The sequence below is a fragment of the Asterias amurensis genome, chromosome 3, assembly GCF_032118995.1.
Source record: "Asterias amurensis chromosome 3, ASM3211899v1".
Lineage (NCBI taxonomy): Eukaryota > Metazoa > Echinodermata > Asteroidea > Forcipulatida > Asteriidae > Asterias > Asterias amurensis.
Genome location: NC_092650.1, coordinates 19,510,345 through 19,755,002, shown reverse-complemented (window position 1 = coordinate 19,755,002; position 244,658 = coordinate 19,510,345). Strand labels below are relative to the sequence as shown.

Genomic DNA, 244,658 nt, shown 5'->3' with positions numbered 1-244,658 from the left:
AGTATTCTTGTCTTATTCCATAACCTTAAAAAAAAACACTCGAAAAAGAGTTGTCCTTCGTATGGTTCTTCAAAAAGTGCTTTTTCACTCTTTTACATTAAGAGAGTAGGGGTGTCGGAATACAGGGGTGTTGAAACAAAGAGCAAGATGAGCTTGTTGTGGACTCTGGTAAAGTTTTGGTTACAGTTCTGTTAACTGAAACATAAATAGGAATTTGTAAGTCAAATGATTTCAATGGTGCAAATCACTCTCTAACAAAATCTTTCCTCTTCACCTGAACTTTGAACCCAATGGTTAGAGAAACAGATACTGATTTGATTTATTACCTGATTTATATTAAAGAGCAGGTTGGAGACCTGTTTCTTGAAACCTACTCAAAATTGAGTGACTTTCCTATTCACTATTACAACCAGTGTTATACTGCACCTTTAAGCTCAAAATTATTTCAATCAAAAACCTTGAGGCACAGTTTTCATATTTTGCACATTATGAATATTTCCTAATTGCATCAAGCATGCATTCTCCTCTGAAGCCCTGTAGGAGATCGAGTCGATTAAGGAATGTCAAGCTTTCTTAATGGTTTTTTAAAAGCTCGTTTTGTAATTTTTTATTTTTTTAATTTAAATTGAACAGAACATTCCTGATGACATTTGAGTGGAATTTGAAATGTCTATTACGCTTTCTTTCTTTCAAAAATGTTCGAGGTTTGGTTTTTTTTTCATACCGTTTTCGTTTCTTAAGTGACTGTGAAATGCTTTTATATTTTTTAATGCAAAACATAATGTTATGGTTTCGTTTTTAGGTTAACATTTTATTTCACAGTACATTCTGTGAAATGAAAAAAATGCTCTCAGAAATGTACATTTATGCAAAGCATTTTATGATATTGTTGTTCGTTCAGATTTGTTGTTTCAAAATGTTTTTGACTATACAATATGTGACGGTAGCTCCTGTAGCGATCAAATATGATAATTGTGAGATTGTTGTTGTTTTTTAAGTTACGGATGCAAGTCACTTGTTAAGATAAGGTTTAGAGTGCCGAGTGAAGTACTGGAAATCATGTTGTATCATCCCCACCGCTTTTGATTTCTGAAAAACATAATTATTGTGTATATGAGAGAAGCAAATTATATTAATAGAAATTGGGAAAAAGACTGCAAGCACTTAATTTGAAAAAGTGTATTGCAAGAAAACTGAGTGTGAAAATTTGATCAGTTTTCTACCATTTGTTACTATTTAAGGTATAGGTTAAATTCTGCATGGGAATGTGAAAACATCTCTTTGGGAATGGGAAAACATCTCTTTCGGTTGGTTCTAGCAGCAAATGTAAACAGCCATACCTTTTTTGGAACCCAGTCCAGCAAGCTATTTCCAGGATTTTAACATGTTGAAAAATCTTACAACTGATTTTATCAGTGAGATGAATATTCATTTGATAGTATTGCAGGACAAGCAACGTACCCTTTTTTGCACCAGAGGCTGCCTGTACTTTTGCCAATGTCAAACTTAGTGACCTCTGCTATACAGCATGCTGTGGCACTAGAAAGGTCTTTAGTTCATCAAATGCAAATTCTGTGTTTCACTCTGATGGTCAAACTTCTCCCTCCAGTCATATCTACTTCAGTTTTGGATGACAGCCTCCCATGTTGCCATGACAACGGTGGCATCATTACGCAGCCTTTTCATGCTGCGCTAAAGTTCTTTTTTTATGATGAGGTTTCCCATGGTTGGTCTTATCAACTTCTAGTTCAGCCCTTTCGAAAAAATCACAACTTGAGAAAAGCATGTACAGAGTTAAGTTGTTTTGCCATGAAATGGAAATGGGATGAAAGTGTAAAGAGAGGCTGAGAAAGGACATATTATTATGATACTGATACTTTATGATTGCCTCCATGCCCCCTGGTCATTGCCTTGGTGCCCCTGAAATGCTACAGTAGATATTTACAAATTCCTCATAGGGACTCCTTTACCAAGGAGTAAATGCCTTGGTGCCCTTGGCCCTTTCAAAAACGAACTTACACGCAGGCCTGTACTCACATCCACACAATGCATTTGAAACTTTGAAATGGGAAAAGGACCCTCAACTTGCCCCAGAATGTTTTATCGTGGAAGGGCTGTGCTATCGAAAGTATCTGATCAGAATTCTTGATGCAAGTGTGTGTGTCATGACACACAGTGAATAGAAACATTTAATTTAAATGCGGTACTTCAACAGTCTGTATTCAACAGCTGTTTTGGATACATCCGTAAAGGCGATGCATACCATTGGTTTTTGGAATTAATGTTTTAATCCTATATAAATGTAGGTGTAAACAAAACAAAAGAACATGTGTGAATTCAATTTCGAAAAGTAGTCACGTTTTTTGAGATACCACCGAAAAGTTTTGAGCAAAAATGTAATCCCTAAAAGTATTACACTATCTGAGAAGTGTTACTGACAGCTTTGCTTCTCAGATTAAAATTTTTGGGGTTAAAAACTTACATCTGTCTACATAACCACATTACTTCAAAGTGAAATGCTCTGTGCTATAGGAAGCTGCTGTATAGGCTTCTAACCAAAAGTTTTTATTTCCTTTAATTTTTAAGAGTGATTACTGAATGCATCATACTGACCCTTTAGCGCAGAGATTGTTCACCTTCATAAACCTATTTCATCATATGGTTCATCGGATAAATTGTTATCTTCTTTCTCGGGGTGGGAGGGGGAGGGGGGTTCGCACAGCGCTTTGTACCATATTGTGATGTGACGTGTTAGTGCTCGGCATCACACACGTCTACCCCTTGGGTTCTGGCCGCGGTACGAGGTTGATCATGTATGAGGACAGAGCGCTGTCTGCAGGCGTCGTACACACTCTTCATTCTGTAATTCATCTGGAAGATAGTACGGTCTGACGTATGCTTTATACCTCAGTGTCTCGGGCCCTGTACTTATTATCGACAAGATGAGAAATATATACAGACTTCTTGTGTGTTCTTCCTCAACGTCCCATTGACGTTGCTGCTCTTTTTATTAAAGGGTACACGTTTGGTAATATCTCAAAACAAATATTAACTTAAAAACTGTCTTAGTGACGAGCATTGGAGAGCTGTTGATAATGAATTCCATTGTGAGAAACGGCTCCATCTGAAATAGCATAGAAGGTCATTTCTCACTAAGATAATAAAAGACTTCTAACTTTCCTCATATTCTCACAACTTCGACGACCAATTGAGCACAGGTTGTCATTTTAAGCTTATGTTGGGATACACCAAGTGAGACGACTGGTGTTTGACAATATTACCAAACGTGTTCATTGTGCCTTTAAGGGAAGATGTTTGTTATCAGTCATTCCAATCCTCTAGTCTACTAGAAAAACATATTTATGACCTGCGTTAACAAATATTTAAGGAAAAATGTCGCAAATAACAGATAATGTTAAAGCAGTTTCATAGTTGTTCAAGTGTGAATGCAAAATTCTGAAAAGTCTTGGATAATGGACATTTTTTTTTCTCTAAGTGGAAGATTTATATCTTTTTTTTTAATATATCAGTCATTCCGATCCAATCCTGTAGTCTACTATAAGTAAAACAGTGGCTCAAACAAACGTAACCAGGAATAGGCATTTCTGAGAAATTTCTCACAGAAAATGTGGGGGTATTTTTTCAGGGAAGATTTATGCGTTATTTATCAGTAATTCCAATCGTCTATAGTCTACTAGAAAACTTGCCATTAACAGCATGAAAAAATATATCCAGGAAATCTTTCACAGATAAGAGATGATATGTATAAAAGCAGTTTCATAGCATGAACACAAATTTCTGAGAATTTTTGTCAGATAATAGGGGGCCTATAATGGACGAAAGTCCTATGTTTTAGACTTTTTTTAAGGGAAGATTTTTGATTTTTGTTATTACCAATCATTCCAATCTTCTAAGGACAAATCATTCCAATTTTCTAGTCTACTAGAAAAACTTATTATCAAATGCATGAACACAGTAATATTATATGCAGGAATTTGTCCCACGGTTAAGAGACAATTATGTATTAAGCATACAGTGTTATAGTTGTTCAAGCATGAATACAATTTCAAAAAGAAAATTACGGAATAAGGATGTATGTTTGGAAGAACCATAGTTTTTTAAGTAGGATTTAAAACTCTGCATGAAAATCATACAGTCCAAAGGACATTTTCAACATTGATTCGATGGAGTTTTTTTTTTATAAATGAGCATGTCTTTATAAATGAGCATGTCTTTATAAATGAGCGTGAACAGAAGGATGTGCGTGTGGAGCCATGTCCAATGGACATGATAAATGCACCTTAAAATGATAGTATGAGTTCACTGAACTGTAAACCCATGATTGATTATCTAATCCTAGACTAAGAGTTTGAGTATGTCTTGTACGAAACAAACTACGAGCTTCCACCGATTTACAATAAACTAGCACGATTTAAAGGCAGTGGACACTATTGGTAATTACTCAAAATAATTAGTAGACTTGAACCTTACTTTGTAACGAGTTATGGGGAGAGGTGATAGTATAAAACAGTGTGAGAAACGGCTCCCTCTGAAGCGACGTAGTTTTCGAGAAAGAAGTAATTTTCTGAGAATTTGATTTCGAGACCTCAGATTTAGAATTATTTTGAGGTCTCGAAATCAAGCATCTGAAAGCACACAATTTCATGAGACAAGGTGTTTTTTCTTCCAATATTATATCGCAACTTCGACGACCAATTGAGCTCAAATTTTCACTGGTTTGTTATTTTGTGCATAATGTTGAGATACACCAAGTGAGAAGACTGGTCTTTGACAATCACAAATAGTGTCCAGTGTCTTTAAAGATAATGATTGTATAAAGCTTCATTTCAAATATAACTTGCTGAGGTGCTGTAGTTTTTGTGAAATTAATGAGTAACACAATTTCAGGAAAATTATTTCCCATGTAGGCCTACTACTGATTTGCGCGACTCTCCTGAAAACATTGCTCCGTGGTTTTCACTTTTTTTTCTCCTCAAAAACTCGACAACTCGATGCTGAAACTTCTACATGTAAATTAAATTTATATTAGATACATCTTCAATCACAGTGAGTAGGGATCTTGTACTTCAGTACTTAAGTACACTCATGGCGCATTAACAAAAACAGTTTTAAAAATAGGGACAGCCCTCCCCCCCCCCCCCCACTTCAAAATATTTGCATTTCGGATTTCAACAGTTACGGGATCAAGTGCAGTACATTTTAATTAGCTTTTATATCGAGACTCAAATGATGTACCAAAAAAACCCGCATATTTCCATGCAGAATTCTGGGTTAATTTGTTTTTATTTACCTCAGTAGTTTATTTTTTTTTACCATTATATTTATAAATAAAATTTGTATTAACAAAAACAATTAAATGGTTCCAAAAATATTTACGTTCCCTTTATTCAGGTTTTATTGAGAACTCGGTATTCGGTGAAAAAAAATATATCCCTTGAAACCATGTTGCCATATTGATGAGGTGCTATTACAGAAGACAAAATGAGTAATCAAATCTATAATATTTTCTGGTTTAATGAATTGTTATATGAGAGTATTTTGTGCATATTTCAATATCTTTTTGGTAAAAGGGCTGTAATTTTAACAGAGGCATTGACTTTTGGCTTGTTCAATGCCTTTGGTCTATTGACCCTGTTCCCTGACCCAGTTTCATAAAGCTGTTGAGCAGATTATTCTGCTTAGCAAAATATATTTGCTAAGCAACAATTATGAGTAGGGTATCAGTCAAAGCAATGTTAACTGTTTGGTATTTTGGCTGGTAACCTATTTCTGCTAAGCAATTTATTTCTGTGCTTAGCAAATTTTTGTGTGCTTACATGCTTTGTGATCTTGGGTCCCTGACATCAGTAGAATCATATACTGAGTGATCTGAGTGCAAGGCCATTGACTATTTACACATACTCAGTCCGCTTGAAGTTCTTTATGTAAATAACCTTCGGAGTTCAGCCAATGGCTGCTCTTTGATAATTTAACTAAAGCCAGGTAATGTAATTTATCGTGCAGCTATCTCTCTTCTCTTATATCAAGAGAGTGACCAACTTGGGCTGGAATGAAAAAAAAGGTCAGGATCCAACTTCATTGCTCTGTTTACCGCGTAACTTGCGCTTACCAAGCCTTGTAAGGCACATACAGTTCCAATGGACATAAGCACAGAATTCTGCGGTAAGCAGAGCCATGAAATGAAAAGTCTGTTGTATAATACACGAGTATTGTTTTTTGGGGTTGAACAAAGAATTGACTGTAGAGTGGGATTCGAACCAACGACTTCCGGATGAATGGCCGGCGCTCTACCAACTCAGCTATCTAGCCCTATATTGGCGGTGTCCCTATTTTGGCGGTGTCCCTATTTTGTCAATATCCCTATTTTGTCAATATCTTTGTTCGGGGTGCCAGTCAGAAGCCAGTAAATTCTTTGTTCAATTGGCTCTCTAAGCCAATTCAGAGCATTTTGTTTATCAACAAAGTAAAGGTTTAAACACAAGTTAAGGCCCGGTCACACAGGCCCCGATAACGAGAACGAAAACGAGAACGATAAAAATGCACGCACGCGATTGGTTGAATTGATCCACGCAGAATACGCCCATAGTCATTCAACCAATCGAGGGCGTGCATTTGTATCGTTATCGTTTTCGTTCTCGTTATAAATCGGGGCCTGTGTGACCGGGCCTTTAGCCGGAACCATCAGTAAACACAGTGTTTAGTCTCGGTATTTAAATTGCATAGCAGTCACTTGTGACGTGTGACCTAGAAAGTCAGTACAGCCTACCACGAACGGTTCACATCAAAATCACAAATTAATGGCTGATTGAGTCAAGGTTTTAACAATTTACTCTTAAAGGCTTAAATTTATAAATAGTATAAAGAGTTTAAAAATTTGAACCAAAGAGATAAGTTAATAATATAAGCTAATTGTACAGTGTATTTCATATCTTGTAGGTTTGTAAATTTATTCAGGTGAATGCATGGTATACAAGAAAAATTCTTTAAACTCAATAAGATATTACAAATTGATCTTTTTATGAACATTTGAAGTGGTTGTTAAGTGAATCTGTGGGTTGTGTTCGGTTTGTTTCTATTGAGTATGACTTTTGTATTTTATTATTGAACCACATTTGCAGCTTTTGAAACCGACTTCATTTTGTCTGTCTTTCCTCTGTTACAAGTCACATAACTTTTGGGTATATTTGGGTATATTACCTGCAAGCAAATAGTTTAGTTTTGACAGAGTTGTATGCCATCATTTGCTATTACTATTATCCAGTAACAGTTTTTGGGAAATAGTTTGCGGTTCACCCATCACCCCCTTTCCCCTACCCTCTTTTATCTCCTTCATTCTCCTTCATTTCTCTTTCCGTGGGCTTCCTGCCTTGATATCTCTTTTCGTCTATTTTCACTAGAATGCTTCTGCGTCACCAGTGTACCCTGTTTCAGGCATGTGAGACTTCCTCTTTTCGGCCGTTTTCATGGATAGTAACTCACATGCCTGCTGCTTGTTTTAATTTTGGTAGGGGGGGCGTCTTGGCATTCTAGCAGCTTACTAATTCCCGCTAACCCGATTGTTTTGTACTGGTACTTATTTCTGAACTTATTTCTGTACTTCTATGCTGATCAACAGGTCATAATGATCTCGGCAAAATTTCTAGCCGTCAAAAATGTACAAAACTCAATTCAATGTGCCACTTTTCCCAAGCGTGTGTATGTATAAAAAAAATTAAACAAAAAATTATGTCTTTCAATTTGCAACCGCTGGTTTTGTTTTTCCTGAAGGTTGATCTGAATGCCAAGTTCACTTATAAATACTTTCCTTGCATAAAAAGATCATACAAGAAAAAGTAGCTCAATGCAACTTATATGGGCTTCTGGTAATAATCAATGGAGGCATGTGAAGTGGGTGCGGTGAACACTGGAATTACGTCACACTTCGGCCCAATTTAATGGCTTTGCTTACTGCAGAACTCTATTCGTACTGCATGTATACAAGCGCCGAATTTCAGCAAAAGCTGTGTTAGCACACAAGCAAAAAAAACCAGCCAACCCGTAAAATATGCTTGACGTAAGTGCATAATTCCCTGCTTCTCCGTAAGCGTCGAATTTGCCATGAAGTTGAGCTCTTGATATAGTCGCAAGAATTTGCAAAAAGGTAAACAGCTTTATTTTAAGTTAGGCCCAATGGACCAACACGTTTTACTCAAACACCAAGAAGTTATTCATTGCATTCCACTATGTATACTGATCAAAGACAATGGGATTTATTTGTGTACATATTTTCAATCCTGTATCGTCATCATCAGTACTGATTTGATTTGATTGTATTTCATTGCAATGAGTGTGTGCAATACATGTATATTATTATACTTTACTTGTACTGATTTGATGCGTTGGGTTCCGTGCTATTTATTGATTGTACAATATTTATTGTTGATTGTTAGAAAATATTAAATTTTCTGAAGTATCTATGACTCTATTTGGTTACAGTCTATTCTTCAGGGGTGTAAATATGCAAAACATGTGTTGATGGGGACAATCCTGACAGAAGATCTTTCTAAGCATGTCTTGCTTATAATTGATCTTGCTTGGCATGTCTTGCTTAGCAGATCTTGCTTGGTTTTCGCTAGATATCTCGCTTGGCAGGTCTTGCTTATTAGTAGATCTTGCTTATTAGATTTTGGTAGCAGATCTTGCTTAAAAGATCTTACTTTGCAGACCTTGCTTAGAGGATCTTGCTTTCATATCTTGCTGGAAAATATTGCTTAGCAGATCTTGTTTCACAGATCTTAGTAGAAGATCTTGAGTACCAGGTCTTGTTAGAAGATCTTGCTTAGCAGATCTTGCTCGGCAGATTTTACTGCTAAGCAAGTCTCACCAGAAGATCATGCTAAGCAATGTTTAGCAGATTTTGCCTAAGAAGATCTTGCTTGGCAGATCTTGTTAGAAGATCTTGCTTACCGGGACTTGTAAAAAGATCTTGCTTGACAGATCTTGATGAAATTTTGATGAGCAGATATTGCCTAGCAGAAAGAGTACATGGCTATACATACAAAATGGACCAAACATTTTCGCCCTATTAAAACAGCTGTGTCCTCTCATCATTTTTGCTCAGTAAAAGGCACCGCCTACCGTCCAATTCTGCGCTTACAGCTCAAATAATTACCAATTTTAAAGCTAAAAAGTGACTCATTTTCTAAAACCAGAAGACCCAAGTCTAGAAGATCTGTAGCAAGTTTAAAAGTCTGTGAGCAAACACACAGTGCCGCTCACCAAAAGAAAACTAATTTTGCTCAGCATCAGTTTCCAGAAGAAGCAGCGATACAAACTGAGAGCCCGTGGGTTGCCAGTAGATACCATAGAGCAAGGGCCAAGTCACTTTAGCCCTTTTCACACTACAGGTATTTCCCGGGAAATTCCCGGGAAATGTTAGTCGATCTGTTCACACTACAAAACATTTCCCGGGAAATAACATTTTCCCGGGAAATAATTTACCCAGTATTTTCCCGAGAAAAGCACCTAGTGAGAACGAAAGCGGGTTTAACTTACCCCACCTTTTGCTTCCACTGTGTTGAGACGTCATTAATCTCGTAGGTCACAGACGTCAAAAATAGCGCGCCAAATAATTCGCGTGGTAACAAAAGCCTTTTTTTGTTTTCTCCTTCTGAAAGTGTTTACGTTTAGGTACGAAAATAAAAGTGAATTACATCTGTAACTTACAAATAAATATAAGAATTAAAAAATAGACCACGTGAATGGAATAGGAATAGAATAAAAATAGTTAGCGTGAACAAGCTTCCTACTCGTACACACGCCATGTGTGTATGGTATTTCTTATTTACAAGTACTTGGCCGTTGGTGGACTTTTGTTGTCCAGAGTCAGATTGGAGTTCTTCGATCGACATTGCTGTCTACCACCTGACAGTAAATATTTTAGTTCAATTTGTTGCTTAATTTCTTACGATGGGTAGAAGTGACCGATGGAGTGATGATGACATTTTGAAACTAGTTGCATTTTTGGCCGACGATGCAGTCCAAAAACAGCTAGATGGGCATATAGGCCTACAAGAAACGGGAAAGTTTTCTCAAAATTGACTGACTGCCTACGTGAAGCTGGATATAAACGGACCCCTGCCCATTGCAGAAAAAAACTGAAAACCTTGGGAAAAAAAGACTATAGGTCGGTAGGATAATAGTTTTGTTTTTCAAGGCCTAAATATTTTCTATTGCATAAGTGTTCTCCTGCAAAAACATTTTTTTTAGAAGAAACATACATTTAAAAGTCTTTATGAAGCCATGAAAAAATGCTAGCCAATATGGGGTTAAAGCCTATTCCGTGTTCTTTCTTTGCACAATACGGAAAACAGCACCGTTGATGTTGCAAGGGAAGATTGCTTCTTTTTCTTTCTACTGCAATATTGTCAGATCGTGCAAAATCGACCATGCGGTATTTTTTATATAAAACCTTTAATTATCTTGGCCCTAACATCATGGACATTATTATGCAATCCTTCGAAAATGCCATTCAGAAAATTTCTAGGCCTTACCCCAGGGTTGATTCCCTTAACCCTGCCCCTGAGCAGGGTTAATTATTTACTGGGAAAACGTCATTTCCCGGGAAATTCCCGGGAGTATTTTTGTAGTGTGAACAGATCAACTAAAAGTTCCCGGGAATTTCCCGGGAAATAACTATAGTGTGAACAGGCAAAAATTGAGATGAACGCCAACACAAAACCTCTGGGTAAAACACGGACACAAAAGTCCATTCAATTACAGTTCTCAAAAGAAAGAAAAAAGCTGTCGCAGAGTAGAAAGCTCCCTTTCGCTTTTTCTAATAGCAACTTGCTCTCTGTCCTTACTCTATGCTCCCACCAGTGGCCGCTCTTCATGGTAGACCAGATTGACCTTTGACCAATACTTCCAGCAAGTGCCATGAAACCCGTCAATCGCACGACAAATTCCATCCGATTGTTCTACCGCATGTCTTTAAAACACTGTCACAGCAACCGTCTTCTCCTGACAAGACGTCAGCGACGTCTTCCCCGAACTGCAAGACTTCTTCTCCGCCGTAATCACACAATATATTGGTATAACAACACGCAAATACACAATTAATGTGCAGCCATTTTGGGTCGCATGTGGCAAGGATTTTGCAGCCGGCCGCGTGGCATTGTGGGAACGGACTTCCGTCCACAAACATTGTAACTTCCGCATGGGCTGACCTGTTACCACATTTCCTGGGGTTTGATCTTAAGTGTGAAACGACCGTGCATATTCCTGGGAAATAGTACTCCCGGGAGTTACCAAATTGGGATAGTGAGAACGGTTGCTAGGGTGGCGGTGGGGTAAAAAACTCCCGGGATTTTCCCAGTAGTCGATTTCCCGGGAAATGGCTCTGTAGTGTGAAAAGGGCTTTTGTGTATTATATCTCTCAACATGCGCTCATGTTGGCTCAGTGGTTTCCTTCCCTGCCTTTCCACCTCTCGAGTCTGCGGACCCCAGTTCAAATCCTACCTGACCATAGCCTTGGATTGGGCTTACCATCCCTGCCCGATTGCACGGGTTTTGCCCTGTGGTATTTTCCTCCCACATTTAAGACTGTACTATCGCTCGTTTCATATTCGTCCTGGTATTGGCGCCAATTGTACAAATAAATAAGTAAAATAGGTTTGCTGCCACCAAGAGTCCTGAAAGCCTCCCAAATAAAAAGAAATGGAAATATAAACACAAGAGAACACATATACAATATACTCCCTTTATTTGACAAAAACAAAATGCTGTATATTAACTATTGGTGTGATTAAAAATATACTTCACATTTATTTATGATTCATATAACATATGCTTATAACCTTGTTTGTAAAACAACAGCAGATCGATGCATATACTACTTGAAATTATCACAAAGAAGTCGAGTTACATAATAATTTGCATAATTATAGGTTAAATGTGTTTATCTGAACGTTTATTGAAATATAAATTTTGGGAATGATTCTGGCAATTTTTGACAAAACGAAGTCAGTTTGGGGGAACTGAAACCAACACGAAAGTTATGTAGCACCCAGCTGATTTCCTATCTTCCACCAAGTTAGTAGCTAAAAAGCAGAACTATTCTATTCTATTCAGAACTGAGAAGTCTGATAATCTACTCTATGGTATCGTATTTTATAAATATGGTAAAAAAACTAAGAATTTGTCAACACATTTAAAATTAAATTAATATTAATTTGTTCAAACTGCACAGGACTAAGCACATATTTCAAAACAGGTCATCAAAAATTAATAATATACTGTAGTTCTTTAATGGTACTTTTTCACGTCACGACACGCCCATCTGGTCGTGTCAAAGTACTCATAGTTATTTCACTAAGGCAGCTTTTAGACCATTTTTTTTTTCACGACGGCAGCTTTTAGACCGTTTTTATTTTATTTAGACCGTTTAACCTTTGCTTTACAAAAAAAGCGTGACTGGAGAATATACACATAGGTGAAAGGGTAAAATCCAATACCATTCTTTATCCCCGATGCAAGTTAAGCATCAATAAAAAAGTGTGACCTTGTGCATTCCTTGGTCTTTCTGGCAGGCAAGATACTGCACTGGTTATTTTCCGCCTCAGTGCGAGTGTTATAAACATCACCAATAAACAGTTTTTCAAATGTTCCCTGCATGTTTCTTCATATCTAATGATACCGAGCAATCAACTTAATCAAATTGATTGAACTAAAATATAAAATTGTGTGTACAGTGCGATTGCTAAAAAGAGTCGTGCATTAGCATGTGCGATGCTGATTAACAGGCAAGAACAAGTTGTGATTGGCAGTTGAATTTTCTGGAGGCATATATACTTGCATAAGTTCTTGCAAATATGTTGGTGCGTTGCCATTGATTACATGTATAAGTCAGAAAAAAGAGCTTTGTACACAATCCCTTGTCCAACCAAAAGCCGGTGCAGGTAGCTAAAAAAATGGTCACAAATGGTCACAGGTTTTGAATCGAGTGACCAATCTTTTTTTCATTTTTTTTACCAGGCAGTAATGTGAAGTCGGAATTCGAAAAAAAAGTCTAAAATGTCTTCTTCCTGCTTTTATATAGCATTCAGTCCATGGAGAGCAGACCAAAAAAATAAATCCTGCCTGACTGGGTTTCAAAGGTGGCTTGTAAAATAGAGATAGAACTTTACTAGAAAAAAAGAACAACCAAGTGGTCAAATTTGCTCATCACAATTGTGTTCCTTTTGGAATACAAATAGAGGTTTAGATAGTACCTCCAAACTACAACCATCCCCTAGATTTCCCCTCTGGCTGACACTATGCTTATTTTCTTTCTGAGTCTTGTATCAAGTTGAGAATAGCATGGCTTAAATTATACTCTGGACCACTGGCCAGTGATTTCAGTGTCGGCTAGTAAGCTCAAGACGGGGCAAGTCTGGGCGTCTTGTTTCTTTACAGTATATGATCTTTGTGTCAAAAGAATTATGTCCAAAAGTTGAGTTTGAGTCTCACAAATATCTTTCAATCCTGCATGGTATCACTCATAAAACAGAAGAGATCAGTCTTCTCTGAGATTTCAAAATGACACAGTTAAGACGATAAAAACCATTCGATTCTAGGCTCCTCTACTTTTCAATCTGGTCTTGTAAATAAAATCCTGGTCCAGTAAAGATCCTTACCTACAAGTCCAGCGGTCTTAAGGAGTTTTCCCACAAATACCGAGCCCTGGGGCCTTTTTATATACCCTGGTTTGGGCTACGTCTCCGGCTAAAGTTCTGCATGCTGCGTAGGCAGTGAAAACGCAGCGAGTATAAACCAGCCTTCGGGCATGTACATTTTTGAGCAGCGTGTATTTTGGTTGTTCGAACACCAGACGGAGCCTGGAGCCGTGGTTTGAGAAAGGCTTTTGGATAGTACAGTTTGCTTGTCAACCGGCTGACAACATGATAAGTGTTACAACTCTGTAGGCGTTGTTGACTATGAACTTTGAAAGCAGTTTTTAAACGAGGGCCACACTGTCCATTGCAGCACCGCCGGTGGATATACCGCCTTCTTGAACATTGACGTTGCGTGATTTCATGTAGTAGCCCGTCGTTTTGTTCAGCAGCACCTCATCGCCATGACTATTAGAGAGAAAACACAAAGATTTGTTCAGCAATGTTAGAGACAATAAGTTTGTACAGTAACAGGTGGTTCAACCAGGTTCCAATTTCATACAGCTGTTAAGCAGAAAATGGTGTTGAGCCAATTTGTCTGCCAAGTAAAATTCAGCAGGCAACCAGTCACAATCAAGGGACCCTTTGCATTACACGAAATGATACAGGGATGATGAGAGATCGCCTAAAATCACTAGGCAATGGACGGCCACTTAAAAGTGAGGGCTAAATTTTACTAATTTGGGCTCTGGAACCAAATCAACTGTCACCGTGGACCTATGTCAACAGGGTTGAATTGTGGTTAAGTGCCTTACTTGCTCAATGGCACAAGTGTTATGACTGGGATTCGAATCCACACTCTGCTGCTGACAACGTCAGAGCTCGGGTCTGGTGAACTAGACCCCTCTGCCGCAACATGCCACTCTTTCACATGCTCACCTAACACCACTCCAAATGGTCAAAACTCTGTGACCACATCACAAAAACTTTCAAGATTATTTGGTGACATTTAAAACAAGAAGCGCTAAATGCTGTTTCAATACATGCTCACCATAAAATCACTCCAAAGGGTCCAAACTATGTGACAACATCACAAAAAACTTGCAAGTTTATTTTTTGTCATTTAGAAAGAGAGCTAGACAATGTTTCATTACATGCTCACCTCAGTATAACTCCAAATGGTCCAAACTCGGTGACCATATCGTTAATCATGGGTTCCGTGGTGTGTCGTATATCATAGTTTTGAAAGACCTGGCCCTGTATCTTCTCCATCAGGATGTATGCGCCCCGCTCCACCTGGCCACTCAGCCTCTCCAGTTCTGATTTCAAATCCTCGTCGTAAAGGTTGTTTCCTGCAAAAAGACAAGCATAATAATATTCCAGATCATTCTCTTCATTCTGCTGGCCAATTCCTACCTACCGACTCAAACTACTTTTTCCACTAAACTTTAATGTAAAAGAGCCTCCACTTCATTGCACCTTTATTATGGAACGACTTACAGCCAAGCTGATTTTCTTCAGATTTTCAAAGGACTTCATGTTTTGTGTATTTTCCTGCGGATAAGACGCGTCTTATCTGACTTTGTAGACCCCCAAAACATCTATGCGTCTTATCTTTTGGTGCGCCTTTTCTGCTGACGATTGATTTCTTTTAATGATCACTGCGTGAAATAAAAAATACCTTCTTGTCCAGTTCAAATCAACAGTCTTTTCTGTGAAGAATCCTTACTCAATAATGCGGTCAAACGAGGCTATTCAGACACTGAGACCGTATTTTCGTTCAAACAATGCCGCAATCCCCCAGACCGTCCTTTTATTCCAACAATGAACTGTTGGATTGTGCGCTATAACATGTCCAACAAAGTTACCCTGTAGAGCAACAAGACTTGACAGCAAGAAAAATTGTAAAACGTGACGTACAATGTAAAATTGAATATTCAGTTTGCGATAGCACAGACTTTGCTGTGTAGATCTGATCTTGAGAACTTGTCTTACTGCCGCAGAGTAGATTCGGGAGACTACTTAATTCAGACAAGAACTGTATCACTTATAATAGGAAATCGGCCAGGACTACTGCTTTTGCTTATGGATCAAGAGATTTCTTGTATATTTGGTTTGCGGTAACACCATGTGTGTACTAGGTAGAGTTTGTTCTTTAGAGAACTGTCTTGCTTTATTCTACTACCGCGTAGCAGATGTTCGGGGGTTGGGGAGACTTCTCAGTTCTAAAAAGAACTGTCCTGCTTTTTCAATATTACCCGAGCGGATGGTATAGAAAATAGGCTGGGACTACTACTTTAGCTTATAGGATCTTGTTATGAACTTTCACTTCTGCGGAGTGTAGGCTGGGACTACTACTTTAGCTTATAGGATCTTGTTATGAACTTTTCACTTCTGCGGAGTGAGTTCTTGACTGGTCTCAAGGTTTCGACTAGCTTCCTAGCTAGCTTTGTACAGAGCCTTAACAAAAAATAGAAACCAGGATGGAATAATGTTTAATTTTTCTTGTTCCTTGAACTACTGTCTGCTTACCTCCACCCTCTCTCTGAGGTTTCAAGACGTATCTCTCTGGATTCTTGATGCCTAATGCAGCAGCAGCGTCTCCTTCTTCCGTCTACAAGGAGGGGGAAAAAACATGTTATTCCAACCTTTGGTCATAAAAATGTAGCATTTTAGCCAATAAATTGTTCTTGCTTCATGTTTTTGTCCACTCAAGTTCAATGCAGTAGATCGGTGAGCTGTCACCGTTTGCATCTTACGACCAGAGTAGTTGGGACAACAATCAGGGAGATATTTAGAATTCCACTCAACATATCAGGGGAAAGTTTCAATAATCCGAAAGACTTTCAAATTTGTTGTGCCAAAACCTTGCTATTCAACTTTTGCAGAGAGATCATCCTCCCTTTATGACCAAAAATGTGGAATAAGCTTTCTGTACAAATTAAAAATGCCAGCTCCCTCCTTAATATGGTGTTCCAAAGACGACAGGTCGGGTCGATTATATTGCTGGATATAAGGTACCCTTACATCTCAAAATATTTATTAGCATAAAAATCTTTCTGGGTGATGAGTAATGGGGAGAGGTTGATGGTATAAAACATTGTGAGAAACGGCTCCCTCCGATGTACCATAGTTTTCGAGAAAGAAGTAATTTTCCACGAATTTGATTCTGAGACCTCAGGTTTAGAACTTGAGGTCTCGAAATCAACCATCTAATCGCACACAACTTTGTGTGACAAGGGTGTTTTTTTCTTTCATTATCTCGCAAGTTCGATGACCGATTGAGGTCAAATTTTCACAGGTTTCTTATTTTATGCATATGTTGAGATACACGAACTGTGAAGGCTAGTCTTTGACAATTACCAATAGTGTCCACTGCCTTTAAAGCAATCGCACAACATCAGTAAACAGTATTGTCCAACGGCCCACACTTCGTGTATTTGTAAATCTGTGAACTTTTAATTTCGTTTCTGTTCAGAAAGTGTCCAATGGCTTTAAAGCTGGCCTGTTTCAACAGGCTTACTAAACTTTCATCTGTTGCTCATTGACTTAGAGAAAACTTTTGATTATGGTGTTCTACAAATGACTTTTGATAGACTGATTGATTGACTTCATTGTGGTACTCACAAGTCCGAGGTCATACTGGTGGACGAACGTGCTTCTAATCTTTGCAATAGCGCCCTCGTCTGTCAGATATTTCTCTAGAACTCCAGGTTTCGATAGTTCCTGCTGGATCTTCTTCGTACCGGCTAGATGGAAGTTAACAGAGGGGCAAGTGATGGCCTGTGAACGCTCGATGAGTATTCTTGCGTCCCACTCCTGTTTTTCAAAAATTGATAGAAAGTAAATATAAAAGGCAAGGACAATCATCAGTTAAAGTTTAAACACCTTCATTTCAACGGGGTTTTTCCTTCTTTCTCTCTTTTGACATTTCTAGAATGTTTTTTGTCATTGTCTAGCCATCATTTATGTAATATTTTTCAAACCAAAAACCAAAAAATACACTCAATTACTGTTAATCAGTTACAGTTTTAAAATACCATGTATTGAATATTGGTAGGATGCAATCCTGACTATTATTTGGAACAGTAAAAGCCTGGTTCATACTTCCACAGACCACAGTCCCAAAGGTGTTCCATGTGGGTGCAGACTTACTGTTTCTGTCGGATACTGCCTTGGAGCGTAACCAATTCTGAAGTACACCAAAGCTATTTCACTGCCATCCCTAAAAAGAAAGAAAGAGTAAAACAGTGATAAACCAAATCTACCAGTAACTATGTTTTTACATGGCGACAAAAACATTTTTTTACATTGTGTTCCTCATTTCTTAAAAACTATTTCTGTGACATTGTGTTACTCATTGTGTTACGCACCTCAGCAAGTAATATTTTAAGGGAAGCTTTCTTCCATCATTATCTTCAAACTGTGTAAGTTTAATGTAAATCTGCGGACATTGTGTTTTGTGTTACAAGAAATACCTGAACCCTTTAACACTTGCTCTGTGTAATTTTACTCACATGAGTAACCTTCTGTCCTCAGTCAGAGTCCCTCGTTGTCCGACTTCAGCCAATGTCTTTCTCATCACTTTGATTGCAGGATTGATCTTTCGTATTGTATGCTCCAACCAGCACTGGTCGAACACGTTGTACTCATGGGTTGAAACCAAAAATAAAACCCATGCACTGGTGGAGAACAAGTAGATTGTTTAAAGGCCGTGGACACTATTGGTAATTACTCAACACAGTTATCAGCATAAAACCTCACTTGGTAACGAGTAATGGGGAGAGGTTGATAGTATAATACATTGTGAGAAATGGCACCTTCTGATGTGATGTAGTTTTCGAGAAAGAAGTAATTTTCCACAATTTTGATTTCGAGACCTCAGATTTAGAATTTAAGGTCTCAAAATCAGCATCTGAAAGCACACACCTTGGTGTGACAAGGGTGTATTTTCTTCCATAGTTATATCTCCAACTCCAACGACCAATCGAGTTCAAATTTTCACAGGTTTGTTATTTTATGCATAAGTTGAGATACACCAAGTAAGAAGACAATTCTCACGCGTTAATTTCGACAATTTGACAATCACTTTGACAATTACCAATAGTGTCCAGTATCTTTAATATGAAAAATACTACAAAGTTTTTCTACCTAGCACACGTATCTACCAAAAGGTACTCAAGATGCTTGAACAAACAGAAACATTTTAGGACTGTTTTTTTCTTTTTCTTGTTGTATTTTTGTTGTTGTTCAAATTATGAGACCAATACATATACATGTATATGTATCCTTTTATAAAGGTTTACAAAGTGCTGCAGTGCAATCAGCAGCCACTGCCAGAACATCAGGGCAAAGACCTTTTCTTAGCGATAAGTTTAACTGGGCTCTTTCACTGGTACTACACAACACACAGGACCTGTGTCTTTACCAATGATGAAGCAAAAATAGTTCAGTGTCTTGCTTAAAAGGAAACAAGCGTTCAAAATGAGACTTGCACCCAAACTCTGCTTTATCAGAAACATAAAAGGTTGATGCGTCGATTTCACCAAACTCTTCCTAACTTAGGATCAATCTTAGGACTCAGGACGGGTTCAGTTCCGTATCCAAAGACGCTAGGACATATTGAACCCATCCTAAGTTAGGACGGGGTTCCTCGTCCTAACTCGAGGTAAGATTAATCCTAGCGTTTTTTGAAATTGGCTGCAGCCAACTAGTGGTGTTTTCACAGTATCAGGCAGAAACAAAAAGGTTCTTAACCCAAACTGCGGAGTGCTTCTATACTACAAAAACTGATCCACAAATATCCCACATTCTTTATTGACGAAGGTTCGGTTCGGATCGAAAGCAAAGACCATCTACCCAACTAATTTTAATATGTTGTACATATGTATATATTTTCATTTGGTCTCCGTTGAGACCAACATTATCGCAAACCGTCGCAGTTCCAGTCGTTACTACAAAGAGTCCCCCAGTTTACCTGTCTAAAGCCCGGTTCATACTTCCTGCATTCGCATTCGCAGGAAGTATGAACCGGGCTTTATTCCTCACCAAAGAGCAAGGTCCTTACCCTTTGCCCTTACCTTGGCTGTCCATAGAGCCTCCACGCCTCAGCTGCTCCTTCAGCTATAGCGTTCACAGCTTGGTTACCCGCTAGTTCAACTTTCATATCCCCACACAGGCCGACGTTATACCTGCAAGTCATGAATCAGATATAACTGTGGGAATACCTAGTACGCCCTCAGTTGTCTTTGACCAGATGCAACCTTGTTATTTGTACTGTAATACATGAAGTTTTTGTCTGCAATCTTTGGAACCCACTCTTTCTGTTTGACTCTGAGATAGGGAGAGGCTCTTGCCACGCTCCTACTATTTGTCATCTCTCTTGGAAGGTAGTGATTTCTGCTCTACAAGTCATGCTCCTTGTGGATACCCATGCCTACATCCTTCTGGACTGTGAAGGGGTAACCCTGTTTCAGCCCAGGGGTAGGTGGCCATGTGCATCTGGTGGCAGTTAATTTGGGTGGACAGTCTAACTCAATCAAGCATTGAAGTGGTCGTCCAGCCCTGTGATGTTAGGGTGACATCTTTTACAAAGCAATAAAGGGTCGAGTGCCTTGCTCAAGGGTCATGACCATGTACCGAACCCACACTCTGCTGCTGACAACACCAGAGCTTGGGCTTGGTGAACTAGACCACTCGGCCACGTTAATGGTAAGCAGAGACATGAGACTGGGCTCTGTTCTGCCGCTTACCTGTGTAAGTCAGCAACCTGTGTGCCAATTCCTCCCATACCAGCCGCTATCGTGTTTATTTCCACCTGTTTCAAAGCTAACTCGGGACCAGAAGTGTCTACCATGTAATCTGGCCGTACCACACACAGTGTTATAGGCTGCACACACACACAAAAAAAGAAGAAAAAAATTCAACAAAAGTTTGAGGTGTATTAAAAAAATCCTTCATTTTGAAACAAATGTTACGGTTTTCTTAAAGTTACTTTTTTCAGAATGAGAAGTTTATCTCAGGAATAACCAGATACAGTAAAATCTACATGAACACAATATATCCCAATCTTAAAGAGTTCAGGCCTTAGTGCCTTTGATATGCTCCAGTAGAATTTTACAATATATCCTAATCTTAAAGAGTTCAGACCTTACTTCACCTAGCCAACGAAGGTGATTGCCTCCATGCCCCCTGGTCATTGCCTTGCTGCCCTTGATATGCTCCAGTAGAATTTTATAATTTCCTCATAAGGTGCCCTTTACCAGGGAAGGGTCCCTCGGCGATCCCTAGAGCGTTCTATTTTCCAACGGCTCCACCTCATCTCATGAGTCACAGATTTAACCGAAGTACTCAAAGCAAGTCAGTATTTGAAAATTATTCTACCTTTTTCAGTCCCTCTTTCTCCACTTGTTGAAAAATGCTGAACAGTTTTGCTGTGAAATCATCCACAGCTATAGTACTGTAGAGATGAAAAAATTAACAATTTTTTAATTTAACGAGACAAAGAACTTCAGATGGCAAAATTTATCGTTAGAGATTTTCAAGACAGACATTGCTGTAGAAAATAAATAATAAATAATAAAATAATAATAAAAGTGACTTCTTACAACAGGCACACATCGGTCACTCAGTGACGGTCAAGGCGCTTCAACATGCAGTATTTTCCTGCAAGGTATGTGGGACAGCATGTCACGACTGGGACTCGAACTCACACTCTGCTGATCAGAAACACCAGAGTTTGAATCCAGTGCTCTTAACCGCTAGGCCATGCCACGCCATAATGACTGAATGAAAGTTTTTGTTCGTTGCACATTCCCCCCATTTGACGTACTTAGTGTGAAGTCCAAGATTCAAACTCACCATGAGTACCTCTTGGTAGATCTGTGTATTAGACTAAACTGTAATATGATTTATTTTTGTTAAAGGCAGTGGACACTATTGGTAATTACTCAAAATAACTATTGGCATAAAACCTTTCTTGGTGACGAGTAATGGGGAGAGGTTGATGGTATAAAACATTGTGAAAAACGGCTCCCTCTGAAGTGCCATAATTTTCCACGAATTTGATTTTGAGACCTCAGATTTAGAATTTGAGGTCTCGAAATCAACCATCTGAACGCACACGACTTCGTGTGACAAGGGTGTTTTTTCTTTCATTATTATCTTGCAACTTCGACGACAGATTGTGCTCAAATTTTCACAAGTTTGTTATTTTATGCATATGTTGAGATACACCAAGTGTGAAGACTAGTCTTTGACAATTACCAATAGTGTCCAGTGTCTTTAAGCATGGGTTGTTTGGCTATCTGCCGTACTTCAAAATCAAAGAAAACAAAGGAGATGAATTTGGATGATTCGTGAAAAGTTGGAGGTGTCAAAACGAACCTTTTTAAAGTAGTCGTTAGAAACTCTCTATCATTGGCTACCCGGAGTACCAACTCGTTGATGCTATCTTGCATCTCATTGGCTAAATTGTACAATTTACGCGGCAAGGGAGACGGGAACAAGGTGTGCGGTATGTAGGTCGCGACCTCTGAAGAGTCAAGGCTGCCTTCTACCCTTTTGATGACTCCGTTCATGAGTGCGTAGTTTTTGGAACATTCTGCCAGATAGTGCAAGGTGGAGGCGTCCAGGGATGGGAGAGTATATAATGGAAGAGAGGTCATGTTGTCACCGATACTGCATCTGAAGAAACAAATTATTTCTATGATAATGATACAAGCAATATTTAAAATAGCGCATAATGCAGGAGCATCTATGGTATGCACAGTACAAACCATACAACGCTGAAATTAAACATAGAAAGCGATTTGCACAAACAGAAGTAGCTGTTTCAATCTACATGTATCAGGGGGTGACTTTGTCATGGGGAGACTTAGTTGCAACTAGGGGCGACTTTGCTAGGTAAAAGGGGGCAACATTCTCAGGGGGCGACATTGTCAGGGGGCGACTATTAAATAAAGTCCCGGGGCGAGCCGGTCAGGGGGCGACTTTGCAGGGGACGACTTTTTAGGTGCGAGCTTGCTAGGAATGCCAGTCATCTCGCCCCCTGGCAAAGTCGCCCCCTGGCAAAGTCGCCCCTGCAAAGTCGCCCCCTAGCAAGCTCGCCCCCTCCGTGTACAAACTTGCCCCCTCACAATGTCGCCCCCTACAAAGTCGCCCACCCACAAAGTGCCCCCGACACAGCCGTCCCTATGCATTTTTGGCTATCGTTTCAATGATTTTCTAAGGGGAATTTTTTATTGTGTTTATGTTTGGAGTTGGTGTGAAACCACAGTGAAGCACAACACCCCTTAGTGTCGTCAATCAATTTCTGCGGGATAAACAAAATCAACATGTTAAAATTGGTTATTCTAATGCCCTTAACAATAATTAATGGATAAATAATAATTAAAATATTTTGTATTTATTTTTGTTTTCTATGAATCTCCCTACAAACTTTTTTTTTTTAATTGCTTTGTGGGGGGGGGTTGCAATTAATTAATTAAAACAAATGTAGCCCTTCTTGTTATCCCATCATATGAAATAGGCCCTTGAAAAAGTAACTTCGTATCTAAGGGTTGTTTACATCGTGCGCAATGACGCAAAAGACCGCCCAACGATAACACTGGTCAGAACGGATACAGGAACACAAATACAGTTAGCATTACTTCAAATAAATATTCAGGACTTAATTAATGCCGTGTCCGAAACAGCGACATCGCACGCATCTGACAGACGCACATCTACATGTAGCTTGTAGCTAGCCGTTGCCGAAGCGCATTTCTAGCTTGTAGCTAACTGTGCCGAAGTCGCCGTTTTGGACATAGCATAATCTTCTAATAGTTGCGATAACATAACCCTCCTCCCGACGGCCGCCCAGGCGGCCGTCGGGAGGAGGGTTACGTTATCACAACTAAATCTTCTAACTGCTGCTAACTCTTGTTCATAAGCGACTTTGTTAGGGGGCGACTGTGTCGGGGGGTGACTGTGTGGGGGGGGGCGACTTTGTCGGGGGGGCGCCCGTGTCGGGGGGGCGACATTGTGAGGAGGCGAGTTTGTACACGGAGGGGGCGAGCTTGCTAGGGGGCAACTTTGTAGGGGGCGACTTTGCAGGGGGCGACTTTGCCGGGAGCGTTTTCCTTGCTAGGTAGGGGGCGAGATGACCAGTATCCCTAAAAATAGGATAGGCCCATTTTAAAAACAATTAATCTGCTATCTATAGGCCTACTTCTAGAAACTATCCCTTATAAGTTATAGTTTCTAGAAGTACTACTACTAGTACTACTACTACTAGTAGTAGTATAGGCCTGTCTCCTGTAGCCAATATATTCATAACTCAATTTTCATCTCACCCAGTCTCTAGAAGCAGAACATGGATAGAGGTAGAAATTTATTCCACACACGACTCAGGGCTCAGACACCTTTCGAAATATGATCCAGTTCTCGTCCAACGTCAACAGTCAATCAATGCGTAGTTTGTGAAGTAATTTTTTTTTTAATTAACACGACTCAACAGCTGTCCCCACATAATTGCCACAACACAACCATAACAACTCAGGGTGGAACACTTTTCATTCACGTCAATGAATCAATCAAGTAGAACAGAATGTGCCTGGTCACGGTCACAGTCTAGTCATTCTCAACGTCGTGGATGGTCAGTCAAGTGTGACACCCTTTGACCTACCAGCAGTACACACCACCTCCGCACCACATGCGACGCGTAATGTAGTCTTGGCCCAAGACGATGGTGCTTGATTCTGGATAGTGTACTACGCGCGGTTGAATCGCCAAAGCGCGCCCGCCACGGTATGATTTAGTTACGTGGACGGCTCGAAATCTAGACTACACTCTGCAAGCTACCATCGTCTTGGCAATCCTGCAGCACTGCGTGCACTGTGGGCGTTGCCGTATTATGTTAATAAGGCCGTTGTCGAGGTTGTGTAATGCATATTCAACATGTGAACAACATGGCAGCGCCCAGCAGCATGACATGAAGTCGGGCCACGGTCGGACATACGGGACGAACGAGTGATACTATAGTATGGTTTGCCTAGCCATACTAAACGAACGCAATGCAGGGATTTAAATTCTACATCCCCTTTTCCCAGAAAACCAATTAATAATTATTGTCGTTATTCTGAAGAATAGCTGACTACAGAATGTCTGAGAGAAAACTGACTAAGGAGGAATTAAGTAACAAAATGCTTCGTTACGTGTCGTGTTTGTTTTATGGTTTTATACTTCCCGAATGATTTGTCGTGGGCAGATCACATGAACCACAGACAGACGAACTACCCTCAGTGCATATATTAACCATGGAGGTACCTCCATGATTATACTCACATGGAGGTAGAAACCTCCATGATACTACCGTATATAGTAGTTTCTACAGCAAACACTATTCACTGTACATGTACAATTTATTGTCGTTCTGAGGCATCGACTCATATGACTTTGCATATGTATTAAACTTTAGGGCTACTAATTGTGTCACAATCACATGAATACCTAATAGTCAGTATGTTATAATTAACAATGATGTATTGTGTCTAAAAACAATTGATACAGTTTAATTCAAATTATTTCTAAATAAAGGCCAACACAAATTACTTGTTCATAAAATTGATTTCTTTATTTTATTGCCAAACACAAATTCTTCACAGAGCAGTGGCTATTAAAATGATCAGGTTTGTAAACAGGCTATAACAACGATACCCCACAATTAAAGCCTGAGCGACTAGTGAAATTTGCTTCTCAACTATTCGTGCCTCAAATAGTCGCAACTTCAACACCCTAGTCATTTTTCATGCCCCAAAATGCATTGCGACGTATTATTTGCTGCAGGTGCAATAGAGTAAAACTCACGCTGAAAGGATTTAAGGATTGTGTCACTTTATGTCTAGGGCTGGGCGACTAGTGCGACACAGTGTTAAACTTGTTGCACAGTCGAGACTATTAAAATCACTAGTCGTGTTGCGACTACTTTTTTTAATTCCTAATTGAATAATCGTGTACTCCAAAAATAGTAACAACTTCCTGTTTGGTGAACTGTCTATTGTATCGCTCACGACTATTCATGGCAACATAATTTACTTACGAAACACAGTCAGTGACACCAGTGACAATCCTTCAATCCTCTAAGCACGAAATTTACCATATTGTCCCTGCGGCAAACAAGTCGTGACTAGTGTCGTAGTCATGACTTTTTGAGGTGTGACTAGTCGAGTAGTAACTTACACAAGTGGCCCAGGCTTACTGATGTCTGGTTGTGTTTCATAGGAAAATTATGTTGTCATGAAAAGTCTTGACTGTGAGCGACACAATTTTTTCAGCAAGCAGGAATAGTCGCAACTATTTTAGTTGTTGTGGTGGCTCGATTTACGGAGTAGGTGAATAATGGCAGTCGCAACTCGACTAAGCAATAACTAGTTGCGATTTCGACATCAATCGTAGTGCGTACCACTAATCGCCAATCACAGGCTTTCCCACAGCAGCATTTAAAGTGCACAGGTATCACAGCAGTTATTTATACACAATACTGTTTGTACTATGTACTTGTGTGAGCGGCTGAGCCTACGACCACTCTTCTACATTGTGGGGTGCAATGCAGTTTTCATCTGATTCTCTGTGTCTTAGATAGTTTATGGCAGTTGAAAGACCATGTTGCTCATCTCGCCCAACTCTTCCACTTAGTTGTACATTTTCATCTTGGTGTTCAAAATAATGACAAACATCAACCCCAGTCCAAAAGCATCGGTTGCTAAGAGTATGCACACAGTTCCCACAGTGTTGAAAAAGCTATGTAAACTCATCTTGAAAGTCAATCTCTGTATTGGTATGGTATGATACATGTCGACAATAAATTGTGATACAGTGGTGGAACTATGCAGCAAAATGTAGAGTACAGTTCTTCACATACGTCTTTCTTGATTGACAGTTAATATGATGTTCCATCTTTTCCTTTTCTCTTGAGACTTCCTCTGCAAAACAGCAAAATATCTCTTCCACAATTATATACGCTTGAATCTTGATTCTGTCACAGATTTGTCTCTCTTGAATCAAGAACTCCATTCCTTAATTGCAGAGCAGTCGACTACCCATTAATCCGACAAGACGAGGCCTAAAAAGTATCAGTACTCCAAGGTGGGCATGCAGCAGTTCTCTAAAAGCCTTTCCTGGAAATGTGCCCTATCAGAAGAATGAAACAAATACAAATCATAGAATAAGTTCAGTGATTATATTGGGTCTTATTGTGCTAAACTTTTTCTGCATCAAGCTTAATGTAAAATGTATATCTGTTTTGATTATTAATATTACGATCATCAATCAACCCAACTATAGTAATTGCAAACAAGTGTTAATTGCTTGTGCACAGAAGAAAAATGTAAGTTAAAAAATAAATGTCAGCCAATGAGCCATTTTCAAATCGAGGGATATGAATCTGTGTGCATTGAAGTGTTGGTGACTCAAGTCAGACAAATCCAATCTCACATAAAGCTGGGCTATGTTCGTTCCAAACCGAAACAAAACCAAGGAGTAGGCTCATACTTCCTTCGAATGTGAATGCAAAGTGGATTTTGGTGAGGCAATACTTTTACGAGCTGCCCTTCCATAAGTGAGACACAAGAAAATTGTGCTTCGCATCATGAAATAGCACTGCTATTTAGCAGGAAGGAGGTCTACCTACATAAATAACAACAAGTTTTGAAGTATTCAAACATGACAAACAATGACTACTTACAATGTATGACTTTACGTTTTCTAATTCTATACAGATTCGATCAATATAAACAAGATTCTCTCCACTCACCACTTTGTGACACTGGCAGTTACATAATGACTTGGGATCCATCCATGACTTGCTCAGTTGCAAACGTTGGTCGTATGTGGTATCATGCTCTAGTTCCCTATAGTTTATTCACACCCGGACATCCTACCTCCATAGTCCAACTGCTGCCTGCATGCAGCAGACGAAGCACACGAGAACTGACGGAGTTTATCGCAAAACCAGACCGTCCGCAGAGAGGGCACTAGCTGGTGTATTTTGACATAGTCGTTCATTAATTGCCATCTAGATAGCAGATCAATATAACTTCGGCTCACTTGTTCATCTTTAACATTCATAGTCGTGAATATTTCCTATTTTCTTACGATTTTTCCTCCACGACAAACACGGAGCTGCCAATGCCGTGTAATCATAACATGAATGACCCCGGGGTCAACTAAACATTATGTTAATTTATTACAACGATCGCACGCTGATTGGTTCTACAGAAAGCTGTAGAAGAAAACAATGAAAAAGTTAACACAGCGCTGCAGGATTGCCAAGACGATGGTAGCTTGCAGAGTGTAGTCTAGATTTCGAGCCGTCCACGTAACTAAATCATACCGTGGCGGGCGCGCTTTGGCGATTCAACCGCGCGTAGTACACTATCCTATGGTGGCCCTGAAGGGACATCGCATATCGCAAACGTGTACGCATACGTATGCAATGTCGTGAAACAATTCACAAATATGTGCGCACACGAATGCAATGTCGTGAAACAATTCGCGAAAATGTGCGCACACGTATGCAATGTCGTGAAACAATTCGCAAATATGTGCGCACACGTATGCAATGTCGTGAAACAATTCGCGAATATGTGCGCACACGTATGCAATGTCGCGAAACAATTCGCGAATATGTGCGCACACGTCTGCGAATATTATTTGCGATGTCGTGAATTTTATTGCATACCATGTTGCATACCTTTGAATAAAATGCCTAATGATCTGGGGGGTTTCTTTCCAACAGTGAGATAAGCGGTAGTCATTGCAGCAGTAGTCTTTGTTGTGAGGCAAGCGAGGCGTGTGGTCGTCCTTGGCCTGGTGCCAAGTTCCTGGGTATACACATGCTTTACAGAGGGAGCCTGCTGTAGCGCCACAGTACTCCCTAGATCGGTAACAAATTATCCACAACTATGACATCACCCTAATGGTATGCAACATGGTATGCAATAAAATTCACGACATTGCAAAACAAATCGCACTCGTGTGCGCACATATTCACGATTTGGTTCACGAAATTGCATACGTGTGCGCACATATTCACGATTTGGTTCACGAGATTGCATACGTGTGCGCACATATTCGCGATTTGTTTCACGACATTGCATACGTGTGCGCACATATTCGCGAATTGTTTCACAACATTGCATACGTGTGCGCACATATTCGTGAATTGTTTCACGATATTGTATACGTGTGCGCATATATTCGCGATTTGTTTCACGACATTGCATACGTGTGCGCACACGTTTGCGTTATGCGATGTCCCTTTGGGGCCACCATACTATCCAGAATCAAGCACCATCGTCTTGGGCCAAGACTACGCGTAATGTGGCCTCCTTTTCTAAAATAAAAATAAAAATGGAAAGGTTTGCGGTAATAACGTTTGTAAATAATGAACAGCGCCCTCTTGTGACCTGGGCCCAGCATCGTCGTGCGTGAATGCAGCGCGATGGACGAGCAGCAGGCTGCAGGTATACTTCCATGGTCCATAAAGTAATGCATGGTCGGACCATGGAGGTTCACTTTGACCCGACAATTTAGATTTTAAATTGCATTGCTATTTCTAATACAAGATTCGAGAGAGTTACAAGATTTAATTTCAGGTATTGCACCCCCAAAAAAATATCTGCAAATAATTCCATACTTATATAGCCCCCTGTACTCCTCTCTGTGGTCACAGCCAACCATGAAAACAAACCGAACTTGCATTTCACATTAATATTGTGTGCTGCATTGTCGATGTCGACTGTTTCTCAGTGCGAGGAAGACGTCGGGAGGATAGCAACTATAATGGTCATGGTAGACTAGCCAAAGTGTGAAATTACATTTTGGACGACATAGTTTGTTAATGGCTGGCATGGCATCCATGCTAGATGTATAGATCGTGGGCTCGAAGACGATTATTAGGGTGGATGCCCAGCTTGATTTTGGATTTTAAGGTCATTTTGGAGTCAACGGTCAAAAAATGTCAAAAATCAATAATTATTTTCAAAATTTGTATAAAATATAATCACCTTTTATAGATCTATTCATTAAATGTATTTTTAACTTCATGTTGATACTACAAACCACTATGTGTGCACGTGTGAATTGTGCATATTTTTACGAGCCTATCTAGTTTTGCCAGAATGCCGCACACACGTGCCCCAAAACACGGGCCTATTTTTAGCCGTACTGTAAACAACCCAAATGGCGGGAAAATTTACTACGTCCCACGGCTTTTGAATACAATCGATGCTGTTGAACTCGATGCCCCACCCATTTTATGTACAGAGAAGCTTTATTGGAGAACTGGCAAAGGTTCAGTGGTTTTAGCCACGCCTCCTTGATGACGTAATCCAACGTCATCTGAGCCCCTGTTATATCAATCCGCGCTCTTTAACAGCTGATTTTTAGGCTATATTTAAACAAAAACATACAAATTGACCAAATACAAGTATAAACATGATATTTCAAACAGTTTAACTTTAAATTAGTGAATTTTACTGCGGAATCGTTTGAATTTCAACACGAATATAGGACTTATTTTTGTACGAATGGACACTTCCTGAAGGAGTGATGCGGATTTCCCGCCATTTTCAGCTTGGGTTAGAGTGCATACACAACCCGATGGTGGTAGCGTAACGTACTGCAAATCGATCTTAGAAAAACATACGTAGAGAGACTGCATGCAAGATAATATTTGCGTGTAATTTAGGTGGGATTTAAACGAAGATGGCCGCCACTACTACAGAAGAATTGGACATAAAACAACGATTTGAGGAGCTGTGTCTGGGTCTAAATCTTGACGATTCGTCCGGACGCGAGGCATGGGATACATTCGAACGAATAAGCGTAAATTATACGCTGGAGGTGGGTTGTGAAGGCGATGCTGTGACAAATTGCGTAACGTTTTCTATTTTTAAAAGTCTCTCTTGTTTACACGGTGTAGCCTACTGTTTGACCTGCCCTGGTTTTCCACGTTCCATTCACGCCCAGATTCCGGACATTACAAATTTGCTTTTCTGTAATATTATGTTGTTAATTTCATTGGCGTTGCCACCCTCTTGTCTTGAAAAGACTAATGGTAAAGAGGAGTTTGATTTATACATTCTCTTTTTGATTGCTGCAACATTTTTGTTCAATTCCACATAATTAGCCCTTCTTCTTCTTAACTAGGCCTAGCTCGTTCATCTTCAGTTCATGTCGTTCAACATGCTCAACATGTTCAAAACTTCAATTCACTTCAAAGTTTTTGACTTGCTTTGAGACTTTTATTTGTAGGCTTAATAAAAAAAAATAATAAGTTGTATTATAAACCGATGCAAAAACTGTAACTGTTTTAAACAATCATGGTCAGAAAGATTGTTGTATCCTGCCACCAGTCCACTGTTTTTTAGTTGGATAACGTAACCCTCCTGCCGACGGCTAGCCGGAGGGTTACGAGTCACTCCCATTCGATGCAGGGCGAAATATTTTTGTCAACTGATTTGCTCATTTTTTACCACTTTAGTTTAAAAAATAATGACACAAATTCTATGAACACGAACTTAATCCTCAATGTCTAATGAATTTAACATTCAAAAACACAATTGAGAATATTTTTTGAAAAAAAGGACGAAAACTTACCAGATTCCGGGAGCGAAACAGTCACAAATTTCCCAGGTTCTATTTTTGAACCATGCGCTGATTGGTACCAGCCAATTGAATTGACTACGCAGCCGAGTTTGTCTAAACCATTCTGTAAAAGGGGTGTTACAAGGGGTGCTGCAGTGCGGCAGTGCTTTAAGTGAGTGAACAGCGGGCATAGTAAACGGACAGCGCACACACACTGTCGCGCTGCCTTATAACACCCCTTTTACAGAATGGTTTAGTCCAACAGCAATGAACATCGGGAAGTCACAAAATGGCGAAGCGACAGGTTCAAAATAGAACCTGGGAAATTTGTGACTGTTTCATTCAAAATACTTTCTCAATGGTGTTTTGAATGTTATTCATTAGATATTGAGGATTAAGGTCGTGTTCATAGAGTTTATGTCATGATTTTCGAAAGGGGTAAAAATTGAGCAAATTTTATCTGTTGACTAGCTGTCGAAATTGTACGTGTTTGACCATTTCGCCCTGCATTCGAATGGGAGTGACTCGTAACCCTCCGGCTCCGCCGTCGGCAGGAGGGTTACGTTATCGCAACTAACTGTTTTTCACCACACAAAAAAGAGAAACGTCTCATTTATATCATTTAATTAAGAGAAATGAAAAAGTGGTGGGAGGATACAGACAATTTAACTATTCGCTGAAGAAGCGGCAGTTAGTTTTACCTCTCATTCAACATCTTCAATGAGTTAAAAAGTATTTTTTTTAAATAGATAAAGTTGCCTATTTCAATATATTTAGTAACTAAAACTGAGCCAAGTGAAAAAGTGGTGTCACTGTCGGGGTTTCGAAATCTTTCCTGCTGGTTTTACTTCGCGCTTCTTGCCAGTGCTTGCTATTGGTTTGTGTACTGCTGCTGGTGGTCTTGCGTGGTATGGGTGATGAATACCTAGTCCTTCTTGACTAAAAACTTCTTGACTTCTTGACTATTCACATAGAAGCTACCTAGAGAACAGTGAAGTCGGTCAGTTTGTCAATGTCATCGCACATGCACATCAGTTAACAATATTCATGAAGACATCAATGTTTACAATCTTTCATGAAATTTAGCAAAATTTTCACATTTTCATTTTAGTTAATCTCCACAATAGAGCAACTGTAAATGACAACTAGTGGGAAAATCTCTGCAAAAGAAACTTTGTTTTTTATTGAAGTAACATCTTGCCTCCTGCTGATACTATATGCAGGGCTGTATGCTTCGTTTTTTAAAGGGCAAGGGCACCAAGGCATTTTCTTCTTGGTAAAGGGCACCCTATGATGAAATTGTAAATTTGTACTGGAGCATTTCAAGGGCACCAAGGCAATGACCAGGGGACACGGAGGCAATCACCTTCGTTGCCTCCGTGAAGTAACAGGTCTGTATATGGACTGAGAGGGCAAGGTCGTTTTAATTTTGCAATAGGCATTTCTATTGGAAAAATCAAAGGGAAACTTTGAAGGAGCACCAAGGCCAAGACAGGGGGCCATAGAGCCCATGGCATCTGTGGATGTTGGACAACTCGACGGTTCAGAGACCTCGACGAGTTGTCCATTCAAATGTCAGACAAGTCGAATGTTGATCAGACAACTTGACGTACGGCCGGGTGGAGTTTATTCAGACTAGCCATCCCCCTATGTGAATTTGAATTACTTCTTAGCATTGCCATTATACGACAAGAAGTTCAAACTTATAAACATGTGTAAATCACAACAAGAAAGTTCAGTTTCCAAAAGTCACTTAATTGGAGAAAACCAATGGGGCGTATGTACTGTATACATGTATCGTGCAAGTACTCTTGATTTCCATCGGCTTCTTCCTGGGCCCTGTAGCATACAGGCCTTTGCGTTTTGTCTTTGAAAGGGCAAGGGCACCAAGGCAATTTCTCCACACATGTATGAGAAAATTGTTAATTTCTGTGAAGTATCATGCCTGAGCATATACCTTCATCTGCTCAGTATGTGTCATGATCTTTAGATTCAAAATTTTGTAATTTTTTTGCCCTCAATGTTCTTGTAACGAAGGTGCTCTCTGTCATGAAGGTGCTCTTTTTTGGTGAAATTTTAGGGAGAATCTCCGAGTCATAAAAGGCCGTCATTCAAATTGAATCAGGGGCCAAAAATCTATGATGTTTACTTAAGCACATGTGCAGTGAAACAGCAATGGGAGACTCGAGAACGTTGGCTGGCAGCAGACTTACCAGGTGAATTTTCATTGTTTACAAATTTCTGAGCAGGGGAACAAAAACCAAGAACAATGGTTATACCTGGTAAGTCTGCTGCCACCTAGCGTCCCAAAAGTCCCCCATAGCCTGTGTACAAATCATGGGTTATAATTGTTGTTGTGCGTTCTTTCTAACTAGGGAGATGATCTTCACTGGCTTGTCTGCGCGTTGTACGTAGCATGTCGCAGATCGACAATACCCACCGTTGGCAATGGAACTGTGGAAGGGAACTGCGTTTCTCTGACTCGTCTCTTGCGATCTGCAAGGCTAAGGTATGTCAATGGTGTAATTTCTTAGGATTTTAACTGATTTTCTTAAAACCTTCTCAGGCCTTCAAATTTTCTTGGGAGAGGGTCATGACACTTGTTTCCTTTAGAGCAAGATTCATTAACTAATTGCTTGGTACTTTATATGGGACATTAAGCCGTAGGTCCTGTGGAGGATTGGTAGCTTTTGCAAAAAAAAAAGAACCAAAAACACTTTATTATTGTAAAAGGGTAGGTATAAGCCCTGGTGTTTCTTATTCACATGGCAAGGACCCTAGTTTACAGGTTTCCTGAGGCTTGCGAGCTACAGTGATTCAGTTAAATTATTAGACATCAAGTGTTGGTTTCATTACCAAAACTGTACATGTATTAATAATAACCCTCCTACTCCTTGACCATTCAATATCATCCACTGATGTACGGAATAATGTTATACCATGCTAACCTAAATGTGATACTGCTGGAGAGGTGTTTTAAAGGGTTTATGAAACCTTTTGTAGATCAAGTTTGTCATGACATGAATCCCCAGTCACTGAGAATAAAGATGCCACATGTATTATTTACATGTATAGAAGTTTCAGCTTCATTAGTCGTCAAGTTTTTTAGAAAAAAAGTGAATAGAACAGAGCAACAGTTTCAGGAGAGTCAAGTAAATCTGTTGTACATGCTAAAATAAATGTTGTCTCACTGAGACAAAAATTATTTTTATGAAATTGTTTTACTCGTTTCTCAAAAACTACTGCACCTCAGGACATAGTATATACCATCATTATCCTTAAACCATGCAAATTTAATGTAAATATGTGGATGCGTGTGTTATGTGTCAAACAAAAAGTAACCAAACCCTTTAATTACAAACGATTTCACATTTGATTTTCTCCTTCAGTGTCATTCAGTTCTTCAGCAAGATGAAGAAGTGGGAGGACATGGCAAATCTACCCCAGCAGTTCCGTGACAAAGTTGAGCGCCTCGAGCGCAACTTCAACGTCTCGACAGTGATCTTCAAGAAATACCAGCCCATCTACCTGGACATCTTCAAGAGCGTAACCAATGAACAGCCGCGTGTACCAAGGGGGCGCAAACAGAGGTGAGCATTTCATACAGGCCTTGCTGTTCACACAGATTTCAGCGTCGGGCTTGTAAAGATGTGATTGTACAATTCTGACAGTTTTGTGTTTTTGCTTTGTATACTGCATTGCCGGTATCTTTTTTAAAAGCACTGGACATGATTGGTAATGTCAAAGACCAGTACTCCCAATTGGTGTATCCCAACATACATGTATGCATAAAATAACAAACTTGTGAATTTTTGCACTTGGCTTGTCATCAAAAGTTGCAAGAGAATATAATGAAGAAAAAAGAAAACACCCTTGATGCGCAACTATTTGTGCATTCAGATGCCTACTAAAATAGACTTTTTCCTCAAACCTCAGTTTTGCCAGAGATAATTACGAAGGGTCAAGTGTCTAGAAATTGTCAACGAGGCCTCCAAATTTTTATTAGACCAGAAATATTAGTGTAATATGAATACAAATGTATCTATTTTGGTTAATCATTATACTTAATGTTTATCATTATACTATGCCATAATGGTATCTGAAAATCCTCTGGCATTTGTCCATTGAGAAAAACATCTCGACCCCCCCCCCCCCCCCCCCCCTAAACCCTGACACGTCCTCCCTCCAACATTCCTGCCTCGCAGACTCCTGTTTTGCAGCTCGGTCATTTCTGCGAGTCTCAAATTTCTAAATAAACAAACCAACATGCACTTGAAGCTGAGAACTAATGACCGGACCCCCCAGCTGGGATTTGGTTTCACTTCTGGATGTCCATAAATATCTTTGTTTCTATTTTGTCGGTATGAAAATTAACGAGGCATATTAATTTGGGTTTTGTTTTGTAGGAGGCAACCATGCTCCAACTCTGAACTCTTCTCATTCTGCTGGACGCTGTTCACTCTCATCAAAGGTAAGCTTACTTTTAAAATAACAACATTAGGGATTGTTGAATTTGCACAGTATTCTGCGCCATGTAATGCTATGGCAAACGTGCTTTTTGGGGTCTTGGCTCCAACACTTTGGAACAAGCTACCGTAACCCATCCACATTCAATCGACGCCTTAATATCATCAACAAGTTTTGGTTAGACGCCGACAGCAGCTTTTGAGCATTAGTAAAGCATTTTAAGAATCAATTGAGTTTCACTTTGGAAAAATTTGGTTGTGTAAAAAAAGGTTTTGAAAAAAAAAACTGGAACAGGAGAAGCATTATTCTTCCTGCATTGACTTAGTCGCTCTGTATTTACTGCGATATCTTAAAGCGCGACCACCTTTTGAAATGAAATTGCCATGTGTTAGTTCTGGCGTATACATCTTCATTTATGTAGGGCTAAACCAAGACGAATAAGTCCAAAGGTTAATTTTAATAACTTTATGTGTTTTTTTAAACGATGTGCAACTTTGTGTCTGATGTATCCTTCAATTCTTTCAATATTTATGAGCATCAAAGTTTAATCACTGATAAAAACAAATAACATTTTCGTTTGAAAAGAAAAAACAGACAACATATTATTTTGATTCTGGCCTTGTGGAAAAGAAATTATTGCGCTAGGTATTTCTTTTACTCAAATCATGTAATGAATAATTCATGACTCACCAAGTCTTCCCTGTTGTGTCTAATGTGAATTAAGCATTAAACATTTCCCTCCCACGACTCTATCTGGGTCAAATTTCATAAAGCCTGTAAGCACAAAAACTACCTAAACACAGAACCCATTGCTACTTAGCAGAAACAAATTACCAGTTGACCTTACTTCATGCTTGCATTGTTGTGGCTGGTGTCCCACTCAACTTTTGCAAAGCAAAGAAATTTGTCAAGCGGTATTTACTGCCAAACAACTTTTTAAAATCTGGCCCTGGTTGTGTAATCCTTATCAACTTATGAATTATTCATGAGTAACCCTGATTCACTGTACACCCTCTCATTGAAAGTACAAAACTTCAAGCCCCCTGTTGAATTATTCATAGGTTTGCCCAGTCATGTGAGCTTCATTACCATGCAGCAGTCGGGTGTTCCTTGCTTAGTTGACCTCTGCATGGGGGGCACAGTCCTGTGTTATGTTAATAATACAGTCCTTTGTTATGTTAATGATGTTTGTCATCACCTGGATTGGGAAACTTGCTTCTACCTGTGACATGTTGTAACTTGCCTGGGACTTTTTTTTTGGCAACCCAGTAATTTAATAAGTTGGGCATTATATGATCCACTTTGGGTTTGATATTTTTCTACTGGGTATGTACTTGAACGATGGTACATTATTTGTACAAAATTTGAGGTGTGCTCATAAATTCTCCAGATTTGGATGGGTATAAAACGTGGCATAGTTTGCAAGTGACTTTTGAATGCAACACATCATTGGTTGTTTGGTAAGGCACTTCAAACTTGTGTGTTGTTTTGTTTGTCTTTATTTTTTTATCAGAATCATACATTTATCAGTAATTTTATAATCTTGAAATATGAATGTTGATCATTTCAACCATGTCTCCTTGTAAAACTGAGCGTGAAAGTTTGATTGGTTTTTGCCACTATCGGATGTCATTAAGTCGTTAAGTAAAAATCGAAAGGTTAAATTCTGCATGGGATTGGGAAAACATGTCTGGGGTAATTCTAGCAACTTAAAATGGGATGGTTTACACTTATTAGCAATGCCAATGTTTTTTTGTCATTTTACTGCCTACGATCGATTGTAACCGGGACAAAAACTAACTGGTGTGCCTGAAAGGAAGGCGTAGAGCCCGACACCCTACTTCTGTGCAAAGCACAAGTTCGTTGACCTTAAAGGAACACGTTGCCTTGGATCGGTCGAGTTGGTCTTTGAAAAGCGTTTGTAACCGTTTTTTATAAAATGCATATGGGTAGAAAGATGTTGTAAAAGTAGAATACAATGATCCACACAAACATGCCTCGAAATTGCGTGGTTTTTCTTTTACCTTGTTGACTAACAAGTCGGCCATTTATGGGAGTCAAAATTTTGACTCCCATAAATGGCCGACCATGTTAGTTCGCACAGTAGAAGGAAAACCACGCAATTTCGAGGCAAACTTGTGTGGATCATTGTATTCTACTTTTAAAACATCTTTCCAACCATATGCATTTTATAAAAAAACGGTTACAAACGCTTTTGTTATGACCAACTCGTCCGATCCAAGGCAACGTGTTCCTTTAAGAGAAGTTTAAACTTGTTCAGATGTCAGATGTTTAAGTTGCAGGCTGAGTGCGATCTAAATGAATTACAATGACTAAGTCACCTTGCACTAAGATTCATTCACAAAGCACTAAGATTCATCTGAAGATGAGCTGTCAATATTGCCACAGTGATTTTTGTATTGTGGCATCATGCTTGGCTTAGCATTAGGATTAGTTAACAGTTTAAGATCAATCTTAGCTCCGTGGGAAATCCAGCCTCGGTCTTGAATTTAGGAGAAGGCTGGGGAATCCACAAGGCTGTAACGGGGTTGTCAAAATACTTGATTCTACACACTGCTATTGTAGAGACTGGTTCCACGGTTTTCTTCAAAGGCAAAGTATACCTGTAGTTTTTGGAATCGTTTTGTTGTTTTCATCCTGTATAAATGTAAATGTAGACAATAAAACTAACATTTGAAAAGTAGTTTCCAAATTTTTTTTATTTTTTAAATATTCCAAGAGTACTGAGCGAATATGTCATGTAGGAAGAATATTCCCTGATGGGGATACACTATCTAAGTCTCAGATTCAAATTTGTTGTCATAAAAACTGTTTTTACATCACCACATAACTTCAAAGTGAAATGTTGTTGCTCAAAATGCTTTTTACTTCCTTAGGTTGCTGTAGGCTTGCTTTTATTCAAAAGTGTCCTTCCCCGCGATTTGGTGATGACCATTTTTCTGCTAGTAATGCAAGCACCCAGTCTAGGTCAAAATTTGAGCCTGAGTTTGTTTTTATATACAGAGTGAGTTATTATTCAGTTCAAAAGTACTTGACCTCTTAACTTGTCTTGGCAGGAGTTCATGGCTTAAATTGACACTAGACCGGCTGGTCCAAGGTCAATGATTGTAGCGTGGGACCATTAAACTCATGACTGGACAAATCTTGTGGTCTTGTGCTTTTCAGTTAAAAAGTGATACCACCTCACTGGGTAATATCTTATACTGATGAATACCTGTCTGATGACCATACTTGTCTTTTGACCATTAAATTTTTAAACAGGTTTAAAACAATTCTGACAGTTGAATATGCATTAAAAAAAATGCAGGTTCAACTGACAGAATTTTTTTTACTTATTGATTCTGTTCTTGTGAGAAGATTTGAAGACCAAATATTCCCCAAAAATGGTTTAATGTGCCAAAATTGAAGCACGTGCTTCAAATGTTTTTGTCTACTTGACAGAATGATTAACAATGTTCATTTTTGTCCTTATCCCCAGGTAATTTCCCAGCCATCAGCGATGATCTTGTGAACTCATATCACTTACTGCTGTGCTGTCTGGACCTGGTATTTGCCAACATTGTCCTGGCCAATCGTAGAGACCTCCTCAATCCAGACTTCTCAGGTGAGCTAAGAAAGAGTGATTCTGGTCTCAGCCCAATTTTATAAATTGGTTAAGCAGAAGATTCTGCGCTTGAGATTGGCATTCTTCGATTACGAGCTAGCTGAGTAAACAAAGAATGCCTAGTAATAATTCCCTGCTAACCTGTGGAATAGGCTTGTCAGCGCTCATTTCTTGCACCCGTAAGCGCCTATAAGCCATGTAATTGGACCTCGGTCTGTGACTTAGACAAGGGCTTAATATCTAGATGCTTAAAGCACAACAATAAGCTAAGCGCCTCAAAAACAGCTTCCCAGAATAAGTTTACCAGCCAAATACCATGTCACTTCTTGTGACTAGTAACCTGCTCATTTCTGCTGAGTAGTAAACTGTTAGGCAATATTTTCCTGTGAAGCAGCTCTATCATATAGTTGCTTTTGAAAGCAGAAAATGTTGCTAAACCCTTTTCCAGCTAAGCAAAAATAAGCATTTACAGATGGACATGGTAATTTGGCTCAGAAACTTATTTCAGTAAGTGAGATTTGTTTGTGTTTAGCTATAGTTATTTTCTTGACTGCACTCACAACATTTTCATTTTGAATAATTTCTTCAGGTCTTCCAGAGAACTACTTAAGTCGAACCTACGCAGTGCCACAAGATTGCCCGTGCATCATAGAGAAGTTATGTGAACTACACGATGGTTTAGTACTGGAGGCAAAGGGCATCAAGGAACACTGGTGGAAACCTCACATCAGAAAACTCATTGAAGAAAAGGTAAACAATTTAGAATGATTTAATGCTTTGGATTTTCTTTTTTACTTGTTACCAAATAGTTTACTATAAGGGAAACCGACTGGGTAAATTGTAAATGATTTTGGTTGAACAAAGAAAAATTGACTAGAGCTGGATATGAAACAATAACCTCTGGTTTAAAGGCAGTGGACACTATTAGTAGTTGTCAAAGACTAGCCTTCACAGTTGGTGTATCTCAACATATGCATACAATAACACCCTGTAAAAATTTGAGCTCAATCGGTCATCGTACTTGCGAGATAATAATGAAAGAAACATAACCCTTGTCACACGAATTTGTGTGCGTTTAGATGATTTCAAGACCTCAAGTTCTAAATCTAAAGTCTCAAAATCAAATTCGTGGAAAATTACTTCTTTCTTGAAAACTATGGCACTATGGCACTGCAGAGGGAGCCGTTTTCACAATGTTTTATACCGTCAACCTCTCCCCATTACCCGTCACCAAGAAAGGTTTTATGCCAATAATTGTTTTGTGTAATTACCAATAGTGTCCACTGCCTTTAAAACAAATTTCTTGAAATTTTCCTTCAAATAATGTCTCCCTTCAATTATTCCTCCATAAGGTGCTGAAAGGGAACTTGGAGAAATTGTCAGGACTCGTGGATACTAGTTCATTCGAACCAAACAGGTAAGCATAAGTTATAAAAAAATGATGTAGAAATAGAACACGAAGAAAGCTGAGCTAAATTGTCGTCTTTGATTGCTGTGCCGCCCTCTATGTCAGCTGTGGATTCCTTCTGAAGTGCATTTTCTTATAAACCCCGACTACCCAAAACTCTTTAAAATCCAACTGCATAATTTGTTTTATTTTGTTGGACTGAGGACTGCACTCGCAAATTGAGATTGTTTCCATGGGATCAGGCATATCACCATAATGGAAATCGGGTTGGCGTAGTGGTGGCTTTGTGGTATCGGTTTGAGTCATAGTGGGGGCACTATGTGGATGAGGTTTTCAGTTCTTACCTGACTACATGGGTTTTTCCCCTGGAATATTTCCTCTGGAATATTTCTATGGGGTTTTCCCATCCACATGTAAAACTGAAACTTCCTTCCTTGTCTTCTCTCCATTGGGTTCTTGGCTAGTAGTACATTGATTAAGTTTGCTTTTCTGTGAGTCGTTGGCTTTACAACCAAAATAAAACGAAATGAAATGAAGTAGTCAGAATCTTAACAGTTTTGGGTGTTGAGTTTAACTGTATGGTGTTGGACTGAGGCTTGCTAGTTAACTGATTATGGTTTACATTGGATCAGGCAAACCACCATATTAAAATCCAATAGTTTGGGTGTTGGGTTGTGTTAGACCTAGGACTGCTAGTAGATTTACTGTTTTTATAAGATGTTGCGGTACCCGCATTAATCCTTGCGGTACCCGCTGCTTAAATATAAACTGCCTCTAGCTACCAGGCAATCTTGGTGGTCTATTTGGTGAGACATCTGCTCTAGATTGGCAAAGGTAGTGGGTTTGAGTCTCACCCGAGTACAATGTCTGTGATTTGTTTTTTCCACAGAACTCAGGAAAGTCCTGATTATACAGTGCTTACACACTCGTCAGTGTAAGGGTAAAACCAAATATTATTTCACTTTTGTTGTGTAAACGTTTACATTTGCAGTAAAAGCATCAACAAACAGTACGAGGAGTATGTTCTGACCAAGGGAGATTTCGACGAGCGAATCTTCCTGAGCGACGATGCAAACGAGGAGATAGGCACTCCAGCGAAGTCGCCTGCCATGAAAGAAGCTACTAGTCTGAGAGAGAGTATGCAAGCTAAGCGTAACGTGCCACAGTATATTGAGAAGGTAGGGTACTAGTCCTTGAAAGAACAATGTGGAACTTTGAGCAGAGCTTGAAAACAAACAAAGATTGTCATACCTACAAACAAATTTGTATAATGGAGAAAACATTTGGTGTAAATTTTCACTGAAGTTCACCTCCAGATCATGTGATTAACAAGGTCATCAAACGTCAACTTGCTCCTACATAAAATGTAATGTCAGATTTGGTTTGCAAGTGCAATTCCCTTCCAAAATCACACATTATAACCAATTTGACCCAGTGGTTATATATTAATGGTTGTTTGAATACTGGTGGTAACACTCACTTGACTGGAATCATTGAGAAGGCTGCATGCTGTAGTGAGAAAATTGTTTATCAAATAGAGCTAAACTTGAGCAAACTTGAGCAAATTGAAGAAGGTAAGGCTTAACCCATTGGGTGATTTGACAGGGAAAGGACCCTCTTGCTGTTATTTTCTTGCAAGATTTTGTGTGTGTAATGTTTCACATAAGTTTGAAGGCAGCATTCTCTTCAGATGCACACTCTAGCGTTTAAGGTAAACCACATTTGATGGGTGGCAAATAATTAAAGATCATTTAGATGAATGTCTCTTTTATTCTTGATCCTTTGGCAGGTGAAGACCCTTTGTCCGTCCACACCCCTCACCAACCGCCGCTATCTGAAAGATAAAGACCCAACAGTAACACCGGTCTCCACCGCCACTCAGACAGTCAGTCGTCTGCAGGCGCTGCTGGCAGGACGCAAGGTGGGTCCCAGCGATGAGCTGCAGGCCATGCTGACTGAATGCTGCAGCCAGGACATCTCAGAGTCCATCATCAACCGGGTCAAGGAGATGGGGGAATTGTTCTGTCAGAGATATACCCAGGTGAGCTTTCTTGTCACTGGGTTTGTTATTAATAGGGTGGCATAGTGTGTGAAGCTCTCGCCTTTCACCAATGTGGCCCTGGTTCGATTCCAATTTCATAGCGCTGCTTAGCGGCCGATTTTGTGCTTACTGTGCAATTTCTATTTCATAGCGCTGCTAATCGTAAGCACATGAAAAGACATGCTAACCTTCCGGTGCTTACCACTCAAAAACAAATGACGTCACAATGCAAATCCACGGTAACCGCGCAACAATTTATGGCTGCCCGATTTTTCTGCTAACCTGTGAAATATGCTAAGGATCAAGCAAATTATTCTGCTACAGTAAGCACGCAAATTTGGTTACCGTTAAGCAGCACTATGAAAATGGGCCCTGGTCAAGGCCATGTATTAGCAGAGTTGCAGGCCTTGAATTTAGTTCTTGAAGGGGCGTAGCAATTGTCCTCTTGTAAAGGGGCACCTCTATTTTAGGAATTTACAGGGCGCAACAGCACAGGGCACCACAGCATCACATGGTGCTTCAGCAAACCTGTCTCATAGAGACTGCCACCATGCAAAGTTTCAAATCCTACTAAGTTGATGAAGGTCGTATCAAAACTGTTTGTTGTTGCCTCTCAACATTGAGTTAAATTGTTTCTGTTTGACAGGATGACGGTAATGGACCTCCGATTGATTTTGCTAAGAGGAGGTTGACGTTAGCAAAGAGTCTTTACTATAAAGCCCTGGAGAGTATCCTAGCTAGTGAGAAGAGACGAGTGGAACATAAAGGCAAGACGGACTTATCGGTAAGGAATGGACTACGGTCAATTCATAAGTGGAATGGTTAAGAGCCAACTTCACTTGTCATTAAACTGGTAGTGAATGATACCATTTATATAAAAAAAAGATACATTGCTGACAGTACAATTTTTTTCTTGACCTATTAAAGTTTCTTTTGAAAAATTAAAATGCACAATTTACCAGCTTGGTGAGGCGACTCTACACAAATCTTAAGTGCACAACTACAGTCATGGGTATACCTTTGTTAATTGATATAAAAATAACTGCTACATCAGTGGTTTTCAAACCGTTGTTCATAAAATGGACCCCCCTAAGTGTGTACCCATGATTGTGATTGTGCACATCCTCTGCTTATGGGTTTCTTTGTGTATCGTGTTCATGGTAAAAAAAGGACTGTAAGTTATCGGTTAACGTGTGAACAAGCAATACTTAAAGGCTGTGGACACTATTGGTAATTGCTCAAAATAATAATTAGCATAAAACCTTACTTGGTAACGGTAATGGGGAGAGGTTGGTAGTATAAAACATTGTGTAGTTTTCGGGAAAGAAGTAACTTGCTGTTGTGTAACTTTTATTTTTTCTCTTTGCAGACGTTACTGGATCATGACATCTTCCATCGGTCTCTCCTAGCTTGCTGTTTAGAAGTCATTATATTTGCATATAACTCACAAAAGTAAGTCAAGAAGATATATATCTTGAAGACAACTTTGTATATCTTAAAGTCAACTTTGTATATCTTGAAGATCAAATGCTTGATACTCGGCAAAAGTCTGCATTTGTTGGTTGGCTCAAATTCACCTGCAATCTCAAAATACCTGGGACCAATTACATAGAGCTTTCTTTAGTACCAAAAGTAGCTCTCAGAACCACCCCAACTCATTAGAGATAGTCATTACATGTTGTTACCGCAAACCTTTCTATTTGTATTTCCACCATGCAAAGTTTCAAATCCTTCTTAAAAAGTAGCTTAGCACAACAAAATTACACTTACCAGAATAAGGTAACCAGCCAAACTACATTACTGGTATCCTGCTCATTTCTAAACTGAGCTTCGCCAAAAGTCCTCAAGATTCAAAACACCCGAGGACCAGTCAGCTCATTTTAAGGCCGAGTCACACTGCAGCGATAACGATAACGATCAAAACTCAAAGAGAACGCATTCTATTGGTTGAATTGCTCCATGCAGAATACGCACACTGTAGTGTGACCGGGCCTTAAGAAGAAAAAAAATTAAAAAATTATACTTGTTAAAAAATATTTACCAATACCAACCATAATTCCATGTAAAAAGAATTGCATGTCGCTGGTTTCCTGCTCAATTTTGCTTATAGATAACATGCTTTCCAGCTAATACTATTATTTACACTTTACTTGTGCAGCTACGTGAAATTGGGGCAAAAGATATTACAGCACATATTTTATTCAAGCCTTTCGTTTTTGTACTTCAAGGTCATTTCCGTGGATTCTGGAGATCTTTGAGTTGCCGGCATTCCACTTTTACAAAGTGATTGAGTTATTGCTGAGGGCTGAAGAAGGTCTTTCGAGGGACATTGTCAAACACCTCAACCATGTAAGTAGTACCTGTCGCAATGTTTGTTGGAACAGCAGCCGTCGATTTCACAAAACGCTAAGATAATCTTATCTCGAGTAAGGGCGAGTAATTCGTCTTAACTTAGGATTAATCTTAAGGTCTGCATACTACAGTGCAGGGTTGGGACTCGTCTAAGTCGTAGGATTAATCTTAAGTTAGGAAGAGCTTTGTGAAATCGACGGCAGGTCTTGCAATACTCCTGCGGACCCTTGGCCTATGTCTGGTAATTTAAGCACTTGGGTCAGTAACTCCTCAACAAAACCAGCCCAGCGGTGTGAAATGAATTTAATTCTCTTTTTTTTCTCCTTTTTTTATACAAGATCATGTCAGCTTAGATAACTTTTTGCCTTTTTTGCATTTTTGTTCAAGCTGGTCTTCAACCCTTTCATGCACCATTTGTTTTTATTTAAAAAATTGATCATATGGACTTTTTTTTTTTTTTTGCTTGCGAATGGTGACCCCCCCCCCAAAAAAAAAAAATATATAAAAAAAATAGTCACAATGTCACAATGGCACCCTTAAGAGTCCTCTTTCCCATTTTGAAAACTATGTGGTAGTGCCATCTCTATTTTTCGTTTGACAACTATTTGTTCTTAAGGGATTTAAACCTATCGCTAGTAAGCTACTGGTCAGCGCATCAGAGCGTTAACAAAATACTTTAATTTTTTCGTTAAGGTGGAAGAGGAGATACTCCAGGACCGAGCGTGGCGAGGTGACTCACCGGTCTGGGGGGCATTGAGGGAGTCTAAGGACGGTGCACCGTCCTGCGAAGATGTCTCTATCACAACCCATCAGGATAACGGTACTAAAGCTAACGGTAGTGGACCACAGCCCTACCGGTCTCCTGTAGTTCATCAACGTGTACGGATGCTCATGGAGTCTGACCCGGCAAAAAAAGGTTGGTGTGTTTTTTTTTTTTTATATGAAATTCTCTTTATAGTGTGCTATGTAGCTCTGTTGACCTAAATCACCGGGGCTTACTTTACTTGCTTAAAGGGTTTGGGTGCTTTTTGTATGACACAAAACATAAATCGTTACACTTTTACACTAAAATAAACACAGTTTAAAGATAATGATTGTAAAAAGCTTCCCTTAAATTATATTGCTCAATGGGATGCTTGATTTGTTTAGAAGCGAATAAAACAACTTTAAAAAAAAAAAATTCTGTCTCATGAGACGAAAAATTATTTTAGTATGTACAGCAGATTTACACGACTCTGCTGAAATAATTTTTCTCAAAAATTTAATGAAGCTTAAACTTCTTCATTTAAGTTACATTACCTACGTTTTCATTCGCAGCGAGTAGGGATTAATGTCATGGCAAACTTGATCTACAAAAGGTACTAAAACCCATTTTATAATGCTGCTTACCCGGATCTCTGTTCAACATTTACAGATTTTTTCTTCAAAGTCTACCCTCATAAAAAAAAAACACTTTGTTTTCAGTTTTATTTCCAAAATTGGAAACATCCAAGTTGAGTATAACCAAAGGAAATCGTCTCACGACCTCAAGACTAAGAAGATATCGCTACTAATTTTCCAGAATGATTATAATAACCACAATCACATCCTTGTAAATGTTCACTTTAATTTTGATTTTAAGACGCCCTCCTCCAGTCACCAACCTCCGCCCGCGATCGGTTCAGCTCGCCGTCACCGGGTAGCGCAAAGCGTAGACTGTTTGTCGTCACGAGTCCTGTAGACGAGTCCTCCAAGTCAACCAATGGCACCTCGGACGAGAGTTCTCTCGGTGAGACGACGCTGGAGAGCGGCGTGACCGTCTCTGTGAAGCCCAAGGCCATCACCCTGACACAACCCAAGACGAGAACGGTGACACAACCCCAGACGGTCACGGTGACGATACAAGGTATGAGAAAGACAGGTATGAGTGTGTATTTTGTTTTTTTTCTTACACAGTGACACCAACAGTACTTGGTTGTACTCTCTCGAGGTCAGTGAGGAAATAAAAACCTCAGCCAAATCACTTCGGTTGGACTTAAACCCACGACCTTTGCATTGCTATAGAGCAGATTTCCTACCACTAGGCATTTCGAACTCTTGTGTTAACATCAGGTACTGCAATGATTTGAAAGATATTTTTTTGCATCGGTGATAGGGTGTATAATTTTTTATTTTTTTATAGCTACACCAATGTGTATGACGCACTTTATACTCGGTACTTTCCCTAGTTCTGTGGTGGAAAAAAATATGACAAAAAGATCCACAGGCAAATCACTCCGGTGGGTTTTTGTGTATTGTGTCAGTTTTGCTTTATTCTTGTACCATGTTTGTCTGTCCTTTTGTTTTACTGTTTTCTATCACTACATGTATTTGTTGTTATTTATTTCAACTATGGAAATCTGAAAATTGTATTCTACAATGATACTGGCAATACTATTGTATTGATACTGTGGAGAATGTTTTGACACCGTCCAATATTTTTTGCAATTTTGTTTATCAAGGCATTAAAGATAAAGATGGCAACATCAAGTTCGTCTCCAGCCCTCTGAAGGTCACAACCTCTCCAAGGGTCATGACCCGAGGTCAAACACAGCAACTGTCCAGCGCAACGATGAGTAAGTCGCCGCTCAAGGATGAGATGGAGATCAGTGTGACGGGTACTGGGCAAGGGGAGGTTGATCAAGCTGCCGTGGCGATGAGCAAACCGAGGAGAACCGGCTCGGTGGGACTGTTTTTCAGAAAGGTAAAATTTAGACGGTGGAACAAGATGGTTTTGTGGAGATAAACTTGCAATAAAAAATTTGTTGGTTTAAAGACACTGGACACGTTTGGTAATTGTCAAAGACCAGTATTCTCACTTGTTGTATCCCAGCATGCATAAAATTACAACTTTTAAACATTTGGGCTTAATTGGTCTTCTAAGTTGCAAGAAAACAAACCTTGCGCTTCAAAAATTGCTTTTGGCCTGAAGTCTATCTCGGATTTAAATATTGAGTGGGTTTGTGAGCTTCCCCGTGTCGACCCCGGTCTGCCCCCTGTACGTTCGAATAGCTTTGACGTCATTCCAGGGGCTCAACTGGGTCAGCCCCCAGTCTTGTTGAATGGGTCACTTGGGGCTGGCCCGCCGTGCATGATATCACCATGAGGTGTTCCCTTGAATGAGCACCCCGTAGTCGACATGGGGAAGCTTATCGAACGCACCCATTATAGTAAGAGATGACATCTTTGTGATTTCAGATGAATCCGTTTCTCACAATTTTTTCTATTAACAGCTTTCCATTGCTTGTTACCACGTTATTTTGTATGTTATTATATATTTTGAGTAGTTATCAAATGTGTCCAGTGCTTTTAAGCAACCCAAGTCTACTAACTATACACAGTCTGTATTCCACGACGAAGCCGATCAATAAACTCGAAACTCTTTCTCCTTCTTCAGGTGTTCCACCTGGTCAATGTGCGTCTGCTGGACCTGGCACACAAGCTGAACCTCTCAGAGGACCTACGCCGCAAGACGTGGACCTGCATCGAGTACTCACTGACCAAACATGTTGACCTGATGAAGGACCGACATCTAGACCAAGTCATCATGAGTGCAATATATCTCATGTGCAAGGTAGGGACAAGAGAGCTGGTTCAAGTGTGATGTTTATTTTGTTTGTTTTCCAGTTGCCTCATTGTTTTTCTGTTGTTCATTTAGTGTCTAAATTATTCAAAAAGTGTACCCATTATATTGGCTGTGCAAATAATATATGCAGTTTGTCAAACATTTTCAAGTCATACTGTGCAGTAACAGTCCTATAAAAGAAGGCAGTCTTACAGAACTTTGAAAGTTATAAACTTTGAATTGAACGGATGTAAAACAAAATCGACTTGGTGTTTAACTGTTTTTTTTTCTTTCTGACTGTACAATATAAGACATTCTGAATGGTTTCATATATTTTGAATTTGATCTGAAGCCCAAAATATTAAAAAAAAACTAATGTAAGCATACTAATCGGCCACAAGTTTTGAATATCAGCATGCAATTTACATAAATCAATGCCAAGATTCACTAGCTTGTGCTTGGGGAAATTTTTTATATATTTTTCTTATGCCTTTTGTGTATATTTTTGCACTGTAATTTCATAAAGTCTGTAATCACCCCCCAAAAATTGCTGAGAACAGAAAAAGCTTGCTCGACAGAAAGCAGGTGGCTGTTGTGACTGGAGCCCCATTCATTTTGTGCTGAACATTTTTATGAAGTTGTGCTCAGTTAATTCTTTGAACCAAACTTTAATCAGATTTCTTTTTAAATTCCAATTTCTGCTAGGTCACCAAGCAGGACCAGAAGTTCCAAGACATAATGAAAGCGTACCGTCGTCAGCCCCAGGCCCAGAGCCACGTCTATCGTAGCGTACTCCTCCAAGACAGAAGGCAACACTCGGCCAATGGGACCAACGGGGCAAATGGCAATGGGTCACGACAGAGCTCACCAGATGCCGACAAACAGAAAGGTTAGTCAAGTGTCAACTTGTGGAATAATTAGCGCCCGATATTTAGCAGTTGATACACTCTTGTTCGGTGGTATAGATCCCCCTTAAAATCCTCGAAAGAAGTCCAATTAACATAATTAAGAGCGGTCTAGTTCAACCAAACTTCCCCCCAAAAAGAGATTAAAAGGGGTCTGTAGACGTTTGTACAGAATGTTTTGGTTCATTACTGACAGCAGTAGAGTGTGTCTTGCGGGTCCTGGTCATGACATGGAGCAAGGCGCTTAAACAAATTAACTTTGTAAAAAGTTGGCAAAGTAGTGCATGCTCTCAACCAGGGCCCAATTTCATAGCGCTGCTTAGCGGCCGATTTTGTGCTTACTGTGCGATTTCTATTTCATAGCACTGCTAACTGTAAGCACACGAAAAGGCATGCTAACCTCTCGTTGCTTACCGCACTAAAATAACTGACGTCACAATGCAAATCCACAGTAAACACGCAACACGGCCGCCCAATTTTTTTCTAACCTGTGAAACACGCTAAGGCTTAAGTGAATTTTTCTGCTACAGTAAGCACGCAAATTTGCTTACCGTTATGCAGCGCTATGAAATTGGGCCCTCATGATATCCATGCTTACAATAGTGTTGTACATTGCCATTGCATTCAAAACCATTCCAGTGCGAAAGTTATCCAAATCTAAAATGTCTTAGTGACATCATTGGTTTAAGGCAGTGGACACTATTGGTAACTACTCAATATAGTTATTAGCATAAAACCTTTCTTGGTGACGAGTAATGGGGAGAGGTTCTCTGAAGTGACATAGTTTTCCGAGAAAGGAGTAATTTTCCACGAATTTGATTTCAAGACCTGAGATTTTGAATTTGAGGTCTAGAAATCAACCATCTAAACGCACACAACTTCGTGTGACAAGGGTGGTTTTTTAGCTGTTCCGACCTACCGTCGGAACAGGTATTGTTTTCGTCGAGATTTTTATTATTTTTATTATTATTATTATTATTATTCTTTGTTTCTCGCCAAAACCCCATTGCATTTGTACACGTTTTTTCTTTAAGCCTAATCTCCCAAACCATTATACGAAAGAGTGAGTTTATTATACCATATTGTAGCTTAGAACATAAGCTTTACTCTAAATGTAAAAAAAATTGAAAATCTTAATTAATTAACCACGTAATCTTCATTTGAATATAACTGGATGCAGTCGCTTCAATGTTATTGTTAAATATTCTCTTTGGTAAATGCCATACAGTATGTACCTATCATGAGTTGTGACTTCTTGAGATGAGTATACGCATTTGAATATAACTGGATGCAGTCGCTTCCATGTTATTGTTAAACATTCTCTATGGTAAATGCAATTCAGTATGTACCTATCATGAGTTGTGACTTCTTGAGAGAAGTCTACTCAAGTCTCCTTTTGTTGTTTTTCTACTTACGTTCTGGACCACAGCGAATTCTCTTTTTATTCGTTTCCTAACCGAGTTCTGGACGTACACGAAGGCATAGGGTTTTCGTTTAACGAACGTGCGCAATTGAATAGGGGTTTTTGACGACGACGACACACCATCGTGTCCACACATTCTACCTCCATGTTTACACTAAACTTAAACAGTTTGAAGATAATGATAGTTGAAAGCTTCCCTTAACATATTACTTGCTGTGGTGTTGTAGTTTTTGAGAAATTAGTGAAAAAAATGTCAGCGTATGACTGGGACCGAGTTGGTTTGGGACCGAGTTGACCGGCTTCGTTTCAGGCGACGAGCGTGGACGACGAAAATAGAACGCCAGGGATTTTGAATCATTTACGGGTGAAGTCACCTTGTTTGCGCCGGGGACCATTTGTCTAAACTAATTCAAGTATTTCGCTTTCTTTTCGGAAATTATACCATGACATACAAAAACTCTTTGGCAGGAATACAAAAGCAGCGATTTTATTATGCTGACGTTTCTCTTGTGGTTGAGTGGGTCATTTGTATAAAGCTGCTTATAATAAATAGGCAAAACATTTTGCTTTATAAAAATGCATAAATTGAGCAGAATAGTGGCTTAATGTTATAGAGCTGCTTATATAATCAATAGGCAAAACATTTTGCTTTAAAATAAATTGCAGATCAGCAGAATACCTTGATTCACAACTTGTACTTGTATTTGCTGTGTTTAGCTGCTTTTTGTGTTTAAAAATCTTTAGTGTAGTTTGGTCCAGGGCCAATGGCTTTTAAAGGAAAGAATCGCAGCGCTTGCGTAATCATGGAATTGTGCTTACGCTAAGCGTATTTAACAGCTTAGCAGGGAATGTGTTCTTGAGCGTCACAATTCGCAATAAAAAAAGCTACAGTTGCCTATGTGCGCAAGTCCTGTAAAACTGAAAACAACAGTGACTTAAAAATTTGATTTGCAATCTCAGGATAATACCAGTGGTTTACTTACGTGCAAAAGTAGGCCGGGGCGACTAGTGTGCTTTAGTGTTAAAGTCGCGACTACAAATTATTATTTGAGTTACGACTACAAATTATTATTTGAGTCGCGACTACTATTTTTCTCTACTCTGTTATAATCGTGCTCAAACGTTGACTACAAAAATTGTCCCGACTACCTGTCCAGTGAAATACTGGTTGTGTTGCTTCTTACTATTCGCAACATATAATATAACGTGCGCTTGCAACACTTTGCGGCACAAGTCTTGAGAATCCGTAATTTATCGCGGCAAGCGTCCAAGTTGGGTTTGAGGGGCGATTAGTCGAGTTTGTAAATTTCACTAGTCACCCAGGCCTATCATGATGGGAACTTGCCTATTAAGGTTTTATCGCGAATTGCAAAATTTCAAGAGAGGGCGTTGCGAGCGCGAGTCGTACAAACTGCATAGTAACCGCCCCATATTCCTTCCCAAAATGCATTGCGGTTCTGAATCGCAATAAACCTTATGAAAAATCTTGTGCAAATGGGCCCAATGTCGTGCTCTGCTCTGGAAGCAAAGATTCAGTGCTTAGCAGAAGCAGTGAATTCTGCGCTTACGTCAAGCAAAATACACTGCTTAGCAGGGATTTCTTTTGTTTGTGTGCTTCCAAGCTCGCACATTTTATTCCGCGCATGCACATTAAGCCGAAAATGGTGATCGTAGGTGCAGAGTTTGGTGGTTACGAGTTCAGTAAAATCCACTCGAACAAGATCAAACATCAAACCACCAACCAAATACAAGGATTTTATCCTTAAGTAGTTTGTCACATGGCAATGGACTCTTAAGATACTAGCATGAACTCAAGAAACCAATCAAATTAAACAATCCTGAGTCAAATGCAAGTTTTTACATTATTCAACTAGGGACCACTTATCTTATATACCGCCCTCTATTGACAAGTGACTGAAAATCCTTGCAACACCATATCTCAAGGAGTGCAGGACCAATTTTTACACTGTAGTGAAGACTCCGTGGGGCATGGACATTAATTTTGAAAAACTGTGACATCAAGTTGACCTCTACTTCCAGGTCAACCGGAAGTGGGACCATATCTCAAGAGTTACACAACCGATTAAAAAAAATTCTTCAGTTATAGACTCCTTAGGACTTAAAATTTGTTGGGAAAAACCGTGACCTCATTTTGACCTCTTCTTCCGTGTCAACTGGAAGTGGGACCATATCTCAAGTACTATTCAACCGATTTTAAAACTTTTTTTCAGTTTTAGACCCCTTGGGCATTGGAGATACCGTGACCCCATGTCGACCTCTACTTTGGGTCAACCGGAAGTGGCACCATAACTCAAGACACTATTCAACAATTTCAAACTTTTTTTCAGTTATAGGCTCCTTGGTCATTTTAGCACATAATCCAAGCAAAAGAACACGGAACAGCTTTGTGTTTGTTCACAAACACCTAATGTCTAGTTTTTCATTAATATCTCTCAACTTCGACGACCGATTGAGCTCAAATTTTCACAGGTTTGTTATTTTATGCATATGTTGAGATACACCAAGTGAGAAGACTGGTCTTTGACAACTAGCAATAGTGTCCAGTGTCTTTAATACAAATGCCACACTTTTTTCATGCATCCTGAAAGTTCCATGTGTATGCCGTTTGAAACCCCCCCCCCGAGTCCATGTGTACCACTTGACGCGATGGTTCAACATTAAAAAAAAAATAACAAACTTAAAAGGTCTATAATCTCAAACAATGACTGGTTTGTTCACTTCCACAACTTGATTCTATTTATACTTTTTAGTTGATTCAAGCCCGAACCCACACGGGCTGAGAGTTCGCTCAGCAAGCACACTCCCCATTCATTCCGGCAGTGCCCCTCCCACCCCTACAAGGATGGCAGGAACGAGCTCATCGTTTGAAGATGAAGAAAGAGGGGACCTCATTACCTTCTACAACGCGGTAAGAAATGCTCAAAGAGTTTTTATACATAAATATTTGGTTTGCAGTAACACCATGTGTGTACTTGCCAGGTAGAGTTTGTTCTTAAGAGAACTCTCTTGCTATATACGGCAGAGTAGATTTATTAAATTTTGCCAGGGGCTTCGCGGTACTGAAAGGAACTGTCCGTTTTTGTTTATTACTACCTGGGGCCAATTTCATAGAACTGCTTAAAGGCAGTGGACACTTGAGTTAGTGTATCTCAACATATGCACAAAATAACTAACCTGTGAAAACTTAAGCTCAATCGGTCATCAAAGTTGCGAGATAATAATGAAAGAAGAAAACACCCTTGTCACACGAAGTTGTGTCCGTTTAGATGCTTGATTTTGAGACCTCAAGTTCTAAACCGGAGGTCTCGAAATCAAATTCGAGGAAAATTACTTCTTTCTCGAAAACTAAGGCACTTCAGAGGGAGCTGTTTCTCACAATGTTTAATATCACCAACCTCTCCCCATTACTCGTACCAAGTAAGGTTTTGTGCCAATAAATATTTTGAGTAATTACCAATAGTGTCCAGTGCCTTTAAGCAAACAATTGCTTAAACATGAAAATCGCTCGCATGTTTTACACATGTTACTGGCCAAAATTTCATGCCATATACATTGCTTGTGACTGGTACTTAGCTGTTGTTCACTTAGCATAACAATTGAGTGGAGTCTTGGCCGGTAATCTGATTTTACTAAGCAAAGATTTTGTGCCTAAGCAGCTCTATGAAATTGGGCCCTGGGCGGAAGGTACAGCCTTGCTCAAGGCAGTCGCATTATTCGCTCCGAAAAGACGCCGCTGTAAACCCACCCGTATACCCTGTTCGTGGTGCGTGCGATCACACCGCATGACCCACCCGTATACACACTGTCAGATCGTACGAATACTGTTCACACAAGTCATCGCACTCGTACCACTAACCGCATGCGGAGGCCGTCAAGCCGACAGCCTTGTCGGGTCTGTATCTTCCGGGTTTAATGTGTTGTATTGAGAAAAATTCAACTAGTGGAAAAAATTGGGGGGGGGGGGGGGCTCTTGGATATGCTAGTATGCAGCTCATTAATATGTATATCGTTCGTCAGACCTATCAGACAACACTGGATGTGAGGCAAATGAATTATTCATTTTGACGTCCAATCACGCACGCCTATCATGCTCGCTGAGCGTCCGTGGTGGTGGTGTGTGATGATGTGGACATGTCTCGTCTTTCGCGGGCATTATGGTAACGATCTGACCGTGGGAACTCTTCGCTTATTATAGTAATGAGGTCAGTTGCTTCAACACAGACCCTACAAGGCTGTCGGCCTGACGGCCTCTGCATGCGGATAGTGTACGGGGGCATCGTGTCGTGCGATGTTACGCAGAGTGAATACGGGTGGGTTTTATACAACGGCGGTCTTTTTTCGGAGTGAATAATTCAACTGCCTTGAGCAAGGCTACGGAAGGTATAGAAAAATGGCTGGGACTACTTCTCGTTATGAACTGCTCTCCCGCGGAGTGAGTTCTTAAATTTGTCTCAACATTTCGACTAGCTTGCTCTAGTCATCGTCAGGAGATTGATTTTTATACCTTTTCTAGATTTAGTTTTTGGCCACAACATAGATCCCTACTCACTGTGAATATACATGCTGAAATAATTTTCATCTCATTGAGAAAAAAATTATTTGCGTTAAATTGTTTTACTCATTGAGCAAAAACTACAGCACCTCTGCAGGAAATATTTATGGTCAGCTTTCTTTCATTATCTTTAAAGGTGTGAGTTTGATGTAAATGAGGTTTGTGTTTTGTGTCGTACAAAAAGAACAAACACACATCGATGGAAGGCCAAAACCAAAATGATATTGTTAATGAACGATGCAAACTAAAAACCCATCATAGCAATTTATGTATCTCTGTTTCAAAACAAATTTGCAACAGTTTTCAAAATGGTCATTCTGGTTTGCAGATATTTGTAAAGAGAATCCAGCACTTTGCGCTACGTTTCTCGCCACCGAGTGAGGGCAGCCAGGAGAACCTCGAAGCGCCCTCGTTGTCACCGATGCCAGTCATCAGGCCGCATCCAGCGTCGCCTCGTAAGGTGTCCAGTCGACACGAGGTGTACGTCACCCCTCACGCTAACTCCATTCCAGTTCCGACCAGTCCCAACCAGGGCATGCTCTACTTTATTAATAAGAGCCCTGCAAAGGTAAGAATCTCTGGATGTGGGTTTTGTTTCTTTGTTTGTTAAGATGATATTCCATCACAGAAACTCCGAACTCTACAAATATAAACAGCCGATCTCTTTCATATAAACATTGTTTCCTTGTCTGTGATTTTGTGATTTTAACCAGAAGACAAAACTTATTCAAGTCATTGTGAAATCAGAACTTAGCTTGGTAGGATTCTAAAGCAAAACCCTGTGGTTGCAAGTCCTCAGTCTGCTATACGGCAGTTACAGGTTGAATGCCTACTGATTCCCAAAGAAGGTTAGACCTGCTCTAGTAAATTTATCTTTGTTCAAAAACTTACTTTGTGAGAGAGAAACACTGCAGCTGTTGAAAGTATGAACAATTTGAGAAAGTATTCCCTTTTTTTCCCTACACCCCACAACATTTGAATCAGAGAAGAATGGTTTATGCGGGAATCTTTTTATTAGATTTCTGATGGTTGGTGTCTGTTCAGGAATGTTGACTGAAACACGATTGGTACTCACTGTCACTTTGCTAAATGTGGATGGAATCAATATTCTTGTGAAAATTTGTGACAATTTTTTGACAGTTTTTTGCTGTTTTCTCAGCAAGTAGACACTGTATTTAGCTGAAAATTTCACAGGTGACTTATTATGCCTTTTATTTTGAGAAAAATTAATTTATGTCCGGACCTTTAACCGTTATCAATATAACATCTTTCAGAATCTTCGAGACATCAACAACATGATCAAACTTAACGGTGAGCGTCAGACGCCCAAGCGGGTCCTGCCCCTAGACGCTAACGACAGCTCACCAAAACGAATTTGTATGGAGCCCAACCGCCTCGCACAGCGCATCATCAGCCTCAAATCAGACCGATGAGGGATGTGAACCATGGTTCACTGGAGGTAGTGTAACTAATTTGGTGGGTTAGCTTTTTATGCTTAGTGAGGGTTTTATGCTTACCAACTACTAAACTGGGGTCAATTTCATAGAGCTGCTTAAGCAGTAAAAATAGCCAAGCGCAACAAAACTTTGCTTACCAGGATAAGGTATTAGCCAAACTACCATGTATTGTGTACAATTTTGTGACTGGTATCCTGCTCATTTCTGCTTAGCAGAAAATTGATGAGCAACATTTTCTGCTTAAGCAGCTCACTTAAATTCGGGGTCTGGAGCCAGGAACTAACTCTTAGAATTTGAGGGCACTCTGAAGTTGTGTGAGGGTTTGCTATGAAATTGGGCCCTGATTGCATACCGTTTAGTTTGTAAAGTTAGAAAAAGAACACTCAACGGTTCAAGAAAGAAAGTGATCGGAGAAAATGACCCAATTGCTTGTCAAAAAACATTATGTGGTAAAAATGGGCATTTGTTGTGTACGAAAGAAATAGTGACAACAAAATGAAAGGCATGTAAAATTTTGTATAGAACTTCTGTACATTTTTCTTTTTTCTTCTTCTGCAGAACCGGAATGATTTAAAATAAATTTAACGGTTAACATGCAAAAGTAAAAATTTAATCATGTTTAATATTTCTCTAGGCCAATTTTTTTTAATGAAAATCATTCTCTAAAGATTTCAAAGACAGTATTTTTGTGGGTCTCGCTGACAAGTTGTTATTTTTGTGAATAATTTATTTGTTAAAACAAATCACAGTTCGTTTTTTTGGTGATGTTTATTTATTTTATTTTTATATGGACAAAAAATCGTATTTTTTGTTAACTTGATTTTTAAGAAGGATTTTTTTTATGGTCAGATCTTTAAAGATATGGATACTATTAGTAATTGTCAAAGACCAGTCTTCTCACTATATTTCAACATATGCATAAAATAACAAACCTGTGAAAATTTGAGCTCAATTGGTCGTCGAAGTTGCGATATAATAATGAAAGAAAAAGCCTTCTTGTTACATGAAGTTGTGTGCTTACAGTTGCTTGATTCGAGACCTCAAATTCTAAATCTGCATCTTGAAATCAAATTCGTGGAAAATTACTTCTTTCTTGAAAACTACAATACATCAGAGGGAGTCGTTTCTCACAATGTTTTATACTACCAACCTCTCCCCGTTACTCGCTACCAAGTAAGGTTTTGTGCTAATAATTATTTTGAATAATTACCGATTTGTTGTTCACTACCTTTAATTTTGATGTTTGGTTCTGCGTGCTGTGGGGTTTCATGGATGAGCGGTTTAGGCAATGGATTTGACTTCTGTAATTAACAGAATGTGGCTTTCAAACCACGGCCTGGTCAGTCCTTACATTTGGGTCCTTGAGCAATGCACTCAATCATAATTGCTTCTCTCCACACAGGAGTACAATAGGGTAGTGGGGAGTAACATGCAATGGACTGGCGTCCTATCTCGGGGGGATAAAAATATTTTTAGTTGTTGTAATGTGGAAGAAACCGGATTGGCTCGATAAAGAAATTTCATTTTTATTCTCGTTGTTGAATGGTTCAGGTTGTCCAAATCCTGTTGGAAGCTTCAGGTTGTCCAAATCCTGTTGGAAAATTTGTAGCGATCGTTTTTCCCTCAGTTGACAATATTATGACAATTGTTGTTTTTGTCTTTTTTAACATTACTCATTTAGATGGGTTAACAAATTCTTACTTTGCATTATTTTTTAACAAAGTTTTAGAAATTGAAGCTTAAGTTGTTTTTGTTTCAATCAGAGCCAGTTTTGATCAAGTCAGGCCAGTTTGTAAATACAGGTTTTTTTAATTTTTGAACATTTTAATGAATTTTGTTTGATGTATGTCCCCTAATTTAGGGATATGATATGATAGGCTTTGTGAATCTGCACTCCACGATATTTGGATGAAAAGTTTCAGACCCTTATCTTAATTTGTGCCTCTGTTTGCCCTGGTCTTGGTCTTGGTGCCCCATCAAAGGTTTCCTGTACACTTCATTTGGCAATAGAAGTGTCCTTGAGAGAAAAAAAATCAAATGGCACTGCCTTCTTAAAAATGAAATAATACAGGCAGGCCTGGGAGTTCAGAAATTTTTGTTCCCCAGAAAATTAGCTCTTATTTTTCTTCAGATGTGTAAAATCTGATCCTTTATTTACTTATGTATTGATGAAGATAAATGTTCAAAGAAGCTTGAAATCTAAGGGGCACAATTGGTGGAAAAAGCCAAGAAAAAAAAATCAACCTTCCTGAACTTAAAACAGATCGATTTTATTTTCAGACCTTTTTGTCAGTAGTGATTGGTATTGTTACTTTTCACATGTCTTTTTATACTTTTAATCAAACCAATTTTCAAATCATGGTTTCTTTTACTTTTTTTTTCTAGAATAAATTGTGTCCTTTTGGTAAGAACATTCTCAGGAAGTTTGGTAAAACTATCTTCCAATGGGTCTCAAATATCAAGATATTCCATCTTTGTCTTATTCCCAGTGTAAAATAGCAATAACGACTGCAGGTTCTCAAAGGGCCAGACCATTTTTGACTCATTTTGGCTGTACTGCATTAGTGGCGTAAAATCCAAGATGGCTTCACTATAACGATGTATTACTCTGATTATTTTTTTGTTTTGCTTTCTGGCCACATCACCCTTTATATTTGGTGCTCTACTTTTATTCATTTATTAGGCTTTGCAGTGCTTGGCTGAACAAATCATGCTACATTCTAATACTAGAAAAGAAATCTGTATAAAGTTTCTAGCGCCAGTTCTTTTTTAAATTGAAGCGGTGTTTTCTCAAAATGTTGTTTCAAACACTCTGGATGTTGAAATTATCCCTTTGCAGCTTATTCATTTTCTCTTTATTAGTTTTTTGTTTCTTTTCTGAGTCCAATAGCTTCTTGAGACATGTTATGTACTTCATTAGAGAAGAGCGCCCTCTCCTAGAGGTCGAAGCAATTCATTGGCCGATCCTGTGTGTATAATATGCATTTCCATTGTCTCATCATCGGTTTACATTTAAGATGGTGTCTGGATATCGTTGATTCTTAAAATTGATTCATAATTCATAAATTTGTTTCAAAAATTCTAGAGAGTTTCTGTATTGTACTAGGTAAATTCTTTTGTACAAAAAGTAAGGGTATTTTTGTAATTGGTAGGTAGGACAGACTTTCGGTGGGTCCCAACTATTTTTCTGAAGAAAAACAAAAAAATCTTAAGATCATGAATTTTGAATTCTCTTAAAAATGCAAGTGTATGCATTGCTAATTTTTATTACACAAATTTCAAGCTAGACAGTGTTGTATGATACTTTTGTTTCCTTTAAACGAATTTGCCATTCATGTAAAGCTTGTAATGTTAATAAAGGTCAGAGGTAAAATAAAGGTCGGAGGTTATGATGAACACTGATTCATCTGGTTTCTCAAATTGTCTATTGTGTTACCTTTATTTGGTCAAGATTATTACCGTTAACACCACTGTGATTTTAATCTTAGATTACAACAAACATTCAACGAGAAGGCAAGGCTCAGCCTCCTTGTGTTTTTTATCAATTTTTAATAAATTGCTTTACACAAATGTTAGGCTAATCCCTTGTGATTTTATCACTTTTGTTACAAAAATGCCATGCTTACCCCTTGTGATTTTATCACTTTTTTAGGTAACTTTATTGACATAAATGCTAGGCTTTTTACCCCTTGTGGTTTTTAATAATTTTGTCTTGACATAAATGCAAGGCTTTCCCCTTGTGATTTACTGCTTTTTTTTTTTTTTTTTTTTTTACATTAATGCACTTTTCAGCCAAAACTTGAAAAGTTCACAGGGCTATTGTATAGCCTTGTACATTTTTTCAGCCAAAATGTGACAAGTTCACAATGCTATAATGTTCACAAGGCTACAGTACACTTTTTTCAGCCAAAATTTGACAAGTTCACATGTCTAAAGCCTTGTAAACTCTCGGCCAAAATTTGACAAGTTCACATGGCTATAGCTTGCACACTTTTTCAGCCAAAATTTGACATGTTCACAAGGCTATGGTCTTGTACACTTTTTCAGCCAAAATTTGACAAGTTCACATGTCTAAAGCCTTGTAAACTCTCAGCCAAAATTTGACAAGTTCACATGGCTATAGCTTGCACACTTTTTCAGCCAAAATTTGACATGTTCACAAGGCTATGGTCTTGTACACTTTTTCAGCCAAAATTTGACAAGTTCACAAGAAGCCCTGTACACTTTTTCAGCAAAAATTTGACAAGTTCACAAGGTTATAGTCTTGTAGTCTTGGCTATAGCTTGCACACTTTTTCAGCCAAAATTTGACATGTTCACAATGCTACAGCCTTGTACACTTTTTCAGCCAAAATTTGACAAGTTCACAAGGTTATAGCCTTGTACACCTTTCAGCCACAATTTGACATGTAAACTCTCAGCCAAAATTTGACAAGTTCACATGGCTATAGCTTGCACACTTTTTCAGCAAAAGTTTGACAAGTTCACAAGAAGCCCTGTACACTTTTTCAGCCAAAATTTGACAAGTTCACAAGGTCTTAGTCTTGGCTATAGCTTGCACACTTTTTCAGCCAAAATTTGACATACTCACATGGCTAAAGCCTTGTACACTTTTCAGCCAAAATTTGACAAGTTCACTTTTTTTGACATGTTCACAAGCCTTGTAAACTTTTTTAGCCAAAATTTGACATGTTTACAAGTACACCTGTACACTTTTCAGCCAAAATTTGAAATGTTCACAAGTACACCTGTACACTTAAGCCAAAATGTGAAATGTTATTGAAAAGGCCTTGTACATTTTTTCGGCAAAAATTTGACAAGTTCACAAGGTTATAGTCTTGTACACTTTTCAGCCAAAATTTGACACGTTGACATGTCTTAAGCCTTGTAACTTTTTAAGCCAAAATTTGACATGTTCACATAGCTCTAGCCTTGTACACTTTTTCAGCCAAAATTTGACAAGTTCACAAGGTTAAAATGTTCACAAGGCTATAGTACACTTTTTCAGCCAAAATTTGAGGAGTTCACAAGGTTTTAGTCTTGTACACTTTCAGCCAAAATTTGGCATGTTCACAAGTACAATTGTTCACTTTTCAGCCAAATTTGTCAAGTACACTTTTCAGCAAAAATTTGACAAGTTCACTAATTTTCAGCCAAAATTTGTCAAGTTCAATTATTTTGACATAAATGCAAGGATTACCCCTTGTGATTTTATCACTTTTTTTTTTACATAAATGCAAGGCTTACCCCTTATGATTTGTACCAATTTGACATAAATGCAAGGCTTACCCCTTGTGATTTTATCACTTATTTGACAATCCTCAATCAATCCTCTTCATGTTTATCTGAATGTGATCTTTATTCTTAACATTAAAAAAAATAAAAAAATATGAGTTAAAGGCAGTGGACACTATTAGTTATTACTCAAAATAAGTATTAGCATAAAACCTTACTTGGTAATGAGTAAAAGGGAGCTGTTGTGAGAAACAGCTCCCTACATAGTTTACGAGAAAGAAGTAATTTTCTGTGAATTTGGTTTCGAGACCTCGGAATTAGATTTTAACATCTTGAAATCAAGCAGCAGTAACATCATTGACAGAGGGCACCAATTGAAATAGAAGAAGTTATAGCTCACTTTTAACATCGGTCATGTATAGTCACCATTATAACAAAATAAGACCATTCGCTCTTAGAATTCCATCCTCACTCAAGAACCAAGTCCTTTCATAAATCATACTTGCCCAATAGGGCCTACTGCAAAATACTAGAATTAACTCTCCTCCTCAACAGCCAGTATGTTTCAGCGTAGAAAGCATATACTTGAGTCATAATAGGTGCACATAAACTAGGAACAACTCACTCCTGACTTTGTTGTTCCTTGAAATGAGCTGTTCAATTACTCCATCAATATCAAGATTTTAAAACTAAAGAGAGACATAAGTACAGCCCAACAACCAGGTGAACTGGCCCTGGGAGTCAAAACACTCAGTTCAGTTTTCACTCATTGATTTGCTCCAATATCTTTTTCCATAACCGCAGTTCTTTGAAGTTAAATGTCTTTGACTCTTCTAAGCTAGTACTAAGTTTGTATTGCCATTATTTTTTCAGAGTCATATACATGTATTACACTTCTAGAAACTATAATGAGGGGAGCCTGATAGTTTCTAGAAGTACATGTACTATACAATGGCGTACAAGTTTTATTATACAGCTCTATGGGCTAACCACATCCCTTTTTGAATGCTGAACAAACGTTATACCACTAAGAACACCCGACTAATTTGCCTTTATATCAACCTAAAACGTACCTTTATAATATTTAGTGATTCTCCTGTCTTGACGAACCATACAGCCAGAAAATCCGCACAGAGTCATAGTTTGCGGGGGGAAAAAGTGACACTTCTAGGTCAAAAGTTGGGAAACAAATTTGTATCAAGATTCCCTCAATAAATAGGCCTAACCCTTTAAATTCATGAACTAGAGAGGGCGCACTTCATTCTAAGCAATTAATAGTTTGAAAGAGAAACTCGTTCTACAAGCGCAAGTAGGTCAATTATTGAAAGCTCAAAGCAACAATCGATTTAAATGCCACATAATATACTCATGGTGTCGTAAATCAGACAATGAGAAGAAATAATATGATGACTTAATACAATGTCGGTGGTTTAGGTTGCACTCGATACACGTGTGTCAAGGCTTGTACCACGTGTTAAAGACACTAGGCACACTATTGGTAATTGTCAAAGACTAGTCTTCTTAGTTGGTGTATCTCAACATATATGCATAAAATAACAAACCTGTGAAAATTTGAACTCAATTGGTCGTCTAAGTTGCGAGATAATAATGGAAGAAAAAACACCCTTGTTGTTGTGTGCTTCCAGATGCTTGATTTCGAGACCTCAAATTCTGAGGTCTCGAAATTAAACTCGAGGAAAATTCCTTCTTTCTCGAAAACTACGTTACTTCAGAGGGAGCCGTTTCTCACAATGTCTTATACTACCAACAGCTCCGCATTGCTAACTACCAAGTAATTTTTTATGCTTACAATCATTTGAGTAATTACCAATAGTGTCCACTCATATATAACGTTTGTGGAAACATTTGCAACTCCAGACTATTAATTGTGATACTTTAATATCTTTAATACTGTTCATCGGCTTTCGAGAGTGATTTTTGTTTTCATTTTCAAAAACGTACAAAAAATTCGCATACAGACATTACAGCTAGTTGTAGTAGGCCTATACATTTAAAACGCCCGGAGAAAACATCATATAATGTAACGGTATATTTAGAGAAAACTTCTTCCAAAATAACAAATAGTTAGAAGCAGTTTTATAAAACGAGTCTTCAAAAATAAAAATTAAAAAGAATACCTTGTGCATGTTCGTCTTTAAGACACAATCTTCGGCTTTTGGATTCGGACCCGCAATAAAAAGGGGCCTTAGCGGTAAAACTATGATGAAACAATGGAAAACGTAATGCCACTTTGAACAAAACCACAGGGGACGTCGCTTTTAAAAAAATGTTCGACAATTTGGAGACAAAGATTTATCCTAGAACCTATCATTGATAGACCTACCTTTCTACCTGTCTTTCAAAGACCTACCAGGATAAATCAAAGCTACAAAGTACCTGTTCATTAAATATTACTGCGGAGTTCGAGCAGTACATTATACGCACCCTGGAGCTACCTAGAAGCGGGGTCACGCCTTGCTGGTCTGCCGCGCTTATAACGACTAACAGGGGAGTTTCGAAATCACATGATTGAGTTTAATGGTCCTAATTAAATATTGACTGCATGTGATTGTGTTTTTTTGTGCTGTTTATCATAATGGCCTGACTGGTGTTGATAAAGATTCAATTTTTCTATAGGAGAGTCTTTGTTGGCATCGCTCAGAAGGCACTGAAGTTCCGGCAATATTTACCCAAGACGATCGTTCTCATTAAATGATTGGAAAGGGCAAATATTAATACCAAATAATATGCACCAGATATAAAGGGTACACTTTGGGTTTTTTTTTTTTAGCTGTTGGACTATTTTAATTCTTTAAAGGTGTAGATAGGCAAATATACAATAATGACAACCAGTGCAAATTATATTTTCACAGGGTGATAGAGTTTCAAAAGTCCCAGGATGAAAAATCCGTAAATAGAATAATTACACAATCTGGAAAACGCCTCATGCAGAAACGTCTCTCAGATTGAAATGTTTTTCAACATTCCTTCTGAAACAAATGTTTCCCTCTGACACCATACATTGTTTCGAAACGCATTCAGTGCAAAAACTGGGGTGTTAACATTGACACCATTGTGTCACATAAATAACAATATTATAACACTTTGCAATTGTCAAAAAATAACTCTCATATTATCTGCCAACACAATTACAATGGTATATTTAAACACAAGTGGAATCTAGATGCAATAATGATGATGTCAAATTTAATGTACGAAGTCTGATTACAAAATAACTTAACATGAATTCATGGAAGTGACGGTAACCTATTAATGGTCGTTACATGAGTGCACAAACCCGAGGGTTTCAATGTCACATGCAAATATTCAAACGGCAACCCTCAACAAACAATGTCAGTAAAAGGCCCCTGGATGTCTCCCACTAAACACCGTACCCAAATTCTATACTTTTCGGTTTCTCCAATGCCCTCAGTGAAAACATGATCAGTAAACTGCATTATGTAAGCTTCATAGTCATCCCTATGTAACTGCTGTATCCAAACCTCATATTTGACCTCATATTTGACCTCATGTTTGACCTCATCCATATTCATATATTCAATATTCCAAGGTTGGTCCCATGAGATGTGCAAACCGTTCTCTCTAGCACACATAAAGTTTTGAATTTCACTGGGAAATAAGTTTAAGGTTTTTGTAACCTTTCTTGTCTGTTCACTTTCCCCAAGGCAACTTGCGAGTGCTTCTAGCAGGGAAGGTATATCAATAATTGTGTCTTGGTATATGCGGAAGAGCCACTCTGGGTTTGAGCAACACAGGTGCTGTGGTACTTCTGTCGATTCAATAATTTGTTTCTGCTCTTCGAGACTCAAATGGTGTATGCCACCATAGGCAGGTAGAGCATCTGGATGTGCAACAGCATGGTTGGGGTTCAGATTCCGCCAGGACCTGTAGACGATTCCCATGCCTTGGAGTTCAACCAGCGTCCTGTAAGGGGTGTAGTGGGCGGGGTCGATGGCGTAAGGGAACAACTCCAGAAGAACGGACCCCGGGGGTAGAAACATGGCGAGGATCAAGAGAGAACCATGCATTCCGATCAAGGCTTTAGCGCATGATATTATCTTTATGAGACGTGCTACTGGGAAGTCTTCAAGACCAGCAGTGATGACTCGCATTCCTGTTCTCTTGGCGATTTCAGACACCAGCTCAATCTCATTCAGAATCAATCTTGTTGATCTCCTTGTGATTAGGACAGCGTAACTGTCGACAGCTTCACAGCCTGTGAATCCTATCCGATCATGCACGAAATGCGTGAACAGTTTCACTTTGGTTGCTGAGAGGAGGGATTCCGGGATTGACCCCTGGGGGACCTGAAAGCCATACTGGTACCACACTGTTACGTTTGATAAACCAACGTGTGCTTCCTCGAAGCACACCAAACTTTGGTCTAAACCCTCTACAAGATCGCCTTTCAGTAACGGTTGCTGACGGAACAGAACCTTTACGAGATCCATGAGTTCTCCTTCAGGGAATCCATCCAGGAAAACTAGTTGAGCACCTGGAGCGAAGTCCGTCTTGTTCATCAATCCAGCCTGCAACATGGTGTGAAATAGCGGCAGGAGGTCATCATGAAACACATGCATGATGTTGTTTGGCTTGAAGCGATTCATGAGGACGTGCTTCCCGGAAAACAGTTTGACCTCCTGGAAGCTCTCCAGGGCTGACACAGAAAGACTACTGTAGTGGAAGTACTGGATGTTGTGGTTCGGGACAGAAGACAGATCGACCAAAGCTGGGTCGAAGATGTTCCGAGGAAGTCCAGATGAGATGGATCGAGGGCCTTCAAGAAAGACAAACTCCTGTTGCTTCGGAGAGAAGCAAAGGTTGTGGAACCTACACATTCTGTTTGTGTTGCTGGATCCAACGCACCAAACAGAGGATCCACCTTCCAAGACTGTCTGCTGAACTGTCTCTGGATCCGTTTTCTCCCTGAAACTTGGAGTCTCTGAAGCTGTTTTAGCTGAGCAGTTCGAGAGCTTCTCCTCTAAAATGAAGCATCTGTAAACACCCCATGCTGCTACAAACACAGCCAAGAGCGTCAAAGTGTCAGAGAAAGTCATTGTTGCCTTGTCATTTTACCTTCTGACGTTTTGATGACCATCTGGTGGGGACACATTGCTGGAAGATATTGTGCAGCAGTATCACTTCCTGGCACGTCCGTCTTTAGGAAATGTACATTCGATATTCCTGTTATTAATAAAGAAAAGAAATAAACCCAAGTTTACAATATAATCTAAGAGCGGCAGCCAAGGAATCACCTTAAGGGATGCGAATTAAGGAAAATGCCTTTTTATTCCTCAATCCTTTCACTCATACACTTGACAAAATATCGGCATGGAATTCAGGAGAGCATTGGCATACTTAGGAGGGAAATGTTAAAACACAACATCAAAACATAGAAATAAATTTTCCTTCAGCAGTCGAGGACAGGAAGTAAAACAAACAACTTGTTAGGCTTTCTAACATCCTACTGAAGACGATCGGAGCATAAGACAGTGATCGAACACAAACCTCTACTGATTATACTCCTTAAATATGCAAAGTTTTAAATCTTACTTACTATCATGTCATGTAAAAGAAAACTTACGTCACGAAAAACAAGATGAGTATGCTCGATAAATTTGTTTGTATTTAAAAATAATATGCTGAAACTTTACAACAAGATTAATGTATCATACGTTAAACAAATAAAACAAGAATGTGCATGCACTTTAGAGACACTGGAAACCTTCGCGCAAAATAACACACCTGTGGAAATTCAAACTCAATCGGTCGTTGAAGTTACCAGATAATGAAAGAAAAACCCTTGTTACACGAAGTTATGTTCTTTTGATTGCTTGAATTCGAGACCTCAAAATCAAATTCTGAGGTCTTGAAATAAAATTCAAATACAATTATTTAAGTGAGAAATAATTTCTTTCTCGAAAACGATGTTACTTCAGAGGGAGCCGTTTCTCACAATGTTTTATACTATCAACATCTCTCCATTGATCGCTAATAACTTAGTTTTAATGCTAAAATTATTTGTTAGCAATACTAATGATATCCAGTGCCTTTAACCTTATACTTTTATCAACACACAAACCCCGATTTAAGAGCGATTTAATCGTGTATGGTTAACAGCTAACTAATTCTAAACATCTCCCCATCTGGTTCCACAGAACGAGATAAAGCACTCCTTTCCTTGCACGTATACCGTACCATACGGTCACCAACTTCCCGCCCACGCGCGCCAAACAGCAAGGCATAATTCCCGCCTATTCTACCAAGCCACTTATAAACATCATTATAGATTCACAAGATTCACGATCGTCTACTGCCGTTTATAATAAGTAGCTCAGATCGGCACAGACAGTGGATGATTTTAGTCGATGAATATATATTAATTTGCGTTGAATAATATTAAAAGGATTATCTAAAAAATAATATAAACAAATACTCATTTCAAAATGTGCAAAATGAATTTCACGGATGGTTTAAACCATTAATTCTACTTTGCACTATAGGCCCAACATTATTTATGTCTAATTATAGTATAGCCCCTACTGTTTTATGATAAAAACTGGCGGGGAAAAATATTTCTGAGTGGAAGTTCAATTCAGCAGTTGTGTGTGGATATTTTAGTCCTTGCTTCATTTATTACAGAGGGCGTAGGCCAAGGATGCCACAGTATGCCTCCCACGACCCCCAAATCAATGATTACAAACTGACACTGTATCTTGGAGGACGACAGCAAGTCTAAAGCACTCCCCGCGAAGATGAATTTAATTAACCGTCTCTCGCCTCTCTCCCCGTCTGCGCGCTGGCGAACAGAGAGTATTCCTCCGCGATCGTAAAAAAAAATAAAAAATAAAAAATTATACTAGACTTGAGGGTAACCTGCACATAGGCACAGCGCTGAAGCGAACCACCAGTGCAGTTTGTGCGTTTGTGGATGGCTAATCAACGTAATCTTTACTCAATAAAATATAACGCGATTTGATTGGAACTACCTTGCTGTCAGCAGCAGATAATCGTGGTATCTCATCACAACAAAACACTTCCGTGCGGAAAGGAAGAAAGAAGAAATAAAAATGGCGGAAAAAGGAGCTGACCAGACGGCAACTGGGGGTGGTCAAGATGAGCCGGAAAAGGCGGCCCCAGCAGCCGAATCCACCAAGGGGACAGAGCCCGAGATGCGAGCCGTTGTCCTGCAGTCCTTCGGGGGTGTCAACCGGCTCAAGGTGATGAAGAAGACCGTACCAATTCCAAAAGATGGCGAGGTACTCGTTCGAGTCAAGGCCTGGTAAGTGTTTGCTTTATACGCGCGAGGTTAATTTGAAATAAATTATGCATGCAACAGGCCGTGGGTGAACGACAATTCACCAGTAGGATTGAAATCATGCATGTAAACAATGTCGAATCTTCAAAGGCACTGAACACTATAATTATTGGTGATTACTCACAAATATTGATAGCATAAAAAAATAATTGGTATCGAGCCACCAATGGAGAGCTTTTGATAATATAAAACATTGTGAAAACCGGCTTCCTCTGGAGTAACGTAGTTTTTGAGAGGTGGTTTCTCACTCTTGCTTTTGCCTTTTATTATGCATCTGAAAGAACACAAGTTTTTGCAACAAGGGTATTTTTTCTTTCATTTTTCTCTTGCAACTTCGTTGACCAATTGAGTCAAAATATTCACAGATTTTTTTTTATGCATAAATGTTAGGACACACCAAGTGATAATACTGGTCTTCGACCCTTACCAAAGTTGTCTTTAATCTAGAGTGCGTTTTCGCGACCCCGACCAAAAACTGTTTCTGACGTCATAACCAAAACGGTAACCGAGCTCACAACTCGGTTATCGTTCAGTCTGAACAGCAGAACCAACGACCAACAACCGAAACAGTTTTTGGTTGGGGTCGCCAAAACGCACTCCTAGGTTCCTCTCTGATCTCTGCAATAATGGATCCCTCTGGGCACAATTTAACAAAAGAGAGGCGCCATTGCAAACAATAATCAGCCGATTAAACTTGATTTGGGCCAATTTACGCTAATTGTATCGTGTGGGAAGCATTATTAGTACTGTAAGACCTACATTGTTGTATGGTGTTTTATTTCAATAACACGTTCTAATTGTGTGTGCTTTGCTCCGTCATCAGTGGATAAAACAGATCTATGGTTGATATTTGAAAAGCAAAAGAGCCATGATTTTTTACTTGCAAAACAAATAGTTCAACGTACTATTTCATTGCGCTGAATATTTGTCTTATTTGTAATGGTTTCCAATTTAACGGGTTTAAATTTGCTGCAACATTCGGAAAGAATGGAGGTGCATCATTGAATAAGAAAAAGATTTTCTAAGTGTCTCGTTGGAAAAGACATTAATAACGTAACCAATTCATGCAATTATTTGTCGAGCTTTCTTTATTTTTATTATTTTCATTTTCATTATTAATATTTTTTTTTTTTTCTTTCTAAGTGCTCGTTTTCAGTTTTTGTCGTCTTCCCAATGTCACCAAACCAGGGCTGGAAGACAGAAATAATCTGGTTTCTTATTCATTGCAAGAAAATAGCATTCATTACCGTTATTGGATACAGGGAACATGACAGATATGTGACAGCATGTGTCTATAACCTTTTTGTATGGTTCCAAATCACCCAAATCCCTCTGTGCCCAAAACATTCATCAACCTTTAAAATCTCACCGGGACAATTCAAAACATTCGGAACAAATCAGCATGGATAGGGATAAGGCTACATAATTATTTATTAAAATCTGTGATCTCCTTATTTTTTTGCGATAGGCTACATTACGAAAATACCTAAATATTCAAACTAAATAATATAATTTACAGGCTGCTGTTTAGGTTATCTCACCTCATATTATTCATAATTTATCCAAGTCCATCACACTGTGTACAATATTAACAGAATAAGAGGCCATTATATATCCACAGTCTTCTATAATCAAATGTTGAAGTAGCTACATTCAGCAGTCTCCAGTTCAGCCATACGAAGGCCTTTTGTGCACCTCAGATAAAAGCTGTCTCAGAGAGGATGCTTGTGAATAAACCGTACGTGGCCTAGTAGCTACCGTAATCAATCCCAAACCACCGGGCCACTCAATGTTTCCCACCCGTGATATACGCCCCCGCTTCCCCACGTCAACCGCCGCTCGCCTCGCCAAAGCGGACCTTACCCCCGTGTTGTTGTGCGGATATAGGCAGGCAAGGCTCCCTATGGCCAGCACCGTAAATAACCGCACACCATTATAATATACACTCCAGTTGGTAATAAAACAGAATTTGCAAGCTGCCTCAATCAAATTAAATGCCCAGGGTCTCAATAAATGATTAGGTTTTTGCGTTTGGCTAATTTCAAATGGCTGTGTATATAACATACAATTTGAAATCAGCGAGTTCTATAATTCATGACAAATCTCTGTACTATCTTTCCGCGCCATTGCAACACAATCGACGCGTCATAAATAATGAGGTTGTTTTCTTATTACTAATTTGAAACATTGCAATCTTAAGACACTGGACACTATTGGTTATTGTCAAAGACCAGTCTATTTACTTGGTGTATCTCAACATATGTATAAAATAACAAACCTGTGAAAACTTGAGCTCAATTGGTCGTCGAAGCTGCGAGAGAGTTAAAATTCTGAGGTCTTGAAATCGAATTCAAAAATGTTAGTGAGAAATTACTACTTTCTCAAAAACTACGTTACTTCAGAGTGAGCCGTTTCTCACAATGTTTTATACTATCAACAGCTCTCCAACTATTTTGAGCGATTTTCGATAATGTCCAGTGCCTTTAATCAATCAGACATGATCAGGAAACTGACGACCAATGCCCGATGATTTTTAGCAAACGTGTTAGGCCTATAGGCTTTTACCCGAAGCCAATTTCATTATAAGTAGAAAATAACATTGCTAAGTTTACGCCTAGTGTTAGCCAGAGTGTTGTCTGGGTGTCTTTTTAACACCCTGTTCACCCTGTTTTAAATCACCTGCTTTATCTGTATGTTAATGGATTGAACGTGAACATTTAGACACAAACTTTTAAAATTTCAATCAAATTTAGATAATCTACTAATCTTGCTAAGCAGGTATGATCATCCAGTCACAAATCGTACATGTGACATGTGTTTTGATGGTAACCTTATTTTGGTAAGCATAATTTTGCTGTGCTGGGCCTATTTTTTGTGCTGAAGCAGCTCTTCAAATAAGAGCCCTGTAATTGTCTACATGTTGTGGCCGACTTTAAAATGACGGCCGAAAAACATATGTAAATTATTTTCTATGGTACATAGTTCGTTTTGGGATGAGATTGCTTATTCTGAGCTCCTCGGTATATTCAATAAGCACATAATTCAATTAATCAATGGATTTTCATAAAATCAGTTAGGAGGTCACAGCTGCAAGCAAACCAATTAAACTAGAACACCGAGTGCGATGGAAAATTTTCTTATACCACTGTATCGAAATAAACATTTTATCTGGTATCCTTTTTACAATCAAGAAACCAATTAACAACCTCTATTATACGAGTTTTCTACCATGACCGGACATAATATATGTTAAATTTGCATCGGGGTAAAGAATTTTAATTTCTGTTTTTACCCATACACCGATGTGTGTTAGCACTGTATACTCAGTACTTTCCTGAGTCCTGTGAAAAAAACATCAGTGTCTTACTAGACTACCGAGGTTGCCCGGTATCAAGAGGCAGTTCGAATCCTATTTTTGGGCAACGGATACCGCAACGTTATAATAGATACCGATCATGTTCCATAAATATTGACAAAACCACAGAAACTGTCTTGTACCAGAGGACTGAAAATAATACAATGCAAATGTTGCCTTCAAAGTGAAATATTCAAAGCGTCATTTAAAAGACCAATTATTATACCGTTGGTGTTTAGAACAGCGCTACCATGGACAATGTACTGTATCAAAATGCGTGATGGGAATAAAGACAAACGCTTTGTTCACATTCTGAATGTTCACATGATATCATTCGTGTGGATAGGAATAAACTGTTAGAACAATGACTCATTTGAGTCATACCAAAGTGGTTCCGTATGCACTGGAGTTGGTTGCCTCCAAAAAGCTCGTAAAAGTTGCTGTTTGACCATAGAGCATGGTCCAAAGATGGCGGCGTGATGACGTCAATTCATTATGTAGATCCATTGGACAAGTCAGGTTATACCTTTATGAGTACGCTACTGTAAATGGTATATTGGCATTGAATCTATGGGTACCCGAAAGTGCACACATAGCACTGTAGTTTTTACCCGAATATTGACACTTTATGAGAAAGAAAAACACATAAGCAGTTGCGCTAAAAATTAAAATCGAATTTAATTGCTCGAAATTGCCCTTCCGTATAAGTCTCAAGCATGTTGATCCACTTTCTGCAGAACAACAATAATGCCGTTCACGCATTCACCAACGGTTGAATTGGTCTTTCTTCTACAAAATAGTTTTAAAGGGAAGGTACACGTTTGGTAATTACTCAAAACAAATAGTAACTTAATAACTGAGTTGGTAATGGGTATTGGAGAGCTGCTGATAGTATGAAACATGGTGGGAAACGACTCCCTCTGAAGTAACGTAGTTTTTGAGAAAGAGGTAATTTCTCACTAAAATAATAAAATACTTCTAGCTAGAAGTCTTTTATTCCTATCTGAAAGCACACAAATTCTACCAACAAGGGTGTTTTTTCTTTCATAATTATTCTCGCAACTTCGATGACCGATTGAGCCCAAACTTTCACAGATTTGTTATTTTATGCACACGATGGGATACACCAAGTGAGAAGACTAGTCTTTGACAATTACCAAACGTGTACCTTCCCTTTAAATTGCTTCATCATTGATGGTATTGACGTTACAAAGAAACTGAAACAGTGATTGGTAGCTGAAAAATGTCATATAACGATAATGTTACATGTACATGGCAACAAAACACTAAATGAATTGTACTTTTGGGTTCTTGTGAGTTATTTTATTTTCTTTCTTTTCATTCTTCTATTAAAGGGAAGGATAACGTTTGATTAATTATTCCAGATATTAATGACCTTAATAACGTACACGAGAAATCTTAGAAACATTTCTGCATGAAACGTTTCTCAGAATGTGTATGCCAATGTTACGAATTATTTTTCCTGCGTGAACATAACCGCTCTATATGCTCAGTAATTTATCAAAAACGCTAACACTTTTTCAAATGAACTTTTCACTGGTTAGTTTATGGTATATCTTTATTTATACAAGATTAAAACAACCACAAGGTGTTAAAATCCAAAGGTACACTTTCTTTGCCTTTACAAATAGATAAAAACTGTAAGGAAATGATAACAAAATTCTCTCAAACTCCCTTATTACAACAGTGTAAAAACATTCTGATGTACATGTATAATAAATTCACACGCAATTCAGATAAATAAACTCAGCTATATTTAAAATGCCTTTATGCTATTAAAAAAAACGAAAAAGAAACGGGCACTAGACATGTCAATAAAACAAATATTCAGCATTTTATTTTTAGGGCCCTGGAGAAGCAAATATCATACCCATGTAACTATTGATACAATTATACACAGACATCGAACAGTCAAAACGAATAAAATGGCCGACAAATATTGTACCAGCAACATTGTACTTTCTCATTGCTTTAAGTATGTGAATTTATGGAACCGTTCGATAAGTTTAATCCTATATAAATGTAGATGTTTATACAATAAAACTAACTGTGACAATTTCATTTCAAAAGGTGGTCGAATATTTAAGATATCGCCCAAAAACCGGGGCAGAATATGGCCATGCAAAAAGAATAATTCCTATGGGAGCTTCCCTTTTTAGATTCAAATTTAAGGCACAACAACTGATATATTTGTTACATAGCCACATTACTTCAGAGTGAATGTTGATAAGAATTATAGACAGTGCAATCTCCGTAAAATATAAGATTTTATGTTTTCTTCCGTTAAGCTGCGTACAAATCTTGCCTGCAGGAAGTCCAGGCTGTGTGGCTCTTTTGTAAACATGTGATGTCACAGGTTACATCATCTATACATTCCCTTAAAGTGCAAAGCGGACACAGTGTCCCATGCAGTACTGGCCCATGAATTATAATGTGGGTTGGTCCTGAGTGGAATTAGAACCTTAGAATTAGGGGGTGTGAGGGAGGGATTGTACAGTCATAAAAAATGGGTAGCTATGGTTGTATCCTTTTGATATTGAGATAAAGTCAGTGAGGTCAAAGGGGCGTGTCCACTCCAAAGGGCATATTGAGACATTTTTCACTAACCATGATGGGGGCAATGTGTAGAAAAAACATTTGGGGGGGGGGGGGGGGGTAGTGTACCGAACCACATATTTGTGCATTTTCTGTAATCTTATTTGGGGACCGGTTCCACCCTCTACTCTTTTGGAGTGAAATTTGCTCTGTGTAATAGGCGTACAGTACAGTGCGCATTTTGGGGCGCGGTATGGATGGTTAGATGTAAACCATACTGTGCAATGTGACAACCAAGATGAGGCAGCACATAGGCAGGCACCCAGCAGGCAGTAACTGCACTTGCAGTAAGCAGTGTAAGGGGATTTATTTATACCAAAATGGCAGTCTCTGCCCACCAACTTCAGCCCCACTTAATGTACACTCTGCCTTGACTTGATACACAAGGTCCTTCAGTTTCTACCACAGATCTATCCAAACCAAAACCTGAGAAGGTTCCTTCATTTTCACTTCAGATCTATCCAAAATCAAAACCCACCACCTTTAGCTCTATTTGAATACACTGCTTTGACTTAAAGAAAAACACAAAGGTCCTTCTTGTTTCGCCATAGATCTATCAAAATCAAATCTTTAAGTAGGTTAAAATCAACACCCCCCCCATCCCACTTGACCTTTAGCACGTTTTGCAGAGTCTCTCACATCATTGAGGTAGAAATAGATTCTACCTCCATGCATCATGGAGGTAGAAATAGATTCTAGATTCTACCTCCACGCTCACATCACTGCAAGATAAATGAATTCCAACCTCATTTTCCTTTGAGTGGAGACCTTCTACAGCAGCTGCTGTGACAGGAACTGCCTATCCCACATAAAGGCATTGCCAGCCACCAAATAACCTGTACCAAGAAGAGAGCAGGCTACATGGTTTTACACTTGATTGAAGGCCCTAGGCCAGTGATACTAGCTTCGACCCAGTAATTTCATGGCCAAGCAAGTCCAGCGGTCTTGTGGTTTTTTGTTTTTTTTTCAATTCAATAACAATGCTGCACTTTATAATATGTTGAACAGAATCAAACTGTGTCAAATATTGACCTTTTCAATTGTATTGAGTAATGAAGGATACTTATTAAAATAAGCCTACCCATGAAGACAAATGAGATAAATCATCTCAATTACAAGCCACTATAGCTTGTTCAAATATAAAGACCATCAATTTTTTCTTCTCATATTGATTCTGGTCTTGTAACATTATCTCTGGTCCAGTAAACATGTTTAGATACAAGTCCTGTAGTTTAAGAGATGAAAATTTGCATCGGGATAAAGAATATTAATTTGGGTTTTACTCATATACACCAACGTGTGTCAGCACTTTCCCAAGCTCTGTACACAAAATCACAGGCATATAATACTTTTAGTTGGGATTCAAACTCGCGACCTTTGCAATTCTAGAGCAGTGTCTTACCAACTAGACCACCGAGATCGCCCGGTAGCTAGAGGCAGTTCGAATCCTATGGTCTGCTGCATTTTCCTTCCAAATTCTAGCCCTGCTAAAAGTAATGTCTCCATAAAACCGCTGTTCCTGAAGCCAAGCTAAACTAAGAGAGAAAGAGAGGAAGTGAAAAGGTTAAAATGATGCAAGTGCTTTGAATATTTAACTAGGAAGACACTATTTTTAGTTCCTTCACTGTTAAGTTTGATGGTTTGGTGGGTGGAAGGGCGTCTAGCCTACACTCTGATGAACAAACAACTCACGCAGGTGAGAGATTTGTCTAAAATGCCAAACTATTCACATATGGTGATGCGGGGGAACTTGTTGTCATGGTAACTCTTGTTGCAGCGATGACACGTTTGTTAAGGAGGCAAACCTACCCAGGGGGTTAAAGGCCGATTGTTACGGTGTTCATGGCCATATGGCCAGAGTGCATGGTCCGTAAATGTAGTGATATTGTAGGTGGAGCAAAATTAATTATAAATTCAGCCAGACTGTGTAACCGTAGTGCAGATAACATCTCGTTCTTGTTTGTAATTATGCGATTATGTGATTAGCGTTCTTTGGTTGTGTTGACCATTGGTCAGGACTTATAATAATACAACAAAATTCTGTCAAGTCTTACATGTGTTTTGTAGCTATCATGACCAGCAAGAGCAAATTGATATGTTTTCTAAACATGTTTTCTATGTTTTTCTTACAAGTATTACAGCAAAATTGCACTTTTTTTCATAAGGCCTCTTCACACAAAATTATTTGACTCTAATTGATACTAAATAATGACAATAAATCTTTGCATTTAAACAACTCCAAAGAAATACAAGACCCTGTTTTCCCCATTTTTAGTGCCTTTAGTTATTCTCTTATTGTTTAGTTTTCCTGTAAAGCGATGCGGTACCAAGTGTAGTAGTGCTCTATGAATGCCTGTTATTAAAAAAAAAAATTCACCTTCATTACACGCCTAACAGAGCAAATGCCAATAACAAAAGGATCATGGTGAATATGAAACAAGAAGAAATACTCGTTAGTAAGATGAGGGAGGAAACCCGAACTGGGGAGAAAACCCACGCAAGGGACTGAAAACCCACTCTGCTGGAGAGCCTTGGTCTGAATTGGGATCAAACCAGGGTCCACAAACCAGTTGAAAGAGAGGAACAAAAACCACTGAGCCAATCTGATGTCCAGTAATAGGACAACCTGAACAAAAACGATGTTGGTTCATAAACCAAAAAGTGGGGAGGGAGGGGGAAGCTGGTACGTGGAAGATACCTCTCATTGACCAGTCTGTTGTTGACTTGCAGACAAAAAAGGAATTCTCTGACAACTAGTGAAGGAAAGTACATGAAAGGACAATTCCACAACCTGCTAACCACACAAAGTGTGCTATCACACAAAGTGTACTATCACACAAAGTGTGTTAAGCAAAAAGACTCTTCCTCAGCGGACAGCTCTCCAGGCAAAGTAAAAAAAACATCTAATTCATTACTTTATATCTAACATTTCAGTGAGTAAACTTTACTAAGCCACAAGTTCTGGCGAGAGCTTTACAAGAAATCGAGCCATTAAAGTCGGAATTAGGACTGAGGGTAGACATTCAGATGCAACTTAGAAAAACAATGCGCCACAGGTACGCACCAACTTAACCCACAAAATCCGTAGGACGCTATTGAAACCATCTGTTGACGTCATTTACAAAAACACTGCCACCGACTAGAGCCACTACAAACAAGCAGCGGGACTAAAACTCCCCTGTCCGGCGTAACGAGCTGTTTAGAGAAGAAAATCACTCCCGAGGATTACTTGCATGAGATTTGCATCGGATGGCCTACATCTACTTTGGTTTGTTTAGTAACGTGAGCTGGACAAGGATCTTTGAGCTTACATAGTGGGACATGCGCTGAATATATTTCGTCAATGCATTTTTTTTTTCTTATTTGGAATTTCCTCTTTAAAGGGCAAGGCTGTTTTGCATAGGGTACTTCTATTGCAAAATCTGAAAGTCTATGAGAAACCAATACAGGGCCACCAAGGCCAAGACCATGGGGCAAATAGTAATAATAATAACAATAAAGGATATTTATAGGGCGCCAAAATCCACCCAAATGAGGTGCTCAAGGCGCACAGGAGGGGGAACCACACACAGCGAGGAAAAGAAGACAAATAGACCAGTTACACATAGGCGAGATTAAACAATGTGGTTTTCAACTTAATCTTGAAAGTATTGAGATTAGAAATGTTGGGAATTTCAAGAGGTAAATCATTCTAGAGTGTTTATGGCCTACAAGGCCTCTTTGTAGTTCTAGGTCAAATGTTTTGAAGTTTGTACTGTGAGAATAATAGTTTCCTAGAGCAATTTGTTTTCTCATTAGTGCAATTTCTGTGGGTTTCTTAAAATTGCTTTATTGCATATGGGAGCTCCTGGTGAATGGGTTTATTGATCAAGGGTGGTCTACTTTAAAGCATTTGTGTGGCGAAAGGAAACATTCACTTTCTAAGTAAAATATAAATTGTTGATTAAGAATTATTTGTTCAATATTTTATAAGCATTTTCCATTTAATGGCCCTTTGAATATGATTGCAGTTAATGACCTTAAGCAACTTAGCCAAGAAATTGTCATTTAGAATTTACAATGCAATTTTATTTGTGCTATAAATGACAGAAATCTACAATGCAATGACACCAGTCACCACAGTGTAAATATCAAAACAAGTTGGAACTATGCTGTATAAAAGCACGATAAATAAATATGAAAAAAAATAGCTTAACCAAAACATCATGTGTGACTTTATCGATCCTGTGTAATAATTTTTAATGAGTATTTTCTGCTTTAAAGTACCTCTATAAGGGTTGACACTTGGGCCGATTTCACAGAGATTATTAACGGTAAGCAAATGTTTCTACTGAAAAATTTGCTTAAACGCAAGAGTATCTCGGAGGTCAGCAAAAAGAAAATTAGGGCCCAATTTCATAAAGCTGTTGGAAATACTGGTCAGCAATTTTGCTGCAAAAATTGAGTGGGCACCAGTTACAACATCGTAAAAAATAGTGGAATTTTGGCGGGGGTACCAAGTTATTGCTTAGTCAGCAAAGCTATATGGAAAATACACAGTAAACACAAAATCAGCAGTTGAAGCAGCTCTCTGAAATTGAGGCCACATTTCTGATCAGAAGAGTATGCGTGGTTGTTGTTTGGTTGTATTGGTGAATATCGAAGGAAAACCCTTTTATTAGATTGGAAGGACCAGGGGGTATATGTAGGTGTACTTGCACTCCTGGAATTTTAACTTTAAAGACACTGGATACTATTGGTAATTGTCAAAGACCAGTCTTCTCACTTGGTGTATCTCAACATATATTGCATAAAATAACAAACCTGTTAAAAATTTGAGCTCAATCGGTCGTCAAAGTGGTAAAAATAACGAAAGAAAAAAACTTGCTGGTTACGCGTAGTTGTGTGCTTTCAGATGCTTGATTTTGAGACTTCAAATTCTAAACTTGAGGTCTTGAAATCAAATTCGTGAAAAATTACTTCTTTCTGCAAAACTACATCACTTCAGAGGGAGCTGTTTCTCACAATGTTTAATACTATCAACCATTACTCATTACCAAGTAAGGTTTTATGCTAATTATTATTTTGAGTAATTACCAACAGTGTCCACTGCCTTTAAGAGGGCAACAAGTCTATTTTCATTTTGCAAAGGGCACTTCCATTGTAGAATCTGAAATTCTATGGGACACATTTGAAGGGGCACCAAGGCCATGACCAGGGCCAACAGAGGCCAGGCCTCCATGTAATACCAAGCCTACAAGTACTTTACTGTGTGCTATACACACTCCTAGTTCTGTGTTGGAGTCATTCTTTGGGCATTATATTCAACACTATAAACAACACTGTGTGCTTGTGTGTAGTTCCATGTTTGAAGTCTCTACATTATGTTCAAACTTCCATTGTGTTAGTGTTCTATTATTCCCCTTTTCTGAATCGGTTATGACACTAAAACAAAGAAAACCTTATGGGATGTGGTACCATGGTTCCATTGTTAAAAGTACCCGATAAGTTGGTATATATTATAAATTTAAGCGCACAGTTCTGTGTTCCGCATTAAATGCGGTTATTGTACAGTACGCTATGAACTTTGTATTATAGGTGGTCCATCTGCCCTTTAACAGGTAAAACAAAATGATGGCAATTGCATGCTTGTTTTAATTGCAGCGGATTGAACTTCCTTGATCTAATGATGCGCCAAGGATCTGTGGACGACTGTCAGAGGACGCCATTCATCTTAGGCACTGAGTGCTCCGGCTACATTGAAGCGCTGGGAAAAGATGTTGAAGATTTCAAGGTAAGAAAGCGAGGATGTTTTGGGTTGGGGTGGTTATTTTTTTCTTTTGGGGGGGGGGGGGGGGACCACATTGTATTTTGCTTGAAATTTGGTCTGGTTTCCTCAAGGTTTATAATTATACCATGTCCCATATGGGGCCAAGGATACCCCCCCCCCAAAAAAAAAAAAAAAAAAAAAAAAAAAACACTGTTTTCCTAAATTAAAGAGAATTTTAATCTAAAATCCCTTCAAGAATTCCTGGAATTCTAGGTGAGGTAACACCATGGCCCATATTTGGCACCAAATACTCCATTTGACAATTCATAATTGGTTTCGTCTGGTTTCCTCATTATTCAACCATTACTGTAACATCTTTTAGAAATTACAAATGTATACTTTTTACTAAAAGAAACCTGTTATAATACACATCTCAATATGCAGATTTTGTGAACAAATGGTAAAAGAAACTGGTTAATTTGGTTTCTGTCAACAAAACCCTGTTTCATGAGCAACATTAAAAAAGCCAGACAAAATAAAAATCAGATGTGAAAGTTTGAGCCGAAAATACAGTGTCTCTACTAGCTGAGAAAACAGAACAAAACTGTTGAGACGTATTTTCACAAGAATTGATTCAACTGTTTTAGGGTGACAAGTTATCCAAACTTTTCTGAAAATAGTTCATGGTACCAACAGCTGCAGTGTTTCTCACCAAGTAAGTTTTTTATGGTCATAAAATTGTTGAGTATTTACCAATCCATGTGTCTGACACTACCTTCAAAAACACTTAATGACTAACATTTTACATTTAAATTGGAAGATACCATTTGCTGTTTGTAATAGACTACTTGTATCGAGGTACTATTTTTTGTTTGCTCACTATTAAAGCCCGTTTATACTTCCTGCTAATGCGATATGAATGAAGACGTCATAACCCTTTTGCTGCGCAGTGATTTGAGCACATTTCTGCTGATGCGAATTATTTGCTGCAAATTTGTGACGTCATAATTTGAATCGCATTGCGACATTCGAAGGAAGTATGAACCGGGGTTAATGTACTGTATTTTGTTTTTCTTCATTATGTACTTATTGTACTGTTTTTTTTTTCTCTTTTTTATTGACTTAATGTACTGGGGTTTTTTTCTCAAAAAAAAAAAAAAGTTGTAACAAAATTATTGTGAAAAAAGATAGAAGTGCAGTACATGTAGCTGAACTGTGTACACAGTGTAGGCGCCTCTACTGAACTATGGTACCCCAAGGGCTTATGAAATTCATGATGCGATGCAGCTACTAGCCAAAGGGAACACCAAGGCTCGTCTGCTGCATCTACGTACTAGTCTTCTATATATATACAAGTGTTGATAATATTGAGAAATGGCAACTCAAAAACCACCTTGTCGCACTCTGTATAATACAGCACACTAGTAGTGTACTGAACCCCACACTTCATGTGTCATGTTGACTACGAAGTCTTATTTATTTGTTTATTTCTTATCTACCCTGGGGAGACCTCTCAGCAAAACACTTTTTTTTCAGAGGTGCGGAGCAGCAAACAAACATTAGCATGTAAAAAATCATGTATCTTCTTGGTTTTATTCATAGCCTGAGTGATCAGAGTTTACCCCTAACTTTTGTTGGTGACTGGCAAGCAGGACCAGTTAGTGGTCTAGTGGTGAGGACAACTGCTCTAGCATGACAATGGTCATAGGTTTGAATCCCACTCAAATGATATGCCTTTGGATTTGAAGTTTGTTTTCACAGAACTCAGGAAAGTACTGAGTAACAAAAACAGGTAAAAGGGCAACATTTTTATTTTTTATTTTTTATGCAATTCGCCAGACACACAAGGCCTGAAGGCCACCTCAAGGTGTGGGATACAATTTTTGTTCTTCCAGGGGCTGTTGCCACCTACTCCAAGGGATGAAACAGGGTTACCCCTTTTACAGTCCATATGGATGTAGGCTTGGGTATCATCAATCAGAAGCCTGGCTGGTAGAAATCACTACCTCCCCAACTTTATGTATCAAGTGTCACGACGGGGATTCAAACCCACACTCTGCTGATCGAACACCAGAGCTTGAATCCGTTGCTCTTAACCGCTGGGCCACGACACGCCACAAATATGATTGGGTTAAATTTACAAAGTAAACACATGACTTGAATAGAAGTCATTACTTTTGTCTCAGGATTGTATACAGTTACTAATCAATATCCATGCTGAAATAATTAGTGTATTTTATATTTTCCTTGATTTAGTGGGAGCTGCTGAGGGAGTGCAATGGTTCTAAGCATGAGGGGTACCACAGACCTTTTTAAAAAGTTAGTTAGCACAAAACTGCTTTGCACATGGAGCCTTTAACTTGATGAGATTTGTGAAAGTTGGATTAAGCTTGATCCCACATTCACAAATCTCATCAAGTCATTATTGAGCATCGGGGCATCAGAAGTTTAACCCAGTTTAAAGCTGGTTTAGCATCCATGGTAATACAAAAATTCTCTCAAGGTTGAATTGTATTTGATTGTTTTGTCAATATGAATATGTATTGTTTTAACTAAATATTCATTATTTGTTGTTTCTACTGGTATTTATTTTGTCTCTAGTTAAGGTTCCCTATAAATTGTATAAAGCTCCTGGGTGCATTTTTATTGGATTTGGCGCTATACAAATATTTTATACAAGACTTTTTCCATGAATTATGTAAATTACACGCCGGACGTGCCCACTAGGCAAACAAGAACCATCATGCCTTTTTGCATGGGGCTGATGGTAGTGATGCATACAAAATTGTGCACAACTCTAGCGTTTACTCACCAATAGTGCATTAATGTAATTAGCATATTTCACGAGAAAGTATTATACGCAAAGATAGGACCACATTTATTGTCTTTATTTTAATGTACATGTACAATCAATTGATACAAATCATTTGATTTTGCCATTTTGTAGACTGTATGTTGTTTTGTGTGTGAAATTTGTGTGAGTTCTGATCACAAAGTCATTATTTCACCTATTTCATTTTTTAGTAGCTGCAAGTCTTGAGTTACTTTTAGCTTTGTAAAAAGAAAAACTAGTTCTACAAATCGCCAAGGGCTTTTTTTTCTTGTACAGGTTCATCTTCTACAGGCCATGTATCACATGTTGCCCTGCCCCCGATTTCACGAAGCGCTGCGACGTGTCGCAAGTGCAGGTTGCGACCGGTTACATGTCGTAAGTTGCGAACTCGTCGCAGCCGTGACGTGTCTTACTAGGTCTGCGACGCATCGCAAACCCTACGATGCGTCGCTACTTGCGATGAGTTTCGTGAAATCGGGGGCTGGTCTTGTTATTTGTGCTTTTAACATTTAATTACTCCCTATGCACAAACACTGTAGTAGTGTTCCAAGCCTGATACTACACAGGGGCAACAAAGGACCTTGGTGCCCCTTCAAGTATTCTAGCAGAGATCCACATTTCTCTCGAAGGGCGCCCTCTACCGATGAAGAACTGCCGTACCCTTATAGGAACACTATATAAAACTAGTGTTAACCTGACAATCACCAGTGGTATAAAAAAAAGAATGTAATTAACGAACCTGTTTTCTTCTCTCTGCAGGTTGGGGATCGAGTTGTTGCCTTCCAGCGTAGTGGCTCCTTTGCGGAGGCGGTCGCCGTACCGACCAAGTTCGTCTACGAGATGCCCAATAAGATGACATACGAGGAGGGTGCTGCCATGGGTCTGTGCTACGCAGTGGCATACATGATGCTGTACGAAATCGCTAACTTGACCAAAGGGAAATCGGTGCTAGTGCATTCAGCTGGCGGCGGAGTGGTGAGTGTCTGTGAGAATCGGGAAAAAAAAAATAATAGATTCAGATTAGATTTATCAATAAGCTCTACTCACCACTTCAAAGATATGGCTAATACCTCGCCCACCTAATACCTCACTCTGCCACAAAAATGCACTTTAAAGGGAAGGTACACGTTTAGTAATTGTCAAAGACCAGTCTTCTCACTTGGTGTACCTCAACATAATGCATAAAATAACAAACCACCATACTATGCCATTCAAGTTTGTCTCTTTGCACATTGCAGGGACTTGCTGTAGCTCAGCTGAGCAAGATGGTTGATGACATCAAGCTATACGGGACTGCATCCGCAGCGAAACATGAAGCCATTAAAGAGAAGTTTGATCATCTATTTGATCGCACAACCTGTGACTACATAGAGGCTGTCAAAAAGTAAGCTTTTTGAAAAAAAAAACACTGGAACCTGTTCCTCATGGCATTTAACTCTTTGGAGACCACAGCGAGTTAGTGGCCACAAACGGCTTGTACAAAAATGCCCAAAGCGGTCACAAACGGCAACAAGATTTTGCCTACTTCCATTCACAAAAAAAGGCAAAAGAAAAGATCATGTCCAGATATGAAATTTTCCAATCCTTCTTACATGTTGTTAACTTAGCACTGGTCAACATGTTTTTCTGTTTCATGTAATTTTTGTTGACATTTTTTCACGAAAGAAAAAGTGATTAAATAATTAACACTACAACATTGATGTCTGGGCATTTTGGGACATTTTGGGTCGTTTGGGCATTTTGGGCATTTTGAGCATTTTGGGACCTGTAGGGTTATACAGGAATTAATGGTCTCTATACGCCTCTCTTAAAGGAACACGTTGCCTTGGATCGGTCGAGTTGGTCTTTGAAAGCCTTTGTAACCGTTTTTTATAAAATGCATATGGGTAGAAAGCTGTTGTAAAAGTAGAATACAATAATCCACACAAACATGCCTCGAAATTGCGTGGTTTTCCTTTTACCTCGTCGACTAAACACGTCGGCCATTTATGGGGGTCAAAATTTTGACTCCCATAAATGGCCGACCATGTTAGTTCGCACAGTAGAAGGAAAACCACGCAATTTCGAGGCAAACTTGTGTGGATCATTGTATTCTACTTTTAAAACATCTTTCCAACCATATGCATTTTATAAAAAACGGTTACAAACGCTTTTGTTTTGACCAACTCGTCCGATCCAAGGCAACGTGTTCCTTTAATATTTATGCATGAGGTACGTCACAATGATAACTCAAAACGAGGCGATGGGCGCAGCCACTGCAAGTGATGGGGGAAGTGCGCCCATAGCCTCATTTTGGGTAAGAGTTATGACGTCATGCATAAGTATTACGAGAGGCGTATAGGAGTTGAATACGACTTGTTAGTTCATGCAGTTTTCATTTCCAAGGTGGGTTTTCAAACAATATTTTAATGAAATTTTGCTGGTTCACCAAGTAAAATAACCAATGTCTATTTTTGTATTTTTTTTTTCTTCTTCTTTGTATCCCAATACTTCAGTGTTGCTGTTTTATTTATCCCATCTGCAATCGTAACTCTCTTCTTATGTATATTATGCCACACATCAGCTAGATGCTCCCAGCTGGCTTTATAATGCAAAGGAATTAATGATGTGAAGTGCCTATTGCAAAATGCCATTGCACTTAAGGCTACCACCTCTCTACGTGTAGGTGTATGGAGCAATCCAGTTTGAATGTTCACACCTTCCAACATATTTTCTTTACAAACAGAATTGATCCAAAGGGAGTTGATATTGTACTGGATGGACTCTGCGGTGAAGACACTAACCGGGGTTATGATCTCCTAAAACCCATGGGAAAATATGTCCTATACGGTAAGTCAATAATAAAACCAGAAGCCTAAGGAATGAATACACAGGCTCAAAAAAAAAACAGTCAGGGGTTCGCCCCGGTGTTCCTGGCTGTGGCTGCTGTATGCCCCGTGGCACCTTGTAAACCCTTAGAAGGTGCTACATAATTGGGTCTCAGAATTCATCATTGCAATACCCTACCTTTCTGAAAGTTTGTATGTATAGGGCCTACTCAGCGCCTTGAGTACCTTGTTTGGTAGATACGTGCCCTATATAAAACTTTGATATTATTATTATTTTTTAAACTAAAGCTACAGCAGTCACAGATTTTCTTGAATGAATCAACAGACCAACTGTGGCCAATTTCGTGGCTGTTCTTACCATGGAGTTCTGTTCTGCTTACAGCGCCTTGTAAAAGCCTTGTAAAAATCTGCCATAAGGGAAGAAAAAAGAAGGTGGCAGCTTAGCAGAGATTCCAAAGCAGATCATTTTGTTGATAAGCAGGAGGCATTCTGTTGAGCTAATAGTGGAAGAAAATTCCTGAAACTTTATATGGTCATTATTTTTTAAAAGCAAGACACTTAATTATTGCTGCATCCTTTTGATGGGACGTAAAGCTGTGGGTCCTGTGTGTTGTGTAATGCAAGTTAAAGAACTCAGTGCACTTATCGAAAAGAGAAGGGGTTCCATTGCCTTTAAGGTCGGCTAAATCTTAAATATGCGTCAAAGAGGGAGTTATAGTTGGGGGTACTATGAGATTTGCTGGTTTAATTGCGTTTATATACATGGGTATCCATCTTACTTAAAACAAATAAATTTAGAAGTACATCAAATAAGATGTCTTTCCTAGATCTTACAGTACATTTCTCTTTAAACAATTTTTTATTCTTAATGTAATTTTGTTACCACAGGGACAATTATTTTGTATTTTTAAATTAAAAAAAAATACTATCTGATTATTTGCAATATTTCTCAAGTTTGACAACACATCATTTATTTTTAAATAAGCTTGTTTCCTAGGAGAATATACTTTGTTGGATGGAATGGTTCAGGGCCCAATTTTATAAAGCCTACAAGCACAAAAATTTGCTTATCATGAAATTTCTTCCTTGGCTTGGAAAAAACAGGATTACTAACCAAATCTCCAGTTGTTGCATATTGCTTGATACTTTTGTTTGCTCATCCTGAGGCAAATTTGGTTGGTAATCCTGTTTTGATGAAGGAAGAAATGTCGGATAACTTTCCGTATGGCGCCACCACCTTTTCACTCATTTTTACAAAAAGGGATATATCAATCAGGTAAATTAGATACTATATTATTTTATTTCGAATGAAAAAGTGGTGGCGCCATACGGAAACTTTTCCGAAATGTCATGCTCAGCAATTGTTTGCGTTTACAGGCTTTATGAAATTGAGCCCTGATGGAAAAGTTGGTGGCACCACTTTTTCATTCGATATGAAGTAATATTAGTATAATAAGTATCTAATTTACCGCAATGAGATATCCCTATTTCATTTGTAAAAATGAGGGATAAAGTGGTGGCGCCATACGGAAAGTTATCCTTTTCACCTTGCTGAATGTGTACACTTCTATATTTTACCATATTTTACTATTTGTAATAACAGTAGGCATTATTGAGCTAACCCGCTCCTGTTTACAAAACAGTGTTAAAAAGTAAACAACACATTCAAGATGGCCGCCCCCATGGGCCGAAAGTTCATCGCCTCAAAATTCAGTTTTGTCTACATCAATATAAAGCTCGATTGCAACAAAATATACCCAACTTATAACCAATTTACACTTACCGGTTTGCCAAAGTTTGAACTATATCAGCACTTCGGAAAATGACATAATGCACACATCAATGTTGTCGTTTCAAGCAAGGCATGACACGTTCTCTCGGAAATTTAGTAGATTGTGTAGCGCCCTCAATCGACACACATGAATCAGTCAATGGGATTATCGTGAGAAGAGACGACGCGCGCCGAGCTGAGCGACTATTGGTGCAAGACACCTGTCTTCATTGGCGAGGCTTAGCTGCACCTTCCGCGTGAACGTGAACGTGAACGTCAGAAAGTTGTGTCGTTAAATTCTCACGTTTTTAGCATACGTGAAGTGACAATTTTTCATGTCACTCGTACGTGCGCACAGACGTCACTATAGCATGCAAAAAGCCCAAAGTTGCGACGTCAATAAACAACACAACTTTTTCACGTTCACGTTCACGTACGTATTGCTCGCTTAACGTGCAGCTAAACCTCGTTATTGATAGGCCCATGTAGGCCTCCTCCCCTCATTTGTTTAAAATAAAACACCCATTTTTTTGCATACTTCATGAAAATTTTAATTTTACACATTACTCCCAAAATTTAATTTAGAAAATAACCATTATGCAAAACTGAAAAGCCGGGTTGTGTGTGTTACGGTGCCCCCGGTGGACAGAAAAACAGGACATTAACAAACAAAATGGCCCCGTCCAAAAATAATTCGGATTTCTTTTAAGTATTATTTAAAATTGAAAAATATAATAAGGGCAGACAATGGTAGTTACGCTCTTAAAATCGTTCCAACTGACGAGTCGATTTTTTGGTAGTTGAACTAAAGTAGGCCTTATTGCCAGGTAGGCGACTGCTTGAACTACAATGAGGTTCGTTCCCGCTATCGTGTTCACGAACGGACGGTATAGTAGCGGAACGAACCTCATTTGCCGTAGTTAGTATTCCTCAGACAATCGCAGTGCATTCATACAAAGACTTAAAAATCAAAATCAAATCAAAAACTAAAACAATCTGTAATCACGACTTATTAGTGGGAGCAATGGTATAACTTTTAATGGGCTAACATTTTCTAAATTGTATCAAAGTTTAATTGATTTAGCAAACGAAAATAAAAGTTCATTGTCGTGGAATTTTATATTATCGACTTCTTGCCCTTCTCCAGGAATTTCTAATGTGGTGACGGGTGAAACAAGAAGTTTCTTCAGCTACGCCAGAACAGTAAGTCTGATTTTTGATTTTAAGAAAATAAAACTGTCTATATTATTAGACGGCATTGATTCATACGAAGTCTGTTCTGGATTATTCCACATCACCTGAAACCTTTTTATCCGAGCGAAACATTTTCGGATTTTTTACTTCAGCTTGAATTGTTTCTTTTTTTGTGTGGACTATTCCATTTTTTTCTTCATCCATTTAAAGGCAGTGGACACTATTGGTAATTACTCAAAATAATTATTAGCATAAAACCTTACTTGGTAACAAGTGACGTAGTTTTCGAGAATGAAGTAATTTGAGGTCTCGAAATCAAGCATCTGAAAGCACACAATTCGTGTGACAAGGGTGTTTTTTCTTTCATTAAAGTTATCTCGCAACTCCGACGACCAATATTAAGCCCATTTCACAGGGTTGTTATTTTATGCATAATAAGTTGAGATTTATACACCAAGTGAGAAGACTGGTCTTTGACAATTACCAATAGTGTCCAGTGTCTTCTTTGGGCGGATATCTTGTGGTTTTTTAGATTCTTATAGTCACGTCCAAAACTTGTATTTCCCTTTTAAGGTCCTTCCAGTTTTATGTTCCGTTCATGGTTGTGATTCTGCCCATTTTCTTTTCACTCGGAGCAAAATGGAATATTTTAGTATTTATCCTGTTGTGCTTTCCTAGCCTCTCGGCAAACACTTGGTTTTTTTTTGCCGAGAAGTTAAGTGGTCCCGCCGCTGTCGGTTTTTGAGCGGCACTAATTAGTAGATAAATCAAATTAGCAAAAAATATCAATTTGCAATGAATTTCATTTTATTGTTCTGTCTGTCTAGTGGTGGAATGTGGACAGCGTCAAGCCGGGCAAGTTGTGGGATGAAAATAAGACGATGTCAGGCTTCCAGTTCTACCATTACCTATTCGATCAATGCGGAGAGGAGAAAGTTAAGATCATCATGAAAGAAGTCTTCAAGCTACACACCGTTAATATTATTAACCCTGTCATTGATTCCACGTTTGCCTTCGAAGAGGTAGGTCACTAAAAAACTCACTATGCTTTGAGGCCGCTATCAGAGCCGATATTCGGAGAGTTACGACATCTTGCGATAGAAGCCAATTTGTTCCCAAGAAACACTTGGTCGAACACGGGGTGCCAAACTAGTCTGCCCATTGGGTTCTGCTGCATTTGGAGACAACATGGCGTCAAGCAACCACGTGACCAAAGAAAATGTTCCCTCCATGTCGCAACTCCGACTCTCAATATTATACGGCTCTGGTCCCAATGATATTCTATCCCCATCACAAAACGGCAAACTGTGTGCACAATCGTCTTCTGAAAGCGCGCTATTTTGAATAATCCTTCAGCCCATGTTAATTTTGCCATAATGGGGACAGAATCTCATGTGGACATAATTATTTTCCTAGGACTCCGTATCCAAGCTGGCGGTTCACGGCTACGACGATTTTGTAGTGACTTTTATGTCCGAATAGACATCACAGGTACCGGTTATAATGACTATTGTACACTTAAAATTAACATAACTATTAAAGAGTTCAAGTAAAAAAATTCAACCCCCCCAAAAAAGCAAATAATATTTCATATATCATCTTAGACCTGCTTGTTAAAAGGAAACTTCCCAAGAGACAGACCAACCTTAACAAGATAAATCAAACAAATTTGTTATGTAACACCACTGCGTTTTGCTAAAACTAAAAACGCTCACGTCACATACGCTAGCGATATTAAACAGGTTGTAACTCGACTTTGGAAACTCAATTTCTTTGCAGGTTGGAGAGGCGATGATGAAGATGCACGACCATAAGAACGTCGGGAAAATTCTCATCATTCCTGAGCAAGAAGCCAAGCCAAAGGTGAGTTCTTAACCCTTCTCGCGTGAAACTATGCTAAAATCATTCACGCATGCAAAGGCCGACAGTGTTGGCGACAATCGGAAGTTTCTTGGTTCTTCTTTAAACGTAAAAGCAATTTAGGGCCTAATTCTAAGTTTGACTCCATTGTATAAAAATGAAAAGACACCCACGTGCAAAATTGTCAGTGTGTGTGAGTTTTGTCTTCACCGTTTTTGCACCATCCCTACAGAAGTCAATATCCGTTGCCCCCCCCCCCCCCGTGTGGCAAGACTTGTTTGACAATAAGGAAGCAGGCGTGGTAAATCTTCAATTTCAGCGCTGATTTTCAATTACCAGAGTTTTTTACACTTTCTTTTTTACAAATTCACTTAAAGTCACTTTAACTTTTGTTTTATTACAGACTGCCAAATAATTCCCTGTAAGATTTATATTTTATTTAATATTATTTTTTGCATATTGAATAAACTCATCTCACCATTGACTCATTGTTCATAATCATCCAACACAACAATCATCTTCATCATATCACAATTTCATAGAGCTGTTTACGTATTGCAAAATAATTTTACTTGCTTGTAAACAAAAAACAAAGAACAAATCACAACATTTTGCATTAGTCAATAACAGCATCACGTGTGTTTTCCGAAAAACAATACATTCCCAAGCCGCTCCAAGACAAGTAAGCTACCAGAGAGGACATTACCGAAATGAAATTTGTTAATCGTTACCATTTTATTGTCAACATTGGCACTTTCTTCTTGATAATATTTCCTAAGTGGGAACAGACCCTTTAAAACAGCTCTATTAAATTGGCCTTTTATCATTATTTCTTCCTTTCCCTATACCGCACCATCCATCAATCATTGCAGTAAAACTTTATAAAATAATTTACCTGATGATAAAATGTATAAAGTGATAGAAAAATAAAAGAATATTATGGATTGTTACAACCTGGGAAAGCTGGATACTGAAGCTGCATCACAAGCCTTTCAGACTATAGTCGAGGGTGTAAATCTACTCGATGTAGTGTTGTAAAAGGCGGGAAACTATGATAGGGTGCGTTTTTGCTGTTGAACTTGCCATTGATTGATCACTGGACATTGACCGAAACAGTTATTAGTTACAGCCGCGAAAACCCAAGAACAAGAATCTATGGTTTGCGGTAATAACACATGGTGATGATAGCTATCATGGTGATGATACTTGTATTTTTATATCCACCACAAAGTTTTAAACCTATCTAAGAACATCAGTGTTAACTTTCCCAAAAACTCCTACCATTCCTACATTTATACAAGGCAGCCTTGCAGTTTGGGTCAAGGACTAGGATTTTTCACGTTAGTGTTCAAAGATCATGTGTTGGGCATGCACTCATAATTTGTTCGTACATTTTTCACATGACGAATGCATGCGCATTGTGTTCAAATTATAGCATGCCGTTCCTCGTCTATTATTCAAATTTAATGCGACGTGTATTTATGCAATTTTGAGCTGCTTTGGGGAACTACTTTTAAAAGTTTGGGTGTTTTCAATTTGGTGTGAGCCAGCATGAATCAGATATCATTTTGAAGAACATCAGTTGAGTATCATTTCCCCGCCTTTTCTCATTCCGTCACCAGCCTATTGTACCAGAGACCATTGCTTCCGAGGCCAGCAGCACAGATGACGTCAAGGAACCAGATACACCAAAGTAAAGCATTCCAAGCTGTGAGAATTCACTCGTTATCCGACGATGAAAGTATACGAGTTTCGAGGAAATATCGCCCAGTTCTATTCATTATGAAGTAGGCCTACATATCGAAGTACACCATTTGAATTCTGCTACCCGAAATCCAACTCGGAAGTCGAAGGCAGTTTGCCATTTTACTCTAGGTAGTTTCCCGATGCCCGGATCTATACCAGACTGCAAGGCAGCTTTCTTTGACTTTTACTCAAAACATGGCAGACAGCGTTATAATATTTTCTCGAAGAGATATTTTTTAACACATGAACAGTTGATTATGATTTGCACATGGATTAAAATCTTGATAAAAACCAACAGGCATGCTAACTATCATCGCATTGAGATTTTAATATAATTATTTCTGAGTCGAACAAAAGACGCAATTCATAAATTTTCTGTGAACTATCTCGTCAATGACCGATTATATTCTTAAACTTACTGCAGAGCTACCCTCCCCTTCCTATTTAGACCCCTAACAAAAGTGCATGCGACGTCTTCATAGTTTAAACAGCACATAAATATTATTAAACATTAATGTATACATTCCTTGATTGCCATTATTCATGGCATTAATTAAGAGCTAGCAGTGAATTACAGTGCCATATCAAAGTGATGTGTTAAAATTGTTATTGGTTGTTATCTCGCAAGATATTCGGGGAACATTTTACGGGGCCGACAAAAAAAAAGTTGTCTGAAAGAGCTAGATATAACATAATATGTGTAGCGCGCCGTACCGCCCGCTTAGCTTTGGGTTAGACTTTTAGTATTCTTGATGAATTGAAACCAAGAAAAGCGGAATATCACACTACGTTACCTTACGTTACCTTACGTTACGTTACGTTACGTTACGTTACGTTACGAGTATGAGATAGTGACGTCTTTGACCAAGACTAGGGATCTCTAGTGTACCGTTCTAGCCCCACATTGGAAGCCTCGTTTTATTCTTCGGTCCCTGCTTCGGAGGCGATGTGTTTTGTCATTCCGTTGACATTTTATTTCAGAAGAGAACCTTGGTTGTTCAATGATATCTGAAATGTTTGTTTGTTTGTTTGTTTGTTTGTTTGTTTGTTTGTTTGTTTGTTTGTTTGTTTGTTTTGGTTTGTTTTTTGGGTTTTTTTGTGTGTGGGTTTTTTTGCGTTTAGTTTATGGTTTTTCTAAAGTACTGGATTTTATATTGGTGCCGCTTTTGTTTGTAGTAATACAGTTGATACGATAAAATAAAATAAAAAATAAAAAAAAATATTTAGGTCTACTTGTAATTATAAGATGACAGCGATTACTGAATAAAATACAACAGTTAATATTTTGATTCTCTTTAGGAAAGAACTTCGTGAAAAAGTGCTAACAAGGATTGCAACATTCCATAAAAGCATTGTCCACGTTGCCTTTTAATATGTATTTTTTGCACAAGATTATTATGCCCGAACTGTCCATTCTTGCCTTTGAGTTCCAAAATAGCGTTGTACAGGAATTCTGCAAAAGCTGTCCGGTGACACTTTTGGTAGCAGTAGTGGGATACCCCTTTTTACATAGCTCTGTCTGAATTGGTTGCTGCAACGGTAAATGCAGCTTTGCATTCCTATGCCTTTGTACATTTTGGGGTCATAAACTGGTGGCACAAGTGGGATACTATTCAATGGACAAGGACTTTTCCTTAACAAGTCTAAAACATCTAAAACATGTATAAGTCATACAGAGAGGTGCTATCTTGATTGCATAAATGGTGACAGCAGCGGGATTCATGTAGAACAGGATTAAGAAATGAGTCAATCGACAAAACCTTCACTTGCTAAATTTAAAGGTCGACAGAACATTTGTTTTGAAAAATTGTCATTCATATAACTGTTATGCATAATGCAGTTTCAAAAATAAAGTACATTTGCCTATTTAATGCTGTAGCCAAAGAAAGTATAGTAATGCCTTCCACTTTATTTATCCTTCCATTAAAATATGTTATTCCATGATGACCTTAATAAACCATACAGTGATCATCTGAGAATACCAGTCACTATAGAAATCAAAGTAAGATAAACATCAAAAGAATGTCAAAGCTTAGCCAAATACTGCTACTTTGCAAACTTTGCAAGTGTTACCGGCTTTTTCAAGGAAATCCCTACCAACTGCCCTAGTGGAATTTATGGTGGCAGCAGTGGGATACCATATTTAAAGATTACCGATGTGTGCCATAGTAAGGCAACATCTGTTTGTTCAAGGAAATCCACATCAGCTGCCCAGTGGAATTTATGGAGGCAGATGTGGGATAACCTTTTCAAAGCTGACCGCTGTGTGCCATAAGTCAAGCACCACTGGCTATTATACTGCCCGGTAAAGCAAAACCAATCGTAGTGATCTAGAATTTTTTTGATTAGCTGATCAGGTAATGCCTTCTACAAGAACATTGTGATTATACTTGGTGCTTGCATGAATCTAACAAAACAGAGTATTAATATGCACATGTATGTATTATGTAATGATCTGTATACAGGGTCTCAGTTCTAGGTTGGACCTAAAAATCTTAGAGCTGCTTACTTAAGCAGAAAATGTTGCTTAACGAATTTCTGCATACCAACAATGAGCTGGATACCAGTTGAAGCTTGTACATGGTTCTTTACCTGGTAACCTTATTCTTGTAAGCATAGTTTTGTGATTCGACAGATGTATGAATTGGCCCTTACAGTAGCAGAACAAATAATGTGCTTAAAGTACCTTACAGGTATATAAAGAAATATTCCTTGTGCGTGTCATGTATAAGTCATAATACAAATAATTTTTCGCTCGCACAGCAAGAGCAGAAATGTGGCACTAACCCTGTGGGAAAGTGGGAAATGGTGACATCGAGTTCCTACGTTAAGCTGAGATGAGAAATTAAGCCAAAGTCCTTCAAATACAATTTAACATAAAAGTGGATGTTTTTATGGAAAACTAAGTTTTGTAGCAGATATCATCAGGTGAACTGAGTGAATATATTTTGAGAGGCAAAAATTGATTTAATATGAATGAAAAGTGAATTTCAATAACACCTGAGAAGCTCAGCATGTCCAAATGATCAAACTTCACCATCATTGGTTGCATAAAATATGACATGTCACATTGAACCAATCAGAGCATCTTTGTCATCACATTTCAAACTTAAAAAAACAATAGCCATTCAGACGGGTGAATGGCATTGTTATCGTGAATTAAATCAAAATTCATCAATTGAATCAAAATAAGATATTTTTCTAGTTGCCCTGTCTAAACTGCCAGTTGAGTCCAACACACGAAACGGAATAGTTGTATAATATGAAATACCAAGTAGAGAGAGTTATATATTATATAGTTTTATAGTAGATATCAAAAGTATACATAAGAGTGGTACTATATATTTGTTCAATCACACAATGCAATATGATCGTTGAAATAATAGGATTTAATAGTAGAATGATATCTGTACCCATGTTGTGTATTGTTAGTGATAGCCATTGTGTTATACAAATAATAATCTAATTTATAATTTAACATCTGATAACTGATATAACACATCATCAAGAATCAGGAATGTTGATATTAGGGTCACTCTGTTAGCCAATAATCCCTTAAGGGCGTAAACTGGTACCTGCGAGGGTAGAGGTTGATACTGCGTTTGAAAAAGCCTTTGGATTGCCACAGTGGCCGTTTACTACCCAGGAAGCTTGGAAAGATTAAAGGAATGTTATTGGCCCAATTACCAGGGCACTAATGTAAAGAACATTGATATATTATTGTAAAATGTGCTATATAAGAACTAGTTATTATAATTATTACTATAAACAAAAACGCACCTACAGTGATCTGCGATATGGGAAAAATAACAAAATGAATATTGCCTATAGCCCATATATTAAATTGATAACTACATAATAGCCAAGATATGTTATAAGCTCGCTGATGATATATCAATGTTGCTTTGCTGTAAAAGTCTCTGTAAATAATATCATGGCGAGTAAAGGGGGGGGGGGGTTTACTAAAAACAGTATCTGCGAATACGACATGTACTTCCAAGTTCCAACAGTGTTTGTGCTCAACTATTATTCAAATAATCAAAAACGCTAATTAAGACTACATGCATTTAATATCAGAATACACTGCTGTATTATGATAGCTACCAAGAATTTAAGCAAATTTGCTTATAACAGATAAATATTGCAGAGCAGAAACTAATTTGCATCACTATATCATATAGCTACTAAGAATAAGCAAATTTGCGAACCACAGAGGATAAATATTACTTAGCAGAAATACAATTGCATGATACATGTAATCTAATATTGCTGCCAAGAATAAGCAATTTAGCTAACAATGGATAAATATTGCTCAGCAGAAATGAAATTGCATGACAATCTTGGATTGCTACCAAGAATAAGCAAATGTTATAACCACATATAAATCTTGCTAAGCAGAGACAGGTTTAAGGCCTGACAATGTTGTCTTGGCTGAGCAAGAAATGGCCAGGGTACCAGTCACAGCAATAGTAACTGAATGGTGATCTGGCTGTTACCGGTAGCCCTTTTCAAAGCAAATGCTTCTTGTGCTTAGCAAGTTTTATGTGCTTACAGGCTTTATGGAATTGAGCCCTGTTTGGTTACAATGCGTTAGTGGTGTAAAACCAAGATGGCCGCTCCATGATATCTATTAATTGACAAGGTCCTCAATATATCACTTGTTATTTGTTGGTGTCACAATGCCCATTACGTTGCCACCATTTGAAAGTAGTTTGACAGTCATTGGCTGGCGTACAGTAGAGATAAATGTCATTGGCAGCAAGGTTTTGAGTTATGCCTAAATTATGAAAATCAGCAACTGCATTGATCAGCCAATCGGGTACACGTACCACTGCCAAGGCAGCTATGATTGGATTGTTTAAATGTAAAAGTAGTTTAGTGACGATGCTATAGCGTAGAAAGGTAAAACAAGTCAGAGATAATGTATACATATATATATATATATAAAGAGGAGATATGTAATTGATATCGAAATGTGTAATTCCAAAGCATGGTGAGAAAGAAATTAAACTAAGAAAACGGGGATAAAAATAAATAAAAAGTACCTGAATAAATAACAAAAATTGCAGCACGAAAATGGTGGATAATTGTTTGTGTTGATTGAAAGTACTTTTGCAAAAGAGTTGTTTATAGAAGTCTCACCATAAGAGTCTTCCTCGAAGGCTTAAAGAAGGACAAGCACTCCAAACACATACACAAGTATCATGGTGTAAGAGAAGTTTAATTGGAGACGCTGATTTTGGTATTAGTCGCCGGGAGATTGTGCAAAATCGTCTGGCTCAGAGGCCAAACAAGTTTGAGGGAGGGGAACGTTTTGGATGTTTCAAACCACTGTATTTTTTATTTGATTTTATCCCACTAAATCTTATTTGAGGCAGGGCAAGACAACCAAGGTTTCAGATTGCCAATTTACTCAGGACCACATGGAAGAAGACAGGTGGATAAGTTCCGCAAAATGTGAAATTTCCTAAAAATGGGTTTGGGTTCCCTTTTACTAGACACGGGACCTCTATTAAGCAGACACAGTGTGGACTATTTCTTTCTAAATTTGGTGATTGACTTAGTTCTTTCAAATATTCTGAAGACTCGAGGAGGTTTTGAAAAAATCCTGAAAAAAGAAAGATTCTGAGAAAATGGCACGACTGAAAAAGAAAAATGACATCAAGGCGATACAAAAAGGATCAGTCCAAAATTTGATGGTACAGACATTTTTTATACTGTATGCTTTATTACATTGTAACTGCCACATCTTATTACATAAACATATAGTACACATATTTTAGAACTGGCAAAATGCAACAATGCAAACTTTTACAAAAAACAACATCATACAATTTGATAAATAATACCAAGTAATTACCCACAAGGGACAACTGAATGGGTAAATTAATTAGTATTAATTTATTGCAAAGGAAAGTAAATTATTTGATGCTATGCAATTTCACTTCTTCTACTTCAACCTGGAGCTGATCCAGCAATGTGCCTTTAACTTGTAGAAAAAACCACACATTAATTTTGAACATCACAAGGCCGAATGGCCACTTTAAGGTGTGTGAGGGCTACGTCGTCGATTTCACCAAACTCTTCCTAACTTAGGACTAATCTTAGGACTTACAACGAGTTCAGTTCCGTATAGACGTCACACGAAAACTATAACATGATTCGCGCGCATACCGCCGGGCAAAACCTTTGTGTTTTGGCAGCCAGCTAGAAAGTGTACGCAATCTTACTATGACTACGCAACTCAGTGCCCGGCGAAACATGACGTATATAGTGTTTTGTCAACAGAGGGCGGTTTGAATGTAAACATAGGTCACATCGTCTATACGAATACGTTAAGATGCATTGAACCCATCCTAAGTTAGGATGAGTTACTCGTCCTATTTTGAGATAGGATTAATCCTAGCGTTTGGTGGAATCGGCTGTTGGACACCTTTGGAAATTGTCAAAGACCAGTATTCTTACTTGGTGTTTCCCAACATATGCATAAAATAAAAAAACTGTGAAAATTTGGTCATCGAGAATAATGACAGAAAAACTCGGAAGCATTAAGTTACAGGCTTCAGCTGAAGTCTTTAATTATTTGAGTGAGAAATAACCGCTTTCTCAACAACTATGTTGTCAGCAGATCACATATTTTCGGCCCCCGACTTTGATTCCCATTTACCGCATGAATGTGCAAGCTCCAAGGATGACAGAAGTTCTGCTTTTACTCACGGTCTGTATTTTCGTCAAGCTTAGAACAAAGTTTCCTGTCATGGGTTATGCTCAAACATTTATAACTTTTTTAGTATTTGTTTGGTTGATCACTAGTGCATTATCATACCATCAATCAACTGAGCAAAAGAAATAACACCCAACTTCGACAGTTCAAAACAAAACTATCCTGCTAGATTAAGTTTCATTTTCTTTTAGTCACTAGATATATCGAGTGATTTGGTTGCTATTTGGGATTTTATGCCATGCAAATATGAAATTTTACAATATTAATTGAATGAGATTTCTTATTATGCATGCCATACTAGCTTCTGAATATTAAATAAATACCAACAAATGGAAACATATGACACCGCTCCAAAGTAAAGCATGCATTACTACGGTCAATGGCGAAAGATCTCTCGCAATGTATAACCCAAACTTTTTTTTAAAGATTTGAAACTTTCTTGAAACACCATAAGCCTTATATGATATCTTTTTGAAGAAGCCAAAATTTCACTTGTGCTGCTGGGATTTTCTTCTCCTTCTTTAGCTGCGTTCCCATTGGACCATTGGATGGGTCTGGTAACTTCTAAGTTAACAGCTTGGATCAACCAGATTTGCACATGATTTTCAGGATAAGCAACAACAGCTGAATACCAGAAACAAGAAATATGCAACAAATGGAAATTTTGTTGGTAGTACTGTTTTTATCAAGGAAGAAATTTCATGCTAAGCAAATTTTTGTGCTTAGCAGCTCTATGAAATTGGGCTCTGGGGCCTTTCTCAAACCTTGGATTAGGCTCCGGCTCTGTGCGCAGCGTACCCAGTGGAAATGCAGCTATGCTTTCAGCCTAAATTTTTGGAGCAGCGCGTATTGCACGCAGTGGTTCCAGCATCAGCAGACGTTTTAGATAGAAGTCACATGACAGTGTTTTTAAGTAACCGGCATGGTGCATTCGTTTTGGACATCTTGTCCCTGTTAAGTTAACATTGTTAAGTCAAGTCAGCCGTCTAAAGTTAAAAGCACTGTGGCTGTTCGTACTTGGACTTTATACTGGTAAGTTTGCGGTGGTAGGTTAACCATTTTAAGTCCAATGCAAACGCGGCTCTTGTTAAAAAGGAGAAAAGACAAACACCAATTCAACCAAATCTAGACCACTAACAGGTTATATTTCAATGAAAAACTTTGGCAGAAACAAAAACAAAACTGAAGTCATCAAATCTTTTTGGTGACAAACTTGAAGCTACAGAAAAATTTGGTTTCTTTAGAAGTTTACATACAACAAGGAAATTCTGATTGCTTTAATCACATGATTAATACACCAATAATAGTTGCAATAATGGGTTATTCATTACATAGATTCAAAAGCAAAGATGTATTGGCAGGGCTCAAATTTTACTCTGAACTGCATGCCTTGGGCCAGTAATTTCAGAGTCAGGCCAGTAAACCATTGATCTTCTATTTTCATTTCAATAACTTTGTTAACAAAAAATATGATGCTACCCAAACCCAAGCCTACATTCGTATGGACTGTAAAACTAAAAGGGGTAACCCTGTTGTAACCCTAAGAGTAGGTGGCAACAGCCTGTGGTAAAAAAGTAATTGTAGCCCACACCTTAAAGGCCTTGTGTGTCTGGCGACTTGTATAAAAAAAATTACAATAAAAAAAATAATAAGATACTTAGCTACAAGTCCTGCGAATCTTGTGGATTATTCCCCAAAATTTGAGCCCTGATCACAAAAAAAACTTTTATCACGATTCCTTCTGTGATGCATACCATGATGAGATGATTCACAGTGATCATTGAGTACAATTTTGCTTGACTATAATACTTTGTTTACATTTCGGACAGCAGGGAGTTTCCCGAGTCAATCAACATTTTGGGTTGCTTGCAAGTCTTTTTCACTAGCCCACATGTATTACTGCACACAAGTTTTGGAGCATAACAAAAAATGGCAACAAAGTTGCAACTCCTGGTTGCCAGAGGTTATTGCGCATTCAAATCCATCAAATTCAGGGCCAAACTTCTATTTGGATGTAATTTGGGGTGATTAGGGTTAAACAAGCCTGCACATCTGATGTCAAACTTCAAAGCTTTTGAATTCTGCCAGAGAGTGGCCTCGAGCCAATGTCAATATATTGACGGTCACATTGTATGGATGTACCGTTGATCTCGCATTCATCTTGGGGTCAAATTCTACATACACCATTACATATAAAGCCGACCTCAGGTCGTCCTACATGTACGATTTTCCTGCGTCTGCAACAAACCGTTGGCAACAGGCAGACAAAATATGCTCAGGTCACAATAGCTGAGAAATTGAGCGCCTCAGGGATCCGTCATACAAGTTGAATTTTTTTTACTCTTGCGATTGTTAACTCTTTTCGAGTGCCAACTGTTTCAGATACTCTTAAAATCATCAGGTCGTAAATAATCGCTGACTAAAAAAATCCTGATGGACCAAGCTCAGGTGCAGTGTGATCCTGAAAAGTCAGTTGAGGAGCTGTTTTTTTTTTATGCAAGGTCGACCTGACTGAGGCCGGCTTAGAACATCATATGGATGAACATATACTGTATTAGACATTTACGTTGTATCCAATGTTATAACACCCCTTACCAATATTCTGCCTTTCCATTGGTTTAGAGCGTGTCACATGATATATCTTAGTTTTGCTGGACGACGGCCGTGTGATAGTGCATCGGTTTCCGTGCGCTAGTCCAAAAGACTAGCACACGGCGTGCAGTACCCAGACGTCCGTTGCGTGTACGAGGATGATAAATTAATAGACTGTAACCATTTTGGATTACATGACACTACATGCAGAGCACAGTAAAAGTTTTCGCAATCTGTATTCGCGTCGTCTGTGGATTGTAGCATTCAGGTCTGTAACTTAATAGTACAGTATTTAGAAATGTTTGGGGTGTTATAAAACGAATATTGATTGCTTTTACTCGTGCAATGGTTTAAACTATGACTCAGAGCGTTCTATTTTCTCTCGGCTTCGCCTCCGGAAAATAGAAAATAGAACGCTGCGGGGATCACCTCGGGAGTCATAGTTTTAAACATAGCACTCGAAGCAGTCAATATTTGTATAATATCACTGGTTCTGTACAACCAATACCTGTCTTGCGGATACAGACAGGGGACCAGTCTAGGGCTAAATAGAACAACAGTTATGGCCCTTTTTGAAACATCGGCTTTGGCTTTGGATTGGGCTTGAGGTTCCGTACTCTCGACTGAAACCCTGGGTGCATACTTGCAGAGCACGCACATTTGTCAAAACAGGTAGCGTGAGCCGAATCCAAAGTCAAATCCAGTCGTTTCGAAAAGGGCCTATGACATCGAGCATCAAAACTGAGATGACTGACTGACCGTTAGGTTTCCTATCTGGTGGGTTAACGTTACATTCCGATAGTGTAGGATCTGCCGTTGATGTTGTGTATCGGCGTGGTCAGGGGTGCGGATATGCACCACTCGTACCACACATTGCGAGTTGTAGAGTTGCGCCAGAAGTGAACGACCAGCTGATCTTTGGCAGACACATGTACTGGTTCCTTGAAAAATTATAACAATGATAGGCATTTGTTAGTTACTTTTTAATTGAATACTGAATCTTAAACTATAGATCCTGATGTTGGCTAGAACATGCTAGTCAAAACATTTTGACAGTTATTAAAATCAAAGACACTCAAGTACTGATTGAAATAAACTAAACAAAATATGAAGCGTTCTGGGCTGTTGGCCTGAACACCTAACAATGAAATGGATTAGGAGCAAAACCAATATGGGGGCATTTTTAGAAGCTTAAAGGAGGCTTGTATTAAAATGGCCACTGACAAATACAATCCAACATTATTATTATTTTTTATTAATAAGTATTATTTATACAGGGTAGCCCCATCAGTGTAAAAACATTGTCTCCCTGGGGGCCCTGTAGAAAAAGCAAAACACAGAACAAGAGATAAACAACTACACATAGAACAAACCCCACATAAGCAACAACAGCACTCTATACCACCAGGAACAAAATCAGAGAAAACAAGGCAAAACAAATGCCAATTATGCAAAAAACATAAAAACAACAAACATAGTTGTGCTGTGAACTGTACAAATTTGTTTGTTCGAGTTAACAGTACAGAGCTTCGAATTCAGGTTTTTAACTTACCTTCAGTGGGAAGAAGATGGAAAACCAACTAAACATGCCTTCAGAAAATGTCTTTGGATTGGTACCTGTAAATATTTGAGAGAAAAAAATAAAAAAAGTATGTCTTAAGGAAAAAAACAATATATTATGGGGTTTCTAGCATAGAGCTATATATATTGACTAGAGCCCTCGGCGCAGACATGTTTGATGTGTTGCGTGACTACGGAACAATTTTAATTTTAAGAGAACACACATTGCCGCAATTGTTTACTTTCGGCAGGTGCGCTTACGTAAGCGACTGCCCATTCGCGTACGAAAACCGTAAGTTCGACTTGATTGACATACTAAAAAAAGTATACGCGCCTTTTAAACATGACGCGCATGAGACTCGCAGTTTGTACACTCAGCAACAGATTGAGCGCTCACATTTTCTGCATTTTATGGTCCGTTAACACATGCAAATAGGCGTACAATTGCCGTACAAATTTCAAGCTTTTGTATTGGTTTGTACATAAACATGGATGCGCTCACACGGCTTCAAAACCTTAGTGTGTGTATAACAGGGTGTTAGGGCTCTAGTCAATATATATAGCTCTATGGTTTCTAGGCATTGCATGATGAGTATCAACAATATTCGGTTTGCAGTAAATCTATTTTTCTGTGTAGATTTTTTGTTCTTTTGGAACTAGGTCGTGCATTTATAGTCTAGTTTGGGATATTCTTCTTGAGTACTCTTCCAAAATATAAAAAACTTCAAAATATTTTGAATCAAACAATAAAAGTAATCGAGTGGTCACATTGCAGCAGAGGGATCAAACTATTTAAAATATCCAGTAATAACCCACAAGGGGAAACTGACTGGGTATCTTTTCCCTTTTCCCTGGTTTATTGCTTGATAACTATTTTTTTTACCAGTAAATTGCCTCCATGGCCCAGTTTTATAAAGCCTGTTTGCATATAAACTTGCTTAGCACAGAAATAAATTGCGTAATACAAACGGATTACCAGCCGAAATTACATTTAGTATACATTGTTGTGACTTGTGCCACACTCAAGTTTTGCTCAGCAAAAAAGAATTATCAAGCATTATTTTTGTCTGCTTAACAGCTGTTTGAAATTGGGCCTTGGTCAAATGGCCCTTTGGCTCTGTACAAAAAGAGAACAGGGCCCAGTTTCATAGAGCTGCTTAAGTACAAAAATTTGCTTAAGCGTAAAAATCCTTGCTTAGTAAAATCAGATTGCCGGCCAAGACTCCACTAAGCTGTTATGCTAAAGTAAACAACAGCTAAATACCAGTCACAAGCAATGTATATGGCATGAAATTTTGGCCAGTAACATGTGTAAATTAAGCGAGCTATTTTCATGCTTAAGCAATAAAAATTGCTTAAGCAGCTCTACAAAATTGGCCCCAGATATGTACTCACTAAGTAGGACATCTTTGTATAGTACTGTGTCAAAGTATCCAGCGAAGCCGTGGACCTCGGCATCCTCCTCCATGTCAAAGTTCACTGCCCTGTACCGTGTGTTGTCAAGGTTGTTCTGGTTGGGATGGGTGAAGGTGAAGAGTGGGATGGGATCGGCAAGACGAGTCACGTTGTGGAGGTGGACGACGTACGGCGTCTCAAAATGAGCCTTCGGAAGAGAAGAGATGGGGGAGTTATTATGCACATAACTGACAATACAAAAAGTAATACATTACAAAACATCGGACAATCAGGTTTACTGTGCAGGACAAAAACACACAGTGACAGTACAGCCCAACATGAGAGAAGAAATGGTGGTGTTATAACAAAGCACATAGCTGACAGACAAATATTGGTTTAACGTCAATGATTATGAATTACACAAATCAAGAAACTGTGATTCATTAACTAGACAACAATATTTATTCCAGTCATTGTGAAATCAGCAATTAGCTGGGGGATTCGAAACCACAACCTTGTGATTGCAAGTCCTGCAGTCTAACCACTTGACCACGGTGACTGGAGTTAGACAAGACACTACGACAAATGGGACAAATTTTCTAATGTACAGGACAAAAACACACAGCTACAAGTACAACTGAACTGGTATACATACATGTACACAAAAGAGAGAAAAGATGGTGGTGTTATAATGTACATAGCTGACAAACAAAGAGTGAGACAAGACATTATGACGCGTCGTGGGACAAGCAGGTTACTGAACAGGACAAAAACACACAGTTACAAGTACAGCCACAGAATCCTCACAGCACCCTGTTAATTGCATCATTCTGAAAAGATAGTCACTCCTGACATAAAGTTCTGAAACTGGGGTCCAGGGGTCGATTTCAAAAAGAGTTAGGACTAGTCCTAACTTAGGACTAGTCCTAAGTGATATCACAAACGTACAGCTAGTCCTAAGTTGGGACTAGTAACTCAACCTAACTCGAGATAAGACTAGTCCTAACTCTTTGTGAAATCCACCCCAGGTCTTAGGAGGTACCATTCAGTGATGGCATTTCCATCTTTTGATAAACCCCTGGAGTGATTGATTTCAATGAAATTTTAGAACAGTATCATGTGCTACAAAAGAGCATGACTAAATTTGTTTGGAAAAAATACATATTTCTTGTTAACCAGGCAGAATTCAATTTAAAATCTGAAGTTGCTGACGTGCTGCTGGTAGCGTTGGAAGGGGAAGACCGAAAGCCAGATAGACTGACATCTTTAAAAAACACAAAAATGCATGAGCTAACGACAACAGCTCTGGACGGGAAGGCTTGCACAGTGTTTGTTTCTCAAACCACGGATCGGCTAAAGCCCTAATGGACTTAAAGGATTTAGGTACTTTTTCAAAATGTCCACAGATTTACATTTAACTTACATGGTTTGAAGATAATGGTAGTGGAAAGCTTCCCTTCAAATATTACTAAGGTTTTGTAGTTTTTGAGAAATTAGTAAAACAAGTTACAAAATAATTTTGGTCTCATGAGACCAAAATGATTTAGCATTTAAAATCCCCTTAACCAGTTATGATATTTATACCAAAACCATAGCATAACTGGTTAATACGTTTTTACATGCTAAAACTAAGGTGAAATTATTACTTTTACTCATTTCTCAAAAACTACAGCATCTCAGTAAGTAAAATTTCAAGGGAAGCTTTCTACCATTATTGTCTTCAAACTGTGTAATTTTAATGTAAATCTGTGGACATTGTGTTTTTTGTTAGGAAAAAGTACATACACCCTATAAGAGAGAAGCACAGAATTCAGTGTAAGGCAATTCTGATCTTTGAGCATATCGACAGAAACAAAAAAACAGCAGACATCAACATACAACAACAAACAAATAAACAAACAAACAAACTGACAGCCCCACAAACAGACAAACATAGTTTGTGAATATATACATACGTCTTGGTTCTTGTCTTTATCCTTGCACAGGCGGACCTCGTTGTACAGCTTGTGTGACATGATTGGGCTAAGATAAGACGTATATGCACTGGGAATACTTATACAATCATCTGTGACAACAGGAAACAAAAACATGACAACTGTTAGTCAATGGACACTAAACTTTGGTTTTAACATGAAGGACTGATGGATTTGACCGATAAAATAGACTGGTGTCTTTAGGAACAACAAACAAATTGTTAAATAAATAGTGACACATGGTTAAGCTAATAACGTACACATGTTTAAAGGCAGTGGACGCTATTGGTAATTACTCAAAATAATTATTAGCATAAAACCTTACTTGGTTACAAGTAATAGGGAGAGGTTGATAGTATAAAACAATGTGAGAAACGGCTCCCTCTGAAGCGCCATAATTTTCGAGAAAGAATTAATTTTCCACGAATTTGATTTCAAGACCTCAGATTTAGAACTTGAGGTCTCAAAATCAAACATCTAAAAGCACACAACTTCGTGTGACATGGGTGTTTTTTTTTTCATTATTATCTCGCAAGTTCGAAGACCGATTGAGCTCAAATTTTCACAGATTTGTTATTATATGCATATGTCGAGATACACCAACTGTGAAAGCTAGTCTTTCACAATTACCAATAGTGTCCACTGCCTCTAAATGCATCTCCAAACCCAAGACCCACCTTTGAGGAATGGCTGAGCCCCGTCCAGACACTCGGGTGACAGCTCGTTGTCACCGAACGCCCCAAGGAGTTCACTGACGATGATGTCAGCCTTCTCTGGTGCCTCCCAGTCTCTCATATCGCTCTGTATGACCATCACATTGTCACCCCACTTGTCTTCTTTCAAAGCGAATAGACTGTTGTGAAAAAGTACAATCAAAACCATTAATACATTTTTACTTCAATTATTACCACATTTAACACTTAGTAGAAAAAAAACTTGGAATAGTTCACATTAAAAATTAAAATCTTCACCCTTAACAAAAAAAAGAAAATATGGAATACACAAATTTCATACTCATTGTAGACTTAATTACAAACAATTCAATATTTAACCTTCTAAAAATGTTCACTTGATCAAATTTTAAGAAACTTTTTATATTAAGAAAAACATTTATAGAATACACCAATTTTTAAAAGCATGGTTAAAAAGGTTAAATTTTATAAAGCCTGTGTGTAAAGCAGAAACACTTGCTTAAAACAAAATAGCATTGCTTAGCAGAATCACGTTACCAGCCCAAATTAAGTTAAGTTTGCATTGTTGTGGATGGTGCTTGACTCAAATTTTGCTTAGCAAATTGTCAAGCAGGTTTATTTCTGCTAAACAGCTTTGTGAAATTTGGCCATGGTGTACATCAGAGGGATATCTGGAAGTCTTTCAGTCGTAATTTGCTAACTTGGACAAACTGCTTCCTCTCGTCACATACACACAGGGTTTGCCCTTAACTCTCAAATAGCCAGCTAGCTAGCCAGTTTTCAAAAAGTCAACATTTGAACACAAACACAAGACCATCAGACTTTTACTGGCCCAATGCCAAAATCACTGACCACAAGCCCTGTAAAACCACCCTAAATGTGGATTGGGTTTTCAGTCCCTACCTGAATGCATGGGTTTTCACCCATTTTGGGTTTTCCTCCCACATCTAGACTGAACATATTTTCTCCTGAAGGCGAACTGATCAAAACGTTGAGTTGTCAACCACCGGTTCTCTTAAGAACCAACACTCCTAAAAAGAGATTTACAAATATAGTGCTACCGCAAACCTCACTTAAAAAATCCAAACACACTTTTTGTTTTCCTAAGAGAGATGTTGTACTTACGTAACGGCTGCGTTTGGATTCTTCTCCACAGCATACACAATGACTTTCCTGTCTGCCTGCTCAGCTGCCTTGAGAGAGGCTGTTACTAGGGGACCCCTACCTGCACCGAGCACCATCACAATACTGCAAGAGATAGCCACAAGTCAGCCGAGTTTGGTCTCTCTAAGGTAGTTATTATTTATATCCATTTTTTATTTACTTTGTTATTTTTGTATGTTTACTTTATATTTTTGTTGTTTACTGCTTAATCTTATTGTACACCAAAAACCATAACTCAGTATTAAAGGCAGTGGACACTATTGGTAATTACTCAAAATATTTATCAGCATAAAACCTCACTTGGTCACGAGTAATGGGGAGAAGTTGATAGTATAAAACATTGTGAGAAGCAGCTCCCTCTGAAGTGACGTATTTTTCGAGAAAGAAGTAATTTTCCACGAGTTTGATTTCGAGACCTCAAGTTTAGAATTTGAGGTCTCGAAATCAAGCATCTAAAAGCACACAACTGCGTGTGACAACAATGTTTTTTTCTTTTATAGTTATCTCGCAACTCCGACGACCAATCGAGCTCAAATTTTCACAGGTTTGTTATTTTATGCATATGTTGATATACACCAAGTGAGAAGACTGGTCTTTGACAATTACCAATAGTGTCCACTGTCTTTAAATACCGTAAGTGTTTTTTGATCATTATTGGTGGAATGAAATTAACTATTAATAAATAATATTTTCATTTCCAAGGCAGATAAAGAGTACAATAATGCACATTGGTAATACATTTAAAGTACAGTACCTAGCAATTAAAATACAGAGGAAGGAGAGAGAACCAACTGAAGCCAGAAGGATTGCCTAAAAGAAAAAAGGTTCCTGTCAAGAGGCTCTCCTCTCCAGCTAAAGGTAACTTTTACGTCTGGATTTGGGAAGAAAAACACCAGAGATTAATATCAGGGAAAACCTGCGGGTCCTAGAGACGGAATGTGAGGACAGCCTGGACAGAAGAATGGGCCCAGCTCGCAATAAATGTAAAGAATTATGTACTCACGATGTCTTGGTGTCTTTCTCACTGTCTGGTACCCTGTCTTTGAGTGCCTGGAACACAGCCTTCTGGTAGCTTGTGTACTTAACAGGATCCTTCTCAAAGATTTCATAAGTCTGGGACTCCAAGTTATCTGCTAGTGGCTGAACAGAGAGAAAGAGAGAATAAATTTAAAAATCAATTGAGGCAGGTCAAATGTGGACATGAATCATTGCTTAGCGTGTGTTTGTGCGGCCATTTTGTAAGTTCGAAAAAACAGCAACACGTAGCGTTCAATAAACACACACTCCAACGTGTGTTTCTTATTAAACGTGCGCACAAAATGGCGCGCGCGTGTCTCCTTGTGGACCCGTCGAGTTTGTGCAAGAAGCATCACCAGTGCGCCCTCTAGTTATATATAACTCTATGGCCCAGACCAAGTTTCAAATCCTACTAATTTCTTACCTGTAGAGGACACTGTAGGTAGTCCTCGTAGCCCTTAGCGAAGGCTTCAACACCAGTCAGTGGTTGTTGGTTCTGGAACAGATGGTCCATGTACTGTTGGTAAGCTCGTATACCCTTGTCTGGGTGGTGGTTGATGCCGGTAATCATCATTTGAACATCAAGCTACACAAGGGAAACCATCACAAACAATTAGGTAATTATGTTCTGTTTATTTTCCTTTTTGTTATCAACTCTCAATATGTATTTAAGGCTGCATAGCAAACGAATTGTTAAAAACAGTTTAATTACAAACAAACATTGTTTTATGCTATTTTTGATGTATGCATTATGCCTTTCACTGTACTTTTATTTCATCAATCAACATTGTTCTTGTAATAAAGTAAAACCAATTAATTTATATTATAAAGGGTTCAGGCTCTGTACAAGCCTAAGCTTTTTCCTGGTGCCCTCCTCTAATCACCCTTTGTTCTTTTGTCTAGTATGTTTTAGGATTATTTATTGTGATATTTGGAGGAAAAAAAAGAAACAAACAAACAAACATAAATTGAGTTCTCAAGTAATAAACCACAAAGAAAACTGACTGGATAAACAACTTTGGTTTGGACAAGGTCAAATTGACTAAAAAGGGACTTGAAGGTGTGACCTCTGGATTAACGTGCTGACGGCTCTACCAACTGAGCCATCTAGCCCTTTGTTGGTGGTCTCCCTTTTTTGTCAATTACAAACAAAGATAATAAGGAGACCGCCCACATAGGGATCGATGTCTAAGGTGGTAGAGTACCTGCATATTAATCCGAAGGATGTAGGTTCACGTCCCACTCAAGCTAACTTTGGTGTCTCTGCCAATCACGTTGATGTAGTTAAGAGGTTTTCCTGCTAATGAAGATTGGAATTGTTGGTCGAAAATTACAGGTAAGGAAATATTTCCAGAGTTGTGATAAAAAAGTTTAACATTACATTGTATCAAATTACCAACACAGATGAACTCTAATGGTAAAGCTAATGTGTCCTTACCCTAAATAACTTATTGACTATTGTCTGGTGGGCTTTGGAGAGCACAGGGTAGCCTTTCTTATTGGTGAGGAATAGTGTCGTTGAAAACACAGCACACTTGAGTGGCTCTCCGAGCCAGCGATTTATGACCGTCTGGGCGGGCAGATCTGTCGATATCTCCAAGGCTGAAAGGAAATTTGGTTTGGGTAAAAGAAAAGATTAAAATGTTTAACAGAATTAACAATGTTTGTTTTAAAACAACAACAACAAAAACAGTGGAATTTCTGAATTCAATAATGGGTTCAAGAGGTCATGAAACATAATACTTTGCTGCGCACAGACAAATTTAGCTCAGCAGAAAGAAGTTGAGATGCATATAAGCCTTTTGCGAGTTAGATTTGAATAAAGTCTTGTACAATGACCAGCCTAGTCACAAGTTACAGCTTACATTTGAATATACAAATGATTAAGAGGCATACAGAGCCTTCCACAGTTGTGTTTCATTTCAATTGAAAAAAGTCCGAGCAGACTGAGATTTCAGCCTTGGTTTTTGACCTAAGGCCTAATTGGTGGCCCTGTCTCATAGTCGTGTCTCACAGCTGAGATATTGTGATTCACGGTGCATGAATATGGGGCTTCAAACAGAATCTTCATTCTCTTGTCGGGCTCCTGTTCCCGACTTCGTGCACCACCAAGCCAAGCCCAATGTCCAACAAAGCAACAAAGTCAAACATTTAACATGGTTCTTTTCCGAACCAACACTACTAAAAAGAGATTTTCACATGTATGCTGTTACCACAAACCCCACCAAGTTATACTCCCACCATTCAAAGTTTCCAAACTCTTGGCTTTATTCAAGTCATGGTTTCTTTGTGCCAACGATTCTCATGAAGCAAAATTCCAAGAAAAATAATCCCTTCAGGGTGGAAGTAAAACGGATGAAAGATCCTGGAACTACCTGGTTACAAAAATCACTAAATGCATTCTGAGATGTTCCTCACCTACACCCAGTCTCTTGTGGTGATGGCAAACCCTACGCAGTGTGTTCCACCACTGCCATGGATCCTGGCCGGGCGGTATGACGCCCTCGTTATCCCCTCCTCCAGTCTCTGGTTTAGGATCGTTCTCAATCAGGTCATCGGTCAGACTGGACGGGGCACACATGGGCACTTGAATCCACACCTGGGTTTGTTAATAACAATAATAAACAATAATAATCACAAGTTCTTATCAACGCATTTTGCAATGTATCAATGAGCTTTACATTAGTGCCCAGGCGTTGATTTCACCAAACTCTTCCTAAATTAGGATTAATCTTTGGACTTAGGACGAGTTAATGTCCGCATCCAAAAGCATAGGACGCATTGAACCCATCCTAAGTTAAGACGGGTTACTCTTCCTTACTCGAGATAGGATTAATCTTAGCGTGTCGTAAAATCGGTTGCTGGTCATTGGGCCAATAACATTCCTTAACCTCTCTCAACTCCCTGGGAGTAGGGAGTGTATATAGCTCCGAGCTGCCGTGGCGCTCCAAAGGCATTTACATACACAATATCAACCTACACCCTACCCATTTATACCTGTGGGTGAACAGAAGCAATTAAAGTATCTTGCTCAAGGACACAAGTGTCAAGGATTCGAACCCACACTCCAATGACTTAACCACCAAAACTCAAATCCGATGAGATAAACCACTCAGCCGTGACACCCTTAAAGGGTCAGACTTTTAAAGATCAACTTGAACAAAATCTTTTTTTTGAAATGACATTTTTGTCTAGAACATGTTTTTGATTGGACATTATAAAGTATGAATGTGGCAACACAAGATCACACAGAGGACAAACAATTTTTAGAGCGACAATAAAAACCCACAAAGATCCAAACTTTACCTGGTGGTTGCTGTGACCCTGCATGTGGCTGAGTAAACATCGTCCAAGGTTTGCGCATTTGTTGCTGGTTAGTGGTACGAGCACGGCGGGCACGCTCAGATGAGCTGCATATGCCAGTTCCTGCTTCAGGGCAGCTTGGGAGTTTTTGCGGGTCGTCTCATCATCAGAGTCCAGCTGTAACCATGGTGACAGCTTGCCAACAACAAGAGAGCTCCAATCTGTAGATGTGCAAGAAACTGATGTAATTGGGGGCTTTTGGACTCTAGGTGGCAGCAGACATACCAGAACAATGGATTTACCTAATAAGTTTGCTTCCAGCTACAAACATGCAACTTAATTAAGTTTTTAAAAAAGAGGCCGCAAACATATGGCTAGATAGAGCAGTTGTTGGACTCCCAGCATGTTAATCAAGAGGTCGTAGTTTCATGTCCTGCTCTAGTCAATTTGTCTTTGTTCAGTAATAATAATATTGAATTCACCCAGTCAGTTTCCCCTGTGGGTTATTATTTGATATTTGAAACATAAAGTTGCATCCCCTTAAAGACAGTGGACACTATTGGTAATGGTAAAAGAATAGTCTTCACAGTTAGTGTATCTCAACATATGCATAAAACAACAAACAGGTGAAAATTTGAGCTCAATCGGTCGTCAAGTTACGAGATAATAATGAAAGAAAAAACACCCTTGTCACATGAAGTTCTGTGCTTGCTGATGCTTGATTTTGAGACCTCAAATTCTAAACTTGAGGTCTCGAAATCAAATTCTTGGAAACTACTTCTTTCTCGAACTATGTCACTTCAGAGGGAGCTGTTTCTCACAATGTTTTATCCTATCAACCAAATAATAATAATAATAATAATAAGACTTGTAATGCGCACATATCCACCCTGCTGGGTGTTCAAGGCGCAGTAAAACCAAAAACAAAACAAAAACAAAACACAACACAAAGAAAAACAGACACAACAAAATTAGTCATTGAAAACCTGTGACATAAGATAAGTTTTGAGAAGAGACTTGAATTTTGCAGTACAAACACAAGATCGAAGATTAAGTGGTAGAGAGTTCCAGATGCGTGGCGCGGCTACAGAAAAAGACCCGTCACCCCATGAGTGTCGAGACTTGGGTTCAATGAGGAGAAGCATAGAACTTGATCGAAGATTCCTTGATGGAGTGTAAACGTGAAGCAGTTCAGAAATATAGTGGGGAGCCTTGCCATTAAGAGCTTTGTGGACAATGAGCATCAGCTTGAAGATGATTCGTTGAGAGATAGGCAGCCAGTGTAGTTGTTTCAGAATGGGGGTGATAGAACAGGATTTTCTAGACAGTGTCACAATGCGGGCAGCAGTATTTTGGAGCCGTTGAAGTCGGGAAATCTGGTTGTTAGGAAGACTGTAGAGAAGAGCATTGCCGTTGTCAAGACGAGAAGTAACCTCTCCCCATAACTTGTAATCAAGAGGTTTTATGATGACAATTTTTTTGAGTAATTACCAATAGTGTCCAATGCCTGATCCCTCTGCTGCCCCATCCCAGGTTGTACGGTGTGACCCCTGGCTATACGACAGTTAAAAGGTTGTATGGCTTCTGACTGGCACCCCCCGAACAAAGACATTGACAATAAGGAGATGCTCAGTTGGTAGAGCATCGGCACATTAATCCGGAGGTGCTAGGTTCAAGTCCCACTCTAGTTAATTGTTCTTTGTTCAAAGTAAACTCACCTTGGCTGGATAGGAACAGATCCGATCTTGCAAATGCTCCTTTTCTGTCTTTGGCTTTTCCCTCTAGGAACTCGCGCTTGAATCTTGGGTGGACTATTGGCATGGCAGCAAAGTCAAACCTGATTACAAAGATTATAAAACTAAGTTCAAACCACAGAAACTTGACAAAAGTAACTAGGGCCGAGTTAAAAATAAACATGTTCAGCGTCCTGCCCGTTTACTTTTTCAGAGGCTGCCTCCTCCTTTTTTTTAAATCTTTTATTTTAATTTTATTTTTTATGATTTTTTTTTAAAGGGAAAAAGGGATGTATTTTAAGTCTCACAAAAAATACTTTACTTGAAAAATGTTTCGAGCAGTCATTGAATTAAAAGGGTCTTCTTTCTTCCTTTTTGTTTAAATCTTGAAAATAAAAAATAAAAAATAAAAAGCCCCTCCTCCTCCCTTTTTTTTTAGAAACCCGGACGCTAAACACGTTTATATTTGTACACAGCCTAAATGGCTAAGGCTATGGTGGAAAGCCAGTACTCTCTACCCAGATGATCTTGTATGATGACGCTAGATGGTTAACCCACCCACTCACCCATCATTACTGCGTATCCAATACAGCATGAGCATACAAACTTTAATATAATTACAACAATACAGGGCTGTATGCTTCGTTTTTGAAAGGGCAAGGGCACCAAGGCATTTTCTTTTTGGTAAAGGGCACCCTATGAGGAAATTGTAAATTTGTACTGGAGCATTTCAAGGGCACCAAGGCAGAGACCAGGGGACACGGAGGCAATCGCCTTCGTTGCCTCCGTGAAGTATCAGGCCTGACAATATAAGTATTGTTGTAATTATATAAATTTGTAAGCTGTAAATTTACATATCCTGCCACCAACTTTTCAATCAATCATTCCCAAAAGGAATATCGCATTTGAATAAATAATAAGATACTTATTTTAAAATAGGAAAAATTTCTGTATCCTGCCACCTTTTTTTCATTTATCATGAACAAATAATAAAGTATCTAATTTACTAAAAATGCAATATTCCTTTGTAAAAAATGAATGAAATTTTGGTGGCAAGAAAGAATTATAAGGAAAATATTCCCTGTTTTATTTCATAATTTTTATTTCAATAAGGAATGAAAACATAGTGGCACTGGCCACTGGCAGGATACAAAAAAAATACCAAATTTAATAATTACATAAAATATTAATCTAAATCTCTGCAATGTTTTAATTAATTAATAAAGAAATTATTATTCACATTTATTCATGATATTATTAATTTATTATTAATTATAACTTATTCCTCATACTATGATTTTGTTAATGACAAATGATTGCTGTTATTAATGGAGGTAATACTTTTTAGTATGGATGTAGCCAATGTTTTGCTTTGACTCTTGAATGTAATTTAATCGACAATCCAGTGCGCACTAGACGGGCCTCCCACTCCCCGGGGACCAATGTCGGAATTACACGTCTAATCGTTGCCATCAGTAGAATTCTGACTAACCCGTTGAGTTACCTATCGGAAAAGATATTCAATCAAATCTCAGCAGTATAAAATATAAATCAAAGGAAATTGAAGCACAAGGGTCTATGGTTATCATTTAATGTATTCCTTACCCAGCAACTGAAGCAAGTTGTGTAGAAGATGAAATATCGGGCACACAATGCAGGTCGCGACCACACGACACATGTTGTTGGCCCGCCATGTTGAAATATTGGGATGTTCCAAATTCCTTCAAGGGGTGTATATCGACACAACCGAAAAACAAAAGACTATTCAATTTAAAAATGGATATAATATTTTATTTTGAGATATATTTCAGAATAGGCAGAACTTCAAAATACATAGTTGGGCTTTTCAGCGACTGTATATATATTAAATGAAATATTTAATTGATTGTTTTGACAAACAATAATTGTGCTTAAAAAACACCCCTAAATTTTCACTTTTCTGACAGCACGTGTGATAAATGAAAGTCACCGGCGCCGGGCGCGACTCAGAGTACTGTCTTGATCGAAGATAAAAGAGGCAAAGGTGGTGACAGATGAGCAACTACTTAAGATGTCTGGAAAGCCGAGAAGTTTTTCTGATCTACCTGTGTGGGTCGTAGAGGACCACAATGATGTAAGATCATTATAAATAGATAACCGCTCTGTCAGCGTTTACTGTGAAGGGCCTACTTTGTTTTTGTTTTGTTTTTCATTTCTCATAACTTGTTCAACGATTTAGTATAGTTGTAAGTATACACGAACCTCCATGCATGGTATAAGTTATGCAGATAGGGACTGCAAAGGGGCGGGGCTAGGGATCATAGAACTAGCATGCATTTCTAGAAACTTTAGTTTTAGAATGTAACTGTTTTACTTTTTCGGTGCAAGAGGGGCATTTTGGCATCTGCATACTCATACAAAATGCAGAAGTCAATTTTTTCTTCTGTATAAAATATGCAGTGATGACAATTTCTTCAAAAAAAAAAAAAAAAAGGAGTAAAACGGCATCCAGTTAAACAGAGTCCAACTTCCCAAGGAAGCCAACTGTGGTCACTGCATAGCCCAGGTAGGACGTCAGTCAGTGTGCAACGGAGGAGTCCAACCTGGGCTAGTAACTGCACTGCTCACACATGGCATGCCCTGCTCTGTTGTGACCTAGACGCAGTAACTAATAATACTTGTTCTCTGTTGCCCATATGGTCTTGGCGCCAAAGCTGGTGTGAGTGCTGTATGGAATATCACTTATAAAGCAAATTGTAACAGCACAGAACTCTGTCAGCATTTTGCATCCCCCACTCCAACCACCACCACTACCCCCCCCCCCCCCCCCCCCTAGTTGCGATGATCTTAACCCTCCATCCTCCCGAACAGGGAGGATGGGTCACACCCCCTCCAACTACCACCACTGCATAACCCCCCTCCCCCCCCCCCACACCACGACACATTTATGGACAATGAAACCGTTGATCACCAAAAATAAGAAGCATTAATTGACATAAAGTTGATGATTTCTTTGCAGGTGCTTCCACACATCTATCGAGCCATCTCTTCCAGGCACCTCCCTTACCAGGGTGTCACCATGCTTCATTTTGACTCCCATCCCGACATGCAGATAGCCACCGAGCTCGATGCAGACATAGTATTTGATAAATATGAGCTGTTCAGGTACTTACAAATAACCTATTTGCGTTGAGGTCCTGCAGTATGGAAAGTGTTACATCTATTTATTATTAATATCAAAGTTACAATAACCCCAACACTCCAGCCATCTTGACGGTTCATAAAGGAGGGTTACAATTATCGCAAATCATATAAGGAGTGTGTTTTTTTAGATGATCTTCCTGACAAGGTTCTCAGCAATATAACCCACAAAAGGGGATATGAACACCAAACAGGCAACATTGGTTTTAAATGTTTCACTTTGAATCTCACAAATCAAGAAATTGTAAGAAAGATGACGACAATCATTGTGAAATCAGTGTTTTTTATGTGCAAATATTTACATAGACATTTACAAATATAATTTTACATGAAACCTTTGTTGTCTGTAACAGCGCCCTCAGCATTGAGAACTGGATTCTACCAGCAGTGTATGCCGGCCACATTCATCACCTCGTCTGGATTAAACCACCCTGGGCAGACCAGCTGCCAGAGGGCAGCAGACAGGTGGTTGTTGGAAAGCACAAGGAGTCAAAGAAACTCAGGTAACAACAGGAACCTGTTTACATTTAGGACATCAGGCATGCAAGTTTTAAGCTGATGATCAGGGCCGGCCCAATTTTATAAAGCCTGTAAGCACAAAAAAATTGCTAAGCCCAGGAAAATCTTTCTTAGCCAAAACAGGTTACCAGCCAACATTTCATAAACTTAACATTGTTGCGACTGGTGGCCCACTCATCTTTTGCCTAGCAAAAAAATTTATGTTCTGCCAAACAGCTTTATGAAATTGGGCCCAGCTGATTTCCTCGCTAATATAGGTTTTCAACTGTGCCATTAAAAATTTAAAAACACAAGACAATCTTGCTGTGCTCGCAACTTTCCTCTTTGTTGACAAACTGCAGTTGCATGCCTGAGAATTTTGACTTTATCTTTCTCGGTCAGTACAACTGTGTTGTCTGTAGCTACTCAGGGATGTTGTAATCTGCTATCGCCCTGCCCTTCCTCTCTCTCTCTCTCTGCCCTTCCCTGCTCTGCCCTGCCCTTACCTGCACTGCCCTGCCCTGTCCTGACCTTGTTCTGGCCTACAGTAATTCAGAAACTTTGACATTTCATTTAACCTCGTTTTTTGTTTGCAGAATAACTTGGCCCGACGGTTACTTCATGAGCGATTGTCTGTATGCCCCAAAAGAGGACTTGGAATGTACCAAAGATCTTTCAGTTGACGTGGTTACCATGGATACAGATATAGTACCAAGACAATCAAACACAGCTCCAGCAGATTTTAAAACGACAACAGACAACCCACCGCAGTCTTGTAATTCACCAAATCAGGAAAGCTGCTCCAGTTGTGGTTGTATGCCTGACCGTTCCATTTCCCAGTCAACTTGCGCCTCTGACAGGAATACGCAGAGCTTAGAAAGCGAGGGTGCTGTTCTCGCAAAGTCAGGTTGCTGTCTTTGCAAAGACAACGAAGAAAGTGCTTTGCTTAGACTTAGGAACAGTTCCAAGACAAATGACAATCCAGCATCGAGTGAAACAAAGAGAACACAGGCTTGTAAAGACCAAGATAAACTTACTTCAGATGATGTTTGCGTAACTGCTAGTGCTGCTATGGAAAGAGGGAGTGCAACCATTTTAGACATCGATTTGGATTTCTTTTCAACGAGAAATCCCTTCAAGGAAATTTACCCAGAGGTGTGTCATTCTGTCCAATTAATCACCGTGTACTGGAAAAGTAAATGAAAAATTTGACAAACTGGGACAGGAGCAAGGGAAGCTGTGTAAAAATCATGTTAATTTTTTTGTTAGAGACCAGCTTGAACGGAAATGGCAACAAGTGATCTTTGCTGAAACTCATTTGAAATGTTTTCAGTCAATAAAGAAATTTAGTTCACGAGATTAAAAAGATTTCAATTTTGAATTGTTTGTTTATCTCAAGCCACCTAGCATTTCAAAGTCTCCCTTAATATTTTGGTAATCATTCTTAAAGGAACATTACAGAATTAGTTTTTGTTAACAAAACAGTTGCTGGCAGTGTAAGCACTTAATGTAATCCACCAAATTATCATCATCATTTAGACCGTGTAAGTTTTATGTAAATCTGTGTTCTTCCAGATTTTTGTTTCTTGCCAACTCTGTAACGTTCCTTTAACATGAATTGCAATACAAACTTTTGGTTAGAAGCCTACAGCAGCTTTTCATCAGCATTTTGAGAAACATTTCACTTCAAAAGTTAATGAAGTGTTGTAAAGATACTACTTTTTATGCCCGAAAACTGGAATCTGAGAAGCATTGTTGTCAGAAACTGTTCTCAGATTGCATTATTCTACCTGCATGGTCATGTTCGCTCTGGATTTAAGGCGATAACTCAAAATTGCTAAACACTGTTTGAAATGAAATTTTCACGGGTTAATATAATTGTATAAAGAATTAAGAAAATCGAATAGTACAAAAAAAACAAAGGTATGCTTTGCCTTTTAATCATAATTCCAACTAAAACTTGTTGAAAATGTTTTCTTTTTAAAGACCCAATTTCGTCAGTTGGAGGATCTGTATCGCTTTGAAGGCCCAGTAGATGACAGTGAATCAGCATTAAGAGACTGCACAGACAGGAGGGCTACACAGCTGAAGGAGCTTGAGTTGGCTTTGAGATTGGTCATAAACGGGGAGGAGAAAACCAAAGAAGTGTCCGACGAAAGGTGACGTTTTCCCTGGGCTTTTAATTTGACAATGTGGGAGGAAAAACATCCAATGGGGTAAACACATGTGCGATTAGGTAGGGACTGAAACCCAGTCTACATGTCCAGCCAGAGATTTTAACTGGGATCCACAGAGGTAAAAGGCATGTAAAGAAGCCACTGAGCAAACCTGGGCCCAATTTTATGTCTTAGGTTACTGCCGAATTTTGCTTGCAATCGCCATACTTTGCAAAATTTCTGCGCTAGCTGTGTAAGCGAAGAATCCCTGGTTACACGGACTATGCATGCACATAAGCAAGAAATTCCCTGCTCACCTGTGCAACCTGTTTACATTACAAGCCCAAATTCCCTGCTTCCACAAGCGCCGACTCTTTTCAGAGCCAGATGATAAGCTTTCATCCCTAATATTCCTGCTTGTTCTTGCGCTCCGCAGATTCAATAAAGTGAAATCCTTCATCGACACTCTCCGTCCATCGTTGACCAGTGAGCCCCTTGATGCTGAGATGATCCACATGGCTGGTCTGACCTGCGATGACAACGGGGAACTCCCCCATCACGTCAGCACCGAGGCAGAGATTGACAGCCTCATGGTTGCTACGGAGACACTGTTGTCAAGGTTACCCAAACCAGTCATGGTGACTGTTGCCAGGTAACATTGTGCCAAGTATTCGTTTAATCCTCCTGTGGCTTACTCTAGCTAGTAACATGGTACTCATTGTGGCACTGCTTGCAAGTCTGACCGAATATCCTTTTCTTTCTGCTTAACTAGTCTTGGTGCCGGCCGGTTTTGCAGGCGCTACATGCACATGTTGACTGCGTGCAAGGCAAAAATGCAAAACCTCTGTCCATCAAGCCAAAATAAAAAATATATAATAATATTCATAATATGAGACATTTGTAAAGCGCATCAGGCCTTGCATTCCGTTCTTGAGGGGGCACAGCAATTTTCAAAATATTTAATATTTGAACTTTGCAAAGGGCACCACAACAAAAGCACAGGGCATCATAGCAATTTCTGTTGGTGCAATGGGTCATGTCGAGGCCTGGTGCAGGAGCAACATTAAACAATGAACATAGGAAGCAATTTGTTGCCAAAATGTAGATTCAAACAAGTCAGTCTTTAAAGGCAGTGGACACTTTTGGTAATTGTCAAAGACTAGCCTTCACAGTTGGTGTATCTCAACATAAGCATAAAATAACAAACCTGTGAAAATCTGAGCTCAATCGGTCATCGAAGTTGCGAGATAATAATGAAAGAAAAATAACCATTGTCGCACGAAGTTGTGTGCGTTAAGCTGGTTGATTTCAAGACCTCAAGTTCTAAATCGGAGGTCTCGAAATCAAATTCGTGGAAAATTACTTCTTTCTCAAAAACTATGGCACTTCAGAGGGAGCTGTTTCTCACAAGGTTTTATACCATCAACCTCTCCCTATTACTCATCACCAAGAGAGGTTTTATGCTAATAATTATTTTGAGTAATTACCAATAGTGTCCACTGCCTTTAAGGATGCCAAACAATTGCCTTTTTTTAAAACATGTCCTCACTGTACAACTCTTTCCTTGTGATGTTTTTTTAGGTCTTCACATGATGATTACTGCCCAGCAGAGCAAGTTGACCAAATCCAACAGAAGCTTCTGAAGATTCTTCAGAATACCTACGGAAAACTTGATGTCCACTTGGACTACAGCAACCAAGTAGACAGCTAAAAAATTCATGCAGACTATCTGCAGCAGATAGCACCTGAGAGATGACATCTTTACGGGCAACATTAGCTAGTGCCCCAAACCAATTTTTCAGTGTCCCCCAGGTGTCCCCAGGCATCATGAAAAAAAATTGCAAAAATGCCCACTAAAATAAAAGCGAAAAGAAGAGAGAAAAAAAAGAGGAAAATGCATTTTTGTTGAGAACAAAATGTAGTGAACGATCGCAATCGGGATCGCTACCGCTGCCACAAAATACCATAAGAGGATGTTGGCCCCATGTGGTTTACTGAATATTCATGTGGTATATTTACGCTTAAAGACAGTGGACACTATTGGTAATTGTCAAAATCCAGTCTTCTCACTCGGTGTATCTCAACATATGCATAAAATAATAAACCTGTGAACATTTGAGCTGGATTGGTCGTCGGAGTTGCGAGATAACTATGAAAGAAAAAAACAGCCTTGTCACATGAAGTTGTGTGCTTTCAGATGCTTGATTTCGAGACTTCAAATTCTAAACTTGAGGTCTCAAAATCAAATTCGTGGAAAATTACTTCTTTTTCGAAAAACTTCGTCACTTCAGAGGGAGCCGTTTCTCACAATGTTTTAAACTATCATCCTCTCCCCATTACTCGTTACCAAGTCAGGTTTTAAGTTAATAATTATTTTGAGTAATTACCAATAGTGTCCACTGCCTTTAATGTAAGAGTTGCGACAATCATTGCGGTAAAGATGGTGGACTTTATAGTCTGTGGCGTCAAGTGAGAACTATCTATAGTCACAAAAGGAAAAAGCAAAAAACACTGTTACAATTTTTTCTGTTGAGTTTTTATTTATTTATTGATAAGCACCAAGATCCAGACTGATTTGATAGTATACTTCATTAGAACTCAAATTATTTACAAAACAATTTATACAACGGTAAAACAGGTCACTGCATTACGTCTTCAAATTTATGCATAAAAAGTAGAAAAATTTAATTTGTAAAACAAAAGTACATTAATATAATGTGACAGTACGTGTGACTAAAAACTTGGAATAAAACACAGGATAGATTCTCTTTGAGCATTCTGAGGAAATAAACTTAAAAACTGAGATGAAAAGTAAAGTCTTGCGCAAGTCTCCTTTAATTGATCTTTTTGTTCAGAGTTCCAGGTCTGGAATTAAATAGACCACGAAGGCGGTGGCCTTTTGTTGCCCTGGGGTGGATTTCACAAAGAGTTAGGACTAGTCTTATCTCGATTTAGGACCAGTTACTCATCCTAACTTAGGACTATCTATACAATTTGTATATCTCCTAGCCTAACTCTGTGTGAAATCGACCCCTGGTTTTCAACTTGGTGAACCTTTTAACAGGTTTCCATTAGACTTTAAAAAAAATTCCAATGGAAATACCCTTTGCAAAATGAAAATGGGCTTGACCCAAAAGATGAAATTCCAGTCCTGACCAACTCTTGCCTCTCAACTCTACCCCCATGCACAAGCTGGTATATCAAGCCCCCCACCCCCATGCACAAGCTGGTATATCGAGCCTCTACAGTTCAAAAGAAACAAGATAAAATTTACAAGAATCTTGAAATAAAACCATAAACGCTCCAGATTGCACAGCAGACCTTTTAAAACCAAAATTAATTAAACGAACAGTAAAATACCATGAACCTCATTTCAATTTAGCGTTGTTCGCCCAAACTTGCAAAACTGGGGTCCGGGATGCCCTTCTCCCCCTGTTTGGGAAGAAAAACCAGTCAGCAACCCTTTTTTTGATAAATAGACGTGAATGCCAGTGACTTTATACATAAAGATTTTTCATTATACTATTTTGTCGTGTGTGAGATTTAGGACCCACATGTTGGGATTTATGATCCACATGGGGAATAAAGGACCCACATGTGGGAATATAGGACCACATGAGGGAATTTAGGACCTATGTAGGAGAACATGGGACCCACAGGGGGGAATTAAGGGCCACAATTGAGTGTTAAGAACCCACATGAGGAGATTTAGGACCCAAAGGTAGGGTTTTATTATGACCAACATATGGGGATTTAGGTCCCACATTAGGGGATTTAGGACTAACATATGGGGATTTAGGTCCCACATTAGGGGATTTAGGACTAACATATGGGGATTTAGGTCCCACATTAGGGGAATTAGGTCCCACATTAGGGGAATTAGGTCCCACATTAGGGGATTTAGGACTAACATATGGGGATTTAGGTCCCACATTAGGGGAATTAGGTCCCACATTAGGGGATTTAGGACTAACATATGGGGATTTAGGTCCCACATTAGGGGAATTAGGACTAACATATGGGGATTTAGGTCCCACATTAGGGGATTTAGGACTAACATATGGGGATTTAGGTCCCACATTAGGGGAATTAGGTCCCACATTAGGGGAATTAGGACTAACATATGGGGATTTAGGTCCCACATTAGGGGATTTAGGACTAACATATATATGGGGATTTAGGTCCCACATTAGGGGAATTGGGTCCCACATTAGGGGAATTAGGACTAACATATGGGGATTTAGGTCCCACCTTAGGGGATTTAGGTCCCACATTAGGGGATTTAGGACTAACATATATATGGGGATTTAGGTCCCACATTAGGGGAATTGGGTCCCACATTAGGGGAATTAGGACTAACATATGGGGATTTAGGTCCCACATTAGGGGATTTAGGTCCCACATTAGGGGATTTAGGACTAACATGGGGATTTAGGACCAACATGATCACCAACAAACTGACAACAAGATGAGGAGAGGAAGATGTCATTGACATTGTCGTCTGCGACAGACGTCTACCAACTACTATCGGGATTCTGGACCAACATATGGGGATATAGGACCCACGGGTGGGGATTGGACTCATAAAGGTGGCAATCACCCTGTCATCATTTAGGTAGTTTTAGGCTGGAGGGGGCCGGCTGGGGCCAACAACTGCTAGAGTGAATCTGACATAAATTTTCATAAGTTAAAAAAAGAACAAGTCTTAAGAATAAATTATAATAAAAAAAAAATCCATACTCATCTTAACTTATAATACTGTGAACTGAAACCTGAATACTTACTTTTTTTGCACATCAAAAGTAACTACCCTTGAAGACGAAATATCTACTGATAAAATTTGGAATCTGGAAGCATTTTTCATCAAATAATTTGCATTAAGAAATATTCAGAATAAAAAAGTTCATCTTTAAAAAAATTCTTTAAAGACATAATCACAGGGCAAGGTTGGGTTAAATCTTACTTAAGTTAGCCTTGCTCAAGGCAGTCGCATTATTCGCTCCGAAAAGACGCAGCTGTAAACCCACCCGCCGTATACCCTGTGCATGGTGTGTGCGATCACACCGAATGACCAACCCGTATACACACTGTCACATCGCACGAATACTGTTCACACAAGTCATCGCACTCGTACACCACTAACCGCATGCGGAGGCCGTCAGGCCGACAGCCTTGTCGGATCTGTATCTTCCCGTTTTAATGTGTTGTATTGAAAAAATTCCAATAGTGGACGAAATTGGGGGGGCTCGAGGATATGCTAGTATGCAGCTCATGAATATGTATATCGTTCGTCAGACCTATCAGACAACACAGGATGTGAGGCAAATGAATTATTCATTTTGACGTCCAATCACGCACTTCCCTTATCACCTTTGGACCCTATCATGCGTCCGTGGTGGTGGTGTGTGAGGTAAACATGTCTCGTCTTTCGCAGGCATTATGGTAATGAGCTGACTGTGGGAACTCTTCGCTTATTATAGTAATGAGGTCAGTGGCTTCAACACAGATCCTACAAGGCTGTCGGCCTGACGGCCTCCGCATGCGGATAGTGTACGGGGGCATCGTGTCGTGCGATGTTACGCACAGTGAATACGGGTGGGTTTTTATACAGCGGCGGTCTTTTTTCGGAGTGAATAATTCGACTGCCTTGAGCAAGGCTATACTTAAGTTTACAAGCTTAATATTAGTTTTGAGTAAATATATAAATTAATAGTAAAAGTTACCTTTTGTACCAAAAGTCACCGACATTTACAAAGCTATTACATGTAATTAAAATTGTTTCAGTATTACATGTAGCTGATTAATTTGTAGCATACACGATTAAATAGACCCATGTTAAAAATTGTTGCTAGTTTTTACTGTCATAAATTTAGCTTTTATGAAAAATTTAAAAATGGGATGAAATTCCCCTGAGCTTGACTGAAATGTCTTTAGGCGCGTATAATTTAATGAGAGTAAATTTTTTGATGCTGTGTTCACTGACAGAGGGGGTTGAAAAGACCTTAGACATGGTGCGGCCATCTTGTTTTTCTTCTATTCGATCCAATGCAGCCTAACTACCATGGGTAGATCGGACTTGCTCCTGGTCCCTTCAATGAAGTGAGAAGTAGACCTCTAACTGTCACTGTTGCATAAAGGGTGCCAGACACGGATGCACACACCATGAAAAAGGTCAATTGTGCCGAGCTCATTTTTTTTACAAGTCACAGTTTACTTTGCGTTTCTGATATATTTGAAATATACAAAACCAGCATTTGACACTGGTTAAGCTTTGCTGCTACTTATCTGTTACTTGCTGAGCTTGTTCTTCTATTCATTCGTTCACATTTCGGACATTCTTGATCTCTCTTGTAGAAACAATCCCTGTGAGAGATGACAAATAATAATTGTAGTTCAATTCAATTCAATGAAGGTTTATTAAAGGGAAGGTACACGTTTGGTAATTGTCAAGACCAGTGTTATCACTTGGTGTATCCCATCATAAGCATTAAATAACAAGCATGAGAAAATTTGGGCTCAATCGGTCATCGAAGTTGCAAGAAAATTATGAAAGAAAAAATACCCCTTGTTGGACGAATTTGTGTGCTCTCAGAAAGGAATAAAAGACTTCTAAGTCTTTTATTATTTTAGTGAAAAATTACCTCTTGCTAAAAAACTATGTTACTTCAGCGGAAGTCGTTTCCCACAATGTTTTATACTACCAACAGCTCTCCAATGCTCGTTACCAAGTCAGTTTTTATGTTAATATTTGTTTTGAGTAATTACCAAACAGGTACCTTCCATTTAAATACATATCTGGCAGTAAGAAACTGAATTGCACATGTTCAGCGAATATTAGTTCTTAAAAATACAAACATTAACATGAAAATAAAACTCAAGGCGAAAATAAAACAAAAGGACAGCCTACAAGAGTATTAAAAACGGGTTTAAAATGTAGGCCTCTAAAAGACAATCATTGTAAAAAATGGAATAAAAGTATTAGTTATGAAGTATTCAAATAGTTAACATTTTGTGGGCACTGTTAGCAATTCACTTGTTGCGACACTTGAACTGTTCATAATACACAGTTCTTATACAACCAGATCGAACCCTCTAAAAGACAATCATTGTAAAAAATGGAATAAATATTAATTATGAGGTATTCAAATAGTTCACATTTTGTGGGCACTGTTAGCAATTCACTTGTTGCGACACTTGAACCGTTCATAATACACAGTTCTTATACAACCAGATCGAACCCTCTAAAAGACAATCATTGTAAAAATGGCATCAAAGTATTAATTATGAGGTATTCAAATAGTTAACATTTTGTGGGTGGGCACTGTTAGCAATTCACTTGTTGCGACACTTAAACTGTTCATAATACACAGTTCTTATACAACCAGATCGAACCCTCTAAAAGACAATCATTGTAAAAAATGGAATAAATATTAATTATGAGGTATTCAAATAGTTCACATTTTGTGGGCACTGTTAGCAATTCACTTGTTGCGACACTTGAACCGTTCATAATACACAGTTCTTATACAACCAGATCGAACCCTCTAAAAGACAATCATTGTAAAAATGGCATCAAAGTATTAATTATGAGGTATTCAAATAGTTAACATTTTGTGGGTGGGCACTGTTAGCAATTCACTTGTTGCGACACTTAAACTGTTCATAATACACAGTTCTTATACAGCCAGATCAAACCCGATCAAAGCGATCCTAAAGCACTTATTAATTAAGAGCTGCATTTAAGGTAAAAGGTTAAAGTTACATTTAAGTTATTTTATAAAAAAGTAGATTGTAAGTACAATGGAAATAGATTATAATAGAATAATATGAACAATAATAATATTAGGTTTTTATATAGCGCTTTATACACCATGTCTCAAAGTGCTTCCAACATTATTACCCTGATCTGCCTTCACAGGTACCCATTTACCCCTGGGTGGAGAAAAGCAATTATAGTAAGGTGTCTTACTCAGGGACACAAGTGTCACGACCAGGATTCAAACCCACACTCTGCTGAACACAAACATCAGAGCTTGAGTTCGGTGCTCTTATCCCCTCAGCCAAGACACCCCACAACACAATATTAAAAAACAACAGTTAAGTCAGAGGCTACTGAAAGCACAGTCGGGGAAAAGCAATAGTTTGTGGTTAAAGAAAACATACCAATTAAAGGCAGAGCACACTATTGGTAATTACTCAAAATAATTATCAGCATAAAACCTTAATTGGTAAAGAGTAATGGGGAGAGGTTGGTAGTATAAAACATTGTGAGAAACGGCTCCCTCTGAAGTGGAGTAGTTTTCGAGAAAGAAGTAATTGTCCACGAATTTGATTTCGAGACCTCAAGTTTAGAATTTGAGGTCCCGAAATCAAGCATCTGAAAGCAAACACATTCGTGTGACAAGGGTGTTTTGTTCTTTCACTATTATCTCGCAACTTCGTTGCCCGATTGAGCTCAAATTTTCACAGGTTTGTTGTTTTATGCATATGTTGAGATACACCAACTGTGAAGACTAGTCTTTGACAATTACCAATAGTGTCCACGGCCTTTAAAAGCAATCGGTGGACATATTTTGGGGGAAAGTTTTGAAGGGGTGCCGAGGTCGAGAGGAAATTGTGTGATTCAAGGCCTGCAACCCAATAGACCCTTCCCATGAAATATGTAAATTGCACATTGCACTAACGTTTTGGTTGGCAAAATGAGGGAACATCGCGCTGTTTTGTACACGGCTAATGGTTGCGTGACGCAGACGCGATTGCGCGTCTGCTTAGTGCACAACTCTATGGCGTTTGCCAACCAACAGGGTCTGTACGCATGTGTGAATGTGATTAGCATATTTCATGGGAAGGGTCCATCCAAGGGGCTTATATTTACCTATGGAAAACAGATGAGCAAAGCGGACAGACAGCAGCAATCATGTCAAATGGGTACAGAATCTCGTCTGTATTACACAGCTCACAGATGAACCCCCTCGCTTGACATAGCTGAAAGAAATGAACAAATCACTCATCTTAAATATGGGTCAGGCCAAAAGTCATGAAAGTATGTGAGAAAAATATCAGTCCCAGTAAATAGACTAAGCTACTGGACAAAAAATGCTGGTACTTAAAGTTTTTTATAAAAGCATTATAGATAGTTCCAACCAAGTTGGTTCCAACTTGATGTGTCAAGTCGCCCGTCTTTAAAGGCAATGGACACTATTAGTAATTACTAAAAATAATTGTTAACATAAAAAACTTACTTGGTAACGAGCAATGGAGGGCTGTTGATAGTATAAAACATTGTGAGCAACGGCTTGCTCTGAAGTAACGTTATTTTTGTGAAAAAAGTAATTTCTCACTAAAATATTTGAATTGAAGTCGAGACCTCAGCTGAGGTCTCGAATTCAAGCATCTGAGAGCACACAACTTGTGACACAAGAGTCTTTTTTCTTCGTTTATTCTCTCCCACCGACCAATTGAGTTCAAATTTTCACAGGTTCGTTATTTTGTGCATATATGTTGAGATTCACCAAATGAGAAGACTGGTCTTTGACAGTTACCAAACATGTTCGGTACCTTTAAGGGTATTGACACATCTTTTCTTAAAGGCACAACAATGCACTCTGTGAAAATCCAACATGCAGCACACAAAGTTCGTTGCAAGACTAAACATCTCAATGGCTCGACTCAGCGAGGGCCAAAAAAAGTCCAGCAATTTACTTTTGGTCACAATTTCATCCCTGTTCATAAAACTTTTGTGTGTAATTACACGCGCCTATCTTTTAGGGGGTGAAAGTTTACACAAGGAAACTCCTGTGGAAATGGTAAGAAAAAAGTAAGAAAATCCTGTGGAAATGGTAGACACGCACGGTGTGAATGTTTATTACGCCTTGAGCAAACTCAATATTGAGTGGAGAAAGTTTGAAGCTTTGCAAGGTGTGGAGAAATAAGAAGAAACTAGGAATAAATCATAAACTTGCAGGTACAACCACTATGTGTTAATCTCTTTTGAGTGAGTGTTGGCTCTGAAAAGATGGTCTCGATGTTTTGAACAGTATACGTCTATAGATGGCTGTGGGAGTGTCGTGACCGAGCGGTTACGAGCACCGAATTCAAACTCTGGTGTTTCTGATCAGCAGAGTGTGGGTTCGAATCCCCAGCCGTGATACTTGTGTCCTTAAGCAAGACACATTGCTTCGTCCCTCGGATGGGACGTAAAGCCGTTGGTCCCATGTGTTGTGTAAACGCATGTAAAAGAACCCAGTGCACTTATCGAAAAGAGAAGGGGTTCGCCCAGTGTTCCTGGCTGGATTGGCAGCGTATTGCGCCACAGCACCTTGTTAACCATTACATTGTGCTTAAAGGATTAGGTCTTATATGTATCTCAAAATTCGTCCCACTCCTTGCAGTAATAATACCTGGCGCTGTGTATCCTTTGGCAAAAGGCACGTTATAAATACGGTTAATATTATAGTTTCTTCTTATAGTTTCTTCTTGTTGAGTGGAGAGTTTTGTTTAAATGGACGCGCCACCCATTGATTTACATTCATGCTAATTCCTTCCCCGTTCTAGATGATTAATTCGTACCGGGCACTCGATTCTGATGTGTACTGCATAATTGCTGTGGATACCAGACAGTGTCGTTAGCAGAGTATTGTCTTTTGTGTCGATCAGATCCTGTAATGAGTACGTGTCCGATTGCTCCACAAAGTGTGGTCTGTTCTGCAACTAGAAGAGAAAAAGTAGAAGATTATCAATTTGAATCAAGAGCTGGGGGGAAAAAATCTTTGGGGAAAAAATCTTCAAGAGAAACCAACTGCAAGAGGTGCTTAACATAGGCCTACTGGGCCAAAGTTCATGATGACCATTCGCCGCTTAGCTGCAAGCGCTGAATTCCTGCGCTAGCTGTGTAAGCACAGAATGCCTAGTAATGTGGAGCACGCACATGCGCACAAGCCAAAATTCCCAGTTACCCATGAAATACGCTTGACATAAGCACATAATTCCCTGCTTCCGTAAGCGCCGATTCTTTGCTTACGGTAGGCAGAGTCATGAAATTAGGCCCTGATGAGTACTTAATGTGTTAGTACTGTACCATACATATGCCATTTCCTTAGTTTTGCTAGACGACGGCCGTGTGAAACTAGTCCGAAGACTAACACACGGCGTGCAGTACCCAGACGTCCATTGCGTGTACAAGGATGATAAATTAATAGTCCGTTACCATTTTGGATTGCACGACACTACATGCAGCACAGTAAAAGTGTTTGCAATCTGTATTCGCGTCGTCTGTGGATTGTAGCATTCGGGTCTGTAACTTAATAATAATAGTACAGTATTTAGAGAAACGTTTGGGGTGTAATAAAACAAGCATTCTACTTTCCCTCAGCTTCGCCTCGGGAAAATAGAACGCTCCGGGGATCACTGCGGGAATCATAGTTTTAACCATAGCACTCGAAGCAGTAAATATTTGTAAACTAGTACACAGAAAGAATACAAATTACGGTGTTCCTGGCTGTGGCTGCTGAATGCGCCGTATCACCTAAGGTGCTACATAATTGGGTCTCAGAATTCATCACTTCAATAACATATCTTTCTACCTTGTTTGTAGATACGTGCACTACATAAGACTTCAATATTACTATTATATTATTCAATTTTAAATTGATAACTGTTCAGAGATCAACATCACAAGAAATAATGGAAATCATGAAATACATGGAGAAAATCAAGTCAATACAGAAACATTAATAATTAGTAGTAACCACAAGGGAAACTGACCACAACAATTTTTTTTTTTTTATACTTAAAATTTAAAACTGTATATAGTGAAACCCAATGGTGTTCACTGAACAATACCCCATAAAAATCACCAAGAATAGTTAACAAAACGCTCTGTAACTCATAAACACTGAACCTGTAGGGTGTCATGGCCGAGTGGTTTAAAGCGTAAAATTTAAGTTCCCGTAGTTAAAGGCAGTGAACACTATTGGTAATTACTGAAAATAATTATTAGCATAAAATCTTACTAGGTTACGAGTAATGGAGAGAGGTTGATAGTATAAAACATTGTGATAAACGGCTCCCTCTGTGGGTAACATAGTTTTCAAGAAAGAAGTAATTTTCCACGAATTTGATTATTCGCGACCTCAGAGTTAGATTTTAAGGTCTCGAAATCAAGCATCTGAAAGCACACAACGTCGTGTGACAAGGTTATTTTTTCTTTTACTATTATCTCGCAACTTTGACGACCAATTGAGCTCAAATTTTCACCGGTTTGTTATTTTATGCATATGTTGAGATACACCAATCTCGGTCGTGACACTTATGTCCATGTGGAATATGCTTCACTATAATTGCTTCTCTTCACCCAGGGGTATAAATGGGTACCTGTGAGGGTTGAGGTTCATATTGTGTATGAAAAAGCCTTCAGAGCACCCATACCAGCTCTGTTTGTGCTACATACTCCCCCAAAGAGCCTATAAAGGTTACAGGATTGTGAATTTTTACCTGAAGTAATAATTTGTCTTCCATAGCTTTCCGGCAGGAGAGGAAATACATCTTCATGATAAGAATCTCTTCTCGCAGTTTCTGGAGAATAGCAACAACAAAAGAGAAAAAAGTAGGATTTGAAACTTTGCATGGTGAAAATACGATATAAACTGCTCACAAAAAGTAAGGAAACTTTTTTCAATCCAGTATATTTGTTATTATTTAATACTCTCTTTGTATGTGGTATATATCATTGCAAAGCTGAACTGTTCCTCTTTAAAATGATACAACAGTAATTTTGGCACATTTGATTTGTGACTTTGCCTCATTGTTATTCGTGTAGCCAAGTTCAGCAACATGTAATCATTGCAAATGTGGTATCATTTTAAAGAGGAACAGTTCAGCTTTGCATTGATATATATCATATACAAAGAGTGTATTAAACAATAACAAATATACTGGATTGAAAAAAGTTTCCTTACTTTTTGTGAGCAGTTTAGAAAGGTTTGCGGTAAAACCATGTAATGACTATCTCTAATGAGTTGGGGTGGTTCCAAAAAGAACCGTTGGTTTCAACTCGACGTTTCGATCAGTATGCTCTGATCGTCTTCTGGTTCTTTTCAGAACCACCCCAACTCATTAGAGATAGTCATTACATGGTGTTACCGCAAACCTTTCTATAAAAAGAAAAAAAACATTGGCATAAATTTCATGTATTAATTCTGGTTGTGAAACCAAGAACTCACGGAAAAGGAAATTTCATCACTATACTAGCAAAGAACCAAATAGAGAGAAGACAAGGAAGGAAGTTTCAGTTTTGTATGTTGAGTTATTCCAGGATAGACCCCAGCAATCAGGTAGAAACTGAAAAACCAATCCACATAGTGCCCCCAGTTGAATTTGAAACACGGTTAATTCTGGTTGTGAAACCAAGAACTCACGGAAAAGGAAATTTCATCACTATACTAGCAAAGAACCAAATAGAGAGAAGACAAGGAAGGAAGTTTCAGTTTTGTATGTTGAGTTATTCCAGGATAGACCCCAGCAATCAGGTAGAAACTGAAAAACCAATCCACATAGTGCCCCCAGTTGAATTTGAAACACGGTCCTAGAGGTGGAAGGTCAGGAAAGATACCACTACGCCAATAGATAGACTGCAATACTCATCATTGACCGCCATCTTTAATGTATTAACAAGGGAAAAGTGCATGGCAGCGCTTAAATGCGTGCACTTTTCCCTTGTTAAATACATCAAAGATGGCGGTCGATGACGCGTATTGCAATCCATCTATCCAACTGCTCAATCCACTATGCAAAATAGGTAGAAGTCCAACAGCCTGCCATAGTGCAACAGATAAGTTCATGTGAGAAGTTTTATGCTTATAGCACCATCAGCAAAATTGTTCGTCTTATCTGCTATAACACTATCTCTCAGCCAGAGTAGATAAATAACAGCTCTATGAAATTGGAGCGTGGTTTTTAATTGTGATCCCAAATTACCTTTATTTGGCTGAGTTCCTCCACATAGTTAAACAGCATCGGGTTCAGATCCTGTATACACAGCAGAGATCTCCTGAGCATCAGCTTTAGAAACTGCTTCGACTGTCTGCAAACCTGTACAAGAAGAAATATGAATCATTTTGGGTTGAATAAGGAACAGAATTAACGCTGGACTTGAAACCTGCTGGCAGTCTACCAATAGACCCTTCCCATGAAATATGTAAATTGCACATAGCGCGTGCGCACTAACATTTTGGTTGGCAAAATGAGGGAATATCGCGCTGTTTTGTACATGGCTAATGGCTGCGTGACGCAGACGCGATTGCGCGTCTGCTTAGAGCACAACTCTATGGCGTTTGCCAACCAACAGAGTCTGTATGCATGCGTGAAGGTAATTAGCATATTTCATGGGAAGGGTCCATTGAGCTATCTAGTCCTAATAATCGTGGTCTCTTTATTTGGTCAAGATTTGGAGGTACCTTGAACAGCAGCTTCAAGGTGAGGGCTACACTTAACTGATTTGGACTATCGACCCAAATTAACTGTTACCCAGGGCAGTTGCCACCTACTCCTTGGGCTGAAACAGGGTTAACCTCTTCACGGTCTGTAAAGATGTAGGCATGGGTATCATCCACTATAGAGGATCCCGGCTGATAGAGCAGAATGCGAACGAAGCAATTATGGTTAAATGCCTTGCTCAAGGGCACAAGTGTCATGACCGGGATTCAAACAGACATTCTGGCATGCAAACCGTTCTTAATGGCACTGGACACTATTGGTAAATTGTCAAAGACCAGTCTTCTCACTTGCTGTATCTTAAGAAATGCAGAAAATAACAACCCTGTGAAAATTTGAAATCAATTGGTCATCAAAGTTGCGAGAGAATACTGGAAGAATGCTCAACATCTAATTACTTCTTTCTCAAAAATTAGTTACTACAGAGGGAGCCGTTTCTCACAATGTTTTATACTATCAACAGCTCTCCATTGATTGTTAACAAATAAGTTTTTATGCTAACAATTCTTTTGAGTGATTACCAATAGTGTCCACTGCCTTCAAAGAGCTACGACTCATGAATATTCATACCTTCCTTGTCTCAAAGTCCCAGTTGTGGATGACCCTGGCCGGTATGACCTCAGTGTCATTCCAATGACATAAACTACAATAGTAATGACCGTCATAGTCACACTGCCTCGGCTCCACAGCATCTCCCTCTGTGAAAAGAGTAAACAAACAAACAAACAACTAAGTAAACAAACAAACAACCAACAAAGTAAACAAATTTTATAAAAACAGAAAAATATAATAACAACCAGTTTTTATATAGCACTTTTCACACCCAAAGGCCATCTCAAAGTGCTTGCAACATTATTACCCCTGGTCATGTGCATTTAATTCATTCAATAAACCATCACAGCTCCCTAGGGAATATACAGCCTTTGCAACAAATATGCCCTACTCGGCTAAATCACTGGGTGGAGAGAAGCAACTAAAGTTAAGTGTATTGCAGTATCATCACTGCGACTGGAACCCACACTCTGCTGAACAAGAAACACCAGAGCTTCAGTTTGGTTCTCTTATCAGCTCGGCCATCACATCCTACAAGAGGCACAAGAAGGAGGCTGGCCCTCAAAATACTACAGCAAAATCCACACCATGACGACTAAAATATAAAATTATCTCCTGTACTTGAATAGATTTTCAGTTTGTTTTGTTTTTTTTAACTGAAAAACTTGCTCTGCATTTTTAAGTCATTCTTGCGCACCCCTGTTTTGTGCACAAACCTATTTAAAAGCTTTATAATAATATTTTGTACTGCTATTTGCATGTACGTCCAATTATTCTTTTCTGTACGTCATTGAATAAAAAATGTAGCAAATGTGATTACACAACCAATGAGCGTTCGAGACTGTAGGTATAGCCCACCCGTGTGCGTCAGGGTCCCATCCTTAACATTTGTTTGCCTGTTCATTCATCGCTGCCATGAGGTGGAGATTTTCATGCAATTCATGACCTTTGACTTACTGAAAGACAATTGAGCCCTGCACTCCGCACAGCGGTAATTCTGGGCAGCTAACCCCGACTCTGGACAAATCTCCATGATGTATCCCCGCTTTGTTATCTACAGAGAAGAAATTGTAAAAAAATAAAACAGGGTTTTTACACAATCTCGATAACACCTGTTGTAGTGGTTGAATCACACTTTTTCTAATACTACATCGAAACCCTTTCTTATAATATCAGACAATCTATAGCCCTGTTCACACTGCAGTGCCATTTCACAAGGATATAAAACCTCAGGAGATTCCCGGGGACTTTTAACCCCACCACCAACTCATGTTTGGTTTACACTTGAAGCAATTTCTCTGCACTTAGTAGGTAAGCTATTGAATACCGGTAACCCCAAGGGTCATCTCGCTTAACCCTACTCCCGAGCAATAACTATTCTTCAGCCGTCTAGTTGGTATGACACTGCACTAGAATTACAAATGTCATGAGTTCGAATCCCACCCGAGTAATATGCCTGTGGTTTTTTTTTTTCACAGAACTCGGGTAAGTACCGAGTTTACAGGGCTAACACACATCGGTGTATATAGGTTAATTAAAAATAACAAAATGAATATTCTTCAGAGTTTAGCATTTCCAATTTGAATGGCCAACCCCAGATTCCAGGAATTTCCTTGGAAAACTGGTCTAGTGTGAAAAAGAGCTGAACTTGTTACCGCCTTTCAAAACTTTTCTTTTCTGAATAAATTGCTGTACAAGGACAAGAGGAATGAGCGGTTAAGATCACCGAATTCAAACTCTGGTGTTTCTGATCAGCAGAGTGTGGGTTCAAATCCCCAGCCGTGACACTTGTGTCCTTAAGCAAGACACTTAACCATTGCTTCGTCCTTCGGATGGGACGTAAAGCCATTGGTCCCATGTGTTGTGTGACGTTAAAAAAAACAGTGCACTTTTCAAAAAGAGAAGGGGTTTGCCCCGGTGTTCCTGGCTGTGGCTGCTGTATGTGCCGTAGCACCTTGTAAACCCTTATAAGGTGCTAAATAATTGGGTCTCAAAATTTTATCACTGCAATTACCTATCATTCTGAAAGTTTGTACATTGTTTTAGTAGATACATGCGCTATATTAGACTTCGATATTATTATTCTTATTATTCTTATTATTAATCTGTTTTTATTTCAGGGTTCAATCACACAACACCATCAACATTTAACCTGATGTAATGGAGGAAAAGTAACTGAGCACTTTTGGGTGGTGTTTGAAATGTCTACAGAAAATACATTGACACTACTGCAATTTTGAAGCATAATGAAGTGTTTAATTTACAACTGCTGTCATAAATGCATGCAAACAAACTTTTACGAGGATATTTGCAAAACGTTGAATTTCAATGGTATTTGATTGACAAATCTTAAAACTGTTTTTAATTTTTCTTCTTTTCAAGAGAATGTTTTACACATTACATTGAAATATTCCTATTAAAATGTTATCATTGTTTATAACTGCATACAAGTTGTGGAATGTGGACATTTATAATGAGTAGTTATAACCTGTAAACCATGTAGGTACAACCATGTGTTAATTTATTTTCGGTGGTGTATTGGCTCTGAAATTAACTGGTGTGGTCTCGACATTTCAAACAGTGCAGTATACTCTGCTCAACTTTTAAAAAAATTACGTTTATGGACATTTATGTTTCTGAGTTGAGTTGAACATTTTGTTTCTGGGACATGGTGTAAAAATAGACACCAAACAAAAACCCAGATAATTATACAAGGTGATTGTTACTGATGATCAGGAAATGGACTTTACAATATTACTTTGTTCCAGATAAAAAAATAGTGCAAGTTGCTAAACCTGTTTCTAGGTCAACTTTCAATTTCATAATTTTCTTTCTGCTGGATGTGTATATTGACAGTGCATTGAACAATGAATGACAATTCAACAGAAACCAGTAATTCCCCTTTTCAGTCCCAGCAACATGAATAAATGTACACTTTCGAAATAGCTTAGTTAGATTGTTTCAACTCTCAAGCAAACTCAGCTGACAGAAAACGTTCATCTTTAGTTTGCATTTTAAAACCCATCCGAGTTTTATGCCTGTGGCTTTGATTTCCGCAGGACTCGAGGAAGCACCGAGTTAACAGTGCTCATCACAAACCGATGTAGGGGAACAAATTAAAAAACTTGAAATCTTGGCAAAATTACTCATTTGCTTTTTAGGGCAATCCTTAAGTTCAGGCTTACCCTAAAAAGCCAGTGGACAAACTATGGTAAAATATAATCTTTTTCATCAAAAATCAGTGCACTCCTATCGTGCAGTAAATGACAATGCTGAATATTCAAGTCCCCAGAGAGCAGATGTTTGTTATGAATCTGGTTAAATGGTAATATTCAAGGTAACAAAATAGGTCATAGAACAAATTAAGTATTGTAAAATGATATTAATGTATTGTACATGTACATGTAACCGACTGACTGATGAGTACATGCAAGTCCTAACACATTAATATCATATATAGGATTTCAGGCATTGCATGGTGAGGTATCAATGTATATTTGGTTTGCGGTAACACCATGTGTGTATCTACTTCATAACAAACATCTGCTCTCTGGGGACTTGAATATTCAAGTCCTAACACATTAATATCATATATAGGATTTGAGGCATTGCATGGTGGGGTATCAATGTATATTTGGTTTGCGGTAACACCATGTGTGTATCTACTTGCCAGGTAGAGTTGTTCTTAGGGAACTGTCTTGCTTTATTCTACTGCCGTGGAGTAGATAATCAGAGGTTCGGGAGACTTCTCAGTTCTGAAAAGAACTGTCCTCCTTTTATAACTATTACCAGGACAGATGGTATAGAAAATAGACTGGACTACTACTTTAGCTTATAGGATCGTAATTAACTGTACTGCCAAGGAGTCAGTTCTGAATTGGTCTCAACGTTTCGACTAGCTTGCTCTAGTCATCGTCAGGAGACTGTAATATCACATTAATATCATCAATCTTCATTTGTCAAAAGCACAACTTTAACTTTTCGGTTTTTATAAAACGAAAATGATGATGTCTTCTCTGTAATAAATGTCTTGCAATGTCTCGTTACTTTCTGCTAGTTTCTTTGCACGGACCAGTATTGATCTAGTGTTCCTATTTACATGCCTCAATGTAACCCACAGCACCCACAGCGATTGCCGTGGTGCCCTGTGCAGTGCTGTGGTGCCCTATGCAAGGTTCCAATACAAATCTACATTTTTCTCACAGACACATGACAGAGGTTGCCCCAATTACCATTACCAGAGGAAAATTTGTGTGCCCCTTCGTGCCCCTTCGAGAGGGCAGTTAAAGGCCTGTGTTTATAAACAGGAACAATCTCAGTATTAGTCAGTGCAAAAGTAAAGTGTAGTTAGTAAATTAATGTGTAAGTGGAGTCTGTGGGTGGCAGGAAATGGATTTGGGGTTATTTTGTTTTCTGGAAGGTAGGAGGGATGGTGAATCAGTGGCATGTATAGTATCAAAAATCAGCAAATACCTGGTCACTTTTAACTGTGTTATGAGGGTCCGGGGTAACAGTGTGTAACATCTTAACCTTGTGATATAAAAATAGATTATTAATGTTAATAGTTTAGTTTTTAAGAAAGACACAGCACCATAAAAGCATACAAACTTTTGAGTGGGATGTTTACAGTTTTCTTTGAGAGAACTGATGATATATAATGTTTTGCATGACATGATATGAACAACATTTTCGTTTCTAGACAGATGATGTCATGAGCACATTATCCAATCAGAGAAGCTTAGGCGGTCATCTTGATTCTTCACGATGCAAAAGTCAAGGGAATTCAGTGTGAGGCGCTTGTATGGGATAGTCTGGTAACCATGATGTAATGATTGCATTTCACATGGATGTTAACTGCACTCTCTGGGAATATTACGTAATTGCATGTACATGATGTATGATTTCAATCCAGTAATAAGCTGGTAATTGCTAGTTGATTCTTGAAAAAAGTAAATTTCAGTTTTGTGAGCCACTCATTTTGCAATCGATAGAGTCCTTATGGAAATGGGAAATGAATAACATGTCCTTAACCGCCGCTCAAATGGTGTAAAATGCTGTGTTTGAAAACACTTTAGATCAAGTGCAATTTTTGTCAAAATCCAAAAACATTAATTGACGCCACATTTCAAATGCAAGGAAACTTTGCTTGTGCGCGTGCGGGACTCCAAGTTCAGAGCATTCTTCACTCCCAGATTTGTTGGTGGCCTAGGTCTGAGAATAAAGCTGCAGCTAATCAGGCCAAGGATATGACTACAGCTTTTGTGTAAATTAGTTTATTTTGAAGACACATGCTTTGTATAAGGTACATGGCTTACAAAATGGCTGACATGAGTTAGCCCCCCCCCCCCCAAGCAACGGCTATTTTTAAAGGCACATTGCTTACTTTACAAAACGGCAGAAATGAAGACCCAAGCCACGGCCGTAGCCAAAAGCTCATAGGTTTTAGGCACATGGCTTACAAAATGGTCGACATGACCAAGCAACACCCAATGTCAAAAGTTCATAAGTGTTAAGGCACATATGGCTTACAAAATGGCTGACATGACCTAGCCCCTAGCTACAGCCAATGTCAAAAGCTCACAGGTATGTTATAAGGCACATGGCTTACAAAATGGCTGACATAAACTAGACCCAAGCAACAGTTTTGAATAAAGCCTCAGGGATGCAGGAATATTGATTGGTTATTTTGCATGCAGTGAATGTGAGGAGTTAAGAAAAAACAAAGCCTTAAAAAAACCTGTTAATAACCAACCGCATGTTCAGGAAAAACAGGATGGCTGACCTGTGATTAAAAACAGTACAGTAATCATAGAAGTGTAGAATCCAAAGTGGAAATGCAGAAACTAATAATAGAAAATTAATGTAGAAGGTACATGTAGGTCATAGATTTTTTTTGTCAACAGAATGCTGGTTTATAGGTACACCTTTTAAAAAGATAGATACAACAAATGTTAAAGTTCAGCTGAATACAGTGTCTACTAGCTGAGAGAACATCAAAAACCTGTCACTTGGTATTTTCATAAGAATGTCAAATCTATCCACATTTAGTGAGGTGACAGCCGGTACCATCCGGTACCAACCGCATCTCTGGCCGCAGGATTTCAAAGTGGTGTTTAGCTGTTGTTTTGATAACTCTAGAATGGACCCTTCACGTGAAACATGCTATTTAAAATCACGCATGCATACATACCCTATTGGTTGGCAAACGCCTCAGAGTTGTGCATTAAGCAGACGCGCAATCACGTTTGCATCACGCACCCATTAGCCGTGTACAAACCATTTTGCCAACCAAAACTAAAGTGCGCACACGCTACGTGCAATTTAGGTTTTATTGAAGGTGGAAATTACAACAGAAAATATCAAATTTCCTGTATGCCCAAAAGCAATGCATTTTGAGGAAGTTAAATTGCAAAACATAAAACGTGTACACCCACCTTTGTACTTGCACACTGTCGTTTGACAAAGTTCAGACACTTGCTATGGCAACTAAAACCACACTCTGTAAAATGACAACAAGAAATGGCATATAAGTTACAAGACTATTACAACTTTCCTTTGTTTACAGGAAGTGCACAAATTGCTTTATCAGTGATGTGGGTAAACTGATAGCAGCATTGTCCTTTGGTAGTTATACAAAATACAAATAACTAAAGGCCCGGTCCCACTGCAGCGATAACGAGACTGCAAACGATAACGACGCCAAGAGAATGCATTCTATTGGTTGAATGAGCGTGTGCGTAATCTGCGCGGAGCAATTCAACCAATAGAACGCGTTCTCTTTGCGTCGTGATCGTTATCGTTTTCGTTATCGCTGCAATGTGACTCGGCCTTAACAGCGTACTTGATAAAGGCAGTGGACACTATTGGTAATTACTGGTACTCAAAATAATTGTTATCATAAAACCTTTCTTGATTATGAGTAATGGGGAGAGGTTGATAGTATAAAACACAGCTTCGCGTGACTAGGGTGTTTTTTCCTTTCAATATTATCTTGCAACTTCGACAACCGATTGAGCTGAAATTTTCACAGGTTTGCTATTATATGCATATGTTGAGATGCACCAAGTGAGAAGACTAGTCTTTGACAATTACCAATAGTGTCCACTGTCTTTAAACAATTTAAAAATAACATTTCACTTCAAAGGAATGTGGTTTGAGAAAGAGGTATTCAACATCAATTCAATCTAAGAAATGCTTCTGCATGAAACATTTCTGAAAATGTGTATTCCATTTTTTAATTATTCTTCCTGCCTGGAATAACCGCTCCAGATTCTAAGCAATATGTCAAAAGCACTACTACCTTTTGAAATAAAATTTTGACGGTTTGATCTTTTCGTAAATCCACAGACTTAATGCCCACAATGAAAGTAGTTCCGGCCGCTGTCCCAAGATGCATAGATGGGTTGCAATATGCGACATTGACCGCCATCTTTGATGTATTTTACACTTGAAAAGTGCACAAGAGTCATGCGCAGCGCGTACACGCGTGCACTTTTCATGTGTAAAATACATCAAATATGGCGGTTGATGACGCGTAGTGCAATCCATCTATTGGTGCGGCATTGGTGTTAAGGCAAGTTGGCACTCATGAGGGGCTCACCCGGATGAGCACACCGGGGTCTAATCGGGGAAGCTAATCGAACGTACCCGAACAGGGAGTGGGGAAATGGTACTCTCAGACTCACCTAAGCACCTATGCCAGCTCTGTAGCATACCCCAGATGACCGAGTTACACATTTCACATTGATGGTTGGAACTCTTGCCTTTCCTCTTGCAGAATTTGTGTCCGAGAACCTGCTTGATGTCTGGGTCTTCCTCAGTACCCTCCTGGAATGTCAAACCAATACAAATCAGATATTCAATTTCATATAAAACACATCAACAAAAGTAAGTCCCCCCCTAAACAATTCGTCATAACATCGTAAGGTAAAACATTTTACCAATACAACAAATTAAGAAATAATTCTGTGACATGTTTGACATGTTTGACACAACACTTTAGGAAACATGTCATAGAATTATTTCTTAATTAGTTGTATTGGTAAAATGTTTTATCTTACGATGTTATGGCGAATTGTTTAGGGGGGGGACTTACTTTTGTTAACTACAACAGTACATAGCAACAGTGCTTAACTTGTGTTAAGTTCAACAGTGCATAAAATAATTAGGGAATAACAGTGTTCGTACCCGGTCTTCACTGTGTGGTAATGACCGGGTTGGTGGCTGGCGCTGTTAACAGACCGAGCCGGAGGATCTTTGAGACCAGTGACTCTTTGGAAATAATGATCTGTACAGCGCCTTCACTGGGGTCAAAGGAGGCAAATGATTGGACGATAGCTATTCCTTGTGCATTAAAACGCGCGCACGAGCTCGGCGGCGTCAGTTTATACGCGCGCACATGTTACACGGGCGCACTCGAAATTGATACATTTTCAGCGCGCGTACGCGAAGTGCGCGAAGTTGCAATGAAACCAACAGGGATATAAATAAGGGTGCGATACAGTGCAACGCGCAAGGTTTACACAATGTATGCTGATTTAGTGGCCACTTATTCGCTATTTTCCAAAGCCGGTCTTTATACCACCGTTAACACTCCCACACATGTCCGGGTTTTGACCAATCAGAGACTTAAACCATCCAAGGTATTTATTAATAAACAATAATAACAATTAACCATAATGGAAAGGTTTCTGGTAACACCATGTTATGACTATCTCTAATGAGTTGGGGATAGTTCTGAAAAGAACCATTGGTTTCAACGCAACATAGAGTTGAAACCAACAGCTCTTTTTAGAACCACCCAAACTCATTAGAGATTAAATGATTAGTCATTAAATGATGTTACCGCAGACCTTTCCATTATCGTATTTCCACCATGCAAAGTTTCAAGTCCTACTTAACAATTAACCATTTTTAATCACAGTGATGTCCCTGATGCGCTCTCAGTATTTTCATAACAGATGTATATGTGGAGCTACATGTTGAAGTATGAGATCCGATTCTTTAACACACCATGGTATGGTTTACAATGTGAGCTGTGGCGCAACAGGCCGCCAATCAAACCAGGAACGAACCCCTTCTCTTTTCGATAAGTGCACTAGGTTCTTGCACGTGCATTTACAATACACTGGACCTTGGAAGTGGAAAGAAGAAGCTTTTTAGTAATAACAACTGAGGGTCCTTGTAAAATGTATAACATACAAGTCCTACTTACTATGCTAGACCAAGGCGCATCTTTATTATTCTCATAAACACTGTAACCAACCAACAAACTTTCTCAACTCCCTTCAAGCAACTCAAACTGAAACTGTCTACACTAAAAGGTATAAGTACTTTTTCCTAACAAAAAACACAATGTCCACAGATTTACATTAAACTTACACAGTTTGAAGATTATGATAGTAAAAAGCTTCCCTTGAAGTTTTACTTAATGAGGTGCTGTAGTTTTTGAGAAATTAGTAAAATTAATAACTTTCGTCTCAGTTTTAGCATGTAAAAACGTATTAACCAGTTATGCTATGGTTTTTGTATAATATCATAACTGGTTAAGGGGATTTTAAATGCTAAAAATAATTTTGGTCACATGAGACTAAAATTATTTTGTGACTTGTTTTACTCATTTATCAAAAACTACACAACCTTAGTTAGTAATATTTGAAGGGAAGCTTTCCACTATCATTATCTTCAAACCCTGTTTGTTTAATGTAAATCTGTGGACACTTTGAAAAAGTACCCAAATCCTTTAAACAGCTACTTGAGTGAAAATATTAATATGGCATGTCGTGGCGGAGCGGTTAAGAGCACCAGACTCAAGCTCTGGTATTTCTGATCAGCAGAGTGTCAACCTGGTTCGAGTCCCAGTCATGACACCTTTGTCCTTTAAGCAAGACACTTAACCATGATGCCTCGTCCCGTATGTATGTAAAAGAACCCAGTGCACTTTAGTATCATAAAGAGAAGACATTTAAGCAAAAAGCTGATGTTAATTTGAATGCTGTCTGAGTTCATTTGAAAGAACAAATTGCTTACACAGTAAATCAAAATTGCAAACTGAGTGACTGTTTGTGGAACCTTGCAAACTTGAGGGGAAATAGACAAAACACAATGTTTTAATTGGCCACTAATATACTAACAAATGACCTGGAAAACCTATATAGTTATTATTAGTATAAAAATTTGTATTTATATGGCCAACAACAAGAAATCAACATAGGCCTACAAGCAATTGTTCAACTAGAGGGCGCACTGGTGATGCTTCTTGCACAAATGCGACGGGACCTGAAGGAGACACGCACGCGCCATTACGTACACGCCTTGAAAATGAAACTAATGTTGGAGTTTGTGTTTATTGAACCCTAGGCGATGCTGTTTTGTCAACTTACAAAATGGCCGCACAAACACACGCTGTGCGATGCCTGTTTTGTCAACTTGAAAATTGCCGCCTGCACGCATGCTGGGTCGCGTATACAGGCCAGTGTGCCCTCTAGTTCTTATATTATAACTCTATGGGCCCAACACTAAAACCACAGGCCTCGAGACCGCGTGGTCCAGTGTAAACTTCCGAGTCCTGAAGAGGTAGACTCACCTTAATCTCTAGTAGCTTCATACGTAGCTGTACCAGTCTGTTTATAAGCTCTCGTCTCTGCTCTGTGTGTTCGTTCGTCTCTCTTACAGACTCCTTGCACAGCTCTATCGCCATCTCTAATTCCTCCACCTTGGAGAAGCCGAAACATCCCTTGATAACAAAGCAACATCAGGAGACAATCAGCAAATCAATCAAACAAAATCAATCAGGAAAAGAACAGGCAGCTACATGTACTTTTGTTTTTAAGGGGAAATACCAGAAATATTTGACCAAAGGAAAACACTTGTTGAGACAACTTTTCAACTTGATACAATAAGTTGTATACAAATAATGTTCCCATCGAACCACTCCTGACGATGACTAGAGCAGACTAGTCAGGACATTGAGATGTAGTCAATAAATAGGACAGTTATTATTTCAGAACTAAGAAGTCTCCTGTCCTTAGTACTGAAAATCTACTCCACAGTAGTAAAGAAGTCTCCCGAATTCCGAAAAATCTAACTCCACAGAAGTTTAGAAGTCTCCTGAATTTCGAAAAATCTACTCCAAGGCAGTAGAATATAAAGCAAGACAAGTTATCAAAAGAACATAATCTACCAGGCAAGAAGATAGTATACACATGGTGTCACCACAAACAAATTATACATTAAACCACCATTTCTATGTAAAATATTTAATAAACAACACACACAGGTCCTCGTCATTTGATCGGTGGAACACGCATTGACATTTTTATTTTGCCACATTACATTGGGGACAGCCTAATGGTCTGTTGATTAGGGCTAATATTCAGTAGACCCCGCCCCCTCCCCCTCCCTACAGAAACCTACCTCAGGTTGTGAGAAGTGGTCCTCAGTAATACCAAGATCTTCATTTGTAATCAGCGCCAGGTCCAGATCCTTGGATGGCAAACTCACCTCGGTGTCAGTATCGCTGGATGTCGAATGCCGCGGGGTACCTGTGACATGAAAAATTATTAACTTGTTTTTTTTGTTCAAGATATCACAAAGTGGGGTATTATTTTCAAACTGTAAAACACACATTAGTTTACAGGCCCGATACTAAAACAACTATCCAGTGTAAAATTTTAGACCCGGCTGCCTGCATACATCTCACGATACTCAGATTGTATAATAACATGTACCTTTGCATTGAACACGGTCATTTTTTCATTACGTACACGATTACTTGAAAAGAGGAAAATATAATGTAGCAGTTAATGACTTAGTATTCCCTAATCTCGTTCCTCGACCGTGAATTAAACATTTTCTCATGCGCGATCTACATGCACCGTCGAATACACCTGTAAAGGGAAAACATAATAACAATACAATACTGTATTTGGGGAGCACCTATCAACGTACTATTTATTAAAATTGATGGCGGTAAATATGGCTTTTTGGCATGTCCGTTTACTTTACAGTGCATCAAATCAGTAAGTGATCTTCAACACACCTTCTACTGTGGCCCATGCATGCCTAAGTGCATCACAATCGAAGGTACCAGCCTATTGTATTCGTGGACACTGTTGGTAATTGTCAAAGACCAGTCTTCTCTTACTTGGTGTATCTCAACATATATGCACAAAATAACAAACCTGTGAAAATTTGAGCTCAATCAGTTGTCAAAGTTGCGAGATAACAATGAAAGACAAAAAACACCCCTGTCACACGAAGTTGTGTGCTTCAGATGCTTGATTTCGAGACCTCAAATTCTAAATCTGAGGTCTCAGAATCAAATTTGTTGAAAATTACTTCTTTCTCAAAAACTATGTTACTTCAGAGGGAGTCGTTTCTCATGATGTATCATACTTTCAACCTCTCCCCATACTCGTTTCAAAGTAAGTTTTTATGCTAATAATTATTTTGGGTAATTACCAATAGTGTCCACTGCCTTTAACTCAGGCAGACTCCCTATGAGAACATACATTTATTAATTACTAATTAGTCATTAGAGTGCTACATGTTATTCTTCTCTTTGCAATTACACACGTACCTGACAAACATATACCTGACTAACACGGCTGTCCACCCAGCTACATATATCCAACACTCATAACGTGAAACAATGGGAGATTTTTAACAGTCAAAATAAAGCCGTATATAGGTTGTGCAACCAGCATTTTTATAAAATGCAATTAAAACCCATCATGCATGTCGGTCTACTACAACTTGACATAACAACTTCCTTTTGAACTTTCACAGATTGCACAGAACTTCAAATAAGGAAAACAACCCACAAAATTAGGCAACTCTGCTCATACCCACATGTATCATGAAGGCGAAGACTACACACTGTATGGCCTATTATAACAAAATTGGTGCACAACCTTCTCAGAGGCACTGGATGCTATTGGCAATCACTCATATTAAATGATAACATAAAAAAATTACTTGGTTGCCCGATGACAACAGGGGGGATGCCTATACCAGGGCCCAATTTCATAGAGCAGCTTGAAAGCACAAAAAAAGTAGCTAAGCGTAACCAAAAAAAAGCTTTTCAGCCAAACAACCATGTCACAAGTACAATTTGGGACTAGTTCCCTGCTCATTTCTGCTTTGGAGAAAATTGTAGTTCTAAGCAAACATGTTTGCTTAAAAGTAGCTCTGTGAAATGTAATGGGGTCCTGATTTTTACAGTGACTGGTAGGAAGCTCCTGTCACAATCTAACAGGGTATTGGCTCTTCCAATGCCAGGGACCAATTTCATAGAGCTGCTTTTAAAGGGTCTATAATGTACTTTTTGTATGACAAAAAAACACAATGTCCACAGATTTACATTAAACTTACACAGTTTGAAGATAATGATAGTATAGAAAGCTTACCTGAAAATATTACTTGCCGAGGTGCTGTAGTTTTTGAGAAACGAGTAAAACAATGTCATGAAAATAATTTTCGTCTCAGTGATCATGAGACAAAAATTATTTTAGCACGTAAAAATGTGTTTTCATGATATTGTTTTACTCATTTCTCAAAAACTACAACACCTCAGCAACTAATATTTTCAGGGAAGATTTCTACTATCATTATCTCCAAGGGTTGTAAGTGTTATGTAAATCTGTGGACATTGTTTTTGTGCTACAAAAAGTACCCAAATCCTTTAAAAGCAGAAAATATTGCTCAACAAGTTTATGCTAAGCAGAAATGAGCAGGATACCAGTTGCAGATTGTACATGTGACATAGTATTTTGACTGGTACGCATATAAATGCCAGGTGCTTAGCTACTTTTTGTGCTTAAAGCCATTATACACTTTCGGTACAGAAAAAAAAGAAAAAGTTCACAGATTTACAAATAATTTACAGGGTTTACAGAAGGTAATGGTGAAAGACTTCTACTGAAATATTGTTCCGTGAAATGATTTACTTTTTGAGAAAACATTAAAACATATAAATTCTCGTTAGCGAGAACTACGGACTTATTTTAAACACATGTCATGACACGGCGAAACGTGTGGAAACAAGAATGGGTTTTCCCGTTATTTTCTCCCAACTCCGATGACCGATTGAACCTAAATTTTCACAGGTTTGTTATTTTATATATAAGTTGTGATACACGAAGTGTGGGACTTGGACAATACTGTTTACCGAAAGTGTATAATGGCTTTAAAAGCTCTATGAAATTAAGCCCAGGAGGGAGCGATACTGTAGGGAGTAGGAATGCACTGCAGCAGGGAAACAATTCTTGTTGTAGGGTTGTAGGCCATCGGTAATGTCCCTGTGAAAAAGAATATTGGGGATTAAGGGCAAATGGCGCACATTGATTCGCCCAACTTACCAAAATCATCTTTATACCCTGCAAAGTTGGTGCCCGATACAGACGGAAAGCTACTCATAGTATCAAAGTGGTCGTCCTCAATAAATGGTACCCTGTTAAACGGATTGAATCGTTGCGACCTCTCACTGCCGTTACTCCTCGGTGACGAGCCCTCCAAAGATATAGTTTCTTTCGAGATGCTTCCAGACGAGGCTGTGAATGAATTGTGCTTTTCCTCTGGTATAGTTGTAGACAACGCACTAGAGGTTATAGATATAGTTTCTTTTGAGATGCTTTCAGACGAGGTTGTGAATGAATTGTTCTTTTCCTCTGGTATAGTCGCTGACAAAGCGCTTGAGGGGATACTGTTGTTGTCTGTGCATGTAGTTTCAAGTCTTGTTCCACTCTTAGTTGGCGAATAATGGTTCGACGCTGGTGTGTTTTTATCAATGTTGTGATTGCACTCTCTCTTGGAATACCCCTGCTGAGACATCGGAGTGTCGCTGTTGAAGCCAGAATCGCTCTTCCAGCTCTCCTCCTTCCAGTTGGCCGGCTTGATGGAGTGGGCTGAGCGTTGTTCCTCTTTGCCGGAGAGGGAGTCCCTGTGTATGTCATTGTGGGTGTCGTCGTCGTCGTTATCTGATGATGAGAGACTATCGGAGTCTGATCCGAGGGCAGTTCCACTGAATGTAATCACAGCGGTTGATGATTCAAAGGTCTGCGTGATCTTCCCTATCGTTAGATCATCTTCTCTGCCTCCTGAGGATTTGTGAAAAACAAAACAGAAAATAATAATGAGAGTAATAATATGTAGTTTTTATATATACCATACAGGTCTACCTCCATTTTATAGGCCTATGAATTGTATACCATGGAGGTCTACCTTCATACAGTGTTTGATCACACCCAAGATCTTATTTTTTCTAAAAGGTATGCAGCTACATGTATGTTTAAAACATTAGACCCATTTATTTACACCATCAAACATTTACGTTTATAAGGTGCTGTGGCGCAACCACACAGGTCAGTGACATTAAAGACACTGGACACTATTGGTCATTGTCAAAGACCAGCCTTTTCACTTTGTGTATCTCAATACATGTATAAAATTACAAACCTGTGAAAATTTGAGCTCAATTGGTCATCGAAGTTGCGAGATAATAATGGAAGAAAAAACACCAACAAGTGTTTTTTCTGTTTGTCACACAAAGTTATGGCTTTTCAACTACTTGATTTCAAGACTTCAATATCTAATTCTGTAATCTGAGGTCTCGAAATCAAATTTGTGGAAAATTATTTCTGACTCAAAAACTAGGTTACTTCAGAGGGAGCTGTTTCGGATAACTTTCCATATATGGCGCTACCACTTTTTCACTCATTTTTACAAAAAGGGATGTCTCACTCACTGAGGTAAATTATTAGTAGAGCATAACGAATGAAAAAGTGGTGGTGCCATACAGAAACTTTTCGGCCGTTTCTCACAACAATGTCTTTTCATACTATCAACCTCTCCCGAAAATTGCCATTACTCGTTACCGAGAGCAAGACCAAGTAAGGTTTTATGCTAATAGTTAATTGTTTTGACTTTTGACTTAATTACCAATAATATATTATAATTAATTGTCATTTAAAATAAATTAATAGCCCTACCAATAAACAGAGGTGTAGCCATGCCTTTAATAAGATTATCCACAATCTATCTGCAATAAAATTACATTACAGTGCAAGTCTTGGAAAAGTTTCCGTATGGCGCCACCACTTTTTCATTCGAAATAAAATAATATAGTATCTAATTCCCGATTGATATATCTCTTTTTGTAAAAATGAGTGAAAAAGTGGTGGCGCCATACGGAAAGTTATTCCAAGTCTTTGTTGTCTTAATTTTTCAGTTCAACTACAAGACATGAACAGTTGGGGCAGTTCTCCCCCCCCCCTCCCCCATGCCCCCCCCCCCTCTTTTTATTATAGTTGCGAGTGGGGCAGAAAGGAGCAGAAAGTGCAGTGACATCTGACATAACACGAAACAAAACAAATCCTTACCCTCCTCAGGCTTTTTAGTTTCTGGTTCCATAGTAAAAAGCTGAGACAAAGTTTATCTCCAAGATGAAAACATTATATTAACAGACGTCCAGTAACTTTCAGTTACTTCATGGTGGAGGAATGACGTCTGAATAAAAGGGTAAAGGGAGTTGATACTGCAGTAAAGTCGCACGGTCTGTTTATTTTGCTCTCGACAGTCAGTCGGCTTTCCGTCCGGTCCGTTAACTTAACTGTGCATGTCGCCCTCTCGTGACTTCATTTTCAGAGTAACGGTAAATCAACTCTAGAGGGCGCACACCGTTCCTCACACTTTTTTGCTAGAACTTGGATTTCTGGACGAAAACTTTGCTTTAAATCTGCAACATTTTACCGTAGTTTGTCGCATATACTTTTCTACAATGGTTGCTGCCTGGCGTCAAGCAGGGATGACGTAATATATTTTTGATTATTTTTCAGTTAATACCGGTAAATTTTGGCACCGGATAAGCACAACTTTTTCAGTTTGTTAAAAAAAACAAAAATGTCTGCATGACCAAATTGCAAATGCATGGACAATGGAGGAAGAAATGCATGTGTGAACTTCGATCATTCATTTTGATGATCCTTTTCTTGTGCAAATGTGCATCATGCTTAAAATATGAACATTGATTTATGGAAAGAGAGCCGGGAAATCTTCAAAAATTGCATAATCTGCCACCACTTTATATGAAATAAATTATGTATATAATATATTCAATAATATTATATAACATTGTATGTATAATATAATTGAAATTAAATTATACAATTACAATATAATATTACTATATTACTAATTAAAAAGATACAATTAATTATTAATTGTATCTTTTTAATTAGTAATATAGTATTTACACTTGATTGATTTGATTTTGAATAAGATAAGGCAATTAATTAAGTAACAATACATGAATGATGTACATGATGGATAAATAAATTGTTATAATTGTTAATGAGATTATTCTTTTTACTTACTTTATTATGTTATGAATGATGTTGGCCCTTCTGAAGTTACGTTACGGTACGCCTCACTTTTAAACTGGACCTTACTTGGGGGGGGGGGAATCAGTTTTCAAATTGAAAGCTACATTATAATGCTGCGATTTTCTCCCTTTACCAGCTTACATCGTAGCTCATTTGCCATGTTTGCAGAGGGCACTTAACTCAAAAATGTGCGCACTTGTTTGGGTGAAATTCTTTGACAAATTTAAAAGCTGTGAGCTCAATTAACATTCTTGGCGCCATGATGTTTGCAATCAATTTTTCAGGCTTGGCAAATTTGTTTAAAATCTTTTTTTTTTCGCCTCTTTTTAGTTACATCCAGTACTCAGCGTTGTGTGCTAGACTAGTCAGACGAGCCCTAAAGCCGGAGTTCAAGGAGGCTGCCATGAAGATTGAGGAAACAGGAGTGCGCATTACGGCGTGGGAGGGTGGAAAAGCTGTACCAAGTAAGTTCAAACTGAAACAAAGGAAGATCAAACTGCCCATGGGTGGCTCAATCGGCTTCTCCCCTGCTACCCTACAAAACACATGTATCTTGTAGCCATTGGTCAATTGAAGAGGAAAATGTAAATGACATTAAACGACTAAGACTATTTGTAGTCCCCCTGGACATGATGCCAGTCCATCACAGGCTACTCCCCAGCTCCCACTGTTACCAATTTGAACTCTTTGTTGGATGGGGAGAAGGAAGTATGAGAAAATCCCGTGCTCAAAGATTAAGTGTCACAACGGGGAAGGCTACGATGTAAACCCACATTCTGTAAGTTACAGAACTTGGGTCCACTGCATTTGACAGCTCGACCTCAAAACCCCCAAATCCCAACTAATCTTATTTTCTCTTTTCTCTGCCTTTGTAGAAGATCAGAAGACAACCCAGTAATAAGAAGTTGACTTCAATCTACCTGCCACCTCAGAAGCAATCATTACCACAACGAGCTCACTGGAACAAGATGGACATTTGATGTTAACAACACATACCTATCTATGTTCATGCGTCTGACTCTACTGTTGGCACAGAGGTGGAAATCTGTATAGTGAATGCATGATTTTTGTCAATGATATTCAATTGACGGTTTTTAATATGATAGTATATTTACAGATTTCAAAAAGGTTTATTGATGGGTGAGTTTACTCAAACACAATTTGGAAGACTTTATGGTAGTGTATGGAATGTGGACCCAATTTCAAAACACTTTTCTGCTGAGCAAAATGAGCAGAATATCAGTCACATCATCAGACACAAATGGTACATGTGACATGGGCCAAATTTCATGAAGCTTGTAAGCACAAAAAACTGCTTAGCACCAACAACTTTTGCTCAGCAAGATTAGGTTACCACTTTCCAGCCAGAACACTATACAGTAACCAACTAGTAAACTAGTTGTTTTTGGATTTTCTGTCAAAGTTGTGTCTTTGAAATTAACAACCCAGAACTGGAAGATAACATTGTAATAAAATAATAATACAAAAAGCCTCACCAAACAGTTATGTTTCAAATATTCAATTTCAATTTGGATGCAACCATCAGAAAAAGACTAATGGAATGTCTAAGAAAACTTTACTTTTCTGTAGTTTATAAGTTTTCTATGACATATACCCCTTGCTTTGGCTGCCATCATCGAGGTCAAAACAATGGAGACAGTAGCTATGTGCATTGCACAACTATCCCCCAATGACAGGTCTTTAATGTCCTCAGCGAGGGCACTGTTTGGGTCTTGGGATGTCACGTGCAAGGGGTCTTTTGTTGTGTGCACACATTTTATTAGGGAGAAATTGTTCTCACCCTTGACCGATTTCTTAGAGTTTGAATAAATTGTTTTGACAAAATTGAACTTTTCTGCAGTCTTTGTGCTACTCTTATTTGTTATCTAACTGTGTTTAAAACATTTGGTGGGGAGGAAGGTGGGGGTATGTTGCACCCGCAAGTTAATTTTCATATCTACTGGGCTAGTTTCAAGCAAATTTGTGTATTAACTTCATTAGAAAAAAATTACTTTTTCACAGGTTAGCAAAATATTTGGCAGCCAGCTTGCATATTCACCATGATCCACATTGTTACATCATTCATTTTATTAAGTGAGCAGCGGAAGTTTGGCATGCCTCTTTAAGTGTTTATGGTTTTGCAGTGCTAGAAACTCACACAGTAAGCACAAAATCAGCGCGCAGCTCTATAAAATTGGGCCCATGTTTTAAGAGTAATCGTATTTCTTTGACATGACAAAATGGTCACAGAATTCTACTCTAGTACAAAGTGTAGAGCTTCGTTGAGTTTTTACAAACCTGAAAAATTTGTTAACAGTACGAAGCTCCCTGAAGAAATAAGATTTCACCACCAAATGAAATCTACAGGTTTGATCTTAATTAAACCGGAATTCACCTCTTCAAAGAATTATCTGAAGACCAAGGAAGTTCAGTAAAAATTCCTGCTATCCTATGCTAGGTTAGAGGCATGGACAATCTAAAACATGAAATCAATTTTAATGGTCCATGTGACATGGTCCTAAAGGTTGATGTTTGATTCTTTGTTGATGATACACATGATAATGTTGGCCAATGGTCATAATCATCAAAATACTTTGGGCCAAAAGAGCTCCCCGGCCGTCCCCTTTATAATGTTTAAAGCAGGAGTCTTTAATTAGCTTTTGTCAAAGTAATGCTGACTTAAAGGCAAAATAAAAGAAAAAAAAAATGTGCAAACAAAAATGGCAGTTTAGGGATTTGGGTACTTTTTCAAAATGTCTACAGATTTACATTAAACTTACAGGGTTTGAAGATAATGATAGTGAAAAGCTTCCCTTCGATATTACTAACTAAGGTTGTGTAGTTTTTGAGAAATGAGTAAAACAAGTCACAAAATCATTTTGGTCCACGAGACCAAAATGATTTGAGCATGTAAAATTCCCTTAACCAGTTATGATATTATACCAAAACCATAGCATAACTGGTTAATATGTTTTTACATGCTAAAACTGAGACGAAAATTATTACTTTTACTCATTTCTCAAAAACTACAGCACTTCAGTAAGTAAAATTTCAAGGGAAGCTTTCTACTATCATAATCTTCAAACTGTGTAGGTTTAATGTATCTGTGGACATAGTGTTTTTTGTTAGGAAAAATTACATACATGTATATACCCTTTTTAACACAACAAATCTGGTGCAGTATTTTCACATCTAATCCATCCGTATTCAACAAGGGGGACAGCAGGTACAAACTGCTTCTCTGCTGACCCAACATTCCCGAACATACACCAACCCTCTGAAATCTGATTAGGTATGACCGAGGTATTACTCAGATTAAAATGTTTTGGGGTGAAAATTGATTCAAACCATACTTTAAAGGCACTGTACACGTTTGGCAATTGTCAAAGACCAGTATTCTCACTTGGTGTATCCCAACATATAAATGCATAAAATAACAAACCTGTGAAAATTTAAGCTAAATTGGTTATCGAGGTTGTGCGAGAAAATGATGAGAGAAAAACACCGTTCTTGGACGAATTTGTGCTTTCAGATAGGAATAAAAGACTTCTGGCTAGAAGTCTTTTATTATTTTAGTGAGAAAGTACCTTTTTATCAAAATCTATGCTACTTCAGAGGGAGCCGTTTCTCACAATGTTTCATACTATCAACAGCTCTCCAATGCTCATTACCAAGTCAGTTTTTACAGTAATAACCAAACGTGTACCTTCCCTTGAAAGGGTATCCTTTCTCTAAATGGAGTAGTCACAAACCTATGACCCCTACATTTGAAGAGGAATAATTTATTATGGCATGTATTATTCACAATTTTCCTTGAAATGCCACAACTTTGCAGAAAGATTTTGAGACTTTTCCTCTTCAAAACCCATGGAGTCGCCAACCTGCAATAATGAGTCAAAAACAAATAAATAAATTGCATGGAGAGAGAAATTATCTGTTGGTTTCTTTTATTTTTCCTGTTTTAAAAATAGATAATCATATAAAAACCTGTAAATGTGCATGAACATGTTCCCACTTTTTTTATAGAAAACACTTCCACAAAATTAGTTGCAACGTGATCAAAATAATTATGGTTCAAGGGTTCTTTTGCAAAGTGTTGTTGTAGAAAAAAAAGTCATCTTTGAATGTTACTGTCTTCCCCCTGCCATTTAAATGTTATTATTGAGGTAGGTTTATGCCTCAGCATCTCCTTCTTCCTCCTCCTCGTCAAATTCGCCTTCCTCCTCGGCTGTTGCATCCTGGTACTGCTGGTACTCAGACACCAAGTCGTTCATGTTGCTCTCAGCCTCAGTGAACTCCATCTCATCCATACCCTCACCAGTGTACCAATGCAAGAAAGCCTTACGCCTGAACATAGCGGTAAACTGCTCAGAGATGCGCTTGAACAGCTCCTGGATGGCAGTGCTGTTGCCGATAAAGGTGACGGACATCTTAAGACCACGTGGTGGGATGTCACAGACGGCGGTCTTCACATTGTTTGGGATCCATTCTACAAAATAGCTGCTGTTCTTGTTCTGGACATTCAGCATCTGCTCATCAACCTCCTTCATGGACATGCGACCACGGAAGATGGCAGCTACTGTGAGGTAGCGACCGTGACGAGGATCGCATGCAGCCATCATATTTTTGGCATCAAACATCTGTTGGGTTAACTCTGGAACAGTTAGGGCACGGTATTGTTGGCTGCCTCTGCTGGTCAAAGGAGCAAAGCCAGGCATGAAGAAGTGGAGACGGGGGAAGGGGACCATGTTGACAGCCAACTTGCGAAGATCAGCATTAAGCTGGCCAGGGAACCTGAGGCAAGTGGTAACACCACTCATGGTAGCAGACACAAGATGGTTGAGATCACCGTATGTTGGGGTGGTCAGCTTCAGAGTACGGAAGCAAATGTCATAAAGTGCCTCGTTGTCGATGCAATATGTCTCATCTGTGTTTTCTACAAGCTGATGGACAGAGAGTGTGGCATTGTACGGCTCTACAACAGTGTCAGATACTTTGGGTGATGGTACAACACTGAATGTGTTCATGATGCGGTCTGGGTACTCTTCACGGATCTTGCTGATGAGGAGTGTTCCCATGCCTGAACCAGTGCCTCCACCAAGGGAATGTGTAAGTTGGAAACCCTGAGGAAAGAAAATAAAAACAATCCTTTGTACAATAAAAACAATGTTTGCTTTAACAATACATCAATGCTTTATTTAAATTATTTAATTATAAAAATTATTCTAGTGATGATTTTAACAAACCCACTTGTAAGCAATCACAGCTCTCTGCCTCCTTGCGTACTACATCAAGAACAGAGTCAACAAGCTCAGCTCCCTCTGTGTAGTGACCCTTTGCCCAGTTGTTTCCAGCTCCGCTCTGTCCAAACACAAAGTTGTCTGGTCTGAAAATTTGTCCGAATGGCCCAGATCGGACAGAGTCCATCGTGCCTGGCTCCAAGTCAACGAGTACGGCTCTTGGTACATATTTGCCACCTGTGGCCTCATTGTAGTACACGTTGATTCTCTCCAACTGCAAGTCGGAGTCTCCATGGTATGTGCCGGTGGGATCAATGCCGTGTTCATCTGAGATCACTTCCCAGAACTGGCATGACAAAGAAAAAGAAAAACATAAGTGCATGTTTTTATTAATAAAATAAACCTGCATATTATTTTAAGAAAAAAACCACAAAATAAATATTGTTTGAAAACTTAAGTTTTGACCCATTTCGCTCAAGTATAAGTACACAATAACAAACAAATGTGTTCTAATATTTTTTGTGTCATTCTCTTTAAATTTGGTCACTTTAAAACCTTTTTTAATAAATTTAATATATTTAATATGTAGTTGTAGATGCGAAATTCTAGATCTCCACTCTGATCCCGACCTAGCTAGGGTTCTGATTAATATCGCAAATAAAGACAGCAGCCCTATCTACATACTTACTTAATTGTAATGACACCAACAGTGTTCAGAGCAGCTGTTTTAGTTGTTTTTTAAACCACTTTTTAGTTTTAAATATTTGGTTTTATTATTAACTATATTAAATTATTAAAGAATGTTAATAATTACTAGCTATGCTATGTCTGGGCCTTTTGTTTCTGGCATGCCTGTGTAAAGATGGGGTGCATTTCATAAAGTTAATCTTAACCTTAACAAAGATTGATTTGCAGTTGACCTGCAGTACTGTATAAAACTAAACAATTAAAGATCAAAAAGTTTAGGGGGTTCCGGTTAGCGAAGAGTAGGAGTAGGACATACTTAGATAGTTCTTTTCAAAATACTGGCGCCTGATTGTGATTCATTTGAAATTGAATAATAAACAAATATATAAAATCAAATATTTTATTTTTTTTATCAAGAAAACACAATCACAAACAAAAACAGAAAAGAAACTTCCTTATAATTCACAACAGAAATTATTAGCTAAACATAATAATTATTAGGCCTAATTGAAGCGTTACAATGTTTTAATTGCTCTTACATAATAGAATACATTGTTTCATGTACATCATCACTAGTCGTCAAAAACTCAAACCCAAAGAAAACAAATTGTGAACAAAACTATGAAAATAATTAAAACGAGCAAGATGTTTCATTGTAAAGTGTTATATATTTACCTTGGCACCGATCTGGTTGCCACACTGACCAGCTTGCATATGTACGATTTCACGCATTTTGATTGATGATAGTTGAAATTATAAAACTTTTAAAACAAGTTTCTTCACTGCCGTGCCTTTGGCTTTGCTCACCGTCCAGCAGAACGAGTTGTTCGATTGTAATTTCTTTGTTAACGCGTCGATATTTTGAGCTTTTTGAAGTTAGAGTAGTGTTCCTCCGCGCGCGCGTAAGAAGTGCAGGGACGCGGTAACTACTAAAAAAGGTGCTACAGTGACACAAAATACATAAAATTTATACAAATTTACCGTGTGTGACAATAACAGAGTTAATTATTTCCGTAAATAATGTGTAATAAAATCCATTTTTATTGATTGGAAACAATTTAGTTAGTTTTCAATATTATTCTTACGCACAGTAAGAAAGCGTTTACAGGTGGTCCCTACCACAAGTAGCTTCAGTAACACGAACTTTCGCCGTGAACCAACGCAAAAAGGGTCGCAGCAGCATTTGGCGTAAATAGGCCAAACGCTGTGATTACTTCACGCGCGTTATTGTGCGCGCGTGTGATTGGCCAAGAGTTCATTATTTGCATGGCAGGTGGTGTGGTGACAGTGGTGATTCGGTAGTAGTAGGTTGTTTCTGTACTCAAATTCTTGTATTGGCTCTGGGCGTGTGGGATGGGGGCACATTGATTAAATTGATTAAAACGTGTAAAATTGATTAAAATCTACCGTGTGTCTCAAAAAACTATACACCTTTTTAAATGACTGCCGAATAAAAAGTAAATGATTCTGTAGGGAAAGGTTTGTACGGATAGCTTCAGGGCTGAACTTTGATATGGCACCAATTAACTGTGAAAATATTATTTGATTGGGTGAGCACTGCTCACTTTTGTGAAGGGTATGAAAATTAGCGTGTGCAGGAATTAGCCTTCCCTTTGTGAGAGGTAGTCCTTTGTAGCTTACAAGACGTCGTCTACTTCAGGTCAATGGGTAACCTGAAGAATAAATAGCCAACATCTTTGACATTCCTTCTTTCAACAACCCGTATTTGAATAATCAATTTACTTAATTCCCGTCTGGTTATTAAGAAAAACAAATGAAATGTTCAACTCCTCTCATAATAACTGAAATGTGGGGTGAATGTTTTTATTCAAAGTGACAGATGTGAACAAAAAAAGTTTGTAACATGGAAATTGCAACATGTGGGGGGGGGGCTACCATCACCATTCTGACTTCTACGAACACACCACTGAGAAAGTTAAAATACTACAAGAAAAGAATGCAATTCCTGTTTACTCATGCATACAACAAATGATTTAATAAATCATAAAATAATTCATTCAGCAAACACAAACCGAGTGCAATTGATCATCATATCACTATCAATTTTGTAAGCTGACAAAAGGCCAATTCCTGCGCAGCCTAATTTTCATAACCTCACATAAGTGACCAGTGCTCACCCAGGCATACATTATTTTCGCAGTTTTTGGTGTCATATAAAAGTTGAGACCATAAGCTATCCATACATCCAAACCGTTTCCCCGAGAATCGTATATTTGTCATTCTGCAGGCATTTCAAAAGTGTATAGTCTTTTTTGAGACACATTACCTGCTTAGCGACACTGGACACTATTGGTAATTGCCAAAGACCATGCAGTCTTCTCACTTGGTGTATTAAACATGCATAAAACAAAAATCCTGTGAAAATTGGAACTTAATTGGTTGTTGAAACTGTGAGAGAATAATACAGAACACCCTTGTCGCACAAGTTGCGTGCTTTCAGATGCTTGAATTTGAGACCTCAGCTGAGTTCTCCGAGTTCTTCAATTCAAATATTTCAGTGAGAAATTACCTCTTTCTCTGAGCCGTTTGTCACAATGTTTTATATTATCAACACCTTTCCATTGCTCGTTAAAGCAAGTTATGCTAACAAATATCTTGAGTAATAGTGTCTAAGGGCCTTTAAACTTGTTTACTCCCTTTCTAGCATGATCATAGCCCCCCACCCCCAAACAATCAAGTGAACTATGGACATAATACACACAATAACTTTCTAAAATGGGACAAATTAAATCCACAGCTATCTCCAACCCCCTGGAGTTAGGGTTTGAGGTCACTGGTGGGAGCCAATTGAAAGTCTTTGCAATAAATCCAGTCTTAACCATTATGGGAACCATGCATTTCAGTTCCTTGCAAATTCACCTCCATAAGTTTTAGTGATTGCATGCGGCTGAACCTGAAAATTAATTAAGAACTCATCCCAACTTGTTTTTTGCTCTTCGGAGGAAGCAGGCTCACATAGTAATTACCATATATACATGTAAATAATATAATGGTAATCATTATGTCAGTACAGTTTTGTTTTACACTATTGGTAATTGTCAAAACCTAGCCTTCACAGTTGGTGTATCTCAACATATGCATAAAATAACAAACCTATGCAAATTTGAGCTCAATCGGTCATTGAAGTTGCGAGATAATAATGAAAGAAAAAACACCCTTGTCACAAGTTCTAAATCTGAGGTCTCGAAATCAAATTCGTGGAAAATTACTTCTTTTTCGAAAACTATGGCACTTCAGAGGGAGCCGTTTCTCACAATGTTTTGTACCATCAACCTCTCCCCATTACTCGTCATCAAGAAAGGTTTTATGCCAATAATTATTTTGAGTAAATACCAAGTGTCCACTGCCTTTAACAGTATAGTGACTGAACAACTTTATTTTGCCTTTGCCAAGCAGACTTGATACAAATGTCATATCCTCTAATTATTTGCGACAAACCCTCTTCCCATCCTTTTACCGTTTGACAATGCAACCTCGGAATGTACAGTTATAGGAAGTCATGTCTACCACCAAGCAATGATTAGAGGCGACAAAATGGAAAATAATGTCAGGTTGCACTCAACTTCCCACACCACAACTGAACTGTGATATACAAAAAAATATGATGTGTTTTGTCGTGGCGGGCTATCTAGGTCACCAGTCCCAAGCTTTGGTGTAAACAAACGAGCAACTCAAACACAAACAAAAAAACAGAGAATTTTTTTTTTTACACGACGTTTATTAACTGAACATTTATAATAAATGTTATAACTCAAAATGAATCTTTTAACAAATTCATAAGTCAAAGCTGAATCTTTTCCCTGTGAAAACAATTTTTAAAATAAAACAAGAGTTGTTTTTATTACGAGTGGTGTTATTTAATATACAAATATAACATGGTTTGAGGGTGACTAGTCGATATTAGCTCCCCGAGATATTGGAAGTTGACAAACGAAACTAATTTGCCAACTTCAAATACCGAGGGGAGCTCATATCGCAGAGTCACCCGAAATAAACCATGTTATATTTGTTTCACTATACTTCATACATCAGTTACCGGAATACGAGTACGGAGCAAGGGAAAATGACAACTGTGAAATAAAATGCACATGACAAGTTTTTCCATGCGTTGCGAGGTCGCTAGAGAGAGCACTGTTCGTGTGCATGTGTACAAAACTGTTCCACGACCGTACAGCACATGAAAGGTAGAATAGCTCCGGGCGACCCAGGCGCTATTCTACTTGTCATGCGTATTTACCACTTGGATGAATACCCACGTGCACACTTAGTAATTAGCAAAATAAACACGTGGTATGTGATGATGAATGAACCAATGAGAACTCTACTCTCATTATGTATGAGGTATAGTGATACAGTATATGATTCTGGGAATGACCCAACCCACTACGCTACCCTCAATCAAGTGATTTCTGATCCTGTAACTGGGAGTAGAAATAATATACAAAATAAATTTCTAAAATGTGTCAAATGAAACAGCCATCTCTAACCACCTGGTAAAAACCCCTCAAAAACATATGGGCATATGTGAATATGCAATAAACCCAGTTTTAAGCATGTGAGAACCATGAAGGGCCTTAAAAATTCACATCCTCTCTTTGAATTTAGTGATTGTTGGAGACTGTTGCCGTAAATAAACTACAAATTAATCCCACCCCATCTTGTATTTGGAGCAAGCAAACTACTTCTTAAAACCAACTAAATGTAAAAATTATAAACTGCAATGAATTCTTCACCACCACCAGAGGGCGCTAATTGGGCAGCATAAAGACCTTATCGCAAACACTCGGTATGCATGCATCCTGGAATGACGTGCATGCTGATCTAGCTAGCGATTAAGTTTGATCACTAGATACACGACCAGCATGCACCTGATTCAATGGTTGGCACTTGCGCAATGGTTATTTGCGAAAAGGTCTATTGTTATGCATTTATGTGGTAATTATTATTTCAGTATATTGATAGCGCTGCTTAGCGGCCATTTTTGTGCTTACTGAGCGATTTCCATTTCAATGCAAATGACGTAACAATGCCAATACATGGTAACCGTGCAAAATGGTCGCCCAATTTTTCTGCTAACCTGTGAAATACGCTTGCACCTTAGCAAACGTTTCTGCAACAGTAAGCTCAAAAATGTGCTTACCGTTAAGCAGCGCTATGAAATCGAGCCAAGGTTACACTTGACTTCCCACAGGGCCACACCACAATCGATCTGTGATATTCAAGAAGGCACGTAAGACACACCCACACTAGACTTGTGGACAAGTCATCAATGTTTGTCTCAGTCAGAGTGTTAACAGCTCGAGAATACTCTCACAAGACTCACAAGAGCAGTTAACTCGAGCATAGAGCATGCATGGTGAAAATTATTTAACGACTTGTCCACAAGCCTCCAACATTACTACACCAAAAAGGTCTGAAATGCATGAAATTGAAAGTCAACATTTGAATAAGTTTGTTCGATTTCTTTCTACTGGTGTTTCTTTGTCTTTTAATTATAAACTAGCCTAACGACTTATTATCAAATATCATAAATTGAGAGAATAGATTCCTTGGCTCAAATTCACAAAACACAAAGATTAACTTTTAAGACGCGTTGTCAGTATTACCATAGTGATTGTATTGCGACATCACAGTTTGCTTTCATCTTTAAAATGAGTTGTCAGTATTACCATAATGATTTGTATGGTGACATCACAGCTTGCAAAAGCGACTACAAGTGATTTGCAGTTTAAGATAAATCTTGTCTTAGCTACCGGGGTCCTTCTTTTATAATTGATTATTTATTGATCTCAAATTCTTCTCTTGTGATTATAGTCAGTGATTTTAGTCAGGAATGTTGGTTAATCTCAATGGGTGCATATTTTGGAACGCAGTTTCTACTTTTAGGCATCTCTAAGCCTCCTCTTGATCTTCCTCCTCCTCGTCAAACTCTCCCTCCTCCTCAGCGGTGGCATCCTGGTACTGCTGGTACTCAGACACCAAGTCGTTCATGTTGCTCTCAGCCTCAGTGAACTCCATCTCATCCATACCCTCACCAGTGTACCAATGCAAGAAAGCCTTACGCCTGAACATAGCGGTGAACTGCTCAGAGATGCGCTTGAACAGCTCCTGGATGGCAGTGCTGTTACCGATGAAAGTACCAGACATCTTAAGACCACGTGGTGGGATGTCACAGACGGCAGTCTTCACGTTGTTAGGGATCCATTCAACGAAGTAGCTGCTGTTCTTGTTCTGGACATTCAGCATCTGCTCATCAACCTCCTTCATGGACATGCGACCACGGAAGATGGCAGCCACTGTGAGGTAGCGACCATGACGAGGATCGCATGCAGCCATCATGTTCTTGGCATCAAACATCTGTTGTGTCAGCTCAGGAACGGTCAATGCCCGGTACTGCTGGCTGCCTCTGCTGGTCAGGGGAGCAAAGCCAGGTATAAAGAAGTGGAGACGGGGGAAGGGGACCATGTTGACAGCCAACTTACGGAGATCAGCATTGAGCTGGCCAGGGAACCTTAGACAAGTGGTAACACCACTCATGGTGGCAGACACGAGATGGTTGAGATCACCGTATGTTGGGGTGGTCAACTTCAGTGTACGAAAGCAAATGTCATAAAGGGCCTCGTTGTCAATGCAGAATGTCTCATCTGTGTTTTCTACAAGCTGATGGACAGAGAGAGTGGCATTGTACGGCTCTACAACAGTATCAGATACTTTGGGTGATGGTACAACACTGAAAGTGATCATGATGCGGTCTGGATACTCTTCACGGATCTTGCTAATGAGGAGTGTTCCCATGCCTGAACCAGTGCCTCCACCGAGGGAGTGGGTAAGTTGGAAACCCTGCAGATAAGAAATGAACGAAAGTTAATCTCCATTTTTTCCTTAAATACACTGGACACTATTGGTAACTGTCAAAGACCAGTCTTCTCACTTGGTTTATCTCAAAATGTGCATTAAATAACAAACCTGAGAAAATTTGAGCTCATTTGGTCATCAAAGTTACAAGATGATGGGTCATTCCGTGTCAAGTCAACCCAAAACCCTTCCCTCTTCAAATTTCTTCCAAATTTTGTAAATCGGGTAATTGTGGCCCCAACAAGCTCAAAAACTTAAATTTTAGCTCCATACGATAAAGGTTTTTTGTGGTACAGCATGCTCTTTCTCGTTGATTTTGGTCAAAATGCGCCTGACCTCCGATATTCAAACAACCATAAATCGGGTCAAATTGGTTAATATTGATGTCTTTGGGAAGGAACTCGCATTTAAGCTTTCCAAATCTGACATTATTTTGTAGTAGGAACATGTTTAGATTTTTGATAAACTTTTGACCTGTACTTTGACCTTGAATTTGACTTTGTGGATCACGTGACCTGGCGATGAAATTCAGTGAAAATTAACCCCCATGTTTTCTCCACAAAATAAAGAATTTAGAGATATAATATTTTTTAGTTTCTTTCAAGCTCCAATCACAGTTGTCCTACTTGCTTATTTCTGGGCAAAGTACATGTACATTACATATATGGACAAATCACAAGTACATGTGTGTTGAAGATGGTAGGGTTTAACCCATGGGGTGATATGACACGAAATGACCCAATAATGAAAGAAAAATAACCCTTGTCACACGAAGTTGTGTGCTTTCAGATGCTCGATTTTGAGACCTAAAAATCTAATTCTGAGGTCTCAAAACCATAATTAGTGGAAAATTACTTCTTTCTCGAAAACTACATTACTTCAGAGGGAGCCGTTTCTCACAAAGTTTTGTACTATCAACAGCTCCCCATTACTCGTTACCAAGAAACGTTTTATGCTAATAATTATTTTGAGTAATTACCAATAGTGTCCACTGCCTTCAATGTATTGATTTATTTACATGTTTATGATCAATGATTAACAAAATTACTTGAAGCAAACTTCAAGCTGGTTTTTTATTGGCCCCACTTTCATGTCCTTTAATTTTGTTAAGCGAAACACAAAGCGCATTCTCTACGGGTAGGGCCCAATTTCATAAAACAAGCAGCCGTTTTGTGCTTACGGAGCGTCCCTTAGCAGAATTTCTACTTTATAGAAAGCTTTCTTTATTTTACAAAGCTGTTTACCAATCAATGGCTAATGCTGACTTACCCGCGGTTAGCACATGAGTGACGTTACAATGGTGAACGTGCATGCGCGCCCAGAAATGTTCTGCTAACTTGAGAAATCATGGTGAAATACCAGTCTGCTACAGTACCACTAAACAGCTTTATGAAATTTGCCCTGGTGGGGGAAATTAAACCAAATTAATATGTCACTTACTGTGGTAACCATCTAATTGTATTTTACATGTCAGATTAAATAGCCATATAATTTTGATAACACCATTGCTCCAACTGGCACCGCCGACGTCATGATTTTATTCTTGTCATTCCGAAATGCCCACGCTCATTAGGTAAATCATGGGAAGGAATTCAAAAAGGACATTGACAAATTCTTATCTGAAAATCTTTTTTCAAGTTTTCTTTATTTAATCATCCAAAACACTAGCGGTACCTCTAAGCTAAGAGTTAAGTACACATTTATCTGGTTTTAACAGCATACCTGCCCATAGGGTATGTGCTTTCGATCGTTATAATTTTAACAAGAAAATAATAAAAAATTAAAATTACCTGCAGACAGTCACAACCCTCAGCCTCCTTGCGTACTACATCAAGAACGGAGTCGACAAGCTCAGCGCCCTCTGTGTAGTGACCCTTTGCCCAGTTGTTTCCAGCTCCACTCTGTCCAAAAACGAAGTTGTCTGGTCTGAAGATCTGTCCGAATGGTCCAGATCGGACAGAGTCCATCGTGCCTGGCTCCAAGTCAACGAGTACGGCTCTTGGTACATATTTGCCACCTGTGGCCTCATTGTAGTACACGTTGATTCTCTCCAACTGCAAGTCGGAGTCTCCATGGTAAGTGCCGGTGGGGTCTATGCCATGTTCATCAGAGATCACTTCCCAGAACTGTAAAAAAAAAAAAAAAAAAAAAAGGGAAAGTTGTATAGCTGCATGAATTAATTGTTAAGAACATTAACATGCAAATTACAATAATAGTAATTTTCCATGTTTCAGTACTATGATTGGCCTATGCTTGGTGTACTCTATGATTGGCCTACGCCCTGTACATGCTGCAGTGAACGATTTCGCCTGTATCGCATTGCAATTTGCGATGCAATTTTGATGATTTGCTATGCAATTTTAAAAAGTGCATCGCAAATTTTGCGATCCAACTTGCGATGCATATTTTGCAACATTTATGCTTGATACAAAAATATTGATTTTTTATTTAAAACCATTCATATTTAATTTTCACGATGCTAAATTAAAGGAACACGTTGCCTTGGATCGGACGAGTTGGTCTATACAATGATCTACACAAACATGCCTCGAATTTGCGTGGTTTTCCTTTTACTTTACGAACAAACACGGTCAGTTATTATGGGAGTCAAAAATTTGACCCCCATAAATGGCCACTCGTGTTAGTCGACGAGGTAAAAGGAAAACCGTGCAACTTCGAGGCATGTTTGTGTGGATCATTGTATTCTACTTTTACAACATCTTTCTAACCATATGCATTTTATAACAAACGGTTACAAACGCTTTTCAAAGACCAACTCGATCAATCCAAGGCTACGTGTTCCCTAAATAAGAAATCACCGCTGACAACTAACGTTTTTTTCCGTGATGTTGAATACTTTTTACACAGTGCTCTGGTAGTAGAGCAAAATTGACCAATGAAAATATTCGTTATGCGCTACATGGAAATTCAACAGCCAATAGAAACACATGTCTCTGAGACTGTGGCTTTTCACCCCCTCAGGCATTGGACGAACCAGACTATGCGTACATGCATGACATGTACTTTGTACATGTACATGTGTACATGGTTGTTTTGAGATACAGTCACACACGTGGTGTGTGGATTTGTTTATTCTGAGCGACGGTGACTTGGGATTTTATAACTAAACTGATGTTTTCTACTTGGAAAGTAAGAACAAACTGTTGTTTATTTTAGATTAAGAAATCTGCAAGGTATATTAAATCGTTTAAACTGGGGTTTTTTTTTTTCTGACAATGGAGGTGAAGAAATGCAAGAACTTTGATCTATTTTTGTTTAGTCGTGTGAAGATACATCGCTTCACTATTGAGTCCTGCTAGTGCTGTGCAAAATAATACTTTTGCGATGATCGCAGTACGTAACCCTCCCTCTCCAACTGAATATCATCGGTTTAAAAACAATATACATGTAGTTCATGTTGTTCCCTTTATTATAGAGTTGGTTTTAAAGTTGTCTCCTAATTTTGCACACATTTATTATCCTTTCATTTTCAAAGTTTCAAACTTGTGTCTGCAAACTTGTGTCCACGTTGATTTTCATCTAATATTGTGAATTTCTTTTGCGTTAAATTGTCCAAATATAAAGTACATGTGTTGATGAATGGAGGTAGAAAAAGTATTTTACCATTTCAATTCAATTTTAAGACCTCCCCCACCCCCCCCCCCCCCACCCTATCTCATTTATAAATTAACCCGATGCAAATTTATTACAAATTTAAGGCTGATTTTGGTGTGTTTATTTTATATTTAACCAAGTCTAGACAATGAAACTTGTTGGATAAATAAACAACAATTTGATGGTTATTGCGCCGTCCTTAACCAGTTGACACTGGGTGTCCTGTTAGCACACAGATTCGTACTGGGAGATGTCACTTCTTTTTTTTTTCCTTTTTTTCACAACAAAACCAATTAAAGTAACAGGCTAGGCCCTTTGTTTGACAGCATTTAACTTAAATTTCCCTTTAAGACCAGGGGTCGAAATTGCCACTAGCCCGCTAGCCCGGGACTACCAGATTTACAGCCGGGCTACTCATTTTTCCAGTTTGATAGCCCGACGGGCTAGTGGAAAAATAATGCAAAAATCATCATCACAAACAATAAAGAACTATGTTATTGGTGTATTGTAAAGTTTGAGCCGTGACGCGAGACATAATGTGTCTTTCGGGCTACCAAAATCTAATCAGGGCTACTAAAAATTATTGGTCACTAGCCCTGCTGACTACCATGGAAATACACTTAATTTCGACCCCTGAAGACCTTAAACCCGTTGCGCAAATTTACGTATCTGCAATTTAAAGCCATTGGACACTTTTGGTACAGAAACAACAAAAAAAGTTCACAGATTTATAAATAATTTACAGGGTTTACAGAAGGTAATGGTGAAAGATTTCTCTTGAAATATTATTCCATGAAATGCTTTACTTTTTGAGAAAACATTAAAACAATATCAATTCTCGATAGCGAGAATTACGATTTATTTTGAACACATGTCATGACACGGCGAAACGTGCAGAAACCAAGGGTGGGTTTTCCCGTTATTTTCTCCCGACTCCGATGACCGATTGAGCCTAAATTTTCACAGGTTTGTTATTTTATATAAGTTGTGATACACGAAGTGTGGGACTTAGACAACACTGTTTACCGAAAGTGTCCAATGGCTTTAAGAATTTTTTGAATTTGCTATGCAAAATTTATGGACTGCTATGCAAAATTTTGAGTTTGTTATACACAAAAAAATTTGCAGTTTTGCTATGCAAAAATTTTGGACGAAATCGTTCCCTTGTGCTGTACAGTATCATGTCACCACTTTCTAATTTTTTTATTTTTTTTTAATTGATGTTGGACTACACTTCCCTTTTTCAATATTCCTTGAGCAATAGCTTTAACGCGTATTTCACGCGCGAGCAGATGGTATCTCTTGCGCAAATGTGCCTAACTATGACCTTATTTAAACTTTCAAAAGGAACTAAAAAATGGAGTGTAATCACGGTAATAATATAGCAAGCAGCGTTGTCAAGACGACATAGACCCTGATAATTGCATTTTTATTCACATGATTTTGACACTTTTGTGGCCAACTCTGAATCCTTTCGGCCGTCGGGAGGCGTTATCACAACCACACTTACATGGATGTCGGACACTTCGTACCTTTGCCACTTCATACCCTGGACACTTTGTTCCTTTGTACCGTGGACGGGGTACGAAGTGACCATCAGCTGAGTCACCAATTCGTACTCTCAGCCGAGTCACTTCACACGTTGATTAAATTAATAATACATAAGTAATTATAATCTTTGTTTGAATATGTGAATCATTTTTAATGTGAAATTAATATTTTGTATAAGTTAATTACCGCAAAGGACAACGTCTTCTGCCAAGGTTTTTTGCAAATATTTTATTAAAGTCAAACAATCACGCAATCGTCAAAATTGGTTCCAACAAAATAGTAACAGATGGTTTGATCTGCTTTTATTTCATAATCATCCGATCACAAAGCACAAAATAATCATAAACGATGCAGAAATCCCGAATTAGTACAAAGGTAGGAAGTGTCTCGTGAGAAGGTATGAAGTGTCTTGTAAGAAGGTACGAAGTGTCCAAGGTACGAAGTGTCCAAAGTCATTTCGTACCTTGAAAAGGTACGAAGCGTCCAGGGTATGAAGTGGCAAAGGCACGAAGTGTCCTGACACCCACTACCATAAGTGGGGCTTCTCCCTTTGGTTGGTCTTGGGGTCATGTCTGTATGCATTTTGTGAGCCCTTCTGGACAGGAAATGATATAATTTGACCTAAATTAGGTTGGTGAGATCTTACTCTATGGTGAGATAAAGTGTTGGCATGCTGCAGAAAATTAACGCCTAAATTTTAGGGGTTAATTTTCTGCAGCATGCCAACACTTTATTAGGCTAAAAGTAAAAAGCACGCCCTCCCTGTGCCCCCCCCTGTCCACACACACAAAAATACTGGCTGCCTGTGTTTTCAAACTCCTGTCAAAAAGCTCGATATTCAAAACCAATCTTGGCATCTGCAACAATTGACTACATTCTATTATTCAACTTAACACGTTTATGAAGAATATTGATCATAAACTTAGCTGTCCCAAATAACTTTTTTTATAGGCTGTAGGGAGACTGTGTAGGGAGACTTGTGTACTGGCACTATTTGTTTATCATGGCGGGCGGTTAACAGTTACTTTTTTTTAAGTGCAAAAAATAGTTAATGGCCTGACGTTTCGACCCTGTAGCAGAGTCTTTCTCGAAGTCTAAAATAAAAGTAAAATTCGTATTCAAAATTTTGTTAAAAGGCACAAAAAAATAGTTTAAAAGCCAGCAGAGTCTTTGTCGAGTCTTCCAGAAAGACTCTGCTATTGCTGCTGAACTGTGCTAGTGCTGCTACTGTCGAAACGTCAGGCTCATAACCTTTTATAGCATTTCCCTCCATTTAGGTTTGTAAAAATAAGTTTGCGATCAGCTAATTCTATTTTTCTCATTTTTGCAACATTACAATCAATTCCATCTAACAAAATCCACAAATAATTTCTTGATATTTACCTTCGCACCGATCTGGTTGCCGCACTGACCAGCTTGGAGATGGACAATTTCACGCATGTCAATGAAGAAAGATAGGTAACTTGGCAATTTAGTTAGAGTCAAACGTACGGTTTCTGTCGTAGGATGGAGAGTATAGCAGAAAGGCTGGCTGGGCGGGTATATGTTTTACGTGGTGTGTGACGACGTTATATAGAATTGTGTGGATGCGCGCGCGGTGTTGTGGTAGTAGCCAAGGGTGGTGTGATGACAACTCCAAACCCAACCTCGTTCTCAGTAGTGTACGATCTCACCGCGCCTTTTTTGTTTTCTCTCGATCCCACGGCATTGATCCATTTCGGGCTAGACTTCACACACACGCAGGAGCGCGCTGGTCAAAATTCAACATCATTATTTTTATTTCTAAATTCCTCAATCAACAATGTAAATACAATGCATCAAAATGATACAAGAAATTTAGGAATGTGGGGGCACCGCCAAGAACCATATAAGCCTCCATGAGCCAAGTGAAGTACAGCTCGGAGTACCCATCAATCACAATAGAACAACGTCGGATTCAAAAAACTCTTCCTAACTTAAGACTAATCTTACGACTTAGGACGAGTCCCAACCCTGCACTGTAGCATGCAGACCCTAAGATTAATCCTAAATTAGGTTCGAGATAAGACGAGTCATAACTCAGCCATTTTCAATTCGATTCAATTCAATAAAACGTTTGTTCCATACTCTTTTAGAAAAAAAAGCAATTGTGAGAATTAAACAGTACACAGAAATTTAACGAATCTAAAGTGCATTGAATTATACAAAACAATATAATCTAAAATCAAATAATAAATTAATAACTAGGAATAACTACGTACAAGACAGGAGCGAGAGCATGAGGCTGTTAGATAAGACGTGGCCGGCTTGTATAGGCAACAGCCTTTACAGAGTAAACAAACAAACAAATAAACAAACAAACAAACAAACAAACATCGAAGGAGAAATAAGGACAATACAATTACACAATGACAATAGAAAATGCTATGACAAAATACAAAGAATATTAAACCAGTGCAGGCTAACTGAAGACGACTGGACAAAATAGCATAATAAGTGAAGAGAAAAGCTATGTTACATAGTGGGAGAGGAGGACTCTCGTTTAAATGCGATTTAGGGTGACCATTATACATAAAAAATAATATGATTCATTTGAAATAAAAGTATTGCGTCTAAATACGTCCGTTGCGCGCATCCCAAACGCCCGTTCAACACGCCTCCTACCGCCATGCCAGTAACCAATCATCATCAACAGTTGATTTCAAATGCTTCGCTTCCAGGGGTCAGTGACGACATATAACTACGGCGCGCTGCATGCCAAAGATAGCGAGGCTGCTCACAAGTGGAGCTAGTACACGCATGCGCTTCAATGATGACCCCTGTGCAAAACAAAATAGACCCGCTGTATCTCAAATTTCATGCTTTAAAGAGATGCATACTAACTTAACCATTATTAAACAAATAAAATAGGTTTTTCGTTAACGTGTGTCATACAAGAATGCCGAAATTAATAAACTTAATATGAACAGATGAACTTCGACAAACATCACACCCGTTGCCATGCCCTCAACAACTGATTAGTTGGTTGCCGGTCACAACTAACGATAAACCTATGTTGGGTCGCGAACCTGTGAAAATCAGTCCACACAAGTTGGCGTTTAACAATACAGTCATCAGTTTATCCGTCCGCCATACGTAGACAATGCGTGTTATTTTCAAGGTGGCGGTCGGTATGTAAACAAAAACAGTTGCTATGATCTAAATGGAATGCTACCATGGAGGTTCGTCGAAAGCGGTGTTTTCTTCGATAGACTAAAATCCGGATTTGGCGTTCAAACATGGGACATGGTCTCAAATAAAACTGATGAGAGTCACTTCGGCCGGTACAGAGGCTAATAAATATAATAAAATGTAACATGTACATGTACTTGGTTTTAACAAAATAATTCCCGGACCCTCACCTGCCCTGCCTTCTTTATGCGATGTGCGTCTGGAAAAAAACATTTTTTTCACGTTTTTTTCTTTTTTTTTTGTTCTGCTGCTATATTTTGGTTGTATACCCCTTCCGCACCGATAAAATGTCTTCAGTCGTCTGTTCATTTTTGGCCAAAAAGCCAAACTCACAAAATTTCACAGAAAATCTCAAAATTTTTGTTGTATACCCCTTCCGCACTGATGAATGTCTTCAGTAGTCCGTTCTATATAAATTAGGACCATAAAATCACCAGAAATATTTTGACCCCCAAATCTGAAATTTTGACCATGCCGGCATGGTAGATGTTTTTCATTTTGGCCCAAAAGTCCAAACTCGCAAAATTCTCTATAAATCAAAAATTTTGGTTGTACAAATGTATACCCCTTCCGCACCGATAAAATGTCTTCAGTAGTCTGTTCTATATCATTTGGGACCATAAAAATCAACAGAAAATGTTTGACCCAAAATCTGAAATTTTTACCATGCCGGCATGGCAGATTTTTTTTCATTTTGGGCCAAAATGCCAAACTCACAAAATTCACAGAAAATCTCAAAGTTTTGGTTGTATCACTCGTGCGCCCTCTAGTTCTTATATATACCTCTATGTATAGCGCCGTATATGTACATATACATGTACCATGACATCCTGGCCGATATATTGCACAGGGTACCCCCCCCCCCCCCAAAAAAAAGGGGGAAATATTCCCATAGTTCAATAGTACATGTACAATTGAAGGAAATACATGTAGTTCGTTCCCACACTAACTCTTATCATCTTGAACAGAAGTCCCACCCCCCCCCCACAAAAATAATAATCACAATCCCCACAATTGATATTCCCAGAATAGACATTGAGGGGGGGGGGGGGGGGGTGCACAGAGCCAGACAATTGGCAGGTCTGCTCCATTGTCGCAAGCTTGATTATCCCAATGTTTATAATGTATATACAAGTATGTTTAAACTAAACGAGTATTACAAAAAGCATCAACAAGACTTTCTGAAGTTATCCGTCAGTTTCATGCATTCTTTTCCAAATGACATGCTGAAACCTTGTATAAATTTACATACATAAGGAAACAAACAAAATGACAAAATAAAATTCAAAATATGCGTATTTCAATTTGTTGGATTGTTATTTATTTTTCCAATTTGTAATACAAAATAGACATCTTTAATAGACTTGTCTTTCTTTAAGATTAATTACAATGAAGTTTTATGTTCACTTTCAGGATCATCATGCAAATCGTTTATTTCATAACTAAAGAAGCTTCAACATGAGAAAATGTTTTCAAAAATGTACCAGTAAACTGGTAAAAAAATCACCAACTGCTGTTGGAACAAATATTTAAACTTGAATAATTTTGATGTTGTAACAAACAGCTTGTTGCAAAAGTTAAATTAACAGATTGGCGGGTTTCCTTTTTGGAACCATGCCAAATAACTTTGTTAAAACTTTAACGTTTAACTTCCAAAGTATTAAGAAATACATGATGATGAAAATGAGTGCTGCATTTATTTAGTTGTGGAATGCAATTGCTGCACATAGATCTGTTGAAAATTCCTCTGAAAGATTTGCTAGTTTGGCAAAACCCTAGTTTGGTTTTAAAATATTTCTATGAGACAATAATTTGATGAATGTTCAGTGAGAAGAGTGTTTGTTTAAGCCTCCTCTTGCTCTTCCTCCTCCTCATCGAACTCTCCCTCCTCCTCAGCGGTGGCATCCTGGTACTGCTGGTACTCAGACACCAAGTCGTTCATGTTGCTCTCAGCCTCAGTGAACTCCATCTCGTCCATACCCTCACCAGTGTACCAATGCAAGAAAGCCTTACGCCTGAACATAGCGGTGAACTGCTCAGAGATACGCTTGAACAGCTCCTGGATGGCAGTGCTGTTACCGATGAAGGTACCAGACATCTTAAGACCACGTGGTGGGATGTCACAGACGGCGGTCTTCACGTTGTTAGGGATCCATTCAACGAAGTAGCTGCTGTTCTTGTTCTGGACATTCAGCATCTGCTCATCAACCTCCTTCATGGACATGCGGCCACGGAAGATGGCAGCCACTGTGAGGTAGCGACCATGACGGGGATCGCAAGCAGCCATCATGTTCTTAGCATCGAACATCTGCTGGGTCAGCTCTGGGACGGTCAAGGCACGGTACTGCTGGCTGCCTCTGCTGGTCAAGGGAGCAAAGCCAGGCATAAAGAAGTGGAGACGGGGGAAGGGGACCATGTTGACAGCCAACTTGCGGAGATCAGCATTGAGCTGGCCAGGGAACCTGAGGCAAGTGGTTACACCACTCATGGTAGCAGACACGAGATGGTTGAGATCACCGTATGTTGGGGTGGTCAGCTTCAGGGTACGGAAGCAAATGTCATAAAGGGCCTCGTTGTCGATGCAGTATGTCTCATCTGTGTTTTCTACGAGCTGATGGACAGAGAGTGTGGCATTGTACGGCTCTACAACAGTGTCAGATACTTTGGGTGATGGTACAACACTGAATGTGTTCATGATGCGGTCTGGGTATTCTTCACGGATCTTGCTGATGAGGAGTGTTCCCATGCCGGAGCCGGTGCCGCCACCAAGGGAATGTGTAAGTTGGAAACCCTGAAAATATAAAAAAAATGCATTCATTAATACTAGTACTCTTATTTGATGCAAAATATAAGTCTTGAGGCTTTAGTGAACACTTTGAATTGCACTCTTTTTTGTATAAATAATTGATAGATGTACATGGTACGCAATTATTGTACCATGGAAAATAATAAAAAATATTATTTACCTGCAGACAATCACAGCCCTCAGCCTCCTTGCGTACTACATCAAGAACGGAGTCGACAAGCTCAGCTCCCTCTGTGTAGTGACCTTTTGCCCAGTTGTTTCCAGCTCCACTCTGTCCGAAAACGAAGTTGTCTGGTCTGAAGATCTGTCCGAATGGTCCAGATCGGACAGAGTCCATTGTGCCTGGCTCCAAGTCAACGAGTACTGCTCTTGGTACATATTTGCCACCTGTGGCCTCATTGTAGTACACGTTGATTCTCTCCAACTGCAAGTCGGAGTCTCCATGGTATGTGCCGGTGGGGTCAATGCCGTGTTCATCAGAGATAACCTCCCAGAACTGGTGGTGAAAAAATTAAATAGAATGTAAGACAACTTGATTTTATTTGAAAAAAAGCATTAAAAAATATATACACAATATGATGTCATAACTTTCAAAACTTAATTGATTAAATTTGCTCAAATGCGAAATCACTAAAAATACTAATCGGTAAAAATATCCAACTGTAGGTCATAATCTATTTAACCTCGAGTCCACAGTTAATGTAAATGCCACAACAATAGGGTCATCCTACATTATACATAACTGTACTGAACAGCTGCAAGCTAAGTAGGGGTTTGCCTTGAAAAGAACCATTGTCTACTCATGACAGTTATTCAAATTACCCGCACTGACTGCTTGACATAGCCATAAAGAGCTTATCAAATTACCAGAGTGACCTTTGGTTGGTTGGGCAGCTTGTGTAGTCATTGTGTATTGTCCATGCACTTGGTATTTAAGGTACATCATGGAGTACATACACCACTACCTCCATGAGCATACACTACACACAAAGGGGAGTGGTGTCAGTCTAGCAAAATGGCTTTTCAACTTAATTTCTATTCTAGGATTTTTCTTATTCTACTACTATCTAGCTAGCTCATTCAACTTGCTTTTAAATTTAAGTTGACATGGTTGAACATAACTGAACCAACAATCAAGTAAGCTGCTAAGGCTTTACAGAACAGATTCGAGAACGACCAAACATAAATTCTTAAACTCATAAAGCATTCCTTAATAAATAGCAAATTTTCAATTTTGAATCGGCAACAAATGACAAATGAGAATACAAATTTGAAGGCCATTAACAGTAAAGAGTGGATCGAAACCGTGGTGTACATCATAAATAGAAACAAGCAATGACGCGAAAATGACTAAGATTATTGTGAGAACAATTTACACCACAATATAAATGCAATAAATAAGGTATTTTGGAGTTAAAATCAATCTAGCAATCCACTTTTGACATGACACGTATGTTGCTTTCCGCGCCTTTTTTCGAAGCGCCTGATGATCACAATTTCTTTCTTTTTAAAATTTTAGCTTTATGCAGTAGCCAGAAAATTATGCTCGCTGATTTACTCAAATAATAAAAGCTTACCTTGGCACCGATCTGGTTGCCGCACTGACCAGCTTGGAGATGGACGATTTCACGCATATTGTTTTGGGAAGATTTTTGGTTTAATTAAAATAAATAAAGTTGATCAACCACGGTTTCGTCGTCTTGTGGAGTCAGGATTCGATTGGCAAAATCCGGCCGTTGGAGCTTCTTTTAAAGAATTTTTAGGTCAGTCGTCCGCGTGGAATAAAGTAGGACGGAATGGAATTTTACGTTTATGTCATTCTAAAACTTGTTTTCAGATAGTATAAAACCTGAAAATTATTAAACAATTATTAATAACAAACTATTTGCATTCAACTTTGAATTTTTTTTACGAAAAACACTGAAATCTCATAAAAAATTGCTTAAAAAACAAGAATATTCTTCCGCATTGTCATAACGACTGAATCAGTGGTTCCCGAACTGTCATATCAATGCGTGGAGTTTAGTCGCGTACCAATGATGCCGCGCCACTGGCAACGTGGCGGTAAACAGGCACCAGGCCGGCTAGTTACCGCATTGCATACATTTAAAAACACCTTATCACCAGAGAGACGGTTGTTCGGGATTAACTTTGTACAAACAAAATGAGCGGGTTATTGACACGTCTTGAGCTTAGCAACATGACGTATGCAACCTGAAATAGCTTACATTATAAGTGTATACTTATCTTTCCTTCACAACGATAAACTTATAAATTATAGAGAATGATCATAATGAATTATTTTTCAAAATTCGAGCCTGATATAAATGATTTTTTTGCTGATTGTTGGCAGGCAATTTTCTCCAGTGTTGCTGTTAACAAATTTAAAAAGAAACTTTTAAAAAGAAACCTTGAGATATGAAATGATTTTTAAAAAACCTTATAAAAATAATTGTCATCCCTTGAATTAATCTGTTTGTCCCTGCTATATAGTTCCTTGGAAAAATAGTAGTAGTTTTTTACACCACGGTTCGCCTGTGTGCGTTGGACCAAGAGCAAGGAGAGGGTGGTCGGACTATTTTTGCGTGCATTGCTAATCATTGCGATTAGTATTTATTTGATTTCATTTGGTTTTCTTTTTGGTTATGTTCGGCTTGTCTGCGATGTGGTAGTTGTTGCTGTTGTTGACCTCGTCAGCAATTATTTTATTGTTGGTGTGATGAGGAGGGTGCTAGCTATATAGGCCCGATATCTCGAGCTTTTTGCTTCACAAGTTGCACAGTGAACAGTAAATCTTTACATTCTGCGAAATTCAACTCGCTTAATGCAAGCGCAAACCGGTGTAAAAATCATTGCCACTTTTTATTGGATTATTTGGGGTTTTTTAAGCCTTTAAATTGTTTGTTTGCATCATTACCCATATAGGGCCTTTTGGTTGGTAAGAGGTTTGCAACCTAGGGCTAATTATATTAATTTTTTGCTCATCAATTTTGAGAAGCAGAATTAGTACTGTGTCGGTTGCTGCAGATCAGAAGTGACATTGGTTTTAAATAAAGTTTAAATATTACAAACCTAAATTTCTCAATAAATAACAACGTAATGTGACCATGTTTACAAAACAATATATATAGGCATATGCTTCAATATTTTTATTTTCTGGGGTGGAATATTTTCAACACGCAACCTATATATCTTTACAGAAAATTCCTCGAAGCTATTAAATGACTAAGCAGCATTGTTGATGTGGTTTTTTAAATGCCATACACCTGTGTGCATTGACAACGTTCCAGGCAAGTGGACCTCTTTGGCAGCAATCAATATTATTGATCTCTCGTCGACCCAGCTGATCACGTGGTTTGTTGCTAGGCTAGCCATAAACAAATGGGGGCTGCCATTACGCGAGCAAGAGCTCATGGACACTGCGTACTAGACCTAATTACACCTGTACAGGTAAATAGTAACCGGAGAGAACCATAACAAAAAATACTGTACATGTAGTAACAAAGCGAACCGTGATCTGATGAACTTAACTGTATGTGAAGATATGCAGATAGAAGTTGAATTAAAGGGTACATGTACTTTTTCCTAACAAAAAACACAATGTCCACAGATTTACATTAAACTTACACAGTTTGAAGATTATGATAGTAGAAAGCTTCCCTTGAAATTTTACTTACTGAGGTGCTGTAGTTTTTGAGAAATGAGAAAGTAATAATTTTCATCTCAGTTTTAGCATGTAAAAACGTGTTAACCAGTTATGCTATGGTTTTGGTATAATGTCATAACTGGTTATGGGGATTTTACATGCTAAAGTAGTTTTGGTCTCATGAGACCAAAACTATTTTGTGACTTGTTTTACTCATTTATCAAAAACTACACAACCTTAGTTAGTAATATTTGAAGGGAAGCTTTCCACTATCATTATCTTCAAACCCTGTAAGTTTAATGTAAATCTGTGGACATTTTGAAGAAGTACCCGAATCCTTTAAATGAAAATAATTTTTTATCTTTAAATTTAAGTTGTTGCCATCGTAGGTTTTCCTGTGAGGCTCATAAGACCAATTTGTGACAATACTGAAGTGCTCGAGTCGTCCGTTTCCACGTCAGTCCATATGACTGGTATTACTAGTGGGATTTGTTTAAAGCTGAGACTGTGTATGGAAATGCTTTTAGGAGGGGGTCAGAGAAGGAGTAGGCCCTAAAAAAAATAAAATTAGGCGCGCGGATGTTATGTTTGAGTGTGCTGTGTAATATTTTTGTCATTTTAATCTGTTGTAAACTAATAATTGTTTTATTCTATGTGCCAATGGAAACTAAATTTCCTCTATATGATGCAGACAATAAAATTCTTAATTCTTATTCTATGTCTAATTCTACTAAAGCTGCATGGATGAACTTCTTCCGCTGCTGAAATCATAAACGTTGTGATTTGCCATACCCGCAAACTCAGTCAACTCATCTCCATAAAAAAAACCATATGTGCATGATATAGTGACACTGACTGCTTTTCGGAACACATGGGAATATTTCTCAAGTGCCAAATTCACATCATTATGGCAGTATAGAAATTGAAGGCCTACATGCAATAATGATGGAAATTTTTAAGAAAGTTCGGGCCTCTATATTTAAACATAGGGGTCATGAGAGGGGTGAAGTGGAACCTCTGTTTTACTCGATATTATTGATCTCGATGTTGACACTTCTGATCACGTGGTTTGTTGCCAGGTTAGTAATAACAAATAGGCCATCACGAGTGCCATCTCATGGACATCGCATAATAATTGCCGCCTGTCCATGTAAATAGAAACAGAGTTAAAACATCTTTAATATCACATCAGAGATTGGCGCATACTTTTGAAAGCTTGGACAAAATGATGATGATGTAGTGTGAAATTTCGGGCAGCTAAATGGAGTGAGCCACGCCAACGAATGAACTCACAGTTGTGACACGACTGTGACAAGCGGTGCCGCAAAAAGGGCAACATTTCGGGGTGCACCTCTGGCCAAGCTTCTGTTTGCCCTTTCCTTAAAAGGTCCATTTTCAGCGCCAGAAAACAAATTAAGTCCACTATGTTTTTGTATAGGCCATATAAGATAAAATCTGCATTGTGTGAGTGCACACAAAATACATTGTCTGCGTGTAGTTAATGGGAAAATAGTTTTTAAAACATCGAAAATATCACCGAAAATATCAATCTGGAAACTTCCAACCCCAAAGTCCAGAGGTCCCCCTTACTTACGACACTGGTGACCAACCCTTTACATTTCTTGGGAATAGACATAAAGTGGGGCCGGGGGTGTCGACCCGTTCATATTATGCGTTTTTTCTGATTTCATTTGGGGAATATGGGACCTGAGAACTTTGTAATGGCCTAGGGGCCTATATACATCAAACCATGGAGGTTGAAATAGCCATGATCAAACATAATCTTTTTTTTCCAAAATATGATGTCGAGGCATGTCACTTCGATGGTTGGCCTATTATTTTGTCACAAATGTTGTCTATATTTTATTTTAATCTAAAAAAAAATTGTAGTATATAGCCTATACATATTGGTTGATTTCTTCCGATCTGGAGACGGTGTGGAAGGGGGTGGGGGAGGGGGGGGGGGTGTGTAACTGTTGAGTGGTTACACTAATAACAAGCATCAAAGCTTGTTGCCATTGCATGCCACCCGTAACACGATGGTCGATGTTTACATGCACCGGTGTTGCTATGCAGCTAATTAGAGGCATAGTATGCCGCTAGGTTCCCTGGTACCTGTGTCGTTCAAGCGTTTGTAGGACTAGGACTACTCAGAGGACCAGTGTCAACTACACACTGTGGGTTTTTTATGGTGGCCCTGAAGGGACATCGCATAACGCAAACGTGTGCGCACACGTATGCAATGTCGTGAAACAAATCGCGAATATATGCGCACACGTATACAATATCGTGAAACAGTTCGCAAATATGTGCGCACACGTTTGCAATGTCGTGAAACAATTCGCGAATATGTGCGCACACGTATGCAATGTCGTGAAACAATTCGCGAATATGTGCGCACACGTATGCAATGTCGTGAAACAATTCGCGAATATGTGCGCACACGTATGCAATCTCGTGAATCAAATCGTGAATATGTGCGCACACGAATGCGATTTGTTTTGCAATGTCGTGAATTTTATTGCATACCATGTTGCATACCATTAGGATGATGTCATAGTTGTGGATAATTTGTTACCGATCTAGGGAGTACTGTGGCGCTACAGCAGGCTCCCTCTGTAAAGCATGTGTATACCCAGGAACTTGGCACCAGGCCAAGGAAGACCACCCGCCTTGCTTGCCTCACAACAAAGACTACTGCTGCAATGACTACCACTTATCTCACTGTTGGAAAGAAACCCCCCAGATCACTAGACATTTTATTCAAAGGTATGCAACATGGTATGCAATAAAATTCACGACATCGCAAATAATATTCGCAGACGTGTGCGCACATATTCGCGAATTGTTTCACGACATTGCATACGTGTGCGCACATATTTGCGAATTGTTTCACGACATTGCATACGTGTGCGCACATATTCGCGAATTGGTTCACGACATTGCATTCGTGTGCGCACATATTTGCGAATTGTTTCACGACATTGCATACGTATGCGCACACGTTTGCGATATGCGATGTCCCTTCAGGGCCACCATAGTTTTTCTAGTGGATGATTTTCCCATTCGGCAAACCCCCTCAACGGTACATACACATCAAGTTGGCATATCAGCCAGTCCTCTTATTACAAACGTTGTGTTCTTCAGCTAAACTGTCTGACATGGATTTTAGTCATACTCTCTAAATGTAAAAGAGTGAAAATTTCACTCTTGTCCGAGTGGTGGCATTTTCGCTCTTTTTGAAATGTTAAAGTCAATCTGTATCACTCTTTCTGAGTGAAATTGGCACAAACTCTAAATCAAGTTGAAAATACCCGTCTTTCGCTCTTAAAAGAGTTGTCCGCCATGGCTCTTTGAAAGAGCGGTATAGCGGACAAAGAGTGTAGTTTCACTATTTTACATTAAGAGAGCACGCCCACCAATAATGTGTATTTAAAAAGAAATTAACACTCTTTGACTTGTCAGCAGAATATTCAGGAGAGACGAATTTATTGTTTAGGTTAGGGTTCATTAGTTATGTTTTTCACACAATTTGACAAGAAAGAAACTGACAAGTAAGTGAAATGAAGAACTTTTATTGACCAAGAAAATAATGAGCGCAGTTTAAGAAGAAGTTTGAATTTATGCTTTCATCAAAACGTCATTCGTTTGCACAACAAAAACGTTGTTATTCCCTCGATGCTTTCCATTGTTTTCTGGCTCGTATATACAGAACAAAAAATACAGAAAATTCATGTAGAGTCATAAAAGAGGTAAAAGGGCACTACGTCTTCGGATTTGGCGCTTTGGGCAATAACGGCGATGAAATGTGGCAGCGGAAAGGTTGCTTGAAAAGTATATATGATTCACACAAAATAACGTTGAATGTGTATGGTTTGTATGATATGAATATGGTTGGAAAGGTGTTTGAAAAGCAGAATTATATAATGTTTCACACAAAATACTCGAATGCGTTTTGTTTTCCATTTACTTCGTGACCTAACAAGTTCCGTAATTTTGCGGAAGTCAAACAATTTTTTGGCAGACCGTGTATAGTTCACTTAGTGCAAGGAAAACCAAAACAATTCGAGGAATATTTTTTATGAATCATGTTAGGCTTTATTCAATTTTTAAAAAATCTTCTCAATAATCTTCATTTCATGGCAATAGCCCAAAGCACCCATCCCAAAGGCAACGTGTCCATTTAAACTGCAGCACTATCGGCATATATTGCGAGTTTATACACAAAGAAGAGCTTTTCTTCGATAGTTAATTAAGCACAACACAAGTTAACATGTTACACACTTTAAAAATTAGATTAGATTGCTATTCACAATGCCATCCGGTTTTCTTTATCAACACTTATAAATTTCGCCACAACTTAGAAGATCAGAATATTCTCTTTAATTATACTCCGTTTGAGAAGGGGTCAGTGTTTAGGCCTATACGTTTGGTACTCGGAACACACTGTTCGTTGCAATCATTATTTCTGTATATAAAAAATAATACCATAACACTAACCTGTGAAAAATTCATTTTAGAAATGTGGTATCATTTTTGAGATCATTGCCGAAATTCTAAAGTGGCTATGTTGGAATACACACTCTGTGAAACGTTATTGTCAGTAACGCTACTCAGATTCTCAAGTAATATATTTGTCCATAACTGCTATTACTTCGAAGTGAACAGTTTATCAGAACACTTTCCAAAGCTGCTGTACTTCTTACCAAGTATGTTTTTATTGCCATTCATTTTCAGAGTCATAACCAGACGTTTAAATACAGGCCATATACATGGGAAGGTACAATTGAGTTTTATGGTGGTTTTGTGTTGACAATACTAGCTTTTTGCAATTCACCGTTGTACCTCCCTCGTTAATATTAGTATTTTGAGAAAAACGACTGCACAAACATTGTATACACGTTAAGTACTGACGAACATCAATCGACCGAGCACAAATAAATAATATACATTTGTAAAAAATAAAAATAAAAACATGGTTGGGGTAGTGGTCGAGTTGTCTTTCTGGCATGCAGATGCCACGGTGGTCATTGCCTCCGTTTGGTCTGGCCTTGGTGCCCCTTCGAACAATTCCCATTCGGACTTAAATATTTTCGAAACCGAAAATGGCCTTGGCCCCTCAAAGATGAAATTCTAAAGGCCTACTGTCAATTTCACCAAACTTTTCATAACTTGGTTTAATTTTAGGACTAGGACGTAAGACGAGTTAAGTTTCGTATCCATAGACGTTTATCCAAGTAAGGACGACTTACTCGTCCTAACTCGAGAAAGGATTAATCCTTTTATAACGTTTCGTGAAATCGGCCGTTGGCCTCCTCTCCCGCCGAAATGCTCCACACACCTTGTCGTTATACACAGATGATTTTTATTCAGTGCGATCTTGAAAAGCTCCTATCAGGCGAGTTTGATATTTGGTGTGGATCTATATATGAATGATGACATTTTCGTAGTGATTCGATTTCTCCACCTTTTATCCGAAGTCTTTGTGCGGTAGGAATTAACACTTAAATACAACGAACAGCAATAGCAACATGTTAGGACACTTTGTGAAACAGTCCTTGATCTTAATATGCAAATTAATAACCCTCTGAATTTGCAAACTAAAAACCAGTCTTGTGCCATGAAAGAGTTCACTCTATACTTTATTTAGTCCATTCGGGCCTAACAATCCAACTTGAGTGCAGACTTTAAAACCCTACGAATGCGAGGGGAGCAGCCACGCCCAATAAGAGGAATATCATACAAGACGAGCAATTACGCAAGTGTTTGAAGGTAAACATCTGGCAACATTTGCTTAACATGTTCGTTATAGTCACAAGGGGCAATTTACAGGCAACCAATTCCAGGCAATCTCCAAGAAGAGAATCCATTCTCTTTTTTTGTTTTAATGTTCACTAAAAATTCTTTGGAAACGCAAGATTTTGTAAAGAAGTGACTCATGTGCGACCAAAGTGGTCCTGTGTATGCATGCACTGCAGTTGGTTGCCTCCAAGTTGCCTCGTGTGACCAAAGCCATAATATTTCCATCATTTGAGAATTAAGACTTTCTAAGCATCAGCGTCTCCTTCTTCCTCCTCCTCGTCGAACTCTCCCTCCTCCTCAGCGGTGGCGTCCTGGTACTGCTGGTACTCAGACACCAAGTCGTTCATGTTGCTCTCAGCCTCAGTGAACTCCATCTCGTCCATACCCTCACCAGTGTACCAATGCAAGAAAGCCTTACGCCTGAACATAGCAGTGAACTGCTCAGAGATGCGCTTGAACAGCTCCTGGATGGCAGTGCTGTTGCCGATAAAGGTGACGGACATCTTAAGACCACGTGGTGGGATGTCACAGACAGCAGTCTTCACATTGTTTGGGATCCATTCAACGAAGTAGCTGCTGTTCTTGTTCTGGACATTCAGCATCTGCTCATCAACCTCCTTCATGGACATGCGACCACGGAAAATGGCAGCTACTGTGAGGTAGCGACCATGACGAGGATCGCAGGCGGCCATCATGTTCTTGGAATCGAACATCTGTTGGGTCAGCTCTGGAACGGTCAAGGCACGGTATTGTTGGCTGCCTCTGCTGGTCAGAGGAGCAAAGCCAGGCATGAAGAAATGAAGACGAGGAAATGGGACCATGTTAACAGCCAACTTGCGGAGATCGGCATTGAGTTGGCCAGGGAACCTGAGACAAGTGGTAACACCACTCATTGTGGCAGACACAAGATGGTTGAGATCACCGTATGTTGGGGTGGTCAGCTTCAGGGTACGGAAGCAAATGTCATACAGTGCCTCATTGTCGATGCAGTAGGTCTCATCTGTGTTTTCTACGAGCTGATGGACAGAGAGAGTGGCATTGTACGGCTCTACAACAGTATCAGATACTTTGGGTGATGGTACAACACTGAAGGTGTTCATGATGCGGTCTGGATACTCTTCACGGATCTTGCTGATGAGGAGTGTTCCCATGCCTGAACCAGTGCCGCCACCAAGGGAATGTGTAAGTTGGAAACCCTGTTGAGCAAGAACAAAGGAGAGAGGGAAAACATTACGATACAACTTAAACTTATAGAGAAGGTATTCAAAGTGAAACATATCGGGCCCTTGTGAGAAGGTACGGAGTGAGAAGGTACGAAGGGTCCAAGGTACGAAGGGTCCAAGGTACGAGGTGTCTTAGTTACGAAGTGTCCAGGGTACGAAGGGTCCAGGGTACGAAGTGTCCAGGGTACGAAGTGTCCGAGGTACGAAGGGTCAAAGGTACGAGGTGTCCTAGTTACGAAGTGTCCAGGGTACGAAGTGTCAAGGGTACGAAGTGTTGTGAGAAGGAACGAAGTGTCCAAAGTCACTTCGTACCCTGCAAAAGTTACAAAGTCTCAAGGGTGACACCTGGTATTCTAAGAATATTGTTCAAAACAAGAAAAAGCCCACGAAGGGCGAAACAAAAGACTTGTATACGGTGAAGTGGAATAGACAAGTCTGAAAGAATATTATTATGTTTTACCTGTAGGCAATCGCAGCTCTCTGCCTCCTTGCGTACTACATCAAGGACAGCGTCGACAAGCTCAGCCCCTTCCGTGTAGTGACCCTTGGCCCAGTTGTTTCCAGCTCCACTCTGTCCGAAAACGAAGTTGTCTGGTCTGAAAATCTGTCCGAATGGTCCAGATCGGACAGAGTCCATCGTGCCTGGCTCCAAGTCAACGAGTACGGCTCTTGGTACATATTTGCCACCTGTGGCCTCATTGTAGTACACGTTGATTCTCTCCAACTGCAAGTCGGAGTCTCCATGGTAAGTGCCGGTGGGGTCTATGCCATGTTCATCAGAGATCACTTCCCAAAACTGTTAAAAAAGCAAAATAAAGATGGTCCAGTTAAAATCACAATATTTTGTATGGGTTTTGGGCATTCAAAATTTTCAAATTTCGGGCATAGCAAATAAAAAGTCTTTTAATTAGGAGTTTAACCAAATTCACCGGTATCAGAATTGGTGTGCCGCCACAATTATTCGTCGTACATTTTCTTTTAATTTACTTAAATAAAACATCAATTATTCACTTGAATATAAACTTCCATCGCTGATTTATGACCCCCCCCCCTAAAAAAAAATCTCTTTGCTACAAAACAACTTGCAACTTTTTCTGTATTTTTTTGTGCTATGCAATACTATAGCTCAGAGGGTACTTGTTGAATTCCAATTAATTTCTTTTTCAATATAGTAGAGAAATGTTTTCAAAATGACTGAACACCTCATCCTCACCATTATCCCCTCTCATCAGTTTAAAACAAAATAAGCACTCTCCATAATTTGCACTAAAGCGATGACACAAATCTGTCATACTGGTCACTCATTGCCGAAATCCGACACTTTTAATAAACCTGATCATACGTCAATCCGCCTTGCACTTTACCGCATTATAAATCTCAAGTTTCTAAACGCCGATATGAGATTCACATTGGATATTTTCATTATGTGTGAGTGGAAGCCATTTGTGCGTACGCGTCACAATCCGTCATCATCAACAATGGGCCGGGTCTGCCAGTGAAAGGTCCAACAGACATTATCCATGTTTGCATAATGCTAGACGGTGCTGTTAATGGTTATGTTAATGAGCTCTCACTCTAAATGTTGACATTATTAACATTCTGTTAAGTATTAATTAGAGAGTCAAGAAGTGAGAACAAAGAAATATATCGTTGCCTGAAAAATATTGTAGATTTCAAGAGATTTGAGTGTTTGTTTTCGTCACAACAACGGCACAAAAGAAGGTCACATAATGTCTTTGGAATTGAGAAATTGCTCTCAGTGTTGACATACAAATATTATTTGGAGAGTCAAGAGATGAGAACAGTTTTCAAAATTGCTATCTTAAATAAGGTCTATGGGCCGGGTCTGCCAGTGAAAGGTCCGACAGACACTATCCATGTTGGCATAATGCTACACGGTGCAGTAAATGGTTATTATGTTAATGAGCTCTCACTCTAACAGTTGAATTGGAGAGTCAAGAAGTGAGAACATAGAAATATATCGTTGGGTCGTCTCCAAATAAGAGATTCGTCGCTTGAAAAATATTGTAGATTTGAAGAGATTTGAGGGGTTTTCTCGTCACAACAACGGCACAAAAATAATTTCTTTGACATTATTAACATTCTGTCAAGTATTAATTGGAGAGTCAAGAGATGGAAACAAAGGGAAATATCTGCCTCTGAAAGATCGTTGGTCGTCTCTTAATAAGAGATTTATTGCTTGAAAGATAATGTATATTTCAAGAGATTTTAGTTTGTTTTCGTCACAGAAACGGCACATAGGAAAAGTCACATAATTTATTTGGAATTGAGAAATATCTCTCACTGTTGACATTTTTAACATTCTGTCAAGTATAAATTGAAGAGTCAAGAGGTGGAAACAAAGGGAAATATCTACCGTTGGAAGATTTTCCAGTGATTCTTCAATAAATCCATTAAGGATGATCAACAAATGTTTTTGAAAATAAACCAAAAACAGTGCTAGCAAAAAAATCAACAGATTTTCATAAAAATCATATATAAACTATAAACTTGTTTTATGAACGCATATTCACCAAACAAAGACAAATGTACAAGTAACAGTGAGTCACATTGAATCGATTATGATAACAAAATCTATTACCAATGTGGAATTATAATCATTTTCTTTTTGTAAACCCCTTGTTTTTTCATTCCTGAAATTACTTCAGTAAAGTCATCCAAGCCAGAGCCCAATTGTATTTGTATGCTTGAAGAGAAACGCAAGAAATAACTCGGAAATAAATTCCCCTATGGCATGAATTAAAGGGCAATTTTGTGTAAAACCAAATTAAGTTCGTAATCATCAGGCACGTTGGGTGCGGTATCCAGCCGAATAAATAATGCACTTGTACCTCCGTTTAAGCTGTACATAACAAAATATATCACCTTCACAAATATTTATTACCTACAAACTACTTTTAATTACAGTAGGCCTAATGAAGAAAAATACGTACCTTGGCACCGATTTGGTTGCCGCACTGCCCAGCTTGAATGTGTACAATTTCACGCATGTTGACTGGAAAAAAATATGGAGTTTTAAAAAGTACTCAGGGTTAGACAAATTTGTCGTGATGTTCTCTACTCCTTCGCGGCTGGTGAGCTTTGACAGAATGTACCCCCTTATTTGTTGACAGCTCTCGGCATGACTTGGCTGTCACTCGGCTCGAAGACTTGGCGGTGTATACCTACGCGCATATGCTTATTATAACAACGAGAACTATTTTGTCCCTGCGGGAAAGTAGTAGTAATTAACGGCATGCAGATTTCTTTGCTTGTCTTATTTATTGATCGTGAATATCCTACAACGTGTTCTGTGATTTAAGGAAGACCTCCAATTGCTTGATCATGCTTGATTGAATTCGCCACAGGAGGAAACATTTTTTTGGATTGGGTTCAATTATCTCACATTGGACTCAGTTGATTAATATTGTGAATTATTTATGTTAAAAAAAATCCCAACGCGTTAAAATGTCCACTGCGCCGGCACTGCATATTGTTGCCCGTCCCACACAAGTCATCATCAAAATGAACGTCTCAAAACATCAGTGATGTAAACACATACACGTTCCCGAAATTCACATTAGGGGCCTGTATATGTCTGATAGTTTATGTTTCATGCAAGGACAAATTCATTGAAATTTTCCCTTTTCTGTCTTATACCATGCTTTATCGAGACATTTCAATTGGGCCAGGGAGGGGGGGGGGGGGGTTGCGAGCAGGCGGGCGGTAATGAGCAAAGCGAGGGGGATTCGATATATCGTAACATTTATTTCATGGATTTTGGGGATCTCATTTGTGTTGTCGGGGATGGTGGGGCAAGGGTTAGGAGCGAGGGGTTCGTCCCCCCTGCAAGCCCCCCCCCCCCCCTGTTGAGACGTAATTACTTGCCATACTAAATTTATTTGATTGGTATTTAGTCTTTCACTTTACGTGGTGGGGAGTGGTAAATTTCAAGAGCTGTTCACAGGCATGACAACTTTGCTAAGTACGATAGTAATTGCTGATGAAAAATTAGTACAACATTCAATATGAATGAAGTTCAGTTTGTGACTGGTTCCCCGCTAGAAGCAGCTCTCTGAAATGAGCCCGTGTGCAACAACCATGTTTTTCCAAGAGTTAAGTTTATCAGACCAGTGATAAGACCAATTGTGGATGAACGATTTTCCTTTCAAGAAACGCTGTTCACTTCAAGGTCAGGCAATACCGAAAGTATTGCCAACAAGACTTTGGAAGTATGGACCCTGGATTTGACCCCAATGATGTAAAAAAAACCCAAAAAACAAAAACTAACCACAATCTCTTTCCAGTTCAGATGAAAGGAAAAACACATTAGAAGGTTTTTATTATTTTAACTTGAACCGAAGCACAGATATCACAACTTTAATATCCATGTTCGCTTGTTACCTTTTCAACGATCAAAAAGTTTTCACGAACTTTGTAGATCCAAATTGTTAACATTATAAACACAATTTAGTTTCACTGTGATGGTAAGGGGAATGGCAATCTAAGAGCCTGGATTGGCTCAGTCGGGTTTTTAACTGCACTTGAAACTTGAAATTCACAGCAATATGGGGGTGTGTGTATTTGATACTTTTATATTCCCCCCCCCCCAAAAAAAAAAAAATGAACCGAAGCGCAGATATCAACAAATTTCCACGAATTTAGGCATAGAAATACACTTAAGTCTCATTGTGGCGAGGGGTAAGGCAATATATGAGCCTATGTTGGCTCAATCGTTTTAGTTATTTATTACTTTACTTGAAACTTGGAATTCGCCGCATAAATGAGCTGGGCTGCTATTAGTTATTGTTGTTTTTTTTTACAAAAAAAAGGAAACCGATGCAAATCACAACCTCATACCAGGCGCGCTCACCCTTGCAACATTCAAAAGCTTTTCACGAACCTTTCCCAACTCTTTTATGTTAATAACAAAGATTAATCCAAACATGTTTGATTATTATTTAAAAACAAGTTGTCACCGTTTAAGTGCATTTGGTAATGTTGGAAGTTAGAACCCACAATCAAGTATCCTGTGCAAACAAAACAACCTCAGGTGACTCATTCTGTTATTGTACACGTGGATTCGAACACGTTTTCGTTTCGACACTTTGTCCCACTGAGATCATTGGGGCTGCAGATAAAAGGCCCAAAAGTTCGTTCAACATAGATCTTTTGATTTTGATTTTCTTGGCACCAAGAGGTGTTGCATGAACTTCCAAAGGCTATAATCACTTATGGAGGCTAGGAAGAAATGCCCTTACACTGTTCACATTGAACCCAGTCTAAAGTCTAGGCTAAAAAAAAAACTTTCGAGAAAACTACAAAAGATCTCAGTTCCAGCGGCGACCTAAATCAACGCTTCCCCGACCCCCGACCCGGAGGTGACATTTAACTCTTAAAAAAAAAAACCTTATTGAGCAGAGTGATCGAAGGCTATTGAATGATCTTACTGGTTTTTAAAGGCAAACCAATTGGAAATAAACGAAGAACGTTTTCTCAGTTTGATTGTGAATCATTTTCTTTCTAATACAGTATTTGTATTGGGCGCTTGGAGTTATAGTCTAGCAGGTCCTTGGGAAAAGTATGAAAACCTTTCTGAGTAGGCCTACAAGGGCCATCCTATCTGTACAAAATGGTAGAGGCCTTGATATAATGTTCTGGCTACTTAACAACAATTTTGTTGATTTTTCTGACGGTAAAACAAAAAATCGGAAATCTGACTAAAGTAGAAAGAATATCATGACTGGTTTACCCTCAATAAAGAAGACACAATTACCAGCGCCTTTGATTTTTTTTTACAGGACGATGCACCCTTTTTCAAATTACATCTGTGATATGGCGCATTCGTTGGAAGCAGCAAGCCGGCCGATGCATTTGAAGAACACGTTATTTGCCGAAAGTACACAATACATTTAATCTTATCTTCCTCTCTTCATATTACCCAAAAGGGTGGTAATTACCTTTTCAAGTTGAGAGCATTATTCTAAACAAGACCAGAAACTCATTGGAATGGCTTTGGCGAAATAAAATGTTGCTTCATCAACTCAGTACAACAACCAAGATTCAAATAAAGTGAACAGAACAGAAACTGTACACATAACTTTACTTCTTATGAACTGTTTTATTTTTGCTTTGGAATGATCAAGTACAAGCATCAGTAAAAGTTATCTTTGGAAAGGAAAATCCAGTAAAGGAAGCTCCAGTTGAGAAATCTTAAGAAAAGGAAGCTCAAGTAAAGGAAGTTTCAGTTATGACGCTTCAGTAAAGGAAGTCCCTGTAAAGGGAGCTCCAATTAAGGAAACTCCAGTAAAGAAAGTCGATGTTAATTAAGCACAAGTTAATTAAGCTCCAGTAAAGGAAGCTCCAGTTGAGGAAGCTCCAGTTAAGGAAGCTCCAGTAAAGGAAGCTCCAGTTAAGGAAGCTACAGTAGAGGAAGCTCCAGTAAAGGAAGCTCCAGCAAAGGAAGCTCCAGTAAAGGAAGTTTCAGTTAAGGAAGCTCCAGTAAAGGAAGTTTCAGTTAAGGAAGCTGCAGTAGAGGAAGCTCCAGCAAAGGAAGCTCCAGTAAAGGAAGTTTCAGTAAAGGAAGCTCCAGTTCAGTTCATGAAGCTACAGTAAAGGATCAAACTCCAGGAAAAGCTCCAGTAAAGGGAGCTCCAGTAAAGAAAGTTCCCTAAGGAAGTGATAGTAAATGAAGCCCCTGTTGAGGAAGCTCAAATAAAGGGAGCCACAGAAAGAAACTTCAGCAAAGGAGGCCACTGTAAAAGAGCCCTTCACGATTAAAAATAATCTGGAAAATGGATTTGAAGTCATGTAAAACTTTAAACAAATTGCTTACATTTAAGTTTAATTGTGGCAAGGGGAATGGCAATATATGAGTTGGGTTGGCTCAGTCAGGTTTTTTGAATTTACTTTAAACTTGGAATTTGTAGCATTTAAATGAGCTGGGCCCAGTTTCACAAAGCTGAATAAGCCAAGAATTATACTATTCCCTAAGCACCTTTCTGCTAAGCAAAACTAAGGAAGATACAAGTCACAGATTGTAAAGGCTGGTAATCAAAATTTGGTTTTGTGCTGAAGCAGCTCTTTGAAATCGGGCCCAGGTTTCTTAGAACTATTTAGTATTTATTGTTACTTCTTTCATAGAGCTGTTTAAGCGGAAAAATTGCTCTCAAGAAGTTCCTGCTTAGCAGAAATGAGCAGGATACCAGTCACAAATTGTACAGGTGACGTGTCATTTTGGCTGGTGACCATAATCTGGTAAGCATAATTTGGTTTTGCTTATGGAATTTGGCCAAGCGGAGAGCAGAATGCTTAAGCCAAATCTTCATTTTCATCCTCTTCTTCCTCCTCCTCATCATAATCTCCTTCGTCATCTGCGGTTGCATCCTGGTACTGCTGGTACTCAGACACCAAGTCGTTCATGTTGCTCTCAGCCTCAGTGAACTCCATCTCATCCATACCCTCACCAGTGTACCAATGCAAGAAAGCCTTACGCCTGAACATAGCAGTGAACTGCTCAGAGATGCGCTTGAACAGCTCCTGGATGGCGGTGCTGTTGCCGATAAAGGTGGCAGACATCTTCAGACCACGTGGTGGGATGTCACAGACAGCTGTCTTCACGTTGTTGGGGATCCATTCTACGAAGTAGCTGCTGTTCTTGTTCTGGACATTCAGCATTTGCTCATCAACCTCCTTCATGGACATGATTCCACGGAAGATGGCAGCTACTGTGAGGTAGCGACCATGACGAGGATCGCAGGCGGCCATCATGTTCTTGGAATCAAACATCTGCTGGGTCAGCTCTGGGACGGTCAAGGCACGGTACTGTGCACTACCTCTGCTGGTCAGGGGTGCAAAGCCAGGCATGAAGAAGTGGAGACGGGGAAAGGGAACCATGTTGACAGCCAACTTGCGGAGATCAGCATTGAGCTGGCCAGGGAACCTGAGACAAGTGGTTACACCACTCATGGTAGCAGACACAAGATGGTTGAGATCACCGTATGTTGGGGTGGTCAGCTTCAGGGTACGGAAGCAAATGTCATAAAGTGCCTCATTGTCGATGCAGTAGGTCTCATCTGTGTTTTCTACAAGCTGATGGACAGAGAGAGTGGCATTGTACGGCTCTACAACAGTATCAGATACTTTGGGTGATGGCACAACACTGAAGGTGTTCATGATGCGGTCTGGGTATTCTTCACGGATCTTGCTGATGAGGAGTGTTCCCATCCCTGAGCCAGTGCCGCCACCAAGGGAATGTGTAAGTTGGAAACCCTAGTAGAAATGACAAAAAAACACAAGTTTCTGAAAAGCTATCAAAAGGTATCTCTTTTTTAGAACAAACATAGGAACAAAGGCCATTCCAGTCAACATAACTGTTTACTCTTACTTATAAGTTTCATCAAAGAGATGGTGGAGTTGTTAATACTCAAAACAATACACATTTATAGTTACAGAATATATACATTAATGTCCCGGATGAACAGACATTGCGCTACAAAATGGCCGCGCGCATAGCGGTAGGAACTTTTTCCTAAAATCGTATTCTTTTTATGATTGCAATAACCGATCTTGAAAAAATAAAAACCAAATCGCCATTCAATAATATTCACTCAATCAATGTCACATGTACAAATTGTTACTGGTTAACCAGCTCATTTTTGCTAAACAGAAAATAGTTAACCATGAGTTTTTCCTGCTTAATAGAGCTACTTAAAAGTAGCTATAAGAAAGTGGACCCTGGGCTGTGTCGTTACAGACATCTTTACTCATACAACACATTTTACATAAATGCACTTCACAGCGTAATAAATCAAGGCATAACTGTCTCTGGACTCTGGAATTTGGAATGCACCAACAAAATTAATATTTTATTTTCAACTGTCAAATAGAGACTGTCCATATTTAGTAGGGGTCATCAAAGGTGTATAATAGTCATGCAAGATTGAAGAACGTTTCAGATGAGACATCTTCCCCTCACAAGACAAATATTTTGTTTTGAGGGGAATTTTGACAAATTTTCTTAAAGGGTTTACAGAGCAATGTAATAGCAAAATGTTGGGAGTGAGGAGCTTGTGTTTTTGAAAGACCTTTTTACACCGCAAACCAAAATTCCCAGGATTTCTTTTCTTTAGAAACCAGGGTAGCTAATTCCTGGGAGTTTGCAAGGGTTAGTAACTACAGTGTGAATAGGTCAACAAATTTGCCTGGGAATGTCCATCGAAATTTGGGAATGTCCCAGGAAATTTTGTTCTTGTGTAAAAGAGACTAAGCTTTTGAGGAAACAGAGGAAGAAGTTTTCAACAGATGAGCAAAATACCGTGTCGAAAATTGTACGTGTGACATGGTAGTTTGGCTGGTAACCTTATTTAGGTAACCATAATGTGTTTGTGCTTAAAAGGCAGTGGACACTATTGGTAATTACTCAAAATAATTACTTTCATAAAACCTTTTTTGATTACGAATAATTGGGAGAGGTTGATAGTAAAAAAAATGTGAGAAACAGCTCCCTCTGAAGTTATGTAGTTTTCGAGAAAGACGTAATTTTTCATGAATTTGATTTTGAGACCTCAGATTTAGAATTTGAGGTCTCAAAATCAACCATCTGAAAGCACACACCTTCGTGTGACCATGGTGTTTTTTCTTTCATTGATATCTCGCAACTTCAGCGACTGATTGAGCTCAAATTTTCACAGGTTTGTTATTTGATGCATATGTTGAGATACATTAACTGTGAAGACTAGTCTTTGACAAAATTACTAAAAGTGTTCAGTGTCTTTAAAGCAGCTCTATGAAATTTGGCCCAGGTTATTCATAACTGCACTTTACTCTGAGATTGTTTCTAAGTCCTCCTTTAAAGCCATTATACACTTTCGGTACAGAAAACAAAATAAAAGTTCACAGATTTACAAATATTTTACAGGTTTTACAGAAGGTAATGGTGCTTCTCTTGAAATATTGTTCCATGAAATGCTTTACTTTTTCAGAAAACATTAAAACAATATCAATTCTCGATAGCGAGAATTACAGATTAATTTTAAACACATGCCATGACACGGCGAAACGCGCGAAAACAAGCGTAGGTTTTCCCGTTATTTTCTCCCGACTCCGATGACCGATTGAGCCTAAATTTTCACAGGTTTGTTATTTTATACATAAGTTGTGATACACGCAGTGTGGGACTTGGACAATACTTTTTACCGAAAGTGTGTAATGGCTTTAAAGAAGAATTTCAACAATTTCCTGCAGTAGTTCGCATCCCTGATGAGTGGGGAGTGGAAACATCTGATTCATGTCAGGGAATGAATAATCAACTGCATGTGACTATATTCTGTCTCCTATGGGGATACAACCAGACCAACATTCTTCTCACCAGCAGTGAGAAATATGACAAGCCAGGAAGCGAATGTATTCATGTGTAAGTTGGTCTTATCTATGTATAATAATATTACAAACTGGAAAAATAGTCTGGGACCCCAAAACACACAATGACAGAAACTTATGATGACAAAAAGGTCCCACACTAAATATTCTCTTTGGTCAAGTTTAAATATAAAAAGAGAAAAAGAAAGTGAAAAAACCCAAAACATCAAGACTCTATGTGTTTGTTCTTCTCATTTTGTAAATTGGTTGTCATTTCCCATGACGACTTTAACTTAAGAACTGAAGGCCACATGTTTTTATTTGTAACCATATCACATTGATTATTTGTAACCATATCACATTGATTATTTGTAACCATACCACATTGATTATTTGTAACCATATCACATTGATTTTTTATTTCTATTCCAAGATAAAAGGAGACAACATTTGGGGATAATAGAAATTGCTATTGCAAACTCATAACCAACCAAAAGGACGTTTTGACCGTAGCAGAATGCTTTGACGGTAGCAGAGTGTAAATCTCTTGGTGAGGGTCTAAACATTTTGGGAAAACACAACAAACTAACCAGGAAAAAAAATTTAAACTGTAAATGGCTTTGAAAATAGAAGCTTTCCTTATATATAGAAAATAACCAGGTCAACATATTTCACAGGCACTTGTTCATATAGAACTGAAAGTGACAATGTATCTTATTGTTAAAACAGGAAACAAAGGGAAGTCTATAACGAGGGACAGACATAGAAATCATTAAGGTCATTGTTTATCTCCTAAACACAGCAGATGCAGCTCCCAGATTTTTACCAATCAAGATCAATAAAACAAGGTCGCACAAAAAGGTTTCATTTTTCACAATAATGCACGAACAATGAGAGCGAGAAGAAAAACCTTGTAATTAGCAATTAATAATAGCGTCTGGTCTTACTATGAATTGAGAATTTGACAGATTGCTGGTTGGATTTGTTGACCGCAAACAGCTTTTGGTGTTGTCCATTGTTTGACAAAATGTCTGGTCTTCGATTCTATTGTGTCTATCCCCACCCAGGGTCCTTCATCATGAAGCTGTTAATAATCAAATAAAATAAAATTCCTAAGCACAGAAAAATATTGCTTAGCAGAAATGGGTTACCAGCCAAAATATTATTGAATATACCCTGTGACTGGTTCCCTGATAATTGTTGCTTGGCAAACAATATTGCTAAATTGTGATTTTTTGCTTTGCAGGAATTACTAGAATACTAGTCACAAATTGTACATTATTATTTTGTTCTAAGCAACATTTCAATCAAAGAAAGTGTAATTAAGGTTTTAAAGAAAAAAAGAAAAAAGAACCAGTGTGCACCAACCTGCAAACAATCACATCCTTCAGCCTCCTTGCGTACAACGTCCAAGACAGTATCTACAAGCTCAGCTCCCTCTGTGTAGTGACCCTTAGCCCAGTTGTTTCCAGCTCCGCTCTGTCCAAACACAAAGTTGTCTGGTCTGAAGATCTGTCCGAATGGTCCAGATCGGACAGAGTCCATGGTGCCTGGCTCCAAGTCGACGAGTACGGCTCTTGGTACATATTTGCCACCTGAAATGGAAAAGAACAGATTTTAGTTAGGTTATGCAAGTGATCTTTGCTTAAACTAATTTTAATGTGTTTTCAATCAATAAGGGGATTTGGTTCAAAAAAGATTTAACAAATTTGAATTGTGTCACAGAATACTCAAGTATCAGGTCCTGGAAAATTCCTTATGGTCAAGAAAACACCAACAAAACTCTACAGAACGAAAACAAAACTCTAGCCAGGAATGGAACCACATGGCGAGCACTTTAGGCACTGGCTGCCCCTTTGGTTGGGAGGGGGAGGAAAGATCATGGTCAAAGTATTTCATGAACCTCAAGCCTGGAATGCCTAGGAGGCTTATGGCCTCTAGTGCCCCTGGTCTTGTACTTGGTGCCCCTTTTAAAGTCCCACAGACCTTATAACATATTCCAGGGGAAATGCAAAATGAAAATTGTCTTGCCTTTTCAAGATAAAGTTTCCAGGCCTTAGACCCAACAGGTGAGATTCAACAGACCCCCTTCTAAAGTAATAACTATCCTCACATCATAAACAGGGATCGTCCACAACAACGCAGGCCGAGTGGCTCAACATTTTTTCCTGGACCTTAAAACTCAAGCCCTGACAATCCAAACCTCATCTGCCAGAAGCACAAAATCTTGCTCAGCACAGAAAACTCCTTCTTAGCAAAAATAAGTTACCAGCCAAAATACCATACATTTAACATTGCTGTGACTAGCACATGTATGCCACAAATTTCTTGATTTGCTAAGCAGAAATTTCTGCTAATTAGCTTGATGAATCTGTTGGCCCTATGGTCATCTGTTATTATACAGGCACATAGACAGCTGAGTCATCTCATTCTCTGCATTGTTTATTTTACCATTTTCTTTTTACACTTTCCTCTTATCCCAAGCGTCCCTATATCATTACTCATTGTTGTTTTAAGTTATGAGTGAACACAACTGTACAATTGATTTCATAATTTGGGAAGGAAACTGCTGTATCAAACCAGTTTTGTTTCCCAAATGTTTTATCCCAATTATCAAGTTTATCAGATATCTTCTCTATTTTTCTATTTTTCTTTTCACAGACTTGGAACACCTTGGGTATACCATGCTTTTTATTGAAATATTTTATTATTTTTTCGACAAAAAATTCTTCAAATTTTATTTTAAAGAAAAACCTCTTCGAGTGTTCCCCTTGAACATCCGTCCATGTGTACACATTGTTAAAAATTATCGAACAGAAACAGGGTTATCAAACAATGTGAAGTGGGAACTCGCCATATGTATGACTAATTGGTGACTCTCTTTTCAGAATACACCCGTGTGTATAAAATGTCTATATTTTGATGTTGGTATCTATGTATACATTACCCAAGTAATATGCCTGTGATTTTCTTTTTCCCACAGAGCTCGGGAAAGTACCGAGTATAATGTGCTTAAAAATACGTATCATTTATAATGGGTAAAACCCAAACCAACATTCGTTATTCCTGATATCTATTAAATGTATAGGCCTACTGTACTGTGTAAAAGTAATTTAATATCTTGTCCAACATCCATTACATTGAGTTGATCTGAACGAAATCTTTTTTAAAAAACCCAGTCTTGCTGACCCCTCGAGCCCCAAATCAATCATTCCACTACTAGACATTGCCAGACATCTCCCTGATACGGTGACCATGCAAACACCTCAGCCCTGCTTAACATTTTCCTTCCTATTCAAATTAGGCGGCAAATGAGAGAAAGCCAGGGAGAGGACAATTTGGATTGTCACTGATGCCCAGGCGGAGTAATTCTCTCCGTCTTTAGTGATGGGGCAAACTTATTATCATCTATGAGTCATTCCTTGTCTGAGCTTGGTACACTTGCAGGGCTAATTATGTTTCTCACCCTGTGCATATGGGACCCTTTTTGATGCTTTTTGCTTAAAGGCACCAACACCTTTGGTAATTGTCGAAGACCAGTATTCTCACTTGGTGTATCCCAACATACGCATACAAAAACAAATCTGTTAAAAATTTGACTCAATTTGTCAAAGAAAAAAACACCACTGTTGCACAATTTTGTGTCAGATGCCTAATCATACCCAGGCCTGAAGTCTCTTAATATTAATTTTGAGTAAAAAATTACCTCTTTCACAAATAAGTTACTTCAAGGGAGTCGTTTCTCACAAGTTCTAACTTTCAACAGCTCTCCATTGCATGTACGATTTTATAACTCCAACAATTATTTTGAGTAATTACTAATAGTGTTCAGTGTCTTTAAATAAAGAGAAACTCATTAACATACATGAGTCATTCATGTTGCATTAATGTAAATTGAAACAGCACATTGGCTTCTACTCCATACTCTGATAGGTGCATGTGGTGTACAAAACATTTGGGGTGTTTATGTAAAAACCACAGTGCCACACCACTGTTGCTCTTTGTTATACATGTGGGGGTATTTGTTGGGGACAGTTTCATAATTAAAGGATTTGGGTACCTTTTCAAAATGTCCATAGATTTACATTTAACTTACAGGGTTTGAAGATAATGATAGTGGAAAGCTTCCCTTCAAATATTACTTACTGAGGTGCTGTAGTTTTTGAGAAATGAGTAAAACAATGTCATGAAAATACGTTTGTAAATGATTAAAATAATTTTCGTCTCATTAAATAATTAAATAATTTTCCCAAAAACTACAGCACCTCATCACGTAATATTTACAGGGAAGCTTTCCACTATCATTATCTTCAAACTGTGTAAGTTTAGTGTAAATCTGTGGACATTTTGTTTTTTGTCCTACAAAAGTTACATAGAGCCTTTAAAGCTGATATTTTTATAAGCAGAAAATTTTAAATTCTGCTGGGCAAATTTCTTTGCAAAGAAAGAATTAAGTGGGGGTATAAGTCGAAGCACTGGTTATAGCTATTTGTTATTCTGGGTGGTAAACTATTTTTGCTGAGCAAGATTTGTTTGTGCTTAGCAGTTATTTTATTTACAGCTACATGAAATTGGGCCCTGGAGTGCTCTTGCTTATACTGCACTCAGAAATCATCCAAAAATCATTGTTCAAAGTTTAAAATAGTTTATACCCTTTTTCTTCGGCGTTTTTTAAACATTATTCCATCATGTGTTTTTAACTGGAAAACTGAAAAGACCAATCAAAAACAACAAAAGGCCATCTGCCTCAAAAATAATCTTGAAAATTGTCTAGTCTACAAAAAGGTAATGATTGACAACACTCCAATGCACACTCATTGCGAGTATTTATTTGTTTTCTTAACTCAAGCAGAAAATATGGTTAATTAAATTTTTAGTGATTGATATATGTTGGCTTGGCTTTACTCATCACAATTTTAATTACTTGGCAGATGTTTTCTGATAATCCTCCAATTCACAGTATTATTGACGGCTTGAGGACATTTATATGATGTGAATTTACATAGGGGAGATTTGTATTGGCCGATCATTTTACCAGACCTAGCTAAGCTCTGGGGCCAATTTCATGGAGCTGCTTAAGCAAATAATTTGCTTAAGCACGAAAATAGCTCACCTATTTTACACATGTTACTGGCCAAAATGTCATGCCATATACACTGCTTGTGACTGGTATTTAGGTGTTATTCACTTAGCATAACAATTGAGTGAAGTCTTGGCCGGTAATCTGATTTTACTAAGCAAGGATTGTTTTTGCTTATTAGCAAAATAAATTGTTTAAGCAGCTCTATGAAATTGGGCCCTGGTGTTGTCAGCAGCAGCGTGTGGGTTCGCTACCAGGTCTTTATTTCTTCTGTTTTTCACTGTCACATACAGTAGGATGTAGTAAATAATGTGTACATACAATACATGTGACTGAATCGTACGATTTGAATATTGCAGACATTCTGTGTGTGACCTGCAGTATTTTGCATCAAGTCTTCCTCCATAGTTGTAGTATGCACTTTGTTCTATGAGTCAAGTGGCTGATCACTGTTTGCACAAGACCAATACAATCAGTGACATGGATCTGCAAAGCCAGACTGCCCCAATAAATGGATTCAAATTGTTGTCTTGAATCTTTCAGTACATTGTCAAATTTTCTGTACTTCGACCCAACATCACTGTGTGGCAAAATTAAGATCACTTTTCATTTTTTTTTTTAAGTGCTTCAGGGAAATCGATTGTTGAACCAGTGTACATTACATTGCAAATTGGCTTGTAAACCTGATGCATAAAGGCACAGTGTACCTTTGGATTTTTTTAAACCATTCGATTGTTTTATTAATCATTAAGTGGAAAACTAACATGGTTGCGTTTTTGAGATATCACCGAAAAATCCTGAGTAAATTCAATACGCTTAATATTCACGCAGGAAGAATAGTCCCATAGGAAAATACACAATCTGAGAAACGTTACTGCAATGATTCTCGTATGCAGCCCTTTAAATCATTCTTTGTTCATCAAACTAAGAAGAAGTCTATGAAAAAAGGCTATGTCATTACAATAAGTGAACAGGTGGAACAATATTAAAAACAAATTAGTGGCTGTCCCGGCCAGAAGGCCATGATTTACAATGGACTTCAGTTTTTAAAATTGAGGACTTGAATTAAAAGTACACCTGACCCCACGGCTGCAATAAATTATGTCATTATCCTCTGATGAAACTAAAAGGCAAACTCGAAGGCCACTGCCATTGATAGCTCATAGCCAAACTCCTCGTTAATGTTTTTCTGCCGATTAATATTTTATACTCCGGGATACTTATGAAACACGGTAAATTTTTCTCAATTTATAACAACTCAAAAATATCAACAGATCTTGTGCACATGACACTTTAATTTTAAAGGTAACTGAACAAAACAGAATTTTTTATAAAATTTGCTTCAGGCATGCATTTACACCGAGGCCACTGAAACTGTGGCATCGGTTGACCCTGGTCCTGGCCTTGTTGCCCCTTCCAAAGTTACCTTTAATTCAAATTTTGAGTGCCCTTGGCAAAATGAAAATGGCCTTGCCCTCTCAAAGATGAAATTCCAGGAAAGATGTCCCAGTAGCTGTTCATATTTTTTGTTTTAACAAGATTGTTTTCTATTGCTTTTCCCCGTTCTTTTTTCTTCTCAGAATGTAATTGTCAAAAAGAAAATGCTGTACGATATGAGAGGTTTTATACCCCCCCCCCTCTCCCCTCAAAAAAGGGACGCCATGTTTCAGTTACCAGCACAAACACATGCAAGGAATCCAGCGGATTGTATACATGTACATGTACACACGCATGTCATGTAATGCATCTTGTGTCTGACCACCCCAGGCAGGATGACTCATTCTGTGACCTGTACATTAACTCTTATGCTAATTTGAACATGTACATATAACGAACATGTACATATAATGTACATGTACCCTAGGTCGTGAAAAAGCCCAGACATAATGTCTCAAACATGGAGGAAGGAAATACTGGAGTTCCTGTGTGCTGAACAAGTGTGCTGTTCCAATTATTCACTGAATGAAGGCCTGTCTGACAATAGCTGAACATTTTCTGCATAGGTCCAAAGTACATACATTTTGTTAAATACAATTTTGAACACACACAAGCAGTAGTTTTTTGAGTTCTCAGGAAATACTGATCAAATAATTCAGTATTGTGTAAATTCAGTACAGTGGTAAACCATTAAACAACCAGCTGTCCACCATTATTCAATCGCTGCTAAACAGTATTTAAAGCTGCTGTTCTCTGAGTTCGCAACCTCTGTCTAATCTCCACTCAAATTTCTTTCATGGAGTGTTTTTTGGGGGGAAAACAACCAAGAACCAAAAACATTGAAATGACAATAATGATCTTACATGCATGGATGTAGTTTGATCCTTTTTTGAAGAAAGAAACCAACAAAGCTGTTTTGTGTGCATGTCTAGAAGACAAAACCTTTGAACCCCAAATTGTCTCTCTTTTTGAATGTTATTTCTATTAGCTGGCAATAAAAAGCTCATCCCTCAAATTTTTGAAAAATATCTTCCTGAATTTGTTGAGGGTAGTGTTGAACAACAACAGGATTTACTCCGTTGCATAATTTCTTGATCTCCCAGTGAGTAGTGGCTGTATATAATATAGTAAAGTGTTGGCTGTATTACTAGAGTGTTTGAATGGCCAAACTAGCACTGTACACTGGTATGGGATTGAATACATTGAATAAGACTGATACTATACAACCAGGCAGTGGCTGTGTTTAGTCAGAATGCAATAACAACTGACATGACATGAATGAAACCATGGAGGTAGACCGGCCTCCATGATGAAACTGACCATAAGCAACAACGAACAGAATACCAGTCATAGGTTGTGACATGGTATTTTGCCTGGTGGCCTTCTCTGTCCTTACTCTATGATTCTGGTAAGCACAATTTTATGTGCTATAAAGCAAATTTTAAAAGAAACAAATTTTGGCCACTGAGTGCTTGCGTAACATGCTCTGGATTATTGGCCAGGATCATTGAGAGTTCTACCGCCATGGTGCAAAAGTACAACATACCACCAAGGCCTGCTGCATACTTGCATACTTCAATTCAGCAAACATTAAACAATTTTAAAGAAAATATTTTAAAAACATTTTATGGTCCAGTCATATTTCCTGTGGTATAGTGTATAGTAGGCTATTTTCCTAAAGATGAATACAAAATCCCTAGATGTAGCTACATGTACAAATTGTCACTGCTTGAAGCTTGTTGGCTGCATACAGTATTTTAAACAAACTACAACTTTACTCTTATATCATGGAGGCGAAGGACCCATGCTCTTATGAATTAGAAATTCACTAAATTGTAAAATGATAATAAACTCATAAAGTCAAGTTGAACACTTAAACCTGTTTCCCAACAATTTTTGTCTCTGCATATACTGAACAGGCTTTTTTATGTATGATGAGCGAGCACCATAAGCGCCTTTTTGGTGGATACTGGCCCTATATACAAGACTAATAATTGGTATTATTACTAATTATAATTTTGACTAAACAAGAATAGAGGGGGATTGTACTTGTAATATGAATCGTGTACACGCGTACTTAAGGTTAATTTTCCAAGCACAGAACATGACAACGATAGCATGCATCTTATGCATGACTGCTGTTACAACTGCAGTTGCTGTGGCAACGTACACAAATAACACAGTGTGTGGGGAAGATGGGAGGTCGACTTCGAAACTGCAGAGTATACAAAATCACCTGATTTAATATGCACTAAGAATTTCTGAAAAATTCACTCATTCATTTTGCCTCGTCTGCTCAAATTCCTGGATACACCGCTGCAAAAATGTAACTTTTGTTTTTTACATGAGCGAGTGCCATTCAAGACTATTGTATTAGACTCCATGATTACTATTAATAATAATTTTGACTCAACAAGGAGAGAAGTAAAATTGTATTATACATGTAACATGAAATTGTACACATACTCGAGGTTAATTTTCAAAACATGGCAGAAGGTGACAAAGATAACATCTTACGCATTTGACTGCTAATGCAACTGCAGTTGTTGTGGCAACGTACACAAATAGTACAAGGGTGTGGGGAAGATGAGAGGGGGACTTTTACATGTGCGCATGCATACTCCTCGTTATTAGACTTTCTTCTCGGTTACACAGCTATACTAGCGCTGAACACAGTAAGTTGAGAATGGTGATCGTAAGCAAGAATTTGGCGGTTAATTAGCAGAGCCATGGCATTTTGCCCCGATTTCAATTCACTCATAAAAAAAAATATTTAAAAAAACCCAGTCATTTTCCCACACTCCCCTATAAAATAAAATGTGTATAACAAATATTGCCTCTCCTCGGTAATACAATAGACAGACAGTTCTCTAAGAACACACTCTACCTGGCAAGTAGATACACACATAGTGTTACCCCAAACCAAATATATATTAATACCTCACCATGCAATGCCTCAAATCATAAATATTGCCTCTGCTCAAAATCTTGTATAAAAAACACTGTTAAGAAAGGTAACCCAAAATTTTAGTTACCAACTGAACCATCCTACAAAAAACACATGTAAGATATAAGCATCCGCAATCCAAACAGCTTTTTTTTCTCCTTTTATTTGCACCATTCTCTACTTTTAAAGCTGAACATTTCACAAGTTAATGGTATCAATAGGAATGCATTTAAAGGTCCAAATGGTGTCAAAATTGTATCACAAATCCTTTTGCAGACAGTGAAAAAAAAAACAAAAAAAAACATCACCCCCAGGTAACCTGTGGCTGGGCCTGCTGGAAACCATTGACACGTCATCAATGCAGAAATGCAGGTATTGTATAGTTTAAAATTTCTATTCAGACGTAGTCTTTGGTGTAAAGAATGAATGAGAGCTGTGGGAATATGAATTTCTGATTCACACAATGGTTTATTCAGATTCAAACTAAGCCCTGTGTATGGGTGTCGAATACATCATGGAACTAGACACATTTCAAGGTCGAATTCCCGAGGGGTGAACTCGGGTATGAGTATACTAGATATAAATTCAGGTCTTACTTTTTTGTGACTAAAAACCAGCAGGATTAGTGATGTTGACATTTTAATGGTCATCAAGCTTTGTTACTGGTCCTTACTTTTATTTTTCATAAGGGGTTATTTTCTCTACTTTTATTTGCATGAACCAATCAGTGTAGTCAGTGGTCTACATGTACACACATGTACATGTACAGAGTTTTGAAGCAATGGAAGTTTTCCACTTGGACAGAATACTGGACTGGTTTAAATTCAGGATATTTTTAGTGACTAAAGTCAGAAGAACTTAGTTAGCTTATATAGTCCTCCAGCTTTTTCACTGGTTCTTTCCTGATTTAAAAAAGGGTTTTCTTTCAACTTACTATTGTAAACAACAATCAGTGCAGGTAGTGGTTTACATGTGGAATTTTGAAGCAATGAACTAGTTTTAATAGCCAGAAACCAGCAGGACCACTTAGACTATAGCTGCAATAACGTAACCCTCCTGCACCATATCATTTGACCAGTGAGTATGGCCATGAAGGAAAGAAATACATTTCCTTCCTCCGTGGTACAAAGTATGGCCAATTGTGTGTCGTGGTTTAGCCTACTTCTATCTAAAATCACATGTCCCAACAATTATTGCAGTTTTGTGGCTGTGCATTACATTAGCAGGGGTTCAATTTTTATTAATTTTTAAATGTAAAAAAAAAATAGATGGGGACCTAATTTCATAGTTGCTTCATAACCAAATAATATCACGTCACAGATGTCTGTAGTCACTACAGGAAATGTCATATTAAAGCCATTCGACACTTTCGTAAATGTCTAAGGCCCACACTTCGTGTATCACAACTTTTATATAAAATAACAAACCTGTGAAAATGTAGGCTCAATCGGTCATCGGAGTCGGGAGAAAATAACAGGAAAACCCACCCTTGTTTCCGCACGTTTCGTTGTGTCAGGACTTGTGTTTAAAATAAATCCGTAATTCTAGATAGACCAGGAATTGATATTGTTTTAATGTTTTCTCAAAAAGAAAACTTTTCATGGAATAATATTTCAAGAGAAGTCTTTCACCATTACCTTCTGTAACCCCTGTAAGTTATTTGTAAATCTGTGATTTTTTGTTTTTGTTTTTCTGTACCGCAAGTGTCCAATGGCTTTAAACGATTCTGGTTAACATCGTTTGTTTTGTTAAACTATATTCAAGCTAAAAGCTGCTATAACATTGGGTCTTTCAGATAAATTCACTTTTCTGTCATGAAACCTTTCCAGCTATTAATCCCATATTATAGACTATGCCAGTCAAACAGGTTTCTATTTCAATGATTAACAAATTTTTCCCACCACAGACCTGATGACCCTTTATTGTACCCCATTCCGATACCATTTCAGAGTAATCAAGTTTCATCTCATGACTCATTCAAGACAAAAGACATTCCAGATAAATCTACTCCATGCCTTTATTGATAAACTGATTGATAACATAATGATGACATCATCAGAAGCACCTGTCTTTCAAAATGGAGCAAGGTCAACAAACTTTCACCAACAGAGGGCACTATGCCACTTAGCAGGTCAACATACTTCCACCAACAGAGGGCGCTATGCCACTTTTCCAAACATTCACTTGTTGTGTTGCTGGCTCATTTTTTGTGAAGTTGCAATGTCCATGGAATTATTGCAGGGCAACATTACAGGTCCAAATTGTGAAGCCCAGACAGTCCACATGAAAGTTAATTTTTTTTATCCTAATCGCTTCACTGAGACGGTTGTCAGATTGTATCCGCCATGCAATACTGTCCGCTCCACACACTTTTGCATATGCAATCTTGTCCAGAGCTATGCAAAAACCGTCTATCTCTACATGTATGTGCATGCGTAAGCACTGAACCTACGTACATGTATGCAGCATGAATATTCACGTATTTTATGATTGAAGCGAATGCCAAACGATTGAAGCGATTGAAGCGAATACCAAACGGCTGAACATTTCCCATGTTATACATGACATATGCACTTACCTTGTATAAAAATGGCAAACGCGTTCCACCGACCAAGGTTTAATTTACAGCAAGGACGGTTTTGCACGGGGACGGACATAACCCAAATGCAAATGTGTCTAGACGGACACAATTGCATTATGCAGCAGTGTCCGGGCGGACACGATTGCATATGCAAAACCGTCCGGCAAACAATGCAATTATGTTCTCCGGATAGTATTGCATAGAGGACATAATTGCATTGGGGATCTCTTGTTAAAGTCTAAACTAATCACGACACCTACAACGTATAGTTTATTTGATTTTACACTGCTCTTTTAGCCATTTCAACATTGTGTGACAGGTGAAAAGCACTTTTCATTGTTTCATTGACACTCAGGTTTTCTCCAAATCCTCAGAAAAACTTAAACATCCATGGAGAAGCGGACCTGGAATTTTGTCTTTGAGAGGGCTAGGCCATTCTCGTTTTGCAAGGGGCACTTCCGGCATTGGAAAATCTTATAAAGCCATGAGAAACTTTTGAAGGTGCACTAAGGCCAAGACCAGGGGCAACATTGCCTCTGTTGCCTCCGTGTAATGAGGCTTCCAGTAGGAATCAACCCCACAACCTTCTACCCTCTAGCAGACCACCAAGCCAACCCAGTGATTAGAGAAACAAAACTAGCACAGATAGGCAAGCAACTACAGTTTGTCAAAAGAAAAGTTGGCGTTCCCACAGCAAGACTTTGTACTATTTTTATCAATTTTCACACAGCTGAGAAAAAAAGAGAATAAAAGAGCAAGCCACTCTCGATAAGGGGCTACAAGAAAACATTAAAGATGAAAACAACTTGGAGAGCTAAAGGTAGAAATTGATATTCCTGTTCAAACAATCTACAATCCTGGCCAAAATGCATGGGCCACCCATTCCCAATGTTACATAAAACCATTTCCTGTACACTTCCCCCTGACAAGAAACATTCTCTACCCCGAACCCCAACTCAATATGTTGACTGGGACGCAGAAGACCATGAAATCTGAATCAACATTGAAAGGGGGCATGGTGGCCCAACAAGATATGGCCGGGATTGTAGATTATAGGATGGAGGGAAACATGCACCAAGGCAAGGAGTTCACTTTGACCTACCTGAAGCCTGGTTGTAATACACATTGATTCGTTCAAGCTGCAGTTCAGAGTCTCCATTATAAGAACCAGTTGGGTCAATCCCATGCTCATCAGATATCACCTCCCAGAACTGCAAAAATACATTAGATACAAACATTTATTTCAAACATTGTTCATTCTTAAATCTTGGTACTTGGTACCTTTCAGAAATACCCATTGTCCAACGCTAATTGTTGAATGACTACATGTAGGGGCACGCGCATGTACCAAGTATTTTGTGATAAGGTCTATGGAAGCTCTGTTTTTGGCAAGGGATAATGAGTATGTTCAAGGAACATGAGTGCAAATAGTTTTCTGCCCCTCAAAATACCGATCTCTGATACTTGACACCCCCCTTTTAGACTTCATAATAGCACAGTTTAGGATATCAATGAATATTACTCCCCAAAGGTCATTTCACTTCAGAGAAATGGCCTACACCCGTTTCAGACAGGCGCGCCAGAGTCGCACTGAACCAAATAGATTAGGAGCGAGTCTCCATCACCCCAAATAATTTTGTGTTTCAGACAGGCGAGCTTAACATAACATTTACATTTGCTCGGCTCATGGCAAATTTGGCGTTCAAGAGTCGTTTCGATCTTTTGAATTATTGTGCTTCCAGCTGCTCCTAACTATTTCAGACGTCAAACTTTTCATGTACTTAATTCAGAATTTGGTTCGGCGTGACTTTGGAATGCCTGTCTGAACCGGGTGTTAATAAGTTATTGGAAGATTGATTGTTGGTACTGTATCTCCGGAGTCCCAACCAACCCACTCTTAGTATGGCAGGTACATGTAGGTGGCTGGGATGTTCCTTTGGTGACACAAGCAAGTAGAGAGTATTGTATGTAGTGAGAAAGAAGTTTGGCTTTCCTGTTTGCAGTAAAGGAAAATTATTCATTCACTCTTGAAATTGTACCCTCTGCTCAATTTGATACGGGGATTCTCAATGGCCATCGAGTTGTTCTCCCTCCAAATAAAAACACACCTGTATTTTCCGAGCATCAACCTTGAAAAATCTGAGCATCAATCTTGAAAGATGTCCTCAAACAGACCTCCCGGCAACCATTTTTTTCAGGACCCATGTCATCCAAAATACCTCAAGTTGGAAGTCAACAGACTCCAGGGCCCAGTTTCATAAAGCCTGTGAGCACAAAAACTTGCTTAGCAAAAATAGGTTACCAGCCAGAACACCCTACAGTTTAAGCATTGCTGTGACTGGTAACTCGGTCATTTCTTGCTTAGCCGAGAAACTTGCATGGCAGAATTTTCCACTGAACAGCTTTATAAACTGGGCCCTGGTCACAATCAGATTTTTTTTTACACTGCACCCTTTTTATTGGGCTCTCAAATCTGTCTAATATAGAATATTTTATAGGCCTACAAAACATTAATGAGGCCGACCATCTGTTTTCTCACTATTTAGCGGGATGCACCCATAACTACACCTCACTCTAATGATTTACTTGTACTTTGAGAGAAACTAATCTCATTTTCAGCCGCAGCGAACTTTAATTCCATCAGTGATGAGAAGAAACAAATTCTACGTTAAATTATAATCCTTCCCTTCGGAAAGAAGATAAGACGACTGATGTGAGATGTTCTACCTCCATGGTTAAAGCGAGGATTATAGATAGGTAGATACTCTCAAACAAATGACCATAAAACTTAATTAGTAAGAAGCACTGCAGCTGTTGATAGTACTCAAAACTATTTTGAGAAAGGATTCCCTTTGAAGTAAAATGGTTTGGATAATTTTTTAACCCAGATTCAAATGTTTCTCAGATCTGAGAAACATTTCATGCATGAATCAGTTCTCAGATTTCTGAGAGTTGACTGAAAATTCATATTTTTGTGGTGTCCTCTTGTGAATGATTCGGTCTCAGATGCGGTTGGTACCTCGCTAACGAGGATGGATTCAATGTTCTGAAAATACTGTGTGCAAGTTTTTTACTCTATTTTTTAACCCTGATGCAAGTTTCACATAGCTATTAATACATTCATAAATACCTAAGACAGTTTATCCATTCTAATTGGTCGAGAGGGCATCACATGAGGGTGTTTAAACAGATGATATAACACCAGTAAAAAGTGTTTAAACATGAGTGTTACACGCGAGCTTGCACCTGTGCTTATAAGACAGTTTCTTCATTCCTATTGGTAGAGAGCAACGGCTGGAACAGTTGTGCCACATCACGCGATACGCGCACACCAATCTCTTTATAAGGAGTTGTTTAACAGAGGGCCTTACCACTTCATAGCTGGAGGGATGTTGTGTTGAAAGAAATCATTGAACAATTACAATGTTTTTATTTTTAAAACTTTTGGACCAAAAAGTGTTGATGTTTTTTGACCGAAAAGGTTTTTAAGAATTGGAATCAAAGTGAGATGAATCAGTTTTTAACTAATGGTTTAAACCCGCCGAGGCCTAGGCCTGGTTCTTGATAATTTACCTCGACTTTGTCTTAGTAAAATGATCAAGAACCAGGCCTCGGCGGGTTTAAACCAATAGTTCAAAACCTCTTCACGACACATTGATTCCCTTATTTAAACATGGCAAAGGTTGTCCTTTTTTTCAAAAAATTTGACAAAACTGTGTGTAATTTTCTTAATTTAGTATTTCTGTTTCAGGCCTGATGCTTACTCTATGGGGGCAAGGCTGTTTTTCAGTGATAGTGGGCAGTTCTACAAGGGAAAACAAAGTTTCTATCTGGAACATTTCAAGGGGCACCAGAGGCGTTGAGTCAATTTGCGTACCAGGCCGTTGAGTACCAGGCCTGGACCATACGCCTTATTTAGCGTCTAAACCACACCAAACCAAGGCAAGATCAGACGCATACAAGGATGATATATTTTGGGCAAGGTTTTAGCCATGATTTTAGGGGTGTCAAACATTACAGGAAACTTAAGAACTGGGTGTCCAAATTTTTTATAAGCACAATGTACATGTTAATGACAGATAAAACAGGGTGTCCAATTTTAAACAGGGTGTCCAAAAACCCAAATCTGAGACACCCTATGATTTTGGGGAAGTCGAAAAGTCTCATTCTTAAAGAAACTCACCTTGGCTCCAATCTGGTTTCCACACTGTCCAGCCTGAATGTGTACAATTTCTCGCATCTTGACAAATCAGTGTCACAAACGAGCCGCGATAAGAACGTCTGAAGAAACGATCTAGACACAAGTACAGGTAGTGACTCTCCGTCTGACCTGAGTGCAGGGAAGTGAAAGAAGGGGGAAGAGTCTCTCAGGCTGGGTTTATATGTCTAGGGCTGTGTTTAAAGAGGTTGCACACGGCTGACAAATTAGGTACAAATTATGATGTTTAATCCACACACAAAAACCTCAGATATAAACCATTACATCAGAAGGCTTATATTGTTAGGCTTCTTGATGGTAAATTTTATAATATAAAAAGATATATCGACAAATATGTAATCAACATAAGAGGCCACTGGTACCTACAAATGTACTCTTGTTAAAACCACTTCATAAAACCACTTCATTGCAACTTTAATTGTAAATATGAAAGTAAACAAATCCTTATGATTTCCACATCATTTGTGTAACATTCACAAAAACATGAAATTTAACAAGTTGCTTGATATTTATTTGTAACCTTGCCAACTCTAAACAGCACCCAAGAAAACCACTTAGTTTGAGGCAGTCTATACAGAGACTTTTACTGAGGGGCCACACTGCCTTTACAGGAAGTCGTGTAATAATCGCAGTGTGTCAACAGGAAGAACACGTTATCCTCTGATTGGCTGAGAGGGTTGTGGCTGATGACTCCGCGGCTTTTATAGGAAGGAAAAGGCCGACCCGACTTCTTAACTTTTCATACTTCTTTGAGGGTTTTTGTGTGCAGCGGAGTTTTGAGTAGTTCTAGTGTTTCCTCAGAGTTTAAAGTTTCAGGGTTTTATTTCTTGGAAGGCAAGTTGACGGGAAATGTTTGTGCCACATTTGACCACATATTGAAAGTGATACTTTTCAGAACATGACATTTTGTTTCAAGTGCAATGTCAGTCAGTGATGAGATCAAGCTATTAAATGAGTCATTTGTGCGAAATATTATCATATAGAGGAACTAGCCAAAACAGGCCAACAGGGGTGAAATTTTCAAAAACAATTTGTTTTGTAAATTATGCTAAAATATATATCAACTTCCTCCCTGTTAGAAAAACATCACAAAGGTGTTTAAATTAAGCTTTGAAAGAAAATGTATGTTCAATAAGCATGGATTTGTTGTTCAAAGAACATGGGGAAAGTACTGATAATATTGTGCTTTATACATATTGGTGTAAAGGTAAAAAGGAGGTTATAAAATTTAAGATGGTGTTTCATGGTTTTCTGGTAAAATGTAACAGTAAAACAGAGCTGTTTCTTTTAGTCTGTAAAATACTGAGAATAATTTCAGTATAAAACTGAAAAAGATGAAAGAGAGTTAAAAAATGTATTCAACATCCCTAGAACAATTATGTACCAGTAGTTTTGTTGAAATTGTGAGGAACAACTTTTTCACAAGTTACAAGTAGATTATTTACTATTCCTTCAAACCTAAACATGGAACGAATTAGCCCCTCCAAAAAAACATAAATTTTATACTCTATAATTGATGTTCCTTGTAAAACATTGAATAGACATGATCTGCTGTAGGCAACCTTGTGCTTAATTTCCAGGTGTCTGAAGTCATATAATTTCATTTATCGACAGCGAGAGTCATCTGTCACGGCGCGAGCTTGATGACATCAAATCAATAAGTCACCGATCTTTTGGGGAGCGGACCGTCTGGCAAAATTAATTTGGTATTGATTAGGAGTCATGGAATGATAGCCCCGCGCTCGGTGAAAATGTTCGCAAGTTGTTTAAAGGGACACTTTGTACGGTTAAAGTTTCTTTTAAAAGTGAGCTCACTATGTCACTCATTCCACTTAAACAATTTAGATTTAGACTCATGAATAGACTGTGCAAAGTGTAGTGTCTTTGCTAATGGATCCCTTAAAGTGCGCAGTTTTGTTTCTACACATGCTAAAGTAAAATGTTTCAAACTCTATTCACACTTCATGTGACCTAACAAACCAGTGAACGTTTTTAAGCTTAATCGGTCATCAAGAAAAAAGTGAAGACACAACAACGGGTTTTGGAAGCCCGAACACTAAGTGTTCATTTGTGGCATTGCTAAGTGGTCTAGTTCACTGGACTCAACAGCAGCAGAGTGTGGGTTAAAATCCGGGTCATTTGAGTGCCTTTGAGCAAGGCACTTTACAATAATAGCGACCATAGGGTGTGACTGCTCTATTAGAACTACAAATTATGATTAGTGTACATCTACTCTGGAAAGATGATCTTGCCCTAGTAGGGCATAATTCTAGATCTAAATAACGATACATCGTTTTGTCTGTGGAAATTTAGCCCTGCTAATATGACATTCAAACGAAACAGCCCTTTAAAAAACCCATGTAAGATTCATGCTGATGGGCATTATTATAGTCTAGTTTGTTTGTTTGTTAAATTTAATTAAGTTCCACTTAGTTTTTAAAAACTGTTATCGACCTCCTAAACGACTACCTAAAATCTATTACCCGCTCAGCCATCGTTATTAGGTTCACTCAAAAAAAATATTGACGCCGATTTATCAGCACTATTCTGACGGATACTCAGTGGATTTCCACTGTCGGAACTCCATTAATATGGAGCTTTGAATCTTCTCTGAAGTCCGATCAGAATCAATAACTACCGTAGGCATCTTCATCATCATGTGCCGTGCAGTGCTGTGAAGCGTAAATGGTCATGGCTATTTATTGGTTCATAGCAAGGGTTGTTCTATACATGTAGGACACGAAATTAGGGTAAAATTATACATGACCACAGGGCTTGTCGCTCAAAATTTTGACAGGGGCTACCTGAATTTCAATAAAAAGTTTAAATTTGAATTTTTTCTTTAAATTTTGAACGAGCATTAGCCTACAAAAGAGAATATTGATCTCACAAGTTTTGGTAAGCTAGCCTATACTCTTATTTCCAAGTTATGCATTTCGTTATTCAGTTCAACAACCAAATTTCACGACTTTCTCTCTACACCATTTTACTTTCTGACGATCCAAGCGTCGCAACCAATCATTGGCAATTCTGGATTGCAGTTAAAACACAATGCCTCCAACAAGTTTGTTGAATTTTGGTCTGTTTTAGGGGAAGAAGGGGCCGGGTGGGCAACAAAACAGTTAAGAGGGCTTTTTATGCAGGCTCACGTACATGTGTAGACATGTTTAATTTAATTGCTGCAGCTGAAATTTAGGAACAGTGAAACAGGGAGAGGGGGGCTTCATCAAATCCTACAATCTCCACATACTTTAGAAGGAAATATTTCTCTTGAGAGTGTGGTTATTTATAATTATTTAGAACTCAAAATGAAACTAATCAACACAACCCTGCAGTTTTTTCTGTTAAAATACCAAAGATGTTGTTGCTCATTGTAAATTTTGACTCGGAAAAAAACTTTTTCGTTTTAACTTTTATTTTTCAAGACAAAGTACAGGGCTTGATTTTTACAAAACGCTAAATTCACCTTAAAGGCAGTGAACACTATTGGTAATTACCAGTACTCATTATAATTATTAGCACAAAACCTTACTTGGTAACGAGTAATGGGGAGAGGGTGGTAGTATAAAACATTGTGAGAAATGGCTCCCTCTGAAGTGGAGTATTTTTTGAGAAAGAAGTAACTTTTCACGATTTGATTTCGAGACCTCAGAGTTAGAATTTGAGGTTTCGAAATCAAACATCTGAAAGCACACAACTTCGTTTGACAAGGGTTTTTTTCTTTCATTATTATCTCGCAACTTTGATGATTGAGCTCAAATTTTCATAGGCTTGTTATTTTATGCATATATGTTGAGATACACCAAGAGACAAAACTGGTCTTTGACAATTACCAATAGTGTCCAGTGTCTTTAAGATGACCTGTCCAGATCGTCCTAGAAATTTATATTGTGACAACAAGAATGGTACACAACATGAGATCAATCTGAGCTCTTTGTTAAATCGATGCAAGGGCTCATATTCACAAAGTACCCAGATTCATCTAAAGATGAGCTGTGAATATTGCCATAGTGATCTGTATTGTGACATCACACTTTAATTTGCAATTAAGATTGATCTAACATTAAAAAATTAATGTAAAATTGGCCCCTTGGTTCCATTGTGGTTGCATTTAATGAACCCTTTCACTAGTTTGTGCATTGAGACAAATTTCCTATTTCAAAAACTAATAATGTTATACACATGTCATGCAGATAAAAAATCAGCAATTGCAGGAACAAAATTTATTAATTATTTCCTGACAAAAAGGAAACTGATGGACACTGGGGTTCACAGTGACCTGACAGAGTTATAAATTTTAAACAAGTTATTTCCTCTTTTGAGGACAAAATGACCTCCTTTATCCTAAGAACACTACATGAACACGAAGGATTTTTAATTCAAATATTTCTTACAAATAGTTCATCCATGAGAAAATAATCAGTTGTGCCAATGAAATTTAAAAAGATGATTTTAGTTTGAAACAAAATGTTACTGGTCAGTAAGTTACCTGCATACAATAAAAGCCTTTATAGCACAAAACCTTACTTGGTAACGAGTAATGGAGAGAGGTTGATAGTATAAAACATTGTGAGAAACGGCTCCCTCTGAAGTGACTTAGTTTTCGAGAAAGAAGTAATTTTCGACGCATTTGATTTCGAGACCTCAGGTTTAGAATTTGAGGTCTCGAAATCAAGCATCTGAAAGCGCACCTCTCCGTGTGACAAGGGTGTTTTTTCTTTCATAGTAATCTCTCAACTTTGATGACTGATTGAGATCAAATTTGCACAGGTTTGTTATTTTATGCATATGTTGAGATACACCAGTTGAGAAGACTGGTCTTTGACAATTACCAATAGTGTCCAGGTCTTTAAAGCCATTATACACTTTCGGTACAGAAAAAAACCCAAAAGTTCACAGATTTACAAATAATTTACAGGGTTTAAAGAAGGTAATGGTGAAAGACTTTTCTTGAAATATTAGTCCATGAAATGCTTTACTTGCTATGACACGGCGAAACGCGTGAAAACAGGAGTGGGTTTTCCCGTTATTTTCTCCCGGCTCCGATGACCGATTGAGCCTAAATTTTCACAGGTTTGTTATTTTATATATAAGTTGTGATACACGAAGTGTGGGACTTGGACAATACTGTTAACCGAAAGTGTCTAATGGCTTTAATGGCATTTCACATTGTACAACATATATTTTTGTGAGGTACAGTGTATACATTTAAGGTATTCAATCATTGGCAGTTCTGGATTGCAGTTAAAACACAATGCCTCCAACAAATTCATTGAATTTTTGTCTTTTTTAGGGGCAAAGGGGTCGCGTGGGCAACAAAACAGTTTATGTTAGGGCTTTTTATGTGCGCATGTGCTCATGTACACATGTTTAATTTCATTGCCGCAGCTGAAATTTAGGAACAGTGAAACAGGGAGGGGGCTTCAAATTCTTCAATCTCCACTTACTTCGGAAGGAAATACTTCTCTTGAGAATTTGGTTAGTTATAATTAGTGAGGACTCAAAATGAAACTAATTTCAGAGGGAAATTTCTCTGACCTCTTCATCAGATTATCTTTAAAAAACAAATAATAAATGACAAGAGAGCACTGAGGCGAAGCTTGTAAAAAAAAAAATGCAAACTAGGTAGTTTTAAGTTTTATTTGGCCGAAAAAAATGTGCAGTCCTTCCCAATCCACCCCCTTCAATATTACCCTAGTTTTGTGGCCATTGCTGAAATCGAGAAGTGCTAGAGATTCTCCTGAATATTGAAGACAATTTGTGTTTCCCAACGATTCAAACTTTCTGTGGATCTCTACACTATTACACACATCATCTGAAAGTCAAAGACTACTTTAAGACAACGGACACTATTGGTAATTGTCAAAGACCAGTCTTCTCACTTGGTGTATCTCACTTAGTGTATCTCAAAACAAAAAACGGCGAAACTTTTAACTCAATTGGTCGACAAAGTTGCGAGATACAGTAATAATGAAATAAAATATATATCCTTATCACATGCAGCCGTGTGCTTTCAGATGCTTGATTTCAGGACCTCAAATTTTAAATCTGAGGTCTCGAAATCAAAATTGTGGAAAATTACTTCTTTCTTGAAAACTACGCTACTTCAGAGGGAGCCGTTTCTCACGATGTTTTATACTATCAACCTCTTCCATTGCTCGTTACCAAGTATGGTTTTATGCTAATAATTATTTTGAGTAATTACCAATAGTGTCCACTGACTGGTTACCCTAGTTTTGTTGACATTGCTAAAATAAAGAAGCGCTAGAGATTCTCACAACACTCGAGCCCCGAACTTAAAAAAAAAAATTGTGTTTCCAAACGACTTGAACTTTCTGTGGATCTCTACACTACTACATTGTACAGACGTCATGTGAAAGTCAAATCCTACTTCAAACATACCTTGCCTGCCTATATTAAACTGGAACCCTTCAATCCTCCAAGCAGCTATGATGTTGATAGGCCCAATGACACTTCAGACTGAGACTATGCTGTTAGTGCTCTACTACACATCACAACTACGAGACTTGGTCATGGTCTTGCCACCCTGGACAAATCAGTTCTAATACTTTTTTCCCCCTCTAATCCTGTATGCAGTTGACTTGTACGTGTACGATGTATACAAACAAAATCACTAGATGTTTCCTTAATTTGCTTATGATAGACAATGCCTCGAGGGGCTGATGGGTGAATTCGTTGGAGTGATGGAATTATTATTATTTTTTTGTCCTGCAGGAAGCATGCATGTCAATTTGAAGTGTAATGAAATTAAAAAGTGATAAGTGATCGCTTTCACTCGTGAGGTGATTCTCGATTTTCTGAATGGGGGAGACTGTCAGTGTCATGTTTTGTTTACGCTGGTTAGTGGATAACAAAGAAAATAGTCTCCAGTTATCCTTTGTGAAAGCAAGAATTTTGTTTGGGTCTAGGGTTTTTTTAATAAAAATTTCTGGGTATTTACATTGTAATAAAATAGAATACGATTTTTCCAAGGGCGTACAAATATTCAATCAGGGAAGACTTAAGGAAGTGGAGCATGAAATAATTTATAATTATCTGTAAATTTGAGAGAGGATTTTTTTAGGCAGGCTAATAAGATTTGTCTCTTCCCCTACATTTTGTATTAATACTCTTGATATTGATAATACAGGATTTGAGGCATTGCGTGGTGAGGTATCAATATTATTTGGTTTGCGGTAACACCATGTGTGTATCTACTTGCCAGATAGAGTTTGTTCTTAGAGAACTGTCTTGCTTTATTGTACTTCCACGGAGTAGATGTTCGGGGGTTCGGGAGACTTCTCAGTTCTGAAAAGAACTGTCTGCTTTTTTAACTATTGATAATTCTGGAAATAGGTAAAGGTTGGGGGTCACCATAACTTTTTTCTTGTACTTTTTGTATACAATACAAAAACTTTTTCTAAATTGTAATTTTTGTTGTTGTAGATTCACACTTCCCTTCATCCAAGTTGCGGAATGACCATCTTCATTAAGACACCTAGTGCCCTCGACAAGTTCAAATCTGACCTCAAATCCGTCCTTCATGTATTTTGCTTTGCCTTCCTCCTCAATATTTGTGAAAAGTGAATCGAGTTTTCTCCAGGTCATGTTCTGCGCTATTTAAGATTTACTTATTCTTACACGTACGACTTCCTTATTTTGTGGCAGTCGTGGCTGAGCGGTTATGAGCACCGGACTCAAGCTCTGATGTTTCTGCTCAGCAGAGTGTGGGTTTGAGTCCCGGTCGTGACATCTAGATCCTTGAGCAAGATACTTTACTAGAATTGCTTTGTCCTCAAGATGGGACATTAAGCCGTAGGTCCCATGTACTAGGATTGATAGTGCACATAGAAGGACCCAGGGGTCGATTTCACAAAGAGTTAGGACTCGTCTTATCTCGAGTTAGGACGAGTAACTCGTCTTAACTTAGGATTAATCTTAAGGTCCGCTTGAAACAGTGCAGGGTTGGGACTCATCCTAAGTCCTAAGATTAGTCTTAAGTTAGGAAGAGTTTTGTGAAATCGCCGGCTGCACACTTATCGTGGAAGAATAGGGGTTAACCCTTGTGTAGCAAGCACCATTATTTATTGACCCCTTGCACAAGCGTCACACGCAGCGACTGATGCCACGCTCACCATGTTGGTGGGCAAGTTAGGTTTAGGTGTATTAACGCCACAACGACTTCACGACATATTGCACAGCATAGAGTTATATATATTAAAACGCACAGTAAAATTGCCCACCAGTATGGCGCATTCAAGATTTTTCTGATGATGGTGTCAATAGGGCCCAATTTCATAGAGCTGCTTTTTAAAAGCAGAAAATATTGCTTGACACATTTCTGCTAAGCAGAAATGAGCAGGATACAACTCACAAATTGTACAGTATGACATGGTAGTTTGGCTGGTCACCTTGTTCTGGTAGGCACAATTTTGCTGTGCTTAGCTGCTTTTTGTGCTTAAGCAGGCTTGTGAGCTACAGTGATTAAGTTCACTTTGAGGCATCCTTGGTTTCATTACCTGAAAAAAATATTATTACCTTGCCATGGTTGAAGATGGCATCTTCCACTGAACAAGTTTCCAACTCATCTAACAGTCTTTCATCGTTTGTCCCCCATTGCTGGTTCTTTCAGAGCCGTTTGAGTCTGCAAAGGGCACCAAGATGTTGGACTCTAACCAAGACAAACAATAGGAAAAAGATATTTTTACTTATAAATTGAAACTACACGGTATGTTTGATTGCAGTCACGGACACCAAAACTACTTCGGACAATCCATGTCCCGCCGGGGCTGGTTGGATGAAAAAGTTAGATAACGAAAAATGTGTAAAAAGTCAAGACAAATTTTAAGAATTCAAGGTAAACAAATAAACCTATGAAGTTGAGCCTTGATATGACTATGAGACAAAAAGTCACATTTGGGATGCTAGGTGGCAGTATACTACTTGCCAGGGTAATCCACCTAATATCCATGGTTATTATTTTCGGTGCGCATGCTCAGAACTATATGTAAACAATGGAAAGTCTGCTGACACCTTAGCTTTCCAAAGTCTCCCATTGAAGTTATTTGTAATGAGTTAACTAACAACAGTCTTAAATATTACATTCGCCAAAGTCCAAGTCATATACTAGTTATGCCATTACTACCCAGAACTGCATTGTGGTGAGGTCACCATGGGCCTCATGGCTCTACTTGCTGTGGGATTCTGGCTCTAGCCTGCTGTTTAATTAAACAGAGAATGAGCTGGACATCAGCCACAAGTTGTAGCCCCATAAATACATGACATAGATTAGGGAGGAGGTTACGTTATGGAGGAGGGGTAAGTTATCGCAACAAATAGATTAGTAGTACTATATTAGGGGAACAGCTAGTCGATAGTGTGTTGCGCGCAGTTGTAAATGGCCAAAGCGCGCATGCCACGGTATGATTTAGTTTACTGGATGGCTTGTAATCTAGACTGTCTTGCCAGTATAGTCTAGATGGAATGATGGGTACACAACTACCGGTAATTATTACTATAAATAGTATAGTGGCAGAAGTGGTAACTAAATATTATATTATATAATAAATATTAAATTAAACATTTAAAACCATGTAAAAATTGTAAAGAAAATCAAATTACATGGACTGAAGTCATGGGAGTGGAGGAACTGGCTTTCTGCAATCTGCAATGGTGCATAGTGCACACATACAATTTTATACAAGGTTGCCGCCTCAGTTGCAATCGTCCGCTTCTTCTGTCATGCCCTTTTGTAGTATTATTAAAATTATTCGTCTGAATTTACAAAATTCACGAATGCCGTCGACGTCTACTTACTAAATACTAATTACTTCATTCATTCAAAACAGAGTCGCGTGTTTTTCTCACGCCGATGTGCCGAGAGACCGCCCTCTCTTGTCCATACATTACTGAATAAAGCATGTAGTTGATGTCGATAGCTGCGTTGTTGAGTGTGAGCAAAAAGAGATTTTCACGATCTATTCTATGAAAATACATAAATTTAAAGATGGCTGCGCCCGCGAACCAATTTGAAGCATGAGGTTAAACAAGTTGACGGCATTTCGCTGAGTTAAGAAAGGTATGAATGATGAGAGGTCATTGTTTATATTAAGACTGTAAAACTAAAGAACCTTCAGTCCAGTCATGGAGGAAGAACGGTCCAATCTTCTAGATTTCATTCACCAAGTCCAAACAACCAACCTGTCAATATAAGGTTTATCGCGATTCAGAAACCCACTGTATTGCATTGTGGGAAGGAATATGGGGAGGTTACTATGCAGTTTGTACGACTCGCGCATGCAACGCCTATACCTTTTTGTGGGTTCAACAGTGCCCTCTCTTGATATTTTGCTATTCGCGATAAACCTTAATTTCATTGTCAGTGTTGTTGGGCACGATCGGTTGGGCACGATCGTTCAATAGTCAATCTGCGCGATCAACCGATCGCGCTGCGCTATCGACCAATCTTGCTGCGCTATGCTACAATCGGTTGATCGCGCAACAATCGGTCGATCGCAATACAATCGGTCGATCGCGCATCGTTCGGCAACGAACATGCGCGAACAACCGAACATGCGGGAATAGCTCGGTGCGTTCGGCCAATTGTGCAGGAATGGTTTTGCGCGATAGGTCGATTGTGTAGGAATTGTTTGGCGCGATTGGGGTGTAACCAAACACGATCTTGCACGATCGATCGATCGCGCAAAACCATTCCTGCACGATCGATCGAACACGCGAAATCATTCCTGCACGCTCGGTCGATCGCGCTAGCCAATTCCTGCATGATCAGTTGATCGCGCAAACCCATTTCTGCTCGATCGATCGATTGCGCAAAACTTTTCCTGCACGATCGGTCAACCATTCCTGATCGCGCTAACAATACTCGTAGCGCAATAGATCGATCGCAAAAAGATGTTGATTGCGCGATCTACCGATTGTTATGCAATCGACCGATTGCTGCGCAACCAATAGATCTTTCAATAGCGCAGTGCGATGGACCCACTGCAGATTGACCGATCACGCCCAACATCACTACGGTGTCAGTGTCAAGTGGGTAGTCCGTCTACTCATGACCTAGAACTATGCGGTTTCGTTTTGCTATCGTCTCCTGTAACGGTAGACGATAGCCAAACGAAACCGCTTAGTTCTAGGTACCGTCTAGCCCCCCTTAAGGCTGTTGTGAAAACGTAACCCTCCTCCCAGTGACATCGTCATTTTTTTAAATGCTTAATAAATAACGGTTTTAGATAAATAATTAAAAGTATTTTTAAATATTAAAACAAAAAATAGACTGATTTATTACTCAGCAACCAACATTTGATTTTGAAGCTAAATAAACCAGGCCATCCCTTTATTATGTTGAACATTTCAAGAAGTACTGTTAGAGTGAAATATTTCTTGATTGATTATTGACTAAACACGTTTTTGTTTATACCTCTCACATAATCCAGGACCTACATCGAGCTTCAATCAAAGCTAGATTTTTTTCATTCACACTCCTTCCATATTCTTGTGCGAGGAGTCATGTCTACAGCAGAGAGTACTGCGCCCGAGACTGTCCAGTCCAGACTATCGGTTCATGACTTCACTGGCAGCATCTGCGAACAGTTGGTTCATTTTCATGTTCTCCGACTGCAGGACAGCTTTATGATCTGGATAGGGAGACAGCCTGCCAGTTTGTCCAACCTAGCCGTTGCAATGGCAACAAATTTAGTAAGTATTTGATCTTTTTGAAAAATTGAATTTATTTTGAGGCTCTCAGTCAATGTCAGAGCTTTGCTGTCACAACTGTTATCAGTTAAGTGTTAATTGAAATCTGTATGAGTTTATTCAATTATGATATTCTTCCTACTTCAGTCTGTCTGATATCAGACTTGTTTGCCCTTGGCTATTAAAAAAGACACTATTGGTAATTACTTAAAATAATTGTTAGCATAAAAACTTACTTGGCAATGAGCAATGGAGAGCTGTTGGTAGTATAAAGCATTGTGAGAAACGGCTCCCTCTGAAGTAACATAGTTAAAGAATTAAAATAATTCTCACTAAAATATTTGAATTGAGTTTGAGACCTCGGCTGAGGTGTCCAGTGCCTTTGCAGCCGGTACTGTACACAAGCCAATAAAGAACTGCTCAGGTTAAAACAAACTAGAGGAAGGATAAAAATGTCAGCCTTATTTCCTGTTCCTTTCCTTATAATAATAATAATAATAATAATAATAATAATAATAATAATAATAATAATAATAATAATAATAATAATAATAATAATAATAATAATAATAATAATAATAATAATAATAATAATAATAATAATAATAATAATAATAATAATAATAATAATAATAATAATAATAATAATAATAATAATAATAATAATAATAATAATAATAATAATAATAATAATAATAATAATAATAATAATAATAATAATAATAATAATAATAATAATAATAATAATAATAATAATAATAATAATAATAATAATAATAATAATAATAATAATAATAATAATAATAATAATAATAATAATAATAATAATAATAATAATAATAATAATAATAATAATAATAATAATAATAATAATAATAATAATAATAATAATAATAATAATAATAATAATAATAATAATAATAATAATAATAATAATAATAATAATAATAATAATAATAATAATAATAATAATAATAATAATAATAATAATAATAATAATAATAATAATAATAATAATAATAATAATAATAATAATAATAATAATAATAATAATAATAATAATAATAATAATAATAATAATAATAATAATAATAATAATAATAATAATAATAATAATAATAATAATAATAATAATAATAATAATAATAATAATAATAATAATAATAATAATAATAATAATAATAATAATAATAATAATAATAATAATAATAATAATAATAATAATAATAATAATAATAATAATAATAATAATAATAATAATAATAATAATAATAATAATAATAATAATAATAATAATAATAATAATAATAATAATAATAATAATAATAATAATAATAATAATAATAATAATAATAATAATAATAATAATAATAATAATAATAATAATAATAATAATAATAATAATAATAATAATAATAATAATAATAATAATAATAATAATAATAATAATAATAATAATAATAATAATAATAATAATAATAATAATAATAATAATAATAATAATAATAATAATAATAATAATAATAATAATAATAATAATAATAATAATAATAATAATAATAATAATAATAATAATAATAATAATAATAATAATAATAATAATAATAATAATAATAATAATAATAATAATAATAATAATAATAATAATAATAATAATAATAATAATAATAATAATAATAATAATAATAATAATAATAATAATAATAATAATAATAATAATAATAATAATAATAATAATAATAATAATAATAATAATAATAATAATAATAATAATAATAATAATAATAATAATAATAATAATAATAATAATAATAATAATAATAATAATAATAATAATAATAATAATAATAATAATAATAATAATAATAATAATAATAATAATAATAATAATAATAATAATAATAATAATAATAATAATAATAATAATAATAATAATAATAATAATAATAATAATAATAATAATAATAATAATAATAATAATAATAATAATAATAATAATAATAATAATAATAATAATAATAATAATAATAATAATAATAATAATAATAATAATAATAATAATAATAATAATAATAATAATAATAATAATAATAATAATAATAATAATAATAATAATAATAATAATAATAATAATAATAATAATAATAATAATAATAATAATAATAATAATAATAATAATAATAATAATAATAATAATAATAATAATAATAATAATAATAATAATAATAATAATAATAATAATAATAATAATAATAATAATAATAATAATAATAATAATAATAATAATAATAATAATAATAATAATAATAATAATAATAATAATAATAATAATAATAATAATAATAATAATAATAATAATAATAATAATAATAATAATAATAATAATAATAATAATAATAATAATAATAATAATAATAATAATAATAATAATAATAATAATAATAATAATAATAATAATAATAATAATAATAATAATAATAATAATAATAATAATAATAATAATAATAATAATAATAATAATAATAATAATAATAATAATAATAATAATAATAATAATAATAATAATAATAATAATAATAATAATAATAATAATAATAATAATAATAATAATAATAATAATAATAATAATAATAATAATAATAATAATAATAATAATAATAATAATAATAATAATAATAATAATAATAATAATAATAATAATAATAATAATAATAATAATAATAATAATAATAATAATAATAATAATAATAATAATAATAATAATAATAATAATAATAATAATAATAATAATAATAATAATAATAATAATAATAATAATAATAATAATAATAATAATAATAATAATAATAATAATAATAATAATAATAATAATAATAATAATAATAATAATAATAATAATAATAATAATAATAATAATAATAATAATAATAATAATAATAATAATAATAATAATAATAATAATAATAATAATAATAATAATAATAATAATAATAATAATAATAATAATAATAATAATAATAATAATAATAATAATATTTATAAAGCGCCAAATTGCCAAAAAGGCCTCAAAGCACTAGATACAAAGGTAAAAAGCACCGTCGAGCCACAACTTGTTAATCTCCTAGGCAGTATTAAGAAGCATCTAGACACATAGTCCAGCAAACTGATCGAAACGTTGAGTTGTCTTTAGAGGGCAAGGTTAATTAATTAGCCAACTAATTATACATGTAATTGCTTCCTGATGTTCTTATGGCTTATATTGTTTTTTTTTCTCTTAACAGGACAGTATCCCAAGTGCATCCATGTTACTGGGAGACATGTCAGATCCTGTCTCCGCATCATTAGCTCAGAAGTTGGGTAAGTCTGTCCATAATATACAAGTTTCTATAATCCTCTCCAGTAACACAACTTTTTTCTCCCACAGGATTTGAGAAAGTACCGAGTATACATTGCTTTACACACTGGTGCATGGATGAATAACAAGCTTCATGGACATGGAATACAAATCTCAGATGCAAATGTAACATTTTACATTGTTATACCTCGGTAACAAACTGTAAAGATTGATTGTTCGAGAACCAATCATGTGACGCGCAACAATAACGCATGTTACATGGCTTGACGGGCCGGGTAACATGAAAAGTGATGTACACTGGTGTACGTCACCTTGATCGTTCCCAGCGTTGGTCGATTTCCAGCGCTGTGTACAAAACAACCGCGGGTTCTGCTTATTAAACAATGAATAGTCTGTCGTGATAATGTTTGAAGGTGACAACAAAACTTTGAAAAGAGGAATAACAATTATACAAAGGTGTAACAAAACAATTGTTGCACGCTGTGACTGGGGTCCATGGGTGTGTACACCCTCATGGGGAAATGGCACCCTCAGCTTTTGCCTCGGGTTCCATTTCCCCCCTCGAGTGTACAAAACCCCATGGACCCCGTCACAGCGTGCAATAATTGTATAATGTATACAGGGTTCGAACCTGGGGGAACCTACAAAACCTTTTAAATACACTCAACTTTTGTGGTGTAAGTGGTGCACCCCTGCAGCAACAAAGAGTTATAGATCTGTTCAAATAACCTCAGACAAAAAATGTAATAAAAAAATGTAATCATTAAACAATACCATAAAACAACTTGCCTTCTATAGACTTGGCATTGCTTTAATTTTGACAGTACAAAATAAAGTAATCTTAAAGTTTGTTCAAATCTTTTTGCCTACTCCTTCATCAAGACAAACATAAGCAGTGAGTTTTCGTACTAACATTATCATAATAATATTGTTAAATTACAATATTGATAACGGCTTCTTAGAGTCAGGTTCACTAAACAGCTTGCCCACAATACACCATGTTATTCCAGTTAGTTTTTTTAAAAAACCTTTTCATCAAAAATGATTTCATTTTTTCTTTTCCAGCTAAAATGACCGGGAAACAGGTGTTTGTGAGCTGTGACCTTCCCCAGGACAGAATGCTTCAGCCGTTAGTGGAAGAGAGAATCACCAGCGAACTCAAGGCCTTCCCTGAGAAGTTCTACTTCTGAAATTTCTTTGCTTAGATCTGCGTGGCGTCTCACTGTAAGAAACATTGCTGGTTCCCTGAATAAAAAAAGGTGCACATGTTTAAGGAGGATAGATGCTAAAATATCACCTCCACCTCCACTCTCTGTTTTTCCTTTCCAGGGCTCGAAATTAACACTGAACTCAAGGCCTAAGGCCAGTGATTGTCGAGTCAGTAAACAAAGCCTTTTAAGGTCGGTGGTCTTGGTTTTTAGAAACAGAAAGCCACAGTTTGTAACAATGTTACACAAATATTCAAACATTGTCTTGAATTTGTTGGAAACAAAACAACCAATCATTAGAGGTGTTTTATTTAAATGATTGTTTGTAGAGAAAGTTGAATTTGGTTTTAACATTTGTTAACACAATTGATTGTTTTACTAACTGTCCATGGCCATGCCAACCAGCTCGGTTTGTTTATAAACAATGGAAATGTCTAAAGTTAGTCACCTACTACGCCTCCACTTTATCTGCTAAACATGTCCAGGGCTTGAAATTAACACCGGACTTCAGGCCCAAGGCCAGTGACTGTATGATAATAATAAAAAATAATAATAATAGTATCAAAGTCTTATATAGCGCACGTATCTACCAAACGAGGTACTCAAGGCGCTGAGTATATACAAACTTTCAGAAAGATATGCTATTGCAGAGATGAATACTGAGACCCAATTATTTAGCACCTTCTAAGGGTTTACAAGGTGCGACGGCGCATACAGCAGCCACAGCCAGGAACACCAGAATGAATCCCTTCTCTTTTCGATAAGTGTACTGGGTTCTTTTACATGCGTTACACAACACATGGGACCAACGGCTTTACGTCCCATCCGAAGGACGAAGCAAATGGTTAAGTGTCTTGCTTAAGGACACAAGTGTTACGGCATGGGATTCGAACCCACACTCTGCTGATCAGAAACACCAGAGTTGCTCGACCAGGACACTTCCATCTGGCCAGTTAACTCACAGCTGAACAATTGCTGTGGTTTTGTGTTTTTCATTTGGATAACAATAGGCTACTTCATTGGGTAACATTTGTAGAAATTTTTTTTTGAATATGAATCTGTTAAATATCTTTAAAAATTTGTGAATGTCGGAGTATTCTTAAACAATGACAATGTACTTGTTCAACTCATTTTGACTCTGGTCTTGTAAAAAAAGTCAGACAAAACTTTGAGTTTCAGCCCGGCAGTCTTGTTGATATTCTTTTTTTTGTGCTTAATAAGCAATAATAAAAAAATTGTTTGATAAATAAAAGAGAAAACAGTGGCAATCCATCGACTTTGTTTAAGATACCATTTTTGAGCAGACTGTAAACAACCAAGGTGGAGACGACGGACTGTCCATGTGTATACTCAGTGATAACATTAAAATTATCAGAACCACTGCTACTGTTATCAGGGCCCAGTTTCATAAAGCTGTTAAGCAGAAAATATTGCTTAGAAAATTCTTTGCTAAGCAAAAAATGAGTGGGGCACCAGTTGCAACAATATATACTTTATACAATTTTGGCTGGTAACAAGTTTCTGTTGAGTAAGATTTGTCTGTGCTTGGGAATTTTTCATGCATACTGGCTTTACGAAATCGGACCCTGATCATAGTACAATACTCTTGAGTCAATCAGTTTAAACATTTATAAACATAGTTTGTTACTCATGGCTTCTGGAATGTTTACTCATTCAATTAAAAGTTTGTGTGTTCCAGGTTTATCTGGCTCTGTCCCACTTCAAAAGTATGGCGAGTTAAACCCAGTATGCATCCCTGTGCAACAAGGTTTTGTGTTACATTTTCGGGGAAATTTGATTAGAAAATACAAAAGGTGCTATATTTTTGTCTGAAGAACTTTTAAAAGTTTCAAGTTTAAAGTAATTAAAAAGAAACGGGTCATTATAACTTGAATGAACTAATCTGTTACAAGAGTTGGGGTTCACATAGCAAACTATATACAGGCAACCTGTAAATTTAACATATTCAGCCTCTAGTTTCTCAAATAATATGCAAAGATTGGACCAATATAGACAACATTTAAAGGAACATGTTGCCTCGGATCGGTCGAGTTGGTCTTTGAAAAGCGCCCTGTAACCGTTTGTTATAAAATCGATTTGGTTAGAAAGATGTTGTAAAAGTAGAATAAAATGATCTACACAAACATGCCTCGAAATTGCGTGGTTCTCGTTTTACCTCGTCGACAAACACAGTCGGCCATTTATGGGAGTCAAAACTTTGACTCCCATAAATGGCCGACCGTGTTAGTTCGCGACGTAAAATGAAAACCGTGCAAGTTTAAGTGATACTTGTGTGGATCATTATATTCTACTTTTAAAACATCTTTCTAACCATATGCATTTCATAACAAACGGTTTCAAACGCTTTTCATAGACCAACTCGTCCAATCCAAGGCAACGTGTTCCTTTAAGAGAGCCGTTTGGTTGCACTGATTTGATTAATACATCTACATCCGCATAATAATTTTGGTTTTACCCTTACACCAATGTGTGTAAGCACTTAAAGACTTGGTTACTTCCTGTTCTGCGGAAAAAAATCACAGGCATTTAATATTCGGATGGAATTTTAACCGTTGACCATCCTAATTCTAAAGCAGTTGCTTTACCAGCTAGACCACCGACAGAGATTGATGCCCAGTAGCTAGAGGGGGTTTGAATCCTGTCTTAATGTTAAAACCAAAATTAATATTCTATATCCTGATGCAAATTTAATATCTATCTACATCTACATGTTCATACCAGTCAAAACAACTGTACTTCATGCCATTTATGATTTGGTTTAGAGAGATCCTTAAAGATCGATTGGCTGTAGACGTGAGCAATGCTAGTGATACTCAAATTTTTGGGGAAATTTCAGTTCCCCTTTACTTTGCCTCAAAAAGTAAAGGAAACTCACAGAGTCCAACATACAAATACTTGCAGGAAATGCAGTTTATTGCACCACTGAGTTTTTTGTATTTATATTTATTTCAAAGTTGGATATGGTTCACTTCTGTGCCATGTTTACCTGCCCCATTGTTTTGTTTCTTCACTGTAAACCCATAAGGTGCATCGTCAAGGCAACTCTTCTCATGCAAGAGTTTCATCTGAATATTAGAGTCGTAGATATCGTCCGAATTCATCCCTTGTGACTGAAGCAAGCATCTGATTTCAACCTCGGGTGTGAGTGGGTTATCATGTATCGTAATATCTGTGGTCACAGGAAATTGGTTCTCCATGGTGTCTTTGAGATCGCTTCCGTGGCTTCTTGGGGTGTGTAGTACCTTTTCAACATTAGGAAATTGGTTCCCCGTGGTGTCTTTGAGATCGCTTCTGTGGCTTCCCGGGGTGTCTAGGACCTCCTCAACATGAGGAACTTGGTTCTCCATAGTGCCTTTGAGATCGCTTCCGTGGCTTCTTGGGGCGTCTAGGACCTCCTCAACATTAAGGACTTGGTCCTCCGTGGTGTCTTTGAGACCGCTGTAGTGGCGTCTTGGGGTGTCTAGGAACTCCTCAACATTAAGGACTTGGTCCTGCGTGGTGAGATTGCTGTCCTGGCGTCTTGGGGTGTCTAGGAACTCCTCAACATCTCTCAGTCGTTCATCTATACTTTCATCACTGTAATCACTGATAAAGACATCCTCATCAGATGAGTCGTCTGTGCTTCCAAAATAGCTGCTGTTGAGCTTGGATTCGTAGCTTTGATAGTCAGGATACTTTGGGTTCTTCTTTAGGATCGAGCGTTTTGAGGACGTGGACGAACTCGGACTGGGTGGCACAGGGTCGCTGTGGAAGACAAATTTGACTTTCGATTCGCGTCGAGTGATCTCAGCCACTCCGGGTTTGAGAACAAAACCAACTTTCCGTCTGGGTATTCTCTTCATCGAGTCGGTCAGGTTGATCATCGAGACCGGAACTACGTCTATGTCATCATTGTCTACTCGCTGTACGTTAAATCGTCCGATGCTCATCTTTCTTGGAGTTTCATCTGTCATTCCATCATCTTTAGAAGGCTCTGCATCCCCTCTGTTGTTTCCATGGTTACATTTATCTGCATCTTCGGTGTGCTGAACTTTGTGAATGGTGAATCTTCCAAAAGTCTGTCCAGTTTTTTCGTTTTGAGTCGTCTCCTTCTCCATCCTGTTCAAATTCGCATCCACGTTTTTCTCGTCGTGCTCGTTTACCTCTAGCTGTGTTATATCCAATAGTCTCACCATTGATTCACGTGGTTGGCATTCTGTCCATGCAGCATCCCCCCTCTGGAAAGCTCCAGGCCTGCGACATTTCTTACATATGTTGTTTATGTGAATGAAGCACTGTGAGATTATCCCCACGAAGAAGCAGGCGGTAATCAGAAGAGCGATAGAGCCGAAGAGTATCGTGGTGAGCGTGAGTTCAGGAGTGGCAGTCGGAGTTGATTCGTCATCTGGAGACCAAAGTTTAACTCGGATTAGTTTTGAGTCAACCTTTTACAACTTGCTTGTAAGCTACTGCAGAATGATGACATAATAAACAGGAGATGATGACATTTTGAGATAATTTATCTTAGGTTGACAACATCTTGATGTTGCTTCCCATTGTCTTTGGTTCTTGACATTTTATGGATGTTATCACCCCAAGAAGCCAACAATGAACATCTTACTTTTATGCATGTCGAAATCCTAAGATAAAGTGTAGCGTGTTGTCATCTAACATTTATGATGTCATCTCTCTGCTGTAAATTACCTCAGGGTATCAACATAATCCAGATGGCACTACACGAGCTCTGTTTATTGCTGATCTTACCTTCACAAGTTCCATGTTGAGCTTCATCTGACCCATCCCCACAGTGATCCACAGTGTCACATCTCAGAGTTGAAGAAATACAGTCACCGTTGCCACAGTGAAACAGGTGGTGGCCTGCACATCTCAAGTCTTTGAGTTAAAAAACAAAGACGAAAAAAAAGATTTGAAATAATATTATCTGGGTCTGTTTTGTTTAATCAGAGAATCAGCCACAAGCAATGTGTCACTCTTTTAGCACTCTTGGTTGATAATCACCTGCTAATCAGACACTTTCTGTGCTTATCACCTTGTTTTGTGCTGAACAATGAAGTGGATAAAGACTGGAACCATGCAGAGCATGCCATTTTTTATCCAAATGTGGCGCAACCCAATATGCAGACACGCAACCATTTGCCCTTATGGTGCTCTTGCAGGGTTTTTCTTTAATTCAGCTCCAGATCGTAAGTTGTTGGAACTATCTCAATACACAACTCTGATTGGAGCCCAATTGTACAAAGCTGCTAAGCACAGACTATTGCCTAGTATACAAATCTTGTTTGGCAGAAACCTGTATATATTGTTTGTGACTGGGTTCACTGCTAATCTTTTCTAGTTAGACAAATTTACTTAGCACCATTTTCTGCTTAGACCCCCTGAATGTGGGTACCAATGGTTCATAAACTCTCAATAAGAATATACTGTGTTTATATACAAACCTTGGTATATCAAAGTGAAGACCATCTGAAAGCCCCTCCCACTTCTACTCTGCACACCATCAGATTTAAAATTGAGTTGAAGCCACTCCCCTGATGAGATTACATCCACTGGAGGTTGCTGGCCGCAGAATACTTGAGAAACCGCTTCTCCATCGCTGACTGTAAGACGGTTGGACTGGCACAATGCGTCTGACTTTATGTCAATGTCCACAAACTAAAACATTTATAGAGAAAAATATGTGGGCTTAAAAATGTTTTGTTTTGAGGGCAATACTCTCTCGTGTGATTGCAACTTCTAATTCTTCTTTCCGACATTTCAGAATTTGATAACATTGTGAAGTCTGTGTTTGGGTGCCCATTCATTGATGTATGTCTAGTTTTAAATCTTGTTCTGCATTTACATCCCAAATGAACAAATTGTAACTGAAGATATCCTGCCTATTTGTGCTTAGCAGAAAAATATTAACCAACATATTTGGCTCAAGCGTCTCTACAAAATTGGGCCCTGGTAATGTGCTTATTTGTCTTGCTTATCACGTCCAGAGAACAACATCTGATTTCAAATCAAAAACGCATAAAAAAATTTGCAAACTTGATATAAATCAAGTGTGCATTTAAAGTACAAAGTTCTTATTACCAAAATCTTTACCATGAGATATCAGTTACGATTGTCATTTATTATTTAGCAAAACAAACCATTGCATTTTAACAAATACCTGTAGACGAATTTTCTGTCCAGGGTGTGGAGCTAGCAGTGTCAACGTACAGTTGGCTCTAGGCTGGTAGTAAAGTGATGCCTGGGAGTAGATAATGTCACCGTGTGACGTCGCAGTGTGCCCACATTCTGACTGCATGTACACTGAAATGGGAAACATCAGTAAAAATTAATTAATTTATATGTTTCATTAAAATTAATTAGTTTATATTTCATTAATTGGTATTCACAGACAAGACTTGTAATCCTAGTCAGTAGTCACAGTTATTATTTGAATCTTTTTTGATATTGACAAAGGCTCAACTTTTTGATTCAGTGTTTGCTTTTTGCATAAAGTTTCACATGAGAGCAATTTAGCAAGGGTCCATTGCTAAATTGTAGTGTAAAATTTTACATTTGCAAGCACCGGAAACTAGGTTGGGAGCATGGAGGGTTAGGAGTCGCACCTTGTATAGCTGTGGCACTCTTTACATCGGTCTTTGGCGATTATGATATACATGTAAGACCATTGTAACATTAGAGCCATAACAGGCAAGGCAAACAAGGTGGGTTTTAGTTACGATCAGCTAACTATTGGAGTATATCGAGTGCACCCACGTATAGAAACTCTCGTTTTGTTTGGAGGAATTATCATCAGTCACTCACATTGATGTAAAATTGGTTGGTGTCTGTTGGTCCACTAAATATGTTTTGCTTCTTTTCACATTTACTACCTATAGGGGACCTACAAAACTGGATAGTGACCAAACTTGCCATTTTCCATATTAACCAACTGGTTTGGACTAGGTTTAACTGTGTTCAACTAGATTTAAATTATAAAACCAGTTGGTTTCTGTCCATTTTCCATATTAAACCAACTGGTTTTAACTGTGTTTAATTAGTTAATCAACTGGTTTTCAACTAGTTCCAGTTATAAACACAGTTCAACTAGAATTTTGATCTGGGAACCTAAGAGTACGTGTTGCACAACTTATCATAGGTGACTTTGATAAGACCAAAAGAGATCCATAACAGCCCAACAGTTGGGAACAACTGGAACAACTTACCAATTGAATTTCCCCCGTGGAAGAGGAACACCATCGACATCAGCTGTAGTGGAGCGAGTACGACACTGCCGCATGGGGGACGAGCTGTCATGTTGTCAACCCAGAGCCAAGACCGCCCCGCCCCACTCAGTCGGCTCAAAGTTTGAACATTTTGTAAGAATTTCTAGACTATTTCAACTGTTGCCTTAAGTTGAGTAGGATGGGTCATTAACATTTACGTGTCGTTCAAAGGGTTGCCCATTTTTTAAATGCAATTAAAATCTTATCAATCTGGACTTTGACACAAAAACATGATAACAATAGCCCGATTAAATAAGAATTTTGTTTCTCCCCTGCATTCCTTTGCTGTATCCTATCTCCACTGTTTAGCTTTTAAGTCACTTTTTGAAAAGAAAACAAAGTTTTTGCGTTGTTGACAATTTCATTAGAGGGAAATAATATAAAGTCACACTTGTTCATATAATAGACTAAACATTGGGTGTAATTTAACTACAAGCATTTTATATCCTTCATTATCAATCTTACTCTATGGTATAATGTTTTCTTTTTGTGTTTAGGCGCCTTGATTTCTGGAGAAGTGGGCATTATAAATCCATATTATTATTGAAGGTATTGGTACTACTAACTCCATGTAATTTTGAGTGCAAACATAACAAACACACAGAAGCAGTTGGGTCTGTCCTTTGTATTGTTATGCGGATGTTTATTTGTTTTTGTAGTTAGTATTGTTTATCCTTTTTGTTCATGGAACCTTTGGACGAGTTAAAGGGACATTAGTCAAAGCATGGAGGTAGAAATAGGTCACAGGGTAGAGAGAAAGGTCATTGGTGTGTGTCAGATCTAGGGTATGAGGCAATTTGCCCCCTTTTTCAATTGCTTGTTTTATACAGCAGTGGACACTATTGGTAATTGCCAAAGACTAGCCTTCACAGTTGGTGTATCTCAACATATGCATAAAATAAAAAACCTGTGAAAATTTGAGCTCAATCGGTCATCGAACTTGCGAGATAATAATCAAAGAAAAAAACACCCTTGTCACATGAAGTTGTGTGCGTTTAGATGGTTGATTGGGAGACCTCAAGTTCTAAATCTGAGGTCTCGAAATTAAATTCGTGGAAAATAACTTCTTTCTCGAAAACTATGGCACTTCAGAGGGAGCCGTTTCGCACAATGTTTTATACCATCAACCTCTCCCCATTACTCGTTACCAAGAAAGGTTTTATGCTGATAATTATTTTGAGTATTTACCAATAGTGTCCACTACCTTTAATGGATTGCTCACCCTTTGGATAGTGATTTGGTTCACTTTTGGGCAATCCCTATAGGCTTCTACATGTAGTTACTTTTTGTTTTTGATATGTCTCTAAATTGTTTTCCTAATGTTTCAAAATTAACATTTCTTGTTTTTGTTGCTGTGTGTTTTTGTTGTTTTTTAAAGCCTTAACTAATAAATAAATTAATGATCAGAATTAATTTACATTCGAATGTTCACTTTTTTGGGGATCATAAGACATTGCTTGAAAAGTAACGCATGTGCTACCAAAGTGGTCCTGTAGCATGCACTGCACTTGATTGCCTCCAAAATTGCCTGTAAAGTTGCCAAGTGTGACCATGGCTCTACAATTAATTAGCAGAAGCTTAACGTTGACAATAGTGCCAATAAGTTCGAATTTGTGAGATAAATCTCTTCCACTCAGATCCAGGAATAGTCAACCATAAACATTTCTTTTCTAGTAGACTGTCACATCCATAATGAATTTAGTTAAAAAGAGAGCAATAAACACTGCAAACCACTTTATATTCCGGCAATATTCAATATCAACACACACACTGGGTATTATAAACCACACCAGGCAAATGTTGAGCACAAAAAGCTTCTTGGCGAAGAACAGACCAATACAGACACCAACCTGTTCTGCAGTCCCAGGTGTACCACATGCAAATTCATGCAGTTATCTTTTGGCAGTATTCGTCTCATGAAAGAAAAGCTTGTTGCGCACACAACCCCCAATGTTTAAGAAGTTGCGACTAAAGTTTACATTTTTTCCAAGTCAGATGCAGTCTTTCAAAACCTTTGTTCAAAGAAATCAGTTGGAAGTGGCCTACAGGAATCCACTTCAGAGATATCACTAATATCATGTGAACATTCACCTGAGACCATATAGTTGAGCCCCGGACCCCCTGCCAAAATATAACCTTCGTGGCAAACTTAATCTTTAAGGTTGGAGAACACTGGGTCCTTGATCCATTTAACATCATAACCCAATTAAAGTATACGCCATGTGGGCCAAATCTCATATAGCTGCTCTTGCACACACAAACTCAATAACTTTTTTTGTTGTAAGCTGAACTAAGCAGGATACCAGTCACAAATTGTACTCAAAACAAAATAGTTTTATTCTGATAAGTATAATTTTGTTCTGCTGCGCTACTTTTGTGTGCTTTAAGGAACGTTACAGAATTGTTAAGAAACAAAAATCGTTAAGATCACAGATTAACATAAAACTTACACGGTATAATGATGATGATAGAAGAACACTGTCTGAAATATCATTGTTTCTCATTGTTGAGAAATAAATAATCATATTTCGTGTTTGGAGTTTTTCGCTCATCAGTGAGCGTTTTATTCATTTTTCTTTTTGCATCGGTGTCATGCAAAAATGTGAATCGGTTTTTCACTATTTTTTTGGGACCCAGATGGCCGATCGATCTCAAACTTATACAGGTTTGACAGCTTCTGTCTGGTGGTTTACATAAAGTATTTACACTGCCAGCAACTGTTTTGTCAGCAAAACTAAATCTGTAATGTTCCTTTAAGTAGCATTATGAAATTGGCAGTCCCAGCTTGGCAACTACCAATTTCATGCACCAGTGTTATCAAACATTGTAAAAAGCACAAATTTTCTACGGTACTTTCCATGTTTAATAATTTTGGCCCAAAAGCTTTAAAACCATCTGCAGTGTTTTTTTATCCACACTTTTTTTTGTTTCAAGTTTGTGCATTTTAGACTTCAAATGCAATCAAAAAATGTCCAGGCCATAGAACAGGCCCTGGCTGGACCCCATGCAAACCTTATATTTTCAAAGTTGGGAAACACTGGGTACCATGACCTGTGCCTGCAAATTAGACATCCCATATTGCAATTATGCCTTGAAATTTTTTTGTTAAGAAAATAGAAAACACAAATTAAACAATATTGATGGCCCAGGTGACATACAGGTGTGGATATGAGACCAAAAAACCCCAATAAATTGTGACAAATTACTGTGCAACTCCATTGTTGTGATTGAAAGGCTATGACAACCTGTCACAAAGCATATAAAACAAGGAACAAAGGTAGCTGCCATCAAACTGTGCTTTATTGTTTCTGGTTCTGATGTAAAAAAGTCTCCACATATTTGGATATAAACTATCCAAGATTCTGTCCCCTTGACCCAAAACATTTGACTCTCCTCTTTTACTTTTTGTGTGAAATTGTTCGCATGGTTTCAATTGCCAGAAACAAGGATAGGTCATTGAATTCATTTAAATGTTACATTGAATGTCATCAATGTATTGACTCACCAATGACACCTGAACATCCTGACAGCGACCATGAAGTTGTCTTTGTAGTTCTCTACTGGCACTGCAAGTGTCTCACACCCTAGGACTTCTTCACATAAGTTCAAATATCTTCCATCTAAGCTCCTTTAGCAACACTGATGTAGCTTCAACTATGGGTCCTCCATGCAGTCAGTGACTCTATCAAGAATTGTCCAGCCCCCCCCCCCCCCTCCCGCCCCCCTTCTGTGATTTAGGGATACTCAAAAGCAAGCGAGATCGATGTGACGAATTCATCTATGGTGGTTCGACTTCCCGAGTCGTCTGAACTACCCAAAAAACGAGATTTTCGCCCTAACACCATCTTTTACTCTGCCCTCTCTGATCTAGTAGGACCATAGAGTAAACTCAGTCCCCACATCTTCATTCTGTTGTTAGACTCTGGTGTCCAAAGTGTGGCAGAATAAGCTCATCTCCATCAATTTCAATGGACAGCCAAGTTGTTTAGTTCCCAAGCATTTGTGCGCGTAGACTCGACCAGGAAAAACCTAGACTTGATGACAAGTCGTAGGCGCTGCCTATATTTGTCTGCTGTTCATGCAACAGTCACAGTGCGATTACACACATGCAATAGTCATAGATAGTGCATGGGATCGAGGGTGTGTATTGTCCCTGTAGTTTCAACGCTGTAACAGCTAGTACACACCGCACTTAACATTTACAGTCTTGACTTCAAGACTACCCCTCCCCCGCTTTTAAGGAAATGTAACATGACATTAGGCAGAAGTGCAACCCCCCCCCCTTTTAAGGAAATGTCACATACTTAATCAGGCAGAAGTGAACCCCCCCCCCCCCCCCCGCTATTAAGAAATTTCACATGACCCATATACAACTAGGCAAAAGTGCACCCCCAATGCAGCCACCCCCCGCCCTCTTATTAAATAGCACATGACATACCTAAAGGCAGAAGTGCTACCCCCCCCCTCCGTTATTAAGAAAATCACACGACATACGTACCTAATAAGGCAGAAGTACAACGCCCCCCCCCCCCATTAAGGAAAGTTCCCATGGAATACCGAATTAGGCAGAAGTGCACCCCCCCATCCACATGCTATATTAAGGAAATGTCACATGACACATAGGCCTACCTATAATTATAGGCAAAAATGCAGCCCCCGCCGCAATCCTCCGCCCCCTTATTAAAGAAATGCCACATATGGCATACCGAATTAGGCAGAGGTACACCCCCCCCTGCTATTAAGGAAGTGTCACATAATTAGCCAAAAGTACACCCCCCAGCAGCAACCCCCGCCCCCTTATTTAAGAAATGTCATGACATACCTAATAGCGCAGAAGTGCACCCCGACCCCCCCCTGCACATTGGGCTATTAAAAGTCACATGACATACCTAATTAGGCAGAAGTGCCCCCCCCCGCAATTAACGGAATGTCACATGACATACCCATTTAGCCAGATGTGCACACCCCCCCCCCCCCCCCGCTGTTAAGAAAAGTCACATGACATACCTATAATTAGGCAGAAGTGCACCCCCTGTTAAGGAAATGTCACATGACATGCCTAATTGGCCAGAAGTGCATGAACCCCTTCCCCCCCCCCCCCCGCCCCCCCGCTATTAACGAAATGTCACATGACACATACCTATAATTAGCCAAAAGTACACCCCCAGCCGCAACCCCTCGCCCCCTTATTTAAGAAATGTCATATGACATACCTAATAGCGCAGAAGTGCACCCCGACCCCCCCCACTATTTAGAGAAAAGTCAAATGACATACCTAATTAGGCAGAAGTGCCTCCCCCCCCCCGATATTAACGTAATGTCACATGACATACCCATTTAGCCAGAGGTGTACCCCCCTGCTATTAAGGTAAATCTCACATGACATACCTAATTGGCCAGAAGTGCATGAACCCCTTCCCCCCCCCCCACCCCGCTATTAAGGAAATGTAATGACATAACTAGTATAGGCAGAACTGCAACCCCCTCCCCCCCGCCATATACCTAATTAGGCAAAAGTGCACCCCCTATAGCCACACCCCCGCCCCCCTTATAAAGAAATGTCATATAACATACCTAATAAGGCAGAAGTGCACCCTTCCCCCGCTTTTAAGGAAATGGACACCACTATATGACATACCTAATTAGGCAAAAGTGCACCCAAGCAACACCCCTATTACAGGACATACCTAACTTGGCAGAAGTGCAACCCCCTCCCCCCCCCCCCCCCCCCCCCGGCTATTAACGAAATGTCACATACCTATAACTAGCCAAAAGTAC

At 38.4% G+C, this 244,658-nt stretch overlaps 14 protein-coding genes across 23 annotated transcripts; 4 read left to right on the top strand and 10 right to left on the bottom strand.

Annotated features, from left to right (window-relative positions):
* Positions 1–11,762: 11,762 nt before the first annotated feature.
* LOC139935236 (glutathione synthetase-like) lies at positions 11,763–24,354 on the bottom strand. Its single transcript, XM_071929735.1, has 11 exons — positions 23,987–24,354; positions 22,038–22,337; positions 21,036–21,111; positions 20,405–20,541; positions 19,733–19,843; positions 18,170–18,334; positions 17,808–17,877; positions 17,280–17,471; positions 16,185–16,266; positions 14,815–15,004; positions 11,763–14,120 (listed from the first exon to the last, which is right to left on the bottom strand). Exons 2-11 carry the CDS (start codon positions 22,316–22,318, stop codon positions 13,997–13,999), a joined length of 1,428 nt encoding a protein of 475 aa, XP_071785836.1. The 5' UTR covers positions 22,319–22,337; positions 23,987–24,354; the 3' UTR covers positions 11,763–13,996.
* A 5,936-nt stretch (positions 24,355–30,290) lies between these two features.
* Positions 30,291–60,534, top strand: LOC139934688 (retinoblastoma-like protein 1). 2 transcript variants are annotated; one of them, XM_071929046.1, is made up of 20 exons: positions 30,291–30,536; positions 33,656–33,789; positions 34,670–34,870; positions 35,687–35,751; positions 39,247–39,372; positions 39,962–40,122; positions 40,725–40,789; positions 41,772–41,958; positions 42,570–42,821; positions 43,468–43,605; positions 44,191–44,273; positions 45,050–45,170; positions 45,867–46,089; positions 46,795–47,058; positions 47,654–47,895; positions 48,589–48,765; positions 49,462–49,645; positions 53,856–54,013; positions 55,986–56,225; positions 56,932–60,534. In XM_071929046.1, exons 1-20 carry the CDS (start codon positions 30,399–30,401, stop codon positions 57,088–57,090), a joined length of 3,318 nt encoding a protein of 1,105 aa, XP_071785147.1. In that variant the 5' UTR covers positions 30,291–30,398; the 3' UTR covers positions 57,091–60,534. The 2 variants fall into 2 exon arrangements, with proteins under 2 accessions (XP_071785147.1, XP_071785146.1); XM_071929045.1 differs by having other exon boundaries at positions 46,795–47,073.
* Positions 60,535–61,164: 630 nt separating this feature from the next.
* LOC139934691 (protein O-linked-mannose beta-1,4-N-acetylglucosaminyltransferase 2-like) lies at positions 61,165–85,115 on the bottom strand. Of its 2 annotated transcripts, none has more exons than XM_071929048.1 (2): positions 84,980–85,115; positions 61,165–67,553 (listed from the first exon to the last, which is right to left on the bottom strand). In XM_071929048.1, the coding sequence occupies exon 2, from the start codon at positions 67,424–67,426 to the stop codon at positions 65,690–65,692; it is 1,737 nt and encodes a 578-aa protein (XP_071785149.1). In that variant the 5' UTR covers positions 67,427–67,553; positions 84,980–85,115; the 3' UTR covers positions 61,165–65,689. The 2 variants fall into 2 exon arrangements, with proteins under 2 accessions (XP_071785149.1, XP_071785150.1); XM_071929049.1 differs by lacking the exon at positions 84,980–85,115 and adding an exon at positions 71,229–71,391.
* LOC139934692 (synaptic vesicle membrane protein VAT-1 homolog-like) lies at positions 69,265–98,715 on the top strand. Of its 2 annotated transcripts, XM_071929053.1 has the most exons (10): positions 69,265–69,651; positions 81,302–81,431; positions 85,000–85,215; positions 85,479–85,624; positions 86,966–87,069; positions 89,987–90,042; positions 90,861–91,055; positions 91,813–91,896; positions 92,297–92,314; positions 93,516–98,713. In XM_071929053.1, exons 1-9 carry the CDS (start codon positions 69,440–69,442, stop codon positions 92,306–92,308), a joined length of 1,155 nt encoding a protein of 384 aa, XP_071785154.1. In that variant the 5' UTR covers positions 69,265–69,439; the 3' UTR covers positions 92,309–92,314; positions 93,516–98,713. The 2 variants fall into 2 exon arrangements, with proteins under 2 accessions (XP_071785154.1, XP_071785153.1); XM_071929052.1 differs by lacking the exon at positions 92,297–92,314 and having other exon boundaries at positions 93,516–98,715.
* A 657-nt stretch (positions 98,716–99,372) lies between these two features.
* LOC139934690 (protein arginine N-methyltransferase 5-like) lies at positions 99,373–117,486 on the bottom strand. Its single transcript, XM_071929047.1, has 13 exons — positions 117,398–117,486; positions 115,778–115,896; positions 114,063–114,280; positions 113,175–113,355; positions 112,195–112,358; positions 111,181–111,342; positions 110,743–110,879; positions 109,701–109,823; positions 108,561–108,736; positions 107,866–107,975; positions 105,911–106,118; positions 104,508–104,572; positions 99,373–103,896 (listed from the first exon to the last, which is right to left on the bottom strand). The coding sequence occupies exons 1-13, from the start codon at positions 117,484–117,486 to the stop codon at positions 103,744–103,746; spliced, it is 1,905 nt and encodes a 634-aa protein (XP_071785148.1). The 3' UTR covers positions 99,373–103,743.
* Positions 117,487–117,756: 270 nt separating this feature from the next.
* LOC139935246 (UPF0489 protein C5orf22 homolog) lies at positions 117,757–125,892 on the top strand. 2 transcript variants are annotated; one of them, XR_011785787.1, is made up of 8 exons: positions 117,757–117,905; positions 118,791–118,936; positions 119,326–119,475; positions 120,067–120,625; positions 121,457–121,629; positions 122,063–122,278; positions 123,208–125,719; positions 125,850–125,892. XR_011785787.1 is itself a non-coding variant. In XM_071929756.1 (7 exons), exons 1-7 carry the CDS (start codon positions 117,843–117,845, stop codon positions 123,335–123,337), a joined length of 1,437 nt encoding a protein of 478 aa, XP_071785857.1. In that variant the 5' UTR covers positions 117,757–117,842; the 3' UTR covers positions 123,338–125,781. The 2 variants fall into 2 exon arrangements, 1 of the variants encoding a protein (XP_071785857.1); XM_071929756.1 differs by lacking the exon at positions 125,850–125,892 and having other exon boundaries at positions 123,208–125,781.
* A 1,960-nt stretch (positions 125,893–127,852) lies between these two features.
* Positions 127,853–153,257, bottom strand: LOC139935244 (differentially expressed in FDCP 8-like). Of its 4 annotated transcripts, XM_071929752.1 has the most exons (15): positions 153,048–153,257; positions 151,029–151,766; positions 148,084–148,211; positions 147,254–147,403; positions 144,354–144,495; positions 143,103–143,167; positions 142,421–142,450; positions 141,142–141,198; positions 137,626–137,722; positions 136,687–136,814; positions 135,601–135,714; positions 134,119–134,199; positions 132,196–132,336; positions 130,502–130,611; positions 127,853–127,989 (listed from the first exon to the last, which is right to left on the bottom strand). In XM_071929752.1, exons 1-15 carry the CDS (start codon positions 153,076–153,078, stop codon positions 127,908–127,910), a joined length of 2,094 nt encoding a protein of 697 aa, XP_071785853.1. In that variant the 5' UTR covers positions 153,079–153,257; the 3' UTR covers positions 127,853–127,907. The 4 variants fall into 4 exon arrangements, with proteins under 4 accessions (XP_071785853.1, XP_071785855.1, XP_071785854.1 ...); XM_071929754.1 differs by lacking the exon at positions 141,142–141,198; XM_071929753.1 differs by lacking the exon at positions 142,421–142,450.
* Positions 153,258–155,089: 1,832 nt separating this feature from the next.
* Positions 155,090–160,818, bottom strand: LOC139935243 (tubulin beta chain). Its single transcript, XM_071929751.1, has 3 exons — positions 160,652–160,818; positions 159,300–159,635; positions 155,090–159,172 (listed from the first exon to the last, which is right to left on the bottom strand). The coding sequence occupies exons 1-3, from the start codon at positions 160,706–160,708 to the stop codon at positions 158,222–158,224; spliced, it is 1,344 nt and encodes a 447-aa protein (XP_071785852.1). The 5' UTR covers positions 160,709–160,818; the 3' UTR covers positions 155,090–158,221.
* Positions 160,819–165,468: 4,650 nt separating this feature from the next.
* LOC139934468 (tubulin beta chain-like) lies at positions 165,469–173,613 on the bottom strand. The gene is made up of 3 exons (XM_071928714.1): positions 173,402–173,613; positions 168,643–168,978; positions 165,469–166,837 (listed from the first exon to the last, which is right to left on the bottom strand). Exons 1-3 carry the CDS (start codon positions 173,456–173,458, stop codon positions 165,890–165,892), a joined length of 1,341 nt encoding a protein of 446 aa, XP_071784815.1. The 5' UTR covers positions 173,459–173,613; the 3' UTR covers positions 165,469–165,889.
* A 2,907-nt stretch (positions 173,614–176,520) lies between these two features.
* Positions 176,521–179,771, bottom strand: LOC139935470 (tubulin beta chain-like). The gene is made up of 3 exons (XM_071930097.1): positions 179,612–179,771; positions 178,195–178,530; positions 176,521–178,019 (listed from the first exon to the last, which is right to left on the bottom strand). The coding sequence occupies exons 1-3, from the start codon at positions 179,666–179,668 to the stop codon at positions 177,072–177,074; spliced, it is 1,341 nt and encodes a 446-aa protein (XP_071786198.1). The 5' UTR covers positions 179,669–179,771; the 3' UTR covers positions 176,521–177,071.
* A 5,411-nt stretch (positions 179,772–185,182) lies between these two features.
* LOC139935469 (tubulin beta-4B chain-like) lies at positions 185,183–191,802 on the bottom strand. Its single transcript, XM_071930096.1, has 3 exons — positions 191,660–191,802; positions 189,166–189,501; positions 185,183–188,678 (listed from the first exon to the last, which is right to left on the bottom strand). The coding sequence occupies exons 1-3, from the start codon at positions 191,714–191,716 to the stop codon at positions 187,728–187,730; spliced, it is 1,344 nt and encodes a 447-aa protein (XP_071786197.1). The 5' UTR covers positions 191,717–191,802; the 3' UTR covers positions 185,183–187,727.
* Positions 191,803–194,840: 3,038 nt separating this feature from the next.
* On the bottom strand, positions 194,841–225,151 carry LOC139934488 (tubulin beta-4B chain-like). Of its 3 annotated transcripts, XM_071928736.1 has the most exons (6): positions 224,950–225,151; positions 223,867–223,999; positions 215,293–215,439; positions 212,212–212,320; positions 200,433–200,659; positions 194,841–196,976 (listed from the first exon to the last, which is right to left on the bottom strand). In XM_071928736.1, the coding sequence occupies exons 3-6, from the start codon at positions 215,347–215,349 to the stop codon at positions 196,017–196,019; spliced, it is 1,353 nt and encodes a 450-aa protein (XP_071784837.1). In that variant the 5' UTR covers positions 215,350–215,439; positions 223,867–223,999; positions 224,950–225,151; the 3' UTR covers positions 194,841–196,016. The 3 variants fall into 3 exon arrangements, with proteins under 3 accessions (XP_071784837.1, XP_071784838.1, XP_071784839.1); XM_071928737.1 differs by lacking the exons at positions 223,867–223,999; positions 224,950–225,151 and adding an exon at positions 221,731–221,910; XM_071928738.1 differs by lacking the exons at positions 223,867–223,999; positions 224,950–225,151 and adding an exon at positions 215,849–215,873.
* A 119-nt stretch (positions 225,152–225,270) lies between these two features.
* On the top strand, positions 225,271–233,758 carry LOC139934489 (proteasome assembly chaperone 4-like). Its single transcript, XM_071928739.1, has 4 exons — positions 225,271–225,406; positions 226,779–227,040; positions 230,319–230,394; positions 231,458–233,758. The coding sequence occupies exons 2-4, from the start codon at positions 226,852–226,854 to the stop codon at positions 231,580–231,582; spliced, it is 390 nt and encodes a 129-aa protein (XP_071784840.1). The 5' UTR covers positions 225,271–225,406; positions 226,779–226,851; the 3' UTR covers positions 231,583–233,758.
* A 159-nt stretch (positions 233,759–233,917) lies between these two features.
* LOC139934487 (uncharacterized) lies at positions 233,918–239,244 on the bottom strand. Its single transcript, XM_071928734.1, has 5 exons — positions 238,821–239,244; positions 237,776–237,918; positions 237,060–237,273; positions 236,365–236,493; positions 233,918–236,005 (listed from the first exon to the last, which is right to left on the bottom strand). The coding sequence occupies exons 1-5, from the start codon at positions 238,909–238,911 to the stop codon at positions 234,570–234,572; spliced, it is 2,013 nt and encodes a 670-aa protein (XP_071784835.1). The 5' UTR covers positions 238,912–239,244; the 3' UTR covers positions 233,918–234,569.
* Positions 239,245–244,658: the final 5,414 nt, after the last annotated feature.

Bases quoted from the DNA above. Each gene is read 5' to 3' on its own strand.
- LOC139934691 (XM_071929048.1), bottom strand. From the start codon at position 67,426: ATGACTTTCTCTGACACTTTGACGCTCTTGGCTGTGTTTGTAGCAGCA.
- LOC139934688 (XM_071929045.1), top strand. From the start codon at position 30,399: ATGGCCGCCACTACTACAGAAGAATTGGACATAAAACAACGATTTGAG. The intron at 47,074-47,653 runs GTATGAGTGTGT...TTGTTTATCAAG, and splicing joins ACAAGGTATGAGAAAGACAG to GCATTAAAGATAAAGATGGC. The intron at 47,896-48,588 runs GTAAAATTTAGA...CTCCTTCTTCAG, and splicing joins TGGGACTGTTTTTCAGAAAG to GTGTTCCACCTGGTCAATGT.
- LOC139935243 (XM_071929751.1), bottom strand. From the start codon at position 160,708: ATGCGTGAAATCGTACATATGCAAGCTGGTCAGTGTGGCAACCAGATC. The intron at 159,636-160,651 runs GTAAATATATAA...TTGTCATGCCAG, and splicing joins GCAACCAGATCGGTGCCAAG to TTCTGGGAAGTGATCTCAGA. The intron at 159,173-159,299 runs GTGGGTTTGTTA...TTCTTTCCTCAG, and splicing joins AGAGCTGTGATTGCTTACAA to GGTTTCCAACTTACACATTC.
- LOC139935244 (XM_071929752.1), bottom strand. From the start codon at position 153,078: ATGGAACCAGAAACTAAAAAGCCTGAGGAGG. The intron at 144,496-147,253 runs GTGAGTCTACCT...TTGACATTCCAG, and splicing joins TGAAGCTACTAGAGATTAAG to GAGGGTACTGAGGAAGACCC. The intron at 134,200-135,600 runs GTAATTTGGGAT...GCTATTCTCCAG, and splicing joins AGGAACTCAGCCAAATAAAG to AAACTGCGAGAAGAGATTCT.
- LOC139935246 (XM_071929756.1), top strand. From the start codon at position 117,843: ATGTCTGGAAAGCCGAGAAGTTTTTCTGATCTACCTGTGTGGGTCGTA. The intron at 119,476-120,066 runs GTAACAACAGGA...TTTTGTTTGCAG, and splicing joins AAGGAGTCAAAGAAACTCAG to AATAACTTGGCCCGACGGTT. The intron at 122,279-123,207 runs GTAACATTGTGC...ATGTTTTTTTAG, and splicing joins GTCATGGTGACTGTTGCCAG to GTCTTCACATGATGATTACT.
- LOC139934488 (XM_071928736.1), bottom strand. From the start codon at position 215,349: ATGCGAGAAATTGTACACATTCAGGCTGGACAGTGTGGAAACCAGATT. The intron at 212,321-215,292 runs GTGAGTTTCTTT...GTATTTTTGCAG, and splicing joins GAAACCAGATTGGAGCCAAG to TTCTGGGAGGTGATATCTGA. The intron at 200,660-212,211 runs GTAGGTCAAAGT...TTTCCATTTCAG, and splicing joins GTATTACAACCAGGCTTCAG to GTGGCAAATATGTACCAAGA.
- LOC139934692 (XM_071929052.1), top strand. From the start codon at position 69,440: ATGGCGGAAAAAGGAGCTGACCAGACGGCAACTGGGGGTGGTCAAGAT. The intron at 85,625-86,965 runs GTAAGCTTTTTG...CTTTACAAACAG, and splicing joins TACATAGAGGCTGTCAAAAA to AATTGATCCAAAGGGAGTTG. The intron at 87,070-89,986 runs GTAAGTCAATAA...GCCCTTCTCCAG, and splicing joins GGGAAAATATGTCCTATACG to GAATTTCTAATGTGGTGACG.
- LOC139934487 (XM_071928734.1), bottom strand. From the start codon at position 238,911: ATGACAGCTCGTCCCCCATGCGGCAGTGTCGTACTCGCTCCACTACAG. The intron at 237,274-237,775 runs GTATTTGTTAAA...TAAATGTTTTAG, and splicing joins GACAGAAAATTCGTCTACAG to TTTGTGGACATTGACATAAA. The intron at 236,006-236,364 runs GTAAGATCAGCA...TTTGGTCTCCAG, and splicing joins TCAACATGGAACTTGTGAAG to ATGACGAATCAACTCCGACT.
- LOC139934690 (XM_071929047.1), bottom strand. From the start codon at position 117,486: ATGGCGGGCCAACAACATGTGTCGTGTGGTCGCGACCTGCATTGTGTG. The intron at 109,824-110,742 runs GTGAGTACATAA...TATCTCTTGCAG, and splicing joins GAGAAAGACACCAAGACATC to TATTGTGATGGTGCTCGGTG. The intron at 107,976-108,560 runs GTGGGTCTTGGG...CTGTTGTCACAG, and splicing joins GGCTCAGCCATTCCTCAAAG to ATGATTGTATAAGTATTCCC.
- LOC139935236 (XM_071929735.1), bottom strand. From the start codon at position 22,318: ATGACCTCTCTTCCATTATATACTCTCCCATCCCTGGACGCCTCCACC. The intron at 21,112-22,037 runs GTTCGTTTTGAC...TCATCTCTACAG, and splicing joins CTAACGACTACTTTAAAAAG to TACTATAGCTGTGGATGATT. The intron at 16,267-17,279 runs GTGAGTACCACA...CCCTCCTTGTAG, and splicing joins ACCAGTATGACCTCGGACTT to ACGGAAGAAGGAGACGCTGC.
- LOC139934489 (XM_071928739.1), top strand. From the start codon at position 226,852: ATGTCTACAGCAGAGAGTACTGCGCCCGAGACTGTCCAGTCCAGACTA. The intron at 227,041-230,318 runs GTAAGTATTTGA...TTCTCTTAACAG, and splicing joins TTGCAATGGCAACAAATTTA to GACAGTATCCCAAGTGCATC. The intron at 230,395-231,457 runs GTAAGTCTGTCC...TTTCTTTTCCAG, and splicing joins ATCATTAGCTCAGAAGTTGG to CTAAAATGACCGGGAAACAG.
- LOC139935470 (XM_071930097.1), bottom strand. From the start codon at position 179,668: ATGCGTGAAATCGTCCATCTCCAAGCTGGTCAGTGCGGCAACCAGATC. The intron at 178,531-179,611 runs GTAAGCTTTTAT...TTTCACCACCAG, and splicing joins GCAACCAGATCGGTGCCAAG to TTCTGGGAGGTTATCTCTGA. The intron at 178,020-178,194 runs GTAAATAATATT...TTATATTTTCAG, and splicing joins AGGGCTGTGATTGTCTGCAG to GGTTTCCAACTTACACATTC.
- LOC139934468 (XM_071928714.1), bottom strand. From the start codon at position 173,458: ATGCGTGAAATTGTCCATCTCCAAGCTGGTCAGTGCGGCAACCAGATC. The intron at 168,979-173,401 runs GTAAATATCAAG...TTTTTTTTACAG, and splicing joins GCAACCAGATCGGTGCGAAG to TTCTGGGAAGTGATCTCTGA. The intron at 166,838-168,642 runs GTAATTTTAATT...TCTTATCTGCAG, and splicing joins AGGGTTGTGACTGTCTGCAG to GGTTTCCAACTTACCCACTC.
- LOC139935469 (XM_071930096.1), bottom strand. From the start codon at position 191,716: ATGCGTGAAATTGTACACATTCAAGCTGGGCAGTGCGGCAACCAAATC. The intron at 189,502-191,659 runs GTACGTATTTTT...CTTTTTTAACAG, and splicing joins GCAACCAAATCGGTGCCAAG to TTTTGGGAAGTGATCTCTGA. The intron at 188,679-189,165 runs GTAAAACATAAT...CTTGCTCAACAG, and splicing joins AGAGCTGCGATTGCCTACAG to GGTTTCCAACTTACACATTC.